Genomic DNA, 288,358 nt, shown 5'->3' on the forward strand with positions numbered 1-288,358 from the left:
CTCTCTATAGGCTGTCTCATCCTCATTGGTGATCAGGCCAACCACTGTCGTGTCATCAGCTAACATAAACGCTCACAAAAATGAAAAATAACAAACCCTTATTCTTGCGAAACAGGCATTTGGAATATCGCGCAAAAACATACATTAAAATTAATATAATTAATTCAATATATTGTCCAGCCCTAGTCCACACACACAAACACAGTTGTGAAGAAGGCACGACAACGCCTCTTCCCCCTCAGGAGGCTGAAAAGATTCGGCATGGGCCCTCAGATCCTCAAAAAGTTATACAGCTGCACCATTGAGAGCATCTTGACTGGCTTGGTAAGGCAACTGCTTGGCATCCGACCGCAAAGCGCTACAGAGGGTAGTGTGTATGGCCCAGTACATCACTGGGGCCGAGCTCCCTGCAATCCAGGACCTCTATACCAGGCAGTGTCAGAGGAAGGCCCTAAACATTGCCACAGACTCCAGCCACCCAAGTCATAGACTGTTCTCTCTGCTACCACATGGCAAGCGGTACCGATGCAGTAAGTCTGGAACAAACAGGACCCTGAACAGCTTCTACCCCCAAGCCATAAGACTGCTTAATAGTTAGTTAACTAGTTAATCAATAGCTAACTGGACTCTCTGCATTGACCCTTTTTGTAGTAACTCTTTTGACTCATCACATACGCTGCTGCTACTTTTTACTACCCTATCTATCCTGTTGACTAGTCACTTTATCACTACCTATATGTACATATCTACCTCAATTCAGTGGAGGCTGCTGAGGGGAGGACGGCTCATAATAATATCTGGAACAGAGCAAATGGAATGGCATGAAACACATGGAAACCATGTGTTTGATGTTGTTGATACCTTTCCACAATTCTGCTCCAGCCATTACCACGTGCCTGTCCTCCCCAATTAAAGTGCCACCAACCTCCTGTGCCTCAATCACCTCGCTATCCTACACATCGACTTGGTACTGGTACCTGTGTATATAGCCAAGTTATCGTTACTGATTGTTTATTTATTCCTTGTGTTATCTTTCTATTATTTCTCTTTCTTTCTCTCTGAATTGTTGGGAAGGGCCCGTAAGTAAGCATTTCACTGTTACTGTACACCTGTTGTTTACGAAGCATGTGACAAATACAGTTTGATTAGACACACATGAACTAAACAAATGAAAGTGTGAAGGAGGTGGTGCACTCACATGAGACTGAAGCCAAGGCTTCAGCTCAGCGGCCCAAAATAGTATTGTGACACACCCAAGTCAGTTACACAGGCACAGACCAAGCAACATTACACAGACATCAGGCCACCAAGGTACAAAATATACTATACACCTCAGAGAGGTCCAGCTTCACTACAACAGAAAGAGGAACATAAGCTCACACAAACTGGGTCTGTGGTGTCTGTTTGAGGTATTACTCTGGGTGAGGTTTTGGACTAGGCCATTAGTCACTGGCCAGGACCTTTCACCCTACTGTGGGGACTGAGATCACACACACACACACACACACACACTGCACCCTGAGCTGTGGACAAAATTACACTAGGAGCTGTACTGGAAAGCATATGCCATTTAGCAGATGTTTTTATCCAAAGAGACATACAGTCATGCGTGCAAACATTTGACATATAAGTAACACTGGGAATCAAACCCACTATCTTGACTTTGCAAGCATCATGCTCTACCAACTGTGCTACAGAGGACCAATGACAAGCATACACATTTTTTTTAAATGATAAGGGTAGGAAGGCTTCTGGCAGACAGAGTGTATGTAAGTCTCACGGCTCTTTTCTCTGACTGATCTGTCTGCTATTTGCATTAATGGCTCTGCATCAATAATTAAGGTTTTAATTACAGCTTGAATGCACGCACGCACACACACACACACACACAAACAAACAAACAAAGTTACAGCCCAAAGTCTGACACACACATGCACATCTACAAGCACACACACACTCACACATATTGTACATACACACACACACACACACACACACACACACACACACAGACAGACACACACACACTGACAAGCTATTTACCTCACAAAAAGGCATGCAGACAAATTTGAATACCTACTGTACACCTCTTCCCATTAACTTAATGCAATAGTGATATTGTACTATTGTCTCTGAAAATCCATCCATATAATATCCAGATTTCTCTATGTGGGCTTAAGTCAAATTTAACACTAGAACCGCCTTTCAGCATATAAGTACCCGCTAGAGAAAGTTGCCAGGCGTCTCCTTTAGCATCAGATGTATATCAACCTGCAAGGTGCGCAAACATGCTTGATAAATAAACGCTTGACAAATAGTGCATAAACTATTGTAAAGGATTAATTGCATGAATAAATATTCATGGGAATATATCAATAGAAAAATAAGATATACAGTACCAGTCTAAAGTCTGGACACACCTACTCATTCAAGGGTTTTTCTTTATTTTTACAATTTTCAACATTGTAGAATAATATACAGTGGGGGAAAAAAGTATTTAGTCAGCCACCAATTGTGCAAATTCTCCCACTTAAAAAGATGAGAGAGGCCTGTAATTTTCATCATAGGTACACGTCAACTATGACAGACAAAATGAGGAAAAAAAATCCAGAAAATCACATTGTAGGATTTTTAATGAATTTATTGGCAAATGATGGTGGAAAATAAGTATTTGGTCAATAACAAAAGTTTCTCAATACTTTGTTATATACCCTTTGTTGGCAATGACACAGGTCAAACGTTTTCTGTAAGTCTTCACAAGGTTTTCACACACTGTTGCTGGTATTTTGGCCCATTCCTCCACGCAGATCTCCTCTAGAGCAGTGATGTTTTGGGGGCTGTCGCTGGGCAACACAGACTTTCAACTCCCTCCAAAGATTTTCTATGGGGTTGAGATCTGGAGACTGGCTAGGCCACTCCAGGACCTTGAAATGCTTCTTACGAAGCCACTCCTTCGTTGCCCGGGCGGTGTGTTTGGGATCATTGTCATGCTGAAAGACCCAGCCACGTTTCATCTTCAATGCCCTTGCTGATGGAAGGAGGTTTTCACTCAAAATCTCACGATACATGGCCCCATTCATTCTTTCCTTTACACGGATCAGTCGTCCTGGTCCCTTTGCAGAAAAACAGCCCCAAAGCATGATGTTTCCACCCCCATGCTTCACAGTAGGTATGGTGTTCTTTGGATGCAACTCAGCATTCGTTGTCCTCCAAACATGACGAGTTGAGTTTTTACCAAAAGTTATATTTTGGTGTCATCTGACCATATGACATTCTCCCAATCCTCTTCTGGATCATCCAAATGCACTTCAGACGGGCCTGGACATGTACTGGCTTAAGCAGGGGGACACGTCTGGCACTGCAGGATTTGAGTCCCTGGCGGCGTAGTGTGTTACTGATGGTAGGCTTTGTTACTTTGGTCCCAGCTCTCTGCAGGTCATTCACTAGGTCCCCCCGTGTGGTTCTGGGATTTTTGCTCACCGTTCTTGTGATCATTTTGACCCCACAGGGTGAGATCTTGCGTGGAGCCCCAGATCGAGGGAGATTATCAGTGGTCTTGTATGTCTTCCATTTCCTAATAATTGCTCCCACAGTTGATTTCTTCAAACCAAGCTGCTTACCTATTGCAGATTCAGTCTTCCCAGCCTGGTCCAGTTCTACAATTTTGTTTTTGGTGTCCTTTGACAGCTCTTTGGTCTTGGCCATTGTGGAGTTTGGAGTGTGACTGTTTGAGGTTGTGGACAGGTGTCTTTTATACTGATAACAAGTTCAAACAGGTGCCATTAATACAGGTAACGAGTGGAGGACAGAGGAGCCTCTTAAAGAAGAAGTTACAGGTCTGTGAGAGCCAGAAATCTTGCTTGTTTGTAGGTGACCAAATACTTATTTTCCACCATCATTTGCAAATAAATTCATAAAAAATCCTACAATGGGATTTTCTTGAATTTTTTTTCTCAATTTGTCTGTCATAGTTGACGTGTACCTATGATGAAAATTACAGGCCTCTCTCATGTTTTTAAGTGGGAGAACTTGCACAATTGGTGGCTGACTAAATACTTTTTTTCCCCACTGTATGTCTTGAATGAGTAGGTGTGTCCAAACTTTTGACTGGTAGTGTATAAATCAAAATGTTTTACCTGCATGTGACTCTGAAGGAGGATTTGATAAAGCGATGCTTCTTTCCCTGCATCTGTCAATTACAAGATGTGTTCATCTCTTCATGTACAATTTGACAACTAATAGGCCTAATATTGTCACTCATCAGATTATTGTCAATTTAATCTCTAATTATATGTTAAATTAGTTTCGGTATAGTTTAGGTGTTGTTTCAATGGGCCGGCTGTGCAGGCTGACTAGCATCGTTTGTTTCCCGCTCATCAACTTGGATAGAGTCAAGGATACGTTTTGCATTATTCTAAAGGCCTACTGCAACATATAGCATGTTTTCGTTTCCCTTACAATACATTTGATTAGTAATAGAGATACAGTAAATAAAACAGTCCTGTAACATCTTCTTTTTACAAAGTAAAACGTAAAAGAGAATGGTATCAACCTGCAAGGCGCGCAGTCTAATTATTAACATGAGCGACAACACTGATAAATAGGCAAAACACAAACTCATCATTACACTATTGTTGTACTAAATTAAATCAACCTCCTCACCTTGATCATTCAGTTAGGCCTAATTTAAATTTGACTGTGAAGTAACTTGCACAATTATCGCCCATTTCATCCATTTGTCATTCATTCAGTGGGCTGGCATTGTTTTCTGATCTGGATAGAGTCAAGGATATGTTATGCATTATTCTAAAGGCCTACTGCAACATGCAGTATGTTTTAGTTTCCCTTACAATACATTTGATTAGTAATAGAGATAGTAAATTTTGTCGTCGTCGTCGGGTGAGGTTGTGTCTCTCTCTGGCGGGAGGTAAGCTTGGCTTACATGGCTTATAGACATAGTTTGGGCTTTGTCGAGTAAAGCTTAAACTATGTATTTAGATTGTAGTTAGGTATTGTAGGTAGTTATCGTGGGTTGTTGTATGTAATTATTGTAGGTTAGTATTGTATTCGGCTGAGCCCGGTGAAGCACGAAGCTAGCTAACCCACTACCTGGACTAGCTAGCGGATAACTACTAGTAACTATTAGCAACTGTGGATAGTTGTTTCACGCCTGAGAGTACCTGTAATTACGCCAGCTAGCTGCCTACAATAATTACATACAATAATGCCTACCATTCAGTTGTTTTTCTAACCTCATTGTCTGAAGCGTTAACGTTAGGTAGTAAGTGGCTACTGTGCTTGAAATTTAGCTAGCTTGTTGCTACCTGGATGGCTACTAAACAATAGCTGGAACGACCTAGTGAACAGACGCAAACTGGCTGAGTCAATTCAGAAGCTAGCTTTGCACTTGGCTAGCTAACAGTAGCTGCTAGGGGTAAGTTATAACCTACATTTGTGTTTTGTTTTTACATACTGGTAGCCAGAGTCTTTCAAGGGAATTCGGGACATGGGTGACTAGTTAACGTTAGCTTGGCTCTCTCTGTGTGTTCGTGTCATGGGAGGAGGGGTTTCTTCATTGTCTGAAAGCAATGGCTAGCTAGTATGCTAACTATTCTAGCTAACTAACTGGCTGAATAAGTTGACGACGGACTCGCTCAAGCTGTCGGGACTAACCCACAACGTTAGACGTGGACACGAATTATCTGCTTGGCGTATTGACACACTGGTGGTTTGTTGTGGCCGAGTATTGGTGCTAAACCGTGTTGTTGGAGTCCGGCATGCTAGTTGGCTGTGGCGTCATATGACTAGGTGCCCTGGACGATTTTCACGGAAGAATACTGTACCAAGTTAGCTAGCTGAATAAACTAATTTAGTCTATTCCTAGAAATAAATAAATAAAACAGTCCATTAACAGCTTATTTTTACAAAGTAAAATGTAAAAGAGAATGGTATCAACCCCCAAGGTGTGCGGTCAAATTATTTGCTGCTGATAAATAAGCATAACACAAACTCATCATTACACTATTGTCTTTTTAAATTAAATCAACCTCTTCACCCTCCTTATCATTCAGTTAGGCCTCATTTAAAAATAAATAATAAATAATTAGTCATTTAGCAGACGCTCTTATCCAGAGCGACTTACAGGAGCAATTAGGGTTAAGTGCCTTGCTCAAGGGCACATCGACAGATTTTTCACCTAGTCGGCTCGGGGATTAGAACCAGCGACCTTTCGGTTACTGGCACAACGCTCTTAACCACTAAGCTACCTGCCGCCCCCATTTAAATTCACTTGTGAAGTAAGGTGCACAATTATAGCCCATTCATCCATTTGTCATTCATTCAGTGAGGAGAGAGAGACGCATTAAAGCCTGGCTGGGTACCAATGTCCTACAGCACATTGTTTAGCCGGATTAAGTTGGGAATAAGTGTGAGAAAAGAAACTGGTAAAAAGGTTCTAAATACTTTTCTGTTTGTGATTTCAGCATTCTGACAAATGAGCAGTGTAAAATACAAACATTTAGGAAATTTCAGGGAAGGACTTTGTCATGACTTACCTGGACCACCTGTGTGTTTCCAAGATGGCGTAGTAGTGCAGTCCTGTTTTTGTCGTGTGTCTGTAAATAGCCTGTAAATACCCCGTTTTTTTGTATTTTTCGTACATATTTCCCTATCAGACTTTTCATCCTTCTACAAAATATACTTTCCTGCAACCCGCCTCACTCAATGTGGAACGGATTCTATTATTGACTTACCTTTTATCTAGAATCTCCAGTTGAAACTAGCTAGCCAGCTAACTAGCTACTTGCTATTAGCCACAGTTAGCGGTATTTCACCCAGAACATTGGATTTTCTGCGGGAATAATTTAATCACTGGACATTAATCACCGGATCGCAACTAGCTAGCCGCAACCGAATGGATGTTGCTGTCTGGCTTATCACCACTGCCCCCGATGCAAGCACCAGTTAGCCTCGAGCTAGCCTAGAGCCAGGCTCATATCTACCTCTAGGTCTACCGGACGGGAGTAGCCAGCTAACTAGCTACTTGCTATCAGCTACCGTTAGCGGTTTTTCACCATTGTCCGTGGCCTGCACCACCCACCAGCCAGCTCTAGTCTGGACTATTATTCGGCCAGTCTGCACTGTCTGCACAGCGCGTTATCGACCCAGAACATATCAGTTTTTCTGCCGGAATCACTGAATCACTAGACCTTTAACTCCGGATTCATCGCTACCAGGTAGCTGCAACAAAATGGACGTTGTGGTTGGCTAATCATCCTGAGCTAGGCCCATCTCCCGGCTATCTACCTCTATGTCAACCGGACGCGACCACCTAGTGTTGACACGGAGCCCCGCCGATCCTACACGACTGGTCTGCCGACGAAATCGTCTGATGTGATTACAACAGGCTTCCCGTTACCACGTCGACCACGAAGATTCCATCTGCTAGCCCCGGCCCGCTAGCACACGCTAGCCATGGCCTCTTGCTCGCTAGTGCTTTAGCAGCCCCCGAACTACCTCCGAACTATCCTATTGCTGTTCACCGGACCTTATGATAACTCAGCTATACAGCTGATGCCTGCTGGACTGTTCCTTTTTACGGTACCGCATCCTGTTTATGTTTAGCCTCAGCCCAAACTGTGTCGTCATTACCAGCTGTTGTCTTAGCTCTCTCAAATTACACCCGTGATTGCTTTATGCCTCTCTCCCATCTCAATATGGTTAGCTTATTGTTGTTTCGGTTATTTCTAATTGTACTATTTCACTGTAGATCCCCCAGGCCAGCTAAACCTGCCTTAGATAGCTCCTTTGTCCCACCCCCCATACACGCGGAGACCGACTCAATTGGTGCCTCCAGTGATTCTATCTCTTTCATTGTTACCCAACGCTTAGGTAAACCTCCACTTTCCTCATATCCTTCCATATCGTTGTCTGTACATAATGCCCTGAATCTTTTCTACAACGCCCGGAAATCTGCCCCCTTTATTCTATGTACCCAATGCACTAGAAGACCAGTTCTTAAAGCCTTTGGACGTATCCTTATTCTAGTCCTCCTCTGTTCTTCCGGTGATGTAGAGGCTAACCCAGGCCCTGCAGCCCTCAGTATCACTCCTACTCCCCAGGCGCTATCATTTGCTGACTTCTGTAATCGCAAAAGCCTTGGTTTCCTGCATGTAAATATCAGAAGTCTACTTCCTAAGTTTGAGTTATTCACTGCGTTAGCACACTCTGCCAACCCTGATGTTCTAGCAGTGTCTGAATCCTGGCTTAGGAAGGCCACCAAAAATTCCAACTATAACATTTTCCGTCTAGATAGAACTGCCAAAGGGGGTGGAGTTGCAATCTACTGTAGAGATAGCCTGAAGAGCTCTATCATACTATCCAGGTCTGTGCCCAAACAGTTTGAGCTTATACTTCTAAAAATCCACCTTTCCAGAAATAAGTCTCTCACTGTTGCTGCTTGCTACAGACCCCCCTCAGCCCCCAGCTGTGCCCTGGACACCATATGTGAATTGATTGCCCCCCATTTATCCTCAGAGTTCGTACTGCTTGGTGACCTAAATTGGGATATGCTTAATACCCCGGCCATCCTACAATCCAAACTAGATGCCCTCAATCTCACGCAAATTATCAACGAACCTACCAGGTACAACCCTAAATCCGTAACCATGGGTACCCTCATAGATATCATCCTGACTAACTTACCATCTAAATACACCTCCGCTGTCTTCAACCAGGATCTCAGCAATCACTGCCTTATTGCCTGCGTCCGTAACGGGTCCGCGGTCAAAAGACCACCCCTCATCACTGTCAAACGCTCCCTAAAACACTTTAGCGAGCAGGCCTTCCTAATTGACCTGGCCCAGGTATCCTGGATGGATATAGATCTCATTCCGTCAGAGGATGCCTGGTTGTTCTTTAAAAGTAATTTCCTCTAAATCTTAAATAAACATGCCCCATTCAAAAAATACTGGTTCTCCTCAGACTTGACTATCCTTGACCAGCACAAAACATCCTGTGCCGTACTACATTAGCATCAAATAGCCCCCGTGATATGCAACTTTTCAGGGAAGTTAGGAACCAATATACACAAGCAGTCAGGAAAGCAAAGGCTAACTTTTTCAAACAGAAATTTGCATCCTGTAGCACTAACTCAAAAAAGTTTTGGGACACTGTAAAGTCCATGGAGAATAAGAACACTTCCTCCCAGCTGCCCACTGCACTGAGGCTAGGAAAAACTATCACCACCGATAAATCTACAATAATCGAGAATTTCAACAAGCATTTTGCTACGGCTGGCCATGCTTTCCACCTGGCTACCACTACCCCGGCCACCAACTCTGCACCCTCCGCTGCAACTTACCCATGCCCCCCCCGCTTCTCCTTCACACAAATTCAGACAGCTGATGTTCTGAAAGAGCTGCAAAATCTGGACCCCCTACAAATCAGCTGGGATAGACAATCTGGACCCTTTCTTTCTAAAACTAGCCGCCGAAATTGTCGCAACCCCTATTACTAGTCTGTTCAACCTCTCTTTCGTAACGTCTGAGATCCCCAGAGATTGGAAAGCTGCCGCGGTCATCCCCCTCTTCAAAGGGGGTGACACTCTAGATCCAAACTGTTACAGACCAATATCCATCCTGCCCTGCCTTTCGAAAGTATTTGAAAGCCAAGTTAACAAACAGATCACCGACCATTTCAAATCCCACCGTACCTTCTCCGCTATGCAATCCGGTTTCCGAGCTGGTCATGGGTGCACTTCAGCCACGCTCAAGGTCCTAAACGATATTATAACCGCGATCGATAATAGACAGTACTGTGCAGCCGTCTTCATCGACCTGGCCAAGGCTTTCGACTCTGTCAACCACCGCATTCTTATTGGCAGACTAAATAGCCTTGGTTTCTCAAATGATTGCCTCACCTGGTTCACCAACTACTTCTCAGATAGAGTTCAGTGTGTCAAATCGGAGGGCCTGTTGTCTGGACCTATGGCAGTCTCTATGGGGGTGCCACAGGGTTCAATTCTTGGGCCGACTCTTTTCTCCGTGAATATCAATGATGTCGCTCTTGCTGCTGGTGACTCTCAGATCCACCTCTACGCAGACGGCACCATTTTGTATACATCTGGCCCTTCATTTGACACTGTGTTAACAAACCTCCAAACGAGCTTCAATGCCATACAACACTCCTTCAGTAGCCTCCAACTGCTCTTAAACACTAGTAAAACTAAATGCATGCTCTTCAATCGAACGCTGCTGGCACCCGCCCACCCGACTAGAATCACCACTCTCGACGGGTCTGACCTAGAGTATGTGGACAACTACAAATACCTAGGTGTCTGGTTAGACTGTAAACTCTCCTTCTAGACTCACATTAAGAATCTCCAATCCAAAGTTAAATCTAGAATCGGCTTCCTATTACGCAACAAAGCCTCCTTCACTCATGCTCACAAACATGCCCTCGTAAAACTGACTATCCTACCGATCCTTGACTTCGGCGATGTCATTTACAAAATAGCCTCCAACACTCTACTCAGCAAATTGGATGTAGTCTATCACAGTGCCATCCGTTTTGTCTCCAAAGCCCCATACACTACCCACCACTGTGACCTGTACGCTCTTGTTGGCTGGTCCTCACTACATGTTCGTCGTCAAACCCACTGGCTCCAGGCCATCTATAAATCACTGCTAGGCAAATCCCCGCCTTATCTTAGCTCATTGGTCACCATAGCAGCACCCACCCGTAGTCTGCGCTCCAGCAGGTATATCTCACTGGTCATTCCCAAAGCCAACACCTCCTTTGGCCGCCATTCCTTCCAGTTCTCTGCTGCCAATGACTGGAACGAATTGCAAAAATCTCTGAAGCTGGAGACTCTTATCTCCCTCACTAACTTTAAGCATCAGTTGTCAGAGCACCTTACCGATCACTGCACCTGTACACAGCCCATCTGAAATTAGCCCACCCAACTACCTCATCCCTATATTGTTATTTATTTTGCTCTTGTGACCCCAGTATCTCTATTTGCACATAATCTCTTGCACATCTAGCATTCCAGTGTTAATACTAATTGTAATTATTTTGCACTATAGCCTATTTATTGCCTTACCTCCATAACTTGCTACATTTGCACACACTGTATATATATTTTCTGTTGTATTTTTTGACTTTATGTTTTTTTACCCCATATGTAACTCTGTGTTGTTGTTTTTATCGCACTGCTATGCTTTATCTTGGCCAGGTCGCAGTTGTAAATGAGAACTTGTTCTCAACTGGCTTACCTGGTTAAATAAAGGTGAAATAAAAAATAAAAAAAATTTGAGATATGCCCTTTGTTAAGTAAATCAGGTGTTAAATGAGGTGATCAAGGAGAATTGGAATGCCACTTTAAGCCTTAGAACCCTCGGCCAACCATAGGTGTGGTCAACCCCTCCATTATCTCAGCCAATCATGGCTAGCCAGAGAGGGATCCTGTTTTTTCTCCCTATATAGCTCAGTCCTTTCTCCTTGGCTAAACAAGGCTCATCATTTAACATATTTACAGATCCCATACATGTTTGTAATTAAGGCACATGAAAGTTCACATGTTCAAAAAGGCATTTCTGCCCCCAAAAATAAGATATTTTAAATTTTTGCAAAAATAATAACGTTCCTACTGTGAAGTAGGAACTTGGGTCAAACGCCCGCGATCTTGTAACCAGTCACTATTTACAGCAAAGACAATAAGGCTTTAATGAGCACAGCTGGGGTAAAAAAGGTGGTGTCTGTTGTTTCAGTCACACACACACCCAGGGGCGTCAAGCACCCCAAAATCTGAGGGGGCACGAAATACGTGAGGATGGCTGGGGGATGGAAAGTTGGAGAATTTAGCATTTCTCAAACACCTCAAACTGTTTTTTCCTGCAAATTAGAGCCATAATCATTATGCTTAATTCTATAAAAAATATAAACTGTTTTTTTTTTGTATTCATTTCCAAGGATTTTTCCCGGAAGGTCTTATAATAGCACATATCCTGCCACCAGACATTATTACTGTGCATTATAACTATTTGAAATGGCATAGAACAACATGGCTGTCAATGGCGGCCTAAAGTGGTTGGTTTTCAAAATGGTACAGCCTATAACAGTTTAAGCTACAGACACTAGACCAACTGTAAAATGCTCTTACAATTACATAACTAGTTTATTAACTATATAATGATTTAAATATGTATACATTTAGGGAGCCCTGATAGACACAAAAGTTAGTTCAGACAGTATGACCGGGAGAGGTAGGAGAAAGCCAAATTTAAGAGTAGAGCCATTGGGACAGATGTGTGGCAGAAGAAGTGGAACAGCGAGCCCAAGGGCCGACAAAGAAAGGTCGGTGGACCAAGATTCAAAGGTCAGATTAGGAAGAGGTGGTGTTTGCTCAGTTGCGCCTAGGACATTGTACATTGAACTCATCATTGCATCTGGTTGGCAAGCATGTGAATGGTTTGTGTACAGAGTGTATGGTTGATAAAACAGTGAAGCATGTGTTGATGTATTGTTGATGTATTGTTGTAAGTACCGGTATGAGGAAGAGAGGGAAAGATTGATGTATAGGGTTATTGAGGTTGGACTGGGATGGGGGGCTGGAAGGGATTTGGGGGATGGGTGAGGGGTTTGCTGGAAGTCAGTAGGGCTCTTTTTTTATTTTCTTAGTAGTACAGGAATGTTTGTTTCTTTATTCATTTAGTCTGTAAGCTGTGATTGACTACACACTCGATGCGGGAGCCACTTCGGTAGGATAGGAACTTGAGAACACAGATGGCAAGCTGGCCCACCACATGTCGCACTTGCATGGAAGAGTCTAGGCTACGAGGTCGAGAAAAAGGGGAAAATAAAAAAGTATGGTGACACAGGGGATGTAGCGAGTCAAATAAATTAGCTGTGATACGAAAATAAATGTGTAATGTGGAGATGAACAGCGAGGAGGAGGGAGGGGAATTGAGTGCCGAGGGAGATGGTGGGTCGAGGAAAATTGGTGTCAAGTACAAACAGAATGAGCTGTACTCCAGTAGCTCTGGAGATGAATTGGAAGAGAGTGAGGCTGAATTACCTGAGGTGGTACGTGAAGATCTTGGCGCTCGAGCCACGCACCGATGGTCATGATAAAGATTAATCTGGTCCAGTAGGAGACACATTTTTGCAGAAAGTGCACCCCTGCCATTTGGCTGACCCACATGTGGTTTCAGGTTGTGTGAAAAAGGAGTTGGGTACTGTTGAATCGGTGAAGGTAACCCGAAGTGGAATTGTGATGTTTTTTTGTGTTCCTTCCGCCCAGAGGGAGAAAGCACTCTGTGCCACGCAAATGGGGACTAGACCTGTTAGTTTGCTCTCAGGAACAGGGCGCCATTGAAAGGAGTGATTACTGGGGTAGCGGTAAAGGTGGAGATGGATCACCTGAAGTTGAAGATTCCTGATGACTGTGACTTCTGTCGTTTGGTGCAACGCAGACCAGGTGGCGAGTGTGGTGAAAGAGAAGAGTCATTGCCTGTTCTTTTAAGTTTTGATGCTGTGTCGTTACCCAACAAAGTAATGTTAGGATATATCAGTTATCCCGTAAGAGCTTTTGTTCCGAATCCACTACGTTTTTTCAGGTGCCAAGCTTATGGTCATGTTGCAGCACTGTATAGTTACAAGCCTGCGAGAGTTAGAGGCAGGCGGGTGAGCAATATCCACCGTTGTAGTACGGATCAAGCCTGACATGGAATGTGAAGCTAAATGAAGCTGGCTAGCTTTATAAAACCCTGAGAAGATCTAGCTTGCTTCGTAGTATACCACTCTGGTGACACACAATGAGACACACATTGTGACACACACTAACCACCATTCCCTTGTATCTCTCTCTGTTAGTCTAATGTTGGGATGCCAGTGAGATGTTCAACTAGGCGACATATGGAGTCAACTCCACCTATGGCTTCCTCTCCATGTACACGTGTGTATCCTCCCCTCAGCTCCTCAATGTCTCAATTGCTCCTCAACGTCTTTTTAGAAGGTTTAGTAATTCATTATTTGCCTCAAAAAGCACCCCATTTCCAACCAGAATACCTGTATTTATACTGGTATGCCTTACTGATAAGACCATGTCAATTTTTTCTGATTCCCATCCATCCCTCTCTCCCCCCTCAGTGTCCTCTGGAGAGGCCTGCCTCGGATGACTGAGACCAAGGGCAATCCGTAATGAGTAGTGCCGAGTGCAGGTGGGTCATGAGAGGAATCACAGACATACACTAATACATGATCACATACAAATGTATAACAGAGTTACGAATGTGCCTTAAACTCACTCCACAGCTAGCTTTAAATGTTGCAGATGGAGCCATCCAATTGGTACCTATTAGGTAGCTCAAACCGTTTGTTTGTTGTCAAGGAGGATAGTTAGGTGTGTTTGCGAGCAGAGGATCACTGGTTTGAGCCCAGTGTGGGACATAGACAGTGGAGGAAGTACTGTTTTTGCATTAGCACTACACACCTGTAGTGGATCATTTGAATTGGCTGTGTAGTTCTAGGGCAAAAACTAACATTTGCAACCCTTTGGGTCCCCAGGACCAGGATTAAGAAATTATGTTCTATCTAGACTAATCATATTCCCCATCCCACCTCTCCCTGGCTACCGTATGTAGACATGATCCAACTCTGTGAAGACATTGACTCAATTCATGTTACTTGTACCTGTTTGCTTTCTTTGCCGACCACAAGCATGTAGGTTAGATATGAGAGCATTGCTTGGTTTAAAAAAAGTTTCAGTGTTGCTGCAGTTAACAAACAAAGTAATTGTGACACTATTTATGTTTTTCAGGTGATCATGGTGACAGCCTATTATAGAGATGCACTGTATAGTTACAAGCCTGTGAGAGTTAGAGGCAGGCGGGTGAGCAATATCCACCGTCGTAGTACGGATCAAGCCTGACATGGAATGTGAAGCTAAATGAAGCTGGCTAGCTTTATAAAACCCTGAGTAGATCTAGCTTGCTTCGTAGTATACCACTGTTTCATATTCTTGTTTGTGCTAAGGTTAATATGAATAGTACTGATGACTGTATTACAATTATGTTGGTAAGGTTGACTTGAAATATTGTTCTGTTTTTATGATTTGGTGTCGTAATACTTTCTGTAATTGGTCTCATCACCTGCTGCTTCCATTTCAATAGCTAAGTTGTTTATGAATTACAGAATTGTCAGAAAGTGAGGATTAATCAGGCTAAGATGCTGCAACAACATTGGACACTTGTATGATTTTGTGATGAGACTCCAAATAATATTGGCGATATGGCCAAAGAGTAGCTAATACCAATGATCAAGGTAATAATAGACATAGCTATAACTTACTACTTCTGTTTGATGAAATTGTCGCGGCATTATGCTATTGTATATTATTTCAGCATTGATTTGATTAGCTAATGTAGCTAACTAGCTAGCTATGGTGGAGAGGTCGACGTTTGTAGCCGATCTGAGATCATGCCTGCATGTTAGATAGTTCATCTGCCTTGAATTCAATTCTGAATATGGCTGAGATAATTTAAACAAAATAATATGTTGAGGGTCAATGTTGTCACAATGAGTTAGCTAGCTAGCCAGCGAGCCAACTTGTGCCATAGCTGGGCTGCTCGGACAATAAGTGAACCCGGGAGCCTGGCTAGCAAGCTAGCTAGCAACTAACGTTATAACGTCAAGTAATGAAACAGATACAATTTCAATAATGTAGGCTATCTGTCTTTAATTCATTTTGAATATGGCTCAGATATGGCTGAGAACAAAAATATATTGAGCGTCAATGTTGTTGGGATATAACGTTAGCTAGCTAGCTAAAAACTTGTGTAGCTAGCTGCTAAGATACATGAGAGTAGCTAGGTTTTAGTTTTGCGTCACAGCTCGGTGCATAGAACAGATATATTGCCAATAAGGACATGCTACATTTCTCACTTTGAATGGGACTGTATGATTTGTAATCGTTCCGTATTCATCCTGAATGAATCGTGAATAATGATGAGTCAGAAAATTACAGTGGGTCAAATATCATATCCCCAAGACATGCTAACATCCCCTGTTAGTAATGGTGAGAGGTTAGCTTGTCTTGGGGATATTTTATTTATTTATTTATTTTACCTTTATTTAACTAGGCAAGTCAGTTAAGAACAAATTCTTATTTGCAATGACGGCCTATACCGGCCAAACCCGGACGATGCTGGGCCAATTGTGCGCCGCCCTATGGGACTCCCAATCACGGCCGGTTGTGATACAGCCTGGAATGAAACCAGGGGAACTTTGACCTTCTGTAACTTTCTCACTGATCTCACTTTCTCACTGATCATTATTCAGGATTCATTATTCAGGATTATCCGTAATCATGTTAGCATCCACATTAATGTAGACGAATTTAGAAATATATTATATTCTTATTTACAATAAAAGTGATTCCAAAATGACACAATAAATTATTTTCTATTGGGCACAAAATAATCAGAAAACAACCAAAACAAACTGCAAATGCATCCAACAAGTTTGTAGAGTCACAAGCTTGATGTAGTCATTGCGTGCTAGGAATATGGGACCAAATATTACACTTTTGACAACTTTATTATACAAATCTTTAGGGTTGTCAATAATTTTTACCCCTGCCTTCAAGAAAAATATTTTTGGGGTATTTCTTGTTAAACTAAATCTAATTCTCTGAACAATTGTATTAGTATAAAATAATATAATATCCCTTTTTTTGCATACAATATAGCTCGGTATTTGAAATATTTGTTTTATACTCTCAACTTTATCAAAGGTGTCAATAATTTTGGACATCACTGTATATAAGAAGGGGTTGGAATACAAAAGATATTCATACTTCATATTCCAGCGGAAGATGAGAGCGCTGTGTCTCTGACCCACTTCTGCTCAAAGGAATACATGCACAGCCATACAGCATATCACTCCTCTCTGTTACCAACCAGCACCTCACAGTACCATGGTCTTCTAACCATCCCCTGGTCCTGGCCTATATTGTCACATCTCACCTCAGGTTTCTACAAGTGGAACCTAACATACAGTACATGGGTCCCCCATAAGACTTGAAATAATATTAATGTGATTACCCCCATAAGATACGTACACCCAAGAGTCAATGTGTCATTCATTTCAATCCCTCTCCACTCCATTGTGGTGCACTATAGTAGCAGTGGCACCCTCAAGGCTCATGCACACCTGATTCAAAGCTCAACTAGTCATCAAGCCCCTGCTGTTGGGGGTACTTGAAGAGCATAGAAACTGTGTGTCTTACTTCCAGAGCGGCAGCCCTCTTCAGTAACAGCTGTTCTATGTTCCTGGCTGCCCTAGCCACTAGTTCCTCTGCATCGTTAGACTCTACTGTGTACAGGTTCTGGTTGTCCAGGAAGATCTAGAGAGAGTGAGGATACACACTGGTTACACATACTGTCATAGTAAAAAAAAGAGTATTCCCTTGATAGAGGTCCATGTTTTATGTTATGTAGTGATTACTATGCATTATAACACTATGCGTTATGAAGGGTTAGGTCACCTGTGTGAGGCTCTTCCCGGCACTGGCGGTGTCTGCCAGGGTCACCAGCTCTATCTGCATCTGATCCACCCATTCCTTTATCCTATAGGACAAGAGAGAGGCACAAACAACCAATCAGATCACAAAAACAGACATCAAACATCCCATACCGGTAGTTCAATTAAATAACTCCCTCCTCACCTAAATTAGCCAGCGTTTATGTTACTAGTAGCTGACTATCATCGGCCAACATCCCTGTCAATCAGATATCTTCAGATGGTTTCAAAGGTAGTGTGCCTTGCAAAAGTATTCATCCCCTTGGCATTTTTCCTATTTTGTTGCATTACAACCTGTAATTTAAATGGATTTTTATTTGGATTTCATGTAATGGACATACACAAAATAGTCCAAATTGATGAAGTTAAATGAAAAAAATAACTTCTTTAAAAAAATAATAACGGAAAAGTGGTTTGTGCATATGTATTCACCCCCTTTGCTATGGAGCCCCTAAATAAGATCTGGTGCAACCAATTACCTTCAGAAGTCACATAATTAGTTAAATAAAGTCCACCTGTGTGCAATCTAAGTGTCACATGATCTCAGTATATATACACCTGTTCTGAAAGGCCCCAGAGTCTGAAACACCACTAAGCAAGGGGCACCTCCAAGCAAGCGGCACCATGAAGACCAAGGAGCTCTCCAAACAAGTCAGGGACAAAGTTGTGGAGAAGTACAGATAAAGGGTTGGGTAATAAAAAAATATCAGAAACTTTGAACATCCCACGGAGCACCATTAAATCCATTATACATTTTTTTTAAGAATATGGCATCACAGCAAACCTGCCAAGAGAGGGCCGCCCACCAAACTCACGGACCAGGCAAGGAGGGCATTAATCAGAGAGGCAACAAAGAGACCAAAGATAACCCTGAAGGAGCTCCATAGGACAACTTTAAGCCGTACACTCCACAGAGATTGGCTTTACGGAAGAGTGGCCAGAAAAAAAGCCATTGCTTAAAGAAAAAAATAAGCAAACACGTTTGGTGTTCGCCAAAAGGCATATGGGAGACTCCCCAAACATATGGAAGAAGGTACTCTGGTCAGATGAGACTAAAATTGAGCTTTTTGGCCATCAAGGAAAACGCTATGTCTGGCGCAAACCCAACACCTCTCAACACCCTGAGAACACCATCCCCACAGTGAGGCATGGTGGTGGCAGCATCATGCTGTGGGGATGTTTTTCATCGGCAGGGACTGGGAAACTGGTCAGAATTGAAGGAAGGGTGGATGGCGATAAATACACGGAAATTCTTGAGGGAAACCTGTTTCAGTCTTCCAGAGATTTGAGACTGGGATGGAGGTTCACCTTACAGCAGGTCAATGACCCTAAGCATACTGCTAAAGCAACACTCAAGTGGTTTAAGGGGAAACATTTAAATGTCTTGGAATGGCCTAGTCAAAGCCCAGACCTCAATCCAATTGAGAATCTGTGGTATGACTTAAAGATTGCTGTACACCGGCGGAACCCATCCAACTTGAAGGAGCTGGAGCAGTTTTGCATTGAAGAATGGGCAAAAATTCCAGTGGCTAGATGTGCCAAGCTTATAGAGACATGCCCCAAGAGACTTGCAGCTGTAATTGCTGCAAATGGTGGCTCTACAAAGGTTTTCTGTTTTCTGTTTTTTTGTCTTATTTCTTGTTTGTTTCACAAGAAAAAATATTTTGCATCTTCAAAGTGGTAGGCATGTTGTGTAAATCAAATGATACAAACCCCCAAAAAATCAATTTCAATGCAGTGGGGACAGTTCAACAATTTATAAATCACAACCTCTAGATACAACTATACCGATTTTGTTACCAGGTCAAAAGGCAAAGATAAAACAGGCAGATTGCAGTTTAATGTGCGGGACTGCCATTAACCCAACCTGCCACATATACTTATCCCTGTGTCGCATCCTATTACATCGCCAGAGTAATCACTAGAATAGCTGAAGCATGGTTCCTTGGGAAGGGGGTGAAACTAACTGATCACACACATATAATGTCTGGCTGATACCTTCAATTATCAGCTCTTTAACCCTGGAAGATCATTGGGGAACAAAGCATCACTCTCTTCTTCCTAATTTCCCAAAGCAACACAGTGTGTTAAGAGTCTAGACCAGGTCATATAATCTGGTATTGCATAGTAATAAACCATATATGGTCTCTGTAATAAACCAATGAAACATATTCTGTGTTTCACTGTATGAACTTGTAGGATTGGTAGTCACAGAATAGCATTAGCCTACAGTATAATAGCACTATTTCATATATTGTACAGTCAGCATTAGTTTAGTTCTGACTAGTTTTTTGAACAAGCACAACATTCCCTCGTTTTGTGTGGGACAAAAATGCAATTTCAGAATGTGGTGGGGGACATGTCCCCCCATCCCCAGTGAAAGTTGCACCCCTGACTCCAGTACTCGAACTGACTTCAATACTCAATCTTTTACCAGAGATCTTTTTTTTTCTCCAGCTATTGTAAAACTATTTGGTGAAATTGTGTCTTGAAGTCAACGTTAATTTGCTTTGACTCTAGTGTTCCATTTGTGTGCATTTGCAGGACACAACAAATAATTAACCAAACCAAGTATCACACGCGTACTGTGTGCACCTACAGAAATAAATGCCTATAAAAATGTATCTAAAGGGATACATAAGCTACATTCCTTGCCAAATGACAACAGTTTTATAACAAATTCTAAATGGACTGGTTTACTGAAGTAGGGAAATAAATGTGTGTTCAAACAATGAGCTGCAGTTTTGGAATAATTGCGTCATTTTCCGCTTTGGTTACTTTGCATTTGTAACTAGTTACCACAGCCACAAAGTCCAAATAGGCTATTTCATAAAAATTCATGAAAATGTTAAACGTGCGTTTTGTTTTAATTTAAGGTTAGGCATACGGTTAACAGTGTGGTTAAGGTTAGAGTTAAGGGTTAGGTTTAAAATCAGATTTTAAGAAGTGAAATTGTAGAAATGTATTTATTTATGACTTTGTGGCTGTGGTAACTAACGTTAGTGACGACCCTACATTTGCTTGATAAAGACAAAGAGCATATTTTCATCAGAATCATTAAGCCTAGGCTTACTCACCGCTGCAACCTGGTCTCAGAGCATTTCGTATTATTCTGTGCATAAAGCCAAGACACATATCACACATTTAGTATGATATGTTGTGTTACGTATGGTATGTATTAATTTGTGGATGTCCATCACCCAATTCGTATATGTTACCAACTACAATTCATATTATATGTTACGAATTTACTAAACATACAATATGTTACAAATTTGCAAAATGTACGATATGAAATGAATTTGCAAAACATATGATATGTTACGAATTCTAGCTAGGTGGCTAATGTTATATAGCTGGCTAACGTTAGCTAGGCTAGGGGTTAGGTTTAAGGTTAGGGTTAAGTTTAGGAGTTAGGTTAAATGTTTAAGGTTAGGGTTAGGGGAAGGGTTAGCTAAAAGTGTTAAGGTTAGGGTTTGGGATAGGGTTTGATAAAAAGGGTTAAGGTTAGGGGAAGGGTAAGCTAAAAGGGTTAAGGTTAGGGGAAAGGTTAGCGAACATGCTAAGTAGTTGCAAATTAGCTAAAAAGTAGTAAGTCATTGAAAAGTTATATTAAATATCAATAAAGTTGTCCATGATGAGATTCAAACTCGCAACCTTTCGGATGCTATTTAAGTTGCTAGACCCTTGCGTTATATGCTGTCGTGATGTGACTTTCATTAATCTATTGACTGTTATTTATCGAATCAACTAACTATGTTTAATTGTTACTCGATTAAATTAATCATGTAACAATTAACTCAGTAGGATTTGGGGCACCACAGAATAAGTTGTTTAAAGAGTTACCATCTCCTGAATTAAACTCTAAAGGTCTTTACCTATCACATCCATAAAACAGTCAACGTATTAAATCATAACCTCTTATCATATCATCATTCTGAACAGTCATAACCTTCCTTACTCATGATTCAGTACTACACAAATTGGTTTAAGTATTTATTTACTAGTTAACTAAATAATAACACAGAATTAACATACACACTAAATACATGAGAAAAGTCCCTAGCTGACTAACAACATGACTGCTTGTTTACCAAAAGAGGGAGGGGTAGAGAGAGTTAGAGAGAGAGAGACAAAGAGAGACACAACACTTGGATACATCTGGAAACTACTCTCACAGTAATCATAATACTTTGCACACGAACCACCGTCCGTTTGGAGTAAGAAATCATGAATGTATTTACGTGTGAATGCCTTCTTGGAAAGGGTGTGGCTAGGTCTCCTCTTGTGTAACTCTTTGATTGTCCACAAGAGGTCACAATGTTATTCTTCTTAGTTGTCCAGTTTGTGGTGTTTTCTTTTTATCAGAACAGCTACTTAGCTGTACTGGTGATTGTCTGAGAGGGGAGTTTTCTCCTCTCTCCACCTTGTGGGGATAGTCAGAGTCTGAACCACTTTACACGCACAGCTGCAGCCTGGCAATGTTCGGCTCTAGTCTGGTAGGTGAGGTTAACTTCTTAACCTCATGTTGAGGTTCAAAGTTCCAACCATTTCAAGCGTGTAGCGACCACTTCACACTTTCTGGTCTGATATGTTCATTCTTAACCAATCCTTTTATACACTCTGGTTAAAAGGGGACGTTCCGCAATGCTGACACGCTCTCTGAGCTCACTTGGGGCTAGGCTACTTACAGTGCCTTGCAAAAGTATTCATCCCCCTTGGCGTTTTTCCTATTTTGTTGCAATACAACCTGTAATTTAAAATGATTTTTATTTGGATTTCATGTAATGGACATACACAAAATAGTCCAAATTGGTGAAGTGAAATGAAAAAAATAACTGAAAAGGGGTGCGTGCATATGTATTCACCCCGTTTGCTATGAAGCCCCTAAATAAGATCTGGTGCTACCAATTACCTTCAGAAGTCACATAATTAGTTAAATAAAGTCCACCTGTGTGCAATCTAAGTGTCAAATTATTTCAGTATATATATAGACCTGTTCTGAAAGGCCCCAGAGTCTGAAACACCACTAAGCAAGCGGCACCATGAAGACCAAGGAGCTCTCCAAACAAGTCAGGGACAAAGTTGTGGAGAAGTACAGATCAGGGTTGGGTTATAAATAAATATCAGAAACTTTGAGCATCCCATGGAGCACCATTAATTCCATTATTAAAAAATTGAAAGAATATGGCACCACAACAAACCTGCTAAGAGAGGGCCGCCCACCAAAACTCACGGACCATGCAAGGAGAGCATTAATCAGAGAGGCAACAAAGAGACCAATGATAACCCTGAAGGAGCAAAGCTCCACCGCGGAGATTGGAGTATCTGTCCATAGGACCACTTTAAGCCGTACACTCCACAGAGCTGGGCTTTATGGAAGAGTGTCAAGAAAAAAGCCATTGCTTAAAGAAAAAAAAATAAGCAAACATGTTTGGTGTTCCCCAAACATATGGAAGAAGGTACTCTGGTCAGATGAGACTAAAATTGAGCTTTTTGGCAATCAAGGAAAACGCTATGTCTGGCGCAAACCCAACACCTCTCATCATCCCGAGAACACCATCCCCACAGTGAAGCATGGTGGTGGCAGCATCATGCTGAGGGGATGTTTTTCATCGGCAGGGACTGGGAAACTGGTCAGAATTGAAGGAATGGTGGATGGCGCTAAATACAGGGAAATTATTGAGGGAAACCTGTTTCAGTCTTTCAGAGATTTGAGACTGGGATGGAGGTTCACCTTCCAGCAGGTCAATGACCTTAAGCATACTGCTAAAGCAACACTCGAGTGGTTTAAGGGGAAACATTTAAATGTCTTGGAATGGCCTAGTCAAATCCGAGACCTCAATCCAATTGAGAATATGACTTAGATATTGCTATACACTGGCGGAACCCATCCAACTTGAAGGAGCTGGAGCAGTTTTGCATTGAAGAATGGGCAAAAATTACATTGTCTAGATGTGCCAAGCTTATATAGACATGCCCCAATAGACTTGCAGCTGTAATTGCTGCAAAAGGTGGCTCTACAAAGTATTGACTTTGGGGGGGGTGAATAGTTATGCACGCTCAGTTCTGTTTTTTTGTCTTATTTCTTGTTTGTTTAACAATAAAAAATATTTTACATCTTCAAAGTGGTAGGCATGTTGTGTTAATCAAATGATACAAACCCCCCCCCAAATCCATTTTAATTCCAGGTTGTAAGGCAACAAAATAGGAAAAATGCCAAGGGGGGTGAATACTTTTCGCAAGCCACTGTACTGTGCAAAGCTTATAGATAGCAAAGTTATCTTATGACTCCTAAAATCACATTCCTATCTTAACAAAAATACTTTCATAATTTTTCACATTATATATTATATTGGATGAAAACTTGACAGATAAAGGGGATATACTTTCCAAGCTACAGTATTTTCTTGATACCATTTTTAATGACATCACAAAATAACAACCCATATGACATGATTGTTCTTTAGATCCCGACTGACCATTCCCCACATTCTTATGTTAGAAATATGTTCCAGTATTCACTTTTTAACATGTTTAGAGTTTCGGCGGGAAGACTTTCTATGTAGACAAAGCACATTCCTTTGTAGATTTTGGAGAGGGAGATCTCTCTGGATCTCCTCTCCTTTAATTTACGACAGGGTGTGAACTGTCAACCTGGCGCAGTTCCCTCCTCCCCTCTTCTGTTGGTGAGATAAGGTCTGGTTACTGTCATCCATTGCCAAGCTGATATGACCCATTCGGATCCTCACAGGGCAGTCATGACAACGCCTACCCTACTCTTGTTTTTGCCTTAAGTAACCATCTGTCTTAGTACTTAGTACTTTCTAGTACTCCAGTACTTTGAGCATCCCACGGAGCACCATTAAATCCATTATTAAAAAATCATGCGAGAACTCGAACAGTCAAAAAAGGTCAAATGCCCATCCCAAACACGTTTATAACCTAAACTTCAGTTCTTAAAACTTAAACATTAGGCATTTAGATTTGCCAATAAGTGTTCTCATCTTAAACACTGGTGTTTAGAATGCAAGATGAAACATGATAGTCAGCTTTTCCCAGTCAGTTTCCAACCAGGAGAACATATTTTAAACAATAGTGTTTACTTTCTCATCGTCGTTAGAGTGCATTTAGTCATTAGAAATGGATGTGACTTTCCATGCCTATTATTCAGATCAGTGTTAGGAATGTTTGTCACCTTACCTACATTTCAGCACAACTGAACAGGTCATTTGATGTAAAACATATTTTCAATCGCATGTTGTTGTTGTTACTCAACTGTGTTGAGTTCATTTCCATTTATTGCACCCGTTACTGAGATGGTTGTTCCAGTTTAGATGGTTTAGGCAGTCTCCTTTGTATATTTTGTATATCTTCCCTCTGGCTGGATTCCAAAAGGACTTACTAATCACGTCACAAACCAGCGTATTGTGACTTGCGGGTCTGATGTGGCCCATGTGTTCAGATCCTAAACACTTGGTTTTACAGAGTAATTACACTAGCTATGTCATGGAGAGAGATGGAGGAAAGGCAGACCGTGGAAATACGGAGCGAAACGGAACAGGTGCCCATCATACCGCCTCTACCACATCTCCAGACAAGGCAGACATAATAGCACAGCGATGTAACAAGTCAAAATATCGGTGGAATTGGCAAGGTGCTAAACCGCAAGACTCTCTAACTTGCTTGATATTACAGTCAAGGGCCGACTGGGACAAGAATTTGGCCCTGGCATTTTATCCACACCAGCCCACATCACTGCGCACAACGGCAACCCATACACACACAACCCATACACACACACCCCATCCCCACACATTCACCCTGACCCTACACACCCCACTTACACACAGGCAGTAGTGCTGACACATAACACTGGCAGTACAGTACAGCGTTTGTCAACCATGTCTTTACCAGTGACTTGCGAGGCATGTTCCCCTTCCTCTTTTTTAACAAGCTCATGTTTGAAACAAATATAATATATAAATACACCACTGGAGATGCAACTCACCGCTATAACTGTTCCTCTGCTATAGCCATTGTGTTTGCCTCCCTGTTGTGCTCTCTAGCTGTCTCAGCATCTTCTCTGCTGTTACCCTGTGTTTCTTCTAGTTTTCTGTCTGGTTGTCTATTTAAGCCTTATACGTTATAAAAGCCAAGCTAACAATTTAGGCTGTATTGCAAATTAGTGCCTGTCATGTGTTCCCCTAAATTAATACCTACCATAAGTGTTACTATTACAGGGCTCCAGACTAACATTTTCCCCTGGTGTCACTGGTGCCACTAACTTTTATAGTTTGTGGCACCAGCCAATGATTTGGTCGGACCCATGAGTAATCATCTTATAAGTCATTCATAGTGCTTTATTAAGAAGTACAATAAATAGACTACTGAGGTATTCAAGAAATACGTTGTTTCATCTAACACGTCCAAGCAGGAATGCATGATTCAAGATATTTTGATTTGCAACCTAATCCAGTGATTGTCATGAATTTTAGGTTGACAATAGACTATAGTTGCTAGGAATTTCCCGATTTTTGGTTTTGTTCAATAGAGATGAATTACATACATCTTTATGTGCACTAACTAATATCATAGTTTAATTAAGTTAGGGTTCAAAACCTGAGGAAGGCAAAACTTGATCACATTAACTTGATCGCTAACTCTAAATATAATACCCACTGCTAGTAGCCATGTATTCATCCAACAGTAAATATAATGTCCTAAAAAACTTTGCAGTTGTAGGCTTCTACCCATGTGACCTATAGGCCTATGGGCAACACTTTACAATAAGGTTCCATTTGTAAAGGGTTAATAGAGGGTTTGTAATAGACATTATTGACAATTCTTTAACCATTTGTAAATGCATTATAAACCATTAATAAATGTGTAACAAATAACAAATTGGTCAAAATAGTGCGATAGCCAGTCAGTGCTTGCCAAAGAGTGAGCCACTATTTACCTCCAGCTAATAACCATTTATAAATGTTCTTACAAATGCGTATTATATTGAACCCTTATGTATCATCATGCAACCTTATTTTCAATGGTTGCACAGTTAAACAATAGTTATTTTCTCACTTTTGGGTGTAATGCATTGTTGCTCTGTCCCAGGAACAGAAATGTTTGGTTTTCAGACCAATGGTCTTGCCCCACGTTTGAAACCCTGATGATTCGTTGGTAAACATATTTATTCCAGGAATGAAGGCTTCATCTCAAGATCTCAAGCCATATTATTGGGGTAGTTTGCAGGTTTCTGAAAAATTCCCCCGACTTTATGAGATGTGCCCACCTGTGAAACGTGCTTGAAATTAAGACGACCTAGAATGTGCCCAGAATGTTGTGTTGACACTGACATCATGTGACAGTGCGTTGTGACGAATCATGATGGACGTGGCTATAAGAAGTGTGCAAAGGCCAGACAGAAGATATTGCGCAAAAGAAACGTTGTTCACAAGATGCAAATGTTGACAGATCAGAGAGGGTTTTGTTTAACTTTGAATACAGAAGTTCTGCTGGATGATTTAGCACGCTGCTCAGTGAGCTAAATAGAAGGCTAACGTTTGTTACCACCTCTGTCCTACCTAGCTAGCTAAGAAACATTAGCTAGCCAGGTTGCTAGAATTAGGTAAAACTTAAACAAAATGTTTTATATAGACGTTCTGCTAGATTTAACACGAAATAATCTTTGGCATGATATAGCTAACTAGTGAGGTAGATCACGTTTGCTGGCAAGCTAGCTAGTTAGCTTCACTAGCTAGGAAACGTTAGCTGCCAGCTATCTAGCTAGATAAAATCGACATGACAGAGTTTCCATGTAATTTGATTAGCTAGCTTTTTTTGTATTAGCACGCTAGCTAGCTAGATATCTAACCTTTGAACTCAGGTACAGTCTCTATCTAGATACAGTGGGGAGAACAAGTATTTGATACATTGCCGATTTTGCAGGTTTTCCTACTTACAAAGCATGTAGAGGTCTGTAATTTTTATCATAGGTACACTTCAACTGTGAGAGACGGAATCTAAAACAAAAATCTAGAACATCACATTGTATGATTTTTAAGTAATTAATTTGCATTTTATTGCATGACATAAGTATTTGATCACCTACCAACCAGTAAGAATTCCGGCTCTCACAGACCTGTTAGTTTTTCTTTAAGAAGCCCTCCTGTTCTCCACTCATTACCTGTATTAACTGCACCTGTTTGAACTCATTACCTGTTTAAAAGACACCTGTCCACACACTCAATCAAACAGACTCCAACCTCTCCTCAATGGCCAAGACCAAAGAGCTGTGTAAGGACATCAGGGATAAAATGGTAGACCTGCACAAGGCTGGGATGGGCTACAAGACAATAGGCAAGCAGCTTGGTGAGAAGGCAACAACTGTTGGCGCAATTATTAGAAAATGGAAGAAGTTCAAGATGACGGTCAATCACCCTCGGTCTGGGGCTCCATGCAAGATCTCACCTCGTGGGGCATCATTGATCTTGAGGAAAGTGAGGGATCAGCCCAGAACTACACGGCAGGACCTGGTCAATGACCTGAAGAGAGCTGAGACCACAGTCTCAAAGAAAACCATTAGTAACACATTACGCCGTCATGGATTAAAATCCTGCAGCGCACGCAAGGTCCCCCTGCTCAAGCCAGCGCATGTCCAGGCCCGTCTGAAGTTTGCCAATGACCATCTGGATGATCCAGAGGAGGAATGGGAGAAGGTCATGTGGTCTGATGAGACAAAAATATAGCTTTTTGGTCTAAACTCCATTCGCCGTGTTTGGAGGAAGAAGAAGGATGAGTACAACCCCAAGAACATCATCCCAACCGTGAAACATGGAGGTGGAAACATCATTCTTTGGGGATGCTTTTCTGCAAAGGGGACAGGACGACTGCACCGCATTGAGGGGAGGATGGATGGGGCCATGTATCGCGAGATCTTGGCCAAAAACCTCCTTCCCTCAGTAAGAGCATTGAAGATGGGTCGTGGTGGGCCTTCCAGCATGACAACGACCCGAAACACACAGCCAGGGCAACTAAGGAGTGGCTCCGTAAGAAGCATCTCAAGGTCCTGGAGTGGCCTAGCCAGTCTCCAGACCTGAACCCAATAGAAAATCTTTGGAGGGAGCTGAAAGTCCATATTGCCCAGCGACAGCCCCGAAACCTGAAGGATCTGGAGAAGGTCTGTATGGAGGAGTGGGCCAAAATCCCTGCTGCAGTGTGTGCAAACCTGGTCAAGACCTACAGGAAACGTATGATCTCTGTAATTGCAAACAAAGGTTTCTGTACTAAATATTAAGTTCTGCTTTTCTGATGTATCAAATACTTATGTCATGCCATAACATGCAAATTAATTACTTAAAAATCATACAATGTGATTTTCTGGATTTTTGTTTTAGATTCCGTCTGTCACAGTTGAAGTGTACCTATGATATAAATTACAGACCTCTACATGCTTTGTAAGTAGGAAAACCTGCAAAATCGCCGGTGTATCAAATACTTGTTCTCCCCACTGTAGCTGGTAAGCTAGCTAGCTAGCTAGTATCCTTTGTCAGCACACTAACATGAGTGGTTCCAATTTTAAGACTTACTAACTAGCTAGTATATTAGCAAGAATTGTGATAACCAGCTAATCGATTTCATCTATGGTAGCTAGCAATTAGTGTTAGCAAATCATGTTAAACACTAGCTATTATTATTATTATTATTTTTATTAGCTAGCAGTGTATAACATAACTGGCTAAGCCTAAATGGTAGAAATCATGATAATGATGATAGTATAATAAAGTAGCTAGTGTCTATGCTAAATTGTCATAAATTCCTATTCTCTCCCACACATTCCCATAAGGTCTCAGACTCCAGGATGGGAAAATGCTTAACCTCTACGGGATCAGTGTCCCGTATACGGGACGGTTGAGCTAACGTGCGCTAATGTGATTAGCATGACTGTTGTAAGTAACAGCAAACCTTCCAGGACATAGACATGTCTTATATGGGCAGAAAGCTTAAATTCTTGTTAATCTAACTGCACTGTCCAATATACAGTAGCTATTACAGTGAAAAAAGACCATGCTATTGTTTGAGGAGAGTGCACAACAACAAATAACTTATCATGGCAACTGGTTTGACACATTCACCTCTGAAAGTAAATAATGTACTTACATTCAGTAATCTTGCTCTGATTTGTCATCATGAGGGTCCCAGAGATAAAATGTAGCATAGGTTTGTTTTATAAAATCCATTTTTATATTCAAATGTAGGAACTGGGTTCTACAGTTTGAAACCTTGCTGTCTCTGGCTCCATACCCACCCCGCCTGGCCATCATGTATGACATTCTTGGGAGTGTGTAAACGTACATTTTGTATTACCATATTCTTTTTGTATGTTCTCTATAGTTATGTACTTGAAAATGTATCAATTGACCAATTCGGCACATTTGGGGAGACTTGATACAAAATAGTCCAGTTTTGCAATGCTTCACTAGATCAATCTGAAACTTTGCACACACACCCATCTAGTGGCCAAAATCTAAATTGTGCCTGAACTGCAATATTATATTGTGGTCTTTCTCTTGCATTTCAAAGATGATGTAACAAAAAACGAAATAGAAAATGCATGGTTTTTTGTTTGTATTATCTTTTATCAGACCTAATGTGTTATAAATAATAATATTCCACAACGTCAAAGTGTTTTCTTTCAAATGATACCAAGAATATTAATATCCTTGCTTCAGGTCCAGAGCTACAGGCAGTTAGATTTGGGTATGTCATTTTAAGCGAAACTTTTAAAAAAAGGGTCCGATCCTTAAGAGGTTAACAAGAAAGAAACGGATGAAGACACAAAAGAGGATCATGAGACCCTATGTTGTACTTTAAATAGTTAATCTGTTATACATTTCTATTCTGACTTGTAATGTTAAAAAAGGGAAGAAAACAACGCCACCTGTTTATCTGAATTAGGTAGGCTACTCACTATACCAATAATAGGCTACAGATTTTAGTCACTGCAATTATAATTGTTTTCCCAATGTATCCTTCAATTAAATTACATTTTGTTCTTTCTATGTATTGCATGTTTGAGGAGATTATATACTGTTATAAATGTTTGCAACTTAATCTTCAGAGTCTAAGAATTGGGGGAGAAGAGGGTGCTAAGCTAACATATGGAATTGTTTTAAGATGGTCATACTATGGATCATTTAGCTATTTGATTTAGAATTTTTGGACCCTTTAGGGTTTGATAAAATATTGATTTAGGCCTTTAATACTAAAGCCAATAGAAACACATTGAATAACACATTCATAAATGGCAAAAAGGACAGTCAAAAAAACAAAAAAAACAACAACAAGGTTTTGAAGTGTCTGCCCTAAATCTAGGATATATAAAAAAAACTCAGGAAATATATATATACAGTGGGGAGAACAAGTATTTGATACACTGCCGATTTTGCAGGTTTTCCTACTTACAAAGCATGTAGAGGTCTGTCATTTTTATCATAGGTACACTTCAACTGTGAGAGACGGAATCTAAAACAAAAATCTAGAACATCACATTGTATGATTTTTAAGTAATTAATTTGCATTTTATTGCATGACATAAGTATTTGATACATCAGAAAAGCAGAACTTAATATTTGGTTCAGAAACCTTTGTTTGCAATTACAGAGATCATATGTTTCCTGTAGGTCTTGACCAGGTTTACACACACTGCAGCAAGGATTTTGGCCCACTCCTCCATACAGACCTTCTCCAGATCCTTCAGGTTTCGGGGCTGTTGCTAGACAATACGGACTTTCAGCTCCCTCCAAAGATTTTCTATTGGGTTCAGGTCTGGAGACTGGCTAGGCCACTCCAGGACCTTGAGATGCTTCTTAGGGAGCCACTCCTTAGTTGCCCTGGCTGTGTGTTTCGGGTCATTGTCATGCTGGAAGACCCAGCCATGACCCATCTTCAATGCTCTTACTGAGGGAAGGAGGTTGTTGGCCAAGATCTCGCGATACACGCCCCCATCCATCCTCCCCTCAATACGGTGCAGTCGTCCTGTCCCCTTTACAGAAAAGCATCCCCAAAGAATGATGTTTCCACCTCCATGCTTCACGGTTGGGATGGTGTTCTTGGGGTTGTACTCATCCTTCTTCTTCCTCCAAACACGGCGAGTGGAGTTTAGACCAAAAAGCTCTATTATATATATATATATATATATATATATATATATATATATATCTCATCAGACCACATGACCTTCTCCCATTCCTCCTCTGGATCATCCAGATGGTCATTGGCAAACTTCAGACGGGCCTGGACATGCGCTGGCTTGAGCAGGGGGACTTTGTGTGCGCTGCATGATTTTAATCCATGACGGCGTAGTGTGTTACTAATGGTTTTCTTTGAGACTGTGGTCCCAGCTCTCTTCAGGTCATTGACCAGGTCCTGCCGTGTAGTTCTGGGCTGATCCCTCACCTTCCTCATGATCATTGATGCCCCACGAGGTGAGATCTTGCATGGAGCCCCAGACCGAGGGTGATTGACCGTCATCTTGAACTTCTTCCATTTTCTAATAATTGCGCCAACAGTTGTTGCCTTCTCACTAAGCTGCTTGCCTATTGTCCTGTAGCCCATCCCAGCCTTGTGCAGGTCTACAATTTTATCCCTGATGTCCTTACACAGCTCTCTGGTCTTGGCCATTGAGGAGAGGTTGGAGTCTGTTTGATTGAGTGTGTGGACAGGTGTCTTTTATACAGGTAACGAGTTCAAACAGGTGCAGTTAATACAGGTAATGAGTGGAGAACAGGAGGGGTTCTTAAAGAAAAACTAACAGGTCTGTGAGAGCCGGAATTCTTACTGGTTGGTAGGTGATCAAATACTTATGTCATGCAATAAAATGCAAATTAATTACTTAAAAATCATACAATGTGATTATCTGGATTTTTGTTTTAGATTCCGTCTCTCACAGTTGAAGTGTACCTATGATAAAAATTACAGACCTCTACATGCTTTGTAAGTAGGAAAACCTGCAAAATCGGCAGTGTATCAAATACTTGTTCTCCCCACTGTATATATTTTTTTTACACATATTTCACCCTTTTTTTGGGCAAGCACAAAACTACCTTCATACTTCCATTCTTTTTAAAAAACCGGTACCGGTTACCTTCAGACGAGTCACGTGACACCATTAGTTTGTAGCTTAAATTGTTAGCTATTTGGAAAACACTGACCAGTTATTGCACTATTTTGACCAATGCGATATAACCATTTATTAATGGTTTATAATGCATTTACAAATGATTACATAACCATTAATAATGTAATTATAACCCCTTTATAACCCCTTTACAATTGAAACCTCATTGTAAAGTGTTACTGGCCTGGGTAACCTCAATGGCCAGTGCACATTTTGCTGCTCCATATCTCAAAGCCATATAAAAAATATTGGTTGTAAAATAGTTGCTATTGAGCTGAAGATTGAGCGTTGAGAAATAAAAAGTATACCTACAGAAAGCTGAGATTAATCTCTCTGCGACAGGGACTAGGGGATGAAGCTTCCAAAGCTGTGTTTTTCCCACAATTGCATTTTGAAATGTTATATGATCAGAACACATTTTTCTCTTGAGCACATGAGGGGAGAGGAGAGTTGCTCGCTCATCACTACAGCAGTCCCAAGCTAGGGCACAGGACATTACTGGAATCATGAGAACAATGCACTTAACTTTTTGACCATATCATGGTCAAATCATATCATGGTTTTAGCCAAAGTTTTGAGTGAGGTGACAATGTAAAATGTGCTTTTTCTACATTTATATGCACCCTTTCTGTTTTTTACGATCCATGATATTGGCTGTCTAACTGATGACAGTGGGAACAGATCTCTTTGCTGATGTCACGTTTACATGAATTTGAGTTTGCATGACCTAAGCTCAGCCTATCAGAAAACTGGGCTGGCCCATCTTGGTAGGGGGGCCAGCTGTTGCCCGTTGATCAGCCAAAGGCTCATTATAGATTAGTATAACAGAGGAATTGCGCCCACATTTTTTTGACAAAAATACATCTTAACAGGCCCATGGGCCGCCGGCCATGTCACCTTTTTAATTGTTTTATTTTTATATCTAAAAAAAAATGTCCAGCCCATCTGGCATTTTCCAGATTTGCCAGATGGTCAATATGCCTCTGATTAGAGTAATTCCTCACATGCCATTGTTTTAGTTCTTCAACATTAAGAATGACACACACACCACACAAACACACACAAATAATTAATCAGTTACATCACTTACAACAGAGTCACACAACCAACAACTGGGATTTGAGAAGCTAGGCAGGGATTAGATTGGTAGCTAGCCTACTTACATGAGTTGTGTAGGAAACTGCGACGGCAGACAACTATCCGACGATAACAACAGTAAAATCAACACGGCGTGTGGTCTGTAGGTGTCCATTGCCAGGCGCCAACTCCCCGACCAAACATACACATGCACATTCACACGCTGCGCCCCGCTCCGTCTCTCTCTCCAGCTGTGTGTGTGTAGAATGGTCCACGTCAAGCGAGCAGTTTGTGTCACACACTCTGAAATAATAACCCAGCCCCGCAACCGATAATCTGATCAACTGTCAACCGCGCTCTAACAGGTACCAGATTTGTTATCTCTCGCTCTCTCACTCTCTCTCTCTTTCTCTCTCAACCACACCAGATTTTACATGGTTTCATGTAAAATAATTTATCATGGAGTCATTTGGGGGATTCTTGTGGCCCAACCCTCTAACCTCAAGGCTAAATTGATCACCAAGATAGACAGAGACAGTGTGAGTGACAGGTAGCAGTGGACTGATAGCCTGACGACTCTCACAAAATTATTCCACTGCTCTGTCGTTCGCTACATACTTTAGTCTGAGACTGCCATAATTTAAATTGTGTACAAAACAAAGTCATCAGCGATTGCATCCTCTCTAACCAATCAGAGTATCAAAGCCAATGACACATTTTCAAACCGCCGCTTTACCCACGTGTTCTGGCTCTGGCCCAACCCATTGATTTCTGGCCCAATTAGATGGCCCGAATGTGTTTGTATTCGTGAAGGGTCAGTGAGGTACTTAGATCTAGACTCATTGCGGAGACAGAATACGTGGGCGTGGCGTAACGTTTGGCCGTAGTAAGGAGTCTGGGTAGCCAGGCAAGTGGACTGATAGCTCATTGATCGCACCATTTAACATACTTTTAGATATAGTATTTTATAGCAGGGGTCTTCAAACTTTTCTTGCCCAGGGACCCCCTCCCACGCAAACCGGCGACCCAGGGACCCCCATCATACATTAGCACACATTTTTTTTCCATGTCTTGTCTTATCTCCTGAGTGGCGCAGTGGTCTAAGGCACTGCATCGCAGTGCTAACTGTGCCACTAGAGATCCTGGTTAGAATCCAGGCTCTGTCGCCGCCGGCCGCGACCGGGAGACTCATGGGCGGCGTACAATTGGCCCAGCGTCGTCCAGGTTAGGGGAGGGAATGGCCGGCAGGGATGTAGCTCAGTTGATAGAGCATGGCGTTTGCAACGCCAGGGTTGTGGGTTCGATTCCCACGGGGGGCCAGTATAAAAAAAATATGTATTCACTAACTGTAAGTCGCTCTGGATAAGAGCGTCTGCTAAATGACTAAAATGTAAATGTAAAATGTTATCATCAGGTGACTGATAATGGAAAGGAGAAGTAATCAACATTTTAAAATGAATAGATTTGGTAGATAGTTTTTCATTATTTCGATCTCCCCACATTATAATTGGAAGAGGAAATGTAAACTCTAACATATTAGTTAGAAAGGTAACTATTTTTGCTAAGAGCAGCAGTTTAGCTAGTTAACACTAGAACCACCATAGCCCAACAGCCAATTACTTTTGATTTTGTACATAAAAAAATCTGCCCCCCAAAAACGCCATGTCTTGCTCCTTCCCTGACTTTTCCTAAATGTTTGTATTTTACACTGCTCATTTGTCAGAATGTTGAAATCACAAACAGAAAAGTATTTACAGCCTTTTTACCTGTTTTCTTCCACACCTATTCAAATGAAATGAAATCAAATTTGATTTGCCATATGCGCCGAATACAACAGGTGTTGTCAGCTTCCTGCCTCCTGTTTGTCTCCGGGCCTCTAGAGGTCATCTGTGTTCCCCTCTGCCTTAGTTCTTCCTCGTGTGTGTCAGCTTCCTGCCTCCTGTTTGTCTCCGGGCCTCTAGAGGTCATCTGTGTTCCCCTCTGCCTTAGTTCTTCCTCATGTGTCCTAATTAGCTTGATCCAGGTCACCTGTGCCTTGTTTCCCCTTGTGTATTTTAGCTGTGTGTTTTCCCCTTGTTTCTCACTTGGTTATTGCGTCCTGACTATGTGTCTCCCGCTTTGTCCCACCGTGTCTGTCCTAGTAAGTTGTTCAAAGTTATCTTTAGTTTGTTTTTCTCCCTCGTGGGAGTTGTTTGTTTTGCCTCCTGTTTTGGAACATTAAATCTACTTGCCTGGAGTATTGCCTTGGGTGTTTCATTTGGGTCCTACAACACCTCCTCTGTGGCTAAGGGGTAGTACCCCCAGCTCTCCACATCTGAGACCGGAGTTTCTAGCCCGGCTTGTGACAGAATAACCAAGTCAATCATGGACCCAGAAACACTCAGTTCCCCGGACCTGTTGGCGGTGATCACTCAACATGAGGCTTCTTTCCAGCGCCATGAAGCCGTTCTCAGCCGACAAGAGGAGCTGATGGCTAGTCATTCTCAACTCCTGGCCGAAATGATGAGTTCCCTCCGCCAGCTCTTTGAACGCCTCCCTGGTCCTCTCCCTTCCCCCAGGTCACCCCCAGTGACGACAGGTCGTCTCGGTTGGCGGAGCCCGACTACCACCTCCCAAGCCCTTTTCTGGGGATCCAAGCTCTTGCCAGGGTTTCCTCACCCAATGCTCCCTCACCTTCGAGCTCCAACCCTCAAGTTTTCCCACAGACCGTTCCAAGATTGCCTACATCATTACCCTTCTTTCAGACAAGGCGCTCGCCTGGGCTTCTGCGGTGTGGCAGTCCCAGGAGGCCTGTTGTGACTCCCACGCTGCATTTGTAGAAGAGTTCAAGCGGGTGTTCGATCATCCTGTCAGTGGGCGGGAGGCTTCCAAGCGCCTACTGTCTCTCCGTCAGGGGCCCCAAGCACGGCAGATTTTGCCATTGATTTCCGGACCATAGCAGCAAGGAGCGGATGGAATGATGAAGCGCTGAGGGTCTGCTTTCAGGGAGGGTTATCTGAGCCCCTTCAAGATGAGTTAGCCACCCGAGAACCAGCTGGTGATCTCGAGTCCCTCATAGCCTTGGCCATCCGCCTGGACAATCGTCTAAGAGAGCGGAGAACGGCTCGCCGTCAGGTGTCTCATTCCCAAGTTCCTCTGAGCGGCTCTGTTTCTCCTGTTTGGACTCCGTCATTCAGAGCTTCCCCGGCTCCTGAACTGCTCCAGGATTCCCCGGAGAGCATGCAGTTAGGCCGTTCCAGGCTTTCTCCCAACGAAAGGGAACGTCGCATGAGGGAACGTCGGTGCCTCTACTGCGGGGTTGCCGGCCACTTCCGCTCCACTTGCCCCGAGCTTTCGGGAAACGCCTGTCCCGCCCAGCTACAGGAGGGCTGTGATGGGGAGAGTTAGAGCGCCTCCTACTAACGCTGTCCTGGCTATTCCAGCCACTCTGTCCTGGGGGGGCCACCAGCATCGGGTCCAGGCTATGATCGATTCCGGTGCCGCAGGTGATTTCCTGGATGTAACCTTGGCTAAGGAACTTAAGATCCCTACCCAACTACTTCCTCAACCCCAGGCAGTTACAGCCTTAGATGGCAGACCTCTGGAACCAGGAAAGGTTACCGAGGCGACTCAGTCCCTGCGACTTACCATCTCTCAACACCAGCAGGAGGAGACCTTCTATCTCATTGACTCTCCCGAGTATCCTATTATCCTGGGTCACCCTTGGCTATGCAGACATAATCCCCAGATCGACTGGCCTACGGGCACCATTCTAAGCTGGGGTCCCGCCTGCCAACTCACCTGCATGCTTCAGAGTCCCTCAGCCCCTAGTACCCAGTTTCAAGAGTCTGTTGACGTCTCCCGAGTCCCCAGTGTTTACCATCGGTTCAAGGCAGTGTTCAGCAAGGCCCGGGCTACTTCCTTACCGCCTCATCGCACGTATGACTGTGCCATTGATCTACTCCCTGGGTGCTGCCCTCCTAGAGGTCGGATCTTTTCCTTGTCCTCCCCCGAGCACGCAGCTATGGACACCTACATTAAGGAGTCCTTGGCAGCCGGCCTCATCTATGCCTCTACTTCCCCGGCTGGGGCGGGCTTCTTTTTTGTTGAAAAGAAAGACGGGGGTCTTAGGCCTTGTATTGATTACCGGGGACTCAACAAGATCACGGATTCGGAATTGATACCCCCTTCCTCTCATGGCCACTGCTTTTGAGCTGCTTCAAGGGGCTTCCATTTTTACTAAGCTGGATCTCCGCAATGCTTACCATCTCGTGCGGATCCGGCAAGGAGACGAATGGAAGACGGCGTTTCAACTACGCCCACGGGCACTATGAATATCGGGTGATGCCGTTCGGGCTCACCAATGCCCCCGCAGTATTCCAAGCCCTGATTAATGATGTTCTCCGGGATATGCTTAATCTGTTCGTCTTCGTGTACCTGGACGATATCCTCATCTTCTCGAGGTCACTGAAGGAGCATGAGGGGCATGTTAGCAGGGTTCTCCAGAGGCTCCTTGACAATCACCTCTACGTTAAGCCTGAGAAGTGTGAATTTCATGTTTCTCAGACTCAGTTTCTCGGGTTTATTGTCACTCCCGGGCACCTAGAGATGGATCCCAAGAAGGTCAAGGCGGTCCACGATTGGCCCACACCTGCCACGGTCAAGGAGGTTCAACGGTTCATTGGCTTTTCTAACTTCTATCGGAAGTTCATTAAGAATTTCAGCTCGGTGGTAGCCCCCCTTGACGACGCTTACCAAGGGAGGAGGGACCAAGATTCACTGGGGTCCGGAAGCAGCAGGGGCCTTCGAGGATCTCAAGCGCCGCTTCACGTCTGCTCCGATTCTGGTGACCCCTGACCCAGAGAGACCTTTCGTGGTGGAGGTGGACGCCTCAGAGGTGGGGGGTGGGAGCCGTCCTGTCACAGAGGGGTGCGGATGGGAGATTACACCCTTGTGCCTTCATGTCTCGCCGCCTGTCTGAGGCCGAGCGCAACTACCACGTGGGGGATCTAGAGTTGCTTGCGGTAAAACTGGCATTGGAAGAGTGGCGCCATTGGCTTGAGGGGCTCAGCACCCTTTCCAGGTTCTCACAGACCACAAGAACCTGGAATATCTCCAACAGGCTAAGCGGATGAACCCTCGGCAAGCACGATGGTCCCTTTTCTTTAATCGATTCCAGTTCCTCCTGACTTACCGACCTGGCACCAAGAACGTCAAGCCGGATGCTCTGTCTCGAGTCTATTCTCCCGAGTTACAAGAGAAGCCCTTGGCATCGATTATTCCGAGGTCTAGGATCGTCGCACCTCTTCAGTGGGAACTAGAAAGAGGGGTACGAGAAGCTCTTGTCCAGGAGCCCGATCCAGGTGGTGGTCCTGCCGGTCGCCTGTACGTTCCTCTCTCTGTTCGGGGCCGCGTCTTGCAGTGGGGTCATGAGTCGCCCTTGACATGCCATCCAGGCAGTGCTCGCACACTGGAGTTCCTCCGACGGCGGTTTTGGTGGCCGTCCATCAAGAAGGACGTGCAGGTCTATGTTGAGGCCTGCCCTGTGTGCAACCAGGGAAAGTCGACACGCCAGCGACCCCAGGGACTGCTCCATCCCTTACCTGTTCCTCGAAGGCCATGGTCACACCTTTCTCTGGACTTTGTTACGGGACTTCCTCTATCCCAGGGCAACACCGTCATCCTAGTGGTGGTAGACCGGTTCTCTAAGGCTGCCCGGTTTATTCCCTGCCCAAGCTGCCCTCGGCTAAGGAGACTGCTGAGCTCCTCATGAACCATGTCTTCCGGATATTTGGTATTCCCCTGGACGTGGTCTCTGACCGAGGTCCCCAATTCTCGTCCCGGTTTTGGGGGCCTTCTGCAGGCTTGTTGGGGCCACAGCCAGCCTATCGTCGGGGTTCCATCCAGAGTCTAATGGCCAAACGGAACGGATTAATCAGGATCTGGAGACCACCCTGCGGTGTATGGCGGCCAGTAATCCCACGTCTTGGGCCACCTATATCATTTGGGCTGAATATGCCCACAACACCCTCAGTCCTCAGCCACCGGATTGTCCCCCTTCGAATGCCAGTTCGGTTACAACCCTCCATTGTTTCCAGAGGAGGAGGCGCAGTTGGTGTTCCTCGGCCCAGCGCTTTGTCCAACGCTGTAGGCGGACCTGGAAGAAGGCCAGGCGTGCCCTCCTTCGGACCTCCCAGAGATACCAAAGTCAGGCTAATCGCCACCGCCGGACGGCCCTAGTTTCCGAGCTGGTCAGAGAGTTTGGTTGGCCACTAAGAACCTGCCCCTCCGGGTCGAATCCAGGAAGCTTTCCCAGAGATACATCGGGCCTTTCCGCATTGCTAGAAAGGTTAACCCTGTGTCGTATCGTTTGGTTCTCCTCGCTCCCTTAGAGTTAACCCCACTTTCCATGTTTCACTCCTTAAACCTGTCTTGTCTTCTCCCTTTGCCCCCCACGCAGACCCCCGCCACCTCCCAGGATCATTGACGGCCAGCCAGCCTACACAGTCCGCCGGATACTGGACTCCCGGAGGGTCCAGAACTCTCTGCAGTATCTGGTGGACTGGGAGGGCTACGGGCCGGAGGAGCGCTCCTGGGTTCCAGCCAGGGACATCCTGGATTGATCCGAGATTTTCGCACCCTGGGGCCAGGGTGTTCTGGAAGGAACGTCAGGAGTCGTTCCTAGAGGAGGGGGTCCTGTCAGCTTCCTGCCTCCTGTTTGTCTCCGGGCCTCTAGAGGTCATCTGTGTTCCCCTCTGCCTTAGTTCTTCCTCGTGTGTGTCAGCTTCCTGCCTCCTGTTTGTCTCCGGGCCTCTAGAGGTCATCTGTGTTCCCCTCTGCCTTAGTTCTTCCTCATGTGTCCTAATTAGCTTGATCCAGGTCACCTGTGCCTTGTTTCCCCCTTGTGTATTTTAGCTGTGTGTTTTCCCCTTGTTTCTCACTTGGTTATTGCGTCCTGACTATGTGTCTCCCGCTTTGTCCCACCGTGTCTGTCCTAGTAAGTTGTTCAAAGTTATCTTTAGTTTGTTTTTCTCCCCTCGTGGAGTTGTTTTGTTTTGCCTCCTGTTTTGGAACATTAAATCTACTTGCCTGGAGTATTGCCTTGGGTGTTTCATTTGGGTCCTACAACACCTCCTCTGTGGCTAAGGGGTAGTACCCCCAGCTCTCCACATCTGAGACCGGAGTTTCTAGCCCGGCTTGTGACAGGTGTAGACATTACCGTGAAATGCTTACTTACAGCCCTTAACCAACAATGCATTTATTTTTTTATAAAAAAGTAAAATAAAACAACAAAAAAGTGTTGAGAAAAAAAGAGCAGAAGTAAAATAAAATAACAGTAGGGAGGCTATATACAGGGGGTACCGGTGCAGAGTCAATGTGCGGGGGCACCGGCTAGTTGAGGTAGTTGAGGTAATATGTACATGTGGGTAGAGTTAAAGTGACTATGCATAAATAATTAACAGTGTAGCAGCAGCGTAAAAAGATGGGGTGGGGGTGGGGGGGCAGTGCAAATAGTCCGGGTAGCCATGATTAGCTGTTCAGGAGTCTTATGGCTTGGGGGTAGAAGCTGTTGAGAATTATTTTGGACCTAGACTTGGCGCTCCGGTACCGCTTGCCATGCGGTAGCAGAGAGAATAGTCTATGACTAGGGTGGCTGGAGTCTTTGACAATTTTGAGGGCCTTCCTCTGACACCGCCTGGTATAGAAGTCCTGGATGGCAGGAAGCTTGGCCCCAGTGATGTACTGGGCTGTACGCACTACCCTCTGTAGTGCCTTGCGGTCGGAGGCTGAGCAGTTGCCATACCAGGCGGTGATGCAACCAGTCAGGATGATCTCGATGGTGCAGCTGTAGAACTAGAGTCTGGGATCTGGGAATAATTATTGAACCATTGATTCAATTCTTGGATAATATAATGTGTAAATGTACACCAAGGTAATTCTTTGTCATGCCTCATCTGAGCAGGATCAGATGGTGACAGGGGTCTCAGCAGGGTCAGACAACCAGGGAAGACAAGTCTGTGACGGTGCTGAGGTAAATCTTTGCAGATGCAACACTTTACTTTCTGTTTGTTCAGTATATATGCCAGTGAAACTAAATTTTGTGCACTCAGAAATGTAATTCCTCTGCTGGAGGTGTAAAAAACTAAAGGGGACATATTTGCATATGTTTTGCTCTTGTGAAGGCTGGCTGAATTCTGGCAAAGAGTATGTTCTTTTATCTCAGCATGTCTACAGATTGTCTCTTCTCCCTGTTTTTGTTTGATTGGAAATGTTGATACTGGAGACTGTTATCAGAAGAAACTGTGTAACCTAGCATTTACTGTATAGTGGCTAAGAAATGCATTGCCTTAATTGGAAGGTTGGTAATCCTCCCACAATGTCACAATGGATGGCAGAAATGTCAAGTTATGTTTCACTAGATTTGATTTATTACAATATTAAGGGTATACTGTGCAACTTTCATAAGGTCTGGATGCCTTGTATGGAATACTGTACGACAAAAGGAGTCTGTATTGAAAACATGCACATGTCAGGTGAGATAACTATTTAGGCAATCCCTAGCTGCTGGGCTGCTCAGTCCTGGCCCTGGGGTTCTGCCGTACTGTTGGTTGTCACTCCGGCATTGGCCTAACACACCTGAAACCAATAATTAATGTTTCACTAAGATCATAAAGCTGAGTGGGGTGTGTTGGCTTGGGCCGCTGCAGGGCGGTGGACCCCTAGGGGCAGGATGGGGCGATCCAGCTATATTGTTTGCAAGTAAAAAGAGCTCTACAGTACTATTAGGCCTATGATATGAATTATAGTGCCCTCCGGAATAGTGAAGCATTTTTTCTTTTTTTGGCTCTATACTCCAAAAGTTTGGATTTGAAATCAAATTATGAAGTTAAAGTGCAGACTATCAGCTTTAATTTTAGGGTATGTTCATCCATGTCGGTGAACCATTTAGAAATTACTGCACTTTTTGTACATAGTCCCCCCATTTCAGGGGAGCAAAAGTATTGGGACAAATTCACTTGTATGTCTATTAAAGTAGTAAAAAGTTAAGTATTTGGTTCCACATTCATAGCACACAATGACTACATCAAGCATTTGCTGTTTGTTTTGGTTGTGTTTCAGATTATTTTGTGCCCAATAGAAATGAATGGTAAATAATGTATGTGTCAGTTTGGAGTCACTTTATTGTAAATAAGAATATAATTAGTTTCTAAACACTTCTACATTAATGTCGATGATACCATGATTACGGATAATCCTGAATGAATTGTGAATAATGATGAGTGAGAAAGTTACAGATGCACAAATATCGTACCCCCAAGACATGCTAACCTCTCACCATTACAATAACAGGGGAGGTTAGCATTCACGATTCATTCAATTCTGAGGGAGGACTACCAGACACCCCGCCAGGTTATGTCTCCCCCACTTCTAAAACCAAAGTTGCGCCCCTAACCTAAACTATACTGAAACTAATTTCCCACATAATACGAGTTAGCCTATAGACAAGATTAAATTAACTAAAATCTGATGAGTGACAATATTAGGCCTATCAGTTGTTAAACTGTACATGAAGAGATGGGTGCATCTTGAAATGTATAGATGCAGGGAAAGGAGCATCATTTTATCAAATCCTCCTTCAGAGTCACTTGCAGGTAAAACATTTTGATTTCTATATAGTATCAGAAAGAGCATAATAGGCCGTTCCTATGACACTTGATGAATCCAAGATGGCGTAGCAGTGCGGTCGTGTTCTTTGTTGTGTGTCCGTGTAAATAGCCTGTTTTTTTTATTTCTTTTAATTTTTCGTACTTATTTCACTATCACACTTCTCAACCTTCTACAAAATATACTTTCCTGCAACCCGCTTCACTCAATGTGGAACGGATTTTATTATTGACTTCCCTTTTATCTAGAATCTCCAGTTGAAACTAGCTAGCCAGCTAACTAGCTACTTGTTATTAGCCACTGTTAGCGGTTTTCACCCAGAACATCGGATTTTCTGCCGGAATAACTGAATCACTGGACATTAACACCGGATTGCAACTAGCTAGCCACAACCGGATAGATGTTGCTGTTGGCTAATCACTGCTGCCCCTGAAGCTAGCACCAGTTAGCCTTGAGCTAGCCTCGAGCCAGGCCCATATCCCGGCTATCTACCTCTCTCTCTACCGGACGGGAGTAGCCAGCTAACTAGCTACTTGCTATTAGCCACTGTTAGCGGTTTTTCACCATTGTCCGTGGCCTGCACTACCTACCAGCCAGCTCTAGCCTGGACTATTATCAGCCAGTCTGCACTGTCTGAACAGCGCGTTATCGACCCAGAACATATCGTTTTTTCTGCCAGAATCACTGAATCACTGGACCTTTAATACCGGATCATCGCAACTAGCTAGCTGCAACCAAATGGATGTAGTTGTTGGCTAATCAGCCCTGAGCTAGCCTCGAGCCAGGCCCATCTCCCGGCTATCAACCTCTCTGTCAACCGGATGGGACCTCCTAGTGTTGACACGGAGCCCCGCCGATCCAACACGACTGGTCTGTCGACGAAATATTCTGATGTGGTTTCAACAGGCTTCCCGTTATGACGTCGACCACGAAGATCCATCTGCTAGCCCCGGCCCGCTAGCACACGCAAGCCGTGGCCTCTTGCTCGCCAGTGCTGTAGGAGCCCCCGAACTACCTCCGAACTCTTCTATTGCTGTTCATCGGACCTTATGATAACTCAGCTATACAGCTGATGCCTGCTGGACTGTTCCTTTATACGGTACCGCATCCTGTTTATGTTTAGCCTCAGCCCAAACTTTGTCACCATTACCAACTGTTGTCTTAGCTTTCTCGAGTAACACCTGTGATTGCTTTATGCCTCTCTCCCATGTCAATATGCCTTGCTTATTGCTGTTTCGGTTATTTCTTATTGTACTATTTCACTGTAGATCCCCCAGCCCAGCTCAACTTGCCTTAGATAGCTCCTTTGTCCCACCCCCCATACATGCGGAGATCGACTCAATCGGTGCCTCCAGTGATGCTATCTCTTTCATTGTTACCCAACGCTTAGGTTTACCTACACTGTACTCATATCCTTGTCTGTACATAATGCCCTGAATCTATTCTACAACGCCCGGAAATCTGCCCCTTTTATTCTCTGTACCCAACCCACTAGAAGACCAGTACTTAAAGCCTTTAGCCGTATCCTTATTCTTCTCCTCCTCTGTTCCTCTGGTGATGTAGAGGTTAACCCAGGCCCTGTAGCCCCCAGTATCACTCCTACTCCCCAGGCGTTATCATTTGTTGACTTCTGTAACCGTAAAAGCCTTGGTTTCTTGCACGTTAACATCCGAAGCCTCCTCCCTAAGTTTGAGTTATTCACTGCGTTAGCACACTCCGCCAACCCTGATGTTCTAGCAGTGTCTGAATCCTGGCTTAGGAAGGCCACCAAAAATTCAGAAATGTCCATCCCCAACTACAACATTTTCCGTCTCGATAGAACTGCCAAAGGGGGTGGGGTTGCAATCTACTGTAGAGCTCTATTGTACTATCCAGGTCTGTGCCCAAACAGTTTGAGCTTCTACTTCTAAAAATCCACCTTTCCAGAAATAAGTCTCTCACTGTTGCCGCTTTCTACAGACCCCCCTCAGCCCTGAGCTGTGCCCTGGACACCATATGTGAACTGAGTGCCCCCCATCTATCCTCAGAGTTCGTACTGCTTGGTGACCTAAACTGGGATATGCTTAACACCCCGGCCAACCTACAATCTAAACTAGATGCCCTCAATCTCACACAAATTATCAAGGAACCTACCAGGTACAACCCTAAATGTGTAAACATGGGCACCCTCATAGATATCATCCTGACAAATTTACCCTCTAAATACACTTCCGCTGTCTTCAACCAGGATCTCAGCGATCACTGCCTTATTGCCTGCGTCCGTAATAGGTCCACGGTCAAACGACCACCCCTCATCACTGTCAAACGCTCCCTAAAACACTTTAGCGAGCAGGCCTTTCTAATTGATCTGGCTCGGATATCCTGGATCGATATTGACCTCATTCCGTCAGTAGAGGATGCCTGGTTGTTCTTTAAAAGTCCTTTCCTCTCAATCTTAAATAAGCATGCCCCATTCAACAAATTCAGAACTAAGAACAGATATAGCCCCTGGTTCTCCTCAGACTTGACTGCCGTTGACCAGCACAAAAACATCCTGTGGTGTACTGCATTAGCATCGAACAGCCCCCGCGATATGCAACTTTTCAGGGAAGTCAGGAACCAATATACACAATCAGTTAGCAAAGCAAATGCTAGCTTTTTCAAACAGAAATGTGCATCCTGTAGCTCCAAAAAGTTTTGGGACACTGTAGAGCCAAACTGTTACAGACCTATATCCATCCTGCCCTGCCTTTCGAAAGTATTTGAAAGCCAAGTTAACAAACAGATCACCGACCATTTCGAATCCCACCGTACCTTCTCCGCTATGCAATCCGGTTTCAGAGCTGGTCATGGTTGCACCTCAGCCATGCTCAAGGTCCTAAACGATATTATAACCGCGATCGATAAAAGACAGTGCCGCACAGCCGTCTTCATCGACCTGGCCAAGGCTGTCAACCACCGCATTCTTATTGGCAGACTAAATAGCCTTGGTTTCTCTAATGACTGCCTCGCCTGGTTCACCAACTACTTCTCAGATAGAATTCAATGTGTCAAATCGGAGGGCCTGTTGTCTGGACCTCTGGCCGTCTCTATGGGGGTGCCACAGGGTTCAATTCTCAGGCCGACTCTATTCTCTGTGTATATCAATGATGTCGCTCTTGCTGCTGGTGACGCTCGGATCCACCTCTATGCGGACAACACCATTTTGTATACATCTGGCCCTTCATTGGACACTGTGTTAACAAACCTCCAAACGAGCTTCAACGGCATACAACACTCCTTCCGTAGCCTCCAACTGCTCTTAAACACTAATAAAACTAAATGCATGCTCTTCAACTGAACGCTGCTTGCACCCGCCCACCCGACTAGAATCACTACTCTCGGCGGGTCTGACCTAGAGTATGTGGACAACTACAAATACCTAGGTGTCTGGTTAGACTGTAAACTCTCCTTCCAAACTCACATTAAGCATCTTCAATCAAAAGTTAGATCTAGAATTGGCTTCCTATTTTGCAACAAAGCCTCCTTCACTCATGCTGCCAAACATGCCCTCGTAAAACTGACTATCCTACCGATCCTTGACTTCGGCGATGTCATTTACAAAATAGCCTCCAACGCTCTACTCAGCAAATTGGATGTAGTCTATCACAGTGCCATCCGTTTTGTCACCAAAGCCCCATATACTACCCACCATTGTGACCTGTACGCTCTTGTTGGCTAGGCCCTCACTACATATTCATCGCCAAACCGACTGGCTCCAGGTCATCTATAAATCACTGCTAGGCAAATCCTCGTCTTATCTTAGCTCACTGGTCACCATAGCAACACCCACCCTTAGTCTGCGCTCCAGCAGGTATATCTCACTGGTCATCCCCAAAGCCAACACCTCCAACTCCTTCCAGTTCTCTGCTGCCAATAACTGGAACGAACTGCAAAAATCTCTGAAGCTGGAGACTCTTATCTCCCTCACTAACTTTAAGGTCAGTTGTCAGAGCAGCTTACCGATCACTGCACCTGTACACAGCCATTCTGAAATTAGCCCACACAACTACCTCATCCCCATATTGTTATTTATTTTGCTAATTTGCACCCCAGTATCTCTATTTGCACATCATCTTTTGCACATCTATCATTCCAGTGTTAATTACAAAATTGTAACTATTTTTGCACTATGGCCTATTTATTTATTAACTTACTACATTCGCACACACTGTATATATATTTTCTGTTGTATTTTTGACTTTATGTTTTGTTTACCCCATATGTAACTCTGTGTTGTTGTTTTTATCGCACTGCTTTGCTTTATCTTGGCCAGGTCGCAGTTGTAAATGAGAACTTGTTCTCAACTGGCTTACCTGGTTAAATAATATGCCATTTAGCATACACTTTTATCCAAAGCGACTTACAGTTGTGTATGCACACATTTTTACGTATGGGTGGTCCCGGGGATCAAACCCACTACCCTGGCGTTACAAGCGCCATGCTCTACCAATTGAGCTACAGAGGTAAATAAAGGTGAAATAAAAAAATAAAACTTACCTTTGTCAAATAACTCTCAAAATGTAAGAGGTGCAGCTCTATTTCCAAATTTCACTTTTTCCAAGAATATCCGTGCTGTCCACATGACCACTCATGCGGCAGCATTCCTCTGGCTACTAAGCAAAAACTAGTAACATAAAGTATGCTATAATGGATTATATGAGCGATAGAAACCAGATATAAATTGTTAATGGTGCTGATGAGGAGGATGAAGAGGGTGATTTAATTTGATTGATCTGAATGATGAGGGTGAAGAGGATGATTGAATTTAGAACAATAGTGTAATGATGATGAAACATTTTGGACGTTGTGGGCGGTGTAATTATTTTATTATGAAAGGCTAGAAATTGTATATAATTTCTCTCCTCAGAGAGTCAAATCAGACAATGAGTACAACATACAATGTGTGTAGTTCACAATGGCAAGCCGAACAAAACGAATGGATGCACTGGCAGCATTGCAAATGCTGCAGAATTTAGATGAGTTGGAATCGGATGGAGGATCAGATATTGAGCTTGAAATCGACGTTGCTGATGAAGAGTCTTCATCTGATTCTGATGTTGACTTCAAGCCTCCGCCTCCGAGCCTCACCGCAGAAAAACCAGAACAGAGCCAACTGAGACGGTAATCCCAACTGCCACGGTGAGACAGGAGTCTGGGAAGGATGGCACGGTTTGTGTAGAAAAAAGTCTATATGACATGCAGATGTTGCGGCACATCAGAAATTGTACTGTTGCTCATGCGCAAAGAAAATGAAACAGCACGTGGGACATGTCTATGGCAGAAAGAGCATGGTTGTGGAGTCATTTTGGTCTGATAGGTATGGGGTGGACTTTTTCCGAGAGACCATGCCACGCAACCGCTTCAGAGAGATTATGCGACACCTGCGGCAGGTGCACACGAAACAAGGCCGGTGAAAACTGTGTGCAGTGCAAATGATTTGTTTGTGGGGCTTGCTCACACAAATCCCCAAAGCTGTGTGCTGACTGTGGATCCGAAGCTTAACGAGAAGACGAGATTGATTCATGCATAAAGGCACGGTTATAAGGGGACATATAAGGGCACAATACAATGTCTGATACAATCAACAAATGACTGTTTTTATATCTTGTCATTAATATATTTCCACAAATGTTTATTTATGCAATTCATCTTTACAATTGTTCATGCACTGGTGCTTTTGTTTAGGAATACAGCAAATAATTTCACCTGTGACCTGGCTGGTTATATTATTATCTTTTTAATTTCTACTTTGTCAAAAGAAGCTGTAACTGGACTTTATTAATTACTATAACTATTACTAATCGAATCTACAATTAAAGTTGATCAAATGGATTACACAGTAATGTTTTTATTGTAAGGGAAACAAAAATAGGTCAAAAAATTTTCGTGGACTTTTGAATTATACAAAACATATCCTTGACTCTATCTAAACAAATAACTATAGTTGTATTTTTTTAAATATATATATATATATATATACACTACCGGTCAAAAGTTTTAGAACACCTTTTTCTTTATTTTTACTATTTTCTACATTGTACAATAATAGTGAAGACATCAAAACTATGAAATAACACATATGGAATCATGTAGTAACCAAAAAAGTGTTAAACAAATCAAAATATATTTTATATTTGAGATTCTTCAAATAGCAAAAGTTCTAGCAAAAGTTTTGCATGACAAATGTATCTTTGCTAAGAAACAATTTTTGTTTCTTTTTTAACATTTTAATTTAAACAATCACAGCAAGGTACTTAATTGTTACCCAGAAATGATTTGATATTGAGAAAAAAACAGCTGCATTGGAGCTTTAAACAAAGGTTAGCCATTTGTTGGCAAAAATCTATGTGCAAGTCTAGAAAGCTTGCCGAACTGGTAGCCTATTCGCGGGTGCTTTTTCCAAGACTATGTGAGATACTCCAGTGAGTGTAATTGGCTTCATTAAGTGTAATTTGCTCAATATTAGGAGTTGAGAAATAATTTGACATCATTAGAAATAATATATTATCCTATTTTCTACTGTACTGTATGTAATTAAAAATATGTTGATTCTGTTTTTGCTAGCGATATTCAGAAAAACGATCAAATATATATGCACTGAGTGTACAAATCATCAGGAACACCTTCCTAATATTGAGTTGCACCCCCTTTTGCCCTAAGAACAGCCTCAATTCGTCGAGGCATGGGCTCTACAAGGTGTCGAAAGCGTTCCACAGGGATGCTGGCCTATGTTGACTCCAATGCTTCCCACAGTTGTGTCAAGTTGGCTGGATGTCCTTTTAGTGGTGGACCATTCTTGATACAAACGGGAAACTGTTGAGCTTAAAAAACCCAGCAGCGTTGCAGTTCTTGACACACTCAAACTGGTGTGCCTGGCATCTACTACCATACCCATAGCCGCGGGAAGTAGTTTAGGGGTGGGGGTGCTGCAATGTTTTGTCGACGGGGAGGGTGAGTGGGGGGCTGGACAAATCTTTTTGCCCGTGCTGGCGCTGCAGATGGCTATATCGGTCCACTAATACAGGACTATTAAAGGCCCAGTGCACTACTTTTGTGATTTAATATATATATATATATATTTTTAAATAATTTTTGTATTAATATTTTTGTTTATTCTTACTTTTCAGGGGGTGCTGCAGCACCCTCAGCACCCCTCCTTCCCGCGGCTATGACTATACCTCGTTCACCCTCTGAATGGCACACATACATAATCCATGTCTCAATTGTCTCAAGGGTTAAAAATCCTTCTTCAAACTGTCTCCTCCCTTTCATCTACACTGATTGAAGTGGATTTAACAAGACATCAATCACAGATCATAGCTTTCACCTGGATTCACCAGTCTGTCATGGAAACTCCGTGTATATACAGTGGGGAAAAAAAGTATTTAGTCAGCCACCAATTGTGCAAGTTCTCCCACTTAAAAATATGAGAGAGGCCTGTAATTTTCATCATAGGTACACGTCAACTATGACAGTCAAAATGAGAAGAAAAAAAATCCAGAAAATCACATTGTAGGATTTTTAATGAATTTATTTGCAAATTATGGTGGAAAATAAGTATTTGGTCAATAACAAAAGTTTCTCAATACTTTGTTATATACCCTTTGTTGGCAATGACACAGGTCAAACGTTTTCTGTAAGTCTTCACAAGGTTTTCACACACTGTTGCTGGTATTTTGGCCCATTCCTCCATGCAGATCTCCTCTAGAGCAGTGATGTTTTGGGGCTGTCGCTGGGCAACACAGACTTTCAACTCCCTCCAAAGATTTTCTATGGGGTTGAGATCTGGAGATTGGCTAGGCCACTCCAGGACCTTGAAATGCTTCTTACGAAGCTACTCCTTTGTTAACCGGGCGGTGTGTTTGGGATCATTGTCATGCTGAAAGACCCAGCCACGTTTCATCTTCAATGCCCTTGCTGATGGAAGGAGGTTTTCACTCAAAATCTCACGATACATGGCCCCATTCATTCTTTCCTTTACACGGATCAGTCGTCCTGGTCCCTTTGCAGAAAAACAGCCCCAAAGCATGATGTTTCCACCCCCATGCTTCACAGTAGGTATGGTGTTCTTTGGATGCAACTCAGCATTCTTTGTCCTCCAAACACAACAAGTTGAGTTTTTACCAAAAAGTTCTATTTTGGTTTCATCTGACCATATGACATTCTCCCAATCCTCTTCTGGATCATCCAAATGCACTCTAGCAAACTTCAGACGGGCCTGGACATGTACTGGCTTAAGCAGGGGGACACGTCTGGCACTGCAGGATTTGAGTCCCTGGCGGCGTAGTGTGTTACTGATGGTAGGCTTTGTTACTTTGGTCCCAGCTCTCTGCAGGTCATTCACTAGGTCCCCCCGTGTGGTTCTGGGATTTTTGCTCACCGTTCTTGTGATCATTTTGACCCCACGTGGTGAGATCTTGCGTGGAGCCCCAGATCGAGGGAGATTATCAGTGGTCTTGTATGTCTTCCATTTCCTAATAATTGCTCCCACAGTTGATTTCTTCAAACCAAGCTGCTTACCTATTGCAGATTCAGTCTTCCCAGCCTGGTGCGGGTCTACAATTTTGTTTCTGGTGTCCTTTGACAGCTCTTTGGTCTTGGCCATAGTGGAGTTTGGAGTGTGACTGTTTGAGGTTGTGGACAGGTGTCTTTTATACTGATAACAAGTTCAAACAGGTGCCATTAATACAGGTAACGAGTGGAGGACAGAGGAGCCTCTTAAAGAAGAAGTTACAGGTCTATGAGAGCCAGAAATCTTGCTTGTTTGTAGGTGACCAAATACTTATTTTCCACCATAATTTGCAAATAAATTCATTAAAAATCCTACAATGTGATTTTCTGGATTTTTTTTTCTTAATTTGTCTGTCATAATTGATGTGTACCTATGATGAAAATTACAGGCCTCTCTGATCTTTTTAAGTGGGAGAACTTGCACAATTGGTGGCTGACTAAATACTTTTTTTCCCCACTGTATATGCAGTATATATATGCAGTACCTTCTCGGACCCATAGGGGTCCGTGGACCCCTGGTTGAATAACCCTGATTTAAAGTATCAAATTCAAGCCTTTACAATGTGATCCATCTAAAGGGTTTTACAAGATGCAATACCTTTATAAGCGCTATGAGTTACATAAATGCTACCGGGCCAAGGATGTTGTGCCAAAAGCTAGGCCCTACATAGTCTTTGGTTCGTATGCTAACAAGACAAGTATTATTATATGTACAGCAGGGACCTGGGGTTACAGTAAACATGCAATCACACAATCGCCTAGTCTACTGTATATGTTTTGCCTATGGGTGGTGTCCGACAAAATTGGTGATACATTTCAATGTGAAATGGCCTGTGAAAACAGTGTAACCAATCTACTGTATAAATTATGTATCAGGTGACAGCCAGACAGTGTTCTAGCTCCCCTGATGTGGCTCTCAGAGGCCATGTTTGATTGGACAACAGAGGAGCCAGTCAGACAGTCCGATCCAGAGGCAGGGCAGGGCAACACAGCCGGGATGCTTGGGCTTTTTGGTTACCAATCGTTGCTAAGCAACCGCACACCATCTAGCTCATCCTCTCACCCGCTCTCTCTCATCCCCCCCTCTTGCTCTCACTCACAAAGACACACAAGCACACACACCCACACTCTCTCTCTCTCTCTCTCTCTCTCTCTCTCTCTCTCTCTCTCTCTCTCTCTCTCCTTCACACAGATGTGTGAGCAAGGGAGCAGATGTACCATAGTAATATATTCTACAGTGAGATCTGCCTAGACAGAGAGAGGAGGAAAGTGGAGGGAAGTAGAGAGAGTCAAAGGAAGGACATGGTAGTGCTGAAAGGCAGGAGACCTTGACAGATAATAGACAGAGATGGAGATGGAGCCGTCAGTCTCTCTCAGTAGACTGTGGATGCAGAGGTGCTAGACTAATGCTTGCTATATACGCTCTCTCAGGTCAGCACAGCACAGGCCTTAGTTTGTGTGTGTGTGTGTGCATGTGTGTGTGTGTGTGTGTGTGTGTGTGTGTGTGTGTGTGTGTGTGTGTGCCTGCGTGCGAGCGTGAATGTGAGCGTACAACATGTGGTGTCCAGAAATGGTATGTCTGTGCTGTGGTCCATAACGAGCCATCACTGAGAGGCTGCTTCCCCCTGCTGTACATACAGTGTACATACAGGAATTATAGTATTGCTATAATTATAAATAGCTGTAAGAGAGCAGAAGGACAAATACTATAGATGCATAATACAGAACACACTCAAAGATGTAAACAAAACTCCTTTTAGGTTGTGGAATAAATCTCTTTTTATATTTATTCTTTAGACTTTAGGGAAACAGCCGTTTTTTACAGCACAATTTGCATTATAATATCTCAACACATCCTGTGGACAACCACAAAACCAGAACGATAGATTCTCCATTTTTACACTGAGTGAAAAACAAGACCATTTTACAAGCATAATCTTTATACAGTCGGCATACAACTTCCGATAAATCTATACATATTATCTCCCTCTTTTTGAACATATCTGGAAGCAAAATATTGACAGACCACCAAAACATGCAACATCCAGTGTGGTAACAGGAAGTCTCAGACAACTGAAATGAAGTAGATTTGTCCCCTCTGGTTGGCTGGGCATCTTTGACCTGGTTGTACAGTCAGACACCTATGGGTTGACAATGCACGGTCTGATCACATAATCACCTTCTCACACACACCACTAGAGACAGAAAGACAGATAGACAGACAGGATTTACGTTTTTTGTATTTTTGTTTTACACTCACATGCTCAAACCTCAGACAATACGAACAATCAATCTCTGTAGAAAATAAAAACACTTTATATTTACATAGATCAGATGAGTACGCCACATTCACACCCCTCACAGATACACACGTTTGATTGGTTTCACAGTTACTAGGAATGGACTGAGGAACAATGGATATTGACCATCTAGCTGAGTGTAATCTGAGGGGAACATTAAGGGTTGGAAAGTCCTGGAGTTGGGCTTTGAAAATGACCTCATAATTCTTCTCGGACTGATCATCACGGATTTATACATACAGTGGCTTGCGAAAGTATTCACCTCCCTTGGCATTTTTCCTATTTTGTTGTCTAACAACCTGGAATTAAAATAGATTTTTGGGGGGTTTGTATCTTTTGATTAACAACATTCCTACCACTTTGAAGATGCAAAACAAACAAGAAATAACCAAAAAAATAAAATAAACTTGAGCGTGCATAACTATTCACCCCCCCCAAAGTCAATACTTTGTAGAGCCACCTTTTGCAGCAATTACAGCTGCAAGACTCTTAGGGTATGTCTCTATAAGCTTGGCACATCTAGCCACTGGGATTTTTTCCCATTCTTCAAGGCAAAACTGCTCCAGCTCCTTCAAGTTGGATGGGTTCTGCTGGTGTACAGCAATCTTTATGTCATACCACAGATTCTCAATTGGATTGAGGTCTGGGCTTTGACTAGGCCATTCCAAGACATTTAAATGTTTCCCCTTAAACCACTCGAGTGTTGCTTTAGCAGTATGCTTAGGGTCATTGTCCTGCTGGAAGGTGAACCTCCGTCCCAGTCTCAAATCTCTGTAAGACTGAAACAGGTTTCCCTCAAGAATTTCCCTATATTTAGCGCCATCCATCTTTCCTTCAATTCTGACCAGTTTCCCAGTCCCTGCAGATGAAAAACATCCCCACAGCATGATGCTGCCACCCTCGTGCTTCACTGTGGGGATGGTGTTCTCGGGGTGATGAGAGGTGTTGGGTTTGTGCCAGACATAGCGTTTTCCTTGATGGCCAAAAAAGCTCAATTTTAGTCTCATCTGACCAGAGTACCTTCTTCCATATGTTTGGGGAGTCTCCCACATGCCTTATGGCAAACACCAAATGTGTTTGCTTATTTTTGTCTTTAAGCAATGGCTTTTTTCTTGACACTCTTCCGTAAAGCCCAGCTCTGTGGAGTGTACGGCTTAAAGTGGTCCTATGGACAGATACTCCAATCTCTGCTGTGGAGCTTTGCAGCTCCTTCAGGGTTATCTTTGGTCTCTTTGTTTCCTCTCTGATTAATGCCCCCCTTGCCTGGTCCGTGAGTTTTGGTGTGCGGCCCTCTCTTGGCAGGTTTGTTGTGGTGCCATATTCTTTCCATTTTTTAATAATGGATTTAAATGGGATGTTCAAAGTTTCGGATATTTTTTTATAACCCAACCCTGATCTGTACTTATCCACAACTTTGTCCCTGACCTGTTTGGAGAGCTCCTTGGTCTTCATGGTGCTGGTTGCTTGGTGGTGCCCCTTGCTTAGTGGTGTTGCAGACTCTGGGGCCTTTCAGAACAGGTGTACAGTCGTGGTCAAAAGTTTTGAGAATGAAACAAGTATTGGTCTTCACAAAGATTGCTGCTTCAGTGTTTTTAGATATTTTTGTCAGATGTTAATATGGTATACTGAAGTATAATTACAAACATTCCATACGTGTCAAAGGCTTTTATTGACAATTACATTAAGTTTATGCAAAGAGTCAATATTTGCAGTGTTGACCCTTCTTTTTCAAGACCTCTGCAATCCGCCCTGGCATGCTGTCAATTAACTTCTGGGCCACATCATGACTGATGGCAGCCCATTCTTGCATAATAAATGCTTGGAGAATTTGTGGGTTTTTGTTTGTCCACCCACCTCTTGACGATTGACCACAAGTTCTCAATGGGATTAAGGTCTGGGGAGTTTCCTGGCCATGGACCCAAAATGTCGATGTTTTGTTCCCAGAGCCACTTAGTTATCACTTGCCTTATGGCAAGGTGCTCCATCATGCTGGAAAAGGCATTGTTCGTCACCAAACTGTTCTTGGATGGTTGGGAGAAGTTGCTCTTGGAGGATGTGTTGGTACCATTCTTTATTCATGGCTGTGTTCTTAGGCAAAATTGTGAGTGAGCCCACTCCCTTGGCTGAGAAGCAACCCCACACATGAATGGTCTCAGGATGCTTTACTGTTGGCATGACACAGGACTGATGGTAGTGCTCACCTTGTCTTCTCCGGACAAGCTTTTTCCGGATGCCCCAAACAATCGGAAAGGGGATTCATCAGAGAAAATTACTTTACCCCAGTCCTCAGCAGTCCAATCCCTGTAACTTTTGCTGAATATCAGTCTGTCCCTGATGTTTTTCCTGGAGAGAAGTGGCTTCCTCGCTGCACCTTCTTGACACCAGGCCATCCTCCAAAAGAACAATTGAACCTCTCTCCTTGAAGTTCTTGATGATCCGATAAATGGTTGATTTAGGTGCAAACTTACTAGAGCAAAATCCTTGCCTGTGAAGCCCTTTTTGTGCAAAGCAATAATGACGGCACATGTTTCCTTGCAGATAACCATGGTTAACAGAGGAAGAACAATGATTTCAAACACCACCCTCCTTTTAAAGCTTCCAGTCTGTTATTCTAACTCAATCAGCATGACAGAGTGATCTCCAGCATTGTCCTCGTCAACACTCTCACCTGTGTTAACGAGATAATCACTGACATGATGTCAGCTGGTCCTTTTGTGGCAGGGCTGAAATGCAGTGGAAATGTTAAGTTCATTTTCATGGCAAAGAGGGACTTTGCAATTAATTGCAATTCATCTGATCACTCTTCATAACATTCTGGAGTATATTAAAATTGCCATCATAAAAACTGAGGCAGCAGACTTTGTCACGGTATACTACGCCAGAACCCAGAAGCAGACCAGGACAAGGTACTTAGAGGAAAAGGTGAGTGTTTATTAATTGACTCCCGAGTGAGGCTGAATAATCCAGGGACAGAGCGGGTGGCGTGGATGGGTTGTTGAGGGTGCAGGGGTAGGTCCAGACATGGCTCGGCAGCCGCCGACCATCAGGCAGAGGTTGGGTGAAGGTTCCGGGTGAGAGACTGCAGACAGAACAAAACGGAGGTGAGTACACAGCAATTCAACAAGGTGCAAAACAACAAAAACTAACGCTAGAACTCAAGGCTGATACGCTGACAACATACTGTTCATGGCTAACGATCCGGCAGGAACTGGATGTTTGGCCAGAGCCTAAGAAGGGTGATGATCAGGACCAGGTGTGCAGATTGCTGATGGGATGCAGGTGCGGAAAACAAGAGAGCTCCCCGGAGCGTTCCCGAACCCTCGGGAAACTGGAGATCACGAACAGGAAAAACTAGTCACCAGACAGGACCCGACTCAGACTGCCGGGATCGTTACAGACTTTGTGAAAATTAATATTTGTGTCATTCTCAAAACCTTTGACCACGACTGTATATATATACTGAGATCTTGTGACACTTAGATTGCACACAGGCGGACTTTACTTAACGAATTATGTGACTTCTGAAGGTAATTGGTTGCACCAGATCTTATTTAGGGGCTTCATAGCAAAGGGGGTGAATACATACGCACACACCACTTTTCCGTTATTTATTTTGTATAATTTTCTGAAACAAGTTATTTTTTTCATTTCACTTCACCAATTTGGACTATTTTGTGTATGACCATTACATGAAATCCAAATAAAAATCAATTTAAATTACAGGTTGTAGTGCAACAAAATAGGAAAAACGCCAAGGGGGGTGAATACTTCTGCAAGGCACTATACATGTGTTGGTGGTTATATCAACCATACGGTTAGATGGTGTCTCCTCAGATGTGAAGCAATATGTACCTTAAATTGTCTGTGATTGTAGATTTAGTTTTTAGAGTTTTTCTTTTGCCATGTAAATCCAAAACAGTGTTGTAGGAACTCCTTCATACAGCACAGACTCAAAATCATCTCAACATAAAGACTGGAACAGCCACTTCAACTTGCATGTCATGACACATAACACGGAACAAGGAAATCAATCAACAATGTAATACTAAAGTGCACAAGCTTGATGTATATGATAACAGCTGTTAGGTAGTAAAAAAAACGATCTATATATTTTTCTATTTTTCTTTAATAATATATAAATCAAAATACATATTTTCAGATGCAATGTTCACTGATATTACATGTTAAGAAAATGCATTCAAACAAAAAGTATATTTTGCATAGAATTACTTCAACAGAACCAATGGGTTTGCATACAAAATAAGGTTGGCACGACAATATATTTTCTTTAAAACCTTTTTACCTTTCTTTAAAATCATGTTTATTTTTTGTCTTATGAACATTCTGACATCTTGACTCAGTGTCTGCATTTCGAGCCTCTGATATGGACTTTATGTATTAGGAAATTGCATCTGTCACCCCTAGTTCCTCAGTGATATGCCTAGACACTGGCATTTGGGTTGAGGGTACTAGGTCTGTTGGGTCACCTGATGATGTTGTTCACTATGATGCACCATATTAATAGTCTGGGTACCAGTCTTTTTAGCTAATATTCCACTCCTTGCCACTCCTGTCATTTGCCAAAGACACGGAGTACAAGGAGTAGAATGTAATAGCTGAACAGAGACGACAACCAGGCTACTATAGTGATGACTGACAGTAACATAGGCCTATACTGTATATAAGTGTGTATCAGCATGTCCTGGCCTTATGTGATGACTGGGCCATAGGTAATGACTTGGAGCATTGAGCAGAGGCAGTGACACAGGCTGGTTCACTGTGTTGTTGCATTACCTCCACTTACACTGACACCGACAGCACAGTATACAATTTACAGTGTACTGTGTACAGCATGATGTTGGGTGTTCTGTTAAACAAACAACACATTGCTTTTTAAAAGAACAGTTCACACTTTTTTTACGCTAATCTTTGAGAGGAAACATAGACCATGTGTGACAACATTAACACACACACAGCATACAGAACCAGACTGTGATGGCACACACCGAGATGACAGGTGTGTTTATCAGTTGCTTTGACATAGAACAGGTGAGCAGCCCAGACAGGGGAGCAGATCACTTCACCAGAGAGACGCTACACATCCCTCTGTCCGACTGCAGGTTGCGCAAAGTGGCCAGCAATCCAGGTTTCTCTCTCAAACCAAAACTATTGTTTAAGCCTCCAGTCACGTGTGTGAAAGACAACACAAAAATATCAAGTCAGAAGGGTCCAGTAAAATCATATGATCTTCCTCAGTGAGTAACATTCAGGACATAATAGGGGAGGGTAGATGCTGTTCAGGAGATGTCTTTGCCTTTGTCTATACAATACAATGGTGGCTGTTGGTTCAAACTCTGTCACGACACAACATATCAGACAGGCATGAGTTTGAAGGGGAAGGGACCTGACATCCCCTTTCTATCTGTTCTCTTCTCACCGCCTGTAAGAGGAGGGATATCCATGTAGTAGTTCTCCTCTCTAATGTCTCAGTTGTAAAACGAGTTCCACATTCACCATTTGAACTACATTTTCCACTGCATAACACCCAGTATAACTGCATAACACCAGAGCTAAAGTGATTGGATTGTCTGTGCTCCTTCCATCCTCTTCTGTACAGAGTACATTTAGTCTTTAGAATAAACTGTACATGAGGAGACCCCTCGCATCATCTGTAATATCTGTATGTGTTATTATTATAAACTCTGTATGTTCATAAATAACATTTCTCTGTACACTGTGTCTTTGATATGATTAATATTCGGACATATATCTATCTACATCTGAATGTACATTAACATTTGTCCAGGTAAGGTCTAGTTGGAGTTTCATGGCAGTTGACAACAAACTGTAATGGTGTATTACCGTCACCTACTGGACTGAAGTGTTCCGATAATGGTCAGCTTCAGTTACTGCAATATCAACCACAGATTTACAATGTACATAAAACCTTCTTTTTTTTTACATTACACAAATAGTATCATACAACAAACATTCTATACTTTGTCAAGCAGCCCAGGACAAAAAACAAACAAATACATTAATTTGCACCCCACTGACTGACTGATTGACAGATTGACAGATCAATCACAAAGATCTTAATGAGGAGGCTATGATAAACCATAGACAACAGCATCAGATCCAGACAGAACAGAAAGGAGTAGTTCTGGCATGGTAACTACTCTGTGGTTTTGCTGCACAGTCCTGATTGACGTCAGGTTTTGCATCCGACATGTCCAGCAGTGAGCTGGGAGATGGTGAGATGTGTGTGTCCTCTTACAGCAGATAAGGGGACTTCTTCATTCCTCTGTGTTTGTGTGTGTGTGTGTGCTGGCAGTCTCTATCCAATCCGGGTACAGTCTCTGAATCTTTGGTCCAATCAGAAATCAGGGTAGAGTCTCTGGCTGTTACTATCCAATAAAGAATCAGGGTACATTCCATGTATGGCAGTGTGAGGGAATAGGCCCCCTTCCTTCCTTCCTTCCTTCCTTCCTTCCTTCCTTCCTTCCTTCCTTCCTTCCTTCCTTCCTTCCTTCCTTCCTTCCTTCCTTCCTTCCTTCCTTCCTTCCTTCCTTCCTTCCTTCCTTCCTTCCTTCCTTCCTTCCTTCCTTCCTTCCTTCCTTCCTTCCTTCATTCCTTCCTTCATTCATTCCTCTCCTTCCTTGATCTCTTCTTTCCATATAAAATAACACAAAGGAGATGCAGGGCACTCTGTAACGCAACTCACATCCCTTTTCCTCTTTTTCCTCCTCCTCTTCTTGACTAAGAACAAGCATTGACCATTGACCAAGACTATTCATTGACCTTCACTGACCTCTGGTTGACCTCTCTGTGCCCTCAAGTTGAACTCTCAGGACTGGTTGTGTGTGGAATTGACCAGCAGCTTGTGCCAGCTGACCACCCTCTTCCTCATGTCCACCTTGTCCAGCCAGATGTAGGCCTCTCCTATCAGGGTCTTCTTCATAAACTTACCCCCGTTAGACACCAGGAACAACTAGGGACAGAAGAGAACACACACATTTATTTTTTTATTTTTTTATTTCACCTTTATTTAACCAGGTAAGCCAGTTGAGAACAAGTTCTCATTTACAACTGCGACCTGGCCAAGATAAAGCACAGTAGTGCGATAAAAACAACAACACAGAGTTACATATGGGGTAAAAAAACATAAAGTCAACAAAAATACAACAGAAAATATATACACAGTGTGTGCAAATGTAGCAAGTTATGGAGGTAAGGCAATAAATAGGCTATAGTGCAAAATAATTACAATTAGTATTAACACTGGAATGCTAGATGTGCAAGAGATTATGTGCAAATAGAGATACTGGGGTGCAAAAGAGCAAAATAAATAACAATATAGGGATGAGGTAGTTGGGTGGGCTAATTTCAGATGGGCTGTGTACAGGTGCAGTGATCGGTAAGGTGCTCTGACAACTGATGCTTAAAGTTAGTGAGGGAGATAAGAGTCTCCAGCTTCAGAGATTTTTGCAATTCGTTCCAGTCATTGGCAGCAGAGAACTGGAAGGAATGGCGGCCAAAGGAGGTGTTGGCTTTGGGAATGACCAGTGAGATATACCTGCTGGAGCGCAGACTACGGGTGGGTGCTGCTATGGTGACCAATGAGCTAAGATAAGGTGGGGATTTGCCTAGCAGTGATTTATAGATGGCCTGGAGCCAGTGGGTTTGACGACGAACATGTAGTGAGGACCAGCCAACAAGAGCGTACAGGTCACAGTGGTGGGTAGTGTATGGGGCTTTGGAGACAAAACGGATGGCACTGTGATAGACTACATCCAATTTGCTGAGTAGAGTGTTGGAGGCTATTTTGTAAATGACATCGCCGAAGTCAAGGATCGGTAGGATAGTCCGTTTTACGAGGGCATGTTTGGGAGCATGAGTGAAGGAGGCTTTGTTGCGAAATAGGAAGCCGATTCTAGATTTAACTTTGGATTGGAGATTCTTAATGTGAGTCTGGAAGGAGAGTTTACAGTCTAACCAGACACCTAGGTATTTGTAGTTGTCCACATACTCTAGGTCAGACCCGTCGAGAGTGGTGATTCTAGTCGGGTGGGCGGGTGCCAGCAGCGTTCGATTGAAGAGCATGCATTTAGTTTTACTAGTGTTTAAGAGCAGTTGGAGGCTACTGAAGGAGTGTTGTATGGCATTGAAGCTCGTTTGGAGGTTTGTTAACACAGTGTCAAATGAAGGGCCAGATGTATACAAAATGGTGTCGTCTGCGTAGAGGTGGATCTGAGAGTCACCAGCAGCAAGAGCGACATCATTGATATACACGGAGAAAAGAGTCGGCCCAATAATTGAACCCTGTGGCACCCCCATAGAGACTGCCATAGGTCCAGACAACAGGCCCTCCGATTTGACACACTGAACTCTATCTGAGAAGTAGTTGGTGAACCAGGTGAGGCAGTCATTTGAGAAACCAAGGCTATTTAGTCTGCCAATAAGAATGCGGTGGTTGACAGAGTCGAAAGCCTTGGCCAGGTCGATGAAGACGGCTGCACAGTACTGTCTATTATCTATCGCGGTTATAATATCGTTTAGGACCTTGAGCGTGGCTGAAGTGCACCCATGACCAGCTCGGAAACCGGATTGCATAGCGGAGAAGGTACGGTGGGATTTGAAATGGTCGGTGATCTGTTTGTTAACTTGGCTTTCAAATACTTTCGAAAGGCAGGGCAGGATGGATATAGGTCTGTAACAGTTTGGATCTAGAGTGTCACCCCCTTTGAAGAGGGGGATGACCGCGGCAGCTTTCCAATCTCTGGGGATCTCAGACGTTACGAAAGAGAGTTTGAACAGACTAGTAATAGGGGTTGCGACAATTTCGGCGGCTAGTTTTAGAAACAAAGGGTCCAGATTGTCTAGCCCAGCTGATTTGTAGGGGTCCAGATTTTGCAGCTCTTTCAGAACATCAGCTGTCTGAATTTGTGTGAAGGAGAAGCGGGGGGGGCATGGGCAAGTTGCAGCGGAGGGTGCAGAGTTGGTGGCCGGGGTAGTGGTAGCCAGGTGGAAAGCATGGCCAGCCGTAGCAAAATGCTTGTTGAAATTCTCGATTATTGTAGATTTATCGGTGATGATAGTGTTTCCTAGCCTCAGTGCAGTGGGCAGCTGGGAGGAAGTGCTCTTATTCTCCATGGACTTTACAGTGTCCCAAAACGTTTTGGAGTTAGTGCTACAGGATGCAAATTTCTGTTTGAAAAAGTTAGCCTTTGTTCTCCTGACTGCTTGTGTATATTGGTTCCTAACTTCCCTGAAAAGTTGCATATCGCGGGGGCTATTTGATGCTAATGCAGTACGCCACAGGATGTTTTTGTGCTGGTCAAGGGCAGTCAAGTCTGAGGAGAACAAGGGGCTATATCTGTTCTTAGTTCTGTATTTTTTGAATGGGGCATGTTTATTTAAGATTGAGAGGAAATTACTTTTAAAGAACAACCAGGCATCCTCTACTGACGGAATGAGATCTATATCCATCCAGGATACCTGGGCCAGGTCAATTAGGAAGGCCTGCTCGCTAAAGTGTTTTAGGGAGCGTTTGACAGTGATGAGGGGTGGTCGTTTGACCGCGGACCCGTTACGGACGCAGGCAATAAGGCAGTGATCGCTGAGATCCTGGTTGAAGACAGCGGAGGTGTATTTAGAGAGTAAGTTAGTCAGGATGATATCTATGAGGGTACCCATGGTTACGGATTTAGGGTTGTACCTGGTAGGTTCGTTGATAATTTGCGTGAGATTGAGGGCATCTAGTTTGGATTGTAGGATGGCCGGGGTATTAAGCATATCCCAATTTAGGTCACCAAGCAGTACGAACTCTGAGGATAAATGGGGGGCAATCAATTCACATATGGTGTCCAGGACATACTTGTAGTGGGTATCCAGCGTGTGTGTGTGTTTGGTTTTACTATCCTTGTGGGGACCAGAAGTCCTCACAAGGATAGTAAAACAAGGAAAATTCAGACAAATTAGGAAAAAGGCTATTTTAGGTTTAGGGGTTAGGTTTAGTGTTACAATTAGGATTAGGGTTAGAATTAGGGTTAGGGGTTAGGTTTAGGAGTTAGGTTTTAAGATTTTGAATGGGAATCAATTGTTTGGTCCCCTCTGGGATAGTAAAACAAAAATGTGAGTGTGTGTGTGTGATAGAAGAATTGGTAATGACTAATTATTACACTCCACTTTGTGAAATGTATTAAGACTAATGTGTTAAACTTAGTTAGAAGTAAAACAAGGGCTTTGGCTTATCTTTAGATCTATGCAAGCGGAAAGATAACAGAAAACAGGATGTGAAACTAGACACTGAGAAGCATGTCCCCACCGTATGTGCCTGTATAAGATGCATATCTGCCCAGCAACGGAGTATATGTTAAGGTACAGGAAGAGACAACTGGGTTGCTGTGCAAGCTTACAGAGAAATGTGACAATTGCCTAAATATGGGCTAGGAGCTTTCTCATTGGCCCACTTAGGGGCGTAGTAGAGGTATAAAAAACGTGCATTGTATGATTTTCAGAGCGCTCTCAATGAATAAACCTACTGACCATTGCAATAAGGGGTCTTTGTTTAATGTATTTAAAATAGAGATTTACACCTCTGGGAATTATTCAAAGATTTAAGAAGTAGTTGACTTCAACCATTGAGATAACAAAATTCTCCTGACAGTGTGTGAAAAGTACAAGTATTACACGTATTACACACACACACACACACACACACACACACACACACACACACACACTGTTGAGCTGAATCTCAGGAGTGAGTCAAAGAACTACACTTCCCAGAGTGCACCAGCAGCAGCAAACCGGCTGCTTGTCACCTGATCAATCATTTTCACTGATTTGGGGCACCTGTGAAGGCATGGCAGGGCTCAGTCATTCAGAAGAACAAACTTCAGAGAGAAGACTCCAAGTTAACTCACAGGTTCAGTCCAAAGACGCCAATGGTAAAAGGCTTAAATGGTTAATTCATTTAAGTTATTTAGAATGTTTATTTAAATGTTTAAACTAATTTAAGTTCATTAAAATGGTAACTTTTTGTTCTGTCTTTAAAGGTTTACAACCTAATTTACTGGCTAATTTACTGGACAGACCAATCAACTGAAAGCAAAATAAAAATAAAAAAGATTGAGTCGGAAATTTGAGTTGTACCTGTGTCCTTTGGATGGTGAACAAGAGGAGGACTTGACAGTTGTAAACCACGCGGAGCGGCCTGGCCCTGAGGATAAACGGCTTCAGATCCAGAAATAAGCTGTTGACGCAGAGGAAGTCAAGATGGCGGAAGATGTCCTGGGGAAGTCGGTCCAGCAGCTCAAAAAGGAGAGGACCACTGCAAAAAGCAGCTTCACCAGACAAGCCAACTTCATTTCAAGAGGAGCAAGCAGCATGCTTCAAGTGGAGTTAAAGGAGGGATTCGCTAAGCTTTCAGATTGTTTCAGAAAGATGCTCGATGCCAACGATGACTACAGGATTGGACTGGAGGCTAAGGAACCAGGTCTTAATAAACAGCAAGAGGCTGACATTGATAGATCTGTAAATGAAGGTGAAACAAAGTTGGCAGAGATAAGAGACATTGTTCAAACAAACCTGTGGTCGAGGTATGGAAGGAGTGAACTTCTTGTGGCAATCCTGGAAGCAGAAAAAGCCAATGATAAAGCGGCTGATGTACCTGTGGAAAGTGTCAATTTAGAGGGCTATGAAGTGCACCTCGCTCTCTTGGACAAGAGAATAAAAGAGGCCATCTCAGCAATGTCAACATGGGAGCGATGGATCCCTGTAGAATTAAAGGACAAATTAGATGGAAGAGTCAAGGACGTAAGAGCATTCTACTACAGGCTTGAGTTAAGGAGACCTGAATTTGCCACTGCACGGACGATCAATGAGCAAGGCACAGGAGGGAAACTACTACCCCAACCGGCAACATCCACACCAATAGTGAGAATCAAGCCAATCTCTCTACCTATCTTCAATGGAAGCAAGAGAGAATATCACAGATGGAGGAAAGACTGGGAAAGGCTGCAAAAGCAGGGAGAGCCATCCGGATCAACTGAAGTTAAGAAAATTCAACTCCTGGAGAGTGTGGTTGACAAAATCTCAAAAGACCTCAGACTTTCAACCTACCCCACTGCCGATGACATGTTCAGAGTCCTGGAGAACAGGTATGGCAACAAGTCAACCATCATAGTGGAAATCCTGGAAGAGCTGGAGAAGATGCCACATGTGAAAGGGAACCAACCAAGAAAGGTCATTGATCTCATACAGTCAGTGGAGAAGGCTCTAGCAGATCTCACAGAGTTAGGAAACTCTGGAGCCATAAATAACCCACTGGTAATTAGATCCATTGAAAGCAAGTTGCCTGACTTCATTAAAAGAGACTGGGTGATGTTCATGGTTGAACCCAGAAACAATGTCACATCAGACAACCACTTTGTCATGCTCTTGAAGTTCCTGAAAAGTCAAGAAGAAATACTAGAGAGACTCGAACAGCTCAGAACTGTGGAGAAGGTGGAAAAATCAGATCGTTTGGACAAGAAGTATGACAGAAAGATTGCCTCAACAAAAACCACAAAGAAAGAAGAGCTTGATGAGGTATGTGGTGTATGTGGTGATAGTGGGCACAACAACAAAATCTTCTTCTGTAGAAAGTTCAAAAGACTTAAGCTACCTGAAAAGAAAACTGTATTGAGAAAGCTGGGAGCATGCAGAAAATGTCTCGGATGCCATGATGAAGATGGATACTGCAGAGACACTTTCCTATGCAGAAACAAAGACTGTAAAAGGGAAGGTGGTGCCCCAGACCACCATTTTTTCCTCTGCCCAAAAGGAGAAGTCAAAAGAGGAGAAGAGAGAAAGAGTGGAAAAGACGGCAAAGGTGAAAGCAAGCTAACGGAGGAACAAGAGGAGATCTTGTCTGAACTTTCCAAGGAAATGGCAGATCGATGCAGAAAGGCTTTCACCAACACCAACAAAACCGCAGTGACACTCGATGCTTCAGGCCAGTCTGAGCTACCGCAGAGAAATGGGCTCTCTGAACTTCCTGTCATCATGATGTTGATGCAAGTCACGGCAAACTCAGGGCAGAATATTGGGACTTTAATTGACCTTGCTTCAGACACAAACTACATTACCCATAAGGCTGCTGAAAGACTGAGGTTAAGACATGAGAAGATAACTTTAGTTGTGCATGGGGTTGGTGGTATGACCATGGAGGTGAACACACAAAGGTATCTCCTCAAAGTCAGAGTCAAGACACCTAAAGGGACAGAGAGAGCTCATGAAATGGTCTGCTACGGCTTGGATGAAATCGCCAGAGTGCATCAAGTAATTGAACCTGAGAAGTTGAAAAAATTCTTCCCAGAAGTCAAACTTACAGAATTGGAAAGGCCAGAAGAGGTTGAACTTCTCATTAGCCACCGAGAGGGAAGACTCGCTCCCCAGAGGGTAAAAATCATCGGAGACCTTGTCTTGTGGGAGGGTCCATTGGGGAAAACAGTGGGTGGAGCACATCCCGACTTATTTGAAGAAGTGGAGGTTGCAGCATATGAGTCCAAAACACACTTCGCTCGCTCCATGAGGACAGCAGCTGTCAAATATCAAGAAATCACAAGTCCAACAACTGACACAGCCCAGCTACAGCAGGTGCCAGTAACCGTGAGTTCCTTGAGTGGTGGCACTGGGACAGCATCGGAGCTGCATGTGAGCCAAGATGTGGAGGATGCTGATGTGGAAACTGTCCACCAGGAGGAAAGGAAATGACCCTGGCAGAGGAAAGGGAACTGGAGATCATTAAAGAAGGCCTCACCTACAAGAAGGGGGATGCTCACACACCGGCTCCACATTGGGATGCAAAGTATCCTTGGACGGTAGATCCAGCCTCTCTCCCGAACAACAAAAGTGAAGTCCAGGCTTGTTTCTTAAGGATGGAAAAGCAACTAAGCAGAGAGCCAGACTGGAAAGTCGCATATGCTACCCAGATCCATGAAATGGTCGAGCGAGGCGCAGCCATAAAACTCACCAACAAAATCATGGACGAGTGGGACGGACTAGTGTGGTACGTAAGCCACCTGGTGGCACCAAACCCTCATTCGGTGACAACACTGGTTCGTATTGTATGGAATAGTAGCCAGAAATACAAAGGCGTGGGTATGAATGATCTTCTTCTGAAGGGACCAGACGTTCTCAACCCTATAAGAGCTGTCTTGCTGAGGTTCAGAGAAGGGACGTATGCATCTCTAGAAGACATCAAAAAGATGTACAACTCTGTATGGCTGGAGGAGCGTGAGATGCATCTTCACAGGTTCCTCTGGAGGGACAGCCCAGATGAAGAGATAAGTGAATATGCAATAACCAGAGTCAACATTGGGGACAGACCTGCTGGTTGCATTGCTCAGTTGGCTATGAGGGAAACAGCACGCCTGCCCAAATTTCTTCACTTGGAGGATGAGCGCAGAGTCATTGAAGAGGACAGTTATGTGGATGACCTCTTAACCTCCCAAAATGACCTGAATAAACTTGACAAAATCACAGCAAATGTCGAAGAGATCTTGAAAGCTGGAGTGTTCTTCCTCAAACCATGGGTCCGGTCAGGGCAAAGTGGGAGGCAAGGAATGGAGATGGAGGTTCGAACAAAGACACAAAGTAAAACCTTAATTCTTCCAAATCAAATGAGGGACGAAGACAACAAAGCCTTGGGTATCGGCTACCAAATGGATGAAGACAAGCTCTACATGTTAACCTCAGTTAACTTTTCCAAAAGGAAAAAGAAGATGAGAGTTGGAAAAAATCTTCTCAAGGAGGAGGTGAAAACTGAGACACCTAACCCACTGACTAGGAGGCCTCTCTTAAGCCAAGTGGCTGGACTGTACGACCCAATTGGCTTAGTTACACCTGCCAAACAGAAGGGAGCAATTCTTGTTTGAAAAGCATTCCAAGAGGGAGGGGGTGGGAAACTAACCCAAGAAACCTGGGACCAACCTCTCTCAGAAAGCCTCAGAGAAGAAGCCATCCAGCTTTTTGAAGAATATGTGCAGCTTGGAGAGGTGAAATTCCACAGGAGCCTCACACCAGCTGGCTGGGAAGGAAAACCTTGGGACATCACATTCTCTGATGGAAGTGACAAGACCTATGGAGCTGTGATGTACTTAAGATGGGAGACAAGTCAAGGCACTAAAGTTCGATTCGTTGAATCAAAAGCCAAGCTGACACCCCTGGATCAGAAGGGAGAAGCTGTAAGAGCTGAGATCTGTGGTGCTGTCTTCGCAGCCAGGATCAGGAAGTATGTGGAAAAGCATGCTCGAATGAAGATCGAGAGATGGTTCCATCTACTTGACAGTCAAACGGTCTTGGGAGCCATTCAAAGAGTCAGTTATGGGTACAAAACCTTCTTTGCAAATAGAGTGGGTGAAATCCAGAAGGCTGGACAAGTGCAAGACTGGTGGTGGATCCGTGGGGATCTAAACATAGCTGACATCATAACAAGAGGGGGTGCTCCTGAAGATTTGAAGGAGAATTCCACATGGCAAAATGGACCAGAGTTCCTAAAGTGGCCAGTGGAGGAGTGGCCTATAAAATCAGCTGGAGAGGTTGCAGCTCATGCCAGGGAGAGTGTAAACAAGCTCCAGAGGAAGGCATTCTCAGGTGCATTAACAAGAGCTCAAGCAAGAAGTAGTCAGCAGAAAGAAGACCTACAAGGCACTCAGGAAAGTCCAAAGAGTGAAACTCAAGAGGGAATACCTGTGGTAAACCCAACTCTTCTTAGAAGGAAGCCCACTGGCTGGGTTAAAGATCTTGTGGAAGTAAGAAGATTCAGTAGCCTGTCCAAACTGGTGAGAGTCGTTGCCTGGGTTTGTCTAGCAGCCAAGCAGTGGCTGAAGAGGAAGAGCCGGGCCCCTAAACAGGCAAAGAGGGAGGTAAGATCACCCAAGCAAGCTGTGCTGACTGTCAAAGAACATGAAGATGCACTCAAATACCTTTTCCTCGCAGCTCAAGAAGGTACAGATTTTTCAGACACAACTCTAAGCAGACTGACAGTGTACAAAGATGTGAACTCTGGGCTGCTAGTTTGTGGAGGCAGAATTCAGACATTCAACGAAGATAAGACAGCAGTGCCAGTTTTACCCTTTAAAGCATGGGTGTCTACACTGCTGGCACAAGAATCCCACAAAGCAAACCACGAGGGAGTGGCGAACCCTTCTCCGGATGAGGAAGAAAGCCTGGGTAATAAAAGGCCGTAGACTTGCCAAGAAAATGGTTGACAGCTGTGTGGTCTGCAGGAAAAACAAGGCAAAACAGTGTCAACAAATCATGGCTGACCTGCCTCTAGAGCGAACAGGCCCAGCTGCACCTTTTGAATTCACCACCATGGACCCGTTCGGCCCTTATGAAGTGAAAGATGAGGTCAAGAAGAGAACTAGACTCAAAGTATGGGGAATAGTCTTCTGCTGCATGGCTTCCCGAGCCATACATACTGAAGTGGTGAGTTACATGTCATCTGAAGGATTCCTGCTAGCCTATCAAAGGTTCACTTCACTGAGAGGACACCCCAGGAAACTCTGGTCAGACCCTGGCACTAACTTTGTGGGAGCCAAACCCGCACTTAAAAAATTCCTTAACCAACTAAACAAGTCTGAACTTGAAGACACAGCTGCCAAGCATGGTACAGAATGGTCATGGAAGATCCACCCTGCAGACTCTCCCCATATGAATGGTGCCGCAGAGGCAGCTGTCAAAGTAGTGAAGTGGGCGTTGAGCAACCTTGGTGGAGATGGTGTTTTCACGTGGGGAGAATTCCAAACTTTTCTCTTCATGGCAGCCAACCTTGCTAATGAGAGACCCATCGATGCAAGAACTCAAAGCAGAGAAGACTGTGTAGAGTACATCACCCCGAATTCTCTGCTTTTAGGACGTACCAATCCAAAGGGAGACCCTGGAGATTTCCAGTTTGATGGCTACCCTTACAAAATACTTAAACATATTCAAGCAGAGTTAAGCCATTTCTGGAAGAAGTGGAGCCAATTGGCTGGACCTAATCTGTTCATAAGGAACAAATGGCACACCAAAGAGCGAAATGTTGCTGTTGGAGATGTTGGCTGACCAAAACGCCCTAAGAGGACAGTACAAGCTGGCTAGAGTGGTCGGTGTCAATGCTGACAGCAAAGGCATCGTAAGAGATGTGCTTGTGATGACTTTTCCCAGCTATCCTGTTCACATCACAAAGTCAAACAGCAAAAAAGGGCCCACAGGAGCAAACGGTGAAAGAACGAAGAGGCTTCAAAACCAAAATCCCAGCCACAATTCTTCATAGAGATGTCAGACGCCTTGTCATTCTACTTCCCATTGAAGAACAAACAGAGGTGTGAAGGGCTTGTGTGACCTCTCTGGATTTGAAAAAACCAGGAGCTCAAGTGGGAGGTGTTGAGCTGAATCTCAGGAGTGAGTCAAAGAACTACACTTCCCAGAGTGCACCAGCAGCAGCAAACCGGCTGCTTGTCACCTGATCAATCATTTTCACTGATTTGGGGCACCTGTGAAGGCATGGCAGGGCTCAGTCATTCAGAAGAACAAACTTCAGAGAGAAGACTCCAAGTTAACTCACAGGTTCAGTCCAAAGACGCCAATGGTAAAAGGCTTAAATGGTTAATTCATTTAAGTTATTTAGAATGTTTATTTAAATGTTTAAACTAATTTAAGTTCATTAAAATGTTTAATTTAAATGGTAACTTTTTGTTCTGTCTTTAAAGGTTTACAACCTAATTTACTGGCTAATTTACTGGACAGACCAATCAACTGAAAGCAAACTAAAAATAAAAAAGATTGAGTCTGAAATTTGAGTTGTCCCTGTGTCCTTTGGATGGTGAACAAGAGGAGGACTTGACACACACAAACACACACACACATACAGGAGCCTGTTAGAACAATTAACAGTCTGAATGAAGCAGGCAACCAGAGTAAAATAAACACAGGGTCTATTAGACATGTGTTTGTTACCTGCAGGGAGTGTCCGGTGGGGTTGAGGCTGAACCTAAAGGTCTCGTTGAAGGAGGGTTCTCTGTCGTGACGACACACTCTGGTCTTCTTCTTGATGATCCTCTTCTGAGTCGCCACGTTCACCACGTACAGCTTCACATAGAGATCTACAGACAGACACACAGTCAGACGGTCAGACAGTCAGTGAGGCAGACATACAGACATGCACAGGCGCATGCTCGCTCACACACACAGCCTTCTAATGCTAACCTTGTAGGGACACACAATTCAGTCCCATTCAAAATCCCATTTTCCTTAACACCTAACCCTAAACCTAAACCTAACCCGTACCCTAACCCTAACCCAAAAACGTAACCTTATCCCTAACCCTAAACCTAACCCTTAACGTAATTCTAAGCCTAACACTAATTCTAACCTGAACCCTAAACCCCCTAAACTGACAAAATGTCCCTAGATGGTCCAATTTATGTTTGTTTACTAAACATGTCCACACACACACACACACACACAGTTACCTGGTAGGTGGTCTGGGCTCTTGAACTTGTAAGTGATGTTTCTACACTGTAGGACCTCCAGGACCAGCTGGTCTCCCTCTTGTTTCACCTCCTTCTTCAGGGCCACCTTGATCTCCCCCATCATCTGGGTCTTACCCCCACCCCCTGGGTTAGAAGGGGGAGAGAGAGTAGGAGGGGAGAGGGGGAGGAGGGAAGGGGAGGGAGGAGGAGGAGAGGGAGAGGAGGGGAGAAGGGAAGGAGGGGGGAGAGAGAGAAAGAGAGACAGACAGACACAGTAATGGTGAGACACACACACCCTCCCTCTCTGCTGCTGTAAATGATTCAACACTGACACACTGCACCAAAATGGACCCAGGGCAGGACTCTCCTCTCTCCAGTTCCTACTCTCCGGAGAGGAGCAAACATGACACCTGAGCTATCTGAATCCTAGATATAGTTATGACACAGAGAGAGATACAGTTGAAGTCGGAAGATTACATACACTTAGGTTGGAGTCATTCAAACTCGTTTTTCAACCACTCCACAAATTTCTTTTTAACAAACTATAGTTTTGGCAAGTCGGTTAGGACATCTACTTTGTGCATGACACAAGTAATTTTTCCAACAATTGTTTACAGACAGATTATTTCACTTATAAATTCACTGTATCACAATTCCAGTGGGTCAGAAGTTTACATACACTAAGTTGACTGTCCTTTAAACAGCTTGGAAAATTCCAGAAAATGATGCAATGGCTTTAGAAGCATCTGATAGGCTAATTGACATCATTTGAGTCAATTGGAGGTGTACCTGTGGATGTATTTCAAGGCCTACCTTCAAACTCAGTGCCTCTTTGCTTGACATCATGGGAAAATCAAAATAAATCAGGAAAAAAAATTGTAGACCTCATCAAGTCTGGTTCATCCTTGGGAGCAATTTCCAAACGCCTGAAGGTACCACGTTCATCTGTACAAACAATAGTACGCAAGTATAAACACCATGGGACCATTCAGCCGTCATACCGTTCAGGAAGGAGACGCGTTCTGTCTCCTAGAGATGAACGTACTTTGTTGCGAAAAGTGCAAATCAATCCCAGAACAACAGCAAAGGACCTTGTGAAGATTCTGGAAGAAACAGGTAAAAAAGTATCTATATCCACAGTAAAACGAGTCCTATATCGACATAACCTGAAAGGCCGCTCAGCAAGGAAGAAGCCACTGCTCCAAAACCGCCATAAAAAAGCCAGACTACAGTTTGAAACTGCACATAGGGACAAAGACCTTACTTTTTGGAAAAATGTCCTCTGGTCTGATGAAACAAAAATAGAACTGTTTGGCCATAATGACCATCGTTATGTTTACTGTCGGGGTGCTTTGCTGCTGGAGGGACTGGTGCACTTCACAAAATAGATGGCATCATGAGGAAGGAAAATTATGTGGAAATACTGACGCAACATCTCAAGACATCAGTCAGGAAGTTAAAGCTTGGTCGCAAATGGGTTTTCCAAATGGACAATGACCCCAAGCATATTTCCAAAGTTGTGGCAAAATGGCTTAAGGATAACGAAGTCAAGGTATTGGAGTGGCCATCTGTCACGCCCTGGCCTATAGAACTCTAGCTAGTTTGGTCAGGGTGTGAATATTCTAGGTTTGTATTTCTATGTTTGGCCGGGTGTGGTTCCCAATCAGAGGCAGCTGTCGCTCGTTGTCTCTGATTGGGGATCATACTTAGGCAGCCAGTTTTCCTGCCTGTGTTGTGGGATCTTGTTGTTTTCCCTGTGTAGGCTTGTGTGTTAGCCCTTTGGACCGTCACGGTTAAGTTTGTTATTTTGGTTACTGTATCGTGTGTTTATTAGTTAAATAAAAATGTACGCCTTTCACGATGCACCTTGGTCCGACCCATCTCTTAACGTACGTGACAGAAGATCCCACCACCAATGGACCAAGCAGCGTGCCCAGGAGGAGCAGATAGTATGGACTTGGCGGGAGATAAGAGAGGATCTGGCAAGGCAGATGGAGGCCATGAAAGGGATCAGGGTGGAGAAGGAGAGACAGCCCCAAGAAAATGTTGGGTGGGGGGCTAAAAGGGTGGTCGGGGAGCGACAGAGAGGAGCCCCGACCACTGCACTCGTGGGGGCTCAAGGAGGAGTCCTCACTGGAGGAGGACGGAGCGCGGAGTGTAAAGGACGGAGACAGTCATAGACCTCCAGCGTCGGTTCCCAGTCCGGTACGCCCCGTACCTGCTCCCCGCACCAAGCCAGTGGTGCGCGTCGCCAGTCTGGCCCGGCCTGTTCCTGCTCCTCGCACCAAGCCAGTGGTGCGCGTCGCCAGTCCGGTCCGGCTTGTTCCTGCTCCTCGCACCAAGCCAGTGGTGCGTGTTCCCAGTCCGGCCCGGCCTGTTCCTGCTCCTCGCACCAAGCCGGTGGTGCGTGTCGCCAGTCCGGCCCGGCCTGTTCCTGCTCCTCGCACCAAGCCAGTGGTGCGCGTCGCCAGTCCGGCACGGCCCGTGCACGTTCCACCGGTGCCTGGTCCGGCACCGGTCAGCGGCTCCACTCCGGAGCCAGAGCAGTCCGCTCCACCGGTGCCTGATCCAGCTCCGGTCAGCAGCTCCACTCCGGAGCCAGAGCAGTCCGCCCCACCGGTGCCCAAGCCAGCTCCGGTCAGCGGCTCCACGCCGGAGCCACCACCGAGTCTGGAAGCCCACCCGGACCCTCCCCTATTCAGTCAGGTTTGTGCGACCGGAGTCCGCACCTATGGGGGGGGGGGGGGTACTGTCACGCCCTGGCCTATAGAACTCTAGCTAGTTTGGTCAGGGTGTGAATATTCTAGGTTTGTATTTTTATGTTTGGCCGGGTGTGGTTCCCAATCAGAGGCAGCTGTCGCTCGTTGTCTCTGATTGGGGATCATACTTAGGCAACCAGTTTTCCTGCCTGTGTTGTGGGATCTTGTTGTGTTCCTGTGTAGGCTTGTGTGTTAGCCCTTTGGACCGTCACGGTTAAGTTTGTTATTTTGGTTACTGTGTCGTGTGTTTATTAGTTAAATAAACATGTACGCCTTTCACGCTGCACCTTGTTCCGACCCGTCTCTTAACGTACGTGACACCATCACAAAGCCCTGACCTCAATCCTATAGAAAATTTGTGGGCAGAACTGAAAAAGCATGTGCGAGCAAGGAAGCCTACAAACCTGACTCAGTTACACCAGCTCTGACAGGAGGAATGGGACAAAATTCACCCAACTTATTGTGGGAAACTTGTGGAAGGCTACCCGAAATGGTTGACCCAAGTGAAACAATTTAAAGGCAATGCTACCGAATACTAATTGAGTGTATGTAAACTTCTGACCCACTGGGAATGTGATGAAAGAAATAAAAGCTGGAAATAAATCATTCTCTCTACTATTATTCTGACATTTAACATTCTTATATTTACACTAACATCATTTAGCAGACGCTCTTATCCAAAGCGACTTACAAATTGGTGCAGTCAACTTATGATAGCCAGTGGGACAACCACCTTTTTTAAAATATTTTTTTTTTAATGGGGGGTGGGGGAAGAAGGATTACTTTATACTATTCCAGGTATTCCTTAAAGAGGTAGGGTTTCAAGTGTCTCCGGAAGGCGGTCAGTGACTCCACTGTCCTGGCGTCATGGGGGAGCTTGTTCCACTATTGGGGTGCCAGAGCAGCGAATAGCTTTGACTGGGCTGAGCGGGAACTGTGCTTCCGTAGAGGTAGGGGAGCTAGCAGGCCAGAGGTGGATGAACGTAGTGCCCTCATTTGGGTGTAGGGTCTTAAAATAAAGTGGTGATCCTACTAGGATTAAAGGTCAGGAATTGTGAAAAACTGAGTTTAAATGTATTTGGCTAAGGTGTATGTAAACTTCCGACTTCAACTGTAGTTACTTTCTGTAAAGGGGACCAGGTTTGCATTTAGAGGTAGGCCTATTGCAGTCTGTTGGTGTTATGTCCTGTTCTGTCCAGTAGATGGTACACATGTAAAGACAAAGTTTATAGGGAGACACACACACACAGCTTTATTTTCATGAAATGTATGCACTTTGTGGGTAGTAACCTTTTTTTACTATTAAAAATCCTATTTTCCCTAAACCTAACTCTATCCTTAACCCTTAACCTTACCCTAACTTTAACCCCAAAAATCCTAACCCTAAACCTAACCTTAAACCTAACCCTAACCGGAAAACCCTAAACCTTAAGCTTAAAATAGCATTTGAATAAATTCAGGACATGAAAAACGTTATTGTTTTCAATTCCTTGTCCGGACATTTGGGTGAATTGTTGGGACATTGGGGTCCTGATAAGGTAGGAAAACAAGTACATGCACACACACATACAGTGGGGAGAACAAGTATTTGATACACTGCCGATTTTGCAGGTTTTCCTACTTACAAAGCATGTAGAGGTCTGTAATTTTTATCATAGGTACACTTCAACTGTGAGAGACGGAATCTAAAACAAAAGTCCAGAAAATCACATTGTATAATTTTTAAGTAATTAATTTGCATTTTATTGCATGACATAAGTATTTGATACATCAGAAAAGCAGAACTTAATATTTGGTACAGAAACCTTTGTTTGCAATTACAGAGATCATACGTTTCCTGTAGGTCTTGACCAGGTTTGCACACACTGCAGCAGGGATTTTGGCCCACTCCTCCATACAGACCTTCTCCAGATCCTTCAGGTTTCGGGGCTGTCGCTGGGCAATATGGACTTTCAGCTCCCTCCAAAGATTTTCTATTGGGTTCAGGTCTGGAGACTGGCTAGGCCACTCCAGGACCTTGAGATGCTTCTTACGGAGCCACTCCTTAGTTGCCCTGGCTGTGTGTTTCGGGTCATTGTCATGCTGGAAGACCCAGCCACGACCCATCTTCAATGCTCTTACTGAGGGAAGGAGGTTGTTGGCCAAGATCTCGCGATACATGTCCCCATCCATCCTCCCCTCAATACGGTGCAGTCGTCATGTCCCCTTTGCAGAAAAGCATCCCCAAAGAATGATGTTTCCACCTCCATGCTTCACGATTGGGATGGTGTTCTTGGGGTTGTACTCATCCTTCTTCTTCCTCCAAACACGGCGAGTGGAGTTTAGACCAAAAAGCTATATTTTTGTCTCATCAGACATTTACATTTACATTTACATTTTAGTCATTTAGCAGACGCTCTTATCCAGAGCGACTTACAGTTAGTGAATTCATATTTTTTTTTATACTGGCCCCCCGTGGGAATCGAACCCACAACCCTTGCGTTGCAAACGCCATGCTCTATCAACTGAGCTACATCCCTGCCGGCCATTCCCTCCCCTACCCTGGACAACGCTGGGCCATTTGTGCGTCGCCCATGAGTCTCCCGGTCGCGGCCGGCTGCGACAGAGCCTGGATTCGAACCAGGATCTCTAGTGGCACAGTTAGCACTGCGATGCAGTGCCTTAGACCACTGCGCCACTCAGGAGCGCAGTGGCTTGAGCAGGGGTACCTTGCGTGCGCTGCAGGATTTTAATCCATGACGGCGTAGTGTGTTACTAATGGTTTTCTTTGAGACTGTGGTGCCAGCTCTCTTCAGGTCATTGACCAGGTCCTGCCGTGTAGTTCTGGGCTGATCCCTCACCTTCCTCATGATCATTGATGCCCCACGAGGTGAGATCTTGCATGGAGCCCCAGACCGAGGGTGATTGACTGTCATCTTGAATTTCTTCAATTTTCTAATAATTGCGCCAACAGTTGTTGCCTTCTCACCAAACTGCTTGCCTATTGTCCTGTAGCCCATCCCAGCCTTGTGCAGGTCTACAATTTTATCCCTGATGTCCTTACACAGATCTCTGGTCTTGGCCATTGTGGAGAGGTTGGAGTCTGTTTGATTGAGTGTGTGGACAGGTGTCTTTTATACAGGTAACGAGTTCAAACAGGTGCAGTTAATACAGGTAATGAGTGGAGAACAGGAGGGCTTCTTAAAGAAAAACTAACAGTTCTGTGAGAGCCGGAATTCTTACTGGTTGGTAGGTGATCAAATACTTATGTCATGCAATAAAATGCAAATTAATTACTTTAAAATCATACAATGTGATTTTCTGGATTGTTGTTTTAGATTCCATCTCTCACAGTTGAAGTGTACCTATGATAAAAATTACAGACCTCTACATGCTTTGTAAGTAGGAAAACCTGCAAAATCGGCAGTGTATCAAATACTTGTTCTCCCCACTGTACAGTCTTACCCTCATTGTCTGATAGCGAGAGTGGCAGTCCTCTAGCCTTGTCAGTGCTGTTGGGGATGGTCTTCCCCCTGTTGGTGAACACATTTAATTTAGAAACACCGATAACAAAGTTGTATGTGATAGATCATCTATGCCAGGGCCGTGTACAGACCTTTCAGGGGGCAGCTGCTCAAAATGAAAAAAGTCCCTCTTCTAACTCATGATACAGTATATGGCTGGCTGGCTAGTGGCTTGTGTGGATATTTTAGTATATGGTGGTTAGCTAGAGTCTAGACTACCTGTGTTGCTGCTGCCCTGAAAAACATGTGCAACTCCTGATTACAGAAGGGATGGAGTTGGGTTGGAGGGTCGTAGATGCAGCCTCTCCTCCTCGCTCTGCTAAGTGTAGGCTCTCAGCCAACCAGACACAATATTGATGATGATGTAAATAAAATATTATGCTGCAGCTGCTGTGTCACTACTGTTAATATTTAAACTAGGTAGCTTGCTACACACACTCAACCAGTGGCCGCATCTCAAGCCATGCATGTTTGGATACCAGGCGTGCACAATCACCGTACAGGGCAGACTGGGAAACAGACACACACACCCCCCACAAACAGGCTATCTACTCACATGCGTGGGACCTGGAAAATGGCGCTGTCGACCCCTGTGCCAGCCCCCCCTTCTCCATCCAGACCCCCATACCCCTCCACCAGATTGGGGGCTGAGGACACCACCGGCCCCGACACATCTCCCAACCTGTGGCCTGGTCCTACAGAGGGGTGGGGGAAAGAGACAGAGGGAGAGAGAGGAAGGGCAGAGAATGACTGCATGTGTGTGTGTGTGTCTGTGTGTGTGTGTGTGTGTGTGTGTGTGTGTGTGTGTGTGTGTGTGTGTGTGTGTGTGTGTGTACATTGGGAGAGAAAGTGAGATCCATTTTACTACCTTGATAAGGTGTGTCCATAATATTCTATAAAGCATAGTATAAAACATTGTTATTACTAGATGTATATGCAAATTGTGCAGCTATACCTTGTGGTCAAATTGTTTTTTTGGGATCCCCATTAGCGGTTATAACATATATTAGAATACATTATTATGTACAGTGCCTATAGAAAATCTACACCCCGTTTCACATTTTGATGCCTTATAGCCTGGAATTAAAATAGTCCCCCCTGCCCAGATGTTCCACAGAGAGGTTTAGACTGTATTTTTTACCCACAGCCATAAGGCTTTTTAATGAGTGTAATTGATTAATGAGTGTAACTGAGGTCTTCCTATTGGAAAATGTGGTTGACAGTTTTTTTCCCCAGAGTAGGATAGAAAACAGCACTTGAATCAGACTATTATTTTAGGGATACTATGGTGCATGTGCATTTATATGTCTTAATATGTTTTGACTTTTATCGTGTGTTGGTCATTGTTGCGTGTCCTGTCATTGTAAATCATTGATGATGCATGCTGTAATAAAACAATTTCCCAAGTTGGGATTTATACAGTTATACTCTACTGTACTCTACTCTCTCTTCCCTCTTCTGGGTAGTGAATTGCAAAGCAAACACTCAACCATGAGCACCAAGGAGCTTTTAAAATAACTCTGTGACAAAGTTGTGGAAAGGCACAGACCAGGGGATGAAAATATTTCAAAAGGCCTTGAATATCCCTTGGAGCACGGTCAAGATGATTAATAAGAAGTGGAAGGTGTATGGCACCACCAAGACCCTGCTTAGATCAGGCCTTCCTTCCAAACTGGATGGCAGAGCAAGTAGAGTCTGTAGCCATGTGGCAAAAAGTGTTGTGGTCTGACAAAACAAAAATTGAACTTTTTGGCCTAAATGCAAAGTGTTACGTTTGGCGCAAACACAACATGGCACATCACCCAAAGAGCACCATACCTAATATGAAGCATGGTGGTGGTAGCATCATGTTATAGGGATGTTTCTCATAGTCAGGGACTTATCAGGATAGAAGGGAAAATGAATGGAGCAATGTACAGAAAAGTCCTTGAAGAAAACCTGCTGCCCTCTGCAAGAAAGCTGAAACTGGGATTGAAGTTCACCTTTCAGCATGACAATGACCTGAAGCACACAGCCAAAGCTACAGTGGAGTGGCTAAGGAATAAAAAGGTAAATGTCCTTGAGTGGCCCAATCAGAGCCCTAACCTAAATCCAATTGATAATTTGTGGCATGAACTTGACATAGCCTGAACAGTTTTGTAAAGAAAAATGGTCAAATATTGCCAAATCTAGGTGTGCAAAGTTGGTAGAGACCTATCCCAAAAGACTCACAGTTCTAATTGCTGCGAAAGGTGCTTCCACCAATTATTACCTCAGGGGGGTGGAGACTTATCCAATTATTCTATTTTTTCACACAAAGTATGGTGTGTAGATACATGGGGGGATCCTTATTTAAATGCAGGAAAGGCCACTGACACAACAAAATGTGAAAAAAAGTTCAAGGGGTGTACATTTTCTATAGGCACTATAAAACCTTGTCATGAGCATGTATGCCAGTTTGAGACTGTTGAAAATGTTATGCATAGAGAGACAAAACATATAAGCGTTCTTATAAGTCATTATAAAGGCTCATACGTGCTTTTAAAGCATTATATGTAGATTACACATTGAAACATGGAAACCAAGGAATAAACATTGATGTAAAAGCAATGCACGGGTAACATAAATATAATACTAATTCAGAAACAGAGAAGAGTGATGATAAAATAATAGTCATGGTAATTACTTGAATAGATTTGTACATTTATTATGAATTTAAATGAATTAATCCTACAGATGAAGAACCATATATATGCATTTTGAAAAACATTTGATTGACTTCATGACTCATTAAAAAAAGTGTGGAAAATAAGTATGAAATAAAACACTAGCAAGTATAATTGAAAGAGAGAAGTGTGATGACATGTCTTGATGTGGTATACACATAAAAAAAATAGGAATATTTGACAGTGTGGTGTGGTAAAAATGCACATACAGTATGGTTCTTTGATGCAAGAGTATAAATACCAAAGCAGCTATTGAGAAGTATTTGACTATTTACATATATGTATCAAAGCTCTAAATGGTTTACATCATAAGTAAGTTGTAGTATGGTCCTTATTGAGAGCAGAGGAGAGAATGGCCTTTAGTTTGGTTAGTGAGGTTATATGATCTTCTTTTGATTAAAAATATCTACACTCCTGTCCTGTTGTTTCACCTTCCCCAGACACTGCTGTTCCCCTGAAGGTCAGCTGACTCCTGTCTGTACTCTCATTGGTCAGTGAGTGCAGAGTCAGTTTCCTGTTGCCCTTTGACCCCCATGCTGCTGTGTCTGTACTTCCTGGTGTGTCTGGTCAGTGTCAGGTGGCATTTACAATCTCATCACGTCGGGGTGGGGAGGGAGGTGTACTGGTAGACTATACATCTCAGGGTGTGTGTATTGTTACATTGGACCAGCTTAGGGGTCACACACACACACACACACACACACACACACTCACACACACACACCTACGGGTGCTTGACCTCTTCTAATCTCCAGAGGTTAGTTGTTGGGGGGAGTGGTCCTGAGAACCAAATCAAAACACCAGGACGGGGGGATTGCATGCCACAACCTGGGGTCAAGCTCTGTCAAGAAGTGACTGATGGGCCCATATATTGAATAATGAGTGTTTGCTATCCTTAGCATGGTTTCTAGACCTGGAGGATGGACAGAGTATCACACTGGGGGAGAGTAAAAACCATGCTAGCGATAGACATATACAGTGAGGGGGAAAATTATTTGATCCCCTGCTGATTTTGTACGTTTGCCCACTGACAAAGACATGATCAGTCTATAATGTTAATGGTAGGTTTATTTGAACAGTGAGAGACAGAATAACAACAACAAAATCCAGAAAAATGCATGTCAAAAATGTTATAAATTGATTGCATTTTAATGAGGGAAATAAGTATTTGACCCCTCTGCAAAACATGACTTAGTACTTGGTGGCAAAACCCTTGTTGGCAATCACAGAGGTCAGACGTTTCTTGTAGTTGGCCACCAGGTTTGCACACATCTCAGGAGGGATTTTGTTCCACTCCTCTTTGTAGATCTTATCCAAGTCATTAAGGTTTCGAGGCTGACATTTGGCAACTCGAACCTTCAGCTCCTTCCACATATTTTCTATGGGATTAAGGTCTGGAGACTGGCTAGGCCACTCCAGGACCTTAATGTGCTTCTTCTTGAGCCACTCCTTTGTTGCCTTGGCCGTGTGTTTTGGGTCATTGTCATGCTGGAATACCCAATCCACGACCCATTTTCGATGCCCTGGCTGAGGGAAGGAGGTTCTCACCCAAGATTTGACGGTACATGGCCCCGTCCATCGTCCCTTTGATGCGGTGAAGTTGTCCTGTCCCCTTAGTAGAAAAACACCCCCAAAGCATAATGTTTCCACCTCCATGTTTGACGTGGGGATGGTGTTCTTGGGGTCATAGGCAGCATTCCTCCTCCTCCAAACACGGCGAGTTGAGTTGATGCCAAAGAGCTCCATTTTGGTCTCATCTGACCACAACACTTTCACCCAGTTCTCCTCTGAATCATTCAGATGTTCATTGGCAAACTTCAGACGGGCCTGTATATGTGCTTTCTTGAGCAGGGGGACCTTGCGGGCGCTGCAGGATTTCAGTCCTTCACGGCGTAGTGTGTTACCAATTGTTTTCTTGGTGATTATGGTCCCAGCTGCCTTGAGATCATTGACAAGATCCTCCTGTGTAGTTCTGGGCTGATTCCTCATCATTCTCATGATCATTGCAACACCACGAGGTGAGATCTTGCATGGAGCCCCAGGCCGAGGGAGATTGACAGTCTTTTGTGTTTCTTCCATTTGCGAATAATCGCACCAACTGTTGTCACCTTCTCACCAAGCTGCTTGGCGATGGTCTTGTAGCCCATTCCAGCCTTGTGTATTCTTGGAGAGCTCTTTGGTCTTGGCATTGGTGGAGAGTTTGGAATCTGATTGATTGATTGCTTCTGTGGACAGGTGTCTTTTATACAGGTAACAAACTGAGATTAGGAGCACTCCCTTCAAGAGTGTGCTCTTAATCTCAGCTCGTTACCTGTCAGTGGCGGCTCCTGAAAAAATTCTCAGGGGGGGCAATTTTTCTGATGATTTAGGTGACCTACACACATTTTAAAAAAGATATGTCCAGCAACAACATGAAGACAGGGGCAGCATATAAGTCAATACCAGAAGCATTTATTGACTGATCTCAAAAGTGTTGGCTTACCAGGGTTGGTGGAGCCCTCAGTTTCATCTTTGCCTCGCAAAGCTAACTCAAACACTCCGCAAAACTTGTCCACCAGTATCTGTCTTTTTATCTCACGTTGTACATCTCTTAAAGCCTGTCTATCACCCCCAGCATAAACTGCCTTCTTCCTATCAAGTAGTGATTTTAGATGTTTTGATACCCAAGGCTTGTTGTTAGGGAAGATTTTACAGGTCTTAGTAGGCACAACTGACTCAACACAGAAGTTTACATAGTCTGAAATAACCTCTGTGAGTTCATCCAGATCAGAGCTGCTGTCCTCAAATACCTCCCACATTGTACAGTCAAAACACCCCAAGTGATACTGTTGTCATTCCAGATCTGGACAGTTTTAACTGTGGGTTTCTCCCTCTCCAGGAGGCGACAGTAAATTGGCCTGAGGTAGACCACATTGTGGTCTGATGTCCCCAGAGGAGGTCTGGTGGTGGCAGAGAACGCCTTTGGTATTGTCCCATAGCACAAATCAAGAGTCCTATTTTTTCCTAGTGTGACATTTCACATACTGATGGTATGTGCGCAAGACTTTGTGCAAGGTACAGTTGTTAAAATCCCCTAAAATAAATTTGGGTGCGTCGGGGGAGATGGATTCCAGTTTCTGTGACAGATTATAAATAATCTCTGATGCCTTTGTTATATTAGCTTTTGGTTGAATGTACACAACGGTAACAAACAATTGGGGGAACTCACGGGGCAGATAGTAAGGTCGCAGTGACACAGAAAGCAGTTCAATGTCGGGGTACAGAGTCGCTCTCTTACCAGGATCGATTTACACCACTGGTCGCTGACAAGCAGGCAGAGGCCCCCGCCGTGAAGTTTCCCTGTGACTGTCAGATCGCGGTCCGCTCTGACCAGGGTGAAGCCGGCCGGCTCCACTTCTCTGTCCGGGACTCTGTCATCCAGCCAAGTCTCAGTAAATGCCAGCAAACAGGCCTCCCGATATTCGTGTTGGAAGCGCAGATTCGCTGACAACTCATCCGCTTCCCCCTCAGTGACTGGGCATTAATCAGCAAGGTGGTGGGTAAGGGAAGTTTGTTCTTAATTTTTTTAAAGTCGTTGTCTGATTCCCCGCGTTTTCCACGTTTGCATTTGGGTTTGTAATCCACTCGCAGACAATCAGGTATTAGATGGGCCATTGGGATATCCATCGCGTTCGTATTTGAGTTGCATTGTAGTAAAAACTCCCTGCTGTATTGGATTCCGCTGCCAGCAGCTGTTTTCATTATTTAGTCCGTTCCGTAGCGGGTATGTACACGATCAACAAGATCAGTCCAACACCGTGACCCCACCACTGGAAATCCATGGTTGGCAGAATGTTTGTAAACTAAGTGTACAAATTAAAAACATAAAATAACGCCACTAAGTGTACAAATTAAAAACATAAGATTAAAAACATAAGATAACGCCACACCAAACGTCACACACACTGCAGGTCGCAACAGAGACGCTGCTACCCGCTCTTTTCTTAGTTACGTTCATGGTTATGTTACGTATGACGCAAAGCGCGTAAGTGCAAGCCCTCAGACACCCATAGAGATTGTATTGAAAGCTCTGAAATTTGAAAAAAATAGATTTTACATGGGAGTCTATGACAGACTTCTGGGCGATTTTCAACCTGACTGAAATCGCCCCAAAAGGGGGGGCATTTGAAGCACGACTTTAGCCTGATTGGACATTTAGTGGCAGTGTGGCACTGTGGCAGATCAGACGTCTAGATTACAACACTGATAACTACTGTTGCCGTGATATAATTGATTAGAAAAAAATCCCTTCCTTTTCCCGTTTGGCAGTGCGTCGCCCATATCGCCCTATTGAACACACCGCCCCTGTTACCTGTATAAAAGATACCTGGGAGCCAGAAATGTTTCTGATTGAGAGGGGGTCAAATACTTATTTCCCTCATTAAAATGCAAATCAATTTATAACATTTTTGACGTAAATTTTTCTGGATTTTTTTGTTGTTATTCTGTCTCTCACTGTTCAAATAAACCTACCATTAAAATGATAGACTGATCATTTCTTCGTCAGTGGGCAAACTTACAAAATCAGCAGGGGATTAAATAAGTTTTTTCCCTCACTGTATCCTCATTCTAGAGTAGAGACAGGAGCGGCTGAACTGTATTCTTACTGTTCACACTCTGGACTGCTGTGAGTGTCTCTGATGTGTGTATGATGTAAATCAAATGGTACTTTGGCCTACCTTCCCCAGCACGTCAGAGAGACGGAGGTCTACTATGAGATCTGCCATGCAATGTTTTATTGATGAACTCTGGTGATCAGTGTGTGTTGCACCACCGGAGTAAACAAGAAAACCCAACAACATAGAACTGTTCGCTTAATTAGAGGAACCTACTAATTGCTTAAAAGAACCAATCAGAAGGCCAGAACAGAAGGGAGAGAAAAAGAAGTGAAAAGAAGGAGTGATAGAATGAGAGGAGAGATAAACAGAGAGAAGATGAGCTAGCATGCGTGGTGGAGCGAAGAGGAAGTGTGTCACAGGAAAGGGCGGAGATTACTTGGTTGGAGGCGGGCTTGTTGCACAGCGGCCTCGGCGGCAGCTATAGCTATCCCGGCATCCTCCAGGTGGGCCTGCGTGACGCTGCTCTTGCTCTGGCTGCGGGACGGACCGTGAGAAGGAAGCTGGCCGTCTGACGATGACTTAGAGCTGCCGGGACTACTGTGGGACTTCTCTAGAGTCACCATCTGTATGTCTGGGAAAGGGAGGAAGGGAAAGAGAGAGAGAGCGAGCGAGAGCGAGAGAAAGAGAACGTCTTTAAAGTGTCTGTACTGTAAAAATCACTAAAAGAGCCGTGTAGTAGTTAGACATTTGTACTGTGCCTCTAATCTCCTCTGTCTCCTGAGTGGCGCAGTGGTCTAAGGCACTGCATCGCAGTGCTAACTGTGCCACTAGAGATCCTGGTTCGAATCCAGGCTCTGTCGCAGCCGGCCGCGACCGGGAGACTCATGGGCGGCGCACAATTGGCCCAGCGTCATCCAGGGTAGGGGAGGGAATGGCCGGCAGGGATGTAGCTCAGTTGATAGAGCATGGCGTTTGCAACGCCAGGGTTGTGGGTTCGATTCCCACGGGGGGCCAGTATAAAAAAAAATAAAAAAATATGTATTCACTAACTGTAAGTCGCTCTGGATAAGAGCGTCTGCTAAATGACTAAAATGTAAAAATGTAATCTATGGGTCAGCTCACCACAACATGAATGGCACTGAGCCAAAGAAGTGACTGGCACTAAAAGTACAATTATGACAGCGGGGTAGCCATTCGTAAAACTGTCACCATGACTACATGTTATATCACTATGACAACTGAGTGGCAATCAGCAAAACAGAAAATAAGAAAAACTGTAAAGTAACAGGGTGGCTAAAGCACACAATGGCAAGCGTTAGATAAAAGCAATAAGGCAGCTGGAAGAGGCTCTTACCTTTTGCTGGGTCAGGGAAGATCCCGTGGCTTCTGCTCTTTATCACAGAGTTCTTGGGGGACTCATGGCACTCCTCCATCTGTCAATATGATTACATTCAATTCAATGTGCCTTATATGCATTATTATATATAATCTTACATCATTAAGGCAAACATACACTCTTAGAAAAAAAGGTGCTAAGTAGAACCATACAGGTTTCTTTGGTTTGTCCCCATAGGGGAACTCTTTTTGGTGCTGGGTAGAACCCTTTGCAGAGGGTTCTATCTAGAACCCTCTATGTATGGTTCTTCAAAGAACCCACTGTATATGATTCTACCAAGAACCATTTGATCATCTAAGGGTTCTTCCTAGAACCGTGTATGAACAGTTCAACTAGCCTTATTAGCCTTTAAAATTAAATTATTTATGACAATACATGACATACAGTGGGGGAAAAAGTATTTAGTCAGCCACCAATTGTGTAAGTTCTCCCACTTAAAAAGATGAGAGAGGCCTGTAATTTTCATCATAGGTACACGTCAACTATGACAGACAAAATGAGGAAAAAAATCCAGAAAATCACATTGTAGGATTTTTTATGAATTTATTTGCAAATTATGGTGGAAAATAAGTATTTGGTCAATAACAAAATTTTCTCAATACTTTGTTATATACCCTTTGTTGGCAATGACACAGGTCAAACGTTTTCTGTAAGTCTTCACAAGGTTTTCACACACTGTTGCTGGTATTTTGGCCCATTCCTCCATGCAGATCTCCTCTAGAGCAGTGATGTTTTGGGGCTGTCGCTGGGCAACACAGACTTTCAACTCCCTCCAAAGATTTTCTATGGGGGTTGTGATCTGGAGACTGGCTAGGCCACTCCAGGACCTTGAAATGCTTCTTACGAAGCCACTCCTTCGTTGCCCGGGCGGTGTGTTTGGGATCATTGTCATGCTGAAAGACCCAGCCACGTTTCATCTTCAATGCCCTTGCTGATGGAAGGAGGTTTTCACTCAAAATCTCACGATACATGGCCCCATTCATTCTTTCCTTTACACGGATCAGTCGTCCCTGGTCCCTTTGCAGAAAAACAGCCCCAAAACATGATGTTTCCACCCCCATGCTTCACAGTAGGTATGGTGTTCTTTGGATGCAACTCAGCATTCTTTGTCCTCCAAACACGACGAGTTGAGTTTTTACCAAAAAGTTATATTTTGGTTTCATCTGACCATATGACATTCTCCCAATCCTCTTCTGGATCATCCAAATGCACTCTAGCAAACTTCAGACGGGCCTGGACATATACTGGCTTAAGCAGGGGGACACGCCTCGCACTGCAGGATTTGAGTCCCTGGCGGCGTAGTGTGTTACTGATGGTAGGCTTTGTTACTTTGGTCCCAGCTCTCTGCAGGTCATTCACTAGCTCCCCCCGTGTGGTTCTGGGATTTTTGCTCACCGCTCTTGTGATCATTTTGACCCCACAGGGTGAGATCTTGCGTGGAGCCCCAGATCGAGGGAGATTATCAGTGGTCTTGTATGTCTTCCATTTCCTAATAATTGCTCCCACAGTTGATTTCTTCAAACCAAGCTGCTTACCTATTGCAGATTCAGTCTTCCCAGCCTGGTACAGGTCTACAATTTTTTTTCTGGTGTCCTTTGACAGCTCTTTGGTCTTGGCCATAGTGGAGTTTGGAGTGTGACTGTTTGAGGTTGTGGACAGGTGTCTTTTATACTGATAACAAGTTCAAACAGGTGCCATTAATACAGGTAACGAGTGGAGGACAGAGGAGCCTCTTAAAGAAGAAGTTACAGGTCTGTGAGTGCCAGAAAAAATCTTGCTTGTTTGTAGGTGACCAAATACTTATTTTCCACCATAATTTGCAAATAAATTCATTAAAAATCCTACAATGTGATTTCCTGGATTTTTCTTTCTCAATTTGTCTGTCATGGTTGACGTGTACCTATGATGAAAATTACCGGCCTCTCTCATCTTTTTAAGTGGGAGAACTTGCACAATTGGTGCCTGACTAAATACTTTTTTTCCCCACTGTATATCATAAGGCCTTTCTTTGAGGGCCTAGTTAGTGAGTGCATACTCAACACGGTGTTGTTAGGAATCTCCTGGTTTACAGGCCACATCAGGCCTACAAGTCACATTATGCTGGCTTGCAAAGTGATGTGTAATTCCAATTGAAATCCAGCCAGAGTTAGGATATCCAACAAGTCGAATTGTTAAATCACCCATAACCTGCATTCAAAATGACTGCCAGGGTAGGGAATATTGAATATTGGGACTACCTCAATCAAATACACTGGAACAACCATCTCAGTAACGGGTGCAATAAATGCAATTACTAACAGATTGCATTAGGTTACAAAACTGTATGTTATTTATCTTTGTGTAGCATTACATTAATCAACCAATCAATGTACATGCAAAAACAGAGATATTAAAGTAAAACAAACAATTTCTTAAAATCACCATGCAATAGAGCATGCTGGGAAATATTATACTGTATATGGTTCTATGTAGAACCCTTCTTGCCTTCCAAAAAACACTTCTTGCCTTCCAAAGAATCATCAAAGAACCCTTTCTTCCCAAAACAGTTCTTAGGATGTTAAACGTTCTAGGTAGAACCCTTTGCCTTACCAATAACCCCTGCCTTCCAAAAAAGGGTTATTCTGATCAAAATGGTTCTTGGTAGAACACTATCCATCCGCAAAGAACCCTTTTGGAACCATTTTCTCTAAGAGTGTATAGAAACATACAATCAATCATGAAAAGGATAGATAGTAGACAATGAATACTGTACAGTACCTGCCCCTGCCCCTTCCCCTGTCCCTGTCCTTGCATTAGGCCTTGTCCTTGTCCTATCCCTGGCCCCATGTCCTTGCCTGGTCCTTGCCCCGCTATGGGCCCCTGTCCCGGCCCTGCCCCTGCTCCTGGCCCCCCAGGCCCCTGGGCGGTGTGGTGAGCTCTGCTATGCTCAATGCTCTCACTCTGCTCCTTCAGAGACAGCCAGCGAGGAGTGTTGTCCAGCTGGGATGTGTTAGACAGATCTATCAACACCTGGAGAGAGTGAGAGTGAGAGAGAGTGTGAGAGAGAGAGAGAGAGAGAGAGAGAGAGAGAGAGACAGAGAGACAGAGAGACAGAGAGAGAGAGAGACAGAGAGACAGAGAGACAGAGAGTAGGCAAAGGTAGGCATGTGTAAGCAAAGACTTATAGATACATGAAAACACAGTAAAGACATGGGGTTTTGTGATATTGAAACATACCATCATTCTGCTTTATAAATAATTAGGCTCTTTGTCCATTTAGCAGATGATCAATGGGATTCATTCTACAGACTGACAAAACATAAAACTATCTGTGAATAAAGTCTTATTGGGAAGTGTAGGCTGAAATTATAAGCGTCTGTTGGCTGGAAAACATTTTAAAACATCAGGAGACATTAGGGTAAAGGGACGACTGAAGTGAATGTATATGACCGTCCAATTCTGGAGACACTCACTTCACCCAGGAAGTCATTGGAGGAAGATTTGTCATAATCCCAAACTGTCACCTCCAGAGTCTTCTTCTTCAGCTGAGAGAGAACGTGATAGGAGAGAGCGAGAGAGAATGAGAGAGAGAGAGAGAGAGAGAGAGAGAGAGAGAGAGAGAGAGAGAGAGAGAGAGAGAGAGAGAGAGAGATAATTAAATGAACAAATGCATTTAAACAAGTTATGCCAACTACAACACCCACACAGACCAATCTCATTCCACCAGCATGTCAGGGGACTGGGTGACTGTGTGTGTGCTTGGCAGAGAAGAGGGTGAGTGAGTGGGTGATAGAGCAGTGTTTACAACCTCATTGGGCAGAATAGAGAGAAGGGTCTCAGAAGAGCCACTAAACTAGAGCCACTACTGTCCACTGAGAGATAGTGCTGTATGGATAGACTGCACTCATCTTACGTGGTCCAAATTGCAGCTAAGCGCTACTGTTAGGTTGAATGAAGATGTCTCTGTCTCTCTCTCGCTCTTTCTCTTGCTGGTGATTACATTTACATTTTACATTTTAGCAGTCACTCTTATCCAGAGCGACTTACAGTTAGTGAGTGCATACATATTTTTTCATACTGGTCCTCCGTGGGAAACGAACCCACAACCCTGCCGTTGCAAATGCCATGCTCTACCAACTGAGCTACACGGGACTATTAGTATTCTGTAAGGGCTGAGGGGTGGAGAGGGTTGTTAAACCTAGCCAGGGTGTGGTGATATGGGCTTCAGGGGATTGGTAATGGGAACTGAGGCTGAAGAGGGACAGTCAGAACATCCACAAGGATTCAGAACTACCAATTCAACTGGAAATAAGACTAACAAATTAATTCAAAATCATTGTCAATATGGATGTGTGATTCATGCTTTAGTAGGTGCTTTTTGTGTGTGTGTGTGTGTGTGTGTGTGTGTGTGTGTGTGTGTGTGTGTGTGTGTGTGTGTGTGTGTGTGTGTGTGTGTGTGTGTGTGTGTGTGTGTGTCTGTGTGTTCCTACCTGTTCCAGGTGTATGTTCTTGTAGATGACGGTCTGGTTCCACTCTGGGTTCAGACTCCTCTGGACGTGCTTGGTCCTCCTCTTGTTCTCAGCACTATGATGTCATAACAAAGGGATGCATTTAGTCTCAGACGTGGTCTTTGTATGTTAATATGGCCACATTATTGTAGATTTTGCCAAATGACATTTGATGATAGATATAAAGATGATATAGCAGGATGTCGATAATTGAATATCTGATTCAATATAATTATATCATCATATATTGTACATGTCTTGCAAATGTTGGATGAGGGTAAAATGTATAGGCACACTGGCTAGACAGAATAACAACATGAAACAAGAACAAAAAATAGTCAAATAAAGTCAAATAAATAGTGATGTCTGGTTGAATCAATATTTGACTGTAAGGCACAGCTACTCTCCTGTAGCAGAGAGGATAAGGGTGAGGTGAAAAACACATCTGATTTCACATTTCAACCTTGATTTCAACCCGGCAATGTTCTTGGCTACATTTGCACAATCAGATAATCACATTGCACATTGACGCAGGGGAAAAACATAGACTGAAAGCAGAGAGGCAGAGAATGAGAGAAGCAGAGGAGGAGCGAAGGAGAGCTACAGAAGCAGATAATTAGAGTGCCAGAGAAGGTAAGAACGAGAACAAAAGAGAGGGAGGGAAGGAAAGTAGGAGAGAGACAGAGGGGCAGAGAAACAGAGACAGAATACAAAGAAGGAGAGAAGCAGAGAAGGAACAAATTAGAGAAGGATAGAAGCAGAGAAGAAGAGAATCAGAGAAGGAGAGAAGCAGAGAAGCACTACACTACCTTGCGTTCTGGACTACCATGACTTGTCTGAGAGTCCAGGGGAGGGAGAGGAGGGTAGAGACAACAAACAACAAGAACAGCAAAAAGAAAGAAACCGTCAGAGAAACAGAGACATAAAGGGAAGGAGATAAAGAAAGACAACATAGAAACATAAAAGACACTACTGTCTACTGTTTAAACACAGATCAAGCAGTCCCTTTATACTGATCTAAGTGTGTGTGCGTGTGTGTGTGTGTGTGTGTGTGTGTGTGTGTGTGTGTGCTGGCAGCCTCTATCCAATCCGGGTACAGTCTCTGAATCTTTGGTCCAATCAGAAATCAGGGTAGAGTCTCTGGCGCCGTACTGTATATAATCCCATGAACAGGGCTGACAGGGCCATTAGTAGAAAGCAGATAGTGTTATAGGTCAGATAAAGACTATCGATCTCTCTGTCTTTTCACAGGAAGAGAGGGATGGAGACAATGATGGGGCAGGGAAGGAGAGAGGGATACGCTAAACTGATGCTGATAAACTGATAATCGCTGTCTCGTGGGAGGGTTGAACCTTACTACACAATCACATCAGAGTACTCAGGAAGAGAGCACTGCAGCTGATCTAGGAACCGCACGCACGCGCGTGCACGCACACACGCGCACACACACACACACACACACACACACACACAATATCAGTATTCTAGATAATATCTTAGAGTAAATATAGAATGCTTTGATACACTGACAAAACAGGGTTTCATATCAAGTTGTAGTATCTGTCAATAAGTACGTTTACATGCACAGTAATAATTTGATATTAAACTGATTATGGCAGTAGGCAGATTATGCAAAAGTCATGTAAACACCTTACTCTGCTTATCTTAATCGGTGTAAGGTCAAAATCAAAGTAAGCATATGCCGATTAAAACACCTGGTTTTCTGAGCAATCTTTCAAATTATTAGGACACGTAAATGCCTTAATCGGAGTTCCAGTGGTGTATTTGATCTACACATGTGCTAGCACCAGCTTTAGCGCGAATGAAGTGAGTTTGGAACAACTGAATGTATGCGTCTTAGAATTAGTTTTCACATACAAACTTTATATGTCCGAACTCAGAATCAAATATGCTTCCCAAAAATAACATGGTCACTGTGGTAGAACATTTATTTTTAATGGCGATTTTCTGCATTTATCAGAGTGCCATCAGGTAGCCTGATTTCAGATGTGTCCATGTAAACAGGATTATTAGGGAAATAATTATTCTTGCAAAGCATGCAAACATTTTAATCAAGTTATTATATTAATCTGACTATCCACAATAATCACATTATTGTGTACATGTAACTGTACATGTACACTCCATTTGCCAACTGAGGCCAGTTAGAAGTCATCGAGAAAGAAATGAAAGTAGCCCACAGTTGGATGTGTCACTCTATCTTCTCAATTTTATGAGCTCCTAGCCTTCTGCTCTACTTACAATCAATCTTTCACAGAGAGCTCACAGCAAATCTAACACATCTTAATAAAGGCACATCATAATAACAGTCAATACTCATTAGAGTACAGAGAGAGCGAGATAGAGAGAGAGAGAGAGAGGGAGAGAATGCAAGGTAGAGAGAAAGACAGAGCGGGAAAGCAGTCCAGAAGGAGTAAAAGTGTTGTGAAAGTATCTCACCCTCTCCCTGGTAGGAGGTAGACCTTGACGAAGGGGTCAGAGTATCTGTTGGGGTCTCTCTGAGCCAGGTTCCTGGCCTGGAGGACATGCACTATCAGGTTCCCCAGGTTCCTGTCGTAGTTGATCTGGAGCTGGAGGAGGCAGATTGGACAGAGAGAGACATGCAGTATGTTCAACTAGGTTCTACAGGCATGTAGACCAGTGTTTCTCAACACTAGACAACCTGATTCAGACTAATCATCAAGCTCTTGACTTAAGTGGATCAATCAAGTGGAGGAATTCAGGAATATAAGGCAAACTCCACAGACTTCAGACTGGGGGGGGTCAGAAGCAAACATTAGAGTAGGTGTGAGACAGGGGGGACCAAGAACCTTGTCAAATTGTATCACAAATAGCGTTGCAAATTGGCTTAAACTACGATGCGTTGTATTGAATAAGTGTTTATTTGTAACTGCCCTAATTTATTTAACATAGGGAAAATATTCAAGTTAGATACAAGTTCAGTGGTAACCCCCTACAAGGAATATATTTTGTTTAAAGCGGATTTCTCTACAATTATATTTGGAGAACAGCAAAAAAAGAAGCAACATTTACTCCAGCCATTCTCACCTTGGCACTAAGGGTGGCCAATCATATTTTAGGGGTGGCATGCCCCCCCTCTGGTGCTGCCCCTGAGCAGGCCTACCTGTATTTCTCCTGTTATAGGATGAGGCTGAGGCTTTAGCACTTGAACATCTGCTGCCGACTGAAAAACAAACCAAGTATCGATTATACACTCTGTTTATACCGATATCAGTCTCATTGATACATGTTCACACACTCTACATTAACAAACACCCACACTGCCATGAGAAGCCCTGCTTGTAGTGTGGCCTCTGGTCTGCCTGAAAAGTTCAGTTACTGTGTCCATCATACTATGGTTTTAAGTAGCAGTAGGTTGGCTAGAGCCCCTGTGTAGGATAGCTATTGTCAGATGACAGATAAAGGACCTGTCCTTGTCCTGGAGATATATTTTATATTTGAGATTCTTCAAATAGCCACCATTTGCCTTGATGACAGCTTTGCACACTCTTGGCATTCTCTCAACCAGCTTCACCTGGAATGCTTTTCCAACAGTCTTGAAGGAGTTCCCACATATGCTGAGCACTTGTTGGCTGCTTTTCCTTCACTCTGCCATCCGACTCAACCCAAACCATCTCAATTGGGTTGAGGTCGGGGGATTGTGGAGGCCAGGTCATCTGATGCAGCTCTCCATTACTCTCCTTCTTGGTCAAATAGCCCTTACACAGCCTGGAGGTGTGTTGGGTCATTGTCCTGAGTGTTATTTAATAGTTTTGATGTCTTCACTATTATTCTACAATGTAGAAAACAGTAAAAATAAAGAAAAAACCCTTGAATGAGTAGGTGTTCTAAAACGTTTGACCAGTAGTGTATACCATGCATGTTTCTCTATAATTAGACTGTCATGTTTCTGTGATCCACAATGCAGCCACAGCAGTTGACCTTGACCTCTCCCCACACGCACGCACACACACATGTACAGCATTTGTGAACTATTAATCATGAACTCACCAGCCATATGGCTGTAATAACACACTCTACAGGGAGCTATGGGCTCTCAGTATCATAATGTACTACTAGTGAAGGTAGTACCTTGGCGCTGTGGCGTTGTTTCTTGTTGATGGCTGGGGAGGCAGGCTGGCCGGGGCTGGGGACAGCACTAGAGCTGGCCGATGCATTGCCTGAGTGTAACAGAGCTGAGCGGTCCAGGGCAGAGAGGACCCCTACTCCTCCTGGCCCCCCCACCCCCATTCCTACCCCCATCCCCATCCCAGGGGCCTGCTGTTGGGAAACCTTCTGCAGCTCTGCAGCCAGCTGCTTAGGGTCCACTCCTGGCGAACACTGCCTGTCACCTACACATATACACATATACACACACACACACACACACACACACACACACACACACACACACACACACACACACATAGTTACATTCACAATGATGCATTATAAAGTTACATAAACATTATGATACATTATAACAACAAAGTGCAATAGACATGATGAAGCATTATAACAATGTAGTGGTGTACCAGGCTTCAGCTGGGCATGGTTCTCCAGGGCCTGGGGATGCTCAGGGTCAGACAGCATGTTCAGGTCACTGAGAGAGGGACAGGAAGGTCAAATTTAGTTCTCATCTAAATTAAGATAAGAGGATAAGAGGAGAGATGGATGAGAAAGGAGAGACAGCGATGAGGAGTAAGATGTTTGACTCACAGTCTCACACAGAGGTCAGTCTCTGCACACGGCTGACCCATAATGCACTGCACCTCCTCGTAAGTCTTCCCCATCAGAGGAACCCCGTTCCACTCCAACACCTGCATTCCTACAGAGAGAGAGAGACAGAGAGTGAGAGCGAGAGAGAGAGAGAGAGAGAGAGTAATCTGAGAGCATAACGTAACAACACTTAACCCTTCATAATATCACACTTATCTCTGCTTAATTTGGTTTATGTCTGTTTATGACACATGATTCAAACTGCTATGGCACCACAGATCAATTCTCGATCCTGCAGTCAGGGTCTTGAGACAAGCTCAGACTACAGACACCTTGGTCTCAATGCATCGCAGAACACAAAACACAACCCAACCAAGCTTAGCTCAGGCAGAAATGTCTTACTCCTGGGCCTCCCAAGTGGCGCAGTGGTCTAAGGCACTGCATCACAGTGCTAGCTGTGCCACTAGAGATCCTGGTTCGATGTCCAGGCTCTGTCGCAGCCGGCCGCGACCGGGAGACACATGGGGGGATGCACAATTGGCCCAGCGTTGTCCAGGGATGTTCTTCTCCCATCGCGCACTAGCGACTCCTGTGGCAGGCCGGGTGCAGTGCATGCTGACTCTGTCACCAGGTGTACGGTGTTTCCTCCGACACATTGGTGCGGCTGGCTTCCGGGTTAAGTGGGGTGCGGCTCAGTTGGGTTGTGTTTCAGAGGACACACAACTCTTGACCTTCGCCTCTCCCGTTGGGACAAGACTGTAACTACCAATTGGATACCACGTAAAAGGGGGTAAAATACCCCAAAATAAAAAAAAGTCTTACTCCTTCTCAAGAGTTGGCTCTACCTCTTTTAAAAATACCACTGCCTTTCATTTAATTGACTAGAGCAGTGGTTCCCAACCTTTTTCGCTTACTGTCCCATCTACTGATTTTTGCTCTGCCCGGAGTACCCCATAAGTACCCCCCTCGTGCATTTTACCAGTAACCGTATTGTCTCATGGGTCTTCTTAAGTACCCCCTGTGGATAGGCCAAGTACCCCCAGGGGGTCCTAGTATCCCTGGTTGGGAACCACTAGACTAGAGTATATATTTTTCAGGTTCTGGTTCACACAGCAGACAAGACTCAGAGAGCATGACAGAAAGTATACTGTATAGCAGTAAGAGCTGTATGATGGAAATAGAAAGGGAGAAAGTGCACAGTCAAATCAAACCCATGCCAGCCTCGGCGCTGTGGCTGCACTTACACAAATGAAACCTCGTCTTCAGATAAGACTTTTGCTTACGAAGTAACTCGCCAGCTGCTGTGACAACAAAAGATTGAATTAACATATCTCTCTCTCTGTATGTTAGAGAGTCCAGTGAGGGAAACAATTATTTGATCCCCTGGTGATTTTGTACGTTTGCCCACTGACAAAGAAATGATCAGTCTATAATTTTAATGGTAGGTTTATTTGAACAGTGAGAGACAGAATAACAACAAAAAAATCCAGAAAAACGCATGTCAAAAATGTTATAAATTGATTTGCATTTTAATGAGGGAAATAAGTATTTGACCCCCTCTCAATCAGAAAGATTTCTGACTCCCAGGTGTCTTTTATACAGGTAACGAGCTGAGATTAGGAGCACACTCTTAAAGGGAGTGCTCCTAATCTCAGCTTGTTACCTGTATAAAAGACACCTGTCCACCGAAGCAATCAATCAATCAGATTCCAAACTCTCCACCATGGCCAAGACCAAAGAGCTCTCCAAGGATGTCAGGGACAAGATTGTAGACCTACACAAGGCTGGAATGGGCTACAATTCCATCGCCAAGCAGCTTGGTAAGAAGGTGACAACATTTGGTGCGATTATTCGCAAATGGAAAAAACACAGAAGAACTGTCAATCTCCCTCGGCCTGGGGCTGCATGCAAGATCTCACCTCGTGGAGTTGCAATGATCATGAGAACAGTGAGGAATCAGCCCAGAACTACACGGGAGGATCTTGTCAATTATCTCAAGGTAGCTGGGACCATAGTCACTAAGAAAACAATTGGTAACACACTACGCCGTGAAGGACTGAAATCCTGCAGCGCCCGCTAGGTCCCCCTGCTCAAGAAAGCACATATACAGGCACGTCTGAAGTTTGGCACTGAACATCTGAATGATTCAGAGGAGAACTGGGTGAAAGTGTTGTGGTCAGATGAGACCAAAATCAAGCTCTTTGGCATCAACTCAACTCACCGTGTTTGTAGGAGGAGGAATGCTGCCTATGACCCCAAGAACACCATCCCCACCGTCAAACATGGATGTGGAAACATTTTGCTTTGGTGGTGTTTTTCTGCTAAGGGGACAGGACAACTTCACCGCATCAAAGGGACGATGGACGGGGCCATGTACCGTCAAATCTTGGGTGAGAACCTCCTTCCCTCAGCCAGGGCATTGAAAATGGGTTGTGGATGGGTATTCCAGCATGACAACGACCCAAAACACATGGCCAAGGCAACAAAGGATTGCTTTCGTCAAATAATCCTCCATTTCCAGCAATTACAGCCTTGCAGACCTTTGGCATTCTAGTTGTCAATTTGTTGAGGTAATCTGAAGAGATTTCACCCCATGCTTCCTGAAGCACCTCCCACAAGTTGGATTGGCTTGATGGGCACTTCTTACGTACCATACAGTCAAGCTGCTCACACAAAAGCTCAATAGGGTTGAGATCGGGTGACTGTGCTGGCCACTCCATTATAGGCAGAATACCAGCCGACTGCTTCTTCCCTAAATCGTTTTTGCATAGTTTGGAGCTGTGCTTTGGGTCATTCTCCTGTTGTAGGAGGGAATTGGCTCCAATCAAGCACCGTCCACAGGGTATGGCATGGCATTGCAAAATGGAGTGATAGCCTTCCTTCTTCAAGATCCCTTTTACCCCGTACAAATATCCCACTTAACCACCACCAAAGCACCCCCAGACCATCACATTCACAAGCATTGCCTCCACCATGCTTGACAGACGGCATCAAGCACTCCTCCAGCATCTTTTAATTTAGTCTGCGTTTCACAAATGTTCTTCTTTGTGATCCGAATAACTCAAACGTCGATTCGTCTGTCCATAACACTTTTTTACAATCTTCCTCTGTCCAGTGTCTGTGTTCTTTTGCCCATCTTAATCTTTTCTTTTTATTGGCCAGTCTGAGATATGGCTTTTTCTTTGCAACTCTGCCTAGAAGGTCAGCATCCCGGAGTCGCCTCTTCACTGTTGACGTTGAGACTGGTGTTTTGCGGGTACTATTTTAATGAAGCTGCCAGTTGAGGACCTGTGAGGCGTCTGTTTCTCAAACTAGACACTCTAATGTATTTGTCCTCTTGCTCAGTTGTGCACCGGTGCCTCCCACTCCTCTTTCTATTCTGGTTAGAGCCAGTTTGTGCTGTTCTGTGAAGGGAGTAGTACACAGCGTTGTACGAGATCTTCCGTTTCTTGGCAATTTCTCGCATGGAATAGACTTCATTTCTCAGAACAAGAATAAACTGACGAGTTTCAGAAGAAAGTTCTTTGTTACTGGCCATTTTGATTCTGTAATCGTACCCACAATTGCTGATGCTCCAGATACTCAACTAGTCTCAAGAAGGCCAGTTTTATTGCTTCTTTAATCAGCACAACAACTGTGCTAACATACTTGCAAAAGGGTTTTCTAATGATTAATTAGCCTTTTAAAATGATAAACTTGGATTAGCAAACACAACGTGCCATTGGAACACAGGACTGATGGTTGCTGATAATGGGCCTCCGTACGCCTATGTAGATATTCCATAAAAAATCAGCCGTTTCCAGCTACAATAGCCATTTACATTACAAATGTCTACTCTGTATTTCTGATCAATTTGATGTTATTTTAATGGACAAAAAAAATGTTTTTCTTTCGAAAACAAGGACATTTCTAAGTGACCCCAAACTTTTGAATGGTAGTGTGTGTGTGTGTATATATATATATATATATATATATATATATATATATATATATATATACACACAGTACCAGTCAAAAGTTTGGACACACCTACTCATTGCAGGCTTTTTCTTTATTTTTACTATTTTCTACATTGTAGAATAATAGTGAAGACATCAAAACTATGAAATAACACATATGGAATCATGTAGTAACCAAAAATGTGCTAAACAAATCACAATATATTTTACATTTCATATTCTTCTGGGTAGCCACCCTTTGCCTTGATGACAGCTTTGCACACTCTTGGCATTCTCTCAAATAGCTTCATGAGGAATGCTTTTCCAACTGTTTTGAAGGAGTTCCCACATATGCTGAGCACTTGTTGGCTGCTTTTCCTTCACTCTGCGGTCCAACTCATCCCAAACCATCTCAATTGGGATGAGGTCAGGTGATTGTGGAGGCCAGGTCATCTGATGCATCACTCCAACACTCTCCTTCTTGGTCAAATAGCCCTCACACAGCCTGGAGGTGTGTTTTGGGTCATTGTCCTGTTGAAAAACAAATGATAGTCCCACTAAGCGCAAACCAGATGGGATAGCGTATCGCTGCAGAATGCTCTGGTAGCCATGCTGGTTAAGTGTGCCTTGAATTCTAAATAAATCACTGACAGTGTCACCAGCAAAGCACCCCCACACCTCCTCCTCCATGCTTCACGGTAGGAACCACACATGCGGAGATCATCCGTTCACCTACTCTGCGTCTCACAAAGACACAGCGATTGGAACCAAAAATCTCCAATTTGAACTCATCAGACCAAAGGACAGATTTCCACCGTTCTAATGTCCATTGCTCATGTTTCTTGGCCCAAGCAAGTCTCTTCTTCTTAGTGGTGTCCTTTAGCAGTGGTTTCTTTGTAGCAATTCGACCATGAAGGCCTGATTCACGCAGTCTCCTCTGAACAGTTGATGTTGAGATGTGTCTGTTACTTGAACTCTGTGAAGCATTTATTTGGGCTGCAATCTGAGGTGCAGATAACTCTAATGAACTTATCCTCTGTAGCAGAGGTAACTCTGGTTCTTCCTTTCCTGTGGCTGTCCTCATGAGAGCCAGTTTCATCATAGCGCTTGATGGTTTTTGCGACTGCACTTGAAGAAACTTTCAAAGTTCTTGAAATGTTCCGGATTGACTGACCTTCATGTCTTGAAGCAATGATGGACTGTCATTTTTCTTAGTTTATTTGAGCTGTTCTTGCCATAATATGGACTTGGTTTTTTACCAAATAGGGCTATCTTCTGTATACCACCCCTACCTTGTCACAACACAACTGCTTGGCTCAAACACATTAAGAAGGAAATACATTCCCTTTAACAAGGCACACCTTTTGGTTACTACATGATTCCATATGTGTTATTTCATAGTTTTGATGTCTTCACTATTATTCTACAATGTAGAAAATAGTACAAATAAAGAAAAACCCTGGAATGAGTAGGTGTGTCCAAACTTTTGACTGGTACTGTATATATATATATATATATATATATATATATATATATATATATATATATATATATATATATATATATATATATATATATATGTTAGACAAAAACAAACAAGTAAATGTTCTGCCACAATTAGAATACACTGAGATATTTACTCTATCTACATAATTATCTCCACAATCTGTATAAAGCTAAATACAATTATAAACTGTAGGGGATTGTAGGGAGATGGCATATGCAGAGAGAGAAAATGTGTGTGTGTTTGTGTGTGTGCACGCACGCGTTTGTGTGTTTGTCCTTCAAACTCCTCTCTCAGAAAAGTCAAGGCTGTCCCATGTTGCTAGTGTTACTGCCAGGGTGTGACGTCACCGCATCTGAACTGAGAGTGACAGCAAGAGGGAGTAGATTAACCCTATCTCATCCTCAGAAACATCCCTAACTGCAGTGGATTACGCTATAGAACCATAATGAACCAGGCTTTCCCTCTGGTTTAACCCAGGAGGGCTGGATGCAGAGACACGTCCTACATGTGAGAGTAAATCCCTGAAATCTATCAGTGGGAGAATGCTACCGTCCTACACATCGTTCAGGATGTCTGGTAATTACGGTGGTGTGTTCTGAAGTCTCTTCTACTTTGTTATATTCTGCCTGTAGCGTGTACTAGTCTCTGTGCTTCAGAAAGGAGGGTTGTACAGTAATATGACGGACGGAAGCAGAAAGAGGGCGAGGGGGGCTAAATACCGTGTGTGTGTGTGTCAGTGTGTGTGTGCATGTGTGTGTGTACAGGACTCTGAACAGCTTCTACCCCCAAGTCATAAGAATGCAAAATAGTTAGTTAAATAGTTAACCAAATAGCTACCTGGACTATCTGCATCAACCCTTTTTTGACTCATCACATACGCTGCTGCTACTGTTTATTATCTTTCACTTTATTCCTAGTTATATGTACATAGTGCATCTACCTCAATTACCTCGTACCCCTGCACATCGACTCGGTACTGGTACCCCGTGTATATAGCCAAGTTATCGTTACTCATTGTGTATTTATTATTACTTTAATTATTACGTGTTTTACTTTTCTATTATTTATTTATTTTCTTTCTCTCTGCATTGTTGGGAGAGGCCCTTAAGTAAGCATTTCACTGTTAGTCTACACTTGTTGTTTATGAAGCATGTGAGTATTTGTGTGAACATGTGTGTTTGTTGGAGAGAGAGTGAGAGAGGGAGAGAGAGAGAGATAGTGAGGGAGAGAGAGAGATAGAGAAAGAGCGAGTGAGAGTGAGAGAGAGATTGAGAGAGAGAGAGAGAGCGCGAGAGAGGGGGATAGAGAGAGAGAGAGAGAGGGAGACAGGGAGAGAGGGAGGCAGAGAGAGAGAGAGATTGAGAGAGAGAGCGAGAGAGAGCAAGAGAGAGAGAGAGAGAGAGAGAGAGAGAGAGAGAGAGAGAGAGAGAGGGGGATGAGACAAAGGGAGAGAGTGTGTGTGACTGTGTGTGTGCTAAATACAGAATAATGGCTAATACGTTGCTGCATTGCGAAGGGGCAGAGTGAGTTGACAGAGCTTTTTTTCTGGCTCTCAGAGAATGAGACATGACAGACACACACGTTCAGGCACTCAAACACAAACACACATACACACACAAACACCCTCTTATCTCTCTCTGGCGCACAGAGCTTGGCAAAGACATTCACATTGAGCTGACAGTGGCCTGATATTATTATTATACTAATAGATTTCTGCTTAAATCAGTAGCTAATCTGCTCTGAGATGAAATATGATATTGAGAAGTCTATCTCGTCCAGAACACGTGTGAAATAATCAACATACCTCATCCAGCTTAACTCAGACAAATTGAAATGCATACAACATGCGCTTATGAGTTATGATATTGCTATATAAGAATGTTAATCATTGTTTCTTTCAAATGTCACTTTCATTTTCTTTCCGCACGGATTAACATCCCACTATAATAACGTTGCCATTGGCTATAGCCCACAGTATTTTCTCAATCTTAAATCAGACTGTGTCCCTGTATGAACAAAGATGACTAATCTGTTGTTCTCTCCTCCTTCTCTTGCTCCACTTATACCTTACACAAGCACATGTGCACACACACTTACCTTCCACCACTTTCCCTGTCTGTTCGGCCACTCCTCCGGGCGTAACCTTGGCCATGTAGGCTCCTATCTCGCCACGACTCCCAGGAATCTCCTTTCCTCCCACCACACGGATCCCCAGGCCATTCCCTGCAGGGAACACATATATATATATATCAATGGACAATATACAGTATAATAATATATCAATGGCCATATTGGAAATCCATGAGATGATCCTATTACTATCATTAATGAGCAGATATCTACATAATAGAGAATATTTGCTGTATTCTACTCTACCTGAGACACTGGTGTCCTTGGGGTCTCTCTGCAGTTTGAGCCGGGTGTGAGGGAACACATAGGGAATCAGCTTAATCTGGGGGAGGCACACAGACAACTGTCATGGTACAGTACATGGAGTACAACTGAGCTAAAGACAACATGAACAAAACAGGCACTATCAATGTATATTTCATGAGGGGAAGATGGATATAGCAGTTTATTTATTAAATACAGTTGACTAATTTAGACTTATCCTATCCAGCTCCTCTCACCTGTCTCCTGTCCAGAGGCTGTCCGTTTTCCCGATGTTGTCTCTCTGCAGGCTTATCAAACCAGTCAGTGTCCTCCCTCCTCAGGTGGTACGCTGCACAGGGACAGAGACCGGGGCAGGGGGACACAGGGGTGGAGGGGACAGGGACACAGACAGAGAAGGGATACTCAATTGTCAAACCCTTTATAAGCAGGATGGATGCCCAACTCCAAATCAGCCACTAGCCTCTAGCCACGGACCATATATGCACTTAATGTAGATCTAAAGGTATTTGCAATATTGTAATAACTCCAAATCACTCTCTGATAGGCTTGGCGGAGTTTACGTGATGTGGATGATCAGATCTACACAAGTGCCTTGGGGTGGGAGCTAGGTGGCAATGTGAAATTGGGCATAAGTAGCACCCCCTTACAATACTTTATAAACACATCCTTCGCTCCATGTCTACTGCTCTTAAGTGATCAGTGATCAAAGCTGCCTGGAGAGGTGAAGGAAGCGTGGTAGAATGCCAGCTACTGTCCCTTCCCCAGTACTATCAGATCAGTGACCATTTTAGAGACTAGATGGGGATGGATGTATTTGAACTAGGTATGGCATGCAGAGGTCCCCTGTGTGTGTGTGTGTGTGTGTGTGTGTGTGTGTGTGTTTGTGTGTGTGTGTGTGTATGTGTGTGTGCGTGTGTGTGTGTGTGTGCATGCGTGTGTGTGTTTGTGTGTATGTGTGTGTAGATTAACAGGTCATGCATAGAGAGAGTGAAACATCTCCACAGTGGGTCAGGGCCACAGCAGACATACTTTAGGTGGAAGTGGAGGAGAGTGTCTTTCCCAGTCACAGTACAATTCCCTTTGCCCTGAGACAGTGAGGTAGTACAGGGTGTTATCAGGGTGATCTTACAGCATGATCAGTGTTGCATCTATCATTCTGTGAGAGACCCTCGACACATACTTACGTAGTATTCAGACATACCACTGTTGTGGTAACACATGTATGTAATGCAAATGTGAGCTGTATCTGAGCGACCTTGCAATAGTGCATGAACATGAATTCCAGAAATGGGTTTGATATACATTATATATACAAAAGTATGTGGACACCCCTTCAAATTAGTGTATTTGTCTATTTCAGCCACAATCTCCATAGACAAAAATTGGCAGCAGAATGGCCGTACTGAAGAGCTCAGTGACTTTCAATGTGGCACCGTCATAGGATGCCAACAAGTCAGTTTGTCAAATTTCTGCCCTGCTAGAGCTGCCCCAGTCAACTGTAAGTGCTGATATTGTGAAGTGGAAACGTCTAGAAACGGCTCAGCCGTGAAGTCGTAGGCCACTCAAGCTCACAGAATGAGTGCTGTCCACAGTTGCAACACTGACTACCGAGTTCCAAACTGCCTCTGGAAGCAAAGTCAGCACAAGAACTGTTCGCCGGGAGCTTCATGAAATTGGTTTCCATGGCCGAGCAGCCGCACACAAGCCTAAGATCACCATGCGCAATGCCAAGCGTCACCTCGAGTGGTGTAAAGCTCACTGCCATTGGACTCTGGAGCAGTGGAAACGCGTTCTCTGGAGTGATGAATCACGCTTCACCAACTGGCATTCCGAGGGACAAATCTGGGTTTGGCAGATGCCAGGAAAACACTACCTGCCCCAATGCATAGTGCCAACTGTAAAGTTTGGTGGAGGAGGAATAATGGTCTGGGGTTGTTTTTCATAGTTTGGGCTAGGCCCCTTAGTTCCAGTGAAGGGAAATCTTAACGCAACAGCATACAATGATATTCTAGATGATTCTGTGCTTCCAACTTTGTGGCAACAGTTTGGGGAAGGCCCTTTACTGTTTTAGCATGACAATGCACCCATGCACAAAGCGAGGTCCATACATAAATGGTTTGTCGAGATCGGTGGGGAAGAACTTGACTGGCCTGCACAGAGCCCTGACTTCAACCCCATCGAACACCTTCGGGATGAATTGGAATGCCGACTGCGAGCCAGGCCTAATCGCCCAACATCGATGCCTGACCTCACTAATGCTTGTGTGGCTGACTGGAAGCAACTCCCCGCAGCAATGTTCCAACATCTAGTGGAATGCCTTCCCAGAAGAGTGGAGGCTGTTATAGCAGCAAAGGGGGGACCAACTCCATATTAATGCCCATGATTTTGGAATGAGATGTTCGACAAGCAGGTGTCCACATACTTTTGGTTGTGTAGTGTATGTACAGAACCATTTAAATGTGGGTCATTCCAGATATGGATTGGTTAACCACTACAGTATATGATATGTTTACAGTACATTGCCATTGAGATATGGGTCATTCCATGATGAGTTTGATATGTGTAAAGTACCATCCAAATATGGGTCATTCCAGAAATGGGTCTGATATGTTTGTGTGCACGATACCATCTACATCTGGTCATTGAGCACCATGGGGCATGGGGTGTTGTTGGGTGGAGGCAGACATTGTCTAAGCTACATGGGGTTGGGATGTGGTCTGGATTAGACCGTTCACACTGCAGCTCTCACCTTCTATGTTCCAGTTGGGGCCTCCGGCTGGGGTGTAAAGTTATACGTTTTAGAAATGGCTACAACACAACGTCAATGAATCTAAGACTTATTCAGTGGGCTACGTCTCCATCCACTTATACTGTATATCACATGCACTGAACTAAATCTATGTCAGCACATGCTTTGTAAGCAAATAAATACATCTTATAACATTATAGTCTTTCGGGGAGTTTGCATTTCTAAAGCAAAGCGCATGAAAGATGTATGTCATAATATCAATTGTAGAATAATTGTAAAATGATCTACAACAAATACATGGGTATTTACTAATATATCATCAAATGCATAGCATTGAGTTAGATACTGTAAAGTCACATGGGGACTAAAGCAGTCTAAATATTAAAGGTAGACTCAGCTATATGACATCACAGTGGGGGGACTTCTTTGCTCTTGCCAATTGGCGCCCTTCCTTGAGGCACGGCTGGGTATCATATTGCGGAGTGTCCATTTAACATGGTGCTGCTGTATTAGTGAAGGGCAGGCAACAGGGCCAGTGGTGAGGAACTAAACTAGAATACTCTACCGTGTCTGATACTCTCATGAAAGATTCTGGGATCATCTCTGTTCAGTGTCAGCATGGAGTCAGTTAGGGCTGGAACCAAGGCAGATAGACACTCTTATTTATGTGGGGTCATATTTGTGTCTACTGCTGATCAACTACTCACCAGTCTGTCATTGGGTTCAGTTGTATAGTACATTTCAAACACTACTCTATGAATTTCTAAGAAAAAATGCTATCTAAAATGAATCCACTTGCATATGAATGTTTATAGGTCTGTGTGTTTCTGCTTGTAAAAAATAAAATAAAATACATATGTAAAGTTAAATGGTGGTCATCCTGAAACTGACTACCCTATGCCAGGCCTATAGAAGCATAGGAACAGAAGCAGAGGGGCATATTTAGGAGGGTGGTCCTGCTTAGTAAACACTTAAATGGATACTTCAGAATTTTGGCAACGAGGCCCTTTATCTACTTCCCAGAGTCAGATGAACTCGTGGATACCATGTTTATGTCTTTTCAAGCATATTCAAGGAAGTTGCTAACAAGCGTTAGCACAATGACTGGAAGTCTATGATAACTGCTAGCATGCTTCCAGTCATTGTGCTAATGCTAGTTAGCATTGGCTCGTGAAACTACATCTAACTTCCTTCATACTGGATTCTGAGACATAACATTTTTATCCATGAGTTCATCAGACTCTATGGAAGGTGTTAAAGGGCTTCATTGCCAAAATCCCAAAGTATCCCTTTAAGATAGAAGGAAGGACAGCTGTAATTTCACACTTACTCCCCAGGAGGAGATGGGGAGAGAACACATTAATATGCTGCCAATCAGAAGAGAGCATGCACATTTACAGTCCCTTAGAAACATTCACAGCAACCAACATTCATAGCAACCAACGTCATGCAAAATATGATTTAAAGCTTTATTGAAATGGAAACTCAAACACATTTTATCTCACAGCAACATGCATGAATACAAAATGGAAAATACCCAAGATGGACAGGGATGAATATGCTATAAATAACTATGTGTGGTGTGAGTATCATAAAATATCCTGTATGTCTACTATCAACATGGGTTCAAATCTAAAACTCAAATACACAAACAAATAATCTACAACTACATAATCCTTAGGGAAAAAATGTAATTGCATTGCTATATACATTTGAGTATAGTGCTCTCTGTATTACTACTGCTTTAATAGTACATGTGTGTATTGCTGGGCAGGAGACAAAGTGAGGGAGGCAGGTATTCTATATAAATGGCTGACTGCATCGTTTGAACAATTACAGTAAGTAGACCCAGACCCACACATAGTGATTCAGCATTAGGCCTTTAAAATGGCTGCTGCCAGCGGGCCAAGCTCCACAATAGCTCCAAGGGTGCTTGGAAAAGTAAATATACTGTATGTCTATCTAAAGGCCTGACATACTTCCTGCAAGATCCAGATAACATTTTCTGTCTGGAGAAGTAGAGGGAAAAGGAGAAGAAAAAGGAGGAGAGGGAAGGAGTGGTGTAAATCGCTCTGGATAAGAGCGTCTGCTAAATGACTAAAATGTAATGTAAATGTAGATGAAGGTGCCTATAGGCTATAGACAGCACCCAGATGTTAGCGACAGCTTACCGGATACTGTTGCATATTCATTAGTCTCCCACTCATTCAAATATATAATCGCCCTCTTTTCTTTCTCTTCAAAAGCAGTACTCAGAGGCACTTAAAGTGTGTGTTATTTATGATCACATATTATCCACTATTGGTACATCTCTGTTCTGTATGGTTTAAAGAAGCCCTGTATCTCATAATACACATTTGGTCAGTGATGAAAGCAGGAAACCAACATGTAAAAGAAGAGAAGAGAACTGGAGCATGCTAATAACATCACAGATAGTTAACAACACAGACATGCTGTCTCATACATAACATCAACAGTATTATGTATCAGTAAAGAAAATAAATAGTGTTGCATGCAGACATCAAACAAAACAGAAACAGCAACCAGAACAAAACACAAACACAGTTATGTGACAAAAGCCAGAAAATATGTGAAATAACACGTGATCAGGAGCCTTCTCAGGCAGACATAAACACAGTCAGGAGCATGCGGTAGCTGCATGACAGCCTCAGGAGCCATTTACCTTCGCTGTCAGACATGGCTCCCCCCAGGTCGTCCATGATGAAGGCTATGTCTCTGTCGTAGACCCCACTATTTCCCCGTGTAGCCCTGGACTCCTCCCTCATGTGCTGCTGGACCTCCGGCAGGGAGTGGCTTGAGCCAAACTGGTCTCTGGAGTCAGCTGAGATGGGGGGTAGAGGGCCGGCTGAGGCTCTGGCCATGCCCATGGGCTCTCCCACAGGGCTCAGAGGGCTCTCCTCCTCTGAGTTCTGGGCCACGATGGGGATGCGCCCGCGGCTCTGGCTGATAGGCAGGCTGGTGGGCTTGGTCCTGGCCACCCCCGAGCCGAACGCTGCGTCCAATGCCTCTCCCTCGCTCTTCAGCCTGAGAGAGGAGCTGGACAGGTCCCGTTTGATGGACAGATCCAGGCCATAGACGGAAGTGGGGCGGGAGTTGGGTCGGGAGGAGGGGCGAGAGCGCGTGCTGCTGGGGTAGGTGGTGTCGTCCTGTAGGGTAGACCTCATGGTGGGTCCCTCCAGGTCAAGGGACTGGCCCAGGTTCTGGCCCACAGAGCCAGCCAGGTTAGATCCCAGGGAGGAGTCCAGAAACTTCTGCTGCTCAGACAGGTTCTTCCTCAGGCCAAAGGTGATCTCATCCTGGAGCAGTCTGGCTCGCGTGGACAGGTTGGTGACAGACGAGGCTCCAGAGCCCAGGAAGCTGCTGTAGTCCGGCTCCAGGACTCTGCTCTCCTGGATGGAGGAGAACTTGGTTATCTTGGGGTCCAACAGGGCTGCCTTTTTCTGGTTCTTTATCTGTTTCTGGTAGAGCACAGCGGCAGGGAGCTGCTTAGCAGCTTGTTTCTCCAGAGTCAGCCGGCTGATGCTGTACTTGTCAGCCTTAGGGAAGTGTCTGTAGCTGGGGTCAGTGGGAAGGTACTGGGGCATGCCCAGGCCTGAGAGGTGCTCCAGACCCTCTGTCCCTCGTCTAAACTCCTGCTTTATCTGTTGCTTCAGGAGCTTCAGCTCATAGGGCTCCTCCATAGAGTCCTCCTCTCCTTTACCGTAGCTATGCAAACGCGAGTTACCAAGGAACTCTGCAACCTAAACAAAGACAATACAATAATTTATCATCATCGTCAGCACAACACCCAAGTGAACAGGCAAATGCGGTATAGCAAAATACAGATTATAAAAAAACTGAGCAAAATACAGTGACATACAATATGTAACAAAACCCACATGCCACAGAAGAACATCTACTGTTTAAATATCAGTTACCTCTGCAGTGCGCCTGGCCTCAGCAGCCCGGAGCAGCCTGTCAGCCTTAGACAGGTCCTTAACAGGCAGACTGAACCCTGAGCCCAGCCCTGCAGAGCCCAGCACTGTAGAGCCTTTAGTCAGCTGCTCTATGTCCTCTATCAGAACATAGTTCCTGGCATTGTGGTGGTCGATGTCAGCGTAGAAAGACTCAGCAGATATACTAGACATGGGGCTGGAGGCCATGCTCCTCTCCTCCAGGCCCATCCTCAGTTCCAGGCTGCCGTACTTCCCCACGCCATACCCCCCCTCGCTGGAGGAGGGTACGATGATCATAGGCTGGTTCCGGATCACCTCGTAGTTGGTGGTGTTCTTGGACTGGTAGCCTGAGGACTGGGTCTGCTGGTGGGAGTGGGAGGCCTGGGGGTAGGACAGGCTGGGCACAGAGGAGTAGACTGACTGACTCTGGTAGGGGTGCTGCTGGTACAGGGTCTGCTGGGGGTAGTGGCTGGTGGCCTGGGTCTGGGGGATATACTGGGCGTAGTGGGAGTAGGGACTGGTCAGAGTGGAGTACTGGGAGTCAGCCTCAGTTTGAGGGGGAATGAACTGGTCGAACTCTGACTGGGGAGCTGTCCTGGGTCTCTCCAGGCCGTGGCTGCTCCCTCTGGTCTCCCTGATGTTGCTGACCTCACTGTCCGACATGTAGTCTCTCTCCTCAGCCACACCCTGCAGGTAGGCCCTCTCCCTCTTCTCCCTCTCCTGCAGCAGGGCATCCTTACGACGGTTGATGCCCATCTCCAGGTACCTGTTAGAAGGAGAAGATGGGATTGGATTTATATGGTGATTTCCAAGTGCTAAAAATGTGGAATCACTTCATACACACCAAAGTGTTGTACTCATCTAAAGCATGTTATTGTATTATAAATCAGAACTGGTTCTATATTGACTTGCCTGGTTCACAAATGGTTAAGTTAATAAATTACCTCAGCTTGGCATCAATCTCCTTCTCCTCCTCGTCTAGCTCGGCCTGTTTCCTGCGGAGCTTGGATGACTCTCTCTCCACCAGATCCAGCTCCTTGTCGATGTCCTGCAGGATCTTGGCCCGGGCCATGGTGGTGTGACGGCCGAGCCGTCGGCGCGCTGAGTTGGTGCTGTAGCCTGACGGGCCAGTCAGAGGGTCATCCTCCGGGGGAGGGTTGGGAAGGGTCCTCTTCACCTTCTTTCCAGTGCCTGATGGAGAGCCCTGGCCCTAGGACAGAAGAAAAAGCAATAAGATAAGAGATCAGATTATTGCCAGGTGTATTTTCGACAAAAATGTAAACAGCATGCAATTCATGTGTTTAACTATGCCCACTTTAATGTGGTCATATTTAACACTATCTTATGTTACCAGTATTCTTACTACAGTGACTTACAGAGTAGCTGTTTGAGTAGTGGTAGCCTATCCTGTCCTCGGTGGTGGGGCTGAGAGACTTGGTGTCAGGCAGAGACTTCTTTCCAGGCTTCAGCATCCTAGGGCCGGAGGAAAACCTGGATGGGTCAGTGGTCAGCCTCTTCTGCCCTCCCTCCATGGCCTTACTCGGGGACAGGGGGGACACGGGAGAGTAAAGCACCTTGGGGGACTTGGGGGCAAGGTCTGCCTTCAGGTAGGCGCTGTAGCCCACCTCTACGGGCGAGTGGCGCCTGGGGTCCGTGTCTGTCTGGCAGCTGAGGCTGCCTCCTCTCTGAGAGTTCTCTGGGGCTGAGATGTGTTTGATGATCTCCACCTTAGTGTCGATCTGGATGCCGGGGCATTTGATGCTCCCAGAGTGGTCGGTCTGGACAGAGATCTCTGCCACAGTCTGGATGGCGATGCTGGAGACCTTAGCGCCACCGTGTTTTCCCTCGCCGCTGTGCTTGCTGGAGCGGGAGCGCCGCCGTGACCTGGTTGGCATGTCCCACTCATCCTCCTGGTCCTCCTCATCATCAGTCTGAACACTGCTGTCTACACCCCTCCTGTTGTTCCTCTTCCTCCTCCCCACATATGTCCTGTCTACTGAGTCCTCATCGTCTGTCTGGACCCCACTGTCCACTATCCTCTTCCCTACCACCCCTGTACCATACCCCTGGTCACCAGGCTGCTTAGACCCTGCTGGCTGTTTCCTACTGAGCTGCAGCTGGTCCTGACCTCCACCCTCTCTCTGACCCTCACTGGTCACATACTGCACCCCACCCATTAGCTGGGTGACAGTGGATGAGGTGGTGGACTCATCCCTAACAGGCCAGTATTGACCGTTATCCCCCACCCCTGCATACTGTGCCTCTAGCAGGTTGTCTGAGGATCCTATGGTACCGTAGTGCTCCTCTAGCTGGTGCTGTAGCTGCACCTGGAGCTGTTGGATCTGTTCTAGCTGTTCCCTCTGCTGGTTGTAGGTCTCCTGCTGTGCTACAAGGTGCGCCTGGTGCTCCTCTTCCTGTTGCATTAACAGCTTCTGTTTCAGAGCCTGTAGAATAGAATAGATTAGATTAGAATAACATAGTTGTCCAGCCAATTGTCCATGTGCTTACAGTAACAGATTACAAACACATTAAAGACAGTGAGCTTGAACAGTGACCACGACACCATACATTAGCACAGGAGACATATACACACAAATTCATACCTGTAGCTCCTCCAGCTCCCTCTGCACCATGATCTGCTCCTGCTCGCGGTAGCGTTGGATCTCCTGCCTCTCCCACTCCAGCTCCTCTGCCAGACACAGTTGCTTCAGCTTCTCCAGCTGCAAGAACTCCCTCTCCATCTGATACTGGGTGATCTTGCTGTCGCCCAGGTCGGGGAACATGGGCGACGAGGCCAGGGCCTCCAGAGAGGCTGCGATTGCCTCCAGGGTCTGGTCAGAGTACAGGGCAGGGAAGCCAGTCATGATGTCAGTCAGAGTGTTGGGCAGCAGGTCCTTGGGCAGGCCAGTGTCCAGGCTGATGATCTGGTGGCCAGGGTCGGTGGTGGGGATGAAGCCGTAGGGGTATGGAACTGGGGCTGGCTGCTCCTGGAGGGTGGTGGTAGGGGGTATTGTGGTGCTAAAGATGGACCCTGGCTGAGTGGTAATGGCATATGTAGAAGGAACAGGGGCTGCTATGGAGGAGTATACCATACCGTCTGAGGATCTAAGGACACTATAAGCAGGGACCTGAGAATATGGAGCAGTGGATATCCCAGTATACGCCCCAGCAGCTTTACTAGTGTAGTCTAGAGCTTCACCTGTCATGATGGGTCCAGAAATGTAGGTTTAAGTCAATGATTAAAACATCATACAGTATATACATGTTCTGTACAAAATAAAGGCCATGCAGATTTGATTTTGGGAGATCATAGCACTAAGCATGCAAGTATCTCCAGTCTGTCCAGCTAGCACGATGCAAAGCCAAAATATTGTGGAAGAACACGCAGGCATTCGCATGCATCTGTGTAAAAAGAAAGAAAAGACAAAAGGAACAGAACATTGATGGAAATCAAGATAATTTCATAAATCATGCAAAAGTACAGTAAATGCTCATTAAAATCATAATGGAAAACAAACAATGAGGTAAAACAATGTTCAGAGAAATAGGTTTCCATTCAGAAATCAAATTCAAGCAGGTAAAAAGTTGAAAAGAACACAAAACCTAGCAAAGGTGCTGTATTTCTATCATACCAACCTGCTGATATTTTAGCAGCTGTCAGGTCTATTGCACTGTCCGAGGCTACGTTATAGTCATATCCAGTCTTTCCATTATAGAGGAAGTGTCCTGCATCAGCCAGGTTGGTCTCAGACATGGCCTTGCCGTTCAAGACCTTGATGCCATAGACCCCAGCATGATCATACTGGTAGTTGTCGTCTCTGTAGCCGAAGTGGTTGTCAGGCTGGCTAATAACCGGTGGCTGGGTCCTACAGCTCCCTGTGAAGGGTAGCTTGTAGATGACGTCACAGCACACATTTCTCCCAGCTGTCAGATCTATGGGCATCCCATCATCGTCTACGACAGTGGTCACCACAACAGGGCTGGTGCCGGACAGAGCCACCATGGCCCTAAGGGGTCTTGAGGTGGACAGGTCCACGGCCCCTGTCAGCTCTGAGAGCATGGTCCCCCCATTGCTGATAACTGGGGCTATGGTCACTGGAAGCCTGCTATCTACTGTGGAGGCTCCATAGGACAGGTTGATTGGTGTCTCTTTGTCTGTCACCCTACTGACGATAGGCGGAGAATCTACCCGCCTGTATACTATCTGTGCCAGAGGCTCGAATGGTTTGTATGTGGTGAGAGGGAGAGGCATAGAAGCAACATAACCCTGCAGATCTAGAGGCTTTTCTGCTGGCTCGGTGTAGGAGGCAATGGTGGCTGAACAGGTGACGATAGTGATGCTATCAGTGACAACAGACAGCGTGGTGGAAGGGGTGATCTCAGCACTCAGGTTCACTATCTCTGGCTGCACTGCCGTATGTCGGCCACTAGAGTTGCTACAGACGGACTGGCGACTCGATTCCTGAGGCGTCAAGTCCATCCCTGAATCGGTCATCTTTACACCAGCCTTAATGGTGCGGAGGTCAATGGCATCACCGGAATAGATCTTCCCGTTCTGTTTGGGAGAGGGCTGGACTTTAGCCAGTTCTGGCTGGATAGGGATGGCCACTGCGTCTGACGCAGGAACCTGAGGCAGCCTCTCATGGACCACAGACACAGTGGTTCTCTGAACCTCGGTGGTGACCACCTGAGTGACCAGGCTGGGAAGGCTCTCCGGGGGCTGGGCTGAGGTGGAGATAGAGGAGGAGTACACGTGGCTCAGGCTGGACACCACCTTCTCAGGCCCACAGATTTCCTGGCTCTCTATCGACTCCTGGTGGAACTTCCTGGTGATGGTGACTGGAGCCATGGAGACAGTCTGGGGAATCTCCTGGCAAGAGGGAACTGACATTCTCCTGGTGTAGGCTTCAGTTGTAATGACCTCCAGGGGGGTATCATACTCTGATGAGTAACTCAGGAACTCTGATATTTCCTGTGGTGGTTGCACTGCTGAGGGGATGGATCCTCTCCTGTATGGGACTTGGGCAGCATATGCCTCTAGAGGTACCTCTGTCTCTGCAGGCATTGTGATAACCTGGGCCATAGTTAGAAGCTGCTGCATGGTTATAGACGCTCTACTTGTAGTGGAAATAGCCTCAGTTGTAACCACCTGGATGGGTGTTTCATATTCTGATGGGTAAGTGATTACTTCAGCAAATGTGTATGGTTGTTGTGCTACAGAGGATATGGATGTCCTTCTAGTGGTAGTGGCCTCAGTTGTTATAACCTCCGTAGGGATTTCATACTCTGAAGGCAAAGTCATCACTTCGGCCACTGCTTGTGATTGTGGTGCAGCTGATCGTATTGACGGTATCTCCTGCTGTAATGGCATTACCTCTGCCATGGTTTGTGGTTGCTGCATTTCTAATGGTATTGATGCTCTTCTATAGATATCCTCAGTTGAAACCACCTCTATCAGAGATGGTGACTGATGCATGGTTGAGGGTGTAGCTTCTACATGGACTCGGGTGGCCATAGCTTCAGTAGGTATTTCCTGCTGTAACGGCATTACCTCTGCCATGGTTTGTGGTTGCTGCATTTCTAATGGTACTGATGCTCTGAAAACGACCTCTATTAGTGATGGTGACTGATGCATGGTCAAGGGTATAGCTTCTAAGGGCATTGCTGATACCTCTGCCATGGTTTGTGGTTGCTGCATTTCTGATGGTATTGTTGCTCTTCCACACGTGGCCTCAGTTGAAACCACCTCTGTAGGTATGTCCTGCTCTGCTGGTAAAGCCATTACTTCAGCCACATATTGAGGTACAGCGGGTATTGATGCCCTTCTACCAGAGGCTTGAGTTGCAGACACTTCTACAGGAACATGTGGCTCTAATGGCATTGTGATAACCTCAGACACTGTCTGCGGTGGCTTGGCTGTTGGAGGTATATACGGTTTCTTGATTGGAGCTGGGACATTGTGTACCTGAATAGGCATCTCCGACCCTGCTGAAACTGTCACCATCTCAGATATACCGTATGGAGGCTGCATAGCTGATGGTATGGAAGGCCCCCTTGCTGTTGATTGAACAGTGACTCCCTCTAGGGGTGCTGCTACTTCGACTGGTACTATTGCTGCTGTTGGTGGTGGCGGCTGCCTCAATGAGGGAACTGATGCTCTCCTGACAGTGGCCTGGGCTGAGAAGGGCTCAATGGGTGACTGCTGTTCTGACGGTGTGGTCCTAACCCCTGGGCCTGTCTGCTTAGAGGAGTGGATGGACCCTCTTCTGATGGGGGCTTGGACAGTGATACCATCTGTAGGTGTGCCAGGCTCTGAGGGCAGAGTTATCACAACATATGTCTCCAGAGACTTGGCATTCCTTGGAGAAAGAGGGGACCTGGGTGAGGTAGCACTCATCTTGGACTCCACTGGGGTGGTCAGACTCAGAGACAGGGCATTGGGAGGTTCTCTGGTCCTGGGCAGTGTTGTGGATGTGAATGGCTGTGCTAAGCTGGCTTTCGGAACCACTTCTCTGGTCCTGGGAAGTGTGTGGCTGGCGGTGGGAACCACTGGAGGTTTGACGCTCTCCCCTGGTCGGTGGCTGAACACCAGCCCTGCAGGGATGGACACAGGCTTGGGGGGGACTGGAGGGGGTGCAGAGGCCTTGTGTACTGGACTGGAGCCTGCGGTTGTTACAGTTGCCTGTGCCATTGTCAAAGCAGCTGAGACCAGCACTGTTGTTGGGACTGAAGATGGGATGGAAACTGAAGGCTTTTTGGGATAAACAGCTGGCTTTAGTAAAGTGGCAGGGGGTGGTGGAGGGGGCAAAGGACGTGGTGGGGTATCTGCCACAGGTATATATGTGTCTGAGCTGGGTACAGCAGGAACAGAGGGAGCAGTATAGAAAGGAGCAACACTGACAACCACAGGCCTTGCTGCTATCTGACTACTGCCTTCAACCACAGCAGAGGTGGTAGTTATTGCCACTGAGTTTGCCACAAGGTCTTGGGTCATCTGGCTGAGCACCAACATGTTCTCCACATTGGGGACTATGATGACCACATGCCCCTGTCTGGTTGGGGTCATCATGACCTGAGAGCCAGCAACCCCTTCTGGCCGGACGTCCTCCACTCGCGGCTGTACATCCACCACCACAGACTGTATGGGCTGGACAGGCAGAGCTGCTCCCATGGCTATAGTGGTGGTCATGGTTGGGGAGACATTATGGATGGCCCTGATAGAGGTAGGCTCTGCTGAGGTCTGGGGCAGGGAGACTGATGTAGACCGAGGAGGAGGAGGAGGTGGGGCTTTTTTGGTGGAGGCTTGTCTCTGGATTCGGCGTGTCCCTACGGCTGGGACTACTACTGGGGTTGGAGGTGGGGCAGCAGTCTGGACAGGGACTGAATGCACCACTGTAGCTTGGGCAGTAGCCGAGGCTGACACAGGTGGTGGGGCTTGGGATGAAACTGGCGAGGTGATGGTAATCAGGTCTGGCATTTGGACTACAACTGGAGCTGGGGCTGGAGTTGGAGCAGAGACTGGACCTGGAGTTGGCACTGCACTGGGAGCAGCTGGGACTGGAGATGGGGGTTCAGAAGGTACTGGGCTTGGTACTGGAGTTGGTGCTCTGACCTGCACAGAAGGTGGACCCTGAGCAGACATCTGGGATGGAGATGTAACCAGGTCTGGCATTTGGACTACAACTGGATCAGGTATCTGCACCACCACTGAGGCAGGGGCTGGGGCTGAGGCAGGGACTTGGGGTTGGGCTGGTGGAGCACTAGCATGGACTGTAGTTGTAGCTGGTGTTGGTGCTTGGGTTGGATCTGCCACCACATCTGGAATTGTGACCAAAACTGTGGTTGGAGAAAAAGACATAATGGGTGCAATAGAAGGAGGGGAGATATCAGCAGGGGGCTGGGCTGCGAAGGGAGCTGCTGCTTTGGCCAGTTCTGGTGTTGGAATGGACACTGGAGTAGAGTCGGAGGAGAGAGGACTTGGAGCTTGGAAAGAGGAGGAGGACGTAGCATTGGAGGCTAGACTTGAGTCTGGAGTCGCTGGTGAGGTGGGCGGTGATACTGGAGAGATTGGTGATGGTGTGGTAGTTGTACTGGTGGCTAGAACTGTTTCAGCGGCAGAGGCAGGAGCTGGAGTAACTTTCGCCTGGGGAACCTCACACACTACAGTGATCGGTTCAATCTCAGCTGCCTCTGTTATTGGTGTATGCTCTGAAACTGGAGTGGACTCTACCTGTTCTTTAGTCTCAGACTCATCACTAGGGGTAATATCAGAGGACACTCCCACTCCATACTCCTCTATTATACTATCGTCCGTCTCATCCTCTCCAGAGGAACACTGGGTGATTTTCAAGTCCGGTATGGGGAAAAGAGCCCTCCTCATAGTCATATCCTGAGGAACTGTTGGCTTTGCAACTTTGACCTCAGGCCGTTTAGGAGGTTCAGAGGGCCGTGGTGGAGCAGGACGTTTCTTTTTCTTAACGTAGGTAGAATCAGCATCTAACATAGGCTTCTCTCCCTCTGCCTCACCAACTTTGCAGCTCTTAGCTGCAGCACTGGATGGTGCAGTCACATGTATCTCTGGATTTGGAGTGTCCATAGCTGACTGAGCCCTCTGAAACTCCTGCTCTATCAACATCAGTTCCTTCTTTTTCTGCATCATCTCCTCATATACCTCTTCAGGAGACCTTAAACCTTTCTTCCCTGGTTCTTTAGCATGGTCTTTACTGGGCTGCTCCGGTTGGGCTGAACTACGTTTAGCTTCAGGCTCCTCCACTAGGGACTCATAGAGGTAGTCCTCTATGGCCATGCCTCCGTAGAGTGGCTCTATCTCAGGGACTTGCTCTGTCTCTCCTTTAAGAGATCTAGCTTTCTGAAGCATCTCCTCATATGCCTCCTCTGCACTCTTTAGTGGCTTTGCAGTACTGAACTTCTGTCCTTTTGGAACAGCTATCTTGGCCTCTGTGTGAAACGCCTCTGAATCAGACTCCATGCTAGGAGAATAGTCAGAGCCTGAGGTTTTCTGAAGCACTTCCATCTCTCTAGCCTGCCTCACCTCCTCAGTGGGCGAGGCATTTTCAAAAGGAGACAGGTTACTGAGCGAGGTTACAGGGTGATCCCATTTCCTCTGAGTCCGTAGTTCATCTTTATCCCTCTTGGACTTCTTAGAGCTCCTCTTCCCCTGCTGCTGGTCCGATTCCTTCTGTTTCTCCTGCTCCCTGAGGTGATCTTCCTCTTCCCTGAGCTCCTCCTCCTCCTCTGACGAGTCCTTGATGGTGGGGAGGGACTGGCCAGCCTGCCTGTGCTTGGCCTTGCGGTGCTGTTTCCCCTCCCCACTCCTCTTGTGACTGGGGCTGCTGTCGCTGTCCTCCTCCAGAGAAGAGGCTGAGGTGGGGGAGGTTCCAGGGGTGAAGCTGGACACCTGGACACTGGATGACCCCTCACCTTTGGACTTGTCCTCCAGAGACTCTGTGATGCTCTCCACCTCAGCATCCCCATTGTCCGTGCTCTTTGTTCTCTGCCGCGTCATGGCTTTCTTAAACACAGTGGTGAGCTCAGTGAGTTCAGTACTATCTACAGTGGTTTTAGCCTCAGATCCTGGAAGAGATGGTCTCCTGGCTGGGCTGTCTTCATTATCCATACTGCCTTTCTTTAGCAGAGGTTTGGATTTGCCTGATGTGTTATCCACCTCGGCCTCCTTGGTCTCCTCCTCTCTGCACTCTTTCTCCTCTTTTTCCTCCTCTGAGAGAGACATCTCCTCCTCTCCTGTCATTCCCATGATCTGCCTGCGGATGAACTCCTCCTCATCCACAGATGAGTCTGGGCTGACTGCTGGGCTGTCTGCTTTGTAGTCCTCGCTGCTGGACGACGCTGCCGTGCTGACCGCTACCGCACTTAACCTCCGTCTCTGGAGCTGGGGCGAGGGAGAGGGTTCGCTTCCACTGCTCTCCTCCATCGGCACGTAATTCAGATGCCTCATCTCCCCATTCACCTCTTCCTTTCTGACTGTCTGCACCTCCTTCAGCTCCTCCTCGGAGGTGTAAGAGCCCTGTGAGATGGGAAGTATATCTGGTCCATCCTGGGACTTGTTACTATGGTCCTCAGTCTTGGTGTCAGCCTCAAATGGACTGGTTGGGCTGGACTGTACCTCAACTACTACCTGGTCCACTAGGTGGGAGGCTGCAGTTGACTCTTTCCCCTCCTGAAAATGAAAAAAAGCATCAGAAGACATGTGCTTGTCCTATGCATAGATCAATAAAAACATATGTCTTACACACTTTGCTGTCTATTTTTGTTTATGTCTGCTGGAGCAAATTATATCTGTGTGAACAGTTAACAACTATGGTAGCAATCTATATTTGTATGGAATCACAATCTTGACTAAAGATGATAGGAATAATGTTAACAACAAATACAAACAACAATACATTGATTCAAACTGTTGAACAAAGACTTGCCTCCACAGTGTCCTTCTCAGTGAGAATCTGCTGAGGTTCAGGAAGGACATCATCCACCTTTCCAGCCAATGGAGTGGCCACTTCCTTGATAGTATCAGCTGTTGGGTCTGGTTGTGGAGTTACCCTCTCAGCCACTGTGACAGGTAGTGGTTCCTGTTGCTTCAGTGGCTTCTCAACCTTCTCCTCTGCTGGTTTAGGTAGCTCTGCTGGTTGAGATTTAGCCTCTGGCTTCTTCTCCACAGTGGCTGGAGTGACAGCAATGGCAGTAGAAACTGTGGTGGATAGCGGAGCAAGAGCAGTCATGGCATCAGTTACTGAGACAGAGACAACATGAGCAGCTACTGCTGGAGCCTCAGTCTTGGGTGGTTCAGATTTAGGTGGTACAGGTTTGGGCAGCTCAGTTGTAGGAAAAATATTTGGTGCCTCTGCCTTGGCGATCTTCAACTTGAGAACTTCTGTCTTTGGAGCCTCAGCCTTGGCGACTGCCTTGGGAGCTTCAGCCTCTGGGACTTCCACCTTTGGCTCCAGCTCCTTTTGTGCAAGGGCAGTTGTTGGTGTGGGTGGAATGGGCTCTGATGTGAGAGGAACAGCCTTGGCCTTGGTTGTGGTTGCTGCTGGAGCCTGGGGCTCAGTCTTGGTGGAAGTGGCTGCAGGCTGTGGTGTGGGCTGGGCACCAGTCTTAGTTGGCTGTGGTGTGGGCTGGGCACCAGTCTTAGTGAGCTGTGGCTGGGCCATCTTCCCCATGCCTCCCAGTTGACCAGACAGAGCTCTCTGTGTCTGGCAGTTCAGACACAGCCATTCCTTTTGTCAACACAGAGAACAACACAGTGGTTAGTAGTCAGTTCAGTTCAGACACAGCTATTACTTCTGTCAATAGAGGGGACAACATACAGGTGGCAAGTGCTTAGCTTAGCACAGACCATGTTGGCATTATTCCAAGCCAAGACATGGCTTTATTCCAAGAGGAGTTCCAAATATAATTCACCCTTCATAATATTGATTTTTCAACAGCATTCATCAGTGATACAAAATAAGCTAAATGTCTTAATGTTACTTCATACTCAGTGGTACTGTGAAGTGTACTGTAGTGGAATGTTCTTATGCATCTCATTTTAACTCCTGACTCTATGTGGACAACAATGATGGACAGGTATAGTCAGGATAGTGCATTATGCAGATATAAACACTAGAAGTCAAAGCGAACTGTAATACCATCCATACAGTACAGTGGGGAAAAAAAGTATTTAGTCAGCCACCAATTGTGCAAGTTCTCCCACTTAAAAAGATGAGAGAGGCCTGTAATTTTCATCATAGGTAAACGTCAACTATGACAGACAAAATGAGGGGAAAAAAATCACATTGTAGGATTTTTAATGAGTTTATTTGCAAATTATGGTGGAAAATAAGTATTTGGTCAATAACAAAAGTTTCTCAATACTTTGTTATATACCCTTTGTTGGCAATGACACAGGTCAAACGTTTTCTGTAAGTCTTCACAAGGTTTTCACACACTGTTGCTGGTATTTTGGCCCATTCCTCCATGCAGATCCCATTCCTCCAAGCAGTGATGTTTTGGGGCTGTCGCTGGGCAACACGGACTTTTAATTCCCTCCAAAGATTTTCTATGGGGTTGAGATCTGGAGACTGGATAGGCCACTCCAGTACCTTGAAATGCTTCTTACGAAGCCACTCCTTCGTTGCCCGGGCGGTGTGTTTGGGATCATTGTCATGCTGAAAGACCCAGCCACGTTTCATCTTCAATGCCCTTGCTGATGGAAGGAGGTTTTCACTCAAAATCTCACGATACATGGCCCCATTCATTCTTTCCTTTACACGGATCAGTCGTCCTGGTCCCTTTTCAGAAAAACAGCCCCAAAGCATGATGTTTCCACCCCCATGCTTCACAGTAGGTATGGTGTTCTTTGGATGCAACTCAGCATTCTTTGTCCTCCAAACACGACGAGTTGAGTTTTTACCAAAAAGTTATATTTCGGTTTCATCTGAACATATGACATTCTCCCAATCCTCTTCTGGATCATCCAAATGCACTCTAGCAAACTTCAGACGGGCCTGGACATGTACTGGCTTAAGCATGGGGACACGTCTGGCACTGCAGGATTTGAGTCCCTGGCGGCGTAGTGTGTTACTGATGGTAGGCTAGGTTAATTTGGTCCCAGCTCTCTGCAGGTCATTCACTAGGTCCCCCCGTGTGGTTCTGTGATTTTTGCTCACCGTTCTTGTGATCATTTTGACCGCACGGGGTGAGATCTTGCGTGGAGCCCAGATCGAGGGAGATTATCAGTGGTCTTGTATGTCTTCCATTTCCTAATAATTGCTCCCACAGTTGATTTCTTCAAACCAAGCTGCTTACTTATTGCAGATTCAGTCTTCCCAGCCTGGTGCAGGTCTACAATTTTGTTTCTGGTGTCCTTTGACAGCTCTTTGGTCTTGGCCATAGTGGAGTTTGGAGTGTGACTGTTTGAGGTTGTGGACAGGTGTCTTTTATACTGATAACAAGTTCAAACAGGTGCCATTAATACAGGTAACGAGTGGAGGACAGAGGAGCCTCTTAAAGAAGAAGTTACAGGTCTGTGAGAGCCAGAAATCTTGCTTGTTTGTAGGTGACCAAATACTTATTTTCCACCATCATTTGCAAATAAATTCATTAAAAATCCTACAATGTGATTTCTGGATTTTTTTCCCTCATTTTGTCTGTCATAGTTGACGTGTACCTATGATGAAAATTACAGGCCTCTCTCATCTTTTTAAGTGGGAGAACTTACACAATTGGTGGCTGACTAAATACTTTTTTCCCCCCCCACTGTAGTTTAATGTATTCTACCAGTGTTTTACAGTGAGGGAAAAAAAAGCATTTGATCCCCTGCTGATTTTGTACCTTTTCCCACTAACAAAGAAATGATCAGTCTATAATTTTAATGGTAGGTTTATTTGAACAGTGAGAGAGAGAATAACAACAACAAAAATCCAGAAAAACGCATGTCAAAAATGTTATCAATTGATTTGCATTTTAATGAGGGAAATAAGTATTTGACCCCCTCTCAATAAGAAAGATTTCTGGCTCCCAGGTATCTTTTATACAGGTAATGAGCTGAGATTAAGAGCACACTCTTAAAGGGAGTGCTCCTAATCTCAGTTTGTTACCTGTATAAAAGACACTTGTCCACAGAAGCAATCAATCAATCAGATTCCAAACTCTCCACCATGGCCAAGACCAAAGAGCTCTCCAAGGATGTCAGGGACAAGATTGTAGACCTCATTGTACGCAGATGATTCATGTTTTCTTTTAGATCCACAACTAGAATCCCTCCACAGCCTCATAGAGGATCTAGATACATTTTCTAACCTCTCTGGATTAAAACCAAATTATGACAAATGTACTATATTACGTATTGGATCACTAAAAAATACAATTTTTACATTACCATGGAGTTTACCAATAAAATGGTCTGATGGTGATGTGGATATACTCGGAATACATATCCCAAAGGAAATAAATGATCTCACTTCAATAAATTTTAATAGAAAGTTAGCAAAAATAGATAAGATCTTACTACCATGGAAAGGAAAATACCTGTCAATTTGTGGAAAAATCACCCTGATTAACTCTTTAGTATTATCCCAGTTTACCTATTTGCTTATGGTCTTGCCTACGCCTAGCAAACAGTTTTTTAAATTATATGAGAAAAAAATATTCAATTTTATTTGGAACGGCAAGCCAGACAAAATTAAAAGAGCATATTTATATAATGAATATGAATTCGGAGGACAGAAAGTATTAAATATTAAAGCATTAGACCTATCACTAAAATCTTCAGTCATCCAAAAGTTATACTTAAATCCGAACTGGTTCTCAAGCAAATTAGTAAGATTGTCTCACCCACTGTTCAAGAAAGACCTTTTTCCCTTTATTCAGATTACAACCTCTCACTTTCAGTTATTTGAAAAGGAAATAATCTCCCAAATGTCACTATTTCTAAAACAAGCCATAGAAAGTTGGTTGCAATTTCAATTTAATCCTCCAGAAACGACAGAACAAATAATGCAACAAATATTGTGGTTAAATTCAAATCTACTAATTGACAAAAAACCTTTGTTTTTTGACAGAATGTTTAAAAAAGGTATAATCTTCGTAAATGATATCATCGGTAGGACTGGTGGAGTTATGTCGCACATGCAGCTAACAAAAACATATGGAAATGTCTGCTCTACCCAAAATTACAACCAAATAATTGCAGCCTATACATAAAAGTGGAAGAGGAAAGTTGAAGGGGGAGAAAGTAAGGAACTTGTCTGTCGGCCTTGCATTAAAGAACATAATTGGTTAAGGAAAACTGTGATAAATAAAAAAAGTATATCAGTTTCACTTAAGGACCAAAGGATTGACAGCCGTCCCATATAGATTGCAAAATAGTTGGGAAGAGATCTTTGACGTACCGATCCCATGGCATAGTGTTTATGAACTGACACGCAAAAACGACACCGGATTCAAAAATTAGAATCTTTCAATTTAAATTATTATATAAAATTCTTGCTACCAATAGAATGTTATTTATATGGGGATACAATCTTCCCAGCTCTGCAGATTTTGCTGTGAAGAGACAGAATCATTAGATCATTTGTTTTGATTCTGTCCATTTGTAGCTTGTTTTTGGACACAGGTCCAGGAATGGCTAAAGGATTGCAATATTTACCTGGAACTAACCTTGCAGATAGCATTACTGGGTGATCTGAAAAGTCATAGTCAATCAATCAATAATATAATAATACTTTTAGCAAAAATGTTTATTTTTAATTCACAATCTGTAGAAGCAATGAGAATAGAAAGGTTCAGAACTTTTGTAAAACATCACAGTACGGTTGAAATATATATGGCAAATAGAAATCCTATATGGATGGTGTTAAGAGATAGATGGGAGGTATTGAATAGAGTTGAAGGATGGGACTAATAACAAATAACAACAAATAATAACAAAGATAGCTAATAATGTAAGCATACTGTGTCCATAATAAGTATATAGGTTGTATGTTGGGAGCTTTTGGGAAAGAGCACAGTTAGAAAGATATGGCATTTAGAAGCAAACCGGATGGACATCATGAAAATGATCGGAGAAGTTGAGAGTAGAAGAAGTTCAGGAGCAAAAAATAAATATATATATATATATATATATATATATACACAGTGGGGGAAAAAAGTATTTAGTCAGCCACCAATTGTGCATGTTCTCCCACTTAAAAAGATGAGAGAGGCCTGTAATTTTCATCGTAGGTACACGTCAACTATGACAGACAAAATGAGAAAACAAATCCAGAAAATCACATTGTAGGATTTTTTATGAATTTATTTGCAAATTATGGTGGAAAATAAGTATTTGGTCAATAACAAAAGTTTCTCAATACTTTGTTATATGCCCTTTGTTGGCAATGACACAGGTCAAACGTTTTCTGTAAGTCTTCACAAGGTTTTCATACACTGTTGCTGGTATTTTGGCCCATTCCTCCATGCAGATCTCCTCTAGAGCAGTGATGTTTTGGGGCTGTCGCTGGGCAACACAGACTTTCAACTCCCTCCAAAGATTTTCTATGGGGTTGAGATCTGGAGACTGGCTAGGCCACTCCAGGACCTTGAAATGCTTCTTACGAAGCCACTCCTTCGTTGCCCGGGCGGTGTGTTTGGGATCATTGTCATGCTGAAAGACCCAGCCACGTTTCATCTTCAATGCCCTTGCTGATGGAAGGAGGTTTTCACTCAAAATCTCACGATACATGGCCCCATTCATTCTTTCCTTTACACGGATCAGTCGTCCTGGTCCCTTTGCAGAAAAACAGCCCCAAAGCATGATGTTTCCACCCCCATGCTTCACAGTAGGTATGGTGTTCTTTGGATGCAACTCAGCATTCTTTGTCCTCCAAACACGACGAGTTGAGTTTTTACCAAAAAGTTATATCTTGGTTTCATCTGACCATATGACATTCTCCCAATCCTCTTCTGGATCATCCAAATGCACTCTAGCAAACTTCAGACGGGCCTGGACATGTACTGGCTTAAGCAGGGTGACACGTCTGGCACTGCAGGATTTGAGTCCCTGGCGGCGTAGTGTGTTACTGATGGTAGGCTTTGTTATTTTGGTCCCAGCTCTCTGCAGGTCATTCACTAGGTCCCCCCGTGTGGTTCTGGGATTTTTGCTCACTGTTCTTGTGATAATTTTGACCCCACGGGGTGAGATCTTGCGTGGAGCCCCAGATCAAGGGAGATTATCAGTGGTCTTGTATGTCTTCCATTTCCTAATAATTGCTCCCACAGTTGATTTCTTCAAACCAAGCTGCTTACCTATTGCAGATTCAGTCTTCCCAGCCTGGTGCAGTTCTACAATTTTGTTTCTGGTGTCCTTTGGCCATAGTGGAGTTTGGAGTGTGACTGTTTGAGGTTGTGGACAGGTGTCTTTTATACTGATAACAAGTTCAAACAGGTGCCATTAATACAGGTAACGAGTGGAGGACAGAGGAGCCTCTTAAAGAAGAAGTTACAGGTCTGTGAGAGACAGAAATCTTGCTTGTTTGTAGGTGACCAAATACTTATTTTCCACCATAATTTGCAAATAAATTCATAAAAAATCCTACAATGTGATTTTCTGGATTTTTTTTCCTCAATTTGTCTGTCATAGTTGATGTGTACCTATGATGAAAATTACAGGCCTCTCTCATCTTTTTAAGTGGGAGAACTTGCACAATTGGTGGCTGACTAAATACTTTTTTTCCCCACTGTATATATATGTATAGAATTATTGTAAAATTAACTCTGTCCATAAGGTGTAGATAGTAAGTATAGACCGGAAGTAGAGGCCTGGGCGTTGTTGTTCACTAATTTACTCCAAGTAGGGAAAGGATGGTGGGGTTGAAAAGTAATAAAGGGGAATATATATATAAAAAATAAAATAAAACGTGGGGGATTGGAAGTGATGCAGACAATTACATTGATAGAAGATACAATCTATCTGCAATATTAAGCTGATCCATTCCCCCCAGAAAAAAAGAAAAGAAACAAAAAGAAAAAATAATAATAATATAAAAATGAAAAAAAAAAAAGATTGTAGACCTACACAAGGCTGGAATGGGCTACAAGACCATCGCCAATCAGCTTGGTGAGAAGGTGACAACAGTTGGTACGATTATTTGCAAATGGAAGAAACACAAAATAACTGTCAATCTCCCTCGGCCTGGGGCTCCATGCAAGATCTCACCTCGTGGAGTTGCAATGATCATGAGAACGGTGAGGAATCAGCCCAGAACTACACAGGAGGATCTTGTCAATCATCTCAAGCCAGCTGGGACCATAGTCATCCAAGAAAACAATTGGTAACACACTACGCCGTGAAGGACTGAAATCCTGCAGCGCCCGCAAGGTCCCCCTGCTCAAGAAAGCACATATACAGGCCCGTCTGAAGTTTGCCAATGAACATCTGAATGATTCAGAGGTGAACTGGGTGAAAGTGTTGTGGTCAGATGAGACCAAAATCGAGCTCTTTGGCATCAACTCAACTCGCCGTGTTTGGAGGAGGAGGAATGCTACCTATGACCCCAAGAACACCATCTCCACCGTCAAACATGGAGGTGGAAACATTATGCTTTGGGGGTGTTTTTCTGCTAAGGGGACAGGACAACTTCACCGCATCAAAGGGACGATGGACGGGGCCATGTACCGTCAAATCTGAGAACCTCCTTCCCTCAGCCAGGGCATTGAAAATGGGTCGTGGATGGGTATTCCAGCATGACAATGACCCAAAACACACGGCCAAGGCAACAAAGGAGTGGCTCAAGAAGAAGCACATTAAGGTCCTGGGTGGCCTAGCCAGTCTCCAGACCTTAATCCCATAGAAAATCTGTGGAGGGAGCTGAAGGTTCGAGTTGCCAAACGTCAGCCTCGAAACCTTAATGACTTGGAGAAGATCTGCAAAGAGGAGTGGAACAAAATCCCTCCTGAGATGTGTGCAAACCTGGTGGCCAACTACAAGAAACGTCTGACTTCTGTGATTGCCAACAAGGGTTTTGCCACCAAGTACTAAGTCATGTTTTGCAGAGTGGTCAAATACTTATTTCCCTCATTAAAATGCAAATCAATTTATAACATTTTTGACATGCGTTTTTCTGGATTTTGTTGTTGTTATTCTGTCTCTCACTGTTCAAACAAACCTACCATTAAAATTATAGACTGATCATGTTTTTGTCATTGGGCAAAAATACAAAATCAGCAGGGGATCAAATACTTTTTTCCATCACTGTATATATTTTACTTTAGGTTTACATTACACCAGATAAATTAATCTGCTTATAGAATTCCTCAGCCTCATGCAAAGAATACCTTCATAATTCTGTTAGGCTAAACAAGCATATCAAGCGATTGTCAGGTAGCATATAAAAATTGCTTACCTTGCCAGAAAACAAATCATATCTTACAGGCAATCTTATTGCTATTTACATTAAATCACTCAACACATCAGCATGAACTTTTTGCTTCATTTATTTTGGGCCAGTTGAGAAAAAGAACTTCATCAGTAAACTCTGCCTAGAGCAGAGACCGCCAGGGGTGTCCTATCACACAGGATCACAGAATTGCAGATACTTCCTCTGCAGAGACGGTGTGGGGATGTGATATTGGGGGCAGAGCAGGAGATTATGGAGCAAACAGCATTATCTTTATTACCTGCCTCTCACTTTCAATTGCCATGTGTGTGTGAGACATTAGGATATAACATCCGCTTGCACAGATTAAACCCATATGCACTGAACACTGCACACTGCACACACAACACTTAAAGGATATTTACAGTTGAAGTCAGAAGTTTACATACACCTTAGCCAAATACATTTAAACTCAGTTTTTCACAATTCCTGACATTTAATCCTAGTAAAAATTCCCTGTCTTAGGTCAGTTAGGATCACCACTTTATTTTAAGAATGTGAAATGTCAGAATAATAGTAGAGAGAATTATTTATTTAAGCTTTTATTTATTTCATCACATTCCCAGTGGGTCAGAAGTTTACATACACTCAATTAGTATTTGGTAGCATTGCTTTTAAATTGTTTACTTGGGTCAAACGTTTCAGGTAGCCTTCCACAAGCTTCCCACAATAAGTTGGGTGAATTTTGGCCCATTCCTCCTGACAGAGCTGGTGTAACTGAGTCAGGTTTGTAGGCCTCCTTGCTCGTACACGCTTTTTCAGTTCTGCCCACAAATTTTCTATAGGATTGAGGTCAGGGCTTTGTGATGGTCACTCCAATACCTTGACTTTGATGTATTTAAGCCATTTTTCCACAACTTTGGAAGTATGCTTGGGGTCATTGTCCATTTGGAAGACCCATTTGAGACCAAGCTTTAACTTCCTGACTGATGTCTTGAGATGTTGCTTCAATATATCCACATCATTTTCCTTCCTCATGATGCCATCTATTTTGTAAAGTGCACAAGTCCCTCCTGCAGCAAAGCACCCCCACAGCATGATGCTGCCACCCCCGTGCTTCACGGTTGGGATGGTGTTCTTCGGCTTGCAAGACCCCCCTTTTTCCTCCAAACATAACGATGGTCATTATGGCCAAACAGTTCTATATTTGTTTCATCAGACCAGAGGACATTTCTCAAAAAAGTATGATCCTTGTCCCCATGTGCAGTTGCAAACCGTAGTCTGGCTTTTTTATGGCAGTTTTGGAGCAGTTGCTTCTTCCTTACTGAGCGGCCTTTCAGGTTATGTCGATATAGGACTCGTTTTACTGCGGCTATAAATACTTTTGTACCTGTTTCTTCCAGCATCTTCACAAGGTCCTTTGCTGTTGTTCTGGGATTGATTTGCACTTTTCGCACCAAAGTACGTTCATCTCTAGGAGACAGAACGCGTCTCCTTCCTGAGTGGTATGACAGCTGCGTGGTCCCATGGTGTTTATACTTGTGTACTATTGTTTGTACACCTTCAGGTGTTTGGAAATTGCTCCCAAGGATGAACCAGACTTGTGGAGGTCTACACATTTTTTTCTGAGGTCTTGGCTGATTTCTTTTGATTTTCCCATGATGTCAAGCAAAGAGGCACTGAGTTTGAAGGTAGGCCTTGAGATACATCCACAGGTACACCTCCAATTGACTCAAATTATGTCAATTAGCCTATCTGAAGCTTCTAAAGCCATGACATCATTTTCTGGAATTTTCCAAGCTGTTTAAAGGCACAGTGGACATGTAAACTTCTGACCCACTGGAATTGTGAACACAGTGAATTATAAGTGAAATAATCTGTCTGTAAACAATTGTTGGAAAAATGACTTGTGTCATCCACAAAGTAGATGTCCTAACCGACTTGCCAAAACTATAGTTTGTTAACAAGAAATGTATGCAGTGGTTGAAAAACTATTTTTATTGACTCCAACCTAAGTGCATGTAAACTTCTGACTTCAACTGTATAAACACATGTTCAAATGTACACATATACAAAGATGTATATATTTGCAGGAATACAGATTGCTAACTGCATGAACCCCCATTTTAACATTTTAGTCATTTAGCAGACGCTCTTATCCAGAGCGACTTACAGGAGCAATTAGGGTTAAGTGCCTTGCTCAAGGGCACATCGACAGATTTTTCACCTAGTCGGCTCGGGGATTAGAACCTGCCGCCCTAATGCATGCACACACCCAAACACACGCATGCAACATTTGTGACGGCAGAGTTATGATGACAAAATATTTAGCTACATAAGCCTGTAGTTGGATCTAATATTGATTGTGTGTTTTTCTCCAGTGCCTTTTGATGAGGATGACAAGGATGATTCAGTGTGCTTCCTAGATCATGACTACTTGAAGAATACGTACGGCATGTTCAAGAAAGTAAATGGTGACACACACACACACTTTCTCAAGGGGATTAGTGCTGGTTCAGAGACCAGTGACGTAAATTAATAATATTTCATGGGAATGTCACATGCTGATGGGAGCTTTAGTGAGTGATGTAACCCACCCTCTGTCATGGCCAAGCTTAGGCATGTAGTCCAAACCACACCCAGCTGTGCCAGGGATCCCATGTGTGTTCCCAGAAACAAGACCAAAATACCTCCACTACCACGCCCTTGCAGTGTGAACATTTGGGGTCAGGGGTCAGAACTAACAAAAAAGCCTTTGCTACATAGCCTAATGCTTAGAATAGACACAGAACAGTCAAATCTCTCCATATGCACTCTGATTTCCAATATTGGAAAACATGCATACTTTATTAAGGGTTTATAAGTATTTCCATAACATCTCTCAATAGGGGTGACAAAGTGATTTAATACTTCGGAAAGCATGTGGTCACAGAGCAAGGTCAGCACAGAATAAAAAATAAGTTAATTATGATAGCAGCAGATCCATTAGGTGCTTTTGTCAGATACTGAAATGGAAATGCTCTCTTTCTGACCTCACATTGTGGCCAGCTTCACTGCAAGACAATAGCTCAGGCTTACTGCTCTATCACACACCACCCACCACTTGGCTATGCTGAAACCATACAGAATAAAGCAATATTTAAAAAGCACCAACGATAAATGGAATTCCCATTTCTTTACGCTGAGGATGTAGCCTAACTGTTTTATGTTTCCTGTTATTGTTCCTATGCTTATTGTATAGTTGATTTCATGTATGGTTGTAGTTGGATATAGAAATCCACATCAACTGAGGAGGGGTCACCATTTATAGTTGAATGGAAATTATCCAACCATTATGTAGGAATTATGTTGAATATAAATGTATAATAAACTACATTTATCAATCTGACTCCAATATTATGTGAATAAATGCAACAGGCCCTGTGCGTCTCTAGAGGATCTAGTCAAGGTAGCGAGCCTTGCCTCACCACTCAGCATGACTATAATGAACATGTGTCTAACTTGCACCGTTATGATATTATTAAGAGGCTAGATACAAATAGCTAATCCTGGCGATCAATGTTCTAGCATTAATTTATTGAGGCAAGTAGATCAGGGATGTCAAGGTGGAACCCAAGCATATGTTATGTGTATAGTGTAATTAACAATTACCAATAGACCTACTAAATTATAAGCGTATAGTCAATCAAATAATTACTCGACAAGGCACCGCCGCAACGCATTATATTTTACTGCAAACACTGCATCAAAAGCAAACACCTTCCTCCGTTACTCTTTCGTTTGCGTGAGGCTACAATACCGTCAAGTTTCCCGGGGAAGCTGTGAAGGATGGGGAAGCTGTGAAACGAGCTGCAGCCTACTGCGAATAGGCTGTAGCCTATTCCGTTTCAACAATCCTCAGCTGATTCAGAAAATAATTTTCAGAATGACAGTAAAGTGAACAGCTGTTGTGATAGCACGCAAGGTTTATCTAGAATGGTTTGATGTCTCATATGTTACGAAAAGGATAGTCCAAACTATACAGGGTATACATGTAGGCCTATAGCATTTTTAAAACAGGTTCAAAAGCTAAAAAGCTTTATTTTCTTCTAATTAATTATATTAAATGACTTCACCTGAGTGTCCTTGCCAGCCAGAGTAGGGCAGCACTTTACAACATTCCAATGTTATAGTTTTGTGAATCTCTCATTCATATTTTTTGATTGTGAATGGGAACAATGGAAGCGATGAAAGGTGAAAATGAGTGTCCAGGCAGGGCAGCATTTTACAACATTTAAATGTTATAGTGTTGTGAATCTCTCATGCATATTTTTTTTATTTGGTTGGATGTGGAGCGTCACCGCACAGCTATTTTCAGGTCTCTCCAGAGATGTTCGATCGGGTTCAAGTCCGGGCTCCCCATCCAACCTGACAGAGCTTGAGAGGATCTGCAGAGAAGAATGGGAGAAACTCCCCAAATACAGGTGATCCAAGCTTGTCGCGTAATACCCAAGAAGTCTCGATGCTGTAAAAGGTGCTTCAACAAAGTCCCTAAGCCACTCCTGCGTTGTCTTGGCTGTGTGCTTAGGGTCATTGTCCTGTTGGAAGGTGAACCTTCGTCCCATTCTGAGGTCCTGAGCACTCTGGAGCAGATTTTCATCAAGGATCTCTCTGTACTTTGCTCCATTCATCTTTCCCTCGATCCTGACTAGTCTCCCAGTCCCTGTCGCTGAAAAACATCCCTACAGCATGATACTGCCACCACCATGCTTCACCGTAGGGATGGTGCCAGGTTTCCTCCAGACGTGACGCTTGGCATTCAGGCCAAAGAGTTCAATCTTGGTTTGATCAGACCAGAGAATCTTGTTTCTAATGGTCTGAGCGTCTTTAGGTGCCTTTTGGGAAACTTTAAGCGTGCTGTCATGTGCCTTTTACTGAGGAGTGGCTTCTGTCTGGCCACTCTACCATAATGGCCTGATTGGTGGAGTGCTACAGAGATGGTTGTCCTTCTGGAAGGTTCTCCCATTTCCACAAAGGAACTCTAGAGCTCTGTCAGAGTGACCATCAGGTTCTTGGTGACCTCCCTGACCAAGGCCCTTCTCCCCCGATTGCTCAGTTTGGCTGGGCGGCAAGCTCTAGGAAGAGTCTTGGTGGTTCCAAACTTCTTCCATTGAAGAATGATGGAGGCCACTGTGTTCTTGGGGACCTTCAAAATAACATATTGCTGGACATAAAAGAGTGCAAAACACCAGCAAATCAGCTCCAAGTGATTTACATTTTGGAAATCTGTTCCAAAGTATTCCCATGCATTATAAAGAGATATATGTGATCGTATACAAATGTAAGCAAGGTTTGAAATTATGTTTTAGTCAAATATTATATCAATTTGGGCTTCTTGCGGTCAATTTGCAGTTTACAAATTATTATTATTTATGTTCTGGCCCCCTGGCCATCCGCTCAAAAAAACATTGGCCCGCGGCTGAATCTAGATGATGATCCTTGCCCTACAGGGTCACAGTGATTCTGTGGTTTCTATATGTTTGATACCGTTCCATTGTTCCATTCCAGCAATTACTATCAGCCCATCCTCCTATACAGTGCCTTTAGAAAGTATTCACACCCCTTGACTTTTTCCACATTTTGTTGTTTTACAGCCTGAATTTAAAATTGATGAAATTGAGATTTTGTGTCACTGGCCTACACACATTATGTTTTTAGATTTTTTTAACTACTTGAGTCAATAAGTATTCAACCCCTTTGTTATGGCAAGCCTAAATAAGTTCAGGAGTAAAAATTTGCTTAACAAGTGTTTAACATGATTTTTGAATGACTACCTCATCTCTGTACCCCACACATACAATTATCTGTAAGGTTCCTCAGTCAAGCAGTGAATTTCAAACACAGTTTCAACCACAAAAAGCAGGGAGGTTTTTCCAACGCCTCGCAAAGAAGGGCACCTATCGGTAGATGGATAAAAAAAACTGACATTGAATATCCCTTAGACCATGTGAAGTTATTAATTAAACTTTGGATGGTGCATCAATACACCCAGTCAATACAAAGATACAGGCATCCTTCTTAGCTCAGTTGCCGGAGAGGAAGGAAACCACTTAGGGATTTCACCATGAGGCCAATGGTGACTTAAAAAAAGTTACAGAGTTTAATGGCTGTGATAGGAGAAAACTGATAATGGATCAACAACATTGTAGTTACTCCACAATACTAACCTAAATGACAGAGTGAAAATAAAGAAGCTTGTACAGAATACAAATATTCCAAAACATGCATCCTGTTTGCAATAAAGCGCTAAAGTAATACTGCAAAAAATGTGACAAGGAAATTACCTGTTTGTCCTGAATAAAAAGTGTTATGTTTGGGGAAAATCCAACACAACACATCACAGAGTACCACTCTTCATATTTTCAAGCATGGGGGTGGCTGCATCATGTTATGGGTATGCTATTCATTGGCATGGACTAGGGAGTTTTTTAGGATAAAAAGAAACGGAATAGAGCTAAGCACAGGCAAAATCCTAGAGGAAAACCTGGTTCAGTCAGCTTTCCAACAGACACCATTCAGCAGGACAATAACCTAAAACACAAGGCCAAATATACACTGGAGTTGCTTACCAAGACAACATTGAATGTTCCTGAGTGGCCCAGTTACAGTTTTGACTTAAATGGGCTTGAAAATCTATGGCAAGACTTGAAAATGGATGTCTAGCAATGATCAACAACCAACTTGACAGAGCTTGAATCATTTAAAAAAGTAATCGCTGTCAAAGGTGATTCTAACATGTATTGACTCAAGGGGTTGAATACTTATCTAATCATAATTGTTTTACAAATGTAAGAATTTTTCTTCCACTTTGACATTAGAGTATTTTGTGTAGATCGTTGACAAAAAATGAAAATTAAATTCATTTAATTTAATACAAAATGTGGAAAAAGTCAAGGGTGTGAATACTTTCTGAAGGCACTGTAGCTCCTCCCACTAGCCGCCACTGCCAGGTAGGCTACCCCGGTTGTAAAGTGGATTCATGTGCTTAATTTTAAGAATTGAGCAATAAATATACAGTGGGGAAAAAAGTATTTAGTCAGCCACCAATTGTGCAAGTTCTCCCACTTAAAAAGATGAGAGAGGTCTGTAATTTTCATCATAGGTACACGTCAACTATGACAGACAAATTGAGAAAGAAAAATCCAGGAAATAACATTGTAGGATTTTTAATGAATTTATTTGCAAATCATGGTGGAAAATAAGTATTTGGTCACCTACAAACAAGCAAGATTTCTGGCTCTCACAGACCTGTAACTTCTTCTTTAAGAGGCTCCTCTGTCCTCCACTCGTTACATGGCACCTGTTTGAACTTGTTATCAGTATAAAAGACACCTGTCCACAACCTCAAACAGTCACACTCCAAACTCCACTATGGCCAAGACCAAAGAGCTGTCAAAGGACACCAGAAACAAAATTGTAGACCTGCACCAGGCTGGGAAGACTGAATCTGCAATAGGTAAGCAGCTTGGTTTGAAGAAATCAACTGTGGGAGCAATTATTAGGAAATGGAAGACATACAAGACCACTGATAATCTCCCTCGATCTGGGGCTCCACGCAAGATCTCACCCCGTGGGGTCAAAATGATCACAAGAACGGTGAGCAAAAATCACAGAACCACAAGGGGGGACCTGGTGAATGACCTGCAGAGAGCTGGGACCAAAGTAACAAAGCCTACCATCAGTAACACACTCAAATCCTGCAGTGCCAGACGTGTCCCCCTGCTTAAGCCAGTACATGTCCAGGCCCGTCTGAAGTTTGATAGAGTGCATTTGGATGATCCAGAAGAGGATTGGGAGAATGTCATATGGTCAGATGAAACCAAAATAGAACTTTTTGGTAAAAACTCAACTCGTCGTGTTTGGAGGACAAAGAATGCTGAGTTGCATCCAAAGAACACCATACCTACTGTGAAGCATGGGGGTGGAAACATCATGCTTTGGGGCTGTTTTTTTCTGCAAAGGGACCAGGACGACTGATCCGTGTAAAGGAAAGAATGAATGGGGCCATGTATCGTGAGATTTTGAGTGAAAACCTCCTTCCATCAGCAAGGGCATTGAAGATGAAACGTGGCTGGGTCTTTCAGCATGACAATGATCCCAAACACACCGCCCGGGCAATGAAGGAGTGGCTTCGTAAGAAGCATTTCAAGGTCCTGGAGTGGCCTAGCCAGTCTCCAGATCTCAACCCCATAGAAAATCTTTGGAGGGAGTTGAAAGTCCGTGTTGCCCAGCGACAGCCCCAAAACATCACTGCTCTAGAGGAGATCTGCATGGAGGAATGGGCCAAAATACCAGCAACAGTGTGTGAAAACCTTGTGAAGACTTACAGAAAACGTTTGACCTGTGTCATTGCCAACAAAGGGTATATAACAAAGTATTGAGAAACATTTGTTATTGACCAAATACTTATTTTCCACCATAATTTGCAAATAAATTCATAAAAAATCCTACAATGTGATTTTCTGGATTTTTTTTTCTCATTTTGTCTGTCATAGTTGACGTGTACCTATGATGAAAATTACAGGCCTCTCTCATCTTTTTAAGTGGGAGAACTTGCACAATTGGTGGCTGACTAAATACTTTTTTTCCCCACTGTATTTCAAACAATCAACACTTTCAAGCATTGTTATCTGATTCAACGGTCATGTGGAATTTGACTGTGGTCATGACTCATGACTGCCGATGTCGCGGTAATATGGTCACCGTAACAGCCCTACATATTTCCCTGTTCAATTATCTCAGCACTGTCTTCACCCACAACATGATTAAACTCAAGGCGAAATCATCATGTTTATGCTTACTTATTTTATTCCCACCAAAAAGGTACATCTTAGATTGAGATGTCCTTGGATTGTAAATGAACTACAACACAACGTACTTTGCATAACTCATTAAAAACCGACAAGGTTCCATGTGACAGAGCACACTTGGCAGGGGTTGTGGACAAAACATTGGAAGAAGATGAAACAACAGCTCACTCAGAGGGCTGAGGCAAGCCTCTGTGTATCCTGAACAGCATATCTACAGTACCCTGCTCCCCAATCCCTCTCCTCTCTCTACACTACCCTGTCCCCTAGTCCCTCTCCTCTCTCTCTACACTACCCTGTCCCCCAAGTCCTTCTCCTCTGTACACTACACTGTCCCCAGTCCCTTTCCTCTCTACACTACCCTGTCCCCCAAGTCCATCTCCTTTCTACAGTATTTTGTCCCCCAAGTCCCTCTCCTCTCCTCTCTACACTACCCTGTCCCCTAGTCCCTTTTCTCACTACAGTACCCTGTCCCCCAGTACCTCTCCTCTCACTACAGTACCCTGTCCCCCAGTCCCTCTCCTCTCTCTACAGTACCCTGTCTCGCAGTCCTTCTCCTCTCTCCCTGGCTAAATATGGACCAGTCTCTCACACCTCTCAAGCTGAAGCATCCAATATATTATAGATGACTTGTATGTATCCATAAGATGAGGTAAAGTTGTAATGCTTTGCAACTACTATTTCATAATAGTACATCATGTCAACACATACAAGTAATGGGAGTCTAGAAGGATCAAGATACATGTGTTTGTCTGAGTCGAAGACACAATCTTTGCAGAGGTCAACCTTGTAATGATATGGCTGTTACTAGGTTTCCACTCCAGTAGAGACCCCTGAATCCTGGGCCTACCATCATCCCTTCCTTTAATTAAATAAGTTTGAGCAGGAGCTCTGTGCTGAGGGCAGGGGGAGCATGGGAGCAAGGGAGGCAGGCGTCGATTGTGATTAGGCTCAGAGCTAGATTAACAAGGTCTTCACAGTGACAGCACTCAGGAAGCTACTATGCTGACACACAGGGACCCCATGCCAGCTAGAGCTATAACAGCATCAGTGGCTTGAGCGACAAGAGGCATTCATCTTATTCAGCTACAACATAGGCATCGATATCAAATAACACAGGTGTGCAACTCAGCAAAGAATGCTCTTTAAAACAAATGTGAAACCAGAGAGCCTGTAGGTCCAACACACTGCTGCTGTAAGCAAGCATAAACTGTTTTCGTAAACATGTCTACATTACAAAACAACACCAATAGCTTGGCTGCATTACTCTATTCACAAGCACACAGTGTGCCAGCCAAGGCCCCTGGCAGCGGGCGTACAGAAATACTGGAAATTTACATCTGATATCATCCCATCCGAGAGGTGTATTGAATAAAAGGCCTGTGGGTTGTGTTAGTAGCTGTATATGTCAGGCCATCAGAGAAACTCTATTCTTATAGAAGCTCGTGCTGGTAGGTTCCTTATTGATTTCCTTGTAGCCGCCTTTGGCAAGGGCTGTAGCTGGCTAATATAGTGTGCTTTCAGCAGCCCTCGAAGTGCTCCCACTCCTCATCAATCTGGCCCTCTGATAATAGAGTGTTGACCCACTAATCTGCAATAAGTAGACTTCTTCATTCTAAAGACGAGGAGCCCAGGTCCTGCTCTTTCTCTCAAATCTGATGAATGACACGTCAACAAACTTTCCTTTGAAGACAGGCAGAGAGAGGGGAAGAATGAGAGAGGGGAGAGAGAGATAAGGGGAGATGATATGGAGAGAGAGATGGGTAAATATATAGAAAGAAAGAAAGAAAGAAAGAAAGAAAGAAAGAAAGAAAGAAAGAAAGAAAGAAAGAAAGAAAGAAAGAAAGAAAGAAAGAAAGAAAGAAAGAAAGAAAGAAAGAAAGAAAGAAAGAAAGAAAGAAAGAAAGAAAGAAAGAAAGAAAGAAAGATGCACTATGAGTGCATTAAGGGGGACAGGTCACTAGGGGGAGATTATATTCCTTCTCAGCCTAGCCCACCTTCAAAATAGCAAGCAGCACCACTTTCCCATTTTGAAGGGATATTTTAGCTTAAAGGATGCACATCACAGCTAGGAACTGCTCCTATGCACAACACACCAATCAACTGCCCTAAAATAACAGAGATATTACTCTGAGTCAATTGAGGTGGAAAGTAGGCTACAGCAGTGAAATCCTTCATAGCCCTAACTGTATCAAGGTTAGTATCATTTAAACCGTCTTTTTAAAAGGAAGACCAGGTCCAAAACAGCTCAAGGGTCGCACATTTAAATCAGATTGGCTCTGCAGACTATCCTTTCAAACATACAGCCTCAGAAGTAAAAAGAAAATCATATCACGTCTTGATCTTTGAGACAAACACACTGAAAAATAAAGTGATATGGTTATAAACCCTACATGAAAGAGCTTAGAACCCTGTGAAACACACAGTCTGTGAAGAAGAGTTGAAAGGATGCAGTATTTTTAAGTCGCTCGGTGCACCAAGGGGTTTCTCCTTATCACGGCAGCAACAGCCAGGGTAGGGCCTACAGTGGAACACATCTCAACATTTAGAAATTCCTAGCTGAGAGTACAGCAAATGTACCACAGTTTAACCTTGGTTAATAACCTTGGAGCACTTCACTGTTAGTCTACACCTGTTGTTTATGAAGTGTGTGACAAATACAATTTAATTTGATTTGGAGGCGGGTTTGATGATTGCTGCCTACAGCTAGGCTTAAAGATTATGAGGTAGCCGTGGACCACAACTCGCAGCTTTTTTGGTTGTTTACATCTTTCGGGAGTCCTTTTTATTTTAGAAAATAACAAGTTATAGCACTGTTCTTTTATACAAAGGCTATTGGTGGTACCAGCACATCTGTACTATGAGACTGCTAACCAGCAATAATGCTTCTCTCATTATTACCCAGTATGGAACAATATAACTAAGCAGCCAGTATAGTGGTCCAATAGCAAACAGCTGTAAACAGACCCAGGGAGGGAACACAGGTGTTCTAGATAACAGAAAACATCCACTCAGCCTTTTGATAAGATCAGCTGGAGTATAAAGAGAGAGAGGAGGAGGGGAAATGAACAGACTTGCTGCTGGCGTTTGCTCCTCTAGTTTCAATGCCCCTCCCCCCTCCCCTCCCCCTCTCCTCTCCTCTAACCATACCACTGCTTTGTATTATTCTGTAGAAAATAAAAAGGCTTTGGCAGCATGTCTGTCAATCTGAAAAAAAATCAAGAAAAGCACAATGCAGTATGACAATGTGGAGGTCAGCTGCCCCTGCAATTACACATTCCCAGACATCGTACTTCAGTGTTACACAGGCGTGTGTTGAGTGGTGTACATAGTAGCCAGTGTCCCTGTATCCCACAACCCCCACCTCAGGCTGCATTGTCTGCTCTCCATGAAAGACACAAGGAGGAGAGTCAATTATGTAAGAGCCTCATCAGATGGAGCATTATTCTGCCATAATGTTGTGTGAGATAGGCTGAACCTTGTTGAAAATATGTCTCAACTAGCATACAAATACAAATGCTGTATGTGGCTAATGCAGTATGTCACCTGCAACAAATACTGACAATTACTGAATATCATATATTACCTAGAATGCAACCATTGCAAAAAATCTATTAAATGGGCTACATAAATCTTTGAGTTTCCATTCAATGCTAGCTGCTTTCAGGTTTAATCTGGTGGTATTTTGGTCCCGCCTGTGGAGGCTAGTGCAAAATAACCCACCATCTTATTACAAAGGCATTAGCATCAAAAGATGACCTTTAGAAAAGGCCTCCAGTTGTGTGACTAAGAGATGTTATTACATTGGAACTCTGGTGTATTGGCTAGCTAGCCCACTGTATCAACACTGACATCAGAGTGGTGCCATTTGCGCCCATGTGGAGAGTAGGTTACGCTATTGAAATGATAATATGAGGAAATAATAATAATAATGCACCTTGAAATGATATGGCTATAATTTGAGGAACCAACAATAATAATAATAATAATAATAATAATGCATCTCATTACCCTTTGGGACATACTCATTGTTGAGTGCCTGGGTTTGACTCAGTCATTCAATCACATATGTTATCACATGCTCACACACCTGAGAGTAAACAACCAATGGGAAACATTGTAATGCTAGCTGTAATTGAAGCACTCTTCATTGCCAGCCTGGAAATAGGGAGTTCCCTAATTAACACTAGCCTACTTTAATTAACTCAGAGGTGACCGAGAGGCGAGAGCGGCACCCAACGTGCCAGCCCGCGTCAGTGTGTTGGTGACAGGAATTTAACACACAAGTACACCACTATTAGCAGCAAACACACGTTTAGAGCATAATTTAAATGAAACAGTTGAAGTGCAGGGACCCAGTGATCTGTGAGGGGAGCAGATGGCCGCAGGGGAAACATGCTGCTGCTGTGCTGCTGCTGTGTTGTGTTGGAATGAATCCAGCTCACCTCTGCCTATTAGCATATCACAGGGCCCTGCCATCTTTCATGGGGGCTGGAGTCCCCAGCCAGCGGCAGCAGCAGATTCCATCTCGCTAATGCTGTTGCACAACTCTTAATCACTTTAATACAGTTTCAGTGATGCCGGACCGCCGAGGCTGAGGCACGCCTCGCATGAGCCGTTATGTCACATCCACTGAGACCTAACCATGAGAGGGATGTCCCAGGGAGAGGCAGGCAGCCATCACCCACACAGAGTGCATTTGACTATGGTTTTAATGCTGTTTGAGGCCCCTCAAAAGATTACATAGAGCCATTGTACTTAAGACCTCAGTGCTAATGCATTGTCTGGGCAGCTCTCCACACATTTCCAATGCAGAGATCAGTCTCTCATCTATAGAGGTCTCATACCTTGAAAATCATCTCACTCTCAAAACATGGAGGAGGTGAAAATGCTATATCTTGTCAAATCTAAACTGTTCTGCCCCAAGGAAGAATGAACTCATCAGCACATTTAATTATATTGCCAGTGTTTTTTAAAACCCAAGTCTGTTTGGCTGGAATGGGTGCCAATCACTTAGCATTTCAAGGTTCTTGAAAGCTGCACCACTAGTCCCTGCTGGCCACTAATGTTGTTATTGGCCCTTTACCCATTAAGCCTTAGAAAGTATTGAGTGAAACACAGCAGCACTGAAAACAGGGTGGATTATGGGCTGTGATAATGGAAGTTAACTGCATAGAGCAGAGAGCATCCATGTTGCCAGCTCTAGCCCTGTCAGCCTCCATTCCTCAATCCGTCCCTAGCAGCTGGGTGAACTGCTGTGAGCTGTCTGAGCAGGAAGCCAAGGCCTGTTATTATTAGTCATCAGCAGGTAAAATCACCATGAGTACCCTGTAATGACCTACACTGTTACAGAGTCACTGTATCAGGAAACATTGGATTGAGTAGACTACAGCCTCCCAAATCACGTATCACAGCACAAGCAAAGGGAGCAATCTCAAACAATGGTGCTTTACCAACTGACACATTTTCATTCAATGTAAGACAAAAAGAAGACCTGTGTAGTAAACGTAAATCCAAAATTGGTCTGGATAGTATGTACCTTGATTTGAGCTAAAAACCAATTAAAAACTATAAGACCTGGCTCCTCTAGAAGCAACATAAATAGTCTAAGGCTGGATAATAAAACAGTTTAGTGAGTAAATCACCATCAACCTCTGCCATGTGCCTATGGGGTTAGGATTTTCTGAATACTGCTCGAGAAATTACACCTGCTCAACGTGGCATTGGGGATTACAGAGGTCTTGAAACATCCATAGCAACTTTGAGAGGTATGTTTAATACACACATAATCACATGTAATTAACATATTTTCACAGTCTTACCTCTGTTTCATGTGGCATGGGGTTAAATCCACAGCGGTTGCAGACAGTGTTCTTGCATTCGGTGCAGGTGTTGTAGTTGGGAGAGTCCTTGGAGCCCATGTTGAGTTCCACCTTGCAGAGTGGACAGGTGGACTGGCCTGCTTTGAGAGCTGGTTGGGAAGATGCTGCTCCCTTTGGAAGTTCTAATGGGGGTTGGTCAACTTTGCCCTGTAATAATGGGGTGGCCTTCGCCTGCTGGGGTTGCTCTGCTTTCTTCTTCTGTGCTTTCTGAGCAGCAGGTGGTTTGGTCTCCTTTGCAGGGGGCATCTTGTGAGAGGCCGGTGCAGACACCTTGGGGGAATCTGGCGGTGTGTTGCGGGGCTCGTCCTGAACAGCTGAGGTGATCAAAGTGGATGCAGAGCTGAAGATGGAGGAGCCAAAGCCAAACATCTTCCCAGAAACTGACCCTTCAGGCTTTGAGGCAGCAGGCTGAGACTTAGGACCACCAAAGCCAAAGAAGACCCCTGACTGCTTTGGGGGCTGGGCCTGTGGTTGCAGTACAGCTTTGGCAGGAGAGGTCCCACCTTTTGGAAGCTGTTGTTGAGGCTTTCCAGGCTCCTGCTCAGTTTTGGGGTTTGGCTTTGGAACTTGCTGGGGCTGTACTTGTGGTGGGGGCTTTGCAGCAGGCTGTTGCAGTGGAGGAGTTTGCTTTTCTGGCTGCTGTGCAGGTGTAGCAGCTACACTGGGTTTGGGTGTCGCTGGAATTATTTGGTCCACTGGTTTCTGAACAATTATAGGTTCCTGGTTGTCCTTTGCAGCCACAGCAGGTGGAGCCTGTTTGTTTTGTGAGGATGCTGGTGCTGGGGTCTCCTCCTTTTTGACTGCACCTGTTGATGGGGTTCCAGCGGGTATTAGTGTCTCCTGAGGTACAGTGGGTGGAGTTCTCTCTTTTTGGGCAGCCACAGGTACTGGAATCTCCTCATTTTGGGGTTTAGCTGGTGCTGGGGTCAGCTTTTGAGATGCAACAGGTGTGGAGACTTTGCTGGGCAAGGGTTGGGGTTTAATCATCAGCGGTCCTGTGGGTTCCATTCCTCCAAGTGCTCTCTGCATCTGGCAGTTCAGACACAGCCATTCCTTTACCTGAAATAAAATAACAGTGTTGATTTTTTTTTTTTACAAAACAATCTTGTACAATTGTATTGCAGTCTGAGGACTTACAGATGCTCTTATCTTAGTTGCTGTTTAAATGCTTCATACTACATGTTACAAACATGTAGCAACACTACTGCGATAATTTTCTAAATCTGAAGATGCTAAATCAAATGAACAATTGATATCAGACTGTATTAATACAATTCTTCAAGATTTAAAATTAGATAACATCTACAGACAGTGTGAATGTGTTCATAGACCTTCAATCCTCATTGTGTCTCCTCTCATTGTTTGTGAACCTAATTTTAATAGGACATAGTCTGGTGCATATTCTGTAGAATATTGGCAGGCACTATGTACTCCAATCCCTTTCAGACAAAAGTCATGCAACGTATGATAAATGTGATCAGTAGCAGATGAACATGAATGTCAAAACCTTGCCAAAATACCGAGAGACAATGCTGTCAGATTACAATTTGCTTCCAGGAAGATCATAAACAAAAAGCCAATAGTAGTAGTAGTAAAAAGAGCTCCATCATAGCATCTTCTTATCCTATCTTACAACTCCCATGAAAGACATGACTGGCAACTATAGACATTGTCAATGCATAGTTAGTATTCTTAACCAACTGTTCTATAATAAAGCACAACATTTATGGTAGAGTAGCCAAATTACTTTGATGAATCATAGCTGTTTACTTACCTCTGTTTCATGTGGCATGGGGTTGAATCCACAGAGGTTGCAGAACGTGTTCTTGCATTCGGTGCAGGTGTTGTAGTTGGGAGGGTCCTTGGAGCCCATGTTGAGTTCCACCTTGCAGAGTGGACAGGTGGACTGGCCTGCTTTGGGAGCTGGTTGGGAGGATGCTGCTCCCTTTGGAGGCTCTGATGGGGGTTTGTCCACTTTGGCTTGTAATAATGGGGGGACCTTGGCCTGTTGGTGTTGCTCTCCTTTCTTCTCCTCTGCTTTCTGAGCAGCAGGTGGTTTGGTCTCCTTTCCAGGGGGAATCTTGGGAGAGGCCGGTGCAGACACCTTGGGGGAAGCTGGCGGTGTGGTGCGGGACTCGTCATGAACAGCTGAAGTGATCAAAGTGGATGCAGAGCTGAAGATGGAGGAGCCAAAGCCAAACATCTTCCCAGAAACTGACTCTTCGGGCTTTGAGGGGGTAGACTGAGATTTAGGACCACCAAAGCCAAAGAAGCCTCCTGACTCCTGCTTGGGGTGTTGCTGTGTGGATGGAATGGCACTACTCTGCCTACGCCCAGGCTGGCTGGGCTGCTGTGGTGGTGTCTGAGGTTCTGATGTTCTCCGGTTCTCTGGTGCCTTCTGAGCAGATGCTGGGCTGGCTGGTTTCCCAAGCTCCTGCTTTGGGGGAGTGATTTTGGGATCTGGCTTTGGAGCTTCCTGGGGCTGTACTTGTGCCGGAGGTTGTGTAGCTGGCTGTTCCTGCGCAGGCATTTGCTTTTCTGGCTGCTGTAAGGGTTGAACAGCCTCATTCTGCTTGTTTGTAGGTGTGGCTGGTGGCTCCATCGACTTTTGAACAATTGCAGGTTTCTGGTTGTCAATTGAGATCTCTGTAGATGAAGCCTCTTTTTTCAGTGTGGAGTCAACTGTTGTATTCTCTTTTGTTTTGAGTGAATCTGGAACAGGTGCCTCATTGCTTTGTATTGCAGCTGGAAGTTGGACCTCTTTAGTCTCTACTGCTTTCGAAGGTGGTGCTTCCATCTTCAGAGGTAAACCTGATTGTACAGCCTCGTTATCTTGGGTTGAACCTGGTGTTGGGGCCACCTTTCTGTCTTGTGACCCTGGTAGTATAGGTTCCTTATTATTTTGAGGTGAGGCTGGGGCTGGTGCCTCCTTAGTGAGAAGTGAAACAGGGACCTCCTTGGTGAGAGCTGAGGCAGGAGTTGGTGCCTCCTTGGTGAGAGCTGAGACAGGAGTTGGTGCCTCCTTGATGAGAGGGGAGGCAGAAGTTGGTCCCACCTTGGTGAGAGCTGAGGCAGGAGTTGGTTCCTCCTTGATAAGGGCAGAGGCAGAAACCTCCTTCTTCACAGGTAAAGCTGTGGTTGGGACCTCATCTGTTACAGACACACCTGGTGGTGTAGGATCCCTTTTCATTTGTGGTGACTCTGGTGTTGGAGTGTCCTGCTTTATAGCTGTAACTGATGTCTCCCCCATTTTGGATGAGGCTGGTAATGGAGTCTCTTTTTGTGGTGCAGCAAGTGTGGTTGTCTCCTCTTTTTGGAGTGTGGAGGCGGCCTTCTTCTGAGCTACAGCAGGTATGGCAGTCGCCTTTTCCTTTTGAGATGCCGGAGTCTCCTTTTGAGGTGCAACAGGTGTAGAAACTTTGCTGAGCGAGGGATGGGGTTTCATCATGGGAGGTTCTGGGTGTTCCATTCCTCCAAGTGCTCTCTGCATCTGGCAGTTCAGACACAGCCATTCCTTCACCTGAAAAAAATAATTCAGTCACATTTAATATAAGTGTAAACTATGATAATCAAACTGAAAATAACAGACTGTTCTCAATGGATATTTCTGAAACAATTTAAGCAAACAAGAACATAAAATATGACTTGCTTGCTATAATGATTGCAATTTCATTTACCTCTGTAACATGTGGCATGGGGTTAAATCCACAGAGGTTGCAGACAGTGTTCTTGCATTCGGTGCAGGTGTTGTAGTTGGGAGAGTCCTTGGAGTCCATGTTGAGGTCCACCTTGCAGAGTGGACAAGTGGACTGGCCTGCTTTGGGTGCTGGTTGGGAGGATGCTGCTCCCTTTTGAGGCTCTGATGGGGGTTGGTCCACTTTGGCCTGTATTGATGGGGGGACCTTGGCCTGCTGGGGTTGCTCTGCTTTCTTCTCCTCTGCTTTCTGAGCAGCAGGTTGCTTGGTCTCCTTTGCAGGGGGCATCTTGGGAGAGGCCGGTGCAGACACCTTGGGGGAAGCTGGCAGAGTGGTGTGGGGCTCGTCCTGAACAGCTGAAGTGATCAAAGTGGATGCAGAGCTGAAGATGGAGGAGCCAAAGCCAAACATCTTCCCAGACACTGACTCTTCAGGCTTTGAGGGGTTAGACTGAGATTTGGGACCACCAAAGCCAAAGAAGCCTCCTGACTCCTGCTTGGGGTGTTGTTGTATTGATGGAATGGCACTACTCTGCCTACGCCCAAGGCTGGGCTGCTGTGGTGGTTTCTGAGGTTCTGATGTTCTCCGGTTCTCCTGTGGTGCCTTCTGAGCAGGTCCTGGAGAGGTTCCAACTTTAGGAGGCTGTTGCTGAGGCTTCCCAGGCTCTGCTTTCAGTGCACTTGCTGGGGTCTGCTGAGGCTGGACTTGTGGAGTCTTCTGCTGTGGGGGCTGCTGCTGTGGTTGTGCAGCACTCCCCTGCTTAGCCCCTGATGGGTCTCCTGGATTTAGAGGACCTGCAGATTTCTGGTCCTGCTTTGCAGTCATTGCGGGGGAGTCTGGCTTTCTCTGGGGGGAGCCTGGCATTGGGATGTCCTTCTTTGGGGCTGTGGCTGGTGTTTGAGCCTCTTTTTTGGGTGATGCTGGTGTTGATGCACCTTTTTGGGCACCAGTTGGTGTGGGAGTTTCCTTCTTTTGAGGTGCAACAGGTGCAGACACCTTGGGGGAAGCTGGCAGTGTGGTGTGGGGCTCGTCCTGAACAGTTGAGGTGATCAAAGTGGATGCAGAGCTGAAAATGGAGGAACCAAAGCCAAACACCTTTCCAGACACTGACTCTTCAGGTTTTGAGGGGACAGGCTGGGAGGCTGGAGTCACTGGCTCCTTTTTGGGTAAGGCTGGTGCAGTGGCTACTTTTGGGGGACCAGATGGTGTTGGAGTGTCTCTCTTTTGAGAAGCAGCAGGAGCAGAGTCTTTGTTGGGGGAAGGCTTAGGTTTCATCATGGTAGGTCCTTGAGGTTCCATTCCTCCAAGTGCTCTGTGCATCTGGCAGTTCAGACACAGCCATTCCTTCACCTGAAACATTTTTACATTGTGAGAGGATTACAGAACTGAATCAATTTCTTATACAGCTCTACATCTGCATGATGGAAAGCAGCACAAGCAAATGTTTTTGCCGTGATATCATCAGACATTTCCCCCTACTCTCTGAGACATAAATCATCCAGCATTCTGTGATACATCACTGTTGCTGTTCTGAGCTTCAACATGACTTGCAGTTTAAGTATTAGGTGTATTGCATATGTGCAAAGCACACTGTAAAAGAGAAGTATTTGAACCATGTGAACTTCCACTTCTATTCCCTATAGTACAATGCCACTGTTGGTAGAATTAATATGAGTCAAGAACAAGTCAGGAAATGAATAGCCATAACCACTACAATTGAGACTTTGCATTGTCTCTCTTCAGTAATGTAAAATACCAATCTATCCACGCAGGCTAAAACCATGTCAGACAAGTTGTTTCTATTTGTACGAAGAGAGAATGAACAAGTAATGAACCGACCAACAGTGCAATGTCTAAAGGTTATTTCTGGAACTGAAATACACTGCTCGAAATGAACAGACATTTCAAATCTAAAAGATAACATTATAATTTCAGAATGACTAAGATTATCCGTGTAGAGATTACAGTTGAAGTCGGAAGTTTACATACACCTTAGCCAAATACATTTAAAGTCAGTTTTTCACAATTCCTGACATTTAATCATGGTAAAAATTCCCTGTCTTAGGTCAGTTAGGATCACCACTTTATTTTAAGAATGTGAAATGTCAGAATAACAGTAGAGAGAATGATTTATTTCAGCTTTTATTTCTTTCATCACATTCCCAGTGGGTCAGAAGTTTACATACACTCAATTAGTATTTGGTAGCATTGCCTTTAAATTGTTTAACTTGGGTCAAACGTTTTGGGTAGCCTTCCACAAGCTTCCCACAATAAAGTTGGGTGAATTTTGGCCCATTCCTCCTGACAGAGCTGGTGTAACTGAGTCAGGTTTGTAGGCCTCCTTGCTCGCACATGCTTTTTCAGGTCTGCCAAAAATGTTCTATAGGATTGAGGTCAGGGCTTTGTGATGGCCACTTGACTTTGTTGTCCTTAAGCCATTTTGCCACAACTTTGGAAGTATGCTTGGGGTCATTGTCCATTTGGAAGACCCATTTACGACCAAGCTTTAACTTCCTGACTGATGTCTTGAGATGTTGCTTTAATATATCCACATAATTTTCCTTCCTTGTGATGCCATCTATTTTGTGAAGTGTACCAGTCCCTCCTGCAGCAAAGCACCCACACAGCATGATGCTTCCACCCCCGTGCTTCACGGTTGGGATGGTGTTCTTCGGCTTGCAAGCGTTCCCCTTTTTCCTCCAAACATAACGATGGTCATTATGGCCAAACAGTTCTATTTTTGTTTCATCAGACCAGAGGACATTTCTCCAAAAAGTACTATCTTTGTCCCCATGTGCAGTTGCAAACCGTAGTCTGGCTTTTTTATGGCGGTTTTGGAGCAGTGGCTTCTTCCTTGCTGAGCGGCTTTTCAGGTTATGTCGATTTAGGACTTGTTTTACTGTGGATATAGATACTTTTGTACCTGTTTCCTCCAGCATCTTCACAAGGTCCTTTGCTGTTGTTCTGGGATTGATTTGCACTTTTCGCACCAAAGTACGTTCATCTCTAGGAGACAGTACACGTCTCCTTCCTGAGCGGTATGACAGCTGTGTGGTCCCATGGTGTTTATACTTGCGTACTATTGTTTGTACAGATGAACGTGGTACCTTCAGGCGTTTGGAAATTGCTCCCAAGGATGAATCAGACTTGTGGAGGTCTACAGTTTTTTTCTGAGGTCTTGGCTGATTTATTTTGATTTTCCCATGATGTCAAGCAAAGAGGCACTGAGTTTGAAGGTAGGCCTTGAAATACATCCACAGCTACACCTCCAATTGACTCAAATTATGTCAATTAGCCTATCAGAAGCTTCTAAAGCCATAACATAATTTTCTGGAATTTTCCAAGTTGTTTAAAGGCAGTCAACTTAGTGTATGTAAACTTCCGACTTCAACTGTAATTAGCTCACTGAACTTTTCTAAAAATAAAGTTGTCTTTGTCTAATAATACATCAGTAATGATTTATTAACACAGTAATTAAGTGATATTAAGTCTATCTTACCTCAGTAACATTTGGCATGGGGTTGAATCCACAGAGGTTGCAGAACGTGTTCTTGCATTCGGTACAGGTGTTGTAGTTGGGAGGGTCTTTGGAGGCCATGTTGAGTTCCACCTTGCAGAGTGGGCAGGTGGACTGTCCTGCTTTGGGAGCTGGTTGGGAGGATGCTGCTCCCTTTGGAGGCTCTGATGGGGGTTTGTCCACTTTGGCCTGTACTGATGGGGGGACTGCAGCCTGCTGGGGTTGCTCTGCTTTCTTCTCCGCTTTCTGAGCAGCAGGTGGTTTGGTCTCCTTTACAGGGGGCATCTTAGGAGAGGCCTGGGCTGCTGCAGACACCTTGGGGGAAGCTGGTGGTGTGATGTGGGGCTCATCCTGAACAGCTGAGGTGATCAAAGTGGATGCAGAGCTGAAGATGGAGGAGCCAAAGCCAAACATCTTCCCAGACACTGAATCTTCAGGCTTTGAGGTAGACTGAGATTTAGGACCACCAAAGCCACCAAAGAAGCCCCCTGACTCCTGCTTGGGGGGCTGGGACTGTAGTGGTGGCACAGCTTTGGCAGGAGATGTCCCACCTTTTGGAGGTTGTTGCTGAGGCTTCCCAGGCACCTGCTGTGTGGACGGGGTGGCATTACTCTGCTCATGACCAGGTTGGCCTGGCTGCTCTGGTGGTTTCTGAGGCACTGATGTTCCCCGGTTCTCCTGTGGTGCCTTCTGAGCAGGCGCTGGGCTGGCCGGTTTGTGAGGGTCTGCTGCTCTAGCAGCCTCTGCCTTGAGTGGCTGTGTTGCTGATGTAGCAGGTTTTCTCTGGGGAGAGCCTGGTGTTGGAGTGTCTTTCTTTTGGGTGGCGATGGGTGTGACAGTGGCCTTCTGAGGTGCAGAACCTTTATTTGGAGAGGGTTGGGGTTTCATCATGGGAGGTCCTGGGGGTTCCATTCTCTTCATCTGGCAGTTCAGACACAGCCACTCCTTCACCTGAAAGAAAATGGCAGCGTAAAGATAGTGAAATCACATTATCCGACATGGTTAAATATTATTTAGTACCCTGATTTCAATCAGCAACACTAAATATGCCCTTGTCAACCGATACTTGCAAATGTGATAATGGGTACTTGTGAACTTCATGTTCCACATAATCAGAAAACAAAGCAGTGTTCCTTTCTACTAAAAAAACCCTTAATGAAAATATTCACAATGTTCTGTGCCTGTCATCTTTGTAGAGAAGCCCAAGCTGATTTACAATTTGAGTTGCCACTAGACATCAGTAACACACTGTGTTGTGTCAAGGCTAAGATGGTTTCAATGTCAGTGTCCTCAAGGAAATTAATGTATGAATTTAACTATCCGTGAGGACAGTTTTCACCCATTGTGTAAAATAAATTGTTCATAATTATTCCATCTTTGCTAATTACACCTTTTTGGGTTTTACGCAATTATTGCTTGATATTATTATACAGTAGCCATTAGCAAATAGTAAAAGGCTATACCTTTGTGCTATTATGAGACACTCACACTCTCACTTAGGAGGGAGCTAAACACCAGCCTTAAAATAAATATTGTGTCCTACATCTCGCTGCCTGCACTCACAATTCGAATGGCCTCTAATGTAAATGGGCAGGGGATCATCAGGTCTCCAAACATGCATGAACTCTGTGTTTTAATCTGTTTAATTGCTCTCTGATAGCGATAAAGCCCTCCTGAGAGAGACACATAATGCAGGCTATCAGACAAAAGGCCATTAGTAAAGCTTGTGGAACAGTTTACCATACATCCCACTGCCTCTTGTAATGATACGAGAAGTCTGTGATGGTAAGGGAGTCACTGGTCTGCATAATTCAATGATAACACGAACTGATCTCGTCAGCTCTGAGAAATGTGCTGTTAACCAAGTCACAGGTTAAACTATTCCCAGCTTCCCCTTACTGTGCTACAAAGACTGTCAGATGGGACACCTGAATTATCTTAACCACTATAAAAGAAGTGGGTCTATATAATCAACCTGCTCTACTCATGAACATAGCAAGCTCTCCATTCTGTGGATTACTTGTTTAGGCCATCATGATGCACGGCAAATTCTCCAGTGTTAAAAAAAAACTAAATCAACACCTACAGTGAGGAAAAAAATTATTTGATCCCCTGCTGATTTTGTACGTTTGCCCACTGACAAAGAAATGCTCAGTCTATAATTTTAATGGTAGGTTTATTTGAACAGTGAGAGACAGAATAACAACAACAAAATCCAGAAAAACGCATGTCAAAAATGTTATAAATTGATTTGCATTTTAATGAGGGAAATAAGTATTTGACCCCCTCTCAATCAGAAAGATTTCTGGCTCCCAGGTGTCTTTTATACAGGTAACGAGCTGAGATTAGGAGCACACTCTTAAAGGGAGTGCTCCTAATCTCAGCTTGTTACCTGTATAAAAGACACCTGTCCACAGAAGCAATCAATCAATCAGATTCCAAACTCTCCACCATGGCCAAGACCAAAGAGCTCTCCAAGAATGTCAGGGACAAGATTGTAGACCTACACAAGGCTGGAATGGGCTACAATTCCATCGCCAAGCAGCTTGGTGAGAAGGTGACAACAGTTGGTGTGATTATTCGCAAATGGAAGAAACACAAAAGAACTGTCAATCTCCCTCGGCCTGGGGCTCCATGCAAGATCTCACCTCGTGGAGTTGCAATGATCATGAGAACAGTGAGGAATCAGCCCAGAACTACACAGGAGGATCTTGTCAATGATCTCAAGGCAGCTGGGACCATAGTCACTAAGAAAACAATTGGTAACACACTACGCCGTGAAGGACTGAAATCCTGCAGCGCCCGCAAGGTCACCCTGCTCAAGAAAGCACATATACAGGCCCGTCTGAAGTTTGCCAATGAACATCTGAATGATTCAGAGGAGAACTGGGTGAAAGTGTTGTGGTCAGATGAGACCAAAATGGAGCTCTTTGGCATCAACTCAACTTGCCGTGTTTGGAGGAGGAGGAATGCTGCCTATGACCCCAAGAACACCATTCCCACCGTCAAACATGGAGGTGGAAACATTATGCTTTGGGGATGTTTTTCTGCTAAGGGGACAGGACAACTTCACCGCATCAAAGGGACGATGGACGGGGCCATGTACCGTCAAATCTTGGGTGAGAACCTCCTTCCCTCAGCCAGGGCAATGAAAATGGGTCGTGGATGGGTATTCCAGCATGACAATGACCCAAAACACACGGCCAAGGCAACAAAGGAGTGGCTCAAGGAGAAGCGCATTAAGGTCCTGGAGTGGCCTAGCCAGTCTCCAGACCCTAATCCCATAGAAAATCTGTGGAGGGAGCTGAAGGTTTGAGTTGCCAAACGTCAGCCTCGAAACCTTAATGACTTGGAGAAGATCTGCAAAGAGGAGTGGAACAAAATCCCTCCTGAGATGTGTGCAAACCTGGTGGCCAACTACAAGAAACGTCTGAACTCTGTGATTGCCAACAAGGGTTTTGCCAACAAGTACTAAGTCATGTTTTGCAGAGGGGTCAATGATAGATTAATTATTAATGACTAACTATTACACCCTGAAACTGTGTGAAATGTGTTAGAATGTGTGAGTGTAGGACCAGTAAAAATTATGACATTGTGTTACTATTGAACAATGTGAGTAAGAGTTAGGCCAGACAACAAAGGACAAGGAGAACTGTCTACAGGCAACTGATAACAGAGGAATTTAGGGAGGAAAGAAACTGTTAGGTTTTTTTATGAGTATGAAATATGGTGCAGGATATTGTGAGGCAGCCTATGTGTGTGTGTGTGTGTGTGTGTGTATGTGTATGTGTGTGACCTAATGGTTAGGAGAGCAGTTTTAAAGTGGAAAACTACAGCCCACCTACAGAGAGGAGGGATGTTTGTATGACGTATGAGTATAAAAGATGGACTCTGAAATTGTAATGGCAGAATTCCCAATTAATAAATCTCTGACTATGCAGACCGGGACTCTATCCGTTAATTGAATCCCAAAAGACTTACAACCTTTTGGGAGACGCACAGAGACACTGAAATAGTTTGTTAAATAATTCACATAACAGTCAAATACTTATTTCCCTCATTAAAATGCAAATCAACTCATAACAATTTTAACATGCGTTTTTCTGGATTTTTTTGTTGTTATTCTGTCTCTCACTGTTCAAATGAACCTACCAATAAAATTATAGACTGATCATGTCTTTGTCAGTGGGCAAACGTACAAAATCAGCAGGGGATCAAATACTTTTTCCCTCACAGTACACTACCATTCAAAAGTTTGGGATCACTTAGAAATGTCCTTGTTTTCGAAAGAAAGCAATTTTTTTGTCCATTAAAATAACATCAAATTGATCAGAACTACAGTGTAGACATTGTTAATGTTGTAAATGGCAACCATCAGTCCTGTTTTCCAATGGCACGTTGTGTTTGCTAATCCAAGTTTATCATTTTAAAAGGCTAATTGATCATTAGAAAACCCTTTTGCAATTATGTTAGCACAGCTGAAAACTGTTGTGCTGATTAAAGAAGCAATAAAACTGGCCTTCTTGAGACTAGTTGAGTATCTGGAGCATCAGCAATTGTGGGTTCGATTACAGGCTCAAAATGGCCAGTAACAAAGAACTTTCTTCTGAAACTCGTCAATCTATTCTTGTTCTGAGAAATGAAGGCTATTCCATGCGAGAAATTGCCAAGAAACTGAAGATCTCGTACAACGCTGTGTACTACTCCCTTCACAGAACAGCACAAACTGGCTCTAACCAGAATAGAAAGAGGAGTGGGAGGCCCCGGTGCACAACTGAGCAAGAGGACAAATACATTAGAGTGTCTAGTTTGAGAAACAGACGCCTCACAGTTCCTCAACTGGCAGCTTCATTAAATAGTACCCGCAAAACACCAATCTCAACGTTAACAGTGAAGAGGCGACTCCGGGATGCTGACCTTCTAGGCAGAGTTGCAAAGAAAAAGCCATATCTCAGACTGGCCAATAAAAATAACAGATCAAGATGGGCAAAAGAACACAGACACTGGACAGAGGAAGATTGGAAAAAAAGTGTTATGGACAGACAAATTGAAGTTTGAGGTGTTCGGATCACAAAGAAGAACATTTGTGAGATGGAGATCAAATGAAAAGATGCTGGAGGAGTGCTTGATGCCATCTATCAAGCATGATGGAGGCAATGTGATGGTCTGGGGGTGCTTTGGTGGTGGTAAAGTGGGAGATTTGTACATGTTAAAAGGATCTTGAAGAAGGAAGGCTATCACTCAATTTTGCAACGCCATGCCATACCCTGTGGACGGCGCTTGATTGGAGCCAATTCCCTCCTACAACAGGACAATGACCCAAAGCACAGCTCCAAACTACGCAATAACTGTTTAGGGAAGAAGCAGTCAGCTGGTATTCTGTCTATAATGGAGTGGCCAGCACTGTCACCGGATCTCAACCCTATTGAGCTGTTGTGGGAGCAGCTTGACCGTATGGTACATAAGAAGTGCCCATCAAGCCAATCCAACTTGTGGGAGGTGCTTCAGGAAGCATGGGGTGAAATCTCTTCAGATTACCTCAACAAATTGACAACTAGAATGCCAAAGGTCTGCAAGGCTGTAATTGCTGCAAATGGAGGATTATTTGACGAAAGCAAAGTTTGAAGGACACAATTATTTTTTCTATTAAAAATCATTATTTCTAACCCTGTCAATGACTACATTTCCAATGCATTTTGCTATATTTCGGTAGTGTAAGTGTTGAGTCTGTGGACCCATATGGACACTGGAACAGTGTTAAATTAACACACTTACACTTAGTGCTTAGTGTAAAGCCTTATTCAAATATTTCCCAGAGTGCCTTGCCTTTCGAGTAAATTGTAGTTACCACCCATAACTGTATTTGTTAGTGATTGAGACATGGTTGTTGCATTCATCTATTTTTAGGTTCTCTGGAATTCCTAAGCGAATATGTTATAATTAAAAATGTAATAATCTTTAACACAATACCATATGTATTTCATAAGGCCTTATTTTGAGTGTCTAGTTTTACCCTAATACAGAGGTCTGAAACTGGTACACATCACTTTGAACCAAAACCATGCCCATCATTATCATATTTCCCAGCATGCTCTATTACAGGTTTATTTTTATATAATTTTATGTTTCATGGCATGGCAGCCCCAACCCTGCAACAAGAGCCACACCAAGGCTTCCTGTGCACACCCAGAATGGAGCATTGGCAGCCACTCCGATCCCCTGCAGCAGCTCCACTCCTTTCGCGGGAGCTTCATCAGGGTGGACTGAGCTCTGCCAACACTGCTTTCCGAGTTCCCGCCCCAGCCCCTGCATCCAGCGACTTGAGGGAGGTCTGTCAAATCCTCAGTCTGCTCTGCTCTCACATGGTTGGCCAGGGACCTTGGCAAAGTCTCAGCTCACTCAACAAATAGCTGCAGATGACCCTATGCATATTAGCTCTTATTGGAATGAGCTGAATACCCCCTCAGACTTTAAATCTTGTAGGGGGCTTGGGCTAATGCACCTAAATGTGCGAAGTATGATAAAACAAATTGACACAATTGATATTTGGGTACAGGACTCGTATCCTGACATTCTGGTTGTTTCTGAAACACAGTTAAATGGTTCTGTATCTGATAAAGACATTGAAGTAAAGGATTATAATGTATTTAAATGTGACAGATTACAGGAAGCGGGAGGAGTGTCCATATATGTAAAATCTCATTTCATGGTGTCCAATTCTTGAAATATTTATGTTCCCAATAAATTTGAGCTCCTGGTTGTAGAGTTGTCCATAAACCAGATAACACATGTATTTGTTGCTGGGATTTACCGTCGCCCTGCTGCCATGGCGGATGCGATTGTTGCTATAGCCGAGTGTTTAACACCTTTTTTGTTGGTCATTTTAGGGGATTTGAATCTGGATTGGCTATACCCGGCCTCAGATCAATTTAAGAGTATATGCATTGATTTTAATCTGACTCAATTGATCTCAAAACCCACACAGCTAAATGTCAAACACCCTGGTAACTCCTCATTGATTGAATTCTTACTAATAACCCCCAAAAATATTTGTCTAGTGGAGTGTTTGCATATGAGCTCAGTGATTATTATCCCATAGTATGTATTAGAGATACGAAACAGCACAATACTAATCCTTGTTTAATTAAAAAGATAAATGTTTTAAAGTTCTCTCCTCAAGGGTTTTTACACGACATGTTCTACTCAGATTTAGCCACTATCTCCTGTATTCCTGACCCTGAGTTGGCTTTACAAAATTTCTCTTCCATATGTATTCCTCTGGCAGATAAACACACCCCTTTTAAACAATTCAGAGTCAAAGATAGATCTAACCCTTTAGATAAGCTCATTCAGATGAGAAATCAGGCCTGGGCCATAGAAAGGAAAACGGACTCTGTAGTGGACTGGCAATCTTTCAGACAATTGAGAAACAGATGTACTATCTCGATTAAGAAAGCTAAATCAATCTATTTTTTAAGCTCTATCGCTGACTCTGCTGGTGATCCTTCTAAATTTTGGAAAACAGTAAATGAAATGAGGAGTACAAATTCCTCTTCTTCCCTGCCTAAGCAAGTTCTGTCTGACTCTGGCATCATAACTGAGAAGAATGGAATAAGTGATGCTTTTAATCATCATTTTATCTCGGCAGTCTTTTTATTTGAGAGAAACTGTGGTTTAATGGACCCTGGTCAGTCAACCGACTGCTCTTCCCTTTGCCAGCCTCTAGCTGACTTGACGGTTAACCTGTCAACTTCTAGTGAATCTTTGTTTTCATTTCAACAATGTACTATCTGCGGTGTGCTAGATGCCTTGCTTAAGATTGACCAAAAATATATACTGGGGCTGATATGCTTAATACATTTTTGCTCCAGCCCTCTGCCCCCCTGATTGCTGAATCAACAACATATTTTTAACCTGACAATTATTTATGGTACTCTCCCCAAGGTTTGGAAGGCGGCCCATGTACTCCCCCTTCACAAAGGTGGTGACATACAGTGGGGTAAAAAATTATTTAGTCAGCCACCAATTGTGCAAGTTCTCCCACTTAAAAAGATGAGAGAGGCCTGTAATTTTCATCATAGGTACACGTCAACTAGGACAGACAAATTGAGAAAAAAATATCCTGAAAATCACATTGTAGGATTTTTAATGAATTTATTTGCAAATGATGGTGGAAAATAAGTATTTGGTCACCTACAAACAAGCAAGATTTCTGGCTCTCACAGACCTGTAACTTCTTCTTTAAGAGGCTCCTCTGTCCTCCACTCGTTACCTGTATTAATGGCACCTGTTTGAACTTGTTATCAGTATAAAAGACACCTGTCCACAACCTCAAACAGTCACACTCCAAACTCCACTATGGCCAAGACCAAAGAGCTGTCAAAGGACACCAGAAACAAAATTGTAGACCTGCACCAGGCTGGGAAGACTGAATCTGCAATAGGTAAGCAGCTTGGTTTGAAGAAATCAACTGTGGGAGCAATTATTAGGAAATGGAAGACATACAAGACCACTGATAATCTCCCTCGATCTGGGGCTCCACGCAAGATCTCAACCCGTGGGGTCAAAATGATCACAAGAACGGTGAGCAAAAATCCCAGAACCACACGGGGGGACGTAGTGAATGAACTGCAGAGAGCTGGGACCAAAGTAACAAAGCCTACCATCAGTAACACACTACGCCGCCAGGGACTCAAATCCTGCAGTGCCAGACGTGTCCCCCTGCTTAAGCCAGTACATGTCCAGGCCCGTCTGAAGTTTGCTAGAGTGCATTTGGATGATCCAGAAGAGGATTGGGAGAATGTCATATGGTCAGATGAAACCAAAATATAACTTTTTGGTAAAAACTCAACTCGTCGTGTTTGGAGGACAAAGAATGCTGAGTTGCATCCAAAGAACACCATACCTACTGTGAAGCATGGGGGTGGAAACATCATGCTTTGGGGCTGTTTTTCTGCAAATGGACCAGGACGACTGATTCGTGTAAAGGAAAGAATGAATGGGGCCATGTATCGTGAGATTTTGAGTGAAAACCTCCTTCCATCAGCAAGGGCATTGAAGATGAAACGTGGCTGGGTCTTTCAGCATGACAATGATCCCAAACACACCGCCCGGGCAACGAAGGAGTGGCTTCGTAAGAAGCATTTCAAGGTCCTGGAGTGGCCTAGCCAGTCTCCAGATCTCAACCCCATAGAAAATCTTTGGAGGGAGTTGAAAGTCTGTGTTGCCCAGCGACAGCCCCAAAACATCACTGCTCTAGAGGAGATCTGCATGGAGGAATGGGCCAAAATACCAGCAACAGTGTGTGAAAACCTTGTGAAGACTTACAGAAAACGTTTGACCTGTGTCATTGCCAACAAAGGGTATATAACAAAGTATTGAGAAACTTTTGTTATTCACCAAATACTTATTTTCCACCATAATTTGCAAATAGATTCATAAAAAATCCTACAATGTGATTTTCTGGAGAAAAAAAATCTCATTTTGTCTGTCATAGTTGACGTGTACCTATGATGAAAATTACAGGCCTCTCTCATCTTTTTAAGTGGGAGAACTTGCACAATTGGTGGCTGACTAAATACTTTTTTTCCCCACTGTATGTGACCTAAATAATTATCGCCCTATTTCTAAACTTTATTGCCTAGCTAAAATATTATAATCCTTGATTAAATCTCAGCTAAGATCTTTTTTTTCTTTTAAATGTATTCTAAATGTACACTACAGGTCAAAGGTTTTAGAACACCTACTCATTCAAGGGTTTTTCTTTATTTTTACTATTTTCTACATTTTAGAATAATAGTGAAGACATCAAAACTATGAAATAACACATATGGAATCATGTAGTAACCAGTTGGTTGAGAGAATGCCAAGAGTGTGCAAAGCTGTCATCAAGGCAAAAGGAGGCTATTTGAAGAATATCAAATATATTTTGATTTGTTTAGCACTTTTTTGGTTACTACATGATTCCATATGTGTTATTTCATAGTTTTGATGTCTTCACTATTATTCTATTAAGTAAACATTAAGTAAGCATTTCACTGTTAGTCTACACCTGTTGTTTACGAAGTTTGTGACAATTAAAATATTATTTGATTTGTTCCAAAAGAGATATCAACATGGCTACAGTAGGCTAGCCAAGACGAATGTCAGGTTTGTCTACGGGGGGAATCGAATTTACACACTCAACGCATTTAAAAGTTTACAATTCTTGCGCAATAGCAGCTTCCACCACCTACAAATACTTTTAGATAGGGAAAAAGTGGTTAGTGATGTTAATAAATAGACAAATGTAATTACTGATTTTGCGCAAGAAAATCTATCTTTAGCTGTATTGTTATAATGATCGTCACATATGCGTTATTGAGGAACAGCAGTGGATAGTATTTCCGGGGGAAAAAGTTTGCCTGCAAGGGGAAGCAAACTCACACACTCACTGCATCTAAAAGCTTACTAGAACAGCACATTAGTGGCTTCTGCCACCTGCAAGTGATTTTATTTTGTTATTTGAAGCTGATTTTCAGTGTTAATTATGGTTTTCAGTGTTATGATAAATGTATGCTAATATATCCATAATTCCGCGGGGGAAAAGTATATAAACAATTACTTTTTGGATATCAATAATCTGATTTTATTATCGCGCAAATTACATTTTTACATCAATAATTAGAATTATTGATATCAAAAATGTAATTATCGATATCAAAAATGTGTTTCTGTATTGAATCTATGGGGAATTACTGACATCAATTTTTTATTAAAAATATAAACAATTTGAAATATTGATAGCGATAATTACATTTTTGATATAAAAGAATACAAAATGTTTATATTGGCAATTCATTTTGTTGTTATAAAATTACAATTATTGATATAAAAAAATATACAGAAAAATTAAATGAATATATGTTGAATCAGCCTTCCATACCCTGCACCAAAAAAGAAAATGAATGAATGTGCCAGAATACAATTGGCTAAGTGGATTTTGACTCAGTTCAAATCAAATCAAACTTTATTTGTCACATACGCCGAATACAACAGGTGTAGACCTTACCGTGAAATGCTTACTTACAAGCCCTTAACCAACAACGCAGTTCAAGAAAGAGTTATATACAAATTCACTCACATTATATGGGACGTGCAAATTCATGCTCTCTCCCTCTGTGTTTAGACATTTGACTGCAATGGGTTGGATGGGTTGATTATGATTCAAACCTATTAATTTCCAGGTTTTTTTCCCAGAAGGCACAAGTCCTGCCACCAAATATTATTACTGTGCATTATAACTATTTGAAATTGCATAAAACAACATCACTGTCAATGGCAGCCTAAGGTGGTTGGTTTTCAAAATGTTACAGCTCTTTAACAGTTTAAGCTACAGACACTAGACCAACTGTAAAAAGGTCTTACAATTACATAACTAGTTTAGGAACTATATAATGATTTAAATGTGCATTCATTTGCATAAAATAAATACATTTACCACAGTACATAACTTCCCCCATGATGGCATTTTCTTAATACAGTCACAGGCAAATGTTACTGACTCGCGTGCCTTGCTTTTATTAAACATATTAAGATAACAATTAATTACATATTTTCATTAAAACTTTACTTCGATAAGTAAATTCATATAATTTAACCAGAAGATATAGTCCGGACAAAAATATGGTTTTTAGTTATTTTCTTCATGTTGCTACAGACGCGACACAGTCGTTAATTATTTTTGCATAGTTGCTATAGACGGGTTGGTTGTTTAGCAACAAAACCATTGTGTGTGCAAACATGGGGCAAAAAAGACAAGGTTGGCTTAGACTGTTGACTATATGTAAACTATATTTAGTCTCCAAATGTTTATTGAAAACATGAACACATTTGCACAATGAGCACTTGTCTCAAATACATTGTTACAGTTGTTGGTTAGCTATTTAGCGAAGTTTTGCTTAATTAGCATATGATCTGTGCTTGTCAAAATCACGACAAAGTGGAGTCGCAATTCAACGGCTCAGACACGAGACGTACAGTTGAAGTCGGAAGTTTACATACACTTAGGTTGGAGTCATTAAAACTCATTTTTCAACCACTACATAAATGTATTGTTAACAAACTATAGTTTTGGCAAGTCGGTTAGGACATCTACTTTGTGCATGACAAGTAATTTTTCCAACAATTGTTTACAGACAGATTATTTCACTTAATCACAATTCCAGTGGGTCAGAAGTTTAAATGTACTAAGTTGACTGTGCCTTTAAACAACTTGGAAAATTCCAAAAAATTATGTCATGGCTTTAGAAGCTTCTGATAGGCTAACTGACATTTTTTGAGTCAATTGGAGGTGGACCTGTGGATGTATTTCAAGGCCTACCTTCAAACTCAGTGCCTCTTTGCTTGACATCATGGGACAATCAAAATAAATCAGCCAAGACCTCAGAAAAAAAATTGTAGACCTCAACAAGTCTGGTTCATCCTTGGGAGCAATTTCCAAACGTCTGAAGGTACCATGTTCATCTGTACAAACAATAGTACGCAAGTATAAACACCATGGGACCACGCAGCCATCATACTGCTCAGGAAGGAGACGCATTCTGTCTCCTAGAGATTAACGTACTTTGGTGCGAAAAGTGCAAATAAATCCCAGAACAACAGCAAAGGACCTTGTGAAGATGCTGGAGGAAACAGGTACAAAAGTATCTATATCCACAGTAAAACGAGTCCTATATCGACATAACCTGAAAGGCTGCTCAGCAAGGAAGAAGCCACTGCTCCAAAACCGCCATAAAAAAGCCAGACTACGGTTTGCAACTGCAAAGGGGGACAAAGATCGTACATTTTCGAGAAATGTCCTCTGGTCTGATGAAACAAAAATAGAACTGTTTGGTCATAATGACCATCGTTATGTTTGGAGGAAAAAGGGGAACGCTTGCAAGCCGAAGAACACCATCCCAACCGTGAAGCACGGGGGTGGCAGCATCATGCTGTGGTGGTCCTTTGCTGCAGGAGGGTCTGGTACACTTCACAAAATAGATGGCATCATGAGGAAGGAAAATTATGTGGATATATTAAAGCAACACCTCAAGACATCAATCAGGAAGTTAAAGCTTGGTCGTAAATGGGTCTTCCAAATGGACAATGACCCCAAGCATACTTCCAAAGTTGTGGCAAAATGGCTTAAGGACAATAAAGTCAAGGTATTGGAGTGACCATCACAAAGCCCTGACCTCAATCCTATAGAAAATGTGTGGGAAGAACTGAAAACGCATTTGTGCGAGCAAGGAGGCCTACAAACCTGACTCAGTTACAACAGCTCTGTCAGGAGGAATGGGCCAAAATTCACCCAACTTATTGTGGGAAGCTTGTGGAAGGCTACCCGAACCATTTGACCAAAGTTAAACAATTTAAAAGGCAATGCTACCAAATACTAATTGAGTGTATGTAAACTTCTGACCCACTGGGAATGTGATGAAATAAAAAAAAGCTGAAATAAATAATTCTCTCTACTATTATTCTGACATTTCACATTCTTAAAATAAAGTGGTGATCCTAACTGACCTAAGACAGGGACTTTTTACTAGGATTAAATGTCAGGAATTGTGAAAAACTGACTTTAAAATGTATTTGGCTAAGGTGTATGTAAACTTCCGACTTCAACTGTTTGTGGCAGGGTCTACAGACAATCATGGACTACAATAGGAAAACCAGTCACGTCGCAGACACCGACGTCTTGATGCCAGACAAGCTAAACAAGTTATTTGCCCGCTTTGAGGATGACACAGTGCCACCGACGCAGCCAGCTACCAAGGACTGTGGGCTCTCCTTCTCCATGGCCGATGTGAGTAAGATGTTTAAACGTGTTAACCCTCGCAAGGCTGCCGGCCGAGATGGCATTCCGAGCCGCATCCTCAGAGCATGCGCAGACCAGCTGGCTGGTGTGTTTACGGACAAATTCAATCTCTCCCTATTCCAGTCTGCTGTCCCCACATGCTTCAAGATGGTCACCATTGTTCCTGTACCCAAGAATGCAAAGGTAACTGAACTAAATGACTATCGCCCCGTAGCACTCACTTCTGTCATCATTAAGTTCTTTCAGAGACTAGTCAAGGATCATATCACCTCCACCTTACCTGTCACCCTAGACCCACTTCAATTTGAATACCGCCCCAATAGGTCCACAGACGATGCAATCGCCATCACACTGCCCTATCCCATCTGGACAAGAGGAATACCTATGTAAGAATGCTGTTCATTGACTATAGCTCAGCATTCAACACCATAGTGCCCTCCAAGCTCATCATCAAGCTTGAGGCCCTGGGTCTCAACCCTACCCTGTGCAATTGGGTCCTGGAATTCCTGACGGGCCGCCCCAAGGTGGTGAAGGTAGGAAACAACATCTCCACTACGCTTATCCTCAACACTGGGGCCCCACAAGGGTGTGTGCTCAGCCCCCTCCTGTACTCCCTGTTCACCCATGACTGCGTAGCCATGCACGCCTCCAACTCAATCATTAAGTTTGCAGACGACACAACAGTAGTAGGCTTGATTACCAACAAAGATGAGACAGCCTACAGGGAGGAGGTGAGGGCTCTCGGAGTGTGGTGTCAGGAAAACAACCTCTCACTCAACGTCAAAAAAACAAAGGAGATGATCGTGGACTTCAGGAAACAGCAGAGGGAGTACCCCCTATCCACATCAGCGGGACAGCAGTGGAGAAGGTGGAAAGTTTTCTCGGCGTACATATCACTGACAAACTGAAATGGTCCACCAACACAGACAGTGTGGTGAAGAAGGCGCAACAGCGTCTCTTCAACCTCCAGGAGGCTGAAGAAATTTGGCCTGTCACCTAAAACCCTCACAAACTTTTACAGATGCACAATTAAGAGCATCCTGTCGGGCTGTATCACTGCCTGGTACGGCAACTGCACAACCGCAGGGCTCTCCAGAGGGTGGTGCAGTCTGCACAACGCACCACCGGGGGAAAACTACCTTCCCTCCAGGTCACCTACAGCACCCGATGTCACAGGAAGGCCAAAAAGATAATCAAGGACAACTACCACCCGAGCCACTGCCTGTTCACCCCGCTATCATCCAGAAGGCGAGGACAGTACAGGTGCATCAAAGCTGGGACCGAGAGACTGGAAAACAGCTTCTATCTCAAGGCCATCAGACTGTTAAACAGCCAGCACTAGCACAGAGATGCTGCTGCCTACATACAGACTTGAAAATCATAACTGGCCACTTTAATAAATGGAACACTAGTCACTTTAATAATGCCACTTTAATGTTTACATATCTTGCATTACACATCTCATATGTATATACTGTATTCTAAACTATCTATTGCATCTTAGACTATGCCACTCTGATAATGATAATGACATTGCTCATCCATATATTTATATATTCTTATTCCATTCCTTTACTTAGATTTGTGTGTATTAGGTTTTTGTTGTAGAACTGTTAGACATTACTTGCTAGATATTGCTGCACTGTCGGAACTAGAAGCACAAGCATTTCTCTACACTCGCAATAACATCTGCTAACCATGTGTATGTGACCAATACATTTGATTTGAAATTTGATTAGATTTTTTGATTTGTGCCAGCACCAGCAGCGCAAGCCTCTCTATGCTTATGCGCAAGTGAAGTGAGTTAGGGAAAAACTAAAAGTAGGCCTATGCATCTTAGAAGTAGTTTTCACATACAAATGTTATATGTCCACACAAAATCAAATGCAGTGCATTCGGAAAGTATTCAGACCCCTTGACTTTTTCGACATTTTGTTACATTACAGCCTTATTCTAAAATTGATTACATCGCTTTTTTCTCCCACATCAATCTACACTCAACACCCCATAATATAAAAATAAAAACAACGGAAATATCCTGTTTACATAAGTACTTTGTTGAAGCACCTTTGGCAGCGATTACAGCCTCGCTATAAGCTTGGCACACGTGTATTTGGGGAGTTTCTCCTATTCTTCTCTGCAGATCCTCTCAAGCTCTGTCAGGTTGGATGGGGAGCGTCGCTGAACAGCTATTTTCAGGACTCTCCAGAGATGTTCGATCGGGTTCAAGTCCGTGCTCTGGCTGGGCCACTCAAGGACATTCAGAGACTTGCCCCGAAGCCACTCCTGCGTTGTCTTGGCTGTGTGCTTAGGGTCGTTGTCCTGTTGGAAGGTGAACCTTCGCCCCAGTCTGAGGTCCTGGGCGTTCTGGGGCAGGTTTTCATCAAGGATCTCTCAATACTTTCCTCCGTTCATCTTTCCCTCGATCCTGACTAGTCTCCCAGTCCCTGCCGTTGAAAAACATCCCCACAGCATGATGCTGCCAGCACCATGCTTCCCCGTAGGGGTGGTGCCAGGTTTCCTCCAGACGTGACACTACAGGCCAAAGAGTTCAATCTTGGTTTCATCAGACCAGAGAATCTTGTTTCTCAAGGTCTGAGAGTCCTTTAGGTGCCTTTTGGCAAACTACAAGCGGGCTGTCATGTGCCTTTTACTGAGGAGTGGCTTCCGTCTGGCCACTCTACCATAAAGGCATGATTGGTGGAGTGCTGCAGAGATGTTTGTCCATCTGGAAGGTTCTCCCATCTCCACAGAGGAAGTCTGGACTTCTGTCAGAGCGACCATCGGGTTCCTGGTCACCTCCATGACTAAGGCCCTTCTCCCCCGATTGCTCAGTTTGGCCGGGCGGCCAGCTCTAAGAAGAGTCTTGGTGGTTCCAAAGTACTTCCATTTAAGAATGATGGAGGCCACTGTGTTCTTGTGGACCTTCAATGCTGCAGACATTTTTTGGTATCCTTCCCCAGATCTGTGCCTCGTCACAATCCTGTTTCGGAGCGCTACGGACAATTCCTTCGACCTCATGGCTTGGTTTTTGCTCTGACATGCACTGTCAACTGTGGGACCTTACATTGACAGGTGTGTGCCTTTCCAAATCATGTCCAATCAATTGAATTTACCACAGGTGGACTCCAATAAAATTGTAGAAACATCTCAAGGATGATCCATGGAAACAGGATGCACCTGAGCTCAATTTCAAGTCTCATAGCAAAGGGTCTGAAAACCTATGTAAATAAGGTATCTTTTTTAAAATATATATACAGATTCCCCCTTTAAGCAAGCCCATTAAAACTCTCATAGAGATCATAATATCCTAAAAATAGCTTACTTCATAACCATCATATACACCTGAGTGAGTCTGAGTGGCAGTGTAGGCATAACCCACTGATCACTGTGTAGAAATCTGAATTTAGTGTGACGTGGGGCCTGTATACATTATCCTTCTTGAAACCCAGTTTCCGGCTCAATGCATTGATTGCAATGCAAAATAATAAGTTGTCAGCATCAAATTTGAAGATTGAATTGCGTGTAGTAAAGTGATCGCAGCTAATTGATATTACATAGCATTATATTGCACTATATTGATGCAGTCAATTTTTAAGTAATTTCGATAGTGAAATAGCATCTTGTAGAGGCCTTTTTGGACCCATTTCAAAATGGACCTGGGGCTTTCCCATCCGGACCCGATATGCATAAATATTTCTTTTATATATAGAGACCCGTTCCGAATGGACCTGAGGACAATTAGACCCATTCCATATAGACCTGGTCGGATCCAGACCCGGTCTGATCCGAGTGAGGGAAGCAACAGAAAAGTTTTAAGCTACTTTATTAACCAGAGCTGATAAAGTGCGAGGGAAAGGAGGTAGAGAGAGATGGCGCTCTAACAGGGGTCCTGCTGTGTGTGTAGGCTACTGTGAGTGTGAGGCTTTTGGTCGTTGTAGCCTATCCTTCTCCTTTAACTTTTAATTCCATAATTTTAATTCCATCTTCCATTGATGAAGATCTCCTCACTTTTGCTACACACAGAGGATCTATCACTGTAGCCTATTGACGCGTTGATGACTTATGATTGGCTAACAACGTGGTCCTCTGTAGCTCAGCTGGTAGAGCACGGCGCTTGTAACGCCAAGGTAGTGGGTTCGATCCCCGGGACCACCCATACACAAAAAAATATAATAAAATGTATGCACGCACGACTGTAAGTCGCTTTGGATAAAAGCGTCTGCTAAATGGCATATTATTATTATTATTATATAACAAGCTACACTCTTGTGAAAAGCAAGAGCAGCAGCATAAATTATAAAACGTCTCCATCTCTCGCGCTCTCTCTGCTGCAGCAGTCACGTTCGGATCTGTACGGGTCCAAGTCAGTTAAAGTTACACATACCCGAGACCCGTGACAATCCTATCAGATCTGACCCAGAACCATGACATTATTTAAAATTCTGGATCCGGACCCGCTCGGGTCCCGGATCGGGTCTTGAGGATTCGGGTACAGGTGGATCCGTGAAGACCTCTAGCATCTTGTAAATCCTATAGTGAAACCACCAAGGGGTCTACGTTGCCAGAGCATAGAAGGACTGTACATGTGAAAATATTTTACAGTAAACACAGCCACAGAGGAATTAAAATGATATAGCCATTTTACCTCAGTAACATTTGTCATGGGGTTAAATCCACAGAGGTTGCAGACAGTGTTCTTGCATTCGGTGCAGGTGTTGTAGTTGGGAAGGTCCTTGGAGTCCATGTTGAGGTCCACCTTGCAAAGCGGACAGGTGGACTGGCCTGCTTTGGGAGCTGGTTGGGAAGATGCTGCTCCCTTTGGAGGCTCTGATAGGGGTTTGTCCACTTTGGCCTGTACTGATGGGGTGACTGCAGCCTGCTGGGGTTGCTCTGCTTTTTTCTCCTCTGCTTTCTGAGCAGCAGGTGGTTTGGTCTCCTTTACAGGGGGCATCTTGGGAGAGGCCTGGGCTGCTCCAGACACCTTGGGGGAAGCTGGTGGTGTGACATGGGGCTCATCCTGAACAGCTGAGGTGATCAAAGTGGATGCAGAGCTGAAGATGGAGGAGCCAAAGCCAAACATCTTCCCAGACACTGAATCTTCAGGCTTTGAGGTAGACTGAGATTTAGGACCACCAAAGCCACCAAAGAAGCCCCCTGACTCCTGCTTGGGGGGCTGGGACTGTAGTGGTGGCACAGCTTTGGCAGGAGATGTCCCACCTTTTGGAGGTTGTTGCTGAGGCTTCCCAGGCACCTGCTGTGTGGACGGGGTGGCATTACTCTGCTCATGACCAGGTTGGCCTGGCTGCTCTGGTGGTTTCTGAGGCCCTGATGTTCTCCGGTTCTCCTGTGGTGCCTTCTGAGCAGGCGCTGGGCTGGCCGGTTTGTGAGGGTCTGCTGCTCTAGCAGCCTCTGCCTTGAGTGGCTGTGTTGCTGATGTAGCAGGTTTTCTCTGGGGGGAGCCTGGTGTAGAGGTGTCTTTCTTCTGTGGTGCAGGAGATATAGAGGCTTTGTTGGGTGAAGGCTGGAGTTTCATCTTGGGGGTTCCAGGTGGGTCAGAGCCTCCGAGTGCTCTTTGCATCTGACAGGTCAGACACAGCCACTCCTTACCCTGCAATAGAAATCACAGTTTTAGCATCATATAAAAAAAAAATGTTTTCTCACAGATTAACAAAAAAAAACTGTCAATGCAATCAATATGATCTATGTTTTTCTCATGATCTATGTTTTTTTTCTTCTTAATCCTTAATCCATACTAGATGCATACTACATACTAAATAATTAAGGTTATGACTTACCGTTGAAAGAAATATGTGAATATTAGACTAACATTGTGTCTTTATGGTAGAATATTAGACTAACAGTGGTCCTCTGTAGCTCAGCTGGTAGAGCACAGCGCTTGTAACGCCAAGGTAGTGGGTTCAATCCCCGGGACCACCCATACACAAAAAATGTATGCACGCATGACTGTAAGTCGCTTTGGATAAAAGCGTCTGCTAAATGGCATATTATTTATTATTATTATTTATCTACTGCTACTGCCTTTACAGTACAACACTACCCTAATATACAGTCAGCAATGCCTCATGCTGAATGACCTGCCACTAAATCAAATTACTCTGTTTAAGCAGCCTGCTAAGTGGTAACTAGAGTCAATACTCTGACTTATCAAACCACACTGGCCAGGCTCAAGCACGCTCAATTCTCCACTGTACAAAAAAATACAAAACGAATTTGACACAGAATGTGATTCATACAAATGCTACAATGAGATCTTAGGTCAAAAAGACAATAACATTTCCTACTGTTTAATACTGATAAATTAATAACAAATTATTAAATACTGTATATTCTGGAATTAAGCTCTACTTACGCCAGAGTCAGGAGGACTGAAGCCACACAAGCTGCAGACGACAGTCTTACACTGTGTGCAGGTGTTATGGTTGGGTGGCTCCTTGGAGTGTAGGTTGAGTCCAGTAGTGTTACACACTGGGCACAGGGGTTTAGCTCCAGCCATAGGTCCAGCTTTAGACTGAGGCAAAGCTTTACCAGCGGCCTGCTGCTGTGGTGTAGTCCTGGGGGACCCCTTCTGCTGAGTGCCAATCTTAGGGGACCCTTGTGGCTGAGCTACAACCTTAGGCAACCCTTGTGGCTGAGCTCCAACCTTAGGGGACCCTTGATGTTGGGGTCCACCCTTAGCAGGTCCTTGCTGTTGTGGTCCCTTAGGAGTTTGTGGCAGAGCTCCAACTTTAGGTGAACCTTGCTGTTGGGGTCCATCTTTAGCAGATCCTTGCTGTTGTGGTCCACCCTTGGGGGACCCTTGTGGCTGAGCGCCAACCTTAGGTGACCCTTGTTGTTGCGGTCCACCTTTAGCAGGTGCTTGCGGTTGTGATCCACCCCTAGCATGGACTTGTAGTTGGGGGGCTTGCTGTTGTGGTCCACCCTTAGCAGGGGCTTGCTGTTGGGGGGTTTGCTGTTGTGGTCCACCTTTTGCAGGTCCTTGCTGTTGAGGGGCTTGCTGTTGTGGTCCACCCTTAGGAGGTCCTTGCTGTTGTGGTCCAACCTTAGCGGGGGCTTGCTGCCCGCTAGGTTTGGCTGCTTGACCAGCCTGACCGTTCCCCTGCAGCTGGGGTCCTCCCTGTTTCTGCTGTGGGGCCTTCCCAGGGCCATGAACAGGGCCTGACCCAGGATGCTGAGGGCCTGCTTTCTGTTTGTCCACCTCCCCATTGTCTCCAAAAAGACCTCCTCTGACAGCAGAGGAGACAGAGCTGAGGGGGTTTGCCCCGCTTAGAAAGTTAGAGAACATGGCGGGGTCCTCCTCTTCCTCGCTGGAGTCTACAGAGCTATCAAAGCAGGAGCTGTCCTCTCCCTTCTCTCCTGCAGGGGCTTGGAGAGGAACTGGGGCTGAGGCGAGGGCATCTACTGCCCCACTACTGCTGTCGCTGCTACTACTGCTGCTGCCTGGGCTCACTTCTGGTTCAGCTTCTACACCAGACTTCCTACAGAGACAAGAGTGAAGGCGACAGAAAGAGAGAGGGAAGGGGGGAGGGAGAGAAAGCGGCGTGTGAGAGAGGGAAACACACACAACTACACACACCTATAGAACACACACACACATATATGGGACTAAAATCAGCTCCACAGGGAACTTCAACCTGGCCGTGAATGAACTGAAAGACAAAGCAAAGAAGGCTTTCTATGCCATTAAAATATCTATCATATTAGGCACACCAATTAGGATCTGGCTCAAAATATTCATATCAATAATAGAACCAATTGCACTATATGGCAGCGAAGTGTAGGGTCCGCTTACAAAACAAGAATTTGACAAATGGGACAAACACCCAATTGAAATCCTGCATGCGGAATTCTGTAAGAGCATTCTCAGAGTACAGAGAAAAACTCCAAACAACGCATGCAGAGCAGAATTAGGCCAATTCCCTCTTCTGATTAATATCCAAAAAAGAGCCACTACATTTTGTAATCATTGAAAAACAAGTGACCCCCCACTCCTACCATTACAAAGCCCTCATCTGCCAAGAGGTGACCATAGAGAAGTCCCCTCAGCCAGCTGGTCCTGAGGCTCAATTCACTAACCACTACCAACCCAACAAAGCCTCAGGTCAGCACATATCCAAATTATCACAAAGCAAAAATAAAATATATCACCTATTGGAAAGAAACCACAAAAAAATGCTATTTGGCTCTCAACAAACAGTACAAGGTGGCAGACTATCTGACGACTGTGACTGATAGAAAACTGAGGAAAACACTAACTATGTACAGACTCAGTGAGCACAGCCTGGCCATTGAGACCAGTCATCACAGGCAAACCTGGCTGCCCAGAGAGGACAGGCTGTGCTCATGCTGCCCCCAGGAAATGATAGAGACAGAGCTGCAAACCAAAATGCTGTGTTTTAGCAGCCAAATGTGTGGCCTTGTGCCACAACCTGTGGGACAGCCAGTGAGAAGTATAGTGTGATTATATATATTAGCCTATTCTTTATTATTATTTGTTGTAATTGCTGTTAATATGAGTATCACTATCATTATTAATGCTTAATTACAAACAGTCTTTTATATTACTATCTTTGACCATCGTCACTATATGTTTACTTTGACAATGTGTCTACTTTCCATGTCAATAAAGTATACTGAATTTAATTGAGAACGAGAGAGAGAGAGAAGGGGTAAGGGAGACAGAAAGTGTGGAAGGGAGGTAGGGTGAGGGAAAGAGAGCATTTACAATATTCTGATTAAACATGCTGCCCCAGGCAGGCTGAGGATGGTAAACAAATAACAACATCTCAGAATATATTGGAAAGTAATGAGAACATAGGTCTCATAATGCCATTAATGTCTCTGAGGTATGTTTGTTATTCCTCCTCTGCACCCTGATACACCTCTCTCTACTGATGTTCTCACATCCTGCATAGAAAAGACACATATTCATAAATTACTGCATGGCTATGGCAACAGATTGTCCATGCAACATGTAAACCTTTTCAGAAGAGAGAGAGAGAGAGAGAGAGAGAGAGAGAGAGAGAGAGAGAGAGAGAGAGAGAGAGAGAGAGAGAGAGAGAGGAGAGAGAGAGAGATGTTTTGTCATGTGGCAGCAACATGCTGAATAGTGAGTACCCTACAACTTACATTTGGATATTAAAATTGGCAATATACTAACTAAAATACAATAAACAACAAATGTAGGCAATGAAAGATGTAAATAAAAACATAATGTAATATGACCCTTGTCTAGAATCTCGACAGTATATCTATGAGTTTCTTTGCAAACATGTTATCACAACATGTGGTGTCTTATAAACTGATATTTTAAATAATTATATAATGGATATTAATATACTTTCTGTGGCACACGGATGTAAATTAAAACCAAGTGACTGTCGACGGATATCTCAGCAGAAAACGATGATCATGTGCACATTAAATTGTTGTGTGCATTCAGCTGAGGCTTTAATTATTGCATCTCAGTTTGATTTACTCAGCATGGGCTGTTGTCAGCCTTTCGGCACCATGGACAGCAGCATAGATCCATCACGGTTTCACACTTCCTCATGCCAGAGAGATCCTTTTCAACCAGAAACACAATACAGGCCAAGGTCCTACACAGTCATGGGAGGCAGAGACTGCATAGCAAATTCAAGTTCTGAGGTTATAACCACATTCATATTTAGACAGGAATATAGCACGTTCCCCATATGCTTGTTGCAACTATAAAATGTGTGACCTCTGTAGCCCCATCAAATGGCGAATGAATGCTTTCACCCAACAGCCAGTATTACTGTAGAAATTAAATCCAAAATACGCTATGGTTTAGAGCAGAAACCCGAATAAACACACGCATACACACACAAACACAATCTGGCGCTCTCTGGAGAAACCGCAGGCACGTCCGGGCAGGAGACGGCAAATGATGCATGAGAACTAAACTCTCATATGGAAATAAATATTTATATACTTTGCCTAGATATCAGATTAAAACATGATAGTAACGACATGGCAGTCGCCAATGCGAGTATAAATAGGTACACTGGTGGTCTAACCTATTATTCATTTTCGTGTGTCATGTTCGTGCGTTGTCATTTAGGCTACTGTAGACCTACACATTTTTCAAACATATGTTCTTCACAATAATTGTCGAAGATCGAACTATCAAATGTCAGTATAGGGCTGTGTAGGAGCCCATCTCATCCGCGCCTGGTCGTGATTTAGCATCAGTCAGTCAGTCAGACAGACAGACAGGCTGTATTAGATTCTACTCTACTTGAGGATACACGATGCAATCAGCATAGTGGAGTAGGCTACCAGTAGGCTACCAGACCTTAAATATGACAGCTCTGAAACCACGGATCATCGCGGTAGTGAGATGGAGGAACCCCCTCGCTCAGCTGTTTTTCACTCGGTGAGCCCTTGCTTGTTCCGCAATGAGCCAAAGGACGCCAGGCTACAGAAGCTTCCGCAACGAGCCATCTGTAAACAATGTCTCGTTGCGGGACGAAGCAAGGTGCGTCCTTGACATTAGCCTACACATGCATTCGCCCCCATCTCGTAGCCTAGCTATTGTAAAAAAAGAATAAAAGTGTTCGGAACCGCCATCATCCCTGTGGACAACATTAAGAAACCCCCTGCCATCAGAGGCATTGCCGAGGATAGTCCAGTCCAGCATCCTTCACCCTCCGCGGTCACAATGTCAAACAGATGTGTGTACAGCACACGGTTCTCTGAAAAACTACCTGTTGTGCTGGCTCTCTCGTGCCAGATGTCTCGCCCCATGTTGGCTCAGCCCTCCTTCAGTCGGCTTCTGCGGTCAGCCTGGCTGCGGAGGGATGGCGGGCACGGAGCAAAGCAAGTCTACAGCATCCACCGATTCCGCCTCCCTTCATGCGCATGCGCTGCCCTCTGACAGCCAGTTAATCACAATACATCACGCAGGAACATTTAAATTAAAGGCACAAGGTGATTTATCCCCGGCAGTCACGCATTAAACGATAAAGACCCACACATTTATCGCATGCATACGCCATATGTTTGCATTTCTCATCAATAATGTTAATGTTTTAAATGTATGTAAATTGTAAACTATTTTGTCTGTAATGTATTTTTCCTTTTATGTTGGACACCAGTAAGACTAGCTGTCGCCATTGGCGTCGGCTAATGGGGATCGTAATAAATAAAATATTATTCAAATTGAAATGCATCATTATTATCTCGTTCATTGGTTGGCCGTTTGGTCAGGCAGATAATGATATTATAAAATGCTTGGACTCTTATATCAGACCTTTGAAACCTAGACCGAGTAGTTTGTGTTTATGATTCTGAATTGATGTTTGTGCCCAGTGGGTTATTTCCAATAGGTGCAGGATTTTATTGAATACATGTGCAAATAATAATCATTGACTACTGCATCCATGCGCTCAAGACCAAAGAAGAAAAAATGATAAATCATATATTTTACAAAAAATATACTTTGGCTTAGTGTCACTTTGCACTTCACTTGTAGCAAAACAATTTTGGGCTTAAACTTTAAATTAATTTACGTTCCATACAGGAGTCTGTTCTCCAACTGATTTCAATAACCTCTGTCTCAGGAAGCCCATGCTAGTGAAATATACTGTCCCCATATATGGTGGCATCAGGTAACTGAGTATGTTATCCCCACTTTTCTCTTACTTTATTTACCATGTTGTTGGAACAAAACGACTCAATACATGAATGTTTGCCTGACAAATGACAACTGGTAGGCCTACTTATCAGGAAAAGAAAACATGACAAACAGTATAATAAGAATGACAAATTCTCTAAAAAAAAAAGTAAACACCCCCATCACCGTAGTGACAATGGATATGCTCATTCCCAAACTATTAACTGCGCTGCCCTGGGCGCAAGCACAACTAGTAGGCAACCCCTATAGATCAATGAAGTGATAGGTAAGAAAAGCATCCAGCCTGCCAGAAATCCACAAGGAGAATAATAACTTTTCTTGAATACTAGAATGATAACATAAATTACTCATACGCAGGAAAAATATCGACAACAACGTTATGGTAATGAGCTACAGAATGCCTGGGTTGTGTTGCCAAATCGAAGCCTGCTTGGACACGAGTCCCTGTCTGAGTATTCTCAAATGGTGTTTGAAAAATCACGACATATAGGACTAATTGACTTTAGCGGCAACAAATGCTGCAAAACATGCAACAACATATTTTCAGTGTGGGGCGTTAAGGAAGTATTTTAATAGTGACTGTCTGACTGTCTTTAGCAACGTGTGTTTTTGTCTGCTCATGCAGGAGTAAAAAAGCCCTAGTTCACAAAAGAGTAATATTTGTATTATTGTTATTAATATATATTTTTAAATAATGGCAATTTTTCAGGGGGTGCTGCAACACCCTCAGCACCCCTACTTCCCAAGGTGTACACAGTGAGCATGATATGGCCATCTCTGGGCCCATCATCACATTCACACAGTCATCATGTACTAGTGAAGTAGAACATCCACAGGCACACAAAACAGCTCATCTAGACTCTACCTCTATTTCTGTGACCAATTTAAAATAGACAATCCCACCTGGGTCCTAGGTGATAGACATGGCTCTTCACCGTCAGCAAAAGTGGTTAGTCCAGAGAAATACTGTAATAGGAGGAGAAGATACATTATAGTGTTCAGTAGTAAGAAGAGAGAACACCCACAGGGCTCCAGCACTACATACACTAGAGCTCCTCCAGTCTAGACTCTCCTTCCTCTCTTCCTCTACAGACCTGGGCATGCTGGCACGCTGGCACCTGTCCCAGACTAGTTTTTCTTCCAGAGTGCAGATGTAATGAGAGGAGACAAGCTGGGCTATCCTCTCTGGCCCAGTGTCACTGTGATGGGCTGTGGATGACAGAATGCCTTCTATGCTCTCTTTCTCTGCTCAGGTGGGGCTACTCAGAGGAAGGTAATGCTCAGTCTAGGACATCAGTCTTCTTTTTGTTATTTTATTACACTCATCAAGCAGCTTCTGAAATCAAAAGGGCTGCACAGATATAAATATACCTTATGGAACAGTGGGGACTGTGAAGAGACACACATACAGGCACAGACACATGCATACACACACAAATGATAACATACGCACTATACACACACATGCACATGGATTTTGTGTTGTAGATATGTGGTAGTAGAGTAGTGGCCTGAGGGCACACACTTAATGTGTTGTGAAATGTAATGGTTTTTTAATTGTATATAACTGCCTTAATTAGGCTGGACCCCAGGAAGAGTAATGGGGATCCATAATAAATACATATACCTCAGATGGTGAGTATAGTGAAATGTTTTCCATGGTAGTGATAGGAAGACCTAAACAAAAGTTATTCTGAAGCTAGGAGCAGTATCTGGCACCTGACTATCTCAGCTATACTGAAGCTTAGAGCATATATGGCACCCCGACCAGTGAGCTGTGAAGAAAGAGCAGTGGTACCAAGGGGCAAACCAGCTCCCAGGCTTTATAGACCACTCATCTGCTATGAGAAAGATAATTCAGCACCACTGACTCTATCAGCAGGGGACAGGATTTAGCAAGGATTTCAAACACACACTCTCCATCTCACACACACACACACACACACACACACACACACCACACACACACACACACACACACACACACACACACACACACACACACATAAACACAGTCCATCATGCTGAGTGGAGTGTATGTGTGTGTCTGTGTGTGTGTGTGTGTGTGTGTGTGTGTGTGTGTGTGTGTGTGTGTGTGTGTGTGTGTGTGTGTGTGTGTGTGTGTGTGTGTGTGTGTGTGTGTGTGTGTGTGTGTGTGTGTGGGAGGGAGAGCAAGTGGTGAGTGGGCGTGAAGAAATGTTGTGTAATGCGTGATGTGAGATCAGCAGGAAGCTGGGATCTCTCTCTCTCTCGCTCTCTCTCTCTCTCTCTCTATGGAAAGGACCAGATATATCCTTCACACACACATGCAATCATCTGGGGATGAAGCTTTGCCCTGCTCACTCGGGCTGAAATTACTTCCGTTATTCAGCAGTATTAAATACCACGCTCTTACAGGACTGGGGTCAAAATGTCACCCTCATCTGTTACTGTACACAACTAATAAACAATAGTCACTGTACTGTCAGTTTGACTTATTCTGCTATTTTACACAATGCCGGTTGCCATGGAGAATTATAGCAGTAGTCTTTATGTTTGGAATTTGAATGATATCTCATCTGTGACATTTGCATTTATAGTACAGGTCAGAGGAAAATTGGTCTATTACGAGACACATTTTCTGTAAAAATCACATAATTATGGGCAGTAGGCCTAGTCATTCCATATAGATGTAGGATCTTAATTTGAGCCAGGTCGCTACAACAGGAAATAATCCTGCAGCAACAGGAAATGTGAATTATTATGTGGATTATAATTCATGGACATTTTTATAGGGGTTGATACATTTTTCATAATGGAAAATAAAGTCATACATTTCAAAGTGGAAATTACAAACTTCAGAAGCCTTTTAAAGATATAAAATACACTAAACGTTTAGCATTGCAGCAAAGTTCTCCTGCAACAGGGTGATCAAGTTAAGGTCCTACAGCTACAGTACATGTCACATTAACTGTGACACTGAGAGGAGAGAGTTTCCTTTGATGCCTAGTCATTACATCAACCTGGCTGCCATTTTAAAGTCATCCCAGTATGTTATGGACATGGGGGCACATCTCTGACAAACAGCCTCTGTGATCCACAGCCCAGCCTATACTAACAATGTCTCACTGCTCACTCAAGCATGAAGCACAGAGACGTTTCTCTCTCTCTCTCTCTCTCTCTCTCTCTCTCTCTCTCTCTCTCTCTCTCTCTCTCTCTCTCTCTCTCTCTCTCTCTCTCTCTCTCTCTCTCTCTCTCTCTCTCTCTCTCTCTCTCACTCACTCACTGCCTTTATCTCTCTCTCTCACTCACTCACTGCCTTTATCTCTCTTCCCCGCTCTCTCTCTCACACACACAGCTGTATCCTCAGAAGTATTTTTCACTCTCCCATTTTAATTATAGCCTGTCTGCAGATTAAGCTGGCTATCATCATTGACTCAACAGCATATCAACAGAAAGTCAGACTGCAACTTCAAACAAGCAAAACAATTATTTGACAGCAGTGTAGCTATGTGAGCTTGTGAGATCAAGTTGTTTAAAACATACACTTTATTCTTGGTGATTCAGTTCTGAATAACCCATTCACTAACAATAGTTGAATAGTCACCTGCCGTGTACAGGTTCTGTGTCGTGTAATGCATTTGTGGTTGTTGCTAACCACAATTCTGTCGACAACAATAAGACTTATGGTAACGTATCTTACCTCTGATGTTTGCCTTTCAGAAAGGCAAAGCAGTTTTTGCCCGGCATGTCTTTCCCTGGAACAGAGCAGTGTGGTGGGTCCCGTGTAGCTCAGTTGGTAGAGCATGGCGTTTGCAACGCCAGGGTTGTGGGTTCAATTCCCATGGGGGGCCAGTATGAAAAAATAAAAAATGCACTCACTAACTGTAAGTTGCTTTGGATAAGAGTGTCTGCTAAATGACTAAAATGTAAATGTGCTGTAACCTGCATGGAGCTGCTATCTGCTACTAGTGCTGCTCCTGGCCGGTCTCTCTGAGTCTCTGACAGAGCGGAGCAGGGTCACTGTGTAATCAATACAGTAACCTGATCACACACACTTTGCCAGCATCATTAAATTTAAATCTGCCCTGAAGAGGGGAAAATATGGACCCGGAACAGTACTCTGTAGATGAGTAACAAGACCATGACACTGAGACCAGGTGGGCCACTGACCTGTTTCACTGATGCCATGAATATGTCAGGAAGATGAATAAAATGTATTCCTAGAACTTCTAGGAATGTATTATTGAACAGGTTGAACACTGTATTGGACAGTATGGGACCCCTCACCTCAGTTCCTCTTCCTCCGGTCGTTGTTTCAGAAGGGAATGCATTATCAAGCAAAAATGTACCTGTTCAAGTAAAGGTGAATTATGCATGCCTCTTTTGTGGTATAATATTTCATTCTTGACCAATACCATGTTCACAGTGAACAAATGATTGAAACCTAAAAGGTGATAGTATAGTGTTTCTTTGCTTGTTCATGTTTTACAGTACCACCATGCTAATGAAATGTGATGGATGTAGCCATCCTACACTCTTAGAAGTAAAGGAGCCTGGAAGAACCTTTTGGGGTTCTAAAAATGACCACACAGGGATAACCTTTCCAGTTCAAAAAGGTTCCTTGAGGAACGCATCTGAAAAGGGTCTTCGAGGAACCCCTGTGTAAAGGTTACCCCTTTTTGTGTTAGGAGGGGTTCAATTTTGAACCTTTTTAATAATATCAGAAGTAGGGCTGTTATGGTAACCGTATTACCACCACACCAGCGGTCACAAGTCATGATGGCAGTCAAATTCCATGTGACCGTTTAGTCATGGTAATTAGGCTTCTCCAAGCTCTGATGCTGCTGATGGTCATTAGTAGCCTACCAAACTTGCTAACTGCCTGGTACTCCATACTCTATTGTCCCTCTAATCACTCTGACATCAATGCAAATGTAATCAAAAATTGAATCAAACACTTAATGAGAGCCAATGAGCTCATGTTGCGCAACATTTCTATAGGCTGTGCAATAGCGTGAGAAAACAGTCTATTAAAAAGAGGAGGTCCCCATCAGCTTTCTATAGGCTAGGCATACTATATTTATTTCTCAACCTTCCTAATATTAAGCACAAACATAAGTATAGCCTACCTGGCTGGCATGAAAATGAACCACCGGAAAAGCGTCCTCCATTCGCTATTTAAGTGCATGGATGACATGTGTTTTTTCCCGCTGCCCCTGTTTCGAGACAGGTGCATGATAATGGTCCATTCTAAATCAAAACAAATTTCACACATATACTATTTGGTATATGTAAAGACAAGATTAAATCAAGAATAGTGTGATGGGTGACAATATTAGCCTATCACTTGTGAATGATATATTATCACTTGTGAATGATGCCCAGCTTAAGGCAAACAGTGCATGCTTTTTTTTGCGACTTTTTCACATCATAGCTGTACACCTCATATAGCCTAGCCCATAGGCCTATATGTTTTCATAAGGTTTGTATAACAACTAAAGTGGCCAAATAACTTCTTAAAATGAAGCACATTAATCCGCTTTACAACGGGTATAGAGCCTAACTGGGATACATATGCAGCGCGTGAGTTTCAAGTTTGGGGAAGATCATTTTCACCATAAAAATGCACCTTTATAATAAAAGCATTACATGCATAATCACATTTGTGGTCACTTTTGAGATTTTTTTCTGCTAATGGAACATTCGCGCTTATAGCCTACTGCTGTGTGCACATTGCTGCGCTTATAATGGGAAGAAATAGCCTAATAGTATATCAACATTTTAAGCTAAGCGTTCTCATCTGTTGCGTCAGGCTCATTGCTTAAAACAGGTTTTTTGATGCTAGTGGTTGTATTAATTTGGGAACTATCGCATCCCACAACTGTCCCGGACTATGTGTGGAATATTTATTTCTCGCATAGAATAGGTCAACTTTTGTACTATCGGGGATAGTAGATTGACATAGGCTAGTGCTTTTGCTGTTCGTTAGGCTATTCATCTTGTTGGCTAATGAAAAGTAAATGTGGACTTCCAATATCTTCTATATGCGCCTCGGAATTGGATAAGGACGCGCGCAGTTGCGTCCCGGATATGTCTGTCTTCACTTGTAGCCTGTGAAAAAGACCAGATCACGTGACTGAGAGTCATGTGAGTGAGAGGTGCTTCAGCACGCAGCGGGGAGAAGGGAATTATAATTATTATATTCAGCCCAAGGGCACAATGGCCAATGGCCACAAAAGGCATGGATATTTTTTAGGGGGATTATGGCCACACAAAGGGGATGCAGCCGGGAAATTCGAGGCATTATCAAGTGTTTGTCAAATTGTGAATGAGAGACTGATAAAGTGTGTACAGCCTGAGCAAAAGCAGAGCTCATGCCTTTCATGCAACCTTTTCAAATTATTATTAGAGTCGCATCATGCAGCCTTAGAATGTATTAATAATCAAAACATATAGCCCAACATTTGTATCACAACTAAAGTTACATAAATAACTCTAAATTAAGCATATAGGAGGACCAGTTTATTTCTTAACCACTCAACACAGAATAGCCGAATGTATGCACTCCCTCAAATAGTTTGGAGAAAATATATTTTCTATTTTATTCTTCATACTATAAATTAATACAAAATAATGCCACGGAATTCTAAGCAAATATTGTCTGCTAAATGAACTAGTGTAGCCCACAGCTATATGGCATAGCCAGATCAGGGCCTAACATTAGGACAACTGCGAGTATGCTATTCTGTTCTTCTGAAATATACTATATTTTCTTCATATCATGTTTCTTTAGACCTGTCTAAAATAAACAATGGATTTATTGTGATGGTGTAGGCTATATTACATGGATTTATTAGACTTTTTAAAATGTAGATGTTCCAAAGATCTGCATCACTGGCTTGTAGCCTATGCATGGAAGCCAGGAGATGCTAAATGTGTTTATGTTAATTAACGGTCAATTACCATGAGTCTGGCAGGTATTTGCTTGATAGTCACCGGCCGACAAAATTTCATGACCGCCACAGCCCTAACAGAAGCCGCCTAGCAGAAGATTGGATGTGTGGCTTACTGGAGGTGTGGCTTTCAGATAGTTATTTTTGGCACCTGTTAGAGTAAATGTCATTCATCATGTTCAGTTTGTAGAGTGCAAATCTCAATTATCCTTGAATATGTAAAAACATATTACACATTCTAATATAATATTAATAATATTTACATTACCAATTAAATATAGAAATAAAGTGGTAACTATTCCAACTTGGGGATTTGCATTGGCTCTTGAGATACTCTTATGCCTCACTGAAGCTACAAAACTGTCAATCTTCAACCTTAACCTCTAAAAGTCTAAGCCTTTGGAGTCTAAGCCCTTTCTTATTGGTCTATTATGTCTCCAGGCAGGCCAAAACTCCATCCCACCAAAACAGGCAAAACACCTTCCTAATATTGAGTTTCACCCCCCCACCTTTCCCCTCAGAACAGCCTCAATTCATTGGGGCATGGTGTCGAAAGCGTTCCACAGAGATGATGGCCCATGTTGACCCCAATGCTTCCCACAGTTGTGTCAAGTTGGTTGATGGACCATTGTTGATACACACGGGAAACTGTTGAGCGTGAAAAACCCAGCAGAGTTGCAGTTCTTGACACAAACCGGTGAGCCTGGCACTTACCACCATACCCCTTTCAAAGGCACTTAAATATTTTGTCTTGCCAATTCACCCTCAGAATGGCACACATACACAATCCATGTCTCAATTGCCTCAAGGCTTAAAAATCATTATTTAACCTGTCTCCTCTCCTTCATCTACACTGATTGAAGAGGATTTAACAAGTGACAGCAATAAGGGATAATAGCTTTCACCTGGATTATCCTGGTCAGTCTATGTCATGGAAAGAACAGGTGTTCTTAATGTTTTGTATACTCAGTGTATATATATAACACAGGAAAATCCCATTTTTGGGCTGCACTGGGCCATTAAAGGTTCCTCCAAGATCCCCTCAACTAACCAAAGGTGAAAATATGAACCACTGACTTGCAAACTCCAGGGTTCTTCGAGTCACCACTAACTCTAAGAGTGTAGGCTTTGGTTAAAGGTACCAAGTTAAGCTACTGTCCCAGTGGAATGTCTCCCCCCCCCCTTCCCTCTACTTCACTGACTGCTATCAGTCTCATGCCACCCCTGTCTGTTATCTACTGCCAGCCTCATGCTGCCCCTAATGCCTGTTTTCTACTAGTCTCATGCCACCCCTGACCAATGTCCAATTCTTATTGCCATATTAAAAATACTCTTAAAGGGCCAGCAACCTACTAGCCCTCCTCACTATCTCCTCCTCCATTTTCCCTCTCTCAACCATCTCTCCCTCCTTCCCTCTCATCCCTATCTCTTCTGCTCCCCCTCTTCCCCTACTGTCCTGGGAGAATCCTGGTGATAATGTGGAGAAGGACCCCTAATCTCCTCCAGACCACATGAACGAATCAGGAGCCAGCAGGAAATCAGTAGTGATCTCTGGAAGGAGAGGAGAGGAGAGGAGAGGGATAGAGATAATGCATGGAGCATAAGAGGCCTGATGATGCTTGTACAGTGTAATGCTGCTTCTGCTCCAGCTGCTTAGAAGGAGGAGCACGATTAAGTATTACTACCACTAATTATGCTTACTGCTACTGGCACCACGCAATATAATTCAAATCAAATCAAATGAAATTGTTTTTGCCACATGCACCGAATACAACAGGTGTAGAGATTACCGTGAAATGCTTACTTACAGCCCTTAACCAACAATGCATTTATTTTTTTATAAAAAAGTAAAATAAAACAACAACAACAAAAAAGTGTTGAGAAATAAAGAGCAGAAGTAAAATAAAATAACAGTAGGGAGGCTATATACAGGGGGGTACCGGTGCAGAGTCAATGTGCGGGGGCACCGGCTAGTTGAGGTAGTTGAGGTAATATGTACATGTGGGTAGAGTTAAAGGGACTATGCATAAATAATTAACAGAGTAGCAGCAGCGTAAAAAGATGGGGTGGGGGTGGGGGGGCAGTGCAAGTAGTCCGGGTAGCCATGATTAGCTGTTCAGGAGTCGTATGGCTTGGGGGTAGAAGCTGTTGAGAAGCCTTTTGGACCTAGACTTGGCGCGCCGGTACCGCTTGCCGTGCGGTAGCAGAGAGAACAGTCTATAACTAGGGTGGCTGGAGTCTTTGACAATTTTGAGGGCCTTCCTCTGACACCGCCTGGTATAGAGGTCCTGGATGGCAGGAATCTTGGTCCCAGTGATGTACTGGGCCGTACGCACTACCCTCTGTAGTGCCTTGCGGTCAGAGACCGCAGCTGTACATGTCATTCTGTAAGACCTTCGGCTACAGTTAGAGTACATACAGTGTCTTCGGAAGGTATTCAGACCCCTTGACTTTTTCCACATTTTGTTATGTTACAGCCTTATTCTAAAATTGATTAAATTTTTACCTGATCAATCTGCTCACAATACCCCGTAATGGCAAAGCAAAAATAGTTTTTTTGAAATTTCTGCTAATAATTACAAAATATATATACGGAAATATCACATTTACATAGGTATTCAGAACCTTTACTCAGTACTTTATTGAAGCACCTTTGGCAGTGATTACAGCATCGCATCTTCTTGGGTATGACGCTACAAGCTTGGCACACCTGTATTTGGGGAGTTTCTTCCATTCTTCTCTGCAGATCCTCTCAAGCGCTGTCAGGTTGGATCGGGAGCGTTGCTGCACAGCTCTTTTCAGGTCTCGCCAGAGATGTTTGATCAGGTTCAAGTCCGGGCTCTGGCTGGGCCACTCAAGGACATTCAGAGACTTGTCCCGAAGCCACTCCTGCTTTGTCTTGGCTGTGTGCTTAGGGTCGTTGTCCTGTTGGAAGGTAAACCTTTGCCCCAGTCTGAGGTCCTGAGCGCTCTGGAGCAAGTTTTCATCAAGTATCTCTCTGTACTTTGCTCTGTTCATCTTTGCCTTGATCCTGACTAGTCTCTGAGTCCCAGCCGCTGAAAAACATCCCTACCGCATGATGCTGACACCACCATGCTTCACTGTAGGGATGGTGCCAGGTTTCCTCCAGACATGATGCTTGGCATTCAGGCCAAAGAGTTCAATCTTGGTTTCATAAGACCAGAGAATCTTGTTTCTCATGGTCTGAGAGTCTTTAGGTGTTTTTTGGCAAACTCCAAGCGGGCTGTCATGTGCCTTTTACTGAGGAGTGGCTTCCGTCTGGTCACTCTACCATAAAGGCCTGATTGGTGGAGTGCTGCAGAGATGGTTGTCCTTCTGGAAGGCCCTCCCATCTCCACAGAGGAACTCTAGAGTTCTGTCAGAGTGACCATCGGGTTCTTGTTCACCTCCCTGACCAAGGCCCTTTTTTATTTTATTTTAATTTTACCTATATTTAACTAGGCAAGTCAGTTAAGAACAAATTCTTATTTACAATGACGACCTACACCGGCCAAACCCGGATGATGCTGGGCCAATTGTGCGCTGCCCTATGGGACTCCCAATCACGGCCGGTTGTGATACAGCCTGGAATCGAACCAGGGGGTCTGTAGTGATGCCTCAAGCACTGAGATGCAGTGCCTTAGACCGCTGAGCCACTCTTCTCCCCCGATTGCTCAGTTTGGCCGGGCGGCCAGCTCTAGGAAGAGTCTTGGTGGTTCCAAACTTCTTCCATTTAAGAATGATGGAGGCCACTGTGTTCTTGGGGACCTTCAATGCTGCAGAATTTGTTTTGTACCTATCCCCAGATCTGTGCCTCGACACAATCCTGTCTCAGAGCGCTACGGACAATTCCTTCGACCTCATGGCTTGGTTTTTGCTCTGACATGCACTGTCAACTGTGGGACCTTACATTGACAGGCGTGTCCCTTTCGAAATCATGTCCATCAATTGAATTTACCACAGGTGGACTCCAATCAAGTTGTAGAAACATCTCAAGGATCAATGGAAACAGGATGCACCTGAGCTCAATTTCGATTCTCACAGGAAAGGGTCTGAATACTTATGTACAGTAAATAAGGATTTTCTTTATAAATGTGCAATATATTCACTTTATTATGAGGTATTGTGTGTAGATTGCTAAAGATGTTTTATTTCATCCATTTTAGAATAAGGCTGTAACGTAAAGGTCAAGGGGTCTGAATAATTTCAGAATGCACTGTATGTTAGTGACAAAGACATGGTTTTGAATTTGTTCATTTTCAGTCCTGTGGTCTTCACCAAGTGAGTTCTTATGCGACTATTATAATTATAATTAAACTCTTTATGAGTATGGTTTCTCTTTATTACACACAACCTTGCGTAGTGGAGATTTTCTGGGGTTGTGTCCCTCTCCCTACCCACTCTCTCACTATCCTTTTCTTTGGACGACCAGGAGGCAGCAACGGTAACAGTGGGTTGACCGCAGCTGGCATTGTCTCTCTGGTCCAGCGGACAAGGCTGGAATCGCTGGAAGGACTGGGGAAGACGGAAGGGTAACAGTGGCTTTACCACGGCCCGACCTAACTACAAAGTCCCACAGACCCAAAAAACACCATCCGAATGCAAAGTGCCAACTGTAAAGTTTGGTGGAGGAGGAATAATGGTCTGGGGCTGTTTTTCATGGTTCAGGCTAGGCCCCTTAGTTCCAGTGAAGGGAAATCTTAACGCTACAGCATACAATGACATTTACATCAACTCAATTATTTAACTTTTTACCCAGCATACTCTACTGCTGGTAGATTTTTGGGAATAGTTTTTAATATCTGTGTTTTTGCATGTACATTGAGTGATTGATTGATTAATCCTATGCTACACAAAGATAAATAACATTTTTCTAAACTAGTTCCTTTTTTTGCACCCGTTACTGAAATTGTGTTTCCAGTTTAAATGGCTTGGGTAGTCTCGTCACACTGTTCCTAACCCTAGTAGTCATTATTAATGCAGGTTGCGGGTGAATACAAATTCCAACTGTTGGATAGCCTAACTCTGTCTGGATTCCAATAGGAATTACTATTGATGGGAAACCAAGGCGTTTTGAAGGCTTCGGAGCTTTTACCAAATTGTGCCGAAAAAATTTTGATTACTTGTAGCTTCATTATCAGTTCACAATGCACATTATTGACATCTGCTGGTCAGCAATAAATGGCAGCATGAGAGGAATAGATCAGATCCCTACTCTACCTGCTATGCTACTGGTCTGGTGAAACTAAATGTACAAAATCCTAACTATATTTGTAAGTTTTCCAGAAATCCCGGTTGGAAGATTCCTGGATATCCTCCAACCAGGATTTTTTTACCGGAATGTTACTGGAATTTTGCAAAACTACTTGCAGGCCTGATGTGGCCTGTAAACCATGAGTTTCAGGCCACTGTATTAGGGTAAAGCTAGGCCTCAAAATAAGTCCTTATGAGATATGTATTGTCATAAAGGTTGGCGTGCCTTTATGACACAAGATTCTCTGGTCTGATGAAACCAAGATTGAACTCTTTGGCCTGAATGCCAAGCATCACGTCTGGAGGAAACCTGGCACCATCCCTACAGTGAAGCATGGTGGTGGCAGCATCATGCTGTTGGGATGTCAGGATCGAGGGAAAGATTAACGGAGCAAAGAACAGAGAGATCCTTGATGAAAACCTGCTCCAGGGCGCTCAGGACCTCAGACTGGGGCGAAGGTTTACCTTCCAACAGGACAACGACCCTAAGGACACAGCCAAGACAACGCAGGAGCGGGTTCAAGACAAGTCTCTGAATGTCCTTGAGTGGCCCAGCCAGAGCCCGTACTGGAACCCGATAGAACATCTCTGGAGAGACCAGAAAATAGCTATGCAGCGACACTCCCCATCCAACCTGACAGAGCTTGAGAGGATCTGCAGAGAACAATAGGAGAAACTCCCCAAATACAGGTGTGCCAAGCTTGTAGCGTCATATCCAAGAAGTCTCAAGGCTGTAATCGCTGCCAAAGGTGCTTCAACAAAGTTCTGAGTAAAGGGTCTGAATACTTATGTAAAAGAAACAAATTATTTGCAGGAATGTCTAAAAACCTGTTTTTACTTTGTCATTATGGGGTATTGTGTGTAGGGAAAAAAACATTTAATCAATTTTAGAATAAGGCTGTAATGTAACAAAATGTGGAAAAACTCAATTAATGTAAATTAAGGTCACTAATTATTAAGGAACTCCCCTCACCTGGTTGTCTAGTTCTTAATTTAAAGGAAAAACCAAAAACCCTCTGTGGAATGAGTTTGACACCCTTGCCCTACAGAGTCACAGTGACTCTATCGGTTTGTGTAATGAGTACAACATAATTTTAAGTAACTGTACTCTGATATATTAAATGCAACAGGTTTCGTCAAAGGTTTTGAGTAATGACAGCACATTGGGGTTTACAGTGCACCTTGTGAGATTGTTGATTGTTTACGTACAGTGCCTTCAGAAAGTATTCACACCCCTTGACTTTTTCCACATTTTGCTGTGTTACAAAGTGGGGTTAAAATTTATTTAATTGTAATTTTTGCCAACAGTCTCTGCAATGTCAACGTGAGCTTTGACAGCTCCTTCAGGGTTATCTTTGGTCTCTTTGTTGCCTCTGATTAATGCCCTCCTTGCCTGGTCCGTGAGTTTTGGTGGGCGGCCCTCTCTTGGCAGGTTTGTGGTGGTGCCATATTCTTTCAATTTTTTTAATAATGGATTTAATGGTGCTCCGTAGGATGCTCAAAGTTTCTGATATTTTTTTATAACCCAACCCTGATCTGTACTTCTCCACAACTTTGTCCCTGACCTGTTTGGAGAGCTCATTGGTCTTCATGGTGCTGCTTGCTTGGTGGTGCCCCTTGCTTAGTGGGGTTGCAGACTCTGGGGTCTTTCAGAACAGGTGCATATATACTGAGATCATGTAACAGATCATGTGACACTTAGATTGCACACAAGTGGACTTTATTTAACTAATTATGTGACTTCTGAAGGTAATTGGTTGCACCAGATTTTATTTAGGGACTTAATAGTAAAGGGGGTGAATACATATGCACGCACCACTTTTCCGTTATTTATTTTGTAGAATTTAGAAGTTATTTTTTTCATTTAACTTCACCAATTTGGACTATTTTGTGTATGTCCATTACATGATATCCAAATAAAAATCCATTTAAATTACAGGTTGTAATGCAACAAAATAGGAAAAATGCCAAGGGGATGAATACTTTTGCAAGGCACTGTAGCTGATATAGGGTGTAATCATTACTCCAACATTTGCAAATGAGAGTTTCTATTGGACAAATTCAGCTATATTTATCCCCATTTTGTTCCGCTTGCTTCCATTTAAGAAACGTCTTTCAACAGAATCGGCGGAATGAATACACCCCTGATCACTCGTAAACACAGTTTACTTTCATAGCAGCCACGTTGTATTCCTTCTCGTATCTATGCGCTCTCCTCCTCTCACCTTTTCCCTTCGCTTGTGGACTTCAATGCACAACACATCAGCTGTATGTGACCAGGCGAAAAACCTTTCCAAGCCAAACCATATCATAGCCGCCACACACAGCCTACATTGTTGTCACCATATTAGCTAAAGTAACGTCATAGTCAACATAGCTAATAGCACTAACGCGTTAGTAAACCCGCTACAATCATGCAGTAACGTTACAGTGTACAGCACTTACACCAGTGGGCCGCGGTGGCAATAAATGAGTAAAACCAAAAGCTTACCTTGACTTGGAAGTGTTACAGTGTTGTGTTGGATAGTCATAGCCAGCTAGCTAACATAGCATCCCTCTGTTTGAGCTGGGTGTTCGAGTAGGCTAAACTAGCTAGCTGCAAATGACGAATTCTCTCTCTAGCTCTCTTTCTTGCTTCTCCTTCATTTTGAAAGAAATGAATTTGTTCAAAACTGTTCAACTATTGTCTTTCTCTCTCTTTGAGTCAACTACTCACCACATTTTATGCACTGCAGTGCTAGCTAGCTTTAGCTTATGCTTTCAGTGCTACATTTATTCTCTGATCCTTTGATTGGGTGGACAACATGTCAATTCATGCTGCAAGAGCTCTGATAGGTTGGAGGACGTCTTCTGAAAGTTGTCATAATTACTGTGTAAGTCTATGGAAGTGGGTGAGAACCATGAGCCTCCTAGGTTTTGTATTGAAGTCAATGTACCCAGAGGAGGACGGAAGCTAGCTGTCCTCCGGCTACACCTTGGTGCTACTCTATATATAGTTTTATCAAAAAATGATATTTTTAAATGTTTTAATGAATTTTTTTTTTCATGAAATTCTCTGAGGAGGATGGGCCTCCTCTTCCTCCTTTGAGGAGCCTCCACTGAAATCTACACTGGAGTTGCTTACCAATAATACGGTGAGTGGCCGAGTTACAGTTTTTACTTAAATTTACTTGTAAATCTATGGCAAGACCTGAAAATGGTGGTCTAGCAATGATCAACAACCAATTTGACAGCTTGAAGAATTTTGAAAAGAATAATAGCTAAATGTTGCACAATCCAAGAAAGACTCACTGCTGTAATCACTGCCAAATTTGCTTATACAAAGTATTGACTCAGGGGTGTGAATACTTATGTAAATGAGTTATTTCTGAAATACATGTTCAATAAATTTACAAAGATTTCTAAAAACATGTTTTCACTTTGTCATTATGGGGTATTGTGTGTAGATGGGTGAGAAAGAAATATATTTAATCGATTTTGAATTAAAGCTGTAACACAACAAAATGTGGAATAAGTCAAGGGGTATGAATACTTTCTGAAGGCACTGGTTGCGGGTGAATACAAATTCCAACTGCAGGATGGGAAGGAATAAGCAGGAAATCCTTCAACCATTTTTCTTTCTTTAATCTCAGATTTTTGGGAAAGTTACCGAAGGTTGCAGGCCTTGTGTGGCCTATAAACCCTTAGTTTCAGGGCACTGTATTAGGCTAAAACTAGGCCTCAACAGATACAGTATGTAATGCACTGTCAAAATACCTTCATTTCAAAGATTATTATACACCTAGGAACTCACTTGGTGAAGGCCACAAGACAAAAAATTGACAAATTCAACCATCATGTCTCTTTTATTTTCAAATACAGTCATGGGTGGTAACTCTACAATTCACTCAAAAAGGCAAGTCACACTGGGAAATTATATTGGAGGCATGGATTAGTGGGGGCGTGGCTTTCAGGTAGTTATTTTTGTACACCTGGGAGTGGAAGTGTTGTACCAGTTTAAGCGGTCTCTGGTAGAGACACATTTTTGCCACCTACAAGGAACAAAATGCTATTGTGCCTGTAGAGAAAAGTACTATCTGAGGTATGAACTGGGGTACAATTACGTACTTGTAACTAAAAGTGCAAAGGAGGACCTTACAGGGTACCACCCCAGTGACAACACATTGTACCCTTTTAGGAACAAAACCCTTATTTCTGAGTGTATGTTTCTGTGTCTATGTTTGTGTGTGTGTGTGTGCTACTGTACTTGACCTGCTCACAGAGCAGAGAGAATCCATTCTCTCATCAAATATTTACCAGCAACCTCAGCCTCCCAGCTGCTGCTGTAATAAACACACACACGCACACACAAAGCCTTTTAACTTTACAATCACTAAGCACATCTATTGAGTGATGAAGATACAAAACAGAAATGCTGCGTCCATCTAATATCCTTCTCCTTCAGTAACCCAACAGCCTCATTCAGAACAGGCAAACAGTCACACCTCAACATACAGTCTATTGTACTGGGAGCTATATTCAGTGAAAGACCCCTGTTGTACAACCCAGTTAAAGTTGCTCTGCATATGATTCTATAACATTCATGATATTGAACACTTTCCATGCTGTTGGCTGTATTAATTCTCATCTATTTCTGTTATCTCCTAATGGAATTCCTACAGAGGGAAAGTGTTGCTGAACTTGTGATTAACTGTTTGAAACAGTGTACGCCAGACTCTGGGCAGTCAGAGAAACATGCATATTTCATATTACACAGTCCTTATATTCAAGGTTTGGGATGTAAACCGAGCAGTGGCAGACTAGAAACAGTATAAACATGCTGCTAGTCTTATCCTTCAGCATACAGACCATTGATTTCTGTCTTACTGTGTTCCGGCTAGCAGTAAACACTGTGTGTGTGTTCTTGTGTGTGTGTTTTATGGCCTTAACCAGCTGTTGTGAATCTACAGTGCAGTGGTCGTAGTGATGTACTGTAATGACGAAGATGGATAGATCAGGAGAGAAAGAGAGAGAGATTAGAGGGGAGAAGAGGTCTCACAGAGATGGATACACCATGATTACACACTGATTAACCACAGTTCCAACGGCTCAATCCACACATACACACACACACACATGTGGATGGGTGGGTGGGCTTGGTCGGTTGGTCGGTCGGGGTGGGCCATGTTTGAAACTCAACATGGACAACTTTAGCATTTGAGCTAATTAGCAACTTTGCCCATAACCCTAACCCCTAGTCTTTAGCCAACTCTCTTGCTATCTCTCTCAGAATGACCTTATTGATCCAAACCAGTCAGGTTTCAAGACTGGTCATTCAACTCTCTCTCCTCTGCTCTTGTCCTTCTTGACCTGTCTGCTGCCTTTGATACTGTGAACCATCAGATCCACCTCTCCACCCTCTCCGAGCTGGGCATCTCCGGCGCGGCTCACTCTTGGATTGCGTCCTACCTGACCGGTCGCTCCTACCAAGTGGCATGGCGAGAAGCTGTCTCCGCACCACGTGCTCTCACCACTGGTGTCCCCCAGGGCTCAGTTCTAGGCCCTCTCCTATTCTCGCTATACACCAAGTCACTTGGCTCTGTCATATCCTCACATGGCCTCTCCTATCATTGCTAGGCAGACGACACACAACTAATCTTCTCCTTTCCTCCTTCTGATAACCAGGTGGCGAATCGCATCTCTGCATGTCTGGCAGACATATCAGTGTGGATGACGGATCACCACCTCAAGCTGAACCTTGGCAAGACGGAGCTGCTCTTCCTCCCGGGGAAGGACTGCCCGTTCCATGATCTCGCCATCACGGTTGACAACTCCGTTGTGTCCTCCTCCCAGAGTGCGAAGTGCCTTGGCGTGACCCTGGACAACACCCTGTCGTTCTCCGCTAACATCAAGGCGGTGACCCGATCCTGTAGGTTCATGCTCTACAACATTCGGAGAGTACGACCCTGCCTTACACAGGAAGCGGCACAGGTCCTAATCCAGGCACTTGTCATCTCCCGTCTGGATTACTGCAACTCGCTGTTGGCTGGGCTCCCTGCCTGTGCCATTAAACCCCTACAACTCATCCAGAATGCCGCAGCCCGTCTGGTGTTCAACCTTCCCAAGTTCTCTCACGTCACCCCGCTCCGCACCACGTGAGAGCACGTGGTGCGGAGACAGCTTCTCGCCACGCCACTTGGTAGAAGCGACCGGTCAGGTAGGACGCAATCCAAGAGTGAGCCGTGCCGGAGATGCCCAGCTCGGAGAGGGTGGAGAGGAGGATCTGATGGTTCACAGTATCAAAGGCAGCAGACAGGTTTAGAAGGTCAAGAGCAGAGGAGAGAGAGTTAGCTTTAGCAGTGCGGAGAGCCTCCGTGACACAGAGAAGAGCAGTCTCAGTTGAATGACCAGTCTTGAAACCTGACTGGTTTGGATCAAGAAGGTCATTCTGAGAGAGATAGCAAGAGAGTTGGCTAAAGACGGCACGCTCAATAGTTTTGGAGAGAAAAGAAAGAAGGGATACTGGTCTGTAGTTGTTGACATCAGAGGGATCGAGTGTTGGTTTTTTGAGAAGGGGTGCAACTCTCGCTCTCTTGAAGACAGAAGGAACATAGCCAGCGGTCAAGGATGAGTTGATCAGCGAGGTGAGGTAAGGGAGAAGGTCACCGGAGATGGTCTGGAGAAGAGAGGGGGGATAGGGTCAAGGGGGCAGGTTGTTGGGCGGCCGGCCGTCACAAGTCGCAAGATTTTATCTGGAGAGAGAGGGGAGAAAGAAGTCAAAGCATAGGGTAGGGCAGTGTGAGCAGGACCAGCAGTGTCATTTGACTTAACAAATGAGGATCGGATGTCGTCAACCTTCATTTCAAAATGGTTGACAAAGTCATCCACAGAGAGGGAGGAGGGGGGGGGGGGATTCAGCAGGGAGGAGAAGGTGGCAAAGAGCTTCCTAGGGTTAGAGGCAGATGCTTGGAATTTAGAGTGGTAGAAAGTGGTCTTAGCAGCAGAAACAGATGTAGAGAGGAGGGAGTGAAAAGATGCCAGGTCTGCAGGGAGTCTAGTTTTCCTCCATTTCCGCTCGGCTGCCCGGAGCCCTGTTCTGTGAGCTCGCAATGAGTCATCAAGCCACGGAGCAGGAGGGGAGGACCGAGCCGGCCGGGAGGATAGGGGACATAGAGAGTCAAAGGATGGAGAAAGGGAGGAGAGGAGGGTTGAGGAGGCAGAATCAGGAGATTGGAGGGAGAAGGGTTGAGCAGAGGGAAGAGATGATAGGATGGAAGAGGAGAGAGTAGCGGGAGAGAGAGAGCAAAGGTTGCGACGGCGCATTACCATCTGAGTAGGGGCAGAGTGAGTAGTGTTGGAGGAGAGCGAGAGAGAAAAGGATACAAAGTAGTGGTCGTAGACATGGAGGAGAGTTGCAGTGAGATTAGTAGAAGAACAGCATCTAGTAAAGATGAGGTCAAGCGTATTGCCTGCCTTGTGAGTAGGGGGGGACGGTGAGAGGGAGAGGTCAAAAGAGGAGAGGAGTGGAAAGATGGAGGCAGAGAGAAATTAGTCAAAGGTAGACGTAGGGAGGTTGAAGTCCCCCAGAACTGTGAGGGGTGAGCCCTCCTCAGGAAAGGAACTTATCAAGGCATCAAGCTCATTGATGAACTCTCCAAGGGAACCTGGAGGGCGATAAATGACAAGGATGTTAAGCTTAAATGGGCTAGTGACTGTGACAGCATGGAATTCAAATGAGGAGATAGACAGATGGGTCAGGGGGAAAATAGAGAATGTCCACTTGGGAGAGATGAGGATTCCTGTGCCACCACCCCGCTGACCAGATGCTCTCGGGGTATGCGAGAACACATGGTCAGACGAGGAGAGAGCAGTAGGAGTAGCAGTGTTTTCAGAAGGAATTCCATGTTTACGTCAGCGCCAAGAAGTCGAGGGACTGGAGGGTAGCATAGGCTGAGATGAACTCTGCCTTGTTGGCAGCAGAACGGCAGTTCCAGAGGCTGCCTGAGACCTGGAACTCCACGTGGGTGGTGCGTGCAGGGACCACCAGGTTAGAGAGGCAGCAGCCACGCGGTGTGAGGCGTTTGTATAGCCTGTGCGGAGAGGAGAGAACAGGGATAGACAGAGGCATAGTTGACAGGCTACAGAAAATGGCTACAATAATGCAAAGGAGATCGGAATGAAATGAACTAAACATCTGGGAAAGGAGAGAGCGGGCCTCCCTCACCACAACACCCAAATATAACTCTCCCAACTTCCACCTCAGAAACTATAATTGTTGTAAACTACAGCGGTTCAATGTTTTCTAGGAATAGACTAACTTAGTTTATTCAGCTAGCTAACTTAGTACAGTATTCTTCAGTGAAAATCATCCAGGGCACCTAGTCATAAGACGCCACAGCCAGCTAGCATGCCAGACTCCAACAACACGGTTTAGCACCAATACTCGGCCACAACAAACCACCAGTGTGTCAACATGCCAAGCAGATCGTTCGTGTCCGTGTCTAACGTTGTGGGTTAGTCCCGACAGCTTGAGCGAGTCCGTCGTCAACTTATTCAGCCAGTTAGTTAGCTAGAATAGTTAGCATACTAGCTAGCCATTGCTTTCAGACAAAGAAGAAACCCCTCCTTTCACGGCACGAACACACAGAGAGAGCCAAGCTAACGTTAACTAGTCACCCATGTCCCGAATTCCTTGAACGACTCTGGCTACCAATATGTAAAAACAAAACAAATGTAGGTTATGACTTACCCCTAGCAGCTACTGTTAGCTAGCCAAGTGCAAAGCTAGCCACTGAATTGACTCAGCCAGTTCGCGTCTGTTCGCTAGGTCGTTCCAGCTATTGTTTACTAGTAGCTATCCAGGTAGCAACAAGCTAGCTAAATTTCAAGCACAGTAGCCACTTACTACCTAACGTTAACGGTTCAGACAATGAGGTTAGAAAACAGCTGAATGGTAGGCATTATTGTATGTAATTATTGTAGGCAGCCAGCTGGCGTAATTACAGGCACTCTCAGGCGTGAAACAACTATACCGTTGCTAATAGTTGCCAGTAGCCACCCGCCAGCTAGTCCAGGTAGTGGGTTAGCTAGCTAGCTTCGTGCTTCACCGGGCTCAGCCGAATATAATACTAACCTACAATAATTACATACAACAACCCATGATAACTACCTACAATACCTAACTGCCTACAATACCTAACTACAATCTAAATACATAGTTTAAGCTTTACTCGACAAAGCCCAAACTATGTATAAAGCCATAGGCCAGTGCATTCTAAGAGAGACTGCTGCACCTCTTGTGGTCTAAGGGCATGGCAGTGCAGAGAGAGAGAGAGAGAGAGAGAGAGAGAGAGAGAGAGAGAGAGAGAGAGAGAGAGAGAGAGGATCATGCAGCTCCTGCTGAATATAAATATCACAGTGTGACGGAATAGCTCTCAAACACAGAATAATTCAGCACTGCCTCATTGCCTCTGTTTTCTCCTTCCACCCCAACTCTCTCTCTCTCTCTCTCTCTCTCTCTCTCTCTCTCTCTCTCTCTCTCGCTCTCTCACTCTTTCGCTCTCCTGTTGTCACTCTCTACCTCTGAATCACTTGCTACCTGTTGTTTTCTACCAGCCTCTTCCCCTCGCTATTTCTCTCCAAGTGCTCTCCTCTCTTTGTTGTAGTGTGTCTCTCCTACCAATTTAGTCATTCTCTTATTTTCCCTTGCTCTGTGAATTGCCTTCATCCCATCTGCTCTCTCTTTGAAAGGATTGTCATCTAGGAATGAGTCACAAGATCTTCACCCTCCGGTTTTTCGTTCTCTTTGTCTCTATCGCTCTCTCCCTCACCTCTGAGTCATGAGGAGTGTAAGTGGGGAGGACCTCAGCGCAGCTGATGGATCGTGGGTTTTTCTCACATCCCTCACACACACACACACACACACACACACAAATGACTAAGTGACTTATTATGAAAAAGAGGTTTCAGTGTGACATCGACATGTTCCACACTCAACCACAGAGACTGGGGTCATTGCGAACTGTATGGCACAGTAGGGTCATATTGGGGAGATGTTTTGACTGCTAAGGGCCAGAGCTGTACACTGACAGCTGTCTCTACAGACAGAACTCCAGACATGTGTCTCCCAGTGGGTCTGTGTGTGTGGGTAGGTGGGTTTACATTGTGTATTTATCTTGTGTGTTTTTACAGTTTACTGTGTGTGTGTCTGTACCATCTGTGTGTGTGTGTGTGTTTGTTTAGCGTGTTTGCTGGTGTGTGTGCAGTTTGTGTCTTTATACTGTGTGTGTTTTCATACTGTGTGTCTTTGTACGGTGTAGGTGTTTGCACTGCATGTATTGTTTTACAGCTGTGTGTTTGTACAGGTCTCCCCATTATTCAGAGTCCTTGGTGTGACCTGATATGAGAGAGACTAGTGTCTGTCTGACGGCTGATAATCTTCTCTCCTGTCTCTGTTGCTTGCTGATGAACTTTGATAGAGCTGGATTTGGGATTTAACCTTCATTCATCACTCATGTAGTGATAACATCGAGTGACAGGCAGGTGGGAATGACTTGCCACTCTATCTGTCTTTCTCTCTCTCTGTCTTTCTCTGTCTTTCTCTCTCTGTCTTTCTCTCTCTCTCTCTCTCTCTCTCTCTCTCTCTCTCTCTCTCTCTCTCTCTCTCTCTCTCTCTCTCTCTCTCTCTCTCTCTCTCTCTCTCTCTCTCCCTCTTTCTGCTGTCAGGACAGAAACTTCAGAATCACACAGGATAATCTTAAAGGAATGGTTTGGTATTTTGGCATTGAAGCCCTTTATCTACTTCCCTAGAGTCAGATGAACTCATGGATAACATTTTTGCGTTCAGTTTGAAGGAAGTTGCCAACTAGCGTTAGCGCAATTGCTAACTAGCGTTATCACAACTATTGGAAGTCTATGGGAACAGCTAGCATTCTGTAGACTTTCAGTCATTGCGCTAACGCCAGTTAGCATTGGTGTCACGCTCTGGCTCCGGGACTCTGTATATTGAGCCAGGGTGTGTTCATTCATTGGGTGTATTTCTATGTTGGTATTTCTGTTGGGTTCATTTCTATGTTTGAGATAATGACTCCCAATCAGGGGCAACGAGTGTCAGCTGTGGGCTGGTTGTCTCTGATTGGGAGCCATATTTAATCTGTATGTTTTCCTTTGGGTGTTGTGGGTTTTTGTTCCGTGTTCAGTCAGTGTTACTGTGGACTTCACGATCGTGTTTTGTTTTGTTCAGTACTTTAATATAATAAAGTCATGTTTCTTTCACACGCTGCGCCTTGGTCTACTTCGCTACTAGACGATCGTGACAGAAAAACCCACCATACAACGACCAAGCAGCGTGTCCAGGAGCAGGCAGCCTGGTCATGGGAGGAAGCGCCAGGAAAGGAGATAGAGAGGCTGGCGATGGCCCAGGTGGGCAAAGTGTGGTCCTGGGAGGACATGCTCGGGGGCAAGGGACCTTGGGGTAGGATCAAGGCCCTGGCGAGAGAGGAGCAGCGGCGTCAGCAGTGCCATCGTCGGACGGACGAGAGGCACCCCCAATAATTTTTTAGGAGGGGGCACACGGCATGGGCGACTGGGCAGCAGGAGGCTGCCACAGGGCGAAATAGGAGAAGAGGAGAGAAGGCCACCGGGTTACGGGAGCCATTGGCGAGAGGAGGGAAGGAAGTCGTAGAGGCACGGCGAGAGGGACTGAGGTGGATTGCCAGTCCGGTCCGGCCCGTTCCTGATCCCCGTTTAAAGCCAGTGGTGTGTGTTCCCAGTACGGTCCGGCCTGTCCCTGCTCCACGCACCAAACCTACGGTGTGCGTCGCCAGCCCAGCCCGGCCTGTCCCTGCTCCACGCATCAAACCTACGGTGTGCGTCGCCAGCCCTGCCCGGCCTGTTCCTGCTCCACGCACCAAGTCTACGGTGTGCGTCGCCAGCCCAGCCCGGCCTGTTCCTGCTCCACGCACAAAGCCTACGGTGTGCGTCGCCAGCCCAGCCCGGCCTGTCCCTGCTCCACGCACAAAGCCTACGGTGTGCGTCGCCAGCCCAGCCCGGCCTGTTCCTGCTCCACGCACAAAGCCTACGGTGTGCGTCGACAGCCCTGCCCGGCCTGTTCCTGCTCCACGCACCAGGTCTACGGTGTGCGTCGACAGCCCTGCCCGGCCTGTCCCTGCTCCACGCACCAAACCTACGGTGTGCGTCGCCAGCCCAGCCCGGCCTGTCCCTGCTCCACGCACCAAGCCTACGGGGTGCGTCGCCAGCCCAGCCCGGCCTGTCCCTGCTCCACGCACAAAGCCTACGGTGTGCGTCGCCAGCCCAGCCCGGCCTGTCCCTGCTCCACGCACAAAGCCTACGGTGTGCGTCGCCAGCCCAGCCCGGCCTGTTCCTGCTCCACGCACCAAGTCTGCGGTGTGCGTCGACAGCCCTGCCCGGCCTGTCCCTGCTCCACGCACCAAGCCTACGGGGTGCGTCGTCAGCCCTGTCCGGCTCGTTCCTGCTCTCCGCACCAAGTCTGTGGTGCGCGTCGCCAGCCCATTCCGGTCCGTTCCTGTTCCACGCACCAAGCCAGGGGCGCGTGTCGTCAGTCCGGCTCCGGCCAGCGGGGCTAGACAGGACCAGGGGTACTTTGGGGGGTTGGAGAGGAAGTGGGGATCAAGGCCGGAGCCAGAACCACCGCCGAGGAGGTATGCCCACCCAGCCCTCCCTTGTTTAGCCCTTATTGAGGCGCGGTCGCAGTCCGCGCCTTTAGGGGGGGGTACTGTCACGCTCTGGCTCCGGGACTCTGTATATTGAGCCAGGGTGTGTTCATTCATTGGGTGTATTTCTATGTTGGTATTTCTGTTGGGTTCATTTCTATGTTTGAGATAATGACTCCCAATCAGGGGCAACGAGTGTCAGCTGTGGGCTGGTTGTCTCTGATTGGGAGCCATATTTAATCTGTATGTTTTCCTTTGGGTGTTGTGGGTTTTTGTTCCGTGTTCAGTCAGTGTTACTGTGGACTTCACGATCGTGTTTTGTTTTGTTCAGTACTTTAATATAATAAAGTCATGTTTCTTTCACACGCTGCGCCTTGGTCTACTTCGCTACTAGACGATCGTGACAATTGGCTCGCGAAGCTACCACTAACTTCCTTCATACTGAATGCAGAGACATGAAAATGGTATCCACCAGTTCATCTGACTCTGGTAGATAATTAGTACAAAATTAATAGTAGAATCTATTGCCAAAATCCCAAACTATCTCTTTAATAATTATAATAGTAAATAAACAGCCCTTGATGTGGACAGGTGCTGACTGCTGCTGATAAACTCTACTTTTCTACTGTTTGAGTACTGGTACCTCTTATAGAAATACCTGCTATATCAAATCCACAACAGTACCAACGCCTTTTCCCCCTCAACCCCAAGCCCTGACGTACATACCTGTGAAATATTCAAAACTAGCATTGCATATAATAGCTCAGTTGGTAGAGCTTGGCGCTTGCAACGCCAGGGTTGTGGGTTCGTTTCCCACGGGGGGCCAGTATGAAAATGTATGCACTCACTAACTGTAAGTCGCTCTGGATAAGAGCGTCTGCTAAATGACTAAAATGTAAATGAAAAAATAATTACTGCCAATTATATGTATTAACCCTAGATGACTGACAGGGGGCACTGTTTTGTAGCCACCACACAGCCATTTTAGTGCTCCTCCTCTTTTGCAAAAAAATATTTTGGAAGCTATAAAAATACATTTAGTAATGTCTACTTCATTTTTTTTACTTAAATTATATTATGTGAACTGAACATAAAAAATATAGAAATAAAAATCTAAAAACATATTCTGCAAAGTAATATTTTAGAGGGTACTAATGTTACGGTCCAAACTAAAACAAATCAATACTTAAATACATGCAATTTTGTCCTTGAAACATTTAATTGAAATACTGTAGAATTCTATGCATTCCAATATGGGACAGCTCCTTCTGAGTAGTACCAATATGGCTTCAAAGCCTCTCATTGGCCAATACATAGCATCAGCAATCAAGGGTTTATACTGTACATATCATTGGCTAAAGCCAACAATACATTCCAGAGTTCCAGATATGAATAATGCAGAATGGAGAGATTAATACAATAATAAAATCATAAACAACAACCATTTATTGCTTTAAAAGCTTTAATCTGGATTTGACATTTCAGATGAAGAGTGTGTATGATATAGTGAAATGAATGAAATCATCAAACGTGGTACCAAGGGGGCCTGTTCTCTTACATTTGTGTGTTTGTGTGTGTGTGTGTGTGTGTGGTGAATCTGGCATAAGATAGATAAGAGCACTATTTACCCGCATGCTCTAAGCTTTCATCTAGTCGTGTCACACATGCACGCATGCACGCACGCACACACACACACACACACACACACACACACACACACACACACACACACACACACACACACACACACACACACACACACACACACGTGCCCGGATCCAATTTATGTGTTCTCTGTCACCTGGAGCTGCATGGCAAATGGCCCAGGAACACAAGGAAAGGACAATGCCCAAGGACTAATCAGCCCTTTCCCCTCTGAGGGGCCAAAATGTATCTCTCTGTTATAGTATCCAGAGTACTGACTATTGAATGAGGGATATAATAATGATATAGTACCATGTTTGGTATCTATCTGAAACTCGTTCACTGAGGATAACTCTGATGCTGTCTATATGGATGTATTGTCTCAGTGGAAACTTGTATCTGTACAGGGTGAACTCTAAATTACTCTCAAAGAGGTTCTATTGTCCTCTCAGGAATTCTGTCTCATTTACATTGGTCTCATCCCCCACACAAGCTCTTAGAGCTGTGACACCCTGTGGAGATTGGGCCTTGGTGGTCAGGTTACACTGTAAACTTGGTATTGTTTGATTGGTCAAAGGTGGTTGGTTTTGGGTTGAAAGGTTATACCTTCAGATGTTATGAATGGAATTAAATGGCTTTGTTCTCTCTCTTATCCTGTATCCAGTCCATGGAAACAGGTTGTATGATCAATTTTCATTTAATCTATTTGTTCATGCTTTGTCCTATAAGTTAACCTTATGATCTAAATGCTTGGAAAAATGCCTTGTTGTGATTGTTAATGCATTGTAACTTAAGCGTTATGCCTTGTAGGTGAATCCATTCATTGCACAATGTTAATTAAATATCTGCCTTTGATATAGACAGTTCTCAGACCAATTACTGCTAGTCAACGTCAACTCATTGCCTAATGCTTGCTTGTATATTTTAATTATGTTTATGGAGTCAGATAAACATTTTAATAGGCTAACTGCTTAGTCTTATTATGAGTCCCATGTGATGCCTTGATGACAGCTTTGCACACTCTTGGCATTCTCTCAACCAGCTTCATGAGGAATGCTTTTCCAACAGTCTTGAAGGAATTCCCACATATGCTAAGCACTTGTTGGCTGCTTTTCCTTCACTCTGCGGTCCAACTCATCCCAAACCATTTCAATTGGGTTGAGGTCGGGTGATTGTGGAGGCCAGGTCAACTGATACAGCACCATCACTCTCCTTCTTCGTCAAATAGCCCTTACGCAGCCTACAGGTGTGTTTTGGGTAATTGTCCTGTTGAAAAACAAATGATAGTCCCACTAAGCACAAACCAGATGGGATGGTGTAACGTTGCAGAATGCTGTGGTAGCCATGCTGGTTAAGTGTGCCTTGAATTCTAAATAAATCACAGACAGTGTCACCAGAAAAGCACCCCCACACCATCACAACTCCTCCTCCATGCTTCACGGTGGGAACCACACATGCGGAGATCATCCGTTCACCTACTCTGCGTTTCACAAAGACACGGCGGTTGGAACCAAAAATCTCAAATTTGGACGCATCAGACCAAAGGACAGATTTCCACTGGTCTAATGTCCATTACTCGTGTTTCTTGGCCCAAGCAAGTCTCTTCTTCTAATTTGTGTCCTTTAGTGGTGGTTTCATTGCAGCAATTCGACCATGAGGGCCTGTGTGATGAGTGGATGTTGAAGGAGTCAGGCGCAGGAGGGTGAATCACAGAATAACAGGCTTTATTCCACAAATACAGAGTTACGCAGTAATGCATCAAAAAACACTCCAGTGCGCAAATCAGGCGCACTGGAAAATACAAGGCAGACGGGGAAATATCCCGGCGATACAAAATACACGGAGCTCCACCGAGCTTAACTATCCTCCACAATAAACACTCACACACAAAGACAAGGGGGCAGAGGGAACACTTATACAGGTACTGATGAGGGGATATGAACCAGGTGTGTGTAATAAACAAGACAAAACCAGTGGAATGATGAGATGAGGAGTGGCAGTGGCTAGAAGACCGGTGATGACGACCGCCGAAGCCTGCCCGAACAAGGAGAGGAGGCAGCTTCGGAGGAAGTGGTGACAGCCTGATTCACGTAGTCTCCTCTGAACAGTTGATGTTGAGATGTGTCTGTTACTTGAACTCTGTGAAGCATTTATTTGGGCTGCAATTTCTGAGGCTGATAACTCTAATGAACTTATCCTCTGCAGCAGAGGTAACTCTGGGTCTTCCTTTCGTGTGGTGGTCCTCATGAGAGCCAATTTCATCACAGCGCTTGATGGTTTTTGCGACTGCACTTGAAGAAACTTTCAAAGTTCTTGACATTTTCCATATTGACTGACCTTCATATCTTAAAGTAATGGTGGACTGTCGTTTCTCTTTGCTTATATTTTGTGGATATCTATGGCTGGTGTGTGTTGGCAGTTTTACTGTAATGTTGTGGATCATTTGCACCTCAGAGTTCCATTTGTTCAGCAGGGCCAGTTCCCAACACCTCATAAGACAAACACACAAACCCTACACACACACACATGTACACACACACACACACACACACACACACACACACACACACACACACACACACACACACACACACACACACACACACACACACACACACACACACACACACACACACACACACACACACACACACACACAAACAAACAAACAAACACACCATTTTATACATAATAAAGTTTTCTGGTGCGCATTGGGCACTGATAGAAACAGCACCATGCTACTGATGGGGAGACAGAGTGAGGAGAGAGAGAGAACTAAAGAGAGATGGGAGAATATCAAGAGGGCATAGAAAATAGAGGAAGGGGACTGAGATATATTTAGAATTATTTCACTGGGCTGTATGAGAAGCTAAATCAAATTAAATCAAATGCTATTGGTCAAATAAAGAGAGAAAGAAAATAGACAAATAATAGAAACAATAGAAAAGTAAAACACTTAATAATAAAAGTAATAATATATACACATTGAGAAACGATATTTGGCTATATACAAGGGGTACCAGTACCAAGTCGATGTGCAGGGGTAAGAAGTAATTGAGGTAGATCTATACATATACTGTAGCAGCAGCGTATGTCATGAGTAGAAAAGGTTAGTGCAAAAAGGGTCAATACAGGTAGTCTGGGTAGCTATTTGATTAACTATTTAACTAACTATTTACCAGTCTTATGACTTGGGGTAGAAGCAGTACAGGGTCCTGTTGGTTCCAGACTTGGTCACCGGTACCGCTTGCCATGCGGTAGCAGAGGGAACAGTCTTGGGAATCGTTGACATTTTTAGGACTTTCCTCTGACACCGCCTGATATAGAGGTCCTGGATGGCAGGGAGCTCAGCCCCAGTGATATATGGGCTGCTCGCACTACCCTAAGTAGCGCCTTGTGGTCGGATGTCAAGCAGTTGCCATACCAAGTGGTGATGCAGCCAGTCAAGATGGTTTCAATGGTGCAGCTGTAGAACATTTTAAGGATCTAAGGGCCCTAAGTGGGAAGAAGCATTGTTGTGACCTCTTCACGACTGTGTTTGTGTGTTTGGACCATGATAGATCATTAGTGATGTGGACATCGATGAACTTGAAGCTCTTGATCCGCTCCACTACAGCCCTGTCGATGTGAATGGGTGTGTGCTCTGCCCTCCGTTTCCTTTAGTCCACAATCAGCTCCTTTGTCTTGCTGACGTTGAGGGAGAGGTTGTTGTCCAGTCACCACACTGCCAGGTCTCTGACCTGATCTCTGACCTCCTCCCTATAGGCTGTCTTATTGTCGTCAGTGATCAGGCCTTCCACTGTCATTACTTTGGCAAACTTGATGATGGTGTTGGAGTCATGCACGGCCACGCAGTCATGGGTGAGCAGGGAGTACAGGAGGGGACTAAGCACGTACCCCTGATAAGCCGCAGTGTTGAGTGTCAGTGTGGCATATGTGTTGTTGCCCACCCTCATCACCTGGGGGCGTCCCGTCAGGAAGTCCAGGATTCCGTTGCGGAGGGAGGTGTTCAGTCCCAGGGTCTTTAGCTTAGTGATGAGCTTGAAGGACAGTATGGAGCTTTGGTCAATGAACAGCATTCTCATGTAGGTGTTCCTTTTGTCCAAGTGGGAAAGGGCAATATGGAGTGCAATAGAGATTGCATCATCTGTAGATCTGTTGGGGCGGTATGCGAACTGGAGTGGGTCCAGGGTGTCTGGGATGATGGTGAAGATGTGAGCCATGACCAGCCTTTCAAAGGATTTCATAGCTACATATGTGAGTTCTATGGCGCGATAGTCATTTAGACAGGTTACCTTGGTGTTCTTGTGCACAGGGGCTATGGTGGTCTGCTTGAAACATGTAGGTATTACAGACTAGGCCAGGGAGAGGTTGAAAATATCAGTGAAGACACTTGCCAGCTGGTCAGAGCATGCTCTGAGTACGCGTCCTGGTAATCCGTCTGGCCTTGCGGCCTTGTGAATGATAACCTGTTTAAAGATCTTACTCACATCGTCTACAGAGAGCGTGATTACACAGTCATCGGGAACAGCTGGTTCAGTTGGTTCAGTTTTGCTTGCCTCAGTTTTGCTTGCCTCGAAGCGAGCATAGAAGGCATTTAACTCGTCTGTTAGGCTCGCGTTACTGGGCATCTCGCAGCCACATCCAACCCTGCCACATCCAACGCGTGTTAGAGCCGGTGTAGTAGGATTCGATCTTAGTCCTGTATGATGGTTTGTCGAAGGGCGTAGCAAGATTTCTTGCAAGCATCCGGGTTAGTGTCCCGCTCCTTGAAAACGTCAACTATGGCCTTTAGCTCAGTGCGGATTTTGCCAGTAATCCATGTCTTCTGGTTGAGATACTGTATGTACGTACGGTCCCTGTGGGGATGACGTCATCGATGGACTTATTAATGAAGCAGGTGACTGATGTGGTAAACTCCTCAATCCCATCTGATGAGTCCCAGAAAATATTCCAGTCTGTGCTAGCGAAACAGTCCCGTAGCTTGGCATCCGCTTCATCGGACCACTTCCGTATTGAGCGCGTCACTGGTACTTCCTGTTTGAGTTTTTGCTTGTAAGCAGGAATCAGGAGGATAGAGTTATGGTCAGATTTGCCAAATGGGGGCGAGGGAGAGCTTTGTATGCATTTCTGTGTGTGGAGTAAAGGTGATCTACAGTTTTTTTTCGCCTGTAGTTGCACAGGTGACATGCTGGTAGAAATGAGGTAAAACAGATTTCAGTTTTCCTGCATTAAAATCACCGGCTACTAGGAGCGCAACCTCTACATGAGCATTTTCTTGTTTGCTTATGGCGCTATACAGCTCTTTGAGTGTGGTCTAGGTGCCAGCAGTTTGTGGTGGTAAATAGACAGCTATGAAAAATGTACATGGAAACTCTGTTGGTACAGTGAGGGAAAAAAGTATTTGATCCCCTGCTGATTTTGTACGTTTGCCCACTGACAAAGAAATGATCAGTCTATAATTTTAATGGTAGGTATATTTGAACAGTGAGAGACAGAATAACAACAAAAAAATCCAGAAAAACGCATGTCAAAAATGTTATAAATTGATTTGCATTTTAATGAGGGAAATAAGTATTTGACCCCCTCTCAATCAGAAAGATTTCTGTCTCCCAGGTGTCTTTTATACAGGTAACGAGCTGAGATTAGGAGCACACTCTTAAAGGGAGTGCTCCTAATCTCAGTTTGTTACCTGTATAAAAGTCACCTGTCCACAGAAGCAATCAATCAATCAGATTCCAAACTCTCCACCATGGCCAAGACCAAAGAGCTCTCCAAGGATGTCAGGGACAAGATTGTAGACCTACACAAGGCTGGAATGGGCTACAAGACCATCGCCAAGCAGCTTGGTGAGAAGGTGACAACAGTTGGTGCGATTATTCGCAAATGGAAGAAACACAAAATAACTGTCAATCTCCCTCGGCCTGGGGCTCCATGCAAGATCTCACTTCGTAGAGTTGCAATGATCATGAGAACGGTGAGAAATCAGCCCAGAACTACACGGGAGGATCTTGTCAATGATCTCAAGGCAGCTGGGACCATAGTCACCAAGAAAACAATTGGTAACACACTACGCCGTGAAGGACAGAAATCCTGCAGCTCCTGCAAGGTCCCCCTGCTCAAGAAAGCACATATACATGCCCGTCTGAAGTTTGCCAATGAAGATCTGAATGATTCAGAGGAGAACTGGGTGAAAGTGTTGTGGTCAGATGAGACCAAAATGGAGCTCTTTGGCATCAACTCAACTCGCCGTGTTTGGAGGAGGAGGAATGCTGCCTATGACCCCAAGAACACCATCCCCACCATCAAACATGGAGGTGGAAACATTATGCTTTGGGGGTGTTTTTCTGCTAAGGGGACAGGACAACTTCACCGCATCAAAGGGACGATGGACGGGGCCATGTACCATCAAATATTGGGTGAGAACCTCCTTCCCTCAGCCAGGGCATTGAAAATGGGTTGTGGATCGGTATTCCAGCATGACAATGACCCAAAACACACGGCCAAGTCAACAACGGAGTGGCTCAAGAAGAAGCACATTACGGTCCTGGAGTGGCCTAGCCAGTCTCCAGACCTTAATCCCATAGAAAATCTGTGGAGGGAGCTGAAGGTTCGAGTTGCCAAACGTCCGCCTCGAAACCTTAATGACTTGGAGAAGATCTGCAAAGAGGAGTGGGACAAAATCCCTCCTGAGATGTGTGCAAACCTGGTGGCCAACTACAAGAAACGTCTGACCTCTGTGATTGCCAACAAGGGTTTTGCCACCAAGTACTAAGTCATGTTTAGCAGAGGGGTCAAATACTTATTTCCCTCATTAAAATGCAAATCAATTCATAACATTTTTGACATGCATTTTTCTGGATTTTGTTGTTGTTATTCTGTCTCTCACTGTTCCAATAAACCTACCATTAAAATGATAGACTGATCATTTCTTTGTCAGTGGGCAAACGTACAAAATCAGCAGGGGATCAAATACTTTTTTCCCTCACTGTAAATAGTAACGTCTACAGCTTATCATGAGGTATTCTTATTCAGGGGAGCAGAACCTCGAGACTATCTTAATATTAGAGATCGAGCACCAGCTGTCGTTAACAAAGAGACACACACCATCCCCTTTGAGCTTACCCGACACTTCCGTTCTGTCCTGCCGATGCATAGAAAAAACATATAGAATATTATGCATGTCCTTGTTCAGCCAATTTTCAGAGAAATAGGATATTACAGTTCTTCAGGTCCCATTGATTGGATAGTCTCGAACAGAGCTCGTCCAGTTTGTTCTCCAGTGATTGAACACTCGCCAACAGAACAGAGGGGGTTTATTTACTCACCGCCGTAGTTTCATCAGGGTACCCGCATGTTGGCCTCTATATCACTGTCTCTTTCTCTTCTGAGTGTTGGGCCTGGTCCGAGGTGAGCAGTATGTCCTGTGCCGCTGACTCGTTGATGTAAAAGTCTTCATCCAAATCGAAGTTAGTGATCACTGTTCTGATGTCCAGAAGCAATTTCCGGTCAATGGAAACAATGGCAGAAACATTGTGTACAAAACAAATTAAGATCAACGCAAAAAATAAATAGCATAATTAGTCAGGAGCCTGTCAAACTGCAGATGCCAGCGCCATTCTCAACATGAGAATATACTGAAGTGGGTAAAACAGTATGTAAACATAATTAAAGTGACCAGTGTTCAATGACTGTGTACATAGGGCAGCAGTCTCTAAGGTGCAGGGTAGAGTACCGGGTGGTAGCCAGCTAGTAACAGTGACCTAAGCAGGGTATTGGGCGGAGGCTGGCTAGTGGTGACTATTTAACGGTCTGATGTTCTGGCGATAAAAGCTGTTTTTCAGTCTCTTTTTCACGGCTTTGATGCAACTGTACTGTCTCCACCTTCCAGATGGTAGCGCGGTGAACGGGCCGTGGCTCGGGTAGCTGAGGTCCTTGATGATCTTCTTGGCCTTCCTGTGACACTGGGTGCTGCAGAGGGTCTATATGCTGGGCTGGGTGCTAAGGGTATCAACCTTCTCACGGTAAATGCTGCCTCTGAGTGCTTTAATTCTGCACCATTTCTGGTCTGATGAAGGCCATTTCAGCTGAAACTGTTGTAGTGCAACAGCCACTACCTGAGTGACAGTGCTACTGTGCTAAGACACAGAGAAGGGTAGCTGTGTTGGTGTAGGGAGGTGGCGAGAGGGAGGGGGGTTAGGGGGTTTATATCCCATTGCTATGGTAGCCAGTGGAACAGATCAGCTGTGTGAACTCATCCACAGACAGCTCTGTGTGTGTATATGTATTTGGTGTGTGTGTGTGTGTGTGTGTGTGTGTGTGTGTGTGTGTGTGTGTGTGTGTGAGGGATGTGAGAATTCTACTAAGCTACATGGTATGAACATAAAAATAAAAATAAATGATTAGATGAAACATTTTTTGGGCCTTACTGCTATTAGCCCGTACAAACGCAATTAATTACAGATTCACTACATGGAACGATGGTCACAAAAAAGTATATTTCTGAAGTGTCTGTCCTATATCTGAGCGATATAATAAAGATCAGGAAACATTTGTTATTTTTTAAAACTTGTATTTAACCCCTTATTTTTGGCACTGAACAGTCTCCATATATACACAGTTGAAGTGGGAAGTTTACATCTTAGCCAAATACATTTAAACTCAGTTTTTCACAATTCCCTGTCTTAGGTCAGTTAGGATCACCACTTTATTTTAAGAATGTGAAATGTCAGAATAATAGTAGAGAGAATGATTTATTTCAGCTTTTATTTCTTTCATCACATTCCCAGTGGGTCAGAAGTACACTCAATTAGTATTTGGTAGCATTGCCTTTAAATTGTTTAACTTGGGTCAAACGTTTCGGGTAGCCTTCCACAAGCTTCCCACAATAAGTTGGGTGAATTTTGGCCCATTCCTCCTGACAGAGCTGGTGTAACTAAGTCAGGTTTGTAGGCCTCCTTGCTCACACATGCTTTTTGAGTTCTGCCCACACATTTTCTATAGGATTGAGGTCAGGGCTTTGTGATGGCCACTCCAATACCTTGACTTTGTTGTCCTTATGCCATTTTGCCACAACTTTGGAAGAATGCTTGGGGTCATTGTCCATTTGGAAGACCCATTTGCGACCAAACTTTAACTTCCTGACTGATGTCTTGAGATGTTGCTTCAATATATCCACATTATTTTCCTTCCTCATGATGCCATCTATTTTGTGAAGCGCACCAGTCCTTCCTGCAGCAAAGCAACCCCACAGCATGATGCTGCCACCCCTGTGCTTCACGGTTGGGATGGTGTTCTTCGGCTTGCAAGCGGCCCCCTTTTTCCTCCAAACATAACGATGGTCATTATGGCCAAACAGTTCTATTTTTGTTTCATCAGACCGGAGGACATTTCTCCAAAAAGTAAGACTTTTGTCCCCATGTGCAGTTGCAAACCGTAGTCTGTCTTTTTTATGGTGGTTTTGGAGCAGTGGCTTCTTCCTAGCTGAGCGGCCTTTCAGGTTATGTCGATATAGGACTTGTTTTACTGTGGATATAGATACTTTTGTACCTATTTCCTCCAGCATCTTCACAAGGTCCTTTGCTGTTGTTCTGGGATTTATTTGCACTTTTCGCACCAAAGTACGTTCATCTCTTGGAGACAGAACGCATCTCCTTCCTGAGCGGTATGATGGCTGCGTGGTCCTATGGTGTTTATACTTGCGTACTATTGTTTGTACAGATGAACATGGTACCTTCAGGCGTTTGGAAATTGCTCCCAAGGAGGAACCAGACTTGTGGAGGTCTACCATTTTTGGGCTGATTTCTTTTTATTTCCCCATGATGTCAAGCAAAGAGGCACTGAGTATGAAGGTAGGCCTTGAAATACATCCACAGGTACACCTCCAATTGACTCAAATTATGTCAATTAGCCTATCAGAAGCTTCTAAAGCCATGACATCGTTTTCTGGAATTTTCTAAGCTGTTTAAAGGCACAGTCAACTTAGTGTATGTAAACTTCTGACCCACTGGAATTGTGATACAGTGAATTATAAGTGAAATAATCAGCAAATGAGGGGTCATATTAGTGTGTAGCCCAAACTGTTCAGACGGTACAGACAGAAGTTGGCAGATCGGCTGTACCGACTTTAGACGAGTCCCAAGACCCTTGTTGGGGCCGTAGTGTAAAACAGAGAACACCATTGGGTTCATGAGAGTCTCATCATAATATTTTTTAGGCCAAACCATTTGGACGCTACAGACGATTTTGTGAGAAGACAGATTTCCGGGATGTCTCACCTTTCACCAGATGCGGAAGTAAGACATCGGAGGACAGATTTTTATGGGGATTTTTTTATTATGCTAATTAGATTTCCGCATGGGTGCGGACATCAACTCTAGGGCGGTTTTAAAAAAAGTTGGGGTGTGGATCAGAAAACCAGTAAGTATCTGGTGTGAACACCATTTACCTCATGCAGCGCTACACATCTAATTCGCATAAAGTTGATCAGGCTGTTGATTGTGGCTTATGAAATGTTGTCCCATTCCTCTTCAATGGCTGTGCAAAGTTGCTGGATATTGGCGGCAACTGGAACACACTGTCATACACGTCGATCCAGAGCATCTCAAACATGCTCAATGGGTAATCGTCTGGTAAGTATGCAGGCCATGGAAGAACTGGGTCATTTTCAGCTTCCAGGAATTGTGTGCAGATCATTGCAACATGGGGCCGTGCATTATCATGCTGAAACATGAGGTGATGGCGGTGGAGGAATGGCACGTCAATGGGCCTCAGGATTTAGTCACGGTATCTCTGTGCATTCAAATTGCCATCGATAAAATGCAATTGTGCGTATGGAAAATGTCTGGAATCTTATATTTCAGCTCATTACATTTTTGTTCAGTGCTAAAACTCTTAGTCAGAGAACATTTAGGATGATGAGTGCAGGAATAATGTAATTTAAAGACTTCAAAAAAGACTCCATATAAAAGAGGATTTGTAATGGAAACCTGATGAATGTTATGCTGTCAGAATATAAAACGGTTTCTTTCCTCAAATAGGTTTGAATATTCATGAGACAGGCTCCTCTGTCTAGCCAATAACATGCTTGGATGGTCACTGTGGCGTTCTTCCTTATTTGGGAGGGAAAATACGGCGAGGTAGATTGTCTTCTGCTATGGTTATTATGAACCCCCATCTGTAGCATCATTACTGACAGCAGATACAGAGAGAGAGAAAGAGAGAGATAGAGAGAGAGAGAGAGAGAGAGAGAGAGAGAGAGAGAGAGAGAGAGAGAGAGAGAGAGAGAGAGAGAGAGAGAGAGAGAGAGAGAGAGAGAGAGAGAGAGAGAGAGAGAAATAGCCAGCTGACATGAATACTAATCAATCAACTCTATAACTGCCAGTTGATTGCACTTCACATTTAAGTTGGCCATTTATTGAAGAGAAAGTGCATCTGTTGAGATACACTGTGGATACACAGTACCAGTCAAAGGTTTGGACACAGCTACTCATTCCAGGGTTTTTCTTTAATTTTACTATTTTCTACATTGTAGAATAAAAGTGAAGACATCAAAACTATGAAATATCACATATGGAATCATGTAGTAACCAAAAAAGTGTTAAACAAATCCAACAATATTTTATATTTGAGATTCTTCAAAAAGCCACCATTTGCCTTGATGACAGCTTTGCACACTCTTGGCATTCTCTCAACCAGCTTTACCTGGAATGCTTTTCAAACAGTCTTGAAGGAGATCCCACATATGCTGATCACTTGTTGGCTGCTTTTCCTTCACTCTGTGGTCCGACTCATCCCAAACCATCTCAATTGGGTTGAGGTCGGGGGATTGTGGAGGCCAGGTCATCTGATGCAGCACTCCATCACTCTCTTTCTTGGTAAAATAGCCCTTACACAGCCTGGATGTGTGTTGGGTCATTGTCCTGTTGAAAAACAAATGATAGTCCCACTAAGCACAAACCAGATGGCACGGCGTATTGCTGCAGAATGCTGTGGTAGCCATGCTGGTTAAGTGTGCCTTGAATTCTAAATAAATCACAGACAGTCACCCACACCGCGTCTCACAAAGCCACGGCGGTTGAAACCAAAATTCTCAAATTTGGACTCCAGACCAAAGGACAAATTTCCACCGGTCTAATGTCCATTGCTCGTGTTTCTTGGCCCAAGCAAGTCTCTTCTTATTATTGGTGTCCTTTAGTAGTTGTTTATTTGCAGAAATTCGACCATGAAGGCATGATTCACTCAGTCTCCTCTGAACAGTTGATGTTGAGATGTGTCGGTTACTTGAACTCTGTGAAGTATTTATTCGGGCTGCAATTTCTGAGGCTGGTAACTCTAATGAACTTATCCTCTGCAGCAGAGGTAACTCTAGGTCTTCCATTCCTGTGACGGTCCTCATGAGAGCCAGTTTCATCATAGCGATTGATGTTTTTTTTTTTTTTTTTTGGGGGGGGGGGGGACTGTTGTTTATCTTTGCTTTTTTGAGCTGTTCTTGCCATAATATGGACTTGGACTTTTACCAAATAGGGTTATCTTCAGTATACCACCCCTACCTTGTCACAACACAACTGATTGGCTCAAACGCATTAAGAAGGAAAGAAATTCCACAAATTAACTTTTAAGAAGGCACGCCTGTTAATTGAAATGCATTCCAGGTGACTACCTCATGAATGTGGTTGAGAGAATGCCAAGAGTGTGCAAAGATGTCATCAAGGCAAAGGGTGGCTATTTGAAGAATCTCAAATATAAAATATATATTGATTTGTTTATCACTTTTTTGGTTACTACATGATTCCATATGTGTTATTTCATAGTTTTGATCACTTCACTATTATTCTACAATGTAAAAAAACGTAAAAATAAATAAAAACCCTTGAATGAGTAGGTGTGTCCAAACTTTTGACTGGTAGTGTAATTAGATGTCTAATGACTCAGATCAAGTATCTATAACTTTTATTGAGGGGTTACATCTATTCAATTTTATATAATCCCTGTTCCATCATCAATAGTACATTCTGAAAACTATTATTATTGTTTTCAAATTCTAAGTTCAGTGGTATTTATTATGGGCGGTATTCTCGGATCTGCAAACACAGTTTTGCGTTACTGTAATCATTCAATGATGTCAACTTATCTAGATCTTCTCAATCTCAGACATGTCAAACCAAACTAACTGACAAAGTATAGTAGAAAATACTTGCGTACATCATCAACTTTACTAACTATACAGTAAAACAATAATACAGTACCATTTCCAGTTTAATTAATCAATTCTAAACCACTACTAAACTCAAAGTAGGAACCCAGAAAAATAATGTATTTACCGTAACGTTGTGTATTTTCTAACCAGTGGTTTTGAACGCGAGCAGGTCAAGTGTATCTCTAGAAACGTTTTATTTTCGGAGGAATCTGTTTGAATGTCCGTTATCTGTGGGTTCAGCTGGCATGGCTGTGAATCTTCTGTACTATGTCCGTACTGTGGTCTTAAGGTCAGAAGCCACGTCGTTCCAAACAGTTCAACTGTTCTACGTGCCTTCGCTCTGATGGACACTCAACATTTGCACCATTGGCAAAGTTTCCACCAGAAAGAAGAAAAGGAAAAAACACAATATAACATAATATGTAATATGGTTACTAGAAGGAAGAAGACATTACGGTAAAGTCTTAAAAAAGAAAGTGTCATGTTTTAGCTTCGTTGGAAGTAGTATTCTCTAAAAAAGAAAACTGGCCCATTGTGTGTGTGGTTGTTCTGCGCTCTCTCTCCCTCCTCTCAGGTGTCCAAGGTGTGTCTGGGGGTTCTGTGTGGCTCTCCCCTCCCCCTTGCCCTCCTCTCTCCTCTTCCCGGTGGCTGGGTGTATCTACGTTTGGTCTTCCTGCGTCTCTTCTCTGAGCACCAGACCCTCTCACAGTACTCCTCCAGCCGCTGGGTATCCCAATATCCTATCAGCTGGAGGAACTCCTTGTACCAAAGCCGGGAGGTAGGGCCTGGGGCTAGGGCAGGCAGCCTGGAGGTAGATCCTGGAGCTGGAGCTGGAGCAGGGGCTAGGGAGGACCCTGGTAGGGCTCCTGGTAGTATGGAAGTGGGTTCAGAGTTGGAACCAGGGTGGAGGCCTGGATGGGTATTTATGGGAAGGTGACAGGAGGTTGCTGTGGTCTCCCCTTCTCCCTCTCCGTCCTCCCCTGTCCTCTGTATCAGGGCACTGACCCTCTCCCCTCCCAGCACATGTAGCGTGACCCTCAGTACGGTGTGGACATAGCCATGTTCTACCGTCTGACACACGTACATGCCAGCGTCCCCGCTCCGCACAATCAGGAACAACAGCCCGTGGGTCGTCATGACTACACTATCATCACCTCTGACCTGGGGGGAGGGAGAGAAGAGGGAGGGGAGGTAAGAAGAGATGGGAATGGAAGGAAGAAAGGAGGAAAGTGGTGTGCATGTATGTACAGTATGTACAGTGAAGGAAAAAAGTATTTGATCCCCTGCTGATTTTGTACGTTTGCCCACTGACAAAGACATGATCAGTCTATAATTTTAATGGTAGGTTTATTTGAACAGTGAGAGACAGAATAACAAAACAAAAATCCAGAAAAACGCATGTCAAAAATGTTATACATTTATTTGCATTTTAATGAGGGAAATAAGTATTTGACCCTTCTGCAAAATATGATTTAGTACTTGGTGGCAAAACCCTTGTTGGCAATCACAGAGGTCAGACGTTTCTTGTAGTTGGCCACAAGGTTTACACACATCTCACCTTGCGGGCGCTGCAGGATTTCAGTCTTTCACGGTGTAGTGTGTTACCAATTGTTTTCTTGGTGACTATGGTCCCAGCTGCCTTGAGATCATTGACAAGATTCTCCCGTGTAGTTCTGGGCTGATTCCTCACCATTCTCATGATCATTGCAACTCCATGAGGTGATATTTTGCATGGAGCCCCAGGCCGAGGGAGATTGACAGTTAATTTGTGTTTCTTCCATTTGCGATTAATCGCACCAACTGTTGTCACCTTCTCATCAAGCTGCTTGTCGATGGTCTTGTAGCCCATTCCAGCCTTGTGTAGGTCTACAATCTTGTCCCTGACATCCTTGGAGAGCTCTTTGGTCTTGGCCATAGTGGAGAGTTTGGAATCTGATTGATTGCTTCTGTGGACAGGCACTCCCTTTAAGAGTGTGCTCCTAATCTCAGCTCGTTACCTGTATAAAAGACACCTGGGAGCCAGAAATCTTTCTGATTGAGAGGGGGTCAAATACCTATTCCCTCATTAAAATGCAAATCAACATTTTTGACATTTCTGAATTTTTTTGTTATTATTCTGTCTCTCACTGTTCAAATAAACCTACCATTAAAATTATAGACTGATAATTTCTTTGTCAGTGGGCAAACTTACAAAATCAGCAGGGGATCAAATACTTTTTTCCCTCACTGAATGTATGTATGTCTGTCTCACCTCCTCTCTGTCTGTACCTCTCTGTATGTACCACAGAACTCTGGCCTGTAGAGAAGGAGGGGTACACTCCAGTAGAGTACTGTTATTCTCTACCCCATACACCTGCCTCTCCTCCGCACCCTGGTACTTCTCCCCTACACACACACACACACACACACACACACACACACACACACACACACACACACAATTCAGCAGTGACCTTTCTGTTACCCCAGCCAGGCCAAAGGCCATTGGCGAAGGAGTAATCACTTTCTATCATCCACAGGTCAATGCTTTTATGGACTTGAGCTTCAAAATTATAAGCTGTCTGAAACAATACCCCCCCCCCACACACACACACACACAAACACACACACACAGACTGACCATCAATCTGCAGCCCATTGCACAGCTGTACAGCGTTGCCATGGAGAACATCCTGTCGTCTGAATCGTCTGCTGAGAGAGAGAGAGGGGGAGTGGAGGAGAGTGTTAGATGGCCATTTGGGAAAGTGAGATAAGGACAGAGTGGCGTCAAAGGGAAGAGAGTGAAGGGAGAGTGAGAAAGAAGAAGGGGATTAGGGAGGATAGAGGTGCTGGATGAGGTGCTAATGAATGCTATGTGATGCCTCTGCACCTCTGTGTGTGTGTACACATGTGCATGTGTCTGTGTGTGACTGTACATGCCTGTGTCTTTGTGTATGAGGTGTGTGTTTGTGTCTCACTTCTTGGTGTAGACCTCAGCAGGGTAGTATTGTGAGCAGGTGAGTCCGTCCCAGGCACAGTAAGGGTCCCTGGCTAGGCAACAGTCGGCACACTCTGACCCGTACAGGTCACATTGATGGAGCCTCACCTGAGCCACACCCACCTCAGAACCCACATACAGCTGTTGCTATGAAAACAACAACACAGGTACCAAAATTAACGGAGGTACACATTTTAGTAAATATCAAGATCATAAAATGCTTTGCATACTGTCATTACGTTTCCTGACATTCAGATAATCAATACAATACAATACACTGTCATCTTGTGGCTAGATGAAGACACTGCAGTTTTAAACAACCATGCTTCAAAACAATGTTAGTAACGATGTTATTAACTTAAGATTTTAACATGTTAATAGTTTTCATACTCGTTTTGCGGATATGATGATCTCAGTTATTGGCACAGGCACCTAGAAATAAGTAATATGAAAACATTTTGAACTTCCACAAACAAATCAAATTGTCGAATGCCAAGAATGTGTAATTGTGCAATCGCCATCTTTTGCCATATGGTGGCGCAAAGTAACAACAGTACCTTGAACACCTGCAGTTCCTCCAGTCGCACTTCCTCTATGGTGTCTGTATCTTTGTTGTAGATGGTGATAACTTTCAACACAACAGAGTCATCTACGGGAGAGAGTATTAACTGATGTAAATATCACACCTTCACCAATACAACCACCCAGGACATCCAAATAGAAGAGAGTCAAAGGCTTTGTTTTGGGATGTCAGTGCCGGTCTTATGTTCCTGTAGATTGTGATTGTAATGCTGTATGTGACCAGTTGAGGGAGCTATAACCCTGGTGATAAACACTACCAGATGATCATAGTGTAGTGTCAGTGAGCGTACCTGTGCCTATGTACAGAACGTGGTAGTGTCCGTCCTGGGCCTGGACACGGTCCACAGCAATCTGGGTTAGCCTCCTCCCTCCTGGCTCCGTCTGCAGTAGGACAGGTTTTTTGTGGAGGGGGAGGACCGGGCTGAACATGACGGGGTAGGAACGGACGAAACGCAGAACCTCATCAGGGAACTCCTTAGAACCAGAGAACCCACCACCGTTCACCTTACTACCACACTGGAGAGAGAGAGAGGAAGGAAAAGAGAATGAGAGGGAGAAAGAGAGAGAGAGCGGAAGAGTGAGGGGGGAGAAGAAACATAGGAATAAGAAAATAGCATTACACGGTCAAAGACTCGAAAGATTACTATTGAAGCTGTATGTTGCAGTATAATGATAGCACTGATTGTCCTCTTCTCTGATGTGACCTGCGGAGACAGCTACAGTAGCTCTGACATTCACAGGAAATGTTCTGCAACGACCTGTAACACTCTTTCTCTGCAAAGGGCAGCTGCCACAGACACATACATAAGGGGAGTGCTGTAAATGTACAATGCTGCTGCTGCTGGAATATCACATTTTTGAAAGACATTGTTGAAAGTGTATTGTTTGGATATACAGTATGGAGTTTGCTGTAATGTAGGTGCAACTCTTAAGCAAATTCCTAAACTACCATTTTCTTGTGTTGCACCATCTATGCAGTGAATGGATACTTACTTATTGGGTATGGAGAGCCAATCAGGTAGTTTAGGGCCTATTGATAAGTCAGTAGATGATGTAGCTGTAGGTTGTGACTCACAGATCCGGGGCGTGGGTAGGGGACCCGGCCTTCGTAGGGGGTCCAGTGGTGCTCTGGTCTTTCACGGTGTGCAAATTGGCCGTTGAACGCTGCTCGCACAACATCCATGTGGTACACACATACTGCATAGCCCTGGAACACAGCACTGTGGATGGGAGGGGTGTAGAGAGAGAGAGAGAGAGAAGATATTCAATACAATATACCAGTTAATCTTTTGAAAAAATTAAACTGTTTAAGTGTGACTCTCTCGGCAGACCTTGTAGTACTGAAGAGGCCAAATATCTCTGGATTCTTCTCATTCTTGTTCTTCAACACAAATACATCCTCTGAAATGAAACACACGGGAGAGAGAAAGAGAGAGAGATTTAGGGTTCCATCAAGTGAAAGTACTATAGGTGTATCCCCTTCTCTCGGACACACACACACAGGAACACACACAGCCGTACCCAGCTCGTCGAAGTGTGTGTCGATGCCGTTGGGTCCAGCCACAGAGCAGATGAGACGGGTCTTTAGGAAGGAGCTCCAACGATTCACCAACATCCTCTGACCTCCTTGGTCATTCTGAAGGGAGGGGATAGAGGGTGGGGGTAGAGGAGAGGAGAGGGGGAGAGAGAATAACATAGAATAGAGTTAGAAGGAGGCAAAGGAAGGGAAGGCATGATACAGTGTATGGATATGCTGGCATTCATGATAGAACAGAGCATTTGTGCCGTTCTCACCGCACAGACCCGTCCCACCCGGGTGTAAACAGCCTTGTCAACTCCCTCTGGGTCCATCCCTCTCTCCGTGAAGAAGAAGTAGACCTTGTCATCATCCCTGTCATCGTTATCAGGAATCACCACCGACCCAATGAACTTAGGCTCTGGAGGAAACATGACAGTTTCAGAAAGAGAATGTGACTGCAGGATTACAAAGTTCACTGTGCTGCCAGGAAAATATCACATACTTCTACATTTATGTAGAGATCATATACAGTATAACATGTAAAAAGGCACTGTTATTAATATTCTTGCAAATACTTGTGTTACTTTAAAGGGATATTTGGGGATTTTGGCAATGAAGCCCTTTATCTACTTCCCCAAAGTCAGATGAACTCATGGATACAATGTTAATGTATCTGCATCCCATATAAGGAAGCTAGAGGTAGTTTCGCAAGGCAATGCTAACTAGCGTTAGTGCAATGACTGGTAGTCTATGGTATCTACTGGCATGCTATCTGTTACAATAGACTTCCAGTCATTGCGGTAACGCTAGTTAGCAATTACGCTAACGATAGATAGCAGCTTCCTTCAAACTGTATGCAGAGACATAAAACTGGTATCCACAAGTTAATCTGACTCTGGGGAAGTAGATAAAGGGCTTCATTGCAAAAATACTAATGTATCCCTTTATAGGGATGCTGCAAGATTCTGGCAACTAAGCCATTTTTCTACTTACCCAGAGTCAGATGAACTCGTATGGATAGCATTTTTATGTCTCTGTGTGCAGTATGATGGAAGTTAAAGGTCGTTTTGTGAGCCAATGCTAACTAGTGTAAGGCCAGGGTAAAGCATGATTATCCATGGACATTGCGACTTCAGATATGACTCAAGGTTTAATTATTAGAGCAACCACACAACTTCAGGGGACAAATTACATAAAGGATAAAAAATATGAGCTGAGAGCTGGCACCTGGCTTGGCACCAAACTCTAAACTATAGCTATCCCAGCAACCCCTGCTCTTTATACCCCAGAGCCCCAGCATCGGTTATAAAAATGAAAGTCCTCCAATTACGGTCTCACAGTACTCCCCCCTTTGCAAAAGAAACGTCCACATTTTAAAATTACAAGATGTAGAGTCTATCTAAATGCAACATGCAACATGCAACAATATAGCTCCAACATTTAGATTACATATAGGCCTGACTAGAATATTCACAGAAAGTAACACAACAGTCCGAAATTCTCTTCTTTCTTTCTTTTTTTTAAGCTAGTGTGTGTGTTCCTTCAGGTCCATGCCCACTCAATGACTGAATGATGACTAGTAGTTCAGGTGGACTGGATGTTGTTGGTAGGCCCATGTTGTGACGTGTTGCCATTCATCCCGTGTTGCCAACACCCCCAAACAGGGAAACAGATCCCAATCAAAGGTGTTATTACGTGCTCCACTAAGGCAGTTATTTATCTTATAACTTGTCCTTGTGGTAAAAATTATGTGGGTAAAACAAAGCGCGAATTAAAAGTACGAATCTCGGAGCATCGTAGCACCATTAGGTGCCAAAACTCGACATACCCAGTCGCTGCCCACTTTTTGGAATCGAACCACTCGATTTCTTCCCTACGTTATATCGGCATCGAACATGTCACCCTCCCTAGGAGAGGGGTTGACCTCGACAACTTATTGTTAAAACGAGAGGCTGCCTGGATCTTTCATTTAAAGACCCTTGCTCCCTTCGGTCTCAACGTAGACTTTGATTTGAAGCCATTCTTGTGATTTTGCTATTCATTGCAAATGTTGTGGGCCTATGTAGCTAAGTATCTATGATCATATGCTATCCATGTTTTTTGTATGTTGTTTTTATCTGTGAATTGGCCAATGCTATTAGGCCACACCCGGCCATGATTACAGACACCTGCGTGTGTCCTTTCACACTATATAAACCAGTGACCCGCAGTGTTTGTCATTATACCCTGATGAAGACAGCTTGTCTGTCGAAACGTTGGTTATTAAGATATTAAATTATTGCATCTGAGCTCCTAGAGTTTGCGGCTTTCCTTTTCTTTTTGAAGCCATTCATCCCTGATCACTGGCCAAGCCTGCGCCGCCGAATGTCTCCTCTTCGATCTCTTCCTTTCCCCAAACGACACCATCCACAGATAGCTAGTCCCACAATGTGCCTGAGTCACCCACAACCTCAGCAGCACACAATGGGGGGGAAAGTATGTACAGTACATGTACAAGTGCAGAGATGACAGAGAGAGAGAGAAAAAAATGCACTCCGCACGTACGAGCTCCTCCTGTTGTCACGTCTCCTCCTGTTGCTCCCCTCCGGCGCTCTGATTCGCCGTTCTACTGAGCCACCGGTCTGAGCGCACCACCTTGGCAACACCGGAATGGAAACCCAACGCACCCTAATCACCTCCAGCGCACCTGCACCTCATCATCTCATCACCACTTCTATTTAGCCCTGGACTGTTCTGGATGATGTTGTGTGTGATTGTTTAGCGTTATGTCGTTTACTTTATCTTTGTTATTTCTCTTTGTCATTGTTAAGTAAACCTTGACCTTGTTAATTCCTGCGTCTGCGTCCTGCCTCTTCGTATAATCTGTACTCGTCACAGAATTACACACAAAACGAAAATGGATGCAGCAGGAGCTTCCCAGTGCCTCGACCAGCACCAGCAGCAGCTTGCCCAGTTGAACGCCGCCATGCAGGAAGTGCTCCAAACTCTGCATAATCTGCTCAGCGCTCCGGTTCCACCTCAGGAGCAGCGAGTGCCCCCAATCCACCTGTTCCCGTGCTATCACCCACTTCTGCGGGAACCCTCGCCCTACCGGAGCGCTATGACGGTAAAACTACTAAATGTAGCAGCTTCCTGGGTCAGCTTGGGGCATATCCATCTGACCAAGCCAGGATATGGCTGGTGATTTCGCTACTTAAAGGAAAGGCGCTGGATTGGGCCACGGCAGTCTGGGAAGGAGAGGAGGCAGTGGCGCTACCCTACCCCATCTTCCTTGCTCGGTTCAGGGCAGTGTTTGATCATCCCATGGAGGGAAAGGACGGGGGTGAGCGTCTCCTCCATCTACAACAGAGAGAGGGGCCCGCGTCCGAGTATGCTCTGAGCTTTCGCACGGTGGCGGTGTCTTCTGGCTGGAATGAGCATGCTCTGCGCACGGCCTTCAGGAGAGGCTTACAAGATGGAACTCGCATGTCGGGATGATGAGATGGACCTTGATACCCTCATCACTACGTCCATCTGTTTTGACATTTATTTTTATTTTTATTTTTTCATGTCTTGACGACATGTTGAGAGAGATACGACGTTCCCAACACCTCCCGGAGCCTTGACGCTCACGCCATCTGAGCTATGGAAGCCGCCCTGCTTCCGAGTCCTCACCCATGAAGGTGGGTAGCACCCCCTACACCACCACGGACCACAGATCTCCTGGCGGCTCCCTATCTAGGCGGTATGACTCCCGTCGCCGCTCCGTGAGTGTTACGTCAGCTCCTATCACAAAACCATTGTTTTTAGTTCCCATAACGGTGACTGGTTATTCCTTCTCTTCCATTTCTACTGCTATGATAGATTCCGGATCAGCGGGGAACCTTATAGATAGGGAGCTGGTCTCTGAATGGGGGTTTCCCACCGTGCAACTGCCATCTCCGCTACACGTCACGTCACTGGACAATCAACCCCTTTGGTCAGGCACCATTACGCACATCACTCTCCCCATCACCATCACCATTCCCACACTACCGGAGCACCACGAGGAGCTGTCATTCCACATCGTCACATCACCCCTTCACCGGGTGGTCTTGGGATTGCCCTGGCTCAGACTACACAACCCCACCATCAATTGGAGCACCAAGAGGATCACAGTCTGGCCACCTCATGCCAGAAGACCTGCCTGCCAGTGGTTTGTTGTTTCACATTAGTGGAGAGTCCCGAGTCCGCCCTCCAGCCCAACATTACACATGAGTACGCAGATTTCTCCGATGTCTTCTCTTCATTAAAGGCTACGTGTCTCCCTCCTCACAGGCCCTGGGACTGCGCCATTGACCTGCCGGAGGGACAACACTCCCCGAAGAGTCGCATTTACCCCCTTTCCATGGCGGAGACTGAGGCCATGGAGAAGTATGTGGCGGACACCCTGAAACAGGGGTTCATCAAACGCTCTACCTCTCCTGCCTCCGCCAGCTTCTTCTTCGTGGCCAAAGAAGACGGAGTACTGAGACCATGCATTGACTACAGGGGGCTGAACGCAGTCACCACCAAGTACCGGTACCCCCTCCCTCTGGTTTCGTCGGCCATCGAGCAGCTACGTGGGGCCCGGTAATTTACCAAGTTGGACCTGAGGAGTGCCTACAACCTGATCCGAATACGGGAAGGAGATGAGTGGAAGACAGCATTAGGCACTACCTCAGGCCACTATGAATACTGCGTCAAACCCTACGGCCTCGCCAACGCACCTTCTGTGTTCCAGTCCTTCATCAATGACGTGTTCCAGGACATGCTGAGTAGACAGGTGGTGGTGTATATCGACGATATCCTGATCTACTCGGCTACGTTCGAGGAGCACGTCAGGGACGTCCAAGCTGTCCTACTCCGCCTGTTGGTAAAGGGGGAGAAATGCGAATTCCACCAACAGGCCATCTCCTTCCTGGGATACTGGATCAGTCCTCAGGGGGTGTTCATGGAAGGAGTGAAGACGGACGCCGTCAGGTCATGGCCAGTTCTCACCACCATCAAGCGCCTACAGAGCTTCCTGGGCTTTGTTAATTTCTACCAGCATTTCATCAGGCCCTTCAGCTCCATAGCTGCCCCACTCACCTCTCTCCTTAAGGGTGGGCCTCAGAAGCTGGCCTGGAACCCTGAGGCTGACGCTGCCTTCAAGAGGCTGAAGGAGAGGCTCACCACAGCGCCCATCCTAAAACACCCAGATCTATCTCATCCTTTCATCCTGGAGGTGGATGCATCGGAGGAGGGCGTGGGTGCGGTCCTCTCCCAGCGGCACGGTAAGCCAGAGAAAATGTATCCCTGTGCCTTCTCTAAAAAGCTTACCCCTGCAGAGAGGAACTATGGAGTTGGAGACAGGGAGCTGTTGGTGGTGGTCCTTGCTCTGGAGGAATGGAGACATTGGCTGGAGGGTGCAGTCCATCCATTCTGGATTCTTACTGACCACCGGAATTTGGAGCACATATGGGCAGCGAAACGGATGAAATCTCGTCAAGCCAGGTGGGACCAATTTCTCACTCGCTTCAAATTCATTCTTTCCTACCGCCCAGGATTCCAGAATGTGAAGGCCGACACACTCTCCAGGATGCACCATACCGGAGAAAGGAAGGATCTGGGGGGTCTTATCCTGCCCTCGTCTCTCATTGTTGCACCTGTCGTTTGGGATGTGGATGAAGACATCCGCCCGCCTGCAAATTAATTACTTAAAAATCATACAATGTGATTTTCTGGATTTTTGTTTTAGATTCCGTCTCTCACAGTTGAAGTGTACCTATGATAAGAATTACAGACCTCTACATGCTTGGTAAGTAGGAAAACCTGCAAAATCGGCAGTGTATCAAATACTTGTTCTCCCCACTGTAGGTTCTCCAAATCATGCCGTTTTTGCCACTAACTGGTCTTCATTCTGCTCTACAGGTCACTGAGGTCCTGTTCCAACAGGTCTTCCGGCATTATGGACTTCCGCAGGACATCGTCTCGGACCGTGGCCCCCAATTCACCTCCCGAGTGTGGAAGTCTTTCCTGGAGAAGATCGGTGCCACAGCCAGCCTCACTTCCGGGTATAGGCCTCAGTCGAATGGGCAGGTGGAGTGCATGAACCAGGAGCTGGGGAGGTTTCTTTGTTGCCACTGTCAGGACCGGCAGGATGAGGTGGGCGAGGTTTCTTCCCTTGGCAGAATATGCCCAGAACTCTCTCGTTCACTCCTCCACGGGGCTCACTCCCTTCCAGTGCGTCCTGGGGTACCAGCCGGCCCTGGCCCCTTGGACACCCAGCCAGACCAATGTGCCCGCTGTCAACGAGTGGTTCCACAGGGCCGGACCGATCTGGGACGCCGCCCATGTCCATCTCCAGAGGGCCATTCGTCGGCAAGCCGACCGCCACCGCAGTGAGGCCCCTGTATTCCAGCCTGGGGATCGTGTCTGGCTGTCCACAAAAAACCTCCCCCTCCGCCTGCCCTGCAAAAAACGGAGCCCCCAGTTTGTGGGGCCGTTTAAGGTCCTCCGCAGATAAATAAGGTATCGTACCGGCTGCTCCTTCCCCCTCACTACCGTGTCTCACCCACTTTTCATGTCTCTCCTCAGGCCGGTGGATCCTGGTCCTCTGACTGGGAGAGGTATGGTCCTGAGGAGAGGAGCTGGGTTCCGGCTGGGGACGTGCTGGACCACAACCTAATTCAGGACTTCCACCATCGCCGCCCTGACCGGCCCGCTCCTCGTCCTCCTGGCCGGCGATGTCCAGCGGCTGTCACATCTCCTCCCGTTGCTCCCCTCCGGCGCTCTGATTCGCCGGTCTACTGAGCCACCGGTCTGAGCGCACCACCTCGGCAACACCGGAATGGAAACCCAACACACCCTAATCACCTCCAGCGCACCAGCACCAGCACCTCATCTCATCACCACCCCTATTTAGCCCTGGACTGTTCTGTATGATGTTGTGTGTGATTGTTTAGCTTCGTGTCGTTTACTCTTTGTTATTTCTCTTTGTCATTGTTAAATAAACCTTGACCTTGTTAATTCCTGCATCTGCATCCTGCGTCTTCGTATACTCAGTACACCTGTCCAGAACAGGTGAGGTAAAGCTAGCTACTATCTAGCCAGCTAGCTAGCTAACACACAAAGAGGGTTACCTAACATTATCTAGCAAAGATAGCACGTGGACAATGGGGAAACAATGTCCAACATAAGAGGAATAATCCTTTTCAATATGATCATTGCCAGACAAAATACAGCCACAAGGGTCCCACGTTGCTTGAAGTAGTCACAGTTACCAATGTTGAAGTCCTGCAGTCATAAGCATTGCTGATGGCACTCACGATAAACCTCTTTAGCACAGAACCACCAACCAGGTCGGGAAACAAGCTAGATAGTCAGTAGCTCCGAATCAGCTCCACATGCAGTTAGGATAGTCCAAAAGCCGGCGGAGTTCGTTAGCTTCCAGTCTTGAAAGAACCACCGCTGTCACCAGATGTGAGGCCGGAGTAAAGAATGATTATCCATAGACACTGCGACTTCAGATACTCAAGGTTGAATTATTAGAGCAACCAAATGTCTAAAAACATGTTTTCACTTTGTCATTATGGGGTATTGTGTGTAGATGGGTGAGAAATAAAAATATTGAACTATTGTGAATTCAGGCTGTAACACAACAAAATGTGAAAGAAGTCAAGATGTACGAATACTTTCTGAAGGCACTAAGTGTGGGTGAGGTGCAGAGATCAAACAGAAGGTAATAATGAGAGAACCATAAATTCCTGGTCACTGACCGTTGAGCTGTTGTCTGTTGTCTCTCTCAGTGCGTGTGTAGCTCTGGTTGTTCAGTCGACACAGAGCTGCATCATCTTCCCAGTAGTCTGTATACAGGCCAATATACAGCTCTCCTCCTAACACACACACACACAGACACACATACACACACACACACACACACACATACAGAGAAGCATAATAAACCAGATATTTCATCAGAGCAAAGTTTTTCAGACAGACAGTGGATGATATAATATACTCAGTAACAGCAATTCTACTAGAGTATCAATAATCTAAAAGTGTTAGTGTTAAGTGTGCCTGAGACAGAGAGATATTGAGAAAATAACATATTATGAAACAACAGAACAGAAGTGATAATGTCTTGTAGTGTGTTGTGTTCTTACTGTCCAGGGTGGAGGTAACGGGGCTGTTTTGGTCGTAGGGACATCTCCCTCTGCCACTTTCTACACTCTGCTCCTCCAGCTCAAAATGCCTGGCCTGGGGACCAACAGGTATCATTGAGAATACACACACACGCTCGCTCGCACTTGCGCACACACTTCGTAAAATGGCCTGTTTCCGAGTATGTATTGGTGAGATCAAATGTAAAAAAGCAGAGAAAAGGAGGAGGGTGGGGGGCTTTGACAATGGTGAGGTATGAGTTTCACGATATGTTCCATCATCTAGCTACCGTTAGTAGTAGCACCTCTCAGCAAGCGGGGTGGGGGGGTGTCTCAGGCTGGACACAGTGGCAGTCCGGATTGCTAGTCCCTATTGACTATTGCCACCCCTGTGTTACCATTATCAAACAGTCACAAGATAAATCTGCTTTTGAGTCATCACAGATACAAGTCTTTAGTGGAGTCGTCAGATGTGTACGGATAATTAGAGGTATGAAACAGGGGTATTTGGTGTAGTGACACACAGACATCCCTGAGCTTGACCTTAGCCATAGCATGTTCTGTTCTTTATTCTGACTGAAGTCTTGTGGGAGACTGGTTTGTTTTCCCTGCTGGTGCTGTTGTCACAGGTCCTCTCAGACAGACAGTGGATGATATAAATTAAACTAACTCACAGTCCAGACAAACACACTCCCTCTCTCTAAGAGGACACAAACAAACTATCAGTACCAACTTCCTCTTTCTCTTCTTCTCCCTTTCTCTCTCAAAGGACACACAAACGTCAATAATGTCACTCCTTGTGTATCTGTGTGTATCTCCTTCAGATGAATAAACAAACTCCCTGTCTCTCTGAGGAAACACAAATTGACCATTGGATGTGTTGAGGCTGCCTGTGTCTAAAGAACAGATGATGAGACTGAGCCAAACCAGCAGTATGTCCTTCTATATGTTTGCATTTCAGCCTTATTTGCAATAAATCCAAGGCAAAAATCCCAATCCTGCTCACCTGTCCTGTGTGTCCCACCCTGATGGTGACACAGAGAGGGTTAAATGCTCCTGTTCCACAGGCCAACAGGTGGGTTGTGTTAAACTGCTGCAACACCTTGATGTAGTTAGCACACTCTGGCTGTAGGGGGGGGGGAGAAAGGGAGGAGTTAGGGGGGAGAGAGGGAGAGATAGAGGGGAGGTTAGGTAGGTCGTTAACCAGAAGTGTATGGCCGTGTCTGAATATCCTTGCTTGCATTTTAAATTGTAGGCTGATTAGGGATGCGAAAATATAACATTTTATAGTTCAGTATGTCATTATATATATATATTTTTTAATGAATATGCTTTAAATGCAAGGATGTAAACTCATTTCTGCCTTTTAACTAGTACAAATTCCTTTCATGCTATTGAGGAAGAGAATCGTCTTTTCAGAACCACGTGTTTAAAACAGCAGATAATCAGCTAATAATCATATGAGGCTATGCTGTACCAAAATGTGCAAATGGCGGCAAACAACTAAATTGCTCAGTAGATGGTGTATTCTCAGTATGAGGGAGCCTAGTATTTTGATATTTGTTGTTACTGCATAGATTTTTACTAAACAGTACATTCTAAATAGTATGTAGTATGAATAGCACACAGTATGTAGTATTAGTAAGTAGTAAGCCAGACAGATATCGGACACGGCCTATATGTAGGGTAAACTATGCCAGATGTATATGTAGAATGAGCAGATTCTGTTACCTTCTCTCTACCCTTCATCATACAATCTTCTACCTGCGACTCAGAGCTGGCCCAGTCGATCTGGTGAGAGATGACAATAAATAAGACACCAACACATGCATACGCACATGCACACACACTCACACATCCACACTTTATGTCTGTTTGACTGGTGTGCAGTATAACATCCTGTAATGAATGTCTGTTTATGGGTGGACTGAACCACAAAAGGTCTCCGTAACCATCATAACCATCCTGAAGTGTCTGCCCTACACTCTTAGAATTAAAGGTGACTGGAAGAACCTTTTAGGGTTCTAGAAATTGCCACACCGGCAGAACCTTTCCAGCTCAAAAAGGTCCTTGATGAACCCCTCTGTAAAGGGTCTTCGAGGAACTCCTGTGTTAGAGTAAATGCCAAGACTGTGCAAAGCTGTCATCAAGGCGGCTATTTGAAGAATCTCAAATATAAAATATATTTTGATTTGTTCAACACTTTTTTGGTTACTACATGATTCCATATGTGTTATTTCATAGTTTTGATGTGTTCACTATTATTCTACAATGTAGAAAATAGTACAAATAAAGAAAAACCCTGGAATGAGTAGGTGTGTCCAAACTTTTGACTGGGACTGTATGTTTTCTCAACAACAGGTTATGGTCAATAATATCAAAGGCTGCACTGAAATCTAACAGTACAGCTTCACAATCTTCTTATTAGCCATTTATTTCAGCCAATCATCAGTCATGTGTGTCAGTGCAGTACATGTTGAGTGCCCTTCTCTATAAGTATGCTCAAAGTCTGTTGTTAATTTGCTTACAGAGAAATAGCATTCTATTTGGTCAAACACCATGTTTCCCAACAGTTTGCTAAGAGCTGGCAGCAAGCTGATAGGTCTGCTGTTAGAATAAGCAAATGCCACTTTACCACTCTTGGGTAGAGGAATGACTTTGGCTTCCCTCCAGGCCTGAGGACAAAGACTTTCCTCTAGGCTCAGATTAAAGATACTGTATGACAGATAGAAGTGGCTATAGAGTCAGCTACCATTGTCATTATTGATTGATAAAATAATTTGTTCACCTCTCCCACTTTAACTTTACAAAATTCACACATACAATGCTTTTCTTTCATTATTAGTTTTTTTTATGCATGAGTACGATGGTTCATTGTTGGCATTTCCTGCCAAAGTTTTCCCACTTTGACAATAAAGTCATCATTAAAATAATTGACAACATCAAATGGTTTTGTGATGAATAAGACATCTGACTCAATGAAAGATGGAGTTGAATTTGTCTTTCTGCCCATCATTTTACTTAAAGTACTCCAAAGTTTTTTTTCTCCATCATTCATTATATCATTAATCTTGGCTTCATAATACAGTTTCTTCTTCTTTTTGTTGAGTTTAGTCACATAATTTCTCAATTTGCAGTACGCCAGCCAGTCAGATGTGCAGCCAGACTTGTTAGCCACTCCTTTTGCCCCATCTCTTTCAACAATACAGTTTTTGATTTCCTCCTCAATCCATGGAGCCTTAACAGTTCTAACAGTCAGTTTATTAACAGGTACATGTTTATCAATAATTGGAAGAAGCAATTTCATAAATTCATCAAGTGCAGCATCTGGATGCTCCTTATTAATCACATCAGACTAACATATATTTTTTTTACATCATCCGCATAAGAGCATTTGGAACTTTGGCTTTCCTGTATGTAGTCACTATATTTTGATCATTGCATCCAATGGGTACGGATACAGCTTTAGAACAAAGTTCTACAGTATTAGTAAAAATGTGATCAATACATATGGATGATGTTGTTTCTATACTGTTTGTAGGTTGATTAATAACCTGAACCAGATTACCGGCAATGGTTACAGTGAGAACCTTCTTCTTGAGCGGACAGCTTGATAAAAATCAGTCAATATTCAGCTCCACAAGAAAGTAGACCTCTCTGTTTACAGTTGGAAGTTTACATACACTTAGGTTGGAGTCATTAAAACTTGTTTTTCAAACAATCCACACATTTCTTGTTAACAAACTATAGTTTTGGCAAGTCAGTTAGGACATCTACTTTGTGCATGACACAAGTAATTTTTCCAACAATTGTTTACAAACAGATTATTTCACTTATAATTCACTGTATCACAATTCCAGTGGGTCAGAAGTTTATATACACTAAGTTCACTATGCCTTTAAACAGCTTGGAAAATTCCAGAAAATGATGTCATGGCTTTAGAAGCTTCTGATAGGCTAATTGACATCATTTGAGTCAATTGGAGGTGTACCTGTGGATGTATTTCAAGGCCTACCTTCAAACTGCAAAGTGCCTCTTTGCTTGACATCATGGGAAAATAAAAATAAATCAGCCAAGACCTCAAAAAAAAATGTAGACCTCCACAAGTCAGGTTCATCCTTGAGAGCAATTTCCAAATGTCTTAAGGTACCACGTTCATCTGTACAAACAATAGTACGCAAGTATAAACACCATGGGACCATGCAGCCATCATACCGCTCAGGAAGGAGACGTGTTCTGTCTCCTAGAGATTAACGTACTTTGGTGCGAAAAGTGCAAATCAATCCCAGAACAACAACAAAGGACCTTGTGAAGATGCTGGAGGAAACAGGTACAAAAGTATCTATATCCACAGTAAAACGATTCTTATATCAACATAACCTGAAAGGCCGCTCAGCAAGGAAGAAGCCACTGCTCCAAAACCGCCATAAAAAAAGCCAGACTACGGTTTACAACTGCACATGGGACAAAGATCGTACATTTTGGAGAAATGTCCTCTGGTCTGATGAAACAAAAATAGAACTGTAATGACCATCGTTATATTTGGAGGAAAAGAGGGTGGCTTGCAAGCCGAAGAACACCATCCCAACCGTGAAGCACAGGGGTGGCAGCATCAGGCTGCTTTGCTGCAGGAGGGTCTGGTGCGCTTCACAAAATAGATGGCATCATGAGCAAGGAAAATTATGTGGATATATTGAAGCAACATCTCAAGACATCAGTCAGGAAGGTAAAGCTTGGTCGCAAATGGGTCTTCCAAATGGACAATGACCCCAAGCATACTTCCAAAGTTGTGGCAAAACGGCTTAAGGACAACAAAGTCAAGGTATTGGAGTGGCCATCACAAAGCCCTGACCGCAATCCTATAGAACATTTGTGGGCAGAACTGAAAAAGCGCGTGCAAGCAAGGAGGCCTACAAACCTGATTCAATTACACCAGCTCTGTCAGGAGGAATGGGCCAAAATTCACCCAATTTATTGTGGGAAGCTTGTGGAAGGCTACCCGAAACAATTGACCCAAGTTAAACAATTTAAAGGCACTGCTACCAAATACTATTTGAGTGTATGTAAACTTCTGACCCACTGGGAATGTGATGAAAGAAATAAAGCTGAAATAAATCATTCTCTCTACTATTATTCTGACATTTCACATTCTTAAAACAAAGTGGTGATCCTAAATGACCTAAGACAGGGAATTTTTACTAGGAGTAAATGTCAGGAATTGTGAAAAACTGAGTTTAAACGTATTTGGCTAAGGTGTATGTAAACTTCTGACTTGAACTGTACATCACATACACTATGAAGCATTTCACACATATTATTTAGATACTGAATGTTAGCACTTGGTGACCTATAACAACACCCTAAAAGAAAAGGTTTTAGATGTGCCAGGTGAACCTGCAACCACAACACTTAAATAACACTTCTCTAAGCATTACAGAGATATGGCTCTGAATATATACAGCAACACCTCCCGCATAAGCATTCCTGTCTATTCTATAGATGTTATATTCTTGTATTGCTACTGCTGTATTATCAAATTAATTATCGAATAGAGTCTCAGAAATGGCTAATATATTCATGTTATCTGATGTTAGCAAGTTATTGATTTTATGAACCTTATTTCTAAGGCTACATATATTAATGTGTGATATTTTCAGCCCTTTCCTTGGTAGCTTATCAGAGATAGATATAGTCCCAAAATGTTTTGCTTGTCAGCTCAATTGGTAGAGCATGGCGCTTGTAACGCCAGGGTAGTGGGTTCGATCCCCGGGACCACCCATACGTAAAAATGTATGCACACATAACTGTAAGTCGCTTTGGATAAAAGCGTCTGCTAAATGGCATATTATTATTAGTAAGATAAATAACTTTCAAAATACAGAAATCATCCCTGTATGATGCATTTTGCATCATATGATGCTGCGTTTTGCATCATATTAGGCAAATTGCATCATCATTGTATGATATCTGTTTTTTGAAAGTGACATATCTTGAAAACTTGATTGCTGACACGCAAAACATTCTGGGACTATGTCAACAATGGGCTAGTGAAACAAATACATTATAGCAGGGGTATTCCAGTCTTATCCTATGAGGTCCTTAGCCTGCTGGTTGTCACGATCGTCGTTAAGAGAGGAGGACCAAGGCGCAGCGTGATGAACGAACATGTTTATTTATCATTAGTGATAAACACGGACAGTAAACAAAAACAACAAACGACTCGTAACGTCCTAGGTAACATAGACCAACACGGAACAAGAACCCACAAACACAAAGGGAAAAACAGACAGTTTAAATATGGCTCCCAATCAGAGACAACCAGCCACAGCTGACACTCGTTGCCTCTGATTGGGAGTCACTCAGGCCAACATAGAAACAGAACAACTAGACCCCCCAACATAGAAATATAACACATAGAATGAACACACCCTGGCTCAACATATCGAGTCCCAGCGCCAGGGTGTGACACTGGTTTCCTTTTCTACCTGATAATTAATTGCACACACCTGGTGTCACAGGTCTAAATCAGTCCCTGATTAGAGGGGAATAATTAAAAAAAGCAGTGGAACTGGCTTCAAGGTCCAGAGTTGAGTTTGAAGGCATTATAGGTTCCTCCAAGATCCCCTCAACTAACCAAAGGTGCAAATATGAACCATTGACTAGAAATGGTTCCTTGAAGAACTCCAGGGGTTCATCGAGGATCTCCACCACTGATTCTAAGAGTGTAGTAAACATAGTGAGTCTTTGTAATTCTAAAGGTTCAAGTTAGGACACAGCAACATGTTTGTATGGAAAACATCAGCCCCAAATCACTCTCTATCATCATTAAATATATTATTACATCAGTGATACTATGGAATTTGAAGAGAACAGATTAAAACATAATAATAATCATCCCCATGACCTCATATAATAATGACTCAGTAGGAAATGGATATTAATAATCACATTATTTTACACTTAGACATCTACATTACAGATATGTTCCGTAGTCAGTTATAACTTATCCTCCCCTGTATGTCATCGTCTAACGTAATTAAACAGAACTAAAGTTCATAACACCTCATTATAACACAATGATTTACTACTTCATCCACCTCAGGGAACAGTCTGATCTGACATCCAGTCCAACTGACTCTATTGGCCAATAATTATTATTACACGTGTGTAAAGTGCTGGAGAAATATTAGTAATACAGTATGGAGACAATTTCACGTACAGTAGCCTATGAGATGTTAAGGGGGAGTTGGGATTTGAGACTCGGCATATGGCAGTATCTCTCTCCTCTCTGTGTCCAGCTGTGCTCTTTATGGAAGGACTCCTTGGTAATATAATAAAGCCACACAAACACATACACTCTGTTTGGGTAACCTACTGACCTGGTGGGGCAAGAGTTCAAATCCCCTCCACGCATGCACAGACAGACAGGCCTACCTCTCTGTGTTGGTGGTTAACTCTCTCCAAGCTGAGGGAGTACAGGGTGTTTTTAGCCCCTACATACAGCCTGTCATGGGCCTCGTCCAACAGCATGGTCTGGGGTTGCAGGGAGGGACCTGGTCCCTGGAACACCCACGTCCTGTTCAACTCCCATAGCTCTGTACAGAGTGAGAGAGAGAGAGAGAGAGAGAGAGAGAGAGAGAGAGAGAGAGAGAGAGAGAGAGAGAGAGAGAGAGAGAGAGAGAGAGAGAGAGAGAGAGAGAGAGAGAGAGAGAGAGAGAGAGAGAGAGAGAGAGAGAGAGAGAGAGAGAGACAAAGAGAGACAAAGACAAAATGAGGTGGAAACCGATATGCACTTTCTGACCTCCTGCCAAATGTAGGACACATATTTCCCTCGTAAGCACAAACCCACAACAAATTTGAACACAAATCAAATTTTGACAAACTCCTGTATCTGTAAGGTGAAATACCGGAGTAACATTTGTGACCTGCTGCCACAAAAAAAGGTCAACCAGTGGGTCAGAAACACCAATGTAAACATAACATATATTTATCTGCCTATTTATTCTTGACACAAACCGGTGAGCCTGGCACCAACTACCATTCAAAGTCACTTAAATATTTTGTCTTGCCCATTCACCGTCTGAATGGCACACATACACAATCCATGTCTCAATTGTCTCAAGGCTTAAAAATCCTTCTTTAACCTGTTTCCTCCCCTTCATCTACACTGATTGAAGTAGAGTTAACAGTGACATCTATAAGGGATCATACTGTATCTTTCACCTGGATTCACCTGGTCAGCCTATGTCAAGGAAATGTGAAATCTGCACTCAGAGCAATAGCATACATTCAAGCACTTTAACCAAACATTCCGTAAAAGGAGAGCGCCTTCGATGAATGCTCATGTTTTTACTGGCTGTTTTGCCTCAGCATAACAAATTGCACACCCTAAAGTGCTCTGCCCATCTGTGTCTGTGTGTGTGCGCTTGCGTGTGTGTGCTGAATCAATACCCTGTCATATGGATTCCTAAAAGCTGCCCCAAATTACCAATAGTCGATAGTCCACTCTGAGCTCTAACCCCTGTAACCTCAGAGAGTCTTCAAGAGGAACCCACAAATGAAACCCTCTATAAAACCAAGTATGTAAAACCAAGATAAAGACCCTGGGTGATACAGAGCCTGAGGATATGTACCTCTGAGTCTGCATGATCAGGCTACCTGCTGTTGAACTAGAGAGAGAAAAACTGTCCTTGTTTAATGTAGAAGGTGATACTATAAAATGTCTCCTCGCCAGGAGAGGGCGTAATCACACTATGGGATGCTTCACCTGGGGAAAGGTTATGGGGTTCATGCATGTTCCAGGATTGTCTTTGAAGTAACATTTGAAGTCACATGTTTGTCAGGTGAAGCTTGAAGTTGAATATTAAAGCCAACCAAACTGAAACATTAGCGAGCAAGCTTTACGAAAGGTATTTCTGCTGTGAAACAAATGACCAGCCCTCCTAGTCAAGAGTCAAGACCAACAAAAAAATGACTATACAGCTAGCTACAAGTGAGTGGTATAACAAATGGACTACTCAGTTAAAAAGTTAGTGGAATCAAATTGGAGAGCCAGCAGATTTCAAAGTAAAAAATGTCAGAACTTAGGATGACATCTTGTGAAAGACGATCATTTCAAGAATTTCTGGTTTTGCCGTGGTCTGCGCGCCGACAGGTACCCGCAGGCCCAGCGGCAGGATTAACTCGGCAAGGGGGCATCAGAAATGACTAAGGGGGCACTACTATTTTCGCTTGCTGATAACACAGGATGGATAATCGATAGTACACTGCTCAAAAAAATAAAGGGAACACTAAAATAACACATCCTAGATCTGAATGAATGAAATCATCTTATTAAATACTTTTTTCTTTACATAGTTGAATGTGCTGACAACAAAATCACACCAAAATTATCAATGGAAATCAAATTTATCAACCCATGGAGGTCTGGATTTGGAGTCACCCTCAAAATTAAAGTGGAAAACCACACTACAGGCTGAGTGGCGCAGTGGTCTAAGGCACTGCATCGCAGTGCTAACTGTGCCACTAGAGATCCTGGTTCGAATCCAGGCTCTGTCGCAGCCGGCCGCGTCCGGGAGATTCATGGGCGTCGCACAATTGGCCCAGCGTCGTCCAGGGTAGGGGAGGGAATGGCCGGCAGGGATGTAGCTCAGTTGATAGAGCATGGCGTTTGCAATGCCAGGGATGTGGGTTCTATTCCCACGGGGGGCCAGTATAAAAAAATATATATATATATGTATTCACTAACTGTAAGTCGCTCTGGATAAGAGCGTCTGCTAAATGAGTAAAATTTAAAAATGTAATCCAACTTTGATGTAATGTCTTTAAAACAAGTCAAAATGAGGCTCAGTAGTGTGTGTGGCCTCCACGTGCCTGTATGACCTCCCTACAACGCCTGGGCATGCTTCTGATGAGGTGGCGGATGGTCTCCTGAGGGATCTCCTCCCAGACCTGGACTAAAGCATCCGCCAACTCCTGGACAGTCTGTGGTGCAACGTGGTGTTGGTGGATGGTGCGAGACATGATGTCCCAGATGTGCTCAATTGGATTCAGGTCTGGGGAACGGGCGGGCCAGTCCATAGCATCAATGCCTTCCTCTTGCAGGAACTGCTGACACACTCCAGCCACATGAGGTCTAGCATTGTCTTGCATTAGGAGGAACACAGGGCCAACCGCACCAGCATATGGTCTCACAAGGGGTCTGAGGATCTCATCTCGGTACCTAATGGCAGTCAGGCTACCTCTGGCGAGCACATGGAGGGCTGTGCGGCCCCCCAAAGAAATACCATCCCACACCATGACTGACCCACCGCCAAACCGGTCATGCTGGAGGATGTTGCAGGCAGCAGAACGTTCTCCACAGCATCTCCAGACTCTGTCACGTCTCTCACGTGCTCAGTGTGAACCTGCTTTCATCTGTGAAGAGCACAGGGCGCCAGTGGCAAATTTGCCAATCTTGGTGTTCTCTGGCAAATGCCAAACGTCCTGCACGGTGTTGGGCTGTAAGCACAACCCCCACCTGTGGACGTCGGGCCCTCATACCACCCTCATGGATTCTGTTTCTGACCGTTTGAGTAGACACATGCACATTTGTGGCCTGCTGGAGGTCATTTTGCAGGGCTCTGGCAGTGCTCCTCCTGCTCCTCCTTGCACAAAGGCGGAGGTAGCAGTCCTGCTGCTGGGTTGTTGCCCTCCTACGGCCTCCTCCACATCTCCTGATGTACTGGCCTGTCTCCTGGTAGCGCCTCCATGCTCTGGACACTACGCTGACAGACACAGCAAACCTTCTTGCCACAGCTCGCATTGATGTGTCATCCTGGATGAGCTGCACTACCTGAGCCACTTGTGTGGGTTGTAGACTCCATCTCATGCTACCACTAGAGTGAAAGCACTGCCAGTATTCAAAAGTGACCAAAACATCAGCCAGGAAGCATAGGAACTGAGAAGTGGTCTGTGATCACCACCTGCAAAACCAGTCCTTTATTGGGGGTGTCTTGCTAATTGCCTATAATTTCCACCTCTTGTCTATTCCATTTGCACAACAGCATGTGACATTTATTGTCAATCAGTGTTGCTTCCTAAGTGGACAGTTTGATTTCACAGAAGTGTGATTGTCTTGGAGTTACATTGTGTTGTTTTAGTGTTCCCTTAATTTTTTTGAGCAGTGTACAATTACACACAATGTATTTACAGCCACGCATGGTTGTCTTGGCGCAAGAATACAGGCTACTGCACCGCTTTACAAACATGGACAATTCATAACCGGCTCGAGAAATTGCAAGTTATGACAACGCTACTCAGCTACATGCTCAATACCATCAATGCAATGCAAAACAGTTGCTAATTACCGTAATAACACTTCCCCATGCCAATACAATGCATTTCCAATCGCGGAAAGCAAAACAATAATGTACAATGCACTACCACGACTTATCTGTACAATGCAGCTTGGACGCAGCTACCAAGCTGTCTTCCCACAAGAGTGCTGTACTACGCTGCGTATGATAACAGAGAAATTAGTATTCCATAGCAACAAGTTGTTTATTGCAACACTATAGCTACATCGTTACTCAACCAACCATTGGTCAAGATCTGCCCACCCTTATCAATGTAATGCAAAGCACCTCTTCTACCATATAAAACAACATTAAAAACAATCCAATTATATTATAAACCAAACATTTCCAATCCAATCACATCACATAAATCAAGCAGTAGACTTGGCCGCACTGCCAATAAAGAAAATCACGTCTCCGCCTATTTCTGACATTTGCCACGCATTTCCAAAAGCTAGCAAATAACAAAATAATACAAGCCCAGCCAGGCTGCCTGTTCTTACCCAGATTCAAAAGACTTGCAGCAGCCTTGATACTGTGTGGAACCTCCTCAGCAGTCTCTCGTTCCACTCCCCACGGAATTTGCTTGTAATATCCCTCTCAAATGCCAGTTGAATCAGCTGCGCTTTCCTCCTGTGCAACATGCTCCGTCTGTGGTCACTGAATATGTTTTTCAATGTTGAAAAGAGTTCTCACAAATTGCTGTGGATGCTCCAAATGTTAATCCCAGCTTCAATGCCATCATCACAGTAGGCATTGCTGTTAGAGGCCTGGAGTATCTATCCAAAATGCTCCGCGTAGTCCATTTTTCATCTCCAGATCAGGAGATTTCAGTCTGTACAAACTGGCGTGTGACAGTAAACTCAGCTTCCACAAAGTCTCCTGAGATTAAGTCCAGCAGTGGTTTCACCTTTTCCACATCCATAAATGTTTCATTCTCTGGGTGCAAGGCACACAGTGCCTCAAGAAGTTGGCTGTAAAATGTTGCTGACATTTCTCCCAGTACTCTTTGCCGTTTGTTTGGAGCGGGGGTGTCCGTGTGCTTGTATGTTCTCCCATAACTCATCAAACTCACTGTCACATCGCAATTTTCCACGCAATTGTGGGCACTGCGGCTGACTCAGATGCCAGTGTACAGATCAGTTGCATGCCCTCATGTTTACCAGACATCAAACTGTCCCCATCATAACATTGACTAAGAATCTTCTCGGTGCTAAGGCCAACATTTGTTAGCTCTGACAGGACCAAGTTAGTCAGCGATAAAGCATCACGTTCTTTACTCGTTGCCATTGACAGTAGCTGCTCACAAACACGGTTGTTTTTGCCCATGTAACAGAGTACAATTGAAATGTTCTCGCACCCGGTTGGGTCTTTAGTCCCATCCACTTTAAATGTGTACCATGATTCACCTAGTTCCTTCAAAATTTCCTCTGTGACTACCTCACTCATGAGCCCAATTATTTTGTTCTGGATGTCATGAGATGTGTATGTGGCATTGATGGGAATTGTGCTTAAGGCACTAGCAAGTTCCTTGTCTTTCCTGAGTGTATAATCTAACATCGCCAGAAATAGTCCACCACCCCCCTCCCCTCTTGCATCCATCGCATCCAAAGTTCCCCTGAGAGGAAGCTCGTTGACAGCAAGAAATTCAACAATGTCCACAATCGATGACAAATACATATGACTTCATGCAAGCTGTGCAGAATTCAGAAGTGTTGAAATCTCGGCTCCCTGTGCATTCCTTGCTTGTCTTTCTGTCCAAAGTACAGTATTAAAAATTACAGTATTTTAAATGTTCTTTGCTTGATGCGTGCCTCCCCAGTCCCTTGTTGCTATCAATGGCATGTTGGCAGTTATTATATCCAGTTTGGGTGAATGCCTTATCAACTGGTTGAGAGAATGCCAAGAGTGTGCAAAGCTATCATCAAGGCAAAGGGTGGCAGGTAGCTTAGTGGTTAAGAGCATTGTGCCAGTAACCGAAAGGTCGCTGGTTCTAATCCCCGAGCCGACTAGGTGAAAAAAATATATATCTGTTGATGTGCCCTTGAGCAAGGCACTTAACCCTAATTGCTGCTATAAGAGCGTCTGCTAAATGGCATAAATGTAAAGGGTGGCTATTTGAAGAATCTAAAATATATTGTGATTTGTTTAACACATTTTTGGTTACTACATGATTCCCGTATATACATTTGAGATGAGTAATGCAAGATACAGTGGCTTGTGAAAGTATACACCCCCCTTGGCATTTTTCCTATTTTGTTGCCTTACAACCTGGAATTAAAAGGGATTTTTTGGGGGTTTGTATCATTTCATTTACACAACATGCCTACCACTTTGAAGATGCAAAATATGTTTTATTGTGAAACAAACAAGAAATAAGACAAAAAAAAACAGAAAACTTGCAAAGTCAATACTCTGTAGAGCCACCTTTTGCAGCAATTACAGCTGCAAGTCTCTTGGGGTATGTCTCTATAAGCTTGGCACATCTAGCCACTGGGATGTTTGCCCATTCTTCAAGGCAAAAATGCTCCAGCTCCTTCAAGTTGGATGGGTTCCGCTTGTGTACAGCAATCTTCACGTCATTCCACAGATTCTCAATTGGATTGAGGTCTGGGCTTTGACTAGGCCATTCCAAGACATTTAAATGTTTCCCCTTAAACCACTCGAGTGTTGCTTTAGCAGTATGCTTAGGGTCATTGTCCTGCTGGAAGGTGAACCTCCGTCCCAGTCTCAAATCTCTGGAAGACTGAAACAGGTTTCCCTCAAGAATTTCCCTGTATTTAGTGCCATCCATAGTTCCTTCAATTCTGACCAGTTTCCCAGTCCCTGCCGATGAAAAACATCCCCACAGCATGATGCTTCCACCACCATGCTTCACTTTGGGGATGGTATACTCGAGGTGATGAGAGGTGTTGGGTTTGTGCCAGACATAACGTTTTCCTTGAATGCCAAAAAGCTCAATTTTAGTCTCATCTGACCAGAGTACCTTCTTCCATATGTTTGGGGAGTCTCCCTCATGCCTATTTTTTTCTTTAAGCAATGGCTTTTTTCTTGCCACTGTTCCTTAAAGCCCAGATCTGTGGAGTGTACGGCTTAAAGTGGTCCTATGGACATATTCTCCAATCTCCGCTATGGAGCTTTGCAGCTCCTTCAGGGTTATCTTTGGTCTCTTTGTTGCCTCTCTGATTAATGCCCTCCTTGGCTGGTCCGTGAGTTTTGGTGGGCGGCCCCCTCGTCAGGTTTGTTGTGGTGCCATATTATTTAAATTTTTTAGTAATGGATTTAATGGTGCTCCGTGGGATGTTCAAAGTCTCTGATCTTTTTTTATAACCCAACCCTGATCTGTACTTCTCCACAACTTTCTCCCTGACCTGTTTGGAGAGCTCCTTGGTCTAAATGGTGCCGCTTGCTTGGTGGTGCCCCTTGCCTAGTGGTGTTGCAGACACTGGGGCCTTTCAGAACAGGTGTATATATACTGAGATCATGTGACAGATCAGGTGACACTTAGACTGCACACAGGTGGACTTTATTTAACTAATTATGTGACATCTGAAGGTAATTGGTTGCACCAGATCTTATTTAGGGGCTTCATAGCAAAGGGGGTGAATACATATGCACGCACCACTTTTCCGTTATTAATTTTTTAGAAATGTTTTAAACAAGTTATTTTTTTTAATTTCACTTCAACAATTTGGACTATTTTGTGTATGTCCATTTCATGAAATCTTAATTTTTTTAAATTACAGGTTGTAATGCAACAAAATAGGACACACGCCAAGGGGATGAATACTTTTGATAGGCACTGTATGTAAACATTATTTAAGTGTAAACATCATTAAAGTGGCCAGTAATTTCTAATCTATGTACAGTTGAAGTCAGAAGTTTACATACACTTAGGTTGGAGTCATTAAAACTTTTTCAACCACTCCACAAATGTCTTGTTAAGAAACTATAGTTTTGGCAAGTCGGTTAGGACATCTACTTTGTGCATGACACAAGTAATTTTTCCAACAATTGTTAACAGACAGATTATTTCACTTATAATTCACTGTATCACAATTCCAGTGGGTCGGAAGTTTACATACACTAAGTTGACTGTGCATTTAAACAGCTTGGAAAATTCCAGAAAATGATGTCATGGCTTTAGAAGCTTCTGATAGGCTAATTGACATCATTTGAGTCAATTGGAGGTGTACCTGTGGATGTATTTCAAGGCCTACCTTCAAACTCAGTGCCTCTTTGCTTGTCATCATGGGAAAATCAAAAGAAATCAGCCAGAAAAAAAAGTTGTAGACCTCCACAAGTCTGGTTCATCCTTAGGAGCAACTTCCAAATGCCTGAAGGTACCACGTTCATCTGTACAAACAATAGTACGCAAGTATAAACACCATGGGACCACGCAGCCGTCATACCGCTCAGGAGGGAGACGCGTTCTGTCTCCTAGAGATGAACGTACTTTGGTGCTAAAAGTGCAAATCAATCCCAGAACAACAGCAAAGGACTTTGTGAAGGTGCTGGAGGAAACAGGTACAAAAGTATCTATATCCACAGTAAAACGAGTCCTATATCGACATAACCTGAAAGGCCGCTCAGCAAGGAAGAAGCCACTGCTCCATAACCGCCATAAAAAGCCAGACTACAGTTTGCAACTGCACAATGTAATCTGGTCTGATGAAACAAAAATATAACTGTTTGGAGGGAAAAGGGGGCCGCTTGCAAGAAGAACACCATCCCAACCGTGAAGCAAGGGGGTGGCAGCATCATGCTGTGGGGGTGCTTTGCTGCAGGAGGGACTGGTACACTTCACAAAATAGATGGCATCATGAGGAATGACAATTATGTGGATATATTGAAGAAACATCTCAAGACGGATGTGGCAGGGCTTGAAAACTATTACAGACTACAAAGGGAAGCACAGCCGCGAGCTGCCCAGTGACACAAGCCTACCAGACGAGCTAAACCACTTCTATGCTCGCTTCGAGGCAAGCAACACTGAAGCATGCATGAGAGCACCAGCTGTTCCGGATGACTATGTGATCACGCTCTCCGTAGCCGATGTGAGTAAGACTTTTAAGCAGGTCAACATTCACAAGGCCGCAGGGCCAGACGGATTACCAGGACGTGTACTCCGAGCATGTGCTGACCAACTGGCAAGTGTCTTCACTGACATTTTCAACATGTCCCTGACTGAGTCTGTAATACCAACATGTTTCAAGCAGACCACCATAGTCCCCGTGCCCAAGGGCGGCAGGTAGCTTAGTGGGTAAGAGCGTTGTGCCAGTAACCGAAAGGTCGCTGGTTCTAATCCCCGAGCCGACTAGGTGAACTGTCGATGTGCCCTTGAGCAAGGCACTTAACCCTAATTGCTCCTGTAAGTCGCTCTGGATAAGACCGTCTGCTAAATGACGTAAATGTAAATGTAAGGACTCTAAGATAACCTGCCTAAATGACTACCGACCCGTAGCACTGACGTCTGTAGCCATGAAGTGCTTTGAAAGGATGGTCATGGCTCACATCAACAGCATTATCCCAGAAACCCTAGACCCACTCCAATTTGCATACCGCCCCAACAGATCCACAGATGATGCAATCTCTATTGCACTCCACACTGCCCTTTCCCACCTGGACAAGAGGAACACCTACGTGAGAATGCTATTCATTGACTACAGCTCAGCATTCAACACCATAGTGCCCTCTAAGCTCATCACTAAGCTAAGGATCCTGGGACTAAACACCTCCCTCTGCAACTGGATCCTGGACTTCCTGACGGGCCGCCCCAGGTGGTAAGGGTAGGTAACAACACATCTGCCACACTGATCCTCAACACGGGGGCCCCTCAGGGGTGCGTGCTCAGTCCCCTCCTGTACTCTCTGTTCACCCATGACTGCATGGCCAGGCACGACTCCAACACCATCATTAAGTTTGCCGACGACACAACAGTGGTAGGCCTGATCACCGACAATGATGAGACAGCCTATAGGGAGGAGGTCAGAGACCTGGCCGTGTGGTGCTAGGACAACAACCTCTCCCTCAACGTGACCAAGACAAAGGAGATGATTGTGGACTACAGGAAAAAAAAGAGGACTGAGCACGCCCCCATTCTCATCGACGGGGCTGGTTGAGAGCTTCAAGTTCCTTGGTGTCCACATCACCAACGAACTATCATGGTCCAAACACAAGTCAGTCGTGAAGAGGGCACGACAAAGCCTATTTCCCCTCAGGAGACTGAAAAGATTTGGCATGGGTCCTCAGATCCTAAAAAAATTCTACAGCTGCACCATCGAGAGCATCCTGACTGGTTGCATCACCGCCTGGTATGGCAACTGCTTGGCCTCCGACCAAGAGAGAGTAGTGCGTACGGCCCAGTACATCACTGGGGCCAAGCTTCCTGCCATCCAGGACCTCTATACCAAGCGGTGTCAGAGGAAGGCCCTCAAAATTGTCAAAGACTCCAGCCACCCTAGTCATAGACTGTTCTCTCTGCTACCGCACGGCAAGCGGTACCGGAGTGCCAAGTCTAGGTCCAAAAGACTTCTCAACAGCTTCTACCCCCAAGCCATAAGACTCCTGAACAGCTAATCATGGCTACCCGGACTATTTGCACTGGCCCCCCACCCCATCCTTTTTACGCTGCTGCTACTCTGTTAATTATTTATGCATAGTCACTTTAACTCTTCCCACATGTACTTATTACTTCAACTACCTCAACTAGCCGGTGCCCCCGCACATTGACTCTGCACCGGTACCCCCCTGTATATATAGCCTCCCTACTGTTATTTTATTTTACTTCTGCTCTTTTTTTTCTCAACACTTTTTTTGTTGTTGTTTTATTTTTACTTTTTTTGTTAAAAATAAATGCACTGTTGGTTAAGGGCTGTAAGTAAGCATTTCACTGTAATGTCTGCACCTGTTGTATTCGGCGCATGTGACCAATACATTTTGATTTGATTTGACATCAGTCAGGAAGTTAAAGGTTGGTCGCAAATGGGTCTTCCAAATGGACAATGACCCCAAGCATACTTCCAAAGTTGTGGCAAAATGGCTTAAGGACAACAAAGTCAACGTACTGGAGTGGCCATCACAAAGCCCTGACCTCAATCCTATAGAACATTTGTGGGCAGAACTGAAAACGCGTGTGTGTGCAAGGAGGCCTACAAACCTGACTCAGTTACACCAGCTCTGTCAGGAGGAATGGGCCAAAATTCACCAAACTTATTGTGGGAAGCTTGTGGAAGGCTACCCGCAATGTTTGACCCAACAATTTAATTGCAATTCTACTAAATACTAATTGAGTGCATGTAAACTTATGACTAACTGGGAATGTGATGAAAGAAATTAAATCTGAAATAAATCATTATCTCTAGTATTATTCTGACATTTCACATTCTTAAAATAAAGTGGTGATCCTAACTGACCTAAGACGGGGAATTTTTACCAGGATTAAATGTCAGGAATTGTGAAAAACTGAGTTTAATTGTATTTGGATAAGGTGTATGTAAACTTCCGACTTCAACTGTATATAGGTTGCAGCCTCTAATGTGCTAGCGAAGGCTATTTAACAGTCTGATGAACCTTGAGATAGAAGCTTTTTTTCAGTCTCTCGGTCCCAGCTTTGATGCACCTGTACTGACCTCGCCTTCTGGATGATAGCGGGGTGAACAGGCAGTGGCTAGGGTGGTTGTTGTCCTTGATTATCTTTTTGGCCTTCCTGTGACATCGGGTGCTGTAGGTGTCCTGGAGGGCTGGTAGTTTTCCCCCGGTGATGCATTGGACAGACCGCACCACCCTTTGGAGAGCCCTGTGGTTTCGGGCGGTGCAGTTGCCTTACAAGGCGGTGATAGAGCCTGACAGGATGCTCTCAATTGTATATCTGTAAACGTTTGTGAGGGTTTTAGGTGCCAAGCCAAATTTCTTCAGCCTCCTGAGGTTGAAGACGCGCTGTTGCGCCTTCTTAACCACACTGTCTGTGTGGGTTGACCATTTCAGTTAGTCAGTGATGTGTACGCCGAGGAACTTGAAGCTTTCCACCTTCTCCACTGCGGTCCTGGCAATGTGGATAGAGGGGTGTTCCCTCTGCTGTTTCCTGAAGTCCACGATCATCTCCTTTGTTTTGTTGATGTTGAGTGAGAGGTTATTTTCCTGGCACCACACTCCCAGAGTCCTCACCTCCTCCCTGTAGGCTGTCTCGTCATTGTTGGTAATCAAGCCTACTACTGTTGTGTCATCTGCAAACTTGATGATTGAGTTGGAGGCATGCTTGGTCACGCAGTCATGGGTGAACAGGGAGTACAGGAGGGGGCTGAGCACGCACCCTTGTGGGGCCCCAGTGTTGAGGATCAGCGAAGTGGAGGTGTTGTTTCCTACCTTCACCACCTGGGAGTGGCCCGTCAGGAAGTCCAGGACCCAGTTGCACAGGGCGGGGTTCAGACCAGGGCCTCGAGCTTAATGATGAGCTTGGAGGGTACAATGGTGTTGAATGCTGAGCTATAGTCAATTAACATAATTTTTACATAGGTATTCCTCTTGTCCAGATGGGATAGGGCAGTGTGCAGTGTGACGGCGATTGCATCGTCTATGGATCTATTGGGGTGGTATGCAAATTGAAGTGGGTCTAGGGTGGCAGGTAAGGTAGAGGTGATATGATCCTTGACTAGTCTCTCCAAGCACTTCATGATGACAGAAGTGAGTGCTACGGGGCGATAGTCATTTAGTTCAGTTACCTTTGCTTTTTTGGTTACAGGGACAATGGTGGCCATCTTGAAGCATGTGTGGACAGCAGACTGGGATAGGGAGAGATTGAATATGTCCGTAAACACACCAGCCAGCTGGTCTGCACATGCTCTGAGGACGCAGCTAGGGATGCCATCTGGGCCGGCAGCCTTGCGAGGGTTAACACGCTTAATTGTCTTAATCACGTCGGCCACGGAGAAGGAGAGCCCATAGTCCTTGGTAGCGGGCCACGTTGGTGGCACTGTATTATCCTCAAAGGGGGCAAAGAAGGTGTTTTGCTTGTCCGGAAGCAAGACATCGGTTTCCGCGACGTTACTGATTTTCCTTTTGTAGTTCGTGATTGTCTGTAGACCTTGCCACATACGTCTCGTGTCTGAGCCATTGAATTGTGACTCGACTTTGTCCCTATACTGACCGTTTTGCCTGTTTGATTGCCTTGCGGAGGGAATAACTACACTGTTTGTTTTCTGCCATATTCCCAGTCACCTTGCCATGGTTAAAAAACTGTCTTGAAACGTGGTCAGACCAGCTTTGAATAGTCTTTATCATGGGTACTTCCTGTTTGAGTTTCTGCCTATAGGAAGGGAAGAGCAAAATGGAGTCGTGGTCAGATTTGCCGAAAGGAGGGCGGGGGAGGGCCTTCTATGCATCTGGGAAGTTGGAGTAGCAGTGGTTGAGTGTTTTAGCAGCACGAGTACTACAGTCAATGTGTTGATAGAACTTCGGCAACCTTTTCCTCAAATTTGCTTTGTTAAAATCCCCAGGTACAATAAATGCAGCCTCAGGATATATGGTTTCCAGTTTGCATAGAGTCCAGTGAAGTTCTTCCCGGAGAGATATTTATTCCTGTCTGCGTGATGAAATGAGAACCCAACTGGCTGGATCGACTCGGACAGTATATCCCGTGAGAGCCATGTTTCCATGAAACAGAGTATGTTACAATCCCTGATGTCTCTCTGGAAAGAAACCCTTGCCCTGAGCTCGTCAAATTTATTATCCAGAGACTGAACATTAGCGAGTAATATACTCGGAAGCGGTGGGTGGTGTGCACGCCTCTTAAGTCGGACTAGAAGGCCGCTCCGAGTTCCTCTCCTCCGGCGTTGTTTTGGGTCGGCCTCTGGAATCAGTTCAATTGCCCTGGAGGGTGCGAACAAAGGATCAGTTTCGGGAAAGTCGGATTGCTGGTCGTAATGCTGGTAGTGCTGGTGCTTTGATATCCAATAGTTCTTCCCGGCTGTATGTAATAACACAAACAATTTTCTGGGCTAATAACGTAAGCAATAATACGTAAAATAAACAAAATACTGCAAAGTTTCCTAAGAGCTGGAAGCAAGGCAGCCCTCTCTGTCGGCGCCATTTTAACTAGTGTGTGTGTGTGTTGGGGGTGTCAGTGTAAGTATGTGTGAGTGTGTGGGTAGAGTCCAGTGTGTGTTCATAGAGTCAGTGAAGGAGAGTTAGTGCAAAAAAGTGTATGTGTGTGTTGGGGTGTGTATGTGTGTCACAGGTGGTTGGGCACGTGATAATGGCTGGAGTGGAATCAGTGGCAAGCTATCAACAACATCAAACACATGCTTTCTATGTGGTTGATTCCATTCCATTTGCTCCGTTCCAGTCATTATTATAATCTGTCCTCCCCTCAGCAGCCTCCACTGATGTGTGTGTTCAGCCTGGTCTCATAGACTAGATGTAGTGTGGTCCTCTGTAGCTCAATTGGTAGAGCATGGCGCTTGTAACGCCAGGCTAGTGGGTTCGATCCCCGGGACCGTACATATGTATGCGCACATGACTGTAAGTCGCTTTGGATAAAAGCGTCTGCTAAATGGCATATTATGTAGCATAGTAAAAGGAAATCCGGACACTCCAATTAGTATGATATGTTACATTTGGTATGGTTACATGAGACAAAAGGTTAATTTAGGCAAAACATCTGAGGTAGGGTGGTTGGTTGGCTGGGGTGGATGGGAAGGTGTATTATGTGAAAGTCTAGCAATCCAAAGATTGCATGTTTGAATCTTATCATGGACAATTTTAGCTAATTAGCAAATTTGCAACTACTTACTACTTTTTAGCTACTTTGCAACTACTCAGCATGTTAGCTAAATATTACCCTAAATCTAAACCTTAACCCTTTAACCTAACTCATAACCCTAACCTTAAACCTAACCTTAATCCCTAACCCCTAACCCTAACCCCTAGCCTAGCTAAAGTTAGCCACCTAGCGAACGTTAGCATTAGCCACCTAGCTCACGTTAGCCAAAACAAATTGGAATTAGTAACATACAGTATCATACGTTTAGCAAATTCGATTTTTTTTTTTTTTACATATTGTATGAATTGCAATTCGTAACATATCATAAGTATTGCAATTAGTAACATACAGTGTTTCAGAAAGTATTCACACCCCTTGACTTCTTCCACATGCTGTTGTGTTACAGCCGGAATTTAACATGGATTAAATTACAATATTTTTTGTCACTGTCCTGCACACAATACTCCATAATGTTAAAGTGGAATTATGGCAAGCCTAAATATGTTCAGGAGTAAACATTTGCTTAACAAGTCACATAATAAATTGCATGGACTCTGTGTGCAACAATAGTGTTTAACATGATTTTTGAATGACTACTTCATCTCTGTACCCCACACATACAATTATGTGTAAGGTCCCTCAGTCGAGTTGTACATTTCAAGCACAGATTCAACCACAAAGACCAGGGAGGTTTTCCAATGCCACGCAAAGAAGGGTACCTATTGGTAGATGTGTAAAAAAGAAGCAGACATTGAATATCCATTTGAGCACGGTGAAAGTATTAATTACACTTAGGATTGTGCATCAATACAAACTCAGTTGCCGGAAAGGAAGGAAACCACTCAGAGAGTTCACCATGAGGCCATTGGTGATTTTAATAAAACAGTTACAGAGTTTAATGGCTGTGATAGGAGAAAACTGAGGATGGATCAACAACATTGTGGCTACTCCACAATACTAACCTAATATAATACAAAAATATTCCAAAACATGCATCCTGTTTGCAAGACACTAAAGTAATACTGCAAAACATTTGGAAAAGCAATTGACTTTTTGTCCTGAATACAAAGTGTTATGTTTGGGGAAAATCCAATACAACACATTACTGAGTACCACTCTCCATAGTGGTGGCTGCATCAGGAGTGGGGAGTTAAGGCCTTGGGAGTTTTTCAGGATAAAACAATACATGGAATGGAGCTAAGGAGAGGCAAAATCCTAGAGGAAAACCTGGTTCAGTCTGCTTTCCACTAGACACTGGCAGATTAATTCACCTTTCAGCAGGACAATATCCTAAAACACAAGGCCAAATCTATACTGGAGACAGTGAATGTTCTTGAGTGGCCGAGTTTCAAGCAGACTTAAATCTGCTTGAAAATCTATGGCAAGACCTGAAAATGGTTGTCTAGCAATGATCAACATCAAATTTGACAGAGCTTGAAGACTTTTGAAAAGAATAATGGGCAAATGTTTCACAATCCAGGTGTATAAAGTTCTTAGAGAATTACCCAGAAACACTCACAGCTGTAATCGCTGCCAAAGTATATTTTAAGATGTATCGACTCAGGGGTGTGAATACTTACCTAATCAAAATATATTAGTTTTATATTTTACATGATTTGTTTTGCAAATGTTATAATTTTTCTTCCACTTTGACATTACAGAGTATTTTGTGTAGATAGTTGACAAAAAATGAAAATTCAAACCATTTTAATCCCACATTGTAACACAACAAAATGTAGAAAAATTATTGCTACCCAAGAATAGAAAAGCACCCTTTACTGGCTCAAACAGCCAACCAATCAGCCTATTACCAACTCTTAGTAACATTTTGGAAAAATTTGTGTTTGACCAGATACAATGCTATTTTACAGTAAATTTAAAGCAGACTTACAACATGCTTACAGTATATGGAAGGGAATTCAACATGTATGGCATTTACACAAATTATTGATGATTGGCTGAGAGAAATTGATAATAGTAAGATTGGTGGGGCTTTTTTGTTAGACTTCAGTACGGCTTTTGACATTATCGATCATAGTCTGTTGCTGGAAAAACGTTTGTGTTATGGCTTTACACCCCCTGCTATATTGTGGATAAAAAGTTACCTGTCTAAAATAACACAGAGGGTGTTCTTTAATGGAAGCCTCTCCAACAAAATCCAGGTAGAATCAGGAATTCCCCAGGCAGCTGTCTAGGCCCCTTATTTTTTTCAATCTTTACTAACGACATGCCACTGGCTTTGAGTAAAGCCAGTGTGTCTATGTATGCGGATGACTCAACACAATACAAGTCAGCTACCACAGCGACTGAAATGACAGCAACACTTAACAAAGAGCTGCAATTAGTTTGAATTTGTGGCAAGGAATAAGTTAGTTCTAAATATTTCAAAAACTAAAAGCATTGTATTTGGAACAAATAATTGACTACACCCTAAACCTCAGCTAAATCTTGTAATGAATAATGTGATAATTGAGCAAGTTGAGGAGACCAAATTGCTTGGAGTAACCCTGGATTGTGAACGGTCATGGTCAAAACATATTGATACAACAGTAGCTAGGATAGGGAGAAGTCTGTCTATAATAAAGCGCTGCTCTGCATTCTTAACAGCACTATCAAGGCAGGTCCTACAATCCCTAGTATTGTCGCACCTGGACTACTGTTCAGTCGTGTGGTCAGGTGCCACAAAGAGTGACTTAGGAAAATTTCAATTGGCTCAGAACAGGGCAGTACAGCTGGCCCTTGGATGTACACAGAGAGCTAACATTAATAATATGCATATCAATCTCTCCTGGCTCAAAGTGGAGGAGAGATTGACTTCATCACTACCTGTATTTGTGAGAGGTATTGACATGTTGAATGAACCGTGCTGTCTGTTTGAAATACTGGCACACAGCTCGGACACCCATGCATACCCCACAAGACATGCCACCAGAGGTCTCTTTACAGTCCCCAAGTCAAGAACAGACTATGGGAGGCGCACAGTACTACATAGAGCCATGACTACATTGAACTCTATTCCACACCATGTAAATCAGTCAAGCAGTAGAATCAGATAAAAAAACGGATAAAACTACACCTTATGGAACAGCGTGGACTGTAAAGAGACACACACACACTGGCACACACACAGCATTTGTAAACACGTGCTAACACACGCACTCTACACACACACATTTTAATATTGTTATTTTGCTGTATTATTGATATTGTATTGTAGATATGTTTTGGTAGAGTAGTGTGTAATAATGTGTTTTGTTATGTATTGTTTTAATGTCTGTAATTGTGATTGAACCCCAGGAAGAGTAGCTGCTGCCTTGACAGCAGCTAATGGGCATCCAGAATAAAATACAAATACAAATACTGGTACCGCTTGCCATGCGGTAGCAGAGAGAACAATTTATGAATTTGGTGGCTGGAGTATTTGACAATATTTTGGGCCTTCCTCTGACACCGGCTGGCATAGAGGTCATGGATGACAGGGAGCTAGGCCCAGTGATGTACTGGGCCGTACTCACCACCCTCTGTACCACCTTGCAGTCGGGTGCCTTGCAGTTGTTGTACCAAGCGGTGATGCAGCCAGTCAAGATGCTCTAAATGGTGCAGCTTTTTGAGGATCTGAGGGGCCCATGCCTAATCTTTTCAGCCTCCTGAGGGGGAAGAGGCGCTGTCGTGCCCTCTTCATAACTGTGTGGGTGTGTGTGGACCAAGTTAATTCCTTAGTGATGTGCACACCGAGGAACTTGAAGCTCTCGACCCGCTCCAATGAAGGCTAATAACTAATGTAGGTTAATAGCCCCCTGCAGTTATGCCTTTTGATGTGGTCAGAAAGTTACTAAAGTAATGAGCTCATCTTTCAACAGTATTTACAGTAAGGCAGAGTAATACAAGCCAGATGTATCAGAGACAGAACCTAAGGTAATAATGCTAATATATCTAGTACTTGGCTCATGTTTTGTTGTATCATATGTTATTTGAACTTGAAGATACATTTTGCATTACAAAGTTTCTGTTCTAGATAAAGATATATCAGGAAGAACACTAGTCACATCCCAAAGCTTCTCCCAGAAGAGCATTGGTAAAAACTTGGATGTCTGGGAAAGATGTTGTGATTGCTTAATGGGTTATTTGATCCTCACAGTCCAGCCTATCAGCTGTCATGAGGGGAGGAATTCCTTTCATCAGACAGGAAATGGAAGTGTTGTCTTTATCTGACCCTGGGTAGTGGCTGTCCTTGGGCACAGATCTAGTATCAGCATACAGTCCACAAATTATAACCTTAACCATTTGGGGCATAATGTAAAACTGGCAGTAGATCTGTATCTAGGGAGGAACTTTATCCTTCTGCCTTTATCTCTCAGTTTTAGTTATTTATTTATCTTAAAGAGGAGGCAGTGTGTAACTAGACCATGAGGTTGATTTGGATGGTGAAGTTTATTAGCGACTGAACACATGGTTAACACACACACAAATGCACACACACACACACACATTCACATACACTAAGTATACCAAACATTAGATACACCTTCCTAATATTGCGTGTCGAAAGCGATCCACAGGGATGCTGGCCCATGTTGACTCCAATGCTTCCCACAGTTGTGTCATGTTGGCTGGATGTCATTTGGGTGGTGCACCATTCTTGGTACACATGGGAAACTGGTGAGTGTGAATAACCCAGCAGTGTTGCAGTTCTTGACACAAACTGGTGCGCCTGACACCTACTACCATACCCCGTTCAAAGGCACTTAAATCATTCACCCTCTGAATGGCACACATACACAATCCAGGTCTCAATTGTCTCAAGGCGTCCACTTTAACCTGTCTCCTCCCCTTCATCTACACTGACTGAAATGGATTTAAAAAATGTACATCAATAAGGGATCATAGCTTTCACCTGGATTCATCTGGTCAGTCTATGTCATAGAAAAAGCAGGTGTTCTTACAGTTTTTTTCAATTGTTAACAAGCATCGGTGAATACTGAAGCCACTTTTTTAAAGCTCTTCACACAGTCTGCATTACCAACATGCATCTTGGCCAAACAGTTAATCTCACCTCCAAAACACACTAAAACCACCAAAACACTTCATACATGTCTCAAAATAAGATTGTTCGACCATAACACTGGCAACAATTCTCACTCAGAAAGCATACATTGTCACTCATAACACACTGACCTAAAAAACACTAACAACAGGGAGCATTACATAAATGATTAACTTTCCTCTTTGAAGTTTGAATGATTTTTCACATAAATCAGTATTTCATTATAGAATAAGAATAACACCTTTTCACTTTATTGACTGTACTAAAGTATATGTAACAAGAATGATTCAGAAATGCAGCAATTTGCTTCATTAGCCTTTATTTTTTCTATATCTTTGCATATAGTAATTTACTTGTGAAAAATAAAAGGTTGAAACAAAAAACTAATTCCTGAAATTCCAGGGCTGCAATAATAATTACAAAACAACCCATCAACAACATGTATAGTATAATCACTCATACTGTACAGTACTGTGAGGGTTCTAGTTCTCCCTCTCTCCTGCATTTGGCCACAAGTTCTCATCAACATCACATCTTATATCTTCTCTGGCGATGCATCTTGGAAAGTATCTAATGGAATGTCTAATCCAACCCTGGCAGTCTTCAGGAGAAGTGTCTCCACAACCTGCATTCATGGCATTCAGTAAGGACATCTGGTCATGTGGATGGTGGTCATAAACCTTCCACCTCCAGGCAGAGAAAAAGTCCTCTATGGGCTTTAGGAAGGGGGAGTATGGAGGCAGGAATAGTACTGACATCCTGGGATGTGCAGCAAACCAGTCTGTGACTGCAGCAGAGTGGTGGAATGCCACATTATCCCACACAACAATGAAGGTAGGGGAGTTTCTTGCCCCTCTCTCCTCCACTGGCAAAAATAGATTATGCAGCTCATCCAGAAAAGAAATGAGCCTCCATGTATTGTAGGGGCCAATGAGTGGTTTGTGTAACAGTAAACCATCATTGGACAGTGCTGCACACATTGTGATGTTAGCTCCTCTCTGGCCTGGGACATCCACGGTTGCTCTCTGTCCAATCACATTTCTTCCCCTGCGGCGTGTATTTGCCAGGTTGAATCCAGCTTCATCCACATAGATGAACGTATGTGCAGTTTGCCTGGCTTCCATCTCCATTACTCTCTAAAATACAGTAAATCCACAGTTTTACAGTACTTTACATTATGCATAGCTGTGTTTGTACCCTGTTTGGTTATTGAACAGACATCTTACCTGGACATATTGATACCGGAGTTCTTTCATAGGTTCACCGTTTCTCTCAAAAGGTTAGGTGTACAACTGCTTCATCCTTATTTTATGTTTCTCTAGGACTCTGGCAATTGTCGTTGTGCTGACCGTATTCACATTCCCAAAAGTGATATTGTCTGCCAGCACTCTGTCACGAATTTCCTGTAGTTTTATTACATTGTTGCCAATTACCATATCAACAATGGCAATTTCCTGCGCATCTGATAATATTCTGTCTCTCCCTCCTGTGGGAGGCAACCTTTGGATCCTACTGAAAAACACAAAACAAATATATTACAAAATGTCAGTACATGTAAAAATGTGAACATACTGTATTGTACTGTAATATGTAGTTCAATTATCATTGAAGGATGCACATCTCACCTGTTGTTTTGCCGGAAAATTCGTACTATTGGTGCAACTGTTGAAAGCTGCAGATTTGGTTGCACCCTTAAACCGGCCTCTCTCAAAGAGAGGCCATGGTTTACAACATGGTCAATAATTGTGGCCCTTATCTCATCAGAGACCACCGCTCTTGGTCTTCCTCTCCTTTGTCCTCCACGCATTCTCCCTCTCCCTGCCACTCTTCTTCCCCACCAACCTGTCTTCCTTGATCCATGTTTCCAAACTAAATCATTCAGAAGCCGTCCTCTTTTGTTTGTTTGGTAACGAGACTAAAAACAGGACACTTGGGTAGGCTTTCAGCTGAAATTGCAATCAGCTGTGTTTGGAATGATGAAAGAGATGTTCTATATGTTTCAATCTGGTTACTGCAGAAATGCACAACATTTGCCATCATTCTGTTTTGAATGTGTTTTTAACAGTTTTGGAAACAGTGTGTTAGCATTTGAAAACATGTGCTGCAAATATACAGTTTTGCAGGTGGTGGAGTATGAATGAGAAAAGAGTTCATGGATTTTGGAGAATGTGGTCATTGAATGCATTTTGTGTGAAAGTAATGAAAAATGATTCACAGTTTGGTCCACATACACTTCTGTTTCGCTGACTGTTTGAAGAGTTTTGACAATGTGACTTCAGTTTTGACCAATGCATGTTAGCAATTGAAAAAAACTGTAATATTTTGTATAGTGTATTTTCCCTCTAATCAAACCTGTCAGGTTTTCCTTCTATCATGTCTACAGCTCTGGAGCCTAGGTGTGGAGGTAAAGGACCAGAATCAGGAGCTACAGCCCCAGAGAGGGCCACTTCCTGTGGGCTGTGGTGGTCTGCATGCCCTGGGCTATGAAGCACAGAATAAGATGAGACAGGGTCTGGAGTGTGTTATGAAAACCCCTAAGGTTTATAGTGTCAGGCAGAACAGTCTAGCACACAGGTGGTTTATATGATCAAAGGAGACTCTCTATTTCTATTCTTCCCTTTCCCAAATTGGAGCTGCCATTTTCTCTTGCACTGAGGAGAATACATTTACATTTACATTTTAGTCATTTAGCAGACACTCTTATCCAGAGCGACTTACAGTTAGTGAGTGCATATATTTTTTCATACTGGCCCACCGTGGGAAACGAACCCACAACCCTGGCATTGCAAGCACCATGCTCTACCAACTGAGCAACACGGGACCCTACACGGAATACTCCTGGCTACCCTCACCATCACCTCCCTCTACCTGTCTCCTCAGACACAACTTCTCTGGAGTTATATGTCAAGGTTTAAGTTACTGCAAACACCTACAGGGCTTTCTAAACTCCAGTGTTTCAGGATGGGGATTCTGTCATTTGTTATTTCAGCGTCTGTGTGTTTTTAGTAGCATTACATCTAGAGACAGAGAGTGTCTCTATAGTATTAGATATCTTGGTAGAGACAGATAGTTTCAGTTTATTTTTCAGATTTTAGATCCAGTCTCTTAGTTGTGCTAGCAATAGAGATATGTGTGGTAGAAAGGTTTGTTTTAAAAGGTCGGTGCTATTAGGATTGAGATTAGTCTGATTGTTTTGGTAGCATCATTGATCTCAAGCAGTGTGTGTGTTTTTAAATGGTATTAGATCTCTATGGTAAAGACAGAGGGGATGTGGCAGTGGTGTTATGCCAGCGCCAGTACACACTTCCTGTAATTATCTAATCCAGGCAGTTACAGCTCTTAAATGCATGCACGTGTACAAACACACACATGCACGCATGCTAACGCGCGCAGACACACATGACGCGAAAACACACATATGTGGGGCTCACACACACACGCACCTCCAGATGCAACACATATGGAATGAGTAATGCTTCAGCTGATGCTGACAAGGGCAGACAGGTGAAGTGAAGCAGGACAGAGTGTGACATGCACTGGGAAAGACTAAATATATGTTGTTCTCTAATTCTCGCAAAAATGTTTCAGATGAACTACATATTTATTTATTGAATGCTTTTCCCATCACTCGGATACCCGCCTATAAATATCTGGGCATTTGGATTGACAAAGACTTAATGTTTGAAAACATATGGATGAGCTAGTTAAAAAGCTAAGATTTAAAGTGGGCTTATTTTTTTTTTTTAAGATTTTGCCTCTCCCTAAATAGCAGGAAGCAGATTGTACAGTCAACTTTCCTGCCAGTTCTTGACTATGGTGACACTACTTACCAGATTGCAGCAGCCACTACTCTTAAACCTTTGGATGCCATCTACCATAGCGCTCTTCACTTTATCACAGGTGACAGTTTTAATACTCACCACTGCATCCTGTATCAAGAGGTTGGCTGGTCCTCATTAAAGTCCCGTAGATCACTTCATTATTCCCTTTTTGTTTACAAAGCTGTACTGCACAAGCTTCCAACTTACCTAACTTCCTTGCTAACGTATAACAGAACGAGCTACCAAACCCGCTCGCATGATTGGTAAACTCTTGAGGTCCCTCTGGTCTCTACCAATGTAGTTAAATCCTCCTTTAGTTTTAATGCTCCCAATTGTTGGAATAACCTACACTATTCCTTGCATCTTGGTTCTCTGGTGCCGCTAGGGCAGTTTAGGACTCTGGTGTTGAATGAATTCATTGAGGATTGCAGTTGTTTTGATTAATTGTGGTGGTTTATTTGTTGAAACTGTCTTCTTGTTTAATTTGTAATGTAAAGAGAAATCTTCCTGTTTGTGAGAAAAAATTATTGTACTCAGGGCACCATTGGGAATGAGACCCTGGTCTCAATTGAGCTACCCTAAAAAAATAAAATTTAATAAATAAATACAAATGGGCACTCTAGAGATATGATCAAGTTAACACATCACTAGACCAAATCAAAAGTCCTTAATATTGAGGGTGATGATGATAATTATAGTTGTGATAATAAGGATAAGGATGAAGGTGACAACGAAGAGGATACTGAAAATGCTGATAACAACAAATATAATGATGGTGGTGGTGATGATGATGATGATGATGATGATGATGACATTACAGGATGTGAGTGAAGTAAATAGGATGATATTTGATCATGCTGAGATATGCATAGTTAATAAAAGTCAAACAGTGTATAATCATCTAAAACAATTACTTCTGTTCCGTCTCTATAGACTCAGTGAGGAGATTTATATTCCTCTCCTCCCTGTCATCTTCTGCAGCTGGTTGGTGTGTGTGTGTTACTGTGTGACTGTGTTTGTCCTCACTGTCACTCTCTCCAGCTAAGTAGTGAACGAGGGAGTGTGTGTTTTGCTAAAACAAATGAGAGTGAGACTGTGCTCCCACTTCTAATGGAAAACAGAGGGAGAGAAAAAAGAGAGAGACTCCCTCATGACTAATCCTTTCATCGCCCGCATGTGAAGTGCTGAGAGATGGCATGGGAGATTTAGAGAGATTAAATAATTAAAAACTATTTAAATCCCTCCATGGAAACGTTGTAATTGTTTTCCTACTGGAGCAGAGAGCAGGGTGTATCAGACTGGGAGGAAACAAGGCTTCCTTTTTTTACTCAACAGTTGTGAAGCGAGGGAAACAGTTAGTTCGAGATAAATACAGATTCATGCACAGAGAGGTCTATAAAACATAAACCTCTGAAAGTTAAAGACAATAGACAGGTTGCCTAACAACGTCACAACGATGCGCACGCATCACAGAGGCAGAAGGCTGTGTGTTGTTATGAATCTGGACGGCCAGATAGCTAGTAACAATGACAAGAAGCTGCCATGTGGGGAATCGTAGGTGGCTTGTTTCAGCTCGTTGTATCTTGTTATTGATACCATGTCTTTTATTCAGGTATTTTGACTCATGTGACATCTATGCTAATATGTCAAAAATTCTCTAGTTAGCTAACCAACAACTGTAACAATGTATTTCCGAGACAACAAGTGCTCATTGTGGAAATCTATTTATGTTTTCAATAAACATTTGGAGAGGAAATATAGTTTACATGTTGTAAACAATCCTTTGATTCTATGACAACCCAGTCTGTTTTGCCCAAAAGTTACGCACACATTGGTTTTGTTGCTAAACAACCCACCCGTCTATAATTCAATTTGTTGGAAAAGGTTGATGTCTTGCCAGTACTAACCACAGGGGGTCCTACTAATCATCCCAAACAACCCCAAAAAAAACAAGAGTATCCTAAAGTACCCAAAAGAACCCCAAACAGGTATCCAAACTAACCCAAAAGTACCCAAAACAACCCCAAACAACCCCAAACAGGTACCTAAAAGAACTCAAAAGTACCCAAAGGTACCTCAAACAGGTACCCAAAAGCAGTGGTGTAAAGTACTTCAGTAAAAATACTTTAAAGTACTACTCAAGTACTTTACTATTTATAGTTTGCCAACTTTACTTTTGATACTTAATTATATTTTTGCAATTACACACACTTTGATACTTAAATATATTTAAAACCAAATACTTTTAGACTTTTACTCAAGTAGTATTTTACTGGGTGACTTTCACTTTTACATTTACATTTACATTTTAGTCATTTAGCAGACGCTCTTATCCAGAGCGACTTACAGGAGCAATTAGGGTTAAGTGCCTTGCTCAAGGGCACATTTACGTCATTTAGCAGACGCTCTTATCCAGAGCGACTACAAATTGGTGCATTCACCCTATAGCCAGTGGGATAACCACTTTACAATTATACTTTTTTTTTTTTTTTTGGGGGGTAGAAGGATTACTTTATCCTATCCCAGGTGTTCCTTAAAGAGGTGGGGTTTCAAATGTCTCCGGAAGGTGGTGAGTGACTCCGCTGTCCTGGCGTCGTGAGGGAGCTTGTTCCACCATTGGTGTGCCAGAGCAGCGAACAGCTTTGACTGGGCTGAGCGGGAACTATGCTTCCGCAGAGGAAGGGGAGCCAGCAGGCCAGAGGTGGATGAACGCAATGCCCTCGCCTGGGTGTAGGGACTGATCAGAGCCTGAAGGTACGGAGGTGCCGTTCCCCTCACTGCTCCATAGGCAAGCACCATGGTCTTGTAACGGATGCGAGCTTCAACTGGAAGCCAGTGGAGTGTGCGGAGGAGGGGGGTGACGTGAGAGAACTTGGGAAGGTTGAACACTAGACGGGTATCTTTACTTTTACTCAAGTATGACAATTGGGTACTTTTCCCACCACTGCCCAAAAGAACCCTAAACAACCCCAAACAGGTACCAACAAGAACTCCAAAGTACCCAAAAGAACCCCAAACAACCCCAAACAAGTACCCAAATGATCAGTTCAGGTTCACGTTTCGGACATGTCAGTAATGGCTTGCTCTTTTGGACTGGTTGTCCTCTACACGCTAGAGGGAGTCATTTGATTATACATTACTCTCAGAGATAATCCGGTTCCCTCAAGCGTCATCAGTGACGTTTCCTGTAAACCGTGACGTGGGACAAAATTCTGGTTCTTTTGGGTACTTTTGTTTTTTGTGGGGTACCTGTTTCGGGTACTTTTGGGTTCTTTTGTGTACCCGTTTTCTTTGGGTGGTACTTTTGTGTACTTTTGGTTGTTAGGGGTGATAGTAGGACCCACCCCAAATTCATTGGTAAAGTGTACTAATGACATACATTCACATTTGTCCACAGAGTGAGACAGTATACTATAAACAAAGAGAGATGGAAAAAGGGTAGCGTGAAAAAGGAAAATAATAAAATAATGAGTCTTTCTTATCTTTGCTGTGGGGGGGGATTAGTTCCCGGATCACCATGCATGGAGGAATGATGTCACAGAGTAAAATAAGAGCCACATTGAGTAGGACAGGACAGAAAAAAACAGGGGGGAATAGGAAAGAAGAGGAGAGAAGAGAATATAGGAGTGGAGCTAGGGCATAAGAGAGAAGAGGTCACAAGAATGGCAGTGTGGGTAACATAGGGGAAGAGGGGTAGATGAAGAAGTGGTGGTGGGGTAAAACAGAGAGTTTGGAAAGCAGAGATGAAGAGAAGGGATGACAACAGAAGTAGGAGAGGAGAAGGTTGGAGAAGCGACCTCTGATCTTTGAAGGAGTGTGTACATCTGGAAAGCAGGAGAACCAGATTGCCTGCAGAGAACAACAACAGAACAAACACACTTTCATGTGGTTCACCACAACTCTGTTTTAACTTTGATGTGAATAGATTTTGCGGTGTTTTGTGGGGTGTAAATCACTATTGTAGCCCATAGGAGAGACAGACCTCAGAGCGCTAATATCTCTGAGCCCTGGTCATGTCAGACACACAGAGACATGAGTCTCTTAGAGTCTACAGATAGTCTATAATGATGGAGCTAGATTAAAGCCCAGCTAGTAGAGTAGACCCCCCAGCAAAAGTCCTCTCTAGAACCCTTAACCCCATCTGCTCCATGGTGTCTGTCTGTGGGGATAGTAAAGGCTGAGGTTCATTCAAAGGGAGGAAGTGGTGGGCCTACTAGCTGTAGGCAAATATATGTGCAATGTGCTGCCTGATCAAGTAGGCATTACCTCAGATCACCGCTGCCTCATCCCTAACCCCCTTACTCTCACCCTCAATACCCTAACCCTAGATCCCACACCCCATGACCATTTCACCTTCTGCATCCCCTCATTCTCTCTCTCTCTCTCTCTCTCTCTCTCTCTCTCTCTCTCAACCATCCTCTCTCTCACCCTGGTGTTTGTACTGTGAAAAGGTCAGAGCAGAAATCAGTATCACAAGTTGTTTCTCCCTCTGGATACGACATTAATGGGCTACAGAGCACACACAACGCAAGGAGAGAGAGAGGGAGAGAGAGATTTTAATTTAAAAATACCTTTATTTGCCCAATATTTACATAATTATTAATACTTAATTGTAACGGACCTAAAAAGTTACAACCATAACCATTGCAAACTCCACCAGAGAGAGAGAGAGAGAGAGAGAGAGAGAGAGAGAGAGAGAGAGAGAGAGAGAGAGAGAGAGAGAGAGAGAGAGAGAGAGAGAGAGAGAGAGAGAGAGAGAGAGAGAGAGAGAGAGAGAGAGAGAGAGAGAGAGAGAAATAGAGGCTGAGAGAGAGGTTCCTATACGATCCTAAAGATACCGTCCCCGAGCTGATTCAGCACATTTCCGTCTCACATCCTCTCCAGGTAGTTTAAGTACTATATTAAGTCTTTATAAAGCTGTATTATTTATGTTTTATCACCAGAGCTGAACCAGTCAGTGGGGGGAATAGTAGTAATTATAGAGTAGGCGGAACAGAGTTAATACATCTCCTCACTTCATACATTTTATTTAATGAGAAAAATCACCCTCATTTAAAAGATACAGCACATCACCTAACAAATAAAGGGCTTCATGCAACACTGGTATTCCTCAACTTGTTCATCATCACAAACCCACCTCCAGCTTAAACCATTTAAGACAGTTAAACATATACAGCAGCTCTCTTCTGTTCTAGTCTTGGAGGGAAGGTTTTATATTACCGCTAAGAGGGGGGCTCCCTACTGGTAATTACTACCTGCACATTGCACATTAGGATATCAATGACTGAACAGAGGAATAAGGGCCAGACGTAAGGGTGGAACAGAGCTATGGAAGATCAGGAATGATCAGAACGCAAACAGTGTACAGGTCTAAAATGTGCTATCTCTCTAAAATGGCCCAACTTTTAAATGGCCCATCTCTAAATGGCTCAGGGATGGAATAGCTATGTCAAAGTTGAAGCAGAGTATATACATATTATTTTCTTTAACCTTTGATTTTCCGTGCATGGTGAATTAAGTGTTCAGGTGATGATATCAGATTGTTTAGACAGAGCTAAAATCAGACAGATAAACTGCTGTCGCTAACCTTTTGTAGTGAAAAATGTTATTCTCAGACCACTCAAACAGTGAGCTGCTAAAAGCTTTCATCGGCCATACTTCACCACTACACTACTTAAACCACATATACCTTACATACTTCTTACATACTTCCACGCAGTAAAACCATATAGTAAAGACAGCTGATGTCCTCTCTCCCTATTGTAGAAGGCACTCTGAAGTGATTTAAAATTTGCTGAACACACATACAGTGCACATACAGTACATCTGGTTTGCGCTTAGTGGGACTATCATTTGTTTTTCAACAGGATAATGACCCAAAACACACCTCCAGGCTGTGTAAGGGCTATTTGACCAAGAAGGAGAGTGATGGAGTGCTGCATCAGATGACCTAGCCTCCACAATCACCCGATCTCAACCCAATTGAGATGGTTTGGGAAAGCAGCCAACAAGTGCTTAGCATATGTGGGAACTCCTTCAAGACTGTTGAAAGGCACTTTTTTGGTTACTACATTTACATTTTAGTCATTTAGCAGACGCTCTTATCCAGAGCGACTTTACAGTTATTGAGTGCATACTTTTTGTTTTTCATACTGGCCCCCCGTGGGAAATGAACCCACAACCCTGGCGTTACAAGCGCCATGCTCTACCAACTGAGCTACACGTGGCTCTGTAAAGTTTGGTGGAGGAGGAATAATGGTCTGGGGCTGTTTTTCAAGGTTCGGGCTAGGCACCTTAGTTACAGTGAAGGGACGCTGGGCCAATTGTGCGCCGCCCTATGGGACTCCCAATCATGGCCGGTTGTGATACAGCCTGGAATCGAACCAGGGGGTCTGTAGTGACGCCTCAAGGACTGAGAAGCAGTGCCTTAGATCACTGCGCCACTCGGGAGGCGTGGAATGCCTTCCCAGAAGAGTGGAGGCTGTTATAGCAGCAAAGGTGGGACAAACTCCATATTAATGCCCATGATTTTGGAATGAAATGTTTGTCAAGCAGCTGTGCACATACTTTTGTTAATGTAGTGTATATACTGTGTGCTTTTACTGCGTGGAAGTATGTAATAACTATGTAAGGTTTAAGTAGTGTAGTGGTTAAGTATGGCCCATGAGAGCTTTTAGCAGCTCACTGTTTGAGTGGTCTGACAGGAAAATGTTCCACTACAACAGGGCAGAGACAGGAGTTTTTTTAAGTGAACATGTCTGACATTAGCTCTGTCTAAGCAATCTGACATCATCACCTGAACACTTAATTCCCCACGCGCGGAAAATCAGAGGTTTAAGAAAAAATATTTACCAATGTTAAAAAAGTATTATTCTTTCTAAATAAATATTCATTTGGCAGAGATACTGTTTAATGTATGCCAATTTTCATAAAATGTTAAGTCAGTGCTGTGGTCTTCAGCAGAAAGATGTTTAGGCTATTCAAATCAGACACATTTCAAGAAAATATATTTTAGCGGTCTCGCCCGTCTGTCTCTCTGTATTACACTTGGTGTCTGAGGTCATTTCTGAGGAACTGGAGCAGACGATTTTCATAATTCTCTGATGGATTGGACATTACTGTGGGGTAGAATAATATTTTCCCCTGTGAACAGAAGATGCAGAGGAGTACCTATCACTTTCAGTCCCTGTAACAACTTTTGCTCAGAGTTTTATGTGATTCTTCAACCCATAATGGTTTCTTTAAACACATTCCATGGGGAGAGCCTCTGTACAGGTAGCCATTATGTGGGTGTGGTGACAGTTAGGAGTGGAACTCAGGTCGGAATGTATTAATCAGAGGATTCGATATGCAATGCCTAGAGACCATGCCAATATTGAGAGCTAACTGCTGCTGGAAGGAGGATGTGTTGGATTCACATTGACTTGACAGGTCTGGTCCTGTTTCCTAGTTATAGCAAAGACAATTAATGTTATTCACAATTAATAACAATGTTAACATCCACCAATACTCTAAATTAGTCCAATAACTGGCAGTCTCTGGTATTTATTTAGCTAATAACCGGATTGAGGCTATAAACTGTCCGTGTTGGAATTCTAGTGAAGCTCCAGCTTCCAGCCAAGCGTGAGGACAGAGATAGATGGAGATGGTAGAAGAGAGATAAATCATGTTTTGGCTCCGTATCTCCCTCCACCCCGCCTCTTCATTTGGCCTGCTGCCTCCACCCCACCATGACTCTGACACATGCCAGCAGTAACAACCTATCATTAGACATACAGCATAATGGAACGCTTGTTTTACCGGGAAGAGTTCACTACAGGGACACAATATGCAGATAATGCAAGACCGCATATCATTTCAAGACATATAATGTATTCTAAGGCTCTGTTAGTGTTTGTTAATTTTTTATGAGGATGTCCGTTCTAGTCATTATAATTCTATGGTTAGATCGTCCCTCTGGCTGCCATCTTTAGACAATCATACAGATGTGGCGATGGAGCGCTAGGATTAAGGGTTTTGATTGGCGGCCATGCCCAATGAGAGTGTATTAGGCTCTCATAGAGTGCATGTAAGGTCTTTGGAGGAGATGCTTGCAGGGCTTAAGGTCTGTTCTGCTCTGGAGAATGGAAACAGTCTGTGATTGTAACGCGATACAAAAGGAGATTTTCTAAGCTGATAGTTATGAAAATCAATTGAATTCGACGGAAAATATCACCCGTTTTGGAAAAGAGTTGAGCCTACAAACGTGTGGTGAAATGTTCAGAGAGGAGTTGCAGGAGAGGAGAGAGGATGAGATGAGTGGAATGGAATGGAATGGAAGAGGGGAGAGAGATAGTGATAATATGAACCATTACAGAAACCAAGATGGAATCTCAATGTCAGAGCTCTGAAGGATCCATATGGATGACCTTGGAAGCTTTGATAACATTCCAAAAATAATTCATACTTGTAAACGCAGTCCTGGAGGGCGTCCATCTGAGAGCATATTTCCACAGATCTAAAGGGCAGATTCTATTGATCTCTACAGTATAGCACCTGTGAGCCAGACATAAACTGGGTCAAACATTAACATTTTAGTCATTTAGCAGACACTCTTATCCAGAGCGACTTACAGTTAGTGAGGTGCTTACATTTATCATACTTTTTGCATACTTTTTTCATACTGGCCCCCCGTGGGAATTGAACCCACAATGCTGGCATTGCAAGCGCCATGATCTACCAACTGAGCTACAGGACATCTCTGAGGGCTTCAACCAAACTCCTCCACATCCAGAGAAATCCAACCAGATAGATTGAATTAGTGCTCTCCTCTACCCTGTTCTCCTGGCTAGCAGATATTATGATAATATTGTGATACTTCAGTTCCTCAGGGCTAATACCTAAGATGTTAACCACATCCCTCTCTCTCCCTGATCTGCCTTCAAGGCCTGCACACGCAAAAAGCATTCACGCTATTCACTGTGTGTGTGTAAATCGGTGGTAGGTGGGTGGGTGTAAATGCAGGCAGAGACCATGAGACACATATTAAAGCATAGATGTTTTTCATTCCATAATGATAGGATACGCCACTAGCCTTCCACAGCATGCTCTACCAGCCAGAACACGCTACAGCAGAGAGAGAGAGAGGAGGGGTGGAAGAAGTTCATGGTTGACTGTAATAGTAGCCTCAGGCCTGTTCCAATGCCCACCATCTACTCTCTACTCTTCTCTCCTCTCTCTCCTCTCCTGTGGTGAAGTGAATGTCAGTCACAGAGACACATTTCCCTTTGGAGAATGTCTTCCTCCATCTGTTTGTCTCTCTCTCTCTCTCTCTCTCTCTCTCTCTCTCTCTCTCTCTCTCTCTCTCTCTCTCTCTCTCTCTCTCTCTCTCTCTCTCTCTCTCTCTCTCTCTGAGTGACAGTCAGAGCAGCTCCTCTCCCCCAGGCTAGTAATGACTCGGGTGAAATATGAATGTTCCCACTGGGCACAAACTGGTTGAATCAACTTTGTTTCAACGTAATATGTCAACAAAAAAAGAAATGTCCTCTCACTGTCAACTGCATTTATTTTCAGCAAACGTAATGTGTAAAAAAAAAAATGAATAATGTGTCACTGAACAAAGGGGGCAAAATCAAAAGTAACAGTCTGCATTAAGTACTGCAGTGCATCTCCCCCTCATGGACTGCACCAGATTTGCCAGTTCTAGCTGTGAGATATTACCCCACTCTTCCACCAAGGCACCTGCAAGTTCCCGGACATTTCTGGGGGGAATGGCCCTAGCCCTCACCCTCTGATCCAACAGGTCCCAGATGAGATCCGGGCTCTTCGCTGGCCATGGCAGAACACTGACATTCCTGTCTTGCAGGAAATCACGCACAGAATGAGCTGTATGGCTGGTGGCATTGTCATGCTGGAGGGTCATGTCAGGATGAGCCTGCAGGAAGGGTACCACTTGAGGGAGGAGGATGTCTTCCCTGTAACGCACAGCGTTGAGATTGCCTGCAATGACCACAAGCTCAGTCCAATGATGCTGTGACACACCGCCCCAGTCCATGACAGACGTGGTCTGTCATGGACACGTGGTCTGCCACTGTGAGGACAATCAGCTGTCCGTCCTGTCTCCCTTTAGCGCTGTCTTAGGCGTCTCACAGTACGGACATTGCAATTTATTGCCCTGGCCACATCTGCAGTCCTCATGCCTCCTTGCAGCATGCCTAAGGCACATTCACGCAGATGAGCAAGGACCCTGGGCATCTTTATTTTTGTGTTTTTCAGAGTCAGTAGAAAGGCCTCTTTAGTGTCCTAAGTTTTCATAACTGTGACCTTAATTGCCTACCGTCTGTAAGCTGTTAATGTCTTAACAACCGTTCCACAGGTGCATGTTCATTAATTGTTTATGGTTAATTGAACAAGCATGGGAAACAGTGTTTAAACCCTTTACAATGAAGATCTGTGAAATTATTTGGATTTTTACAAATTATCTTTGAAAGACAGGGTCCTGAAAAAGAGACTTTTTTTGCTGAGTATAAGTTTGAAACACAACCAGCGTTGCAAAGATGGAAATTAGGGTAAAACTTCAACTTAAATACAATGACTTAACCTGACTAACAGGTTGTTACATCAATCTAATTTCAACGTAATCATCAAAACAATGTATATGTTGAAAACTCTACACTGCCCTTTCCCACCTGGACAAAAGGAACACCTACATGAGAATGCTGTTCATTGACTACAGCTCAGCGTTCAACACCATAGTGCCCTCCAAGATCATCACTAAGATAAGAACCCTGGGACTGATCACATCCCTCTGCAACTGGATCCTGGACTTCCTGAAAGGCCGCACCCAGGTGGTGAGGGTAGTTAACAACACATCTGCCATGCTGACCCTCAACACCGTGGCCCCTCAGGGGTGTGTGCTTAGTCCCCTCCTGTACCCCTTGTTCACACACGACTGCGTGGCCACGGACAGCTCCAACACCATCATTAAGTTTGCCGACGACACAACGGTGGTAGGCCTGATCAGATGATGAGACAGCCTATAGGGAGGAGGTCAGAGACCTGGCATTTTGGTGCCAGGAAACAACCTCTCCCTTAACGTGAGCAAGACAAAGGAGCTGATCGTGGACCCTGTAGCTCAGTTGGTAGAGCATGGCGCTTGCAATGCCAGAGTTGTGGGTTTGTTTCACATGGGGGGCCAGTATGAAAATGTATGCACTCACTAACTGTAAGTCACTCTGGATAAGAGTGTCTGCTAAATGACTTAAATGTAAATGTATCATGGTCAACACACCAAGACAGTTGTCAAGAGGGCATGACAACGCTAATTCCGCCTCAGGAGGCTAAAAAGATTTGTCATGGATCCTCAAAAAGTTATACAGCTGCACCATCGAGAGCTGACTGGTTGCATCACCGTTTGGTATGGCAACTGCTCGGCATCTGACCGCAAGGCGCTACAGAGGGTAGTGCGTACGGCCTTCTTTATTCTTATTTTTCTGCACTGACTCTCTTGCACATGCTCGACGTACACTCACTGGACTACACACTCACACATACAGTACTCACACACACACACACACACACACACACACACACACACACACACACACACACACACACACACACACACACACACACACACACACACACACACACCTATATTAAATATACTGAACAAAAATATATACGCAACATGTAAAGTGTTGGTCCCATGTTTCATGAGCTGAAATAAAAGATCCCCAAAAAATGTAATATGCACAAAAAGCTTATTTCTCTAAAATGTTGTGCACAAATTTGTTTACATCCCTGTTAGTGAGCATCCCTGTTTCTTCTTTGCCAAGATAATCCATCTACCAGACAGGTGTGGCATATCAAGAAGCTGATTAAACAGCATTAGCATTACACAGGTGCACCTTGTGCTGGGGACAATAAAAGGCCACTTAAGTGTGCAGTTTTGTCACACAACACAATGCCACAGATGTTTCAAGTTTTGAGGGAGTGTGCAATTGACATGCTGACTGTAGGAATGTCCACCAGAGCTGTTACCAGAGAATTGAATGTTCATTTCTCTACCATAATATTTTTTTAGAGAATTTGGCAGTATGTCCAAACGGCCTCCCAACAGCAGACCACTTCTGATAACCAGGTGGCGAATCGCATCTCTGCATGTCTGGCAGACATATCAGTATGGATGACGGATCACCACCTCAAGCTGAACCTTGGCAAGACGGAGCTGCTCTTCCTCCCGGGGAAGGACTGCCTGTTCCATGATCTCGCCATCACGGTTGACAACTCCGTTGTGTCCTCCTCCCAGAGTGCGAAGAGCCTTGGCGTGACCCTGGACAACACCCTGTCGTTCTCCGCTAACATCAAGGCGGTGACCCGATCCTGTAGGTTCATGCTCTACAACATTCGGAGAGTACGACCCTGCCTTACACAGGAAGCGGCACAGGTCCTAATCCAGGCACTTGTCATCTCCCGTCTGGATTACTGCAACTCGCTGTTGGCTGGGCTCCCTGCCTGTGCCATTAAACCCCTACAACTCATCCAGAATGCCGCAGCCCGTCTGGTGTTCAACCTTCCCAAGTTCTCTCACGTCACCCCGCTCCTCCGCCCACTCCACTGGCTTCCAGTTGAAGCTCGCATCTGTTACAAGACCATGGTGCTTGCCTATGGAGCTGTGAGGGGAACGGCACCTCCATACCTTCAGGCTCTGATCAGTCCCTACACCCAAACGATGGCATTGCATTCATCCACCTCTGGCCTGCTGGCTCCCCTTCCTCTGCGGAAGCATAGTTCCCACTCAGCCCAGTCAAAACTGTTCGCTGCTCTGGCACCCCAATGGTGGAACAAGCTCCCTCACGACGCCAGGACAGCGGAGTCACTCAACACCTTCCGGAGACATTTGAAACCCCACCTCTTTAAGGAATACCTGGGATAGGATAAAGTAATCCTTCTATCCCCCCTTACCCCAACCCCCCCCCCCAAAATAAAAAAATTAAAAAATTAAAAAAAATTAAAATTAAATTAAAATTAAAAAACACATTGTAAAGTGGTTATCCCACTGGCTATAAGGTGAATGAACCAATTTGTAAGTCGCTCTGTATAAGAGCGTCTGCTAAATGACGTAAATGTAAAATGTAAATGTAACCATGCCAGCCCAGGACTTCCACATCCGGCTTCTTCACCTGCGGGATCGCCTGAGACCAGCCATCCAGACAGTTGATGAAACTGAGGAGTATTTATGTCTGTAATAAAGCCCTTTTGTGGGGAAAAAATAATTCTGATTGGCTGGGCCTGGCTCCCCAGTCATGTGAAATCCATAGATTAGGGCCTAATGAATTGATTTAAATTGACTGATTTCCTTATTTTCACACCCTGATCTGTTTCACCTGTCTATGTGATTGTCTCCACCGCCCTCCAGATGTCGCCCATCTTCCCCATTATCCCCAGTGTATTTATACCTGTGTTCTCTGTTTGTCTGTTGCCAGTTTGTTTTATTTCGTCAAGCCTACCAGCGGTTTTCCCCTTGCTCCTGTCTTTTTCAAGTTCCTGTTTTTTTTAGTTTTCCCGGTTTTGACCATTCTGCCTGCCCTGACCCTGAGCCTGCCTGCTGCTCTGTACCTTGTCACACCACCCTGGATTATTGACCTCTGCCTGCCCTGACCCTGAGACTGCCTGCCGTTCTGTACCTTTTGGACTCTGATCTGGATTACTGACCCCTGCCTGCCCTTGACCTGTCGTTTGCCTGCCCCCTGTTTTTGTAATAAACTTTTGTTACTTCGACACTGTCTGCATCTGGGTCTTCTCCTGAAATGTGATACTTATACAATCGTTGACATTGTTGCATGTTGCGTTTATATATTTGTTCACTATATATATCGGGTGGTTGAAATTATGTTGAATTACATATTTGATTAGACATATTTTATTTGACCTTGTTTCAATGTTGATAATACAATGGTATGTTTGAATTGACGTCATTGTTTCAACGTCATGCCATCAACCTAAATAAAGAGATACCAGTATTGAAATAAAATCTTAAGCCAGAGTCCAACGATGCCAGCCTGAACAGTGACACCTACTGGTATGTGAGGGATAACGTACTTCAGTGAGAACGAGTCTACCATCGTGATGCCTTTCTCGATGTACACTGCTTAGCTTTGTAAACAAGCTGTGTTCGTTTCTGCTGAGCTACCATATCAACACATACGGATACTGATCAGATTCCATACTAATTTGCATAGCTATGCTCTACCTTAATAACATTGAATAGTTGAAAATAACTCTAACTTGTTTTACACTTGCTTTGTGAAAGTACATTTGGAGTGAGGGTGGGTTTATGTACAGTGAGGGAAAAAAGTATTTGATCCCCTGCTGTTATAAATTGATTTGCATTTTAATGAGGGAAATAAGTATTTGACCCCCTCTCAATCAGAAAGATTTCTGGCTCCCAGGTGTCTTTTATACAGGTAACGAGCTGAGATTAGGAGCACACTCTTAAAGGGAGTGCTCCTAATCTTAGTTTGTTACCTGTATAAAAGACACCTGTCCACAGAAGCAATCAATCAATCAGATTCCAAACTCTCCACCATGGCCAAGATCAAAGAGCTCTCCAAGGATGTCAGGGACAAGATTGTAGACCTACACAAGGCTGGAATGGGCTACAAGACCATCGCCAAGCAGCTTGGTGAGAAGGTGACAACAATTGGTGCGATTATTCGCAAATGGAAGAAACACAAAATAACTGTCAATCTCCCTCGGCCTGGGGCTCCATGCAAGATCTCACCTCGTGGAGTTGCAATGATCATGAGAACGGTGAGGAATCAGCCCAGAACTACACGGGAGGATCTTGTCAATGATCTCAAGGCAGCTGGGACCATAGTCACCAAGAAAACAATTGGTAACACACTACGCCGTGAAGGACTGGAATCCTGCAGCGCCCGCAAGGTCCCCCTGCTCAAGAAAGCACATATACAGGGCCGTCTGAAGTTTGCCAATGAACATCTGAATGATTCAGAGGAGAACTGGGTGAAAGTGTTGTGGTCAGATGAGACCAAAGCCGAGCTCTTTGGCATCAACTCAACTCGCCGTGTTTGGAGGAGGAATGCTGCCTATGACCCCAAGAACACCATCCCCACCGTCAAACATGGAGGTGGAAACATTATGCTTTGGGGGTGTTTTTCTGCTAAGGGGACAGGACAACTTCACCGCATCAAAGGGACGATGGACGGGGCCATGTACCGTCCAATCTTGGGTGAGAACATCCTTCCCTCAGCCAGGGTATTGAAAATGGGTCGTGGATGGGTATTCCAGCATGACAATGACCCAAATCACACGGCCAAGGCAACAAAGGAGTGGCTCAAGAAGAAGCACATTAAGGTCCTGGAGTGGCCTAGCCAGTCTCCAGACCTTAATCCCATAGAAAGGGAGCTGAAGGTTCGAGTTGCCAAATGTCAGCCTCGAAACCTTAATGACTTGGAGAAGATCTGCAAAGAGGAGTGGAACAAAATCCCTCCTGAGATGTGTGCAAACCTGGTGGCCAACTACAAGAAACGTCTGACCTCTGTGATTGCCAACAAGGGTTTTGCCACCAAGTACTAAGTCATGTTTTGCAGAGGGGTCAAATACTTATTTCCCTCATTAAAATGCAATCAATTTATAACATTTTTGACATGCGTTTTTCTGGATTTTGTTGTTGTTATTCTGTCTCTCACTGTTCAAATAAACCTACCATTAAAATTATAGACTGATCATGACTTTGTCAGTGGGCAAACGTACAAAATCAGCAGGGGATCAAATACTTTTTTCCCTCACTGCACATTGACATCGGATTTGCCAAAAGGACACCATCATTTCAATGTGTAGTTAGGTATACTATCTAGCTGCTAACTTTTGACTATTTATGCAGCTTTAATGATTCCATCCATTTGTTGTTGCCTTATTCGCTGGAGAGGCTAAACCAGGGCCTGTGGATGATTACCTGAGTGATATCCTATCTGAAATGAAGGTGCTCCTGATTGAAAGTATCAAGCTGAGAAATTGACATAACCATGTCACAATCAAAGCTTTTCTTTGTGATGCACCACTGCGAGCCATGCTAATATGCTTAAAATCCCATAGCGGATATTTTGCATGAGAAAGATGTCAGATTAAAGGCTCTTGGAACGGAAGGGTAGTGTTGCACTCTGAGGGGACATATCCAGAGAGAAATTGGGAATTCAATAACTTGGCCTACATGGCTGCCATCAGGTAGCTACATCTCCAGTGATAGATGCTGGAGTTTCTTGTATTTCAGGGTTTCCATTAGATTATATGCATATGGTGTGCTTGGGTGTCATGAGGAGGATGTTGATTTGCCTTAAACATGGCCCTAGAACATGCAGACGGTCTTCCTCTCAGAACAAAGTTGTCAGAGGCTTTCAAGGCTTATTGGCAAAATAATTTGCCCTACAACCTCGGTAACTGACAGAACTTGACCGATGCGAGCCCACTGAGTACAGGCAGTTTTTGCTCTACATGGGTCCCATGGTATTAAACATATGTTTCCAAAAAGGTCTATCACAACTTTATGTCCCTCAGTGTAGCCATGTCAATTTTGCTGGATTCAGTTGTTGACAGGAGGAGGCATTACCTTGATTATGCCAAACTGCTGCTGATGCACTTTGTTGAGATGAGCAAGTATGTCTATGGTGATACATGATCTCACTCACTTGGCAGATGTTGCATTTCACATCTGCTCACTCAATGACATTAATTGTGTTGAGTTTGAGAACCATTTGCAGGGGCTTAAACGTGACATCAAAAGTCCATCATAATCCATTGGTACAAGTGACGAGGCGACTGTCTGAATCAAGCCAAGAGAAATATACTTCAAAGAACATCCAACCATACATCTAGAATAACGTGAGATGGTTGCTTTCTCCTCCAGGACAAGTATGCATTTTTCAAAGACATAAGAGACAATGGAAACATTGTCTGTGATGTCATTCACCATACTCAAACTGACAACTTCTTCATTCTTACATGTGACTCCAAAGACCAAGTATCTCAAATATCCGCAAATGCAAAAGAGAAATCATTTCTCTCGATGAACTCATCAGCAAGGCTGTGTCTGCCCTATCATAGGAAATACAAAGTTATGCCTCTTTTGCACAGTTTTGCCAAGTAAGATCAGATCTATTGGAATGGTTTGGTTTGCAATTATGGCTTAATAATATTGTAAAAAGCCAGTATGAGTGTTTGCGCTCAGGCTTGAATGAAAGGGGGCCGATGTGTGGGAGAAAAAATATCTGTAGAGTTCAAAAAGTACTCGCACTCAAAACAATGAAAAGGAATAACCCAAGGAGGCCGAGACGCAAAAATAATATAATGAATTTAATCTATGTTTAAAAGAATACAAAAAGTGAAAGTGCAAGGTGCTACATAAAAATAAAAAAGGAACGAGCATACGTTTCGGCATCAGTGCCGTACAAACAAATTAAGAAGACACGTACTTAAGACACACCTGCTGTGCGTAACTGGTGCAACAGGTGCACGCAAACAGTTGATATTAACAATGAATACACAGAAGAGTATAAAAAATTGACAATTCAAATGTCACATATAATAGCAAAGAGACAACAGTCTGGGCTACTTAACAATATCAGAAGCAATAGATTAAATGTGATATTTGAATCGTCCATTTTTGATATTCTTCTATATATTCCTTGTTAATATACATTGACTCCCTATTCGCCGTTATTTTACACTTGAATGTGTTATTTTTGTACCCAACCCCCGACTAAAATCTGCTCCGAAGCGCCAGAAAGCCAGTGACACTAAGAAGCAAAAGGCTAAAACGTTCTGCAAGCCACCAAATATTGGTGGTAAGGGGAAATGGGAAACTAAAACTCCACTCAAGCCACCAAATATTGGTGGTAAGGGGAAATGGGAAACTAAAACGCTGTGCAAGCCACCAAGCAATTATAGTGAGAGGACCCTTCACAACGTAAGCCAACCCCTTATTCTCATTCTTGATTGATGTATTTAGGAAAGGTATTCTAATTTTACCAAGAATTGCAATTACGTTGTCCAATATTTTCATGCTCCAGGGATAGGTAATGTGGGAGACTGTCTCCTTCTGCCTCATCAGATGAGAGATCCCCCTCACCAAAGCGCTGCAAAGGATCAGACCCTTTTCCTATGCCGGAAGCAAGTATGACACATTTTAATTTTTAAACAATTTTTTGTGATATTGAAATTAGGCTGTTTATATTTGGAAGTGAACAAATGTAAAACTACTTTCAGAATTTCAAGAGTCCTATGTCTCCTTTGTGAGTCCGGTTGAGGAATTCGACTTCAACCTGAACGAGACGGAGGAAGATTTACTAAAGATGGAAGAGCAACTAATGGAGAATGATTTTTGAAAATATATGGTGAGAAATTAAATGTTTCATTGGTATGACTTGAATGACATATTGCCATGTAGTACTGGATGGGCCAATGAGTAAAGGGATGACAGTTCTTAAGTTAAAAGCATGAAAGCCTGTTCCGACAGTGCCTTAAAAAAAAAATGTAATTTGTGTTTCCAGAAGCCTGTGCCGGAAATGCATTTTTGGGCTTATTTATTTATGTTTTTAGCTTGTAAATCTATTTTGTGGTGCAATATATATATTTTTTCAAGCATTATTGACTTCGACCCAAAAAAAATGCATTACAGTTTTTACATGGACAAAGGTTTACCCAATGCTTTTCCAAGTTACTGCTCTAATTGTGTTACACAGAATGACAATAGCCAACAGTAGTATAGACCCTAAGTCTGGAAGATACATTTTGCAGCATGAGTAGAAATGTATCGTGGGTGCTTTTCAAGAGCGTTCAACATCAGAAAGGTCCTGGTTGATACCGTTTGTTTTCCTATTCTTAGCTCAGGCTCTTATCCTTGTTTAATGTAAAGAAGCCAAGTACTTCTAAACATTGAATCAACACACTTCATGTATTGGTGTTAATCCCCGTTGAATTCATGGTGTGTTTTTGGCAAATCAGATCATAATGTGTTCTTAACCTCACGCCAATATTTAAATGTAGTTGATTATTAGCCAAGTATAATAATCAACTATAGTACTGAAATAAAATAACTGTTGGCTGTCTTTTTGAGTGGGTGAATAAAGGTTGAAATCTCATTGATCAACATCTCAACCAAATATTACCAGAACCCAGTGGGTTATTACTATTATTGCTGTGGCGTTTATGATTGAACACATCAGCAAAGCTCAACACTCAGCAAGGGTCTCTGTCAATATACCAGCCTATCACGCTCCACTAACCAAACAAACCTTACTCTCTCCCTCTCTGTTGCTCTCCTTTCTCTCCTTTTCTCTCAATTTCTTCTCTCGCTCTTCTCTCTTTCCTTCCCTGCCTCCCTTCCTCTAATTATTTTTTCCTCACTTTTTCAATTATTCCTCATCTTTCTACCTCTCATTTCCTCCTCTCTCTCTTCTCTTTCCTTCTCCTGCCTCCATCTATATAATAAGGTAATTCACTGTGAGATGTTATCTAAACCAGCATGGTGATAAGAGGGAAAATATTGCTGTTAAAGACAAGCCACAGCCAGGCACAGTGAGCCCTCATAGCGGGGTGCCATGTGGATATACCATGCTGTTCCACTCCCAGTACTAACTCATGCCTCTGCCCCTTACACATATACAATTTATTGACCATGAAAATTCCACACATACTCTCAACCATGGCCGACACTTTTTTTATGTGGAATTATCTGCGCTACTGTTGCTATAGAGCTTAAAGAAACAGTGGAGAGAGAAGAGATGTTGTGTTTACTACAGATTGTTATCTACAAAGTCAGAGCCTCATAATCCCTAAAATATACTCTTTAAATAAGCAGACGAGATAACACACACACACTCACACACAATGGACGCACGCATGCAGACACACACACCAGTGCATACACACCACTATGCCCTCAGCAGTGTTCCCCTCTCTCAACCCACCAGTATAACAGTAGAGAAAGCCAGATTGTGGAATGTCAACCACTGTGGCCTGAGGAAGAAAGCAATCCTTTAGATAACAACAAGAAAAAGAAAACACTCTTTAACATGAACCCAGGACAGTCAGTGAGAAAACACACACTTCACTACACACACTTCACTATGTCATATCTGAGGTTAAACCCTCTCACATTGAGTCATCTTTATACTCATTGACAGTTTCTCACAGCATAGACTGTGTGGGTCTTAGATAACAATGGATAACAATACTGAACATATAGGGGCAAACACAAGCAATTGAGGAGAGCAATAACTTATTTCAGCAGGTTGCATCATGTTTTCCCACCATATCTAATTTGTTCCTATCAACATACACTATTGATCAGCTTGTCCGCACGGCAAATGGATGTCATGGAAAGTTCAGGGGTTGTGTAGAAGTGTATACATGTCATATTTTCACTGACACACCTGTCTGATTCTCAATGTACTGTGACATAGCTGGAACAAGAATGGTAGTTTCCATAAAGCATGCTTTGGCTAGATAGGACTTTAGTGTACATTGCATGAATATGTAATTAATGCTGATGCTTAGCCAATGTGTGCACACACTCCAGTGCCTGATGCCTACCTTTATGGGAAAGTCGTATCCTGGGGTAGACACTCTGGGCTGAGTGTGCTGAGCTCCACAGGAAAACACACATCATCAGAAACACACTCCTCACACACTCCATCCTGACACACACTCACACTCACTCACACACACACACACACACACACACACACACACAACACACGGTCACTAAGCAGGGAGTAAGCCAATCCAGAGTGAATCACCACTTAAGTCCAAGGGAAGAGTAGGAAATATCCAACAGGGAGAGTCCAGGTTCTATGACCAGGGTCTGTTATATTGAATCAGATATGCAGTATCATCATCCAACTACCCTCTGTAGGAAAAGGCAGTAATCCAGTCTCTGACCACAAGTAACTCACAATCCACTGTGTCCTTCAACTGCACTCCTAAAGCTTCTACTGTTCTGTGTCAGTCTGTAGGGACTTCTGCAGTCTTGTGTCACTCTTTATGAGGGGAGATCCTATACGACTACTATTTTCTGAATGAGAGGGTGTGAGGAATGCAGCTCTTAAAACCAACTGTTTCAGGTGAGAGAGAGAGCACTCCAGCTGTTACAGTGATGGCTGCATGACCACTGCTGCTCTCCATCCGTCTGTCCGACTCTATTTGTCTCTACAGTATGTCTGTCCTTCTTGTGGTAGGGATGTTGTATCTTCTTTCTGCCTGAGCAAATGAAGGAAAAATTATACTGTTGCTAGTCTTTCCAAAGTGTTGCTGTATGTTCTGTCCTTCTGTCTAAGGCAGCACTGCGGTATCGTCTGCTTGTCTTCTTTCAGGATCCAACAGAGGCAGTGTCTTTCTGGCTGCTAGCCCATGAGAAGCAGGAGAGGCAGAGAGGAAAGGGAGACTCGTGCCGGGCGTGTGATCTCTGCTCTGAGAGGGAGGAGATTGTCTCTCACGTTCTCTCTCTCGCTCTCTCTTGTGTTCTCTCTTTCGCAATCTCTCTCTCCTCGCTGAACAGGCAGGGATGATCTAAACAACTGTGCTTACTAGTGTGAACTGCTTCCACTGCTCAGAACAGAGGATACATACCAGAATGTGTGTGTGTGTCATTAATTCCTTCGCCTGCTCATGGCTGGCTTTTGATCCCGGCTAATGAGAATAAATATCTCTCTACCATTAGCTACCCCCCTCTCTCTCCTCTCTCTCTCTCTCTCTCTCTCTCTCTCTCTCTCTCTCTCTCTCTCTCTCTCTGACAGCTGAAGTGCAGTCTGCTGTGTGTCTCTAAGGCTCAGCCTCTCCCCCGCTCACTCCAAGAAATACTGCCCTTCACCGCGCTGCAGTGCACCACACATCACAGCCGGTCACCTCTCTCTTCCTCTCCTTCCTCTCTCCCTGTCCTCCTCCACTCCTTACTCAATCCTCTACCACCCTTCTCCTGCAGCATTAACATGTACCAGAGACAAAGTTTATCCAGCCTCTTTACTTTCTCCCTTTTATTTTCTCTCCCTCTCTCTCTTTCTTTTTCCCTCTATGTCCCCTATTTCTCACTCTTCATTTGCTTTTTATAAAAAATGGTACTCTCACTTGCCACTTTCCTTCTCTCCTATTATCTCCCTTGTATCTCTTGTATTTTCCCTCCCTCTATCTCTCGCTCTCCCTTCTCCCCCTCTTCTCTCTCATCTGTCTGAGGCCTTGTTATTAGTGTGTACTCTTCTCCAGAAGATCCTGCTGTTACGGTCTGTTCTTTCTCCATTGTGTGTGTGTGTGTGTGTGTGTGTGTGTTTGTGTGTGTGTGTGTGTGTGTTTCTGTAGCCCGTAACAGATATTGTCAACACTCCTTAGTATGTTTATAAAATTATAACAGTGAACAAAGCTATAGCTCTTTGGAGTCCCCTTTCCTTCAGTTTTTTTCTCTTTTTCCATTTTCTTCAAAGAGACATTCATTTCTCTGATTCTGATTATCTCCAGTCACATGGACGGGATAGAATTCCTATCTATTTGAAACGTTCCGGTTATTTTACTCACTGCATTTTGTGCATGTGATGAACGTGTTGTGTGTGTGTGTGTGTTAAGAACAAATTCTTATTTACAATGACGGCAAGAGGCAAAATGCTACAGACGAGAAAGAAAGAGAAATAATAGAAATGTAATAACACACAATAATAAAAGCAATAATAAATACACAATGAGTAACAATAACTCGGCTAATTGTAAATAGACAGTATGTAGGGATAAAGTGACTAGGCAACAGGATAGATAATAAACAGTAGCAGCAGCGTATGTGATGAGTCAAAAAAGTGAGTGCAAAAAGGGTCAGTACAGATAGTCCAGGTATCTATTTGGTTAACTATTTAACTAACTATTTAGCAGTCTTATGGCTTGGGGGTAGAAGCTGTTCAGCAGACAGACATTGGAAACAAAGCACAACAAGACAAGAGAGACACCACCACACTACATGAAGGGAGACCTATGACAACAACACAACAAGGCACAAGCATTCATGAGGGCAGACAACAGCACAAGGGACAAAGTAGGCAGAAACAAAGCACATCATGACAAGAAGGTATATCACAACGCTACATAATGGGAGACCCACGGCAACAATGCAAAACATGGCAGACCACAATAAAAAAATCATAGCTCTACTGAATAGACAAATAAACAACGAGGCAACAATAATAGCAAACAGACACCACAGTCAGAAGCCTACGTTATTGGTTCGCATAACAGCTACAAAATAACAGCTACAACTGTCAGTGAACTTGTCCATGTGTCCTTAAAAGCTGAGACAGAGAAAAACGTTCCAGTTTAAGTGTTTTTTGTAGATTGTTCCAGTCTCTAGCTGCAGTGTATGTGTGGGTGGGGTGTGTGTGTGTGTATGTGATGAAAATGTCACCTTGACAACATTATTATTATTCTCTAGCTGTGTGATTGGTATGCAATTTAGAAGACATCTGATACTGCTCAGGCTTAGCAGAGTATAAAGTTGTAATATGATGTTTCTCTGATGTTTGAAATATGTTTGATGTCATTGATGTCATAGTCCTCTAATTTCAGCCCTTCGCATATAGGAATGTTGATTTTATTACACATTATGTGCAGGATAAGCGTAAAAGGCAGGAAATAGGACCACATCTCAAAAGAGACCAATCACTTGCTTCATAAGTTCATAGAGAAAGAGGGCGATAGAGAAAGAGAGAGAGAACAAGAGAGAGAGAGAACGAGAGAGAGAGAACAAGAGAGAGAGAGAACAAGAGCGAGAGAGACAGATAGATATATAGAGAGAGAGAGTGAAAGAGAGAGAGACAGATAGATAGATAGATAGAGAGAGAGAGAGAGAACAAGAGAGAGAGAACAAGCGCGAGAGAGACAGATAGATAGATAGATAGATAGAGAGAGAGAGAGAGATTGAAAGAGAGAGAGAGAGGGAGAGAGAGAGGGAGACAGATAGATAGAGAAAGAAAGATTGAAGGAGAGAAAGCGGTTGACAGATATTGAGTATCCATCAGACAGAGAGGATCATGAAATGGCGCTGGAGAGGATGGCTGCCGTTTTACAGCCGTCTAACCAATTCTACTATTATGTGTGTTTTTTGGCGTTATTTGTAATTTTGTCTGTACATAATGTTTCTGCCACCGTCTGTTATGACCAAAAAGAGCTTCTGGATATCAGGACAGCGATTAGTCACCTCGTAATGGACGAAGATTTTTTCTTAAATAAGTCAGACGCGAAGGATATCCTACAGACACCCGACAAGGCCCAAATCCCCGTCATTTGCATGAGAAAGAGACAGAGATATTGTGGACGTAGGTCGGGGTGCCTTGTAAGAATCTAACGGCGAGCGAGTAAACTGCCTCTTCCATCAATCCTATTAGCCAATGTTCAATAATTTGAAAATAAGGTAGACGACCTAAGATTACGGTTATCCTACCAACGGGACATTAAAAACTGTAATATCTTATGTTTCACCGAGTCGTGGCTGAACGACGACATTGATAACATACAGCTGGCGGGATATACGCTACATCGTCAGGATAGAACGGCTGACTCCGGTAATTCAAGGGGTGCTGGTCTGTTTAAATTTGTAAATAACAGTTGGTGCAAAAAATCTAATACTAAGGAAGTCTCAAGGTTTTGCTCGCCTGAGGTAGAGTATCTCATGATAAGCTGTAGACCACACTATTTACCAAGAGAGTTTTCTTCTATATTTTTCGTAGCCGTCTATATACCACCACAAACCAATGCTGGCACTAAGACTGCACTCAATGAGCTGTATAAGGCCATTAGTGAACAGGAAAACGCTCATCCAGAGGCAGCGCTCCTAGTGGCCGGGGATTTTAATGTAGGGAAACTTAAATCCGTTCTACCTAATTTCTACCAGCATGTTAAATGTGCAACCAGAGGGAAAAATAACTCTAGACCACCTTTACTCCACACACAGAGACACATTCAAAGCTCTCCCTCGCCCTCCATTTGGCAAATCTGACCATAACTCTATCCTCCTGATTCCTGCTTATAAGCAAAAACTAAAGCAGGAAGCACCAGTGACTCCGTTAATAAAAAAGTGGTCAGATGACGCAGATGCTAAGCTACAGGACTGTTTTGCTAGAACAGACTGGAATATGTTCCGGGACTCTTCAGATAGCATTGAGGAGTACGCCACATTATTCACTGGCTTCATCAATAAGTGCATCGATGACGTCGTCCCCACAGTGACCGTACGTACATACCCCAACCAGAAGCAATGGATTACAGGCAACATCTGCACTGAGCTAAAGGCTAGAGCTGCCGCTTTCAAGGAGCGGGACTCTAACCCGGACGCTTATAAGAAATCCCGCTGTGCCCTCCGACGAACCATCAAACAGGCAAAGAGTCAATACAGGACTAAGATTGAATCGTACTACACCGGCTCTGACGCTCATCGCTCATCGAAAACTATTACAGACTACAAAGGGAAGCACAGCTGCGAGCTGCCCAGTGACACCAGGTCAACCAACTGGCAAGTGTCTTCACTGACATTTTCAACATGTCCCTGACTGAGTCTGTAATAGCAACATGTTTCAAGCAGACCACCATAGCCCCTGTGCCCAAGGACACTAAGATAACCTGCCTAAATGACTACCGACCCGTAGCACTCATGTCTGTAGCCATGAAGTGCTTTGAAAGGCTGGTCATGGCTCACATTACACCATTATCCCAGAAACCCTAGACCCACTCCAATTTGCATACCGCCCCAACAGATCCACAGAGGATGCAATCTCTATTGCACTCCACACTGCCCTTTCCCACCTGGACAAGAGGAACATCTACGTGAGAATGCTATTCATTGACTACAGCTCAGCGTTCAACACCATAGTGCCCTTAAAGCTCATCAATAAGCTAAGGACCCTGGGATTAAACACCTCCCTCTGCAACTGGATCCTGGATTTCCTGACGGGAAGCCCCCAGGTGGTAAGGGTAGGTAAAAACACATCTGCCACACTGATCCTCAACATGGGGGCCCCTCAGGGGTGCGTGCTCAGTCCCCTCATGTACTCCCTGTTCACCCATGACTGCATGACCAGGCACGACTCCAACACCATCATTAAGTTTGCCGACGACACAACAGTGGTGGGCCTGATCACCAACAACAATGAGACAGCCTATAGGGAGGAGGTCAGAGACCTGGCCGTGTGGTGCCAGGATAACAACCTCTCCCTCAACGTGATCAAGACAAAGGAGATGATTGTGGACTACAGGGAAAAAAAGAGGACTGAGCACGCCCCCATTCTCATCGACGGGGCTGTAGTGGAACAGGTTGAGAGCTTCAAGTTCCTTGGTGTCCACATCACCAACGAACTATCATGGTCCAAACACACCAAAACAGTCGTGAAGAGGGCACGACAAAGCCTATTCCCCCTCAGGAGACTGAAAAGATTTGGCATGGGTCCTCAGATCCTCAAAAAGTTCTACAGCTGCACCATCGAGAGCATCCTGATTGGTTGCATCATTGCCTGGTATGGCAACTGCTCGGCCTCCGACCGCAAGGCACTACAGAGGGTAAGGCACCCCCAGTACA

At 43.9% G+C, this 288,358-nt stretch overlaps 2 protein-coding genes across 2 annotated transcripts; both read right to left on the reverse strand.

Annotated features, from left to right (window-relative positions):
- Positions 1 to 61,115: 61,115 nt before the first annotated feature.
- On the reverse strand, positions 61,116 to 173,528 carry LOC121577446 (protein piccolo-like). Its single transcript, XM_041891199.2, has 34 exons — positions 172,576 to 173,528; positions 170,851 to 171,813; positions 152,348 to 153,316; positions 148,831 to 150,198; positions 146,928 to 148,673; positions 145,094 to 146,212; positions 122,008 to 122,808; positions 115,190 to 121,751; positions 114,157 to 114,752; positions 112,930 to 113,997; positions 112,498 to 112,763; positions 111,536 to 112,319; positions 110,281 to 111,358; positions 108,163 to 108,231; positions 107,598 to 107,624; positions 105,085 to 105,176; positions 104,831 to 104,906; positions 104,552 to 104,677; positions 97,010 to 97,118; positions 96,826 to 96,893; positions 96,383 to 96,642; positions 95,415 to 95,474; positions 94,730 to 94,860; positions 93,079 to 93,105; positions 92,252 to 92,345; positions 91,235 to 91,306; positions 90,540 to 90,791; positions 87,741 to 87,819; positions 86,823 to 87,017; positions 79,640 to 79,778; positions 79,025 to 79,092; positions 72,822 to 72,965; positions 72,307 to 72,452; positions 61,116 to 61,306 (listed from the first exon to the last, which is right to left on the reverse strand). The coding sequence occupies exons 1-34, from the start codon at positions 173,506 to 173,508 to the stop codon at positions 61,163 to 61,165; spliced, it is 20,631 nt and encodes a 6,876-aa protein (XP_041747133.2). The 5' UTR covers positions 173,509 to 173,528; the 3' UTR covers positions 61,116 to 61,162.
- A 43,804-nt stretch (positions 173,529 to 217,332) lies between these two features.
- LOC121576579 (semaphorin-3E-like) lies at positions 217,333 to 283,171 on the reverse strand. Its single transcript, XM_045206452.1, has 17 exons — positions 282,355 to 283,171; positions 238,237 to 238,397; positions 232,534 to 232,593; positions 231,809 to 231,928; positions 230,806 to 230,899; positions 230,419 to 230,535; positions 222,937 to 223,079; positions 222,664 to 222,778; positions 222,474 to 222,543; positions 222,218 to 222,362; positions 221,433 to 221,658; positions 221,118 to 221,209; positions 220,951 to 220,992; positions 220,541 to 220,707; positions 220,204 to 220,274; positions 219,835 to 219,968; positions 217,333 to 218,744 (listed from the first exon to the last, which is right to left on the reverse strand). The coding sequence occupies exons 1-17, from the start codon at positions 282,455 to 282,457 to the stop codon at positions 218,154 to 218,156; spliced, it is 2,451 nt and encodes an 816-aa protein (XP_045062387.1). The 5' UTR covers positions 282,458 to 283,171; the 3' UTR covers positions 217,333 to 218,153.
- Positions 283,172 to 288,358: the final 5,187 nt, after the last annotated feature.

The sequence above is a fragment of the Coregonus clupeaformis genome, chromosome 23 (genome assembly GCF_020615455.1).
Source record: "Coregonus clupeaformis isolate EN_2021a chromosome 23, ASM2061545v1, whole genome shotgun sequence".
Lineage (NCBI taxonomy): Eukaryota > Metazoa > Chordata > Actinopteri > Salmoniformes > Salmonidae > Coregonus > Coregonus clupeaformis.

Bases quoted from the DNA above. Each gene is read 5' to 3' on its own strand.
- LOC121577446 (XM_041891199.2), bottom strand. From the start codon at position 173,508: ATGTTCTCTAACTTTCTAAGCGGGGCAAACCCCCTCAGCTCTGTCTCC. The intron at 148,674-148,830 runs GTAAATGAAATT...TATTTTTTTCAG, and splicing joins CCATGCCACATGTTACAGAG to GTGAAGGAATGGCTGTGTCT. The intron at 79,093-79,639 runs GTGAGTAGATAG...GTTCACCAACAG, and splicing joins ATTTTCCAGGTCCCACGCAT to GGGGAAGACCATCCCCAACA.
- LOC121576579 (XM_045206452.1), bottom strand. From the start codon at position 282,457: ATGGAGTGTGTGAGGAGTGTGTTTCTGATGATGTGTGTTTTCCTGTGG. The intron at 238,398-282,354 runs GTAGGCATCAGG...CACTCTGTACAG, and splicing joins GATACGACTTTCCCATAAAG to AGCTATGGGAGTTGAACAGG. The intron at 219,969-220,203 runs GTCAGTCTGTGT...GTGTGTGTGTAG, and splicing joins CAATGGGCTGCAGATTGATG to GGGAGAAGTACCAGGGTGCG.